This window comes from Dermochelys coriacea, chromosome 13 (assembly GCF_009764565.3).
Source record: "Dermochelys coriacea isolate rDerCor1 chromosome 13, rDerCor1.pri.v4, whole genome shotgun sequence".
Classification (NCBI taxonomy): Eukaryota; Metazoa; Chordata; order Testudines; family Dermochelyidae; genus Dermochelys; species Dermochelys coriacea.
Window position 1 is genome coordinate 1,177,370 of NC_050080.1, and position 274,467 is coordinate 1,451,836.

The window sequence follows — 274,467 nt, forward strand, 5'->3', positions numbered from 1 at the left end:
TGTGTCCAAGTGCTGCCTGAGACACCCCAGCGCCAGCACTCTGGGAAATGCTGGGTCCCCTTGGGGAGCCTCACTGGCTCCTCCCTGTCCCAAAGAGCTTGCCCCTCATCAGGTTAAAACGGGGCTGGGCAAGAGCAGAGACTCGAGCCAGGCTAGTCAGGGAGCCCAGAGCAGCTCAGCGGGCAGAGCCAGGGACTCGCCACCGCACACTCGTGCTGGCACTTTCTGCTCCTGGCCCAGGCAGCGTCTGAGACTGGGCCGTTGTGTCGCACGTGGTCAGGGAGGCTACCTGGGACTGCTCTTTTACAGTTTGGGCCCAGAGCCCCGCCCCAGCTTTGCATGCACATTTACCACAACTGCATGTGCAGACACAGAGGCCCCAGCCAGTCATTCACAAGCACGACTCCCCCACTTTGTGCACTCTTACTGTGATTGCACCTGCAAATGATGCACACACATTTTTGCATGGCCACCTTGTGAAAATCTGGGTGTCTAAGCATATGTTCAGCCAGCTCCCTCTGCCACCTTGCACCGCCCTGCGGCATGGCTGCCAGCCACGGGTATGTACAGCCCCTGCACCCCCCTAGGGAATCAGCGCGGTGGGAGGAAATGAACCCTGGGCGCTCTGGAGATCTGCAGGCCCCTGGTGCTGGCGTGGCATGATGGCAGGGGGTGATTCTGTGCCGCTCCGAGGGCCATCCCTGTGGGCACTGCTCTAAGGGAGGTATTCTGCTTGGCACCAGCGCCCTTGGCTTCCTGGCTGCAGCGGTGGCTGCCCCTGGGCTCTCTCAGGGGAGGCTTCGGAAGTCCAAGTGGGTGTTGTCTACAGCAGACCTTCACTGAGGCAGCTAGAGCCAGGCAGAGGTGGGACACGTTCTAGCCATCTGTTATGTAATAGCGGAGTGGTGGGCACTCTCCTGGATGGAATCACAGCAGCCCACCTGTGCGTCATGGGCCCAGTACTGCTCGCATCTAGTGGAGAGGCTGCTTCTGCTCAGATGGCAGGGGGCTGTGCTTGGGGAGCAGGAGGCTGGCGTTCTCGCCCTCCCACGGTGGAGCTCGGTGAGACAGTGTGACATGGCAGCCATGCTGCCCTGTTCGCCACCTGCCAGGGAAACAGCCATGAACACGACGCTCTCACACCCGCTAGCTTTAAAGGCATCCGTGTCATCTATGTCCCTCTCCCGCAGGAGCATCAGCTTGGGTTTGCTGGAGGGTGCGGGGCACTCAGCGTCCGTGGCCAATTGTGCCTGGGCTCTTTCTGCTCTGACTGCCAGCAGGGGGCAAATCAGTGCCAGGATGGGGCTGTGTTCTATCAGGTTGGTTCATATGGGCCACCGGGCCGGATCAGCACCCTCTCCGAGCTGGAGTAGCACACAGAGCGGCTGTGTGGGTCAGTTCGATTCCACTTGGAGTCCTTTTCACCCAGTCTGAGCTGGCTGGCTGGAGCCTCTCCGGGAGAGTTTAGGGAGGCCCTGTGATATCTCAGCAATTCCCCGTGGGGCCAATCGTCCCCCAGGATCTGGAGCTACAGCCAGCTTCAGATAGTCCAGGTCACATAAGTTCCCCTGGAGAATCATCACCCACTGTCCTAGGCTTTTGATCTCTCTGATCCCCTCTGGAAACCGGCTGTCCCGGTGTAGGCGTTAACCAGCCCTGCCAGGCCTTTGAAGTGCTGTCCTATGCCTGGGGGTTTGGAATCAAGGAACAAGAGCTTCTCCATCAAAGCACCATGCCGTCTGCTCCCCAGCTAGGGAGGCACCATCTCGATGTGCCCATGCTCACGTGGCAAAGGGCAAAGCTAGATGTGGTACCTTGTGTTCCACGGAGCGGGACGCAGCTTCTGGCTTTCAGGCCGGCTTATTTCTCCCTGCCACGGAGACGCTCGGCTCAGCTTTGCTGAGGGCTTTGGGGGCAGCATGGTCGCCCATCTCGGGAGGCAGGGAACCACCTCGAGCTGGGGGGGCACTTTGGAGCCCATGGCTGACGGGACGTTTGTCACTGACTCCAGCTGGGCCTGGATTTGGCTCCTCTGCCGTGTGTGTTGAGAATGACCGCCCCTCCTTGTCCCGCAGCCACCAGCAGCGCAGCGGATATTCTTTAGCAGTGCTCACGGTGCTTTGTGCTTTCTGGGATATCTTGAACTCAGTCTGTCTATCTGTCTGACCATTGTGCTCAGCTCCTATCCTGCAGATATGAATGCACGTGCTGCCTGGTGCACATGGGAGCGGTCCCACAGGCATCACCACCCCAGAACATCTGTCCTGGCCAACCTCTGGCTGTGTCATTAGCCCTTCCCACCGAGTCACAAAGAGGCAGCTGTTAATCGAGGGGATAAAGCAGCTGATGGAAGCAGGGATGCAGCAGGAGCTAGGCCCTCATCCACCAGTCGCTGAAGTGAGACCAGCCTCTGCGAGGTGCTGATCCGGTACTGTGGCGATGGGAGAGGTGTGAAATTTCGGGGCGAGGATGTTAGCCCGTGTGCTGAACGGGAGGGTCTCTCTGGATCACCTCAGGCACAGCATGGGCACGGGCTTCCCTTGCAATAGAAACCTTAGCCAAGGCAAGTGGCTTTTTGATGAGGCTGAGGTGACTGGCTCCCATCTGACTCCCTGCCCAGGGCGGGCTGTAATAGCTCATAGAATATCAGGGTTGGAAGGGACCTCAGGAGGTCATCTAGTCCAATGCCCTGCTCAAACACATGTCTGCCAGCAAACATGCTTCTCCCTAGCGCCACGGCCAGCCCAGAGCACCGGGGCCATTAAGCTGAGAAGACAATAACTGTAACATCCAACGGGCAGGGTGGGCCCCCAGTAAAGCAGCCATGTGTGCATCATCTGTGATGCAGCCAGATGAGCATTCCTTCCCTACCCCTGCATGGCTGTCGCCCAGCGAGCAGGGTGGGGCGAAGGGCTGGGAGAGGCTGCACCGGGCTGGCCTTGTGCTGGGTGTTGCCCGGGCCGGTGCAGGCGGCTGCAGGGCTGTCCGTGGAAATGGCTGTGAATCTGGAATGCGGGAGTGATCCTCCTCTCCCGTCTCTAGCTTGGCTCCTCCACGCTGTCAGCGAGCAGGGTCTGCGAGGGGTCGTCACATGCTGCAAAGCCAGGCGCCCCGGCAGAGATTCCCTCTGGGTCCCCATGCAACAGTCACGCGGGGGAAGCTCGCTGAAAGACCCAAGTGGCTGTAGGAAAAGCAGCACCAGAGTCTTCCAGCCAGTAATTGGGAGCATCAGAGATGGGGGCACCTCCTGCTGGCAGCGAGGGCTCAGCCTGCGGGGAGCTGGGCCACAGAGGGCAATACTGCAGCCTTCCAGGATCTGCGTGCTAGCTCCAAAGGAGGGCTGGCAGGACCTGCATCTCGGGAACTCAGCTGGGCAGGTCCCAAGCACCTCGAGGCAGAGGGATTTTGCTGGATGGAGCTGATGTGGGGACTGGGCGCTGCTGAGCGGGAAGCACCAGCCTGAAAGCTGAGCTCTGGGGCCCACATGCTAAAGGCAGGGAGCCTGCACGTGCCCCAAGGGAGCTCTGCTCAGCAGAGCGGAGGATGCTCAAGCCCGCATGTGGCAAAGCCCAGAGCCTGGTGGGAATGCGGGGAGCAGGAGGGATGGGCAATGGGACAAGAACATCCTCCCAGCACTGTGCTGAGAACTGGGTCATTGCACTCAGGTGGCAGCTGCTGGGGGCACTGCACTGATTGGATGACAGAGGGTGTCTCTGTATTGCATGGGGGGCTGGTGCAGTCCCAATGGGCTGCATGTTTGTTGGTGCCCCGGCTGGCAGCTCAGAGCTGCTCCTTATCCTGCTGGGCTGGAGCAGGGTTTGCAGAGTGGAGAGGGGCCCCTCTGCATTTTGACAGGGAGGATCTGGAGGGAAAGGCGACGTGCTGCTCCTCTCCCTGAGTGGCACCTCCTTGTGTCTGAGAGCGTTTCCCTGAGTGACGCGCCAGGCCATGCCCACACTCGTCCCCGCACAGGCCTGGCCTCCTCGCCAAGTGCCTGCAGCTCAGGTCCATCCTGCTCCTCTCTGCCAAGTGGCAGCCATGTGAAAGTCTCCTCAGCCTGTGCGAACTCCCCATGCACGTGCGTAAGGGGCACGCATGCTAGTAAACCGTGGCCAAGCCACCGCCTGGGGCCTCTGCTGCTGGATGCAACTGTCTCCAATCTGCAGCATTGCCAAGGGCTCTTGCGCCTCTGCGTTTTGTTACCAATGGTACAAAACTACTCAAGATAGCTAAGTCACAGGCAGACTGCAAAAAGCTACAAAAGGATCCCTCAAAATTGGGTGACTGGGCAACAGAATGGCAGATGAAATTCAATGTTGATAAATGCAAAGTAATGCACATTGGAAAACATCATCCCAACTCTACATATCAAATGAAGGAGTCTAAATTAGCTGTTACCACTCAAGAAAGATCTTATAGTCACTGTAGATAGTTCTCTGAAAACATCCACTCAGTGTGCAGTGCAAGTCAAAAACCCGAACAGAATGCTGGGAATCATTAAGAAAAGGGATAGATAATATCATGTTGCCTCTCTATAAATCCACGATACGCCCACACCTTGAATACTGCGTGCAGATGTCGTCTCCCCATCTCAAAAAAGATCTATTGGAATTGGAAAAGGTTCAGAAAAGGGCAACAAAATTGATGTGGGGTCTGGAACCGCTTCTGAATGAGGAGAGCTTAATGAGACTGGGACTTTTCAGCGTGGAAAAGAGACGACTAAAGGGCGATATGATGGAGGTTTATAAAATCATGACGGGTGTGGAGAAAGTGAATAAGGAAGTGTTGTTTACTCCTTCTCATAATACAAGAACTAGGGGTCACCAAATGAAATTAACAGGCAGCAGGTGTAAAACAAACCAAAGGAAGTATTTTTTCACATAACGCATAGTCAACCTGTGGAACTCCTTGCCAGAGGATGTTGTGAAGGCCAAGACTATAAGAGGGTTCCAAAAAGAACTAGGTAAGTTCATGGAGGATAGGGCCATCAATGGCTATTAGCTAGGATGGGCAGGGATGGTGTCCCTAGCCTCTGTTTGCCAGAAGCTGGGAATGGGCCACAGGGGATGGATCACTTGATGATTCCCGGTTCTGTTCCTTCCCTCTGGGGCACCTGGCACTGGCCACGGTTGGCAGACAGACACATTGGCTAGATGGACCTTTGATCTGACCCAGTCTGGCCGTTCTGATGTTCGTATGGGTGAGTCGTCTCTGGCAGGGCTGGCTCAGCAGCACCCAGAGAGGAGGTGGCTGTGCTGGGGATGAGGGTATCCCAATGCTCCTTGCAGCGTGAAGGGTGGATGCTGGCACTGAGGGGCAGGGCTGGCCACAGGCTCAGGAGCAGCTCTGTGCTGTGCCAGGGCAGTGACTCGTCGTGTTCCAGGCACAGTACAGCCTGTGAGGAGAGTCGCTCTGCACCGAGCCCAGCCGTCCCCGCACTGAGATAGCAATGGCTGACTGAGCACAGGCCTCATTAGTAATTAGCTCTTCTCATGTTCAAAGCTCCATTTGAGCACTAATGAGGAGATGTGGAGCCATTGCACCAGGGTGGCACCTGCCATGGCCAGTGCACTGGGCAAACAGTCACTCTGACATGGAACATTCTCTTGGGGAAACTGAGACTCTCAGAGGGGAAGGGTCTTGCCCAAGGTCCTCATGTGAGTCAGAGCAGAGCAGAGTGGGGAGTAGAACCCAGGCACTCCAGGACGCCTGGCCCCCTGCTCTACAGGCAAGACAAGGCTGTTAAATTGGCTCGCCCGTCCATTCCCCTCCGAGCCAGCTGAGTGGTAGTGAGACACAAACATCTTTATAACCCTTCCCTACACCTGAGCTGTTTGGTGTGAGCCACAGGTGGCTCAGGGACCGATGGAGGAGCTCGATCCCTGCACCAGACTCAGCGCATGGGTCAGGTGGCTCTGGAGGGGCCACTCCAGGCTCTTGCTGGGCTCTGAGGCTGTCGGTCAGGTGAGGGGACGTCTCCTGCAGGCTGACGGGGCTTCTGGAGCCTGGGGGATTTGACCCCACAGCTGGACTTGCTCACTCCCTCTGGCATTGCCAAGACACTGGGACCTGCTGCATCTGGGCTGGTTTTTCAGACCAAGCGCCAAACCCTATTTAGCAGCCCCATGCGCCAAATGAGAGGGAAGATGCTTCTCTGCCAGGCGGAGGGCTCCTGGCAGCCCCTGGCCTGGCGTTGGGATGGCTGTGGCAATGTCTGTGGCTGCTAAGCACCTGTGGAAGCCCTGTATTGCCTCTCGGGTGGGGCTGGGTCCAGAGGCAGAGAGTAGGCAGGAGGCTGCTGGCCGGGGTGTCTCTGGCTGGGGGAGGGTGAGTCCGACTGGCCTATGCGGGACACCAGCGAATGAGCCTGGACCCATCCCTGAAGGGAATCCTCTGGGCAAGCGTCCTGAGGCTGATACCCCAGCACCATGCGCTCGCCCGTCCAGTGCTGCAGGCCAGGTTTGCCCTCCATGCTCTCTCCCGTTACAGGTTTGCCGTTGGCATTATTTTCCCCAGATGCATTAGCTGCATTTGTCCAGGTCCCACCCACTTTCCTGCTTCTCTCTTGCCCTCCTCGCTGGGGCTTGCAGCTCCCCACATTTAGCGTCAGCTGGCAGTTCACTTGCGTGCTACCTCGTCAGTATCCCAGCCAGCCTGGACTGCTGTTCCGGGGCCCAGGTAGGAGACACTGTTGCATGCTGCCCGGTGGCGGGGTGGGTAGACAGAGCGACTGAAGTCCCTTCATGCCTGGCTGGAGGAGTGAGCACGTTGGCACGGAATGGCTTGGTCTTTAGAACATAGCGCGTGGTTCGCTTAACTACCAGCTGCTTGCAGGGGTTTCTCTTTGTATGGGCACCCAGATACCCTGGTGCTGGGTGCCTGTAAGGGGGTATATAACTCTGTCCTGGTCTGGAAGGGATTAACTGGAAGCCAGGGGCTCAGGTGCTCCTCTGTGGGTGTACAGGTGTGGAGGTTAGGCCAGGGAGCAGCATTTAAAATCGGAGGAAGCCCACAGGTGGGAGGAGGAAGGGGCATGGAGCAGAGTGAGTTGGAGCCTGCCTGAGCCCTTGGGCGAGGGTGGAGCATGCCAGCCCCTGGGCAGTGGGGCCAACTGAGGCTAGACAGCCGGGCGGTCTGCAACTGCGGCAGCCCCCTGCTATCAGGTGGTGACCAGCCAAAGGTTTGGTTGTTTCGTCATTTCTGCTGGACTTGGGTAAATGACGCTGTGGCCCTGGATGGGACTGTCCCCTGTGGAGCGGCCTGGCCAGAGGGCCAGGGACTCTGACGCTGGATAGGCCAAAGGGCTGTGGGGGAAACTGAGACAGAGTTGCTGCATTGCTACGTCTGTCACAAGGGGGCGTGCTGGAACTGCACCTTTGCTGCTGTGCCCTAGAAAGAGCAGGAGGGTGAGAGAGAGGCACCCTTGTTCTACAAGGGACTTGGGTCGGATTGAGCCCTGAGTCAGCTCTGGGGGCCCTGGGGCTGGTCTCAGATCAGGGGCAGCCCTGGAGCACGTTTCTCTCTGAGTGAATTTTCTCCCTTTGAGAGCTGCGGCTCCAAACAGGAACATCAGCGCAGGCCTGGCCTGGCCCAGCCTGGGGTCTCGTGACAGGGGGTCCTGGGAGCTGCGAGAGCTGCACGGGGCACCAGCCCAGGCTGAAACCGGGGGTGATAAAGCAGAGGTGGGTCAATGAATCACACGTTTATTAAGAGAGAAAAGATTCTTTGCAAAACACAGTGGCCTGAGCTGGCCAGAGAGGAACACACCCCAAGGCTGCAGGAACAGCCCCTGGCTCCCTGGCCAGGGGCCCCAAATTCAGGACACAAAGCAGTCCCTCAGCAGGGCACCCCCTAAACAGTTAATGGAGGGCAGGGGGTGCTTGGGAGAGTAAGCTACCAGAAGAGAAGAGTGACTGGGGCAAGGAGCATCTTCCCCAGCCCTTGTAGCAGGTGGATCCCAGGGCACCAGCACTCACAGGCCTGGGAAGGGAACACAAGCCCTGGAGAGAAGGAGGGGATATGAGTTAGAGACTTGAATGAGCCTGAGTTCTATATAATGGCCCCGGCCCCCACGCTGTGTTCTACTCTGTTCCGCACTCACTGCTGCGGTATCCGACCATCTCGCAGGATTGAGCTAGGAGATGTGACAAAGTGAGTGTTCAGTGGCGTTCCTCTGGGGATTCACTGCCTGGGCTCCTCAGAAACCCAAACCACGTGTTTTCTCCCCAGATTATAAACAAGACAACTGTTTTCCTTCTAAATCACATCTAACAGACTAAGCTGTATTGTCCCAGACACTGCACACCTTTCTGCCCTGTGAATCAAACTCTCTCTCTGTAGATTTCAGAGTAGCAGCCGTGTTAGTCTGTATTCGCAAAAAGAAAAGGAGTACTTGTGGCACCTTAGAGACTAACAAATTTATTTGAGCATAAGCTTTCATGAGCTACAGCTGCATCCGATGAAGTGAGCTGTAGCTCACGAAAGCTTATGCTCAAATAAATTTGTTAGTCTCTAAGGTGCCACAAGTCCTCCTTTGCTTTCTCTGTAGATTGTCTCTTGTTCTATTGTAAGCCCGAAATTGTGAAACGCAAGTCTGCACTTAAACAACATCTGGAGTGTATCCACCACATTTACAAGATGCTAATGGATTTTGCTTGTTTTCATGGTAGAGGATGGCTACACTCTCGAAGGCTGAGGCACTGGATAGCTCGAGAAGGAACCTGAATGATCTAATCACCGAACCAGGGTACAACTTTGAATTGTTAAAAGAAATTGCTTAAAAGGGGGAAAATTTCAATGAATAACATGGGCTAATTCTGAACTACAGTCCTTGAAATGAAACAAACCTCAAAAGCCTCTGCTGAGAAAGATATATGACGAGATAACTGACTCTGTGGATGAGGGGAAAGCAGTGGATGTGGCTCTGTGGATGAGGGGAAAGCAGTGGATCTGTTATTCCTTGACTTTAGCAAAGCTTTTGACACAGTCTCCCACAGTATTTTTGCCAGCAAGTTAAAGAAGTATGGACTGGATGAATGGACTGTAAGGTGGATAGAAAGCTGGCTAGATTGTCGGGCTCAACGGGTAGTGATCAATGGCTCCATGTCTAGTTGGCAGCCGGTATCAAGTGGAGTGCCCCAAGGGTCGGTCCTGGGGCCGGTTTTGTTCAATATCTTCATTAATGATCTGGAGGATGGTGTGGATTGCACCCTCAGCAAGTTTGCAGATGACGCTAAACTGGGAGGAGCGGTATATACGCTGGAGGGTAGGGATAGGATACAGAGGGCCCTAGACAAATTAGAGGATTGGGCCAAAAGAAATCTGATGAGGTTCAACAAGGACAAGTGCAGAGTCCTGCACTTAGGACAGAAGAATCCCATGCACCGCTACAGACTAGGGACCGAGGGGCTAGGCAACAGTTCTGCAGAAAAGGACCTAGGGGTTACAGTGGACGAGAAGCTGGATATGAGTCTACAGTGTGCCCTTGTTGCCAAGAAGGCCAATGGCATTTTGGGATGTATAAGTAGGGGCACTGCCAGCAGATCGAGGGATGTGATCGTTCCCTTCTATTCGACATTGGTGAGGCCTCATCTGGAGTACTGTGTCCAGTTTTTGGCCCCACACTACAAGAAGGATGTGGAAAAATTGGAAAGCGTCCAGCGGAGGGCAACAAAAATGATATGGGGACTGGAACACATGACTTATGAGGAGAGGCTGAGGGAACTGGGATTGTTTAGTCTGCGGAAGAGAAGAATGAGGGGGGATTTGATAGCTGCTTTCAACTACCTGAAAGGGGGTTCCAAAGAGGATGGATCTAGACTGTTCTCAGTGGTAGCAGGTGACAGAACAAGGAGTAATGGTCTCCTTTAGGTTGGATATTAGGAAAACCTTTTTCACTAGGAGGGTGGTGAAGCACTGGAACGGGTTCCCTAGGGAGGTGGTGGAATCTCCTTCCTTTGAAGTTTTTAAGATCAGGGCTTGACAAAGCCCTGGCTGGGATGATTTAGTTGGGGTTGGACCTGCTTTGAGCAGGGGGTTGGACTAGAACCTCCTGAGGTCCCTTCCAACCCTGATATTCCAGGATTCTATGAAAGGGGCTGAAGAAATCTGTTCTACACCAGAGCCATCTAGTGGGTACGGAGGGAAGCAGCAGAGAACTGGAGAGCTGAAATCTGATCACCCAGATGGCAAGTGGGCGCTAGCCATCAGAGGGGGCCTGGCTTCCCCTCCCCCAACAAGCCCTGGAGTCAGGGAATGTTAAGCTGAGGTCACCATTGGGCTCGGGAAGTAGCTGCAGAAGCCCGAGTGGGACCAACAGCTGCCTGGAGCAGCTGTGTGGGAAGGACTCTTCTCCCAGCCCCAGGTTAAGAGAATAAGAAGTGAGATTGTGTTTCCCCTATAGTCTGTAACATCAGAACTTCAAGTTTCTTGCTAAAGTCTGGGCTACACTCAAAAGTCAGATTGACCCAGCTCCATTGCGCCAGGTGTGAAAAACCCCCTGAGGAGCGTAAGGTGACCTAACTGCGGTGCAGACAGCGCAGGGTCACTGGGAGAATTCCTCCCTCGACCTAGCCACGGCTTCTCGGGGTGGTGGATTCCCTGCACCGTGGGAGACCCCTGCCCTTGGTGTAGGTAGCGTCGGCGCTGAAACACTGCAGCAGCTCAGCTGTGCCGCTGGAGCAGTTCACATGCAGACAAGCCCGAAGTCTATGATCCCTAGTGAGACCTCAGGTAACCCATGATAGATGTTAACTGATGCTGTATGCATGCGCAGCAAGCAAACTGGCCTAAGAGATTTGAACCATAGCTTTAAGCAATTGCTTTTGATATTCTAAACTTGACCCTTTTAGGCCCATTCATTCCAATAGCAGGGACCACACACTTAAAAGTGCCTTAAAGTCAAGTGCATCCTTAGTCCTTGGAAAAAGAAAAGGAGTACTTGTGGCACCTTAGAGACTAACAAATTTATTAGAGCATAAGCTTTCGTGAGCTACAGCTCACTTCATCAGATGCATTTGGTGGAAAAAACAGAGGAGAGATTTATATACACACACACAGAGAACATGAAACAATGGGTTTATCATACACCCATTGTATGAAAACCCATTGTTTCATGCATCCGATGAAGTGAGCTGTAGCTCACGAAAGCTTATGCTCTAATAAATTTGTTAGTCTCTAAGGTGCCACCGGTACTCCTTTTCTTTTTGCGAATACAGACTAACACGGCTGCTACTCTGAAACCTCTGAATTCCAGGTTCACCATGAGAGAGCGCAAGCAGCTGCTGGCCTGGGGAACCCAGAGCTGGTGCAAGTGGAGCCCAGCTGGTCTCACTAGGAATGCCCCGGTCACGCTACAGCCTGTAACTGCCCACAGATGGGCCCAGCCAGAAGAGAGGAATCCACTTCTGGCTTCAGCTAAGACACTGAGCCCTGGGCAAATTGGCAGGTCCTGGTTTCTCACTGAGTGATCCCGACTCCTCCCATTGTCCATTAGCCCTCGAGGTGGACTTGGGGGGGTCCTGTGATTGGAACATCCCCAGTGTCCGGGCCTGGGGCAGAGCTCTGAGCAAAGCGATTCCCCTAATCTTACCTCAAATTACTGTTGTACAGACGTGGCCACATCCGTTACTGCAGCACTTCTGTCTCCTGGGGCACTGCGCATCAGAACTGCACAATTCCGCACAAATGCCGAAGCCACTTGGCCTTGGACAAACGCCGGGTCTCCCTGCAGCACAGAACAATCTCCTGGCAGTCACACCCCATGTCTCCTACCTGGAGACACCAGCTCAACCCTACCAGCTCCGCGTGAGGATGCAGGGTGGGTGTGAGCCAGGGTGTGAGTGGGAGGGAAGTGGGTCGGGCTAGGAATGAAGAGATATCCTGCCGCCTGCCCCCGGCCTCGTGAGCTGGGAGCTCACCATAGGGGAGAGGAAAGAAACCACCACATCCAGTCTGAGTAGAGACTCTGAGCCCGGCGGCTGGGGGGCAGCGGGATCATTCAGGGCTGGTTAATGGGGCTGGGGTCCTGCCCCTTCCCTCAGTGACCCTGACCTCTCCTCCCTGCTCGGCTAGGGGCACATCCCCCCAAGGTGCCAGGAGCATCCGAGTCCAGGGCAGAGTCTGACACGAACCTGGTTCTGACCTCACCTCGTGATCGGGTTATTGCTGTCATGCAGACGTGGCCACACCCATTACTGCAGCACTTTCGTCCTGGAGGACAGGAATCGTCCCCCCGGCATCTCTCCACACAGATCCCCGGACCTCGGATGTTGGGGCAGGCTCCAGGTCGCACTGCAATGTAGAATAGGCACACGGAAGTCAAGCAGTATCATCCTAAAGCTGCCCTGACTCTGTCCCCGCCTCGCTGCACAGCTGCTGCCTAGGACAGGCCCCTGCCCGCTGGCTTCCTACTCCGCCCTTAGAGACCTGATACCCAGAGCTTCCGCCCACTATGCGGACTCCACTCCCCATTCGTCCCTTCACCCTGGGCGAGGGCCCCAGCCTGCTGCTGAGCCTGGAACGGGTAGGGAGACCTGCTGGCCAAACACCCGCATGCTGCATGCGGCCAGCAGGACTCACCTGGCCCCACCAAGGAGGTGGGGAGCCTGCTGGCTTCTGGGAGAGGAGAGTCACAGAGCCCAATGGCAACAGAGTCCTGCCCTGAGCCCTTCTCCTCCCAGCTGCACTAGCAGGGCCAAGGCCAGGAATACCAGCTGCGTACCCAGGGCAGGCTCCTGTCGTACCTACGAACAGAGCAGGACAGGAGGGACGCTGCCACTATACCCTGGGCTGGGCTGGCAGGTGGCTTCTCTCTGCTGACCTGAGCTGCTCTCTCTACTCACCTAGAGCAGCCGCAGGCGGCAGCTTGGCCCAGAGGGCCAGGAGCCCCAGGAGCAGGACGATGGCCCCTGACTTCATGGTGCTGCCAGGAGCCGGGTCTGAGTGCCCAGGGCTGAGCCGGGCTGGGATTTTAACCCTGGCGCAGGTGGGGCTGGGCGAGAGAGGGAGGGGCTGGCTCACAGTTGAGCAACAGGGACCTAACTTCCTCCTGACTCAATTTCACAGGAGAACTTCTGCCATAGCCCTGAGGGCCTGTCCTGTCCCTCTGGGCAGGGCCGGGCTGTTGAGAAATTCCCTTGGAAGGCGGAGAGCCCAAAGCTATATGTGGGGAGTTATTGCCTGCGCCGTGTGGGATGGGGCTCCCCCAGAGAGGGTGGCAGCTCCACTCACATGTGGAGCAGCTCAGGGGGGTCCCACCAAGCAAGGGTAACTGTCCCTGTGGGGTGGGCTGGTGCCTGGATGGACAGCTCACAGATCCACAGGCTATGTCCACCCTTGGAGCTTAGGGGGAATTGCCAGCTCTGGTAGACATGCTTTCATCCAGCTAGTGAGCTAAGAACTGGAATGTCGCCGGGGTAGCGGGGCCATGGTGGGTGGCGGCTTGAGGCGAACTGCCTCGAGGACATACCCCTGGGGTTCAGGCACATCCATACTCGGGATGCCTAACCCATGCCCTGCTCGCTGCTGCCAGTGCTACTCCAGCTACACTCCATGTTGAGTGCACTAGCTGGATGAGAGCTAGTGTGGGAATCACGCCCCCAGCTCCAAGTGTGGACAGAGCCACAGAGTGTCAGGCCAGAGGGGCCATTAGTTCATCAAGTCAGACCTCCTGCAGGGCACAGGCCAGACCATTTCCCTCCCCAGGCTGTGAGCCCAGGGATTTTGTTTAGCTAAAGGGCTGGAGCTGAATGCCATGCGTGGCAGTGGTGGACGGGCTGGGGAGACTGATCGGGGGGGCAGTGGCCATGGGGTACCTGGGAATCAGGATTCTCTCTCTCTTTGTTCCTGCCTCTGGGATGTCATTAGGACAGAAGCCCTGAGATAGCGTCCCTGCCCGCATCCTGCAGTCATTAGCAATCAGAGAACAGTCCTTCCCTGGCAGATCCAGCCACAATGCCTGACGCCCGACGGGGCTCTTCAGCAGGGATCCCACCTGCACTCTGCGGGGGAGAGTCTCTAGCTGCTGCTAAATGTCAGGCCCCTTTGGCCGATGTTTTGTTCCGAGCTGCGGCCCAGGGTGAGCTGAGCCTCTGGCCGGCTGGGGAGGAGTGTGAGGCCCACTGAGGAACAGCTCCTGGTGAAACGGCCCGAGTGACTGGCGGAGAAAACGGCCCAGGAGCAGGGAGCAGAGCATGCGTCAGGAGAGGAGGGTCTGGCATGTTCAGCATGTGTCTGCTCTCAGGAGCACGAGGACTCCAGCCCAGACTCCTGGGAACTCAGACCAGAGCCCCGCGACCCCCAAGTGTCGCAGCAGGAACATCCTGACTCATCCTCCACTGGATGCTCCTAGGTGTAGTTTGACTCTGTGCGTGGGGGGCTCCCGCCAGGCCAGTGGGGCTGCGCATGGGAAGCAAATTCTGCGCCTGTCTGAGGCTTGCAGGGCTGGGCCAGCCGTGGGGTCACCGCTGTCCCATGGGGCTGGGCGCCTGCCCTGGTGTTTGTTTGGGTCTTCCACAGGGACCTGGGGGGATTTTATCAGGGCCAGGGGGTGGCTAATGCACAGGAGCCCCCAGCTGGGGGGGCCTTGGAAGCCATGGCTGGAAATCACCCTGTCTCCAGGGGCTTGGGCAGGACTGGGCCTCCCCACTCCGGCCCGTGGGTTTCCTGTTGACTCCCTGTATGCTCATGTCCAGAGGCATGGGCAGTGGGCAGGTAGCAGGGGTGTCGTAGGAGAGCTCGGGTTCTTGGTGAGGGCCAGGTCAGGGCTCTCGGGCTCCACCAGCCATTGGCCAGCCTGGGTGGGTGGGTCAGGGTAGTCTCAAGCACTGTTCAGCTCTGCTGCAGCCCTGGGGCTGTGATGGTGGCTGCGGAGTGTTCGGGGCACTAAGCTCAGCTGTTCGGCCCTGGCGTGAGGGAGGGGGTTGGCTGTCCCATGTCAGTCGCACCCTGAAAACTCTCCCGCTGCTCAGCAGCGTCTGTTCCCGAGGGCGTCATGCCGAGGGACGCTGGGAGCAGCAGCCCCACTGGGAGGCCAATGCATTCACTTTACTGTACAGTTACACAGAGTGCCCTGCTACATGTGTCCCATCACTGGCAGGATCTGGGCCTGGGATATAAGCACGGTGGGGCAGGGAATGTGTCTTTAAAGAAGTGTTTTTACATCCCTAGTGCAGTGGGGCTGGGATTGTTGACTGTCTCGCTCAGGTACTAGTCCAAGATAAAAGACCTATTTTGATTTAACTTGCCCCTGTGGGGTTTTTTTACAGGGTGACTCCCACTGCAGCTGCGTTTGCAAACCTGGAAGTGGTGCTGGGGACAGGGTAGCTGCTTCATGCCCTGTCTCCTCTGCTCCATTTCCCCTTGCCCCCACCCCTTTGTTCTTCCAGGCTGAGGTTTGATGACCACCCTGCGCTCTGGGCCACCCTCCAGCTGCTCAGAGCTGCTGGCAAGGCTGGGGCTGGCTGGCGGCTCACTGGCTATGGCCTCCCCTGCCATCGGGCAATGCCCTGACCTTCTGCTCCTCAACAAAGAGCAGCAGCTTTTCCTGCAGGGCCTCAGTACCAACAAGAGGAAGAAGATCCCCAAGCACTCGGCTTTTAGTAACATGAAGCAGTGGAAGTGGCAGCTGCCACCAAAGTAGCAGCCAGCAGTGGGGGCTACAGCCAGAAGACTGAGGGTAAGGGGAGGTGGGGCGTGACTCAAGCTCTTCAGGGGGCAGCCTAACCTTTAAATTGCACCCTCCTCCCACTATCAACATCTACGGTTGGTGGCAATGCCCCCCCATCTCATAAAAAATACAGCCAAATGCCTAGGTTTGTTGCTTTGTAAACTCCACTAGACGCCTAGCTGCATCTTTGGGTGCTTAAAAGGTTTTGAAACTCTGTCCTTAAGGCACTGGTGAGGGGTCAGACAGGAAGTCCCTGGGGGAAGCAGAACCCAGGTCTCTCAGGGCCAGCTCCCTGTTCAGAAGACCAGCCGCTTTCTCTCCTGTATGGTGCAAAAAGAGAGGACTCTGAAGCTGGGAGCAAAACCAAGCTGGCCAGTTCTCAGAGATTCCAGCACACGGTCCCAGGCGGCTGGGAAGGAAGTCATGGCGGACAGCATGAAAAGCAGCACAGAGATCAGGAAAGCTGAAGAATGAGAGTCAGATGAGAGGAGATGACATAACTCCCCAGGGGTGGCAGGTTCGGCCCAAGGCTGGCCTGTACAGCAATGGCTACTGGGCAATTTTACGTTTTAACTGAAAACCATTTTGTTCAGTCATTTTTTGTTCTGAGTTTGAGAAAAGGAAGGAATGAGAAAGTGTCATATAAGTATCTAATGTGTTTATGCCTCAATTTCTTAGGGTTTCAGCTGTATCCAGGCCAATTCCAGAACAAAGAACAGAAACTGCATCCACAGAGTCCATAAAGCTGACAATTATTGTCATGATTTGTATTATTCACTGAGCACCATCTATGTGCCCAGCACTGTTCAGAATATGCCAAAAAATCCAGTCCCTGAGCCAATGCATATGCAATGTGCAACTCTCGATAAGATGGCTCAGATATTTAAGGATGAAGTGTATAGTTATTGACACTTGTTAACATCTGTGAGTGGAGGCACTGATGGCAACAGAAGTTTTACTGGATTAAGCACTAGAAGATTTAACCTTCCAACTTTTTTTCAAGAAGAAGAGCTGCCCATAGCTCCTGTGCCTGTATATTTTCCTTTCCTGCCTGCAGTGGCCCTGATATACCTTAGAAGATTCAATTTTTTCTCAACTTTAAAATGCAGAATTTTCTTGGTGTTTGGTTTTAAATATTCTCCTGTGAGAACTGCAACTCAGTCACTGTAGTGTTGTATTTAAGAGCCTTCGGACAGAGACATCCCTTAGGGGAGAATCTAATAATGGAGATTCTCTATGTCCTAGTAAGGAGGAGAGGATGGAAGATGATAAAATACAGGTAGGATCTGATGAGAAACAGTCAAATGAAAAAAAGTCTCATTCAATTACATCATCTAATGGCAGACAGCCAAAAAGTGACAAGTTTTTAAAGGGCTTATATACAAATGCTAGAAGTCTAAATAATAAGATGGGGGAACAAGAGTGCCTTGTATTAAATGAGGCTATTGATATAACTGGCATCACAGAAACTTGGTGGAATGAGGATAATCAATGGGACACAGTAATACGAGGGTACAAAATATATCGGAAGGATAGAACAGATCGTGCTGGTGTGGGAGTGGCATTATATGTGAAAGAAAGCATAGAATCAAATGAAATAAAAATCTTAAATGAATCAAACTGTACCATAGAATCTCTATGGATAGTAATTCTATGCCCTAATAAGAAGAATATAGTGGTAGGGATATATTACTGACCACCTGACCAGGATGGTAATAGTGACTGTGAAATTCTCAGGGAGATTAGAGAGGCTATTAAAATAAAAAACTCAATAATAATAATGGGGGATTTCAACTATCCCCATATTGACTGGGTACATGTCACCACAAGACGGAATGCAGAGATAAAGTTTCTTCACACCTTAAATGTCTGCTTCTTGGAGCAGCTAGTCCTGGAACCCACAAGAGGAGAGGCAATTCTTGATTTAGTCCTAAGTGGAGCACAGGATCTGGTCCAAGAGGTGACTATAGCTGAACTGCTCCGTAATAGTGACCATAATAAAAAAAAATGTAACATCCCTGTGGCAGGGAAAACACCACAGCAGCCCACCACAGTAGCGTTTAATTTCAGAAAGGGGAACTACACAAAAATGAGGAAGTTAGTGAAACAGAAATTAAAAGGTACAGTACCAAAAGTGAAATCCCTGCAAGCTACATGGAAACTTTTTAAAGACACCATAATAGAGGCTCAACTTAAATGTGTACCCTGTGACAGGTTGGATCACAGAAACCCCTTTGGGAACTGCCATCTGATATGCCTAGACTACCTCTAAGCCCGTTTTTCCTGGCAGCTTGGGACTTCAGTGCTCTGCCTGGTTTGAGCCAGACACGCTAGCCTGCTATAAACCCAGACCCAGGTCTGAACAACGTCCTCCAAAAGCTGCAGGCTAAACTGAAAACAGCTTAAGAAGTGTTCCTGTCTCCAGCACTCAGATGCCCAGCTCCCAGTGGGGTCCAAACCCCAAATAAATCCATTTTACTCTGTATAATGCTTATACAGGGTAAACTCATAAATTGCTTGCCCTCTGTAACACTAATAGAGAGATATGCACAGCTGTTTCCCCCCCCCCCCCATGTATTAATACATACTCTGGGTTAATTAATAAGTAAAAAGTGATTTTATTAAATACAAAAAAAAGTGGTTCCAGGTGATGACAGACAGAAAAAAGTGAATTACCAAGTAAAATAAAATAAAACATGCAAGTCTAAATCTAATACAGTAATAAAGTGATTACAGATGAAATCTTACCCACAGAGACGTTCCAGTAAGCTTCTTTCACAGACTATCCCCCTGCTAGTCTGGGTCCAGCAATCACTCAGACCCCTGTGGTTGCTGTCCTTTATTCCAGTTTCTTTCAGGTATCCTTTGGGGGTGCAGAAGCTATCTCATGAGCCACCTGAAGACCAAATGGAGGGGTCTCACAGGGGTTTAAATAGACTTTCTCATGTGGGTGTAGACCCCCTCCTCTCTCCTATGCAGAATCCCGCTCCCAGATGGAGTTTTGGAGTCACATGGGCAAGTCACATGTCCATGCATAACTCCTTACAAGAGACAGCCATTGCTTACATGCTACCTTGAATGTCCCTAGGTAGACTTCTTATGCGGATTGGAGTCTTCCAAGGTTCCCTTGCTGTTAAATATTTGATTGGGCACTTAAATTGCAAATTCCTTTCTTAAGAAGCTGACCAAATACCTTACTAAGGCTACTGAAAATCAAGCCGGTACACAACCAATATTCATAACTTCGAATACAAAAATGATACATGCATATAAATAGGATGAATATATTCAGTAAATCATAACCTTTGCAGAGATATGTTACATGGAATATGTAGCATAAAACATATTCCAGTTATGTCATATATACATTCATAAGCATATTTCCATAAAGCATTATGGGGGGCACCGTCACATACCCCAAATTAAAAAACACAGTAAGACAACCAAAAAAGAACCACCATGGCTAAACAACAAAGTAAGAGAAGCAGTGAGAGGCAAAAAGGCATCCTGCAAAAAGTGGAAGTTAAATCCTAGTGAGGAAAATAGAAAGGAGCATTAAACTCTGGCAAATGAAGTGTAAAAATTAGGGCTGTCAAGCAATAAAATTAATCGTGATTAAAATTGCATGATTAAAAAAATTAATTGTGATTAATTGCACAATTAAAGAATAATAGAATACCATTTATTTAAATATTTTTGGATGTTTTCTACATTTTCAAATATATCAATTTCAATTACAACACAGAATACAAAGTGTACAGTGCTCACTTTATATTATTTTTATTACAAATATTTGCACTGTAAAATGATAAACAAAAGAAATAGTATTTTTCAATTCACCTAACACAAGTACTGCAGTGCAATCTCTTTATCACAAAAGTTGAACTTACAAATGTAGAATTACGTACAAAAAAACCCCCCTGCATTCAAAAATAAAACCATGTAAAACTTTCGAGCCTGCAAGTCCACTCAGTCCTACAGTTCAGCCAATCGCTCAGACAAACAAGACTGGTTACATTTGCAGGAGATAAGGCTGCCGGCTTCTTGTTTACAATGTCACCAGAAAGTGAGAACAGGCATTCGCATGGCACTGTTGTAGCCAGCGTTGCAAGACATTTATATGCCAGATGTGCTAAAGATTCATATGTCTCTTCATGCTTCAACTACCATTCCAGGGGATATGTGTCCATGCTGGTTCTGCTCAATGACGATTGATTGGATGACTGGTTCTGCTCAATAACGATCCAAAGCAGTGCAGACCAACGCATGTTCATTTTAATCTTCTGAGTCAGATGCCACCAGCAGAAGGTTGATTTTCTTTTTTGGTGGTTTGGGTTCTGTAGTTTCCACATCGGAGTGTTGCTCTTTTAAGACTTCTGAAAGCATGCTCCACACCTCGTCCCTCTCAGATTTTTGAAGGCACTTCTGATTCTTAAACCTTGGGAGGAATTCTGTAGCTATCTTTAGAAATTTCACATTGGTATCTTCTTTGCATTTTGTCAAATTTGCAGTGACAAAACAAACAATATGTGCTGGTCATCATCCGAGACTGCTATAATATGAAATATATGGCAGAATGTGGGTAAAACAGAGCAAGAGACATACAGTTCTCCCCCAAGGAGTTCAATCACAAATTTAATTAACGCATTATTTTTTTAACGAGCGTCATCAGAATGGAAGCATGTCCTCTGGAGCGATGGCCAAAGCATGAAGAGGCATATGGATCTTTAGTGCATCTGGCACGTAAATATCTTGTGATGTCAGCTACAAAAGTGCCATGTGAATGCCTGTTCTCACTTTCAGGTGACATTGTAATTAAGAAGTGGGCAGCATTATCTTCTGTAAATGTAAACAAACTTGTTTGTCTTAACAATTGGCTGAACAGGAAGTAGGACTGAGTGGACTTGTAGGCTCTAAAGTTTTACACGGTTTTGTTTTTGAGTGCAGTTATGTAACAAAAATAATCTACATTTGAAAGTTGCACTTTCATGATAAAGAGATTGCACTACAGTACTTGTATGAGGTGAACTGAAAAATACTATTTCTTTTGTTTATCATTTTAGCAGTGCAAATATTTATAACAAAAATAATATAATGTGAGCACTGTACACTTTGTATTCTGTGTTGTAATTGAAATGATATATTTGAAAATGTAGAAAAACATCCAAACATATTTAATAAATTTCAATTGCTATTCTATTGTTTAACAGTGCGATTAATTGTGATTAATTTTTTTAATCATGATTAATTTTTTGGAATTAATCACGTGAGTTAACTGCAATTAATCGACAGCCCTAGTAAAAATATAATTAGAAGGGCCAAAAAAGAATTTGAAGACTAGCTAGCCAAAAACTCAAAAAGTAATAGCAAAAAAAAATTTTAAGTATATCAGAAGCAGGAAGCCTGATAAACAACCAGTGGGGTCACTGGACGATTGAGATGCTTAAGGAGCACTCAAGGATGATAAGGCCATCGAGGAGAAGCTAAATGAATTCTTTTCATCGGTCTTCATGGCTGAGGATGTGAGGGAGATTCCCAAACCTGAGCCATTCTTTTTGAGTGACAGATCTGAGGAACTGTCCCAGATTGAGGTGTCATTGGAGGAGGTTTTGGACCAAACTGATAAACTAAACAGTAATAAGTCACCAAGACCAGATGGTATTCACCCAAGAGTTCTGAAGGAACTCAAATGTGAAATTGCAGAACACTAACTGTCGTCTGTAACCTATCATTTAAATCAGCTTCTGTACCAAATGATTGGAGGATAGCTAATGTGATGACAATTTTTTAAAAGGGCTCCAGCGGTGATCCTGGCAATTATAGGCCTGTAAACCTGACTTCAGTACCGGGCAAACTGGTTGAAACTATAGTAAAGAACAAAATTGTCAGACACATTCATGAACATAATTTGTTGGGGAAGAGTCAACATGTTTTTTGTAAAGGGAAATCATGCCTCACCAAATCTACTGGAATTCTTTGAGGGGGTTGTAACGAGGCTGGCTCTGGCGGGAACCAACTGAGAGTGCCAATTCAGGACAAATTGCTTCAAGCAGGGCAGTTCCAACCCAAGGCTGGGGTTTTTCCACCTCTAAGGCAAACCAAACCAGCCAGACAGAGAGGTCTTTGGTTTTACCCCACTGGCTAACCACAAGTCACACAAGCAATTCCCTTAGACACTCCAGTTTCCCAGTATCTCCACCAGTGCCATCCATTATGGGGACAAATGGTTATGAAAACCAATGCCCCAGTAAAAGAAAAAAGGTTCTCCTGATCCCAAAGGACCAAGCCCCAGATCCAGGTCAATATACAAATTAGATCTTACCCACAAATCACGCTGTTGCCAGTCCTTTAGAATCTAAAATCTAAAGATTTATTCATAAAAGGAAAAAGATATAGATGAGAGCTAGAATGTGTTAAATGGAATCCAATACATACAACAATGGTAAAGTTCTTGGTTCAGGCTTGCAGCAGTGATAGAATAAATTGCAGGTTCAAATTAAGTCTCTGGAGAACATCTCCAGCTGGGATGAGTCCTTCAGTCCTTGGTTCAAAGCTTCAGTGTAGCAAAGGTTTCAGAGTAGCAGCCATGTTAGTCTATATCCACAAAAAGAAAAGGAGTAATTGTGTTAGCCTTTAGGGTGCCACAATTACTCCTTTTCTTTTTTCAGTGTAGCAAAGTCCCTCCAGAGGTAGGAAGCAGGATTGAAGACAAGATGGAGGAGCTGCAGCAGCTTTTTATAGTCTCTTGTCATATGGTCTTTCTTCCTTTGTTCCAAAGACAAGCTGCCCATCACATGGCCTGGAAAAAACTCAGAGTTCTGTCCATAGGCATGTCCCTGCACACCTTGCTGAGTCATAAGGCAAGTCTGCCTTCTCTCAGTGGGTCAATTGTATAGAGGATGGTCCTTAATGGGCCATCCAGCAGGCTAGGCAGAGCTGACACCAACTTGTCTGGGGTGTCACTCAGAAGCATAGCACAAGTTTGAAATACAGACAGTATAGAGCCAATATTCATAACTTTAAATACAAAAATGATACATGCATACAGACAGCATAATCATAATCAGCAAACCATAACCTTGTCTTAGACACCTTATTTGATGCCCTTTATACAAGATTTGGTGCCACTACAGGACCTTGGTTGCAACAATGTTCTATATGGTCCCAGTTCAAGTCAATAACGTCACAGGGATCAACAAGCATGGAGACAAAGGGGAATGCAGTGGATATAGTGCATTTAGATTTTCAGAAAGCCTTTGACAAGGTCCCTCACCAAAGGCTCTTAAGGAAAGTGAGCTGTCATGGATTGATAACTGGTTAAAAGATAGGAAACAAAGGGTAGGAAAAGAAAAGGAGGACTTGTGGCACCTTAGAGACTAACAAATTTATTTGAGCATAAGCTTTCGTGAGCTGTAGCTCATGAAAGCTTATGCTCAAATAAATTTGTTAGTCTCTAAGGTGCCACAAGTACTCCTTTTCTTTTTGCGAATACAGACTAACACGGCTGCTACTCTGAAAAGGATAGGAATAAATGGTCAGTTTTCAGAATGGAGAGAGGTAAATAGTGGTGTCCCCAAGAGGTCTGTACTGGGACCAGTCCTATTCAATATATTCATAAATGATCTGGAAAAGGGTAAACAGTGAGCTGGCAAAGTTTACAGATGATACAAAACTACTCAAGATAGTTAAGTCCCAGGAAGACTGCAAAGAGCTACAAAAGGATCTCTCAAAACTGGGTGACTGGGCAACAAAATGGCAGATGAAATTCAGTGTTGATAAATGTAAAGTAATGCACATTGGAAAACATAATCCCAACTACCCATATAAAATGATGGGGTCTAAATTAGCTGTTACCACTCAGGAAAGAGATCTTGGAGTCATTGTGGATACTTCTCTGAACACATCCACTCAGTGTGCAGTGGCAGTCAAAAAAGCAAACAGAATATTGCGAATCATTAAGACAGGGATAGATAATAATACAGAAAATATCATATTGCCTCTATATAAATCCATGGTACTCCCCCATCTTGAATACTGCATGCAGACTTGGTCTCCCCATCTCAAAAAAGATATATTGGAATTGGAAAAGGTTCAGAAAAGGGCAACAAAATTGATGAGGAGTATGGAACGGCTTCTGAATGAGGAGAGCTTAATAAGACTGGGACTTTTTAGCTTGGAAAAGAGATAACTAAGGGGGGAATCTGATTGAGGTCTACAAAATCATGAGTGGTATAGAGAAAGTGAATAAGGAAGTATTATTTACTGCTTCTCATAACTGAAGTACTAGGGGGTCACCAAATGAAATTAATAGACAGCAGGCTTAAAATAAACAAAAGGAAGTATTTCTTCACACAATGCACAGTCAACCTGGGGAACTTGGTGCTAGAGAATGTTGTGAAGGCCAAGACTATAAGAAGGTTCCAAAAAGAACTAGATAAGTTCATGGAGGATAGGGCCATCAATGGCTATTAGCTAGGATGGACAGGGATGGTGTCCCGAGCCTCTGTTTGCCAGAAGCTGGGAATGGAGGACAGGGGATGGATCACTTGATGATTACCTGTTCTGTTCATTCCCTCTGGGGCACCTGGCATTGGCCACTGTTGGCAGACAGGACACGGGGCTAGCTGGGCCTTTGGTCTGACCCAGTCTGGCCATTCTGATGATCTTATGTAACGAGCCTTTTAACAGAAGTGAAAGCAGTGTTGCCAGCTCTCATGTTTTAGTCATGAGTCTCATGATAATTATTGGTTTCCTTAAAGGCCCAGCTCCTGGAGTCAAATGGATCTGTTATGATTTCTGCCTTCATTCATAAAGAAAAATGAAGTTTCTAGCCCTCGTGGCTGTGGAGAAAGCTGTGTGACCCCAGTGCACCCTAAAGGCTCAAAAAGCAGAAGGCAAATAAAAAGAACACCACATCTAGTATATTTACATAATCTCAAGATTTTAAAGCCAATCTCATGATTTTTGGTGAGCCTGATTCATGATTATTGAACATTTGGGATTGGCAATACTGTGTAAGTGACTTGAAAGTGTCAGTTTCACTCCTGTTTAAGGTTCATTTCTAGTCTAAATTTGTAGTGAGGTAACACCCCTTGAGCCCCAGGCAGATGCAGTATAAACTCATGGGGGCTTGCCCTAGTAGGATATTTCCAAAATTAAATGATCTATTCCATGCTTGGTGAACTGCAAAATAGTGATAGAAAGTCATCTAGATTTTTCTACAATTGTTTCAATTGTTGTATTCAAGAGTTAGTAACAAATATATATATATATATATATACATTAAAATGTTAAACCTAACCAGTGTCCCTTAGGTGACTTGACACAAGATGAGAGAACATGTTAGTATTAGAGCTGACTGGGTCTAATATTTATTTAAGTCTCTTTTATATAGGAATTATATACAGTTCTCCTGTCATCTGATTTCCAAGTTATTATCAGCCAAAAAAACCCCCAAACCCTGTTGAGTTTACAGGTGCCTAAGTAGCCCCTGGAATCACGGTTAAAGCTGCCCCCTCCCACATCTGAAATAGCGCCCCTGGCTGCAGGGACTCCTAGGAGCATTGGGTTCCAATCCCATTGGCATGTTAAAGGAGAGCCAGGGGTTCCCCAGGATCCATACACTCCACTTGGGGAGCTGATAAATCACCTCTGCCCAATGACGTCCCCCATGTCTCTCAAAACTCCCAGTGAAGGGCTAATGTGCTGCCTTGGGAAAGTGCCAGGGTGAGTGACTGTTACACACTCCCCGCGTCCTGCCCGCTGGCTGATGCTGTGATGCCCTACAACCTCGGGCTGTTTGTCAGGGATGGAGTGTGCCTCCACCAAACACACCTGGGCTGGGCTACGCCCAGGGCTACTCCCCTACGGAGAGGGAGAGAACGCACACAGGCTGCGGTGCCCTGCTAGTTAAAGCCAGAGACTTTCACCTCATCTGCCTCTCATCTCCTGCTGGAACGCAGAACAGCTGTATATATCCTTGAGGTATCATACAGCACCTCGCCCCTTTTTTTCTACCTGTCCTCCTGGGTTACCACACCCCTCTGAACCAATATTCCAGCCATGAGATTTAGCCTCCCAAGTCGCAATGATGCCAACTGAGTAATAATTTCACCTATATGCTAATTCTTCCAGTTCAGCCTGTTTTTTCCACACACTCCTTGTATTTGTGAACAGACATCTAAGATGTCGAGCAGATTCCTCCACTGTTTGTGGCTCCTATGACCACCCTACCCCTACTCCGTGATGTCCCTGCAGCTCATAAAAATACCTGGAAAGCACAAATGTTCTGCTCTGGGAAAGCAATGGCATGACGGTCAGTCTCACGGTCCCCCAGCCCATGTCCCCCTGCCAGGAGGGGCCTTGGCCCCACTGGGTGACGCTGTGCTGCCATAAGGGCTGTTGTCAGGGCCAGAGGGTTCGCTCCTACTGGGGTCATCACATCCTCAGGGGAACGTGCATGAGCCACTCATACGGGGTCAACAACCCTAATGGGGACATGTGCGTACTGCTTATCTGGGGTCATCACAGCCTAATGGGGAGGTGGTGGTGGGAGCCCTGAGACCTCCCCACACATCCTGTTCTGGTCACGTCCCAGAGACGAGGATCTCAGCACCACAGAGACATTCAGCCCCCATCATTAGACATCAGCTGAGGGAACCTGCTGCGGGGGTCAGCTATTGAGATGGACGGGGCGTGATCCACAGCACATGACACAGACATGGATAGCCCAGGCCTTTGGGCAGTGCCTGATCCCTGCCCCCCTGAAGGAGCGTCAGAGACCCGGTGGGAGAGTGAGAAGGATGTACCGACCCCATCCTTAGCCCACGGACGCAGAGTGCCGGGGCAGGGTTAGGTTCTGGAGCTGAGCCTGCAGCCAGCTCCGGGGAGGGAAGGGCACATGAGTCCTGCTTTCTGGGTCATGGGGAGCTGCCAGGCCAGTGGGCCCAGCGTTAGTAATTACAGCCTGGCAGGTGTGGGCTCAGCCACTCCTCATGGGAAGCAGCAGGGGGAAGAGGAAGGGCTGGAGGCAAATGAAGATGGGTGTGTGTTGGGAGAATGACAGATCTGGCTCTGGGGCAACCAACTCTGGACAACCTGGAAGGTCATGCCTGACTAATCTAATCGCCTTTTATGATGAGATTACTGGTTCTGTGGATGAAGGGAAAGCAGTGGATGTATTGTTTCTTGACTTTAGCAAAGCTTTTGACACGGTCTCCCACAGCATTCTTTCAGCAAGTTAAGGAAGTATGGGCTGGATGAATGCACTATAAGGTGGGTAGAAAGCTGGCTAGATTGTCGGGCTCAACGGGTAGTGATCAATGGCTCCATGTCTAGTTGGCAGCCGGTGTCAAGTGGAGTGCCCCAGGGGTCGGTCCTGGGGCCCGTTTTGTTCAATATCTTCATAAATGATCTGGAGGATGGTGTGGATTGCACTCTCAGCAAATTTGCGGATGATACTAAACTGGGAGGAGTGGTAGATACGCTGGAGGGGAGGGATAGGATACAGAAGGACCTAGACAAATTGGAAAGATTGGGCCAAAAGAAATCTAATGAGGTTCAATAAGGATAAGTGCAGGGTCCTGCACTTAGGATGGAAGAATCCAATGCACCGCTACAGACTAGGGACCGAATGGCTCGGCAGCAGTTCTGCGGAAAAGGACCTAGGGGTGACAGTGGACGAGAAGCTGGATATGAGTCAGCAGTGTGCCCTTGTTGCCAAGAAGGCCAATGGCATTTTGGGATGTATAAGTAGGGGCATAGCGAGCAGATCGAGGGACGTGATCGTTCCCCTCTATTCGACACTGGTGAGGCCTCATCTGGAGTACTGTGTCCAGTTTTGGGCCCCACACTACAAGAAGGATGTGGATAAATTGGAAAGAGTACAGCGAAGGGCAACAAAAATGATTAGGGGTCTAGAGCACATGACTTATGAGGAGAGGCTGAGGGAGCTGGGATTGTTTAGTCTGCAGAAGAGAAGAATGAGGGGGGATTTGATAGCTGCTTTCAACTACCTGAAAGGGGGTTTCAAAGAGGATGGCTCTAGACTGTTCTCAATGGTAGCAGATGACAGAACGAGGAGTAATGGTCTCAAGTTGCAATGGGGGAGGTTTAGATTGGATATTAGGAAAAACTTTTTCACTAAGAGGGTGGTGAAACACTGGAATGCGTTACCTAGGGAGGTGGTAGAATCTCCTTCCTTAGAGGTTTTTAAGGTCAGGCTTGACAAAGCCCTGGCTGGGATGATTTAACTGGGACTTGGTCCTGCTTTGAGCAGGGGGTTGGACTAGATGACCTTCTGGGGTCCCTTCCAACCCTGATATTCTATGATTCTATGATTCTAACTCGTTGCCATGACCTGAGAGCGCCCCGTCCCGCACAGCTCCAGGGGCCGGCGCTGGGCGGGCTTCACGAGAAGCCCAGTGATCCAGGGAAGCCCAGTGATTAGTGGCCGAGGTTTTGAAGAGCAGGTTGGACAAACCCCTGTCAAGGGTGGTCAGGTAATATGCAGTCCTGCCTCCATGCAGGGGACTGGGCTAGAGGAGCTGTCAGATCCCTCCCTGTCCTACGTTTCCAGGCCCCCCTGCAGCCCTACAGACAGAGACCTTAGCTGACACTCTGAACGGGGCGATGTGTGCAAGGCCAGTGATCTGGGCGGGTGGGGGATCAGTCTGCTCGCGGCTGCAGGAGCACAGGCTGTGGTTACATAGCAGCCTTTCCGTTGTTACTAGTCCAGACAATGCTGACTCTGCTCTCTCAGTGATCTGTTCCCCAGTAAACCCAGGGTACTGCCCGCAGGTAGACCCCAACATGGTGACCATCTGCCTTGTGGAATGCAGTAACGACAGGGAGTGTGGAGCAGGCAGCAAGTGCTGCAGCCGGGGATGCCATGTGCAGTGCGCGCGGGCTGTGCCAGGTAACTTCGCACCTGGGAGTGTGGGATCAAAGGGGGGGTACTTGGTCCTGCCTATTAGATGAGCCCCCCGGACATTCTGAGTAATTCAAACTGCTACACAAGTGGGGCCAGGTCTGAGAATCGGCCAGGGAGGGAAGTGGGGCAAGTGACAGAGCTGGGACAGGCAGAGGACTGACTGATGGGGGTCTAAGGCCCGGGGGCATGCGGCTGAGCGTGGGGTGGGAGGGTCTGGGGGGAAGCAGCAGAGACCAGTCCTGGAGAGGCGCAGACCAGGATGCCAAGGAAAAGCCTTGGCCAGAGGTCAGATCTTGGGCCTGGCTCCAGTCCATGGTGCAGGCCTGTGGGTTTGGGGTTTGTTCCCTGCAGAGACATGAGCTGTTGTTGTTTCCCTTTTCCAGCCAAACCCGGCACCTGCCCCAAGAGGAGAGTGCTGCAGACATTCGCGCCGTGTGAGAATATGTGCAGAGATGACAGGGACTATCCCAACAGGGAGAAATGCTGCTTTACTGGCTGTGGCCTCGGCTGCCTGGCCCCTCTGTAAGGTTTGAGGCCTTTATTTGCAGCCACATTTGGACAGCGGCAGCCATGAGCTAAGAAGCAGAAAGTCCCATCCTCACATTCCAACTAAATGACATTAAAACACTGTACTATCAGGCTGTTCAGAAGAAGATCCTTTCCTAAGAGCACCCACTATCACCAGATAAAGAAACCGATCTTAAGATGGTTAAAGAAAACTTTGTTTGAAAGCATTCTGTCTGGTAAGGAATCACTTACCAACAGTCATGATTGTAAAAGCTATACTTTTATTGGTTTGCCTTTGTGGTCCCTACTTCTCTATTGTTTATCTGTCTGGTTCTTTGTTTCTCTCTGTTGCATAACTAATTTTGCAAGAATTAAATCAACTAAGGTTGTGGGGTATGATTGGGTAAAGAATTGTTTCACAATATGTTCGGATTGGTCAAAGAATTATTTCATAATACTTTAGTAAAATAATTGGTTAAGGTATAGCTAAGTTACACTATATATACGGGGATCCAAGAATGAGACCGGGGGGGGGGGGGGAAAGAAGGAAAGACCTGAAAGAAGAAGAACTCACCCCCAAGACTCAGCCTAAGATCAAGAGCTCCTAAGAATCCTCTGCACGACCATGACATGCAGCAACCAGAACCCAAACGAGACCAACCTTGCAGCCTGGCCAACAGCATTGTATGCTTAGCGTGTGTATTCTGCTTGGTGATTGTTAATAAATAGAGGTTAAGGATATTACTGAGGAAAGGCCCCACAAACCTGCAGATTATACTCTGAGCTCTAGGAACTGGGAAAGGGTGAGGGTGCCTAAATTAACCGAGTTACGCTTTGAGCCCACTGAAGGGTACAAGTGGGTGCCTTAGAGTGTGTGGCTAACACCTGTAACAGGTACTCGCAGCAAAGAGAGAGGGGCCTGTGGAGCCCCCAGCCCCACAGCACTGGCCAGGCACCCTGCGACATTCCCCGGTCAATCCACCCTGCTCCCTACTGCGTCACATCTCTCCCCGCTTCGAGACTGAACTGAGTGGGGTCACTCTGACCAATGACCTGGGGAAGTTCAGGGCCCCCTCTCCAGGACAACGCATCCGCTATCATGTTGGCACTTCCCTTCACGTGGACCACGTCCATGTCATAATCCTGCAGGAGCAGGCTCCACCTAAGGAGCTTGGCGTTGGCTCCTTTCATCTGGTGTAGCCAGGTCAGGGCGGGAGTGGTCAGTGTAGATAGTGAAGTGTCGCCCAAACAGATATGGTTCTAGTTTCTTGAGGGCCCAGACCGTGGCCAGGCACTCCTTCTCGATGGCCATGTAGTGTTGCTCCTGGGGTCGCAACTTCTCGCTCAGGTACACGATGGGGAGTCTCTCTCTCTTTTCATCATCCTGCATTAACACCACTCCCAGCCCCGTGTCTGAGACGTCGGTGAACACCATAAAGGGCTTGTCAAAGTCTGGGTTTGACAGAACTGGGCCACTGACCAGAGCCTCCTTCAGCGCCCAGAGAGCCTCCTGGCACTCCTCAGTCCAGACCACCTTGTCTGGCTTCCCCTTCTTGCAGAGCCCAGTGATGGGGGCAGCTATGGTGCTAAAATGGGGCACGAATCTTTGATAGTACCCCGCCATCCCAATAAAGGCTTCAACCTGCTTTTTGGTTTGGGGGGTGGGCCAGTCTCTGATCACCTCCACTTTGGCTGGCTCTGGCTTTAGGCAGCTGCTCCCCACCCAGTGGCCCAGGTAAGATACTTCAGCCATCCTCACCTTGCATTTCTCAGCTTTTACGGTCAGCCCAGCACCCTGGAGTCAGTCCAGCACTTATCTAAGCTGGGACACATGGTCCTCCCAGGTCTGGCTAAAGACACAGATGTCATCGATATGCGCCATGGCAAAACTCTCCATCCCCCTCAGTAGTTGATCCACCAGGCGCTGGAAGGTGGCCGGCGCTCCCTTGAGGCCGAAAGGCAGGGTCAGGAACTCATAGAGCCTCAGAGGGGTGATAAAGGCTGATTTCAGCTGGGCATCCGCATCCAGCGGCACTTGCTAGTAGCCCTTTGCAAGGTCCATGGTGGTAAGGTACTGAGCTCCTCCCAATTTGTCTAGGAGCTCATCAGGCCTGGGCATGGGGTAGGCATCAGATACAGTGATGGCATTGAGCTTCCGATTGTCCACACAGAACCGGATCAACCTGTCCTTTTTGGGGACCAGCACCACCAGCGAGGCCCAAGGGCTGGATCGCCCCCAAAGCCAGCATGTCCCTGACCTCTCTTTCCAGGTCCTGAGCAGTTTTCCCTGTGACTCGGAAGGGGGAGCATTTTATCGGTGGGTGCGACCCTGTCTGCACCCAGTGGACAGTCAGATTAGTGCGTCCAGGCTGGTTGGAAAACAGCGGTCGGTACAGATACAGCACCCCTCTGATCTTAGCTTGCTGGCCGGGATTAGTCAATTGGAGAGGGGAATTGTTTCCAGGGGAAAACCAGATCGGGTCCCAGGGAATAGATCTACTAAAGGGTCATCTCCCTCCTCCTTCCAAGGTCCGCACAAGGCCAACACCACATTCCCCCTGGCATAATATGGCTTCATCATATTCACATGGTACACCCGGCGGTGGTACGCCCAGTTAGACAACTCCACCACATAGTTTACCTCATTTAGCTGCTTGACAGCCTTGAAAGGGCCTTCCCAGGCGGCCTGTAGTTTGCTCTTTCTCACGGGGATGAGAACCATCACCTGATCCCTGGTGGCATAGGTGCGGGCCCGCGCCGTGCGGTCATACCAGACTTTCTGCTTCTTCTGGGCTCTCTTCTTCCTGGCCAGGCCCATGAGTTCAGCAAGACTCTCACAGAAGATCAGGACATACTCCACCACTGACTCTCCATCGGGAGTGGCCTTCCCCTCCCATTCGTCTTTCATCAGGTCCGGGGGCCCCTTACCCTCCTGCCATATAACAGTTTGAAAGGCGAGAACCCGGTAGACTCCTGGGGTACCTCCCTGTACGCGAACAGCAGATGAGGTAAGTGCTTGTCCCAATCCTGCGGGTGCTGGTTCATAAAGGTTTTCAGCATCATCTTTAGTGTCCCATTGAACCTCTCCACCAGCCCATTGGACTGGGGGTGATATGCTGAGGCCCAGTTGTGCTGGACCCCACATTTCTTCCACATGCACCAGAGCAGGGCCAACATGAAGTTGGACCCTTGGTCTGTCTTGGGAACCCCACTCGGCTGAAAATGGTCAGCAGCACATCTGCCACGGTGTCTGCTTCAGTGGAAGCTAAGGGCACTGCCTCAGGGTAGCGGGTGGCAAAATCTACCACCACCAGGATATATTTCTTCCCCGACCGGGTCGTCTTGCTGAGAGGCCCCACTATGTCCATGGCCACCTTCTGGAAAGGTTCCTCTATGATGGGCAAAGGTCTCAAAGCCGCTTTCCCCTTGTCCCAGGCCTTCCCCACCCTCTGACAGGGGTCACAGGATCGGCAATACTGCCGGACAGTGGTAAAGACCCCAGGCCAGCAAAAGTTCTGTAGCAACCTCTGCCGGGTGCACCCGATTCCCTGGTGCCCTGAGAGGGGATGTCATGGCCCAGGTACAGTAGATTGCAGTGATACTTCTGGGGGACCACCAGCTGCCTCCTGATCCTCCATGACTCCATGTCCCTTGGGGGAGCCCATTCTCCGTACAGGAACCCCTTCTCCCACAGGAACCTCTCCTGGCAACCTCTCTCCATGGTCTGTGCCGCACTGAGGTCGGCCAGGTCCCTGAGCTTCCGCAAGGAGGGATCTTTCTGCAATTCAGCCTGGAACTCAGCAGCTGGAGAAGGGGTGGGGACCTGCTCCCTCTCGCTGGCCGGGTCTGAAGCTGCAGCCCCTCTGAGCCTTGTCCCTGGGCACTCCCTCTCCACCAGGGTAGGGTTCTGTGCCTCTGGTGTGGTACCCTTCCCGAGGTCAGGGCGTAGTGCCCCTTGCTGGCTCTGGCTACGGGTCATGACCAGAGTGTTCTGGGGGTTGTTTGGCCAGTACTCTAGGTCCCCTCCTATTAATATCTCAGTGGGCAAATCGTGGTGCATTCTGACATCCTTGGGGCCCTCCTTGGCCCCCCCATTTTAGGTGTACCCTTGCCACAGGCACCTTGAATGTGGTCCCACCCACCCCTGCCAGGGTCAGGTAGGTGTCGGGCACCACCCGATCTGGGGCCACCACCTCAGGCCAGGCCAGCATCACCTCCAAGCCTGTATCCCAGTATCCATTGACCTTCCTCCTACCTATCTTCAGGGGAACAAGGCCCTCTCTCCAGAGGGACAGCCACACACCCACCCTGTAACCTGAGAACCCTGAGTTTGGAGTATCCAGCCCTCCAGAGGAGCTGGCCTGGGGCACTCCTCCCCCCTGAGCAGGTGGTAAGCTGTCAGCCCCCCTTTCCTGAGCCATCTGTCCCTCATCCAGCTGGGTCCCTACCCAGTTAACCCTGGGTGCGTTCGGTCTGCTCAGTCTGTCCCTGAGTCTGAGGCACTGGGTCCATATATGGCCCCTCTGGCCACAGTGATAGCAGCTCAGGTCACGTTGGTCCCCTCGAGTGGGTCAGATAATCCTGACACCAGGTGTTCTCTTTTGGAGGGGGTTCTCCATATTTCCCCACTGGGAGGTCCCATGGTGACTCTCTCTCTGCATTGTGGTGGGCCTGTTCTTTTGGGACTTCTCTCTGCTACCCCCTGTCCAACTGTTCACAAACTCGTCGGCCAGCTGCCCTGCATGCTGCGGGTTCTCTGGCTTTCTGTCCACCAACCATAACCTCAGGTCGGAAGGGCACTGTTCATACAGTTGCTACAGTACAATTAGGTCAAGCAGGTCCTCTTTAGCTTGGGTCCCAGCTGTCCACTTGGGGGCCATCCCTGCATCTGGTTGACCAGTTGTAGGTACGTGACCTCGAGGGTTTTATGCTGACTCTGGAACCTTTTCTGGTACATCTTGAGGGTCAGCCCAAACTCACGGAGCAGGGCCTTTTTGAATAGTTCATAGTCCTCTGCCTCCGGCCCTTTCATTTGGTTGTACATCCCTATGGCTTTGGGGTCCAGTAAGGGGGTGAGAAACTGGAGCCTGCCTGCAGGGTCAACCCTGTGCATCTCGCAGGCATTCTCAAAGGCCATCAGGAAACTATCTATGTCCTCCCGCTCCTTACGCTGGACCAGGAAGCACTTATCAAAGCTCCTTGAAGTCTTGGGTGCCCCCTCACTCACCGCAGCCACTGCTCCTCAGCCTGGCCAGCTCCAACTCATGCTGATGCTGCTTCTATTTCTCCTCCAGCTCACATTGCCACTGCTTCTCCTCATGCTGCCGCTGCTTTTTGCAATCCTCCAGCTCCCTCATTTTCATCTCCCTTTCCCATTCCAGCCACCTCCGCTCCAGGGATGGGAAGCTCTGCCGGGAGGATCCCCTGTTGGCTGCCGGGGTCAGGGTGCCCTTGGTATTCTCCGGGCTTCCCCTAACCCTCTCCTAGGCATAGGTAGGACGGGTCTCAGGATGTTCTCGGCAGCAATCTGACTCCTCCCAGCCAGGTCAGGCCCTGAGGCCCACCCTGCGTCCACTGGGCGGCTTCCCTCAGGGACAGGGATTGGGTCATCCAAGCGATCCCTCCCCTCCAACTAGGCAATCAGCTGTTCCTTGGTGGACCTCCCAGTGCGCAGTCCCCTCTGCCTGCACAGCTCCACCAGGTCGCTCTTAAGGCATTTAGCATACATCTTCCTGCTGGCCACTCGCAGGCCTGTGCTCTCAGCTTTCCACGGTTTCCAGGAAGAACCCCTAGGGTGCCAGCCCTTCTTGAGGTCACCACCTCTTTGGACCGCTCGCTGCAATCCCCTGTGGGACCCTGTTACTGCAAAAGTCCTTCTCTCTGGTCACACACTCCCAGGGATTAATCACCCCCTGAAACCGTCTCTCTCTGAATCTTCAGCACCCCTGGTCCCCATCAATCCCCCTTCGTTTTACTGCTCCCCAGTCACTGCAGGAAGTGCCATCCACGGGGTACAGTAGATCCCACCTCTGCCACCAGCTGTCACGGAGTGTGGGGGAGTCCGGGCCCTGCACCCTTCTTCCTGAGATTCACTGTGACTCTCAGCCAGCCAGTAAAATGAAAGGTTTATTGGACAATAGGAACACAGTCTAAAACAGAGCTTGTAGGTACAAGCAGGACCCCTGAGCCAAGTCCTTCTGGGGGGTAGGGAGCTTAGTCCCCAGCCTTGGGGTTCCCTGCGTTCCACCACCCAGCACAAAACTGAAACCAAAACCCCTCCAGCAGGCTCTCTCCTGCAGCCTTTGTCCAGTTTCCCAGACAAAGGTGTCACCTGGCCCCACCACCTTCCTGGCTCAAGTTACAAGCTCATTCCCTGCTATCCCATCACCAATGCAGACAGTCCCAGTAAATCTCCCCTATTACCTTCCTGGTCAATCCACCCCGCTCCCTACAGCATCACAACGGGGCCTTAGGTGGGTCGTGAGCTGCCCAGGTCAGAGGAAATACACTAGGGGCTGTTCTTGTATCGCTGAAGGAGAGTCTGTAGCACCGTTTGTGATGGGAAATAGACTAAATACAAGGACCTATTGCTAGTTCTGGTAGTCAAATCCTAACTGTGCCACTGCCAGCAGTGCCTCCAGAGCGTGAGAACCAGCCTCGGGGCACTGCTAGGAACCAGAGCACAAACCCCAACTGGCTGTGACTTCTCTACCTAGGTTTCACCAACCAGTTATCAAGTGTGAACTCCTCAGGCACCATAACAGCCTAACCAGGGCATCACAGACAGGCCGCTTGGGTACGCCGGTCTGTCTCGCCACCCAGGTGAGCATACCTTTATGATAGCTGGTTCCTTACACCACCAATCAAAGCAATATTCAGCTTACTGCCAGTACCAAAGGGCCAGTCACTTACCCCAAGTCAACTGCACCTCAGATTTCACACCAAAGACAACACTTCTAGCCAATCCTATAATAAACTATCTAAAGATTTATTAACTAGGAAAAGGAAACCAGAGTGTTATTTACAAGGTTAAAACAAGTAAATATAGAAACACAAATGAGTTACTATCTCAACTTTCACAAGGAAACAGAAGCTTCTATCACAAGTAAGCTCTACATGCCCTTCAGGACTAACCCCAGCTGAGCAGCTGTGTATCTGTTGCTTATGCCTAGAAACCTTGCCACCCCAGAGTCCAAGCAGCATAGTGATCATCAGTTCCTTCTGTCTGGGGCTTTTACCTCCATCCTTCCTTGTGCTCTCAGCTTCAACCTCAGCTGATGGGAGGAAGCCACTTGGATGACTCATCTTCACGGGGGGGGGGAGGGCAAAACAACAAACATCTTTAGTCCTCTTTAATGTCTCACAATAGTCCATCTGGTGTCAATGGATCTTTCCTGTTGGGCAGGACATAACACCTTCTGTAGGAGATCAGTCATTCACACTAATTCTTGTCTTTCTCCTGTCTGGTGAGTTACACAGTCACAGAGGCTCACCATACAACCACTCAAATATTACCTTACACTATGAGATACAGATGCTATAAGTGAGATGAATGCAGGCAGCAACACTCCAGCATTCAATAAAGAATAAACACTAAACAGATTCCTATCATTCTAATCCCTGTTTTAACAATACTAATGCACAGGTGAGCCAGACTGATTCCAGCTGTGTGTCTGTCACTGTTCCACTGAGACACGGGGACTCTGACATGAGCTGGCACCTGGATTGCAAGTGTCACACCAACCAGGCTTTGTTAGGATAGGGTGGTATAAAGCTCTGACCTGATCAGGCAGTTGCCACATTGCTACGCTGCTATCCTGTTGCTACATTTTGCGTTGGAACAGGAACTGACCGGCCACTTCCTGAGTCCATTGGGCTTTCAGCTTCTGAAGCAACTGCTCCCCTTCTCCTGTTGTTATACAGAATAAACGGCTACCCAGGGAGGTGACTCTTTGCTGGGATGAGGGAATAGCTGTGACGAGCCCTTGGCCCTCCCGCTCGCCACTCTGCACACATTGGAAACGCTGTTACTGTTATGGCCCCCAAAGGTGCTGGGCGCAGCACAGACAGGATCTCACATCAGCCCAGCATGTGAGATATGAGCTCTTTGTAGAGGATTCACAGATACCTCCTGTGAGCTGTCCTCCCTCAGGCCCTCCCTTTGCATCCCTTAGTGCCGTGGGTTCCAACCTTCCCTCGCTGGAATCCCTCGGACAGAAGTCCTCTCCTAACCCCTAGAGCTGCGCAGGGCTTGGCCCTGGAGAGCTTGGCTGAAGCTGGAAGTGGATGTTTCTCTCCTGAAAGGATGCCCCTCCCTACGCTGAGCTCTTGGTGAGACTGGGACTGGACAGGGACCCCTAGCTCAAGGGCAGGAGGCCAGAGGTGCCCTGAGTGCAGGCATGGGGGCAGTTTTCCATCTGATATCTAATCTCTCACTGCTGTCTCCAGGGCTGGTCCATTTCTCTCAGGACCCCCCTCAACCCCACATGGAGCTGTTGGGATTTTCAGCCAGGTGTCTCACTGCCGTGGGACCATTCTGTCTTCCAGAGAAACCTGGGTTCTGTTGTGTGTCCCCCCCAGACATCGTGGGGATCTTTGCTCTGCTCTGCTTCAGTGATGACGACTGCCCTGGAGCAGAAAAGTGCTGCAGTGTTGGGTGTGGCTGGACTTGCCAAACCCCCATGGCAGATGAGGTTCAGCGTCGTGCTGGGGCTCTGCAGAGCAAGCTCTGCCTCCCGCTGCATGGGGCCGTTCTGATCACCAGGCGCAAAGGCTCCCTGCCCCCATCTCTGAGCGCTGGGAGGAATTGGAGTCGCACGGCCAGGGCCAGGGCCCCAGCATCACAGAAGGGGTGACCACCTGTCCTGACTTGGGCAGAAATGTTCCAAAATGTACATTTCAAGTCTCGTTCCTGGGTGCATGACTCCAGGACAGCCTGCCTGTGCTCGGGGTGGTGCCAGCCTCTTCTGGTTTGCAGAGGGGAGGGCTGAGGTGGGCCTTAGCTCCCATTCACTGTGAGACCCCACCCTCTGGCCAGGCTGAAAGCCGGAGCCAAGCCATGGTAAGGGGAGCCCAGGCTGCTGGGGGGAGCCCCAGACCCTCCATCTATCCTGGTCACTGTACTCCAGGGGGCAGGAAAACGGGCCGGGAGCTGCTCTTGGGCACGTCGGAGAGTCCGGGCTCGCTGGGCAGCTCTCCCCATGGCTTGGCTCCGGCTTCTGGCCTGGCCAGGGGGCAGGGCCATGGGGAAAAGCAGTGCAGGGGGCGTGGCCACAAGGGATCTGGGGTTCCGGCATGTGTCTCATTTTTGCATTTTGAAAAGGTCACTCTGGTCACTGACCTGCTCCGAGTGACCCAGCTCCCCCGGAGGCCTGGAGTCTGGGTGGAAGCTGGGGGTGCAGATTGCCCTCTCTCCCCCATGGAGCTCCCAGCTCTCTGGGGAGGAGGCGAAGGGCTGCGGGAGGCTGGCATGGAGATGGGGAGAGGAGTGCTCAGGGATGATATCGGTGCTGCTGGCCTGGCCGGCTGAGTCTCCTGCCTTCTCCCCGGGGCTGCTGTGCCATGGAGTTTGCCCAGTGGCGGCTCCTGAGGTCACACAGCCCCGTGCACTCAGCCCTGCTGCAAGACGGTGACTGCCCAGGAAGGGCCGGGCGCAGCCACGTCAGCCGTTCCCCCAACCCCCGCCTCAAGGCCGTGCAAGGCAGAACTGTGCTGACTGCACTTGACACCGGGGGAGAATGGGGGGGCAGGGGGGACACAAACACAGCTGAGTGCTGGGGCGAGCCTGGCCCCCTGCATGCCGGGATCTCTGTGCCCATCCCCCGCCCATGGGGCAGTCCAGGATTGCAGGTCCTTGCTGCTGTCACCTCCCTCCCTGTCCCCCTGCCTCATGACCAGCCCCTGGCCTGACCGACTGCCCCTTCTTCCACAGGGCTGACCAGAGAGAGAGATCGGGAAGAGCCGAGAGTGTGACAGCAGGGCCTGTGTGGGGACAGGACAGGATCCTCCAATACGGCTCCCACCTGACACCCACCCCCAATCGCCCGTGGGCCTGATCTCGCCCAGCACATGGGTTGTGTAATAAAGAGTTCAACTCAGCTGGCCTCCCTGTGATTTCCTGGATTGGGCCTCACTATCCCTGCATGTCCACCCGGGACCATCCCCCTCCAGCTTGCCATTATCCCATCGCTCTGGGCACTGACATGCAGCGCCCTGGCTCGCCCCCCTTCCGTTTCTCAGCCAGTGACCCAGGCCCTGCTCCCAGCACTCGAGCTGCTGCCCCTTTTGGCAATGGTGACTCACCAGCACTGCCATTGCCTGGGAATAGCTCTTGAGAACGGCCTCCATGTTTGTAGAGCCAGGCAGAGAGCTGCGTGGGCTGCCCTCTGCCCAGCACCATGGGGCTGCCTCTGATCTCAGCACCATGGGGCTGCCTGGAGACCCAGACAGACTCTCTGTTGAGAGGCCCTGTGGCCTCCCAGTACCTAGTCCCTAGGTTATTTCCTTCCCTCTGTATTTAGTGACTCAGGGAAGCTGCAGGAAGACGGGATCGTTCTTTGTGGCTCCTGCTGCTCAGCCTTTGTCACTTCACAGCCACCTGGTCTGCGCTGTCTCAGCAGCCAGTTGTGCTGTTAGCTGGATCCAGGAACAGCCTCCGCCAGGGGAGCGAGGGGACGGGGGCTGGGGAACAGAATTATTTCAAAATCAGACGTTTGTGAAGTTCCTCCTTAGGCCCCAGCAGGAATATAATGCCTTGTGCCCGGCCCCACCCACTGCCATCATTCCAGCTCCCCAGGCGTTTCCTCAGGAGGAGGGGCCTTACCCCCCATGGCCAGGCCGTATTCCCAGGCAGTCATTACAGTGTCACCAGCCTAGATTCCCCTGGCTATCCAATGGGATGCTGCGTCTGTCCTAGTGGTGGCTGTGCAAGCCTGCGGGCACCGCTGCTTCCCCTCCAAGATGTGGTGGACAGAAGGTTCCCGTGTGCTGGGTGAAATTCCCCCTGCACGGAGGGACCTCAAAGGCCTGAGGCATCTCTTCAGCAGCATTGCTAACCACGAGCGTTCACAAGCCAGGAGTCAGACCCCCCAAACCATGAGATTGGATTAAAAATCATGAGATTTAAAAAAAAAACAAAAAACAAAAAAGATGGGGTGGGTTCTGTTCCTTTGCTCTTAGACCTCTCGGCCTTTGGGCTGCACTGGGACCATGTTTCCTAGCTTTTCTCTGCAGCCACGGGTGCTCAAACCTACCTGGCTGTTGTAAATGGAAGCTGAGATTCTCCTGTGCCTGCAGGCTGCTGGGAATGGGGGACAGGGGGTGGATCACATGGTGATTCCCTGTTCTGTTCATTCCCTCTGGGGCACCCGGCATTGGCCACTGTCAGCAGACAGGAGACTGGGCAGCTTGCCTCCTTGGTGAAGGATCCTGTTTGTTTCTTTCCATTCCCAGACTACGCCTTTGATCTCAGTCACAAACAGGACACCCCCACCTCTCCTGGTTCCTGTAGATTTTCTCTCTTGTAGATATCACTGGTATCTGGCTCAGTATGCAAACAGGCATCCTGCAAAAGAGAAGAATGAGGGGTGATTTGATAGCTGCTTTTAACTACCAGAAGGGGGGTTCCAAAGAGGATGGATCTAGACTGTTCTCAGTGGTGGCAGATGACAGAACAAGGAGTCATGGTCTCAAGTTGCAGTGGGGGAGGTTTAGGTTGGATATTAGGAAAAACTATTTCACTAGGAGGGTAGTGAAGCAGTGGAATGTGTTCCCTAGGGAGGTGGTGGAATCTCCTTCCTTAGAGGTTTTTAAGATCAGGCTTGACAAAGCCCTGGCTGGGATGATTTAATTGGGGATTGGTCCTGCTTTGAGCAGGGGGTTGGACTAGAACCTCCTGAGGTCCCTTCCAACCCTGAGATTCTATGATTCTATAGTTCATCCCTTGGGAGGCACACAACACAGAGGAGTCTCATGGCCAGACTGAGAGGTAAGCGTCTGTTACCCCCTGCCTGCAAGGAACATGTCCGAGGCTTTCACCTCCTGGTGACCTCCCTCCCAGGACCTTGAGAATATAATTTTCAGTCCAGAGTTTTTTGCAATGATTATGATGACCTGTGGGCTACTGGCTTGTGGTAGCGACCTCACATTCCTCTCTTTGGTGAACTGTTATCCATGTATCTGACCTAGGGGATCCCTGTCAAACCCCAGGCACTCCCTGTGTTCTCTGCCAGCTGGCTCCAAGAGGTTTCTGGGTCACAGATGGCAAGCGCCACAGACCCTCGTAGAGAATACAGCCACATGAGCCATGGCTCTGTTCAGGATGCAGTGTCAGAATTGTGTAGCTGCAGTGCAAGAAGCAAAAGGAGGAGTCTCATGAGAACAATGGAAACAATTGTAAAAGCGTATGGGGAGGTTTTCAAAGGCAACAGGAGCCTTGAAGGAAAGCTGCAAAGGGAAAGGGGAACCTGTGTGCTTACCATGAAGAAAACATCCCATGGCACTACTTTATCCAGTACACAAGGAGCTTGAGGTATCCTAGCACCACTACAGCTTGGGTAAGCAACATGGTGCAGGTAAAGAAGCCATCGGGAAATGACGCATTTGCATACATCCAAATCACTGAACCAGGCATTGACTAGATGCCCTATCCACTGCCCACAATTCACCTCTTGCCAGAACTCGCCACAGCCAGAATTGTTACAGTCTGTGATGTGAGGCATGGGGGTTTGGCACATAAGCCCAGTAAAGAGTCCGGCATGCTGACAACACCATTTGGTCACTACCGATGGCTGCCCATGCAGATGGCATAAGCCCAGCACCAGAGCTGTTCCAGATAAGACTCACCCAAGTGCTGGCAGGGCTGCTTGGGGTGAAAATAATTGCAGACAATATCCTCATTGTAGGTGAAGGGAGCAAGGACCCACGAGTTGAATGAGACCATGACAGAAAACGACAAGTTTTTCTACAGCGAAGCAGGGCCAAGAAGATAAAAGTCAACCCAGAAAAACGAGACCGAGCTGTTGTCCCCGCCTCAGTATGTAGGGATGTCGTGCAAACAACACACGCCTCACGCCTGGGCATTGACAGCTGGCTGGGATGGGCTGAGAGTGTGTTTACTGGCCAGGAACGAGTACACAGCTCTGCTCCTCCATTAGAGGCAGTGACATGGCTGGTCGTGTGAGACCCGCCAGCAGAGACGAAGATCTTGGTTTGCTGGACTCGGAGACAGGTGACAGGGAGACAGAGACAGGTCGTTCCCGTGTGGTCTCCTGTTGAGAACAAAAGAGCTCAGACTGTGTAACCCGCTGAGCGTGTGGTAAAGGCGGGACTCCACCTCGGCTCTGTGCTAGCAGCCTCTGGCCGAAGGGGTCGGGGCTGGGTGTCAGGGCTTGGTTTTTAATGTGTATGTTTCTAAAGGAGGGAAGAGGTGTCATGATGAAGCTACATCCCCTATTCCTTCCGATCACTTTAGTAAATTTCACAGCAAAAGTGCAGGAAAAAAGATGGTGGGGGAGCGCACCCACCCCACGCTCACCCCTGCACCACCCCTGGTGGTGCCCAGAAGAAGTTCAAGTCCCCCACTCCCCGCCTAAGGCTCTGGGAGGGGATTTGGGAGCGGGGGGGGGTTCTGGGCTGGGGCAGGGGGTTGGGGTGCAGGAGGGGATTTGGGCTCTGGGGGGGAGTTTGGGTGTGGGATGGGGTTCAAGCTCTGGGAGGCAGTATGGGTGCAGGCTCTGGGATGGGGCAAGGGGTTGGAGTGCAGGATGGGGTTCGGGGTTTGGGAGGGAGTTTAGGTGCAGGATGGGTGAGGGGTGAGGCTCTGGGAGGGAGTTTGGGTGTGAGGTGCAGGCTCTGGGATGGGGCAGGGGGTTGGAGTGCAGGAGGGGGCCAGGGGGTCAGTACTTACCTTGGGCAGCGCCAGCTCCCGAAAGCGACCCGCACACCCCTCTGGCAGCAGCTCGGGGTGGGGGCAGTGCATGAAGACCCCCCCACACGCTCCCCAGGGCTGCAGGGATGTGCTGGGGTGTGTGTACACCTTAGGCTGAGTCTACACTGCCACTTTCAGCGCTAAAACTTTAGTCGTTCAGGGGTGTGAAAAAACACACCCCTGAGCGACAAAAGTTTTAGCACTGAAAAGCACCAGTGTAGACAGCTCAAATCTCCGTCCCTGGCGATTTAGATTTACAGGGTTTAGTAAAGTGTCACATTTCAATGTCACCTGTCGCCAGCTTCATGCTGTGTGACTGCGACATGCCACGGGCACCTGCCGGGAGTCCCATGGGATGGTGGAAGGGGACCAGAAACTTGTTGGGAACCCGGTTCTCCGTCAGCCTTGCAATGAACTGTGCCATGGGAGCAACAGGCCCGGCCTGTCCATGCTGGTTTCCAATGTGGTGCTGCTGAACAGCAGGTGAGATCTAACTGTGCCAGTCCTGGTGAGACAGACAGAAGCCAGGGAGTGGAAAATTCCCGGCTTTTTCCCAACAAGCTACAGCCTTTCGTCTGCCGGCAGGTGGCACTGTTGCACCGTTGATCCCCGGCCCCTTTGTGCCTCTCCCCAGGCTCTGGATTCTTTCCGAGCCCAGGTTTCAGAGTAGCAGCCGTGTTAGTCTGTATTCGCAAAAAGAAAAGGAGGACTTGTGGCACCTTAGAGACTAACAAATTTATTAGAGCATAAGCTTTCGTGAGCTACAGCTCACTTCATCGGATGCATTTGGTGGAAAAAACAGAGGAGAGATTTATATACACACACACAGAGAACATGAAACAATGGGTTTATCATACACACACAGTAAGGAGAGTTTCAGAGTAGCAGCCGTAAAAAGAAAAGGAGTACGGGTGGCACCTTAGAGAAATCTCTCCTCTGTTTTTTCCACCAAATGCATCCGATGAAGTGAGCTGTAGCTCACGAAAGCTTATGCTCTAATAAATTTGTTAGTCTCTAAGGTGCCACCCGTACTCCTTTTCTTTTTAGTAAGGAGAGTGATCACTTAAGATAAGCCATCACCAGCAGCAGGGGGGGAAGGAGGAAAACCTTTCATGGTGACAAGCAAGGTAGGCTATTTCCCGCAGTTAACAAGAATATCTGAGGAACAGTGGGGGTTGTTTCATGTTCTCTGTGTGTGTATATAAATCTCTCCTCTGTTTTTTCCACCAAATGCATCCGATGAAGTGAGCTGTAGCTCACAAAAGCTTATGCTCTAATAAATTTGTTAGTCTCTAAGGTGCCACAAGTACTCCTTTTCTTTTTCCGAGCCCAGTGCCTTTCCTGCTCCGTGTGTCTCACAGTCCGAGGTGCTCGAAGTGCAAGCCAATGTGGCAGGCAGAGTGTGCCCACGACATCTCACAGATAGCCGCCGGCACCAGGGCCTGGGCTGCCCACTGAGCCCACCCCAGGCACTGCAGAAGGGAGAAAGGGGATCTGGTGCAACATCTTACCAGAAGCACCTCTCCCAGTACCGGTCCTTCCTCGTGTGTCGCCCTGCAGCAGGGGCATTTCCACCATGCCCTTGGGTTGGGTCGGCATCGCACCATCATGCCACAAAGGCTGCCATGCCCTGGCATCTGACCCAAAGGTGCTGTAACAGACCTGTAGCCAGCGAGGGCTCCTGGCTGCCCCTGCTCTGGCTCTCCCAGAATGGCCCAGCAGCACCAGGGTAGCACAGGCCCTGCTGCGAGAGCAGACGGGGATTCGCTCATTGGGTCCACTCAGCAGAGGGCAGCTGCCACGTGCCCAGTACCGCGTTCACTGCGATCCTTGGGGACACACTCAGCCCAAGGGCGCTCACGGGGTTGTACGGACTCCCCGGGCCCCACACTCTTGCATCCAAGGTGATGATTTTGCCCTTAGCTTGCAGGGACTTGAACCCTGGACCTTCAGCAACAGCCTCTAGCGCGGCAGCGAAAGGAGCGACTCCCTGGGCTGTGAGCCACAAGCCCTGTGAGGGCCGGTAGAGGGCACCATGGGCACACGCAGGCACCTAACGGCACAGCCCCTTCCATTAACAGCTCAGACACTCGGCTCAGTCTAGTCAGCTCAGGCTCCTGGAAATAGCTCGGCAGCTAGTTCATAATGAGCATGCTCGGCAGCATAACACGGGCATTAGCATAGTCCCGCCCATCCTGGTATTACATCACCTGTTGTGCGGGGTCACTCCCTGGCAAGGACGCGTCTGGGGTGCAGCACAGATAGTCGCTGGAGCTGCCAGAGGGGGTTGGCCACATGTGCATGCTGCGTGCCAGCACTGGGGGACGCCGCCTGGCAAGGCCGGCTGAGCGCCCTGTGCCGAGCCCTGCACCCTACGCCGGGGGCGTTGGCCCTTCCTGCCGTGCAGCTGCCCTGCTCATGGGGGCTGGCATAGCAGCCAGGGCCCACGTGTTCGCCTGCTCTCTGGACAGGTTGAGCTCTGCCCGGCGGCTCGGGCAGGACTGGGGGGTGGCTGGGGTGGGCAAAGGGGAAGCTGGGGGCAGCTGGCAATGAGTTTTGGAGGGGTCTCAGGCCAGACGGCAGCGGGACAAGTGATCATGTCATAAATGCACCATGCATGGCACTCGTGGGGTGCTGTCGTTGCGGCAGAGGGACTGAAGGCTGCTGGGGCCATGGAGGGAAGCTGGGGGGAAGCTGGCACAGCTGCTGCCGGTGCTGTGTCTGCCTGTCCACCCTCCCACCCCCAGGGGAGTGAGGGCAGGGATGGGGGCTGCAGCCTAGGAGCTGGCACAGCCTCCCCCTGCCCCCAACACTTGCGGCCCGGCGCAGTAGCTGGTTTCCAGACAAAGGAGGCGCTAAAGGGAGTCGGCTGCCGCCGGTGCATCGTGGGATGATGAATTGCTAAGGGCCGTGTCTCCGCAGCGTTTCTCTTTGGCACAGGGGGAGGAGGTGGCTGAGCCTTGGCCGAGACCTGGCCATGCCACAACCAGCCTCTGCCCAGGAGCTGAGCCAGGTAATGGAGCGGGACAGATCTAGGCGAGGTTTGCTCCCGGCTGCACCAGCTGTAGGGAACTGCTAGAACTGCTACAGCAGCTGCGAACTCCCTCCCGGTGCTGGCATCCTAAGCCCCCCACCCCTCCCCCGCAGTGCCCCCTGCTGGGCGAGGCCGGGGCTGCAGTAGCGGGGAGCTCCCCCCCACAGCGCCCCCTGCTGGGCGAGGCCAGGGCTGCAGTACCTGGGAGCTCTCAGCCAGCGTTTCCGCACCCCCGCTCCTGACAGTGACTGTACCAAGAGAGGCCCCCCCTCCCCCCAGTTTCACCTGCAAGTCTGGGCCCCTTTCCCGGAGCCCCGGGGCTCTGCGGGGCTTGTCATCACCCGGTGTCACTGAAGTGCCACATGAGAGTCACCTTCTCTTCTGGGGCCGACTGGGGGATCCACGCACCCTTCCCAGTGCCCCCAGCCCCTGCCGTGCCTTGGGGTGGGGCAGGTCTGGGTCTCCTGGGCACCAGGGCCGAGCTCATCGCACCCAGGAGCTGAGATGCCCCAGGAACAGCCCCACAGCACTCCCGAGCCACGTCTCCTCCCTGCTGGGGTTTGCTTTGAAGAGGGCTCAGCTTGTTCATCTGGATTATAATTACCGGGCACAGACGGCGCGCCACGGGCGTCCCCTCCCCCACCCGCCATCCCCGCCCGCCTGCAGTGCTCGCTGCCTCTGGCAAGCTTTGTACGGGGAGGGCGAGCAGCTTCGCACCGAAAAGATGAAAAGCCCCCGAAAAGGCCAGTTTATTCTTCAGCTCAATGTCTACCTGCTCCACGAAGCCCTGGAGCCGGCACAGAAATTGCTCCTTTGTGGAAGGGGAAAGTCCCCAGTGGGGTAGAGTGGGGCGTGGGCCGCGAGCTGCCTGTTCTCCCCGGGCCGGGCCGGCTCTGCAGCGAGCGCGCTTTGATGTGCGCCTCCCGAATTCTGGAGCGGGCTGTCGGAGAGTGACAATGAGCAGGACACGCCGCGTAGGGCTGACCTGCAGGCCAGCTCATCACAGCGCAGTTGCTGATCGCTGCTGCCAGGGGCGGGATGTGCTGGTTTGCTCGGCGCCACCTCGTGGGGACAAAAGCAGGTCACAGGTCACACTAATTCTGGCAGGGCCAGGAATCCCCAAGGTTACATATGGGCACCCACGGCAGGCAGTAGGGAGGGAGATGCAGGCTGAGGAACTGCTGGCCAGGACGCGGCAGGCGCGGTGGGTTATTGGACGGGACGCGGCAGGTGCGGTGGGTTATTGGACGGGACGCGGCAGACACGGTGGGTTATTGGCCGGGACGTGGCAGGCGCAGTGGGTTATTGGCTGGGACGCGGCAGGCTCGGTGGGTTATTGGCTGGGATGCAGAAGGCTCGGTGGGTTATTGTCCGGGACGCGGCAGGCTTGGTGGGTTATTGGCTGGGACGCGGCAGGCTTGGTGGGTTATTGTCCGGGATGCGGCAGGCTCGGTGGGTTATTGGACCGGACGCGGCAGGCTCGGTGGGTTATTGTCCGGGATGCGGCAGGCTCGGTGGGTTATTGGACCGGACGCGGCAGGCTCGGTGGGTTATTGTCCAGGACGCGGCAGGCTCGGTGGGTTATTGGCTGGGACGCGGCAGGTGCGGTGGGTTATTGTCCGGGACGTGGCAGGCTCGGAGGGTTATTGGACCGGATGTGGCAGGCTCGGTGGGTTATTGTCCGGGACGCAGCAGGCTCGGTGGGTTATTGGCTGGGACACGGCAGGTGCGGTGGGTTATTGGACTGGATGTGGCATGCTCAGTGGGTTATTCTCTGGGACGCGGCAGGCTCGGAGGGTTATTGGACTGGATGTGGCAGGCTCGGTGGGTTATTGTCCGGGACGCGGCAGGCTCGGAGTGTTATTGGACCGGATGTGGCAGGCTCGGTGGGTTATTGGCTGGGATGAGGCAGGCTCGGTGGGTTATTGGCCGGGACGCGGCAGACTCGGAGGGTTATTGGACCGGATGTGGCAGGCTCGGTGGGTTATTGTCCGGGACACGGCAGGCTCGGAGTGTTATTGGACCGGATGTGGCAGGCTCGGTGGGTTATTGGCTGGGATGAGGCAGGCTCGGTGGGTTATTGGCCGGGACGCGGCAGACTCGGAGGGTTATTGGACCGGATGTGGCAGGCTCGGAGGGTTATTGGACCGGATGTGGCAGGCTCGGTGGGTTATTGGCTGGGACGCAGCAGGCTCGGTGGGTTATTTTCCGGGACGCGGCAGGCTCGGTGGGTTATTGGCTGGGACACGGCAGGTGCGGTGGGTTATTGGACCGGATGTGGAAGGCTCAGTGGGTTATTGTCCGGGACGCAGCAGGCTTGGAGGGTTATTGGACCGGATGTGGCAGGCTCGGAGGGTTATTGGATCGGATGTGGCAGGCTCGGTGGGTTATTGGCTGGGACACAGCAGGCTCGGTGGGTTATTTTCCGGGACGCGGCAGGCTCGGAGGGTTATTGTCTGGGACGCAGCAGGCTCAGTGGGTTATTGGACAGGATGTGGCAGGCTTGGGGGGTTATTGGCCAGGCTTCCCAAAGCGCCCTATCGAATGTTATGGCCGAGTTTGGACTTGCCCATGCTCACAGGGTCCGTTTACACAGGGATAACAGAGCTGCAGTAAGGCCCCCAAGGGGCTCAGATCAGGGCACTAAACATGGCTGTGTAGATGTTTGGCCTGAGCTCAGGGACCCTCCTGCCTTGCAGGGCGTGTGTGCGACGCACAGCTACTGAGCCCTGGTGTGTCCCGCGTGCATGCACTCCCCACTGCCCATGCTGCCCCCTGCACACACAGGGTTTATCAGAGTCTGGTCACAGCAATGCGGGCGTCTGGCTGGAACCTCCGCTGGGCACCTGCCCACCCTGCCAAAGGACTGACTCTGGGTGGTGAGGGGGAAGGGCTGGCTCGGGGGCTGAGTGCTCTGTTATCCTGGTAGCTACAGAGCCAGCTCTGGAACATCTCGAGCCTTGTCTGACCCCTGGCTGTAGAAGCTCAGAGCCCCTCACGTGGGCGTGGCGGGGCCGGGAAGGTGCCGGGGTCTGTACAGCTTGGTCAGGCTCCAGGGTTCGGTGCAGGCAGCCTGGCAGGGCCTGTCTGGGCTGTGGCTCGCTGGCCCTGCCTGCTAGCAGATGCCAGGACAGGGGCAAGGCCTTCCCTCAGCTTCGGGGCAGTGCAGCTGCTGGGAGAGCGACGCAGCAAATGCTCCAGAGCCTGCAGGGGCACCTGTGCTGGGGGCCAAGTCCCCTGCTTCCAGCACCTCAGGGTAAGGCCTGTGGGGACGGTGGTGCTGCCCCATGCTTGCCTGAGAGGAGGTGCCCTGCTGCCCTGTGTGGGGCAGACTGTCCATTCCCCCCCCCAGCCCCCGCTGGCTCCGTCTTCCCCCCCACCTCCCCTCCTCCCGCCCCGTTCCATTAGCTCCAGCTCCTTGGGGGTTAATGATGCCAGCTGCCTAAATGCCTCTGCAAAGGCTGTGGCTCAATAATAATGCTAATGGCGCCTATCAATAATGCACAGAGCCCGTGACCGGAGGCAGGAGATCGAGATGGGGGGGATATAGGGCCCAGGCACTTGTCTCTGGTCATTCCCTCCCCACATCCTGGCAGCCCGGGCAGTGAGTGCCAGGCAGTAGCACACCCCAACCCTTCCCGGCATCAGCTTCAGACACCACGGCCCGTCAGCACTGCCCGGGGGCTGCAGCACTGTGTGGCAGCACAGCACAGCCCAGCGGCTCCGGGAAGGCAGGCTCCCGAAATGGGGTTTTTATTACAGTCATACATCATCACGGCGCTCTGATGCGGGTGGACGGCGGTGATTTTTCTTCATGGTTTACAGACAAATGAGGGGAAGGAAAATTGATGTGAACTTTGCTATAGTGAGAGGTTGGGCACATGGGGAGGGAGTGATCGATGCATTAATGCACAGCGGCCAGGCCGCTGCCAGGGCTCCCTCACCCGCAGGGACAGCCTGGCGCTGGCTAAAGTGCCTGCGCACATCCGGCTTGCCCCAGGGGCTGAGCCAGGCCCCCATCCAGCACAGTGTGGAGGCAGGGGCTGGGACAGCTCCCTGGCTTCGATGGCACTACTCCATGCTGACAGCTAAATGGGGGGCCAGCAGGTTTGCTGGATTGGGGCCATTCAGGGAGAGGAACCCCGCCAGCAACGCCATGCCATCTTGGCATTCCCAGGCCTCTCGTCCCACAGTGTGTAGGGCCCTGGGCCAGCACAGACCCACACACTGCATGCTCCAACCTCTTGCTACTTCACTTCAGCTAGGAGAGAATGCAAATCTCCTGATACTTAGCTAATGGAGACTCTCCCTCAGCAGTAGGGGGACACTGCGGAGAAGTAAGGCAGGTAAGTCTTAGGCTATGTCTACCCTTAAAATGCTGCAGCTGCACCACTGTAGCGCTTAGGTGTAGACACAACCTGCACTGCCGGGAGGGGTTCTGCCCTTGCTGTAGCTAATCCATCTCCCCGGGAGGCGGTAGTTGGACTGAAGGAAAAATTCTTCAGTTGACCTAGCACTGTCTGCACCAGTAGTTCGGCTGGGGTAGCCACTACTCTTAGGGATGTGGATTTACCCCTGAGCGATGTGCTGGGCCAATGTAAATGTTCAGTGTAGACGAGCCCTGAGTGTTGGAACAGAGGTTTCGATGGAGGAGCAGAGGGGACTCACCACGGGAAAACCCCAAGACCAGCCCACACTCCTGGGCTTGAGCCGCCAACCCATAATACTCCAGACTCCCAGATATTAGAGCCACCTCTCCAAAGGCCCCTGCATGGACTTGACAGGGCCCCATTCTGCAGCTGGCAGTGGGGCAGCTGGTACTGTTCCCTGCCCTCCCAGCTGTTGTGATAATTGGGCCTGCAAATGTACCGTAATTGTGAGCTTGATTGTACAGAGCTTGTGGCTTTTCCTGAGACGTCACAATGATGTGTGGTAACAAGCGTGGGTGGGACGACGGGGGAGTTGCTCTCAGTGATGAATGTTATACACGGGTGCAAGCGAACCAGACGGACTAAATTCATTTAAACAAAACAAGGCCATGTTGATATGATCCTAGGACTGTGCTGAAATGACGCTTGGTAAAAACAGGCCGAGCAACTGGAAATCGATGACCCAAAATTGGTGTGTCGGATATTAGGCCTAATTGGTGGGCAAAATAATGAGGGGATGGGCGATTCCACCCAGCCCTCCCTTGGCGGGTCCTTAGCGAGAGAGACACTGGGTGGAAAAGAAGGAAGAGCAGGCAGAGGCCATATCCAGTGTGGTTGTAGCCCTGCCGGTCCCACGATGCCACACAGACAAGCTGGGTGAGGTATTATCTGTGGTTGGACCAACTTCTGGTGGTGAGAGAGGCCAGCTTTCAGCTCCTCAGAGCTCTTCCTCAGGTCTCCGAGGGCAGAGCTGCAGCTGAGGAGAGCCCATCGTGGCCCCCGGGTGATTGAGAACATTACATCCTGGGCTGCACTTGGTGCTAGGGGTTGGTTTTAGCAGCCGGCCAGTCTGTCCCAGGCTGCCAGCTGGCCCAGCTGAGGCAAGTGACCTGTCTGAGCTGTAAACGAGCGACCCAAGAACCCTCTAACTGCACCAGGATGGCCTGTCAGCTGTCCTGGGGTGTTCCATCACCCCACCTGCCCCACGGCCCCACTGGGGGCTTGAGGGCGAGCCCAGAGGACTCCTCCTCCTGCCCAGTCCCCTAGCACCTGCCTGTACAAGGTCCACAAGCTGCTCCACGCTGTCGTCAGCAGTGTGGGGAGGGAGTGGGTGAGTTGCCCCTCTGGTTGTGTTACTAGGGCAGGGTCTGTGCTGGGGCATACTCCTGGGAGCCAGGCGATACGCATCATGGGTGCTGGCTAATCTGTGGGGACAAGGCCAGGGCAGCACATTGCTGCAGGGGACCCCGGATGGGCAATATCCCCAAAGCACACAGCTCCAGCTGCTGCCCAGCGTTCCATGGCAGCACCCATCCCCTGTGGGAAACGAAGGTCACTGTCTGGGGGAGGAAGGAGCCCTCCCCCTGGAGCACTGTTCTCAGCCCTGCTCTCTTATCCTTCTCCAGCCAGCTCCCTCCAGAGCCTGCCAAGCACCGGCCCAGGGCGCCATCAGAGAGCAATGCCTGGTGTTCCCTCTGCTTGCCCAGGAGTCCCCTCTGCATGAGGGCTCTGTGGGAGAAGCAGTGCAGGCTTTCCTACATTGCTCCCCATGCAGGGCAACTCTGGGGGCGGCTCTGGCAATGTGAACTCCTGGCACACGGGAGAGCACCAGGTGCAGAGCCCAGAACTGGGATCTAATCTAATCTGACTGAGCCCTGTGCCGCCCTGTGACTCGGTTTCCCCATCTGTGAAATCCTTTGTCACTTTCCGGATGTGCCCAGCGCCATGAGGTGATCAGCTAATGGATGGGAAGAAGTTTTGCCAGCAAAGAACATTAGCCCCAGCAGCTGGCCAGTGCCCTGCAGTGTCACCTGTGGGGTAAAGGTTTCAGAGTAGCAGCCGTGTTAGTCTGTATTCGCAAAAAGAAAAGGAGTACTTGTGGCACCTTAGAGACTAACAAATTTATGCATCCGATGAAGTGAGCTGTAGCTCACGAAAGCTTATGCTCAAATAAATTTGTTAGTCTCTAAGGTGCCACAAGTACTCCTTTTCTTTCTGTGGGGTAAAGACATTCACCTAGCTGGGGAATCGTTATTCCGGATGCTGCTAAGGGCGATCCTAATATAACTGTCTGTGCTTCCCTCGGAACCAGGCTGGGAGCCTGCAAAGTGCGGGGGTGGGGCAGTGTATGGGGGGGAGGCAGAGGGGGTGCAGGGGAAGGGGGTTGTACATGGGGCATGTCTCTGCTTCTACTTTGTCATTACGAATGCGGGTCTCTCTCCACAAGCCCTTCCCCTGCAGACTCTGGAGGGCTGGGGAGGTAACACCTGGCTGCAGAGCGCTCCTGCCAGTCACTTCTGCTCTACAACCCGCTGGGATCAAACAGTGGCAGTGGGGCTGTTTAATGCAGCCCCACCCCCTCTCCTCACCCAGCTGGGCAAGGAGGGGCAAGTGCAGCCACTTAGCCTAGGGGCCACAGGAGGCTACTGTGTGGAGCTAGCAGGCTGAGATTCAGACTGCTGAGTAGGGGGGTGCAGCTGGGTAGGCAGGGGCTGAGCCAACACAGCCCTGTGCCCCAACCAGCAGCTCCAGCCACTCCTGCCCCCAAGGAGGTTCAGGTACAAGACAGAAGCTTGGGGGGTGTTTGGGGTCAGAGGACTGAGACCAGGGGGGCCAGTTGTGTGGGGACCATAATGACCCCCAGTGCTGCGAGCCTGTGTGTGTTGCATGATAGCACTAGCACTGTGCAATGCCCTGGCAGGAGGGGATTGTGCTCTGGAGAGAGGGTGTGTCCTTATGTAACCTCTGTGCTGTGGGGGGCTGCATGGCTCCCTGCACTGAGACAGGGGCTCTGGCTGCAGAGCTTCAGCGCCAAATTCCCTGTCCTATGGCTCCTAGACTTCAGTTCGGGCAACTCCTTGCCTTCCCCTCCCCCCACTGCTGCAGCTCTTGGGATCAGGCCCCCGCTGCACCAGGTGCTGCATGCACATATAGCAGACAGATGTTCCCCACCTCTGTGCAGGAGGAGAGAGGGCGGGTGGCTGCAGGGCAGGCCCCGCAATGCCTGGGAGCAGCAGGATAAGCAGCGGTTGCAGCAGGTGATTTTCTCCAGAAGGAAAAGCTGGTTGGCTTTGCCCATGATGAGGCAACTCCCCACTCACTCCTAAAGTTGGCGGTTTGCCTAAGCCAGCACTGCAGGATGGGGCCCACCGTGCTCATGGTGCAGCTTTGGGGCTGATCCCCTTCTCTCCCTTAGCTTTTCAGCCTTGTTGCCTCATGATTAGAACAGGTGCCCTGGACTCCTGGATTCTCTCCTGAGCACCTGGCAGCACCTCTCCCCTGCCTGTGTACGTTGGGTACGTGACCCTTCTCTCCCAGGCCCCCATGGGAGGTGGGGTTAGCTGATCAGGAGGAGCCGTGGGTAGTGACGTGCCGCTATTCAGTGCTCTGCTGCCAGTCTAAACGCCGTCCATGATGCAAAGAAAACATGATGGATCAGCAAATGCGGCCAGGAAAAGGGCTGCTAACCCAAGGGATACCTCTTAACTCTGCTGGCCTTGTAACCGTACTGCTGCCTGGGGGTGACTGGCTCCCTCCTGCTGGCAGTCGCCACAGCCTCCCCGTCTCCTGTCTGTTAAAGATCCGGGTTTACACCGTCAAATAGCGAGGATCCGCTTCAGCCCACGGCCCATATGTATTAATGAAATGCTAATTGGTTCCTTTATGTACATCACTTCCAAACAGCATCATCTGGCTACTAAATTGGCAAGGCTTTGTATTCCATTCATGCCCGTTAAACCGAATGCCACGTCCCTTCTGCTCCCTCCTGGGCTCCAAGCAGCACCCTTAACTTCCCTGCAAACCAGCTCGGCGTAACTCACGTCTGCGCAACAGAGTCATAGCCACAGGCCTGGAGGTGTCCCAGGTGGTCACCGAGTTGGAGCCCTGCCCCCATCCTGTCGCCCCAAGCTCTGCGAGCGCTGACGTGGTGGGGGAGAGCATCCTCTCCATGCGACAGACGGGCCGTGGCGGTGCCATGAGCAGGATGGCGCAAGCAGGGATCGTGGGGGGAGGGGGATTGTGGTAGCCTCAGCTCCGGGTTTGGTGTCTGTCAGTGGGCCCCCCCGCATGGCGATTTAGCAAGCTCCCTCGGGGTTTCATTGGGAGAGCTGCACCAGCCAGCTCTGAGCTGATTCCCCTCGTCCCCTGCCTCCCTCCTGCTGATTGACGCTGTAATTGGGCCTTGCTGGTGCCGGACTAATCAAGGTCACCTGCTGATTGCTGGGCCGGCTGGCTCCTCAGGGTTCCCGCTCATCTTGACGCTTGTCTCTCCCCTGCACCTGGGCAATGGATCTGCTATGCCAGCAGCTGGCCCAGAGCCCCTCCCGAGCTCTGTGCTGCGGCTCTGGGCGCTGCTCTCTGCCTCCCTCCTTCGCTGCCCTGTCACTGTGGGCTTCCTTGCCCAGAGGGACTGTGCCCACCCCATGCACTGGGGATGCCTGGGCCGGGGGTCTCCTGCTTCCAGCTCAGTCGCTGATTGACTCCTTGACCTTGGACAAGGCCGATTACCTCCCTGTGCCTCTGTAAATAACAATGTTCCCTCACCTCTGGGGTCTGGGCACGTTCCCGGAGCCTGCACTCCAATCCCCGCCAGCAGGTGTAAATGGGCAGAGGTCCCGGCGAGTCAAGGGAGTGCTGCTGATCCCAAGGCCAGAAGGGACTGCTCTGATCTCACCTGGGTGAGCGTTGCTGGCCTGTGTATTGCTGCATCCGCCCAGAGCTTGTGGCTGAGCCAGAACCGATCTGTCCCGTCCCTGCTTACCGACTCCAGGAGAGACTCCTGCACAATCCTCGGTCTGTTGTCAATGATGAATTACCCTCCCTGCTGAAAACGTGAGCCTCCTTCTTGACTTCGGCTTCGGGCAGTGGGTCTTTTTCAACCTGGGTCTGCTAGACTGACAGGCTCCCTGCTCTCAGAAATCTTCTCCCTGTGCAGGGACTTACAGCCTGTGCCTGTCACCCTTTAACCTTCCCAGCCAAGCGACGGAGCCTCTGACATCTGGTCTGTACGAGTGCGGCACCATCATGTTTACACCTCGTGTACATACCCAGCCATGTCCGGGCTTCTGCGTCCTGCCCACCAGGGTGTAAAGTGGTTTGGCTGGACCCACACGAGCGAGACCAGGCCGTGCTGAAACGAGGTCCATTAAATCATTCTACCCGCAGAGGACTGCGAGCTCCATGGATGAGGGGCTGCATAAGGGCCTAACCCCGAGAGGGGAGGGGAGAGGGAGGGGTGGGAAATTGGTGCCCCTCTGGGTTAGGCCCTACGGGTGCTGCAAGAGGCTCCAGTTATTCCCTGGACTCCCTGCAGCCAGCGTCTCCTGGCCGAGCTGCTGTCTGAGGTCATGAGGTCCCAGTCTGCAGCAAAGCACCCTGTGCTGGGGTACTTGGGCTGGCGGTTTGCCGTTGCCAGCTGCCCTAGTCCTGACGTATTGTCACCGTGGGCCTTTCCTCTCAGACCCAGCCCTGCCTCGGGAAATCTTCCACAAGCCCTCGAAGCTCGTAGCACTGGGATGAGTGTGTGGCTGCGTGGGCTTGTGTGCGCACGTGGCAGGCGATACAGAGCCTGGTGCCTCACTCTTTTTCCATCCCCCCAAGCAGCTGGTGGGGGGTTCAGAGAAATTCCTGTTCAGCAATTGCTGATGTGAGCCCAGCTCGAATGTATCTGGTCGTCTGAAGGATCATTACGGCTCCCGACACAGCCCGTCTGGCCGCGCGCTCGTAGGGAAAGCTTTTGGCCCCAGCAGGCTTGCAAACGAGCAGTGATATTGCAAAAGGCACGCAAGGGCTGGTGCTCAGCCCAGGCGTTGTCTAAGCAGGGGGAAGCTGGAGATCCCCTTCTATGGTATCCGTGACGGCCTGCACCCGCACGTGGACTCCAGCGGTGCAGACAGACAGGGCATCTGCAAACTTAGCACCTCCTAACGCAGCCAGGGGACGAGGTGCTCTGCTTAATAGATTCCTCTTTTAGCAACCACTGGCATATTAATAAAAGATACAGAGCCAGAAGCTGGCTCCACAGAACGTTACTGAATAGAACTGTCGCTACAATGGGGAAAGCTATGATAGGAGAGCACACGCATAATCCATTACGTCTTATCGGGCTCTCTGTGTGATCTCCCAGGACCCCTGGCTGAAAACAGCCCTGGCGGCCTGGAGGAAACTGCCTGGTGCAGCTATTTCCAGGTCATTGCAAGACAGGGCTGGAAAAGGGGAGAATTCAGAGACTGCTGAGAGGCTGCCTGCTCCGGCGAGGAGCCCGAGGGGAGGAAGGGCAGTGGACACAAGGGAGCAGTGTGGGAAGAGATTAGACTGTACCCTGAGGGAAGGGGGATTGGGGTGTCAGAAAAAAACAGGGCTTTTGTTTGGTCCTATTGCTGTGTCCTCCTAGGGGCCTGTTCCCCTGAAGTCAATGGGAGGACGGTGTTGATATCAATGGGCACTGGATCAGCCCCATGTGTCTCTTTGCTCTTTCCAAGCTGAGTTCCTGGATCTTTTCTACCTCTTCAGATAGCTCCACTGGGAGCTGGGGTGGTCTTTTAAAGGCCAGACACCACCCCAGTAAAGTCCAGGGGAGTTTTGCTAGTGCTGTGAATCGGTGAAGGGTCAAGCCACATATCAGGAGTGGTCTGCGAAAACAGACAGGGCAGGAGACTTCTAGAGAACTGAGAGGCTGACAAATAGAACCAGGAGGAGTTCTGGATATCGGAAAACTCTAGAACCTTTAGAACTGTAAGAATCTCCTTGAGCCATTCATCCCACCCACCTTTAAATACAGAAAAGACTTAGTATCAGAGACGATTAGGGTTGGAAGAGACCTCAGAAGGTCATCTAATCCTATCTCCTGCTCAAAGCAGGACCAATCCTCACCTAAATAATCCCAGCCAGGCCTTTATCAAGCCTGACCTTAAAAACCTCTAAGGAAGGAGATTCCACCATCTCCCTTGGGAACCCATTCCAGTGCTTCACCACTCTCCTCATGAAATAGTGTTTCCGGATATCCCACCTAGACCTCCCCCACTGCAACTTGAGACCATTGCTCCTTGTTCTGTCATCTGGCACCACTGAGAACAGCCGAGCTCCATCCTCTTTGGAACCCCCCTTCAGGTAGTTGAAGGCTGCTATCAAATCCCCCCTCATTCTTCTCTTCTGCAGACTAAACAATCCCAGTTCCCTCACCCTCTCCTCATAAGACATGTGCCCCAGCCCCCTAATCATTTTCATTGCCCTCTGCTGGACTTTCTCCAATTTGTCTACATCCTTTCTGTAGTGGGGTGCCCAAAACTGGATGCATGGTCACATGTCCTGTGAGACCCCAGCCTCCATTCTTCCAGGGCTGGCCTGCATGCACCCAGGAAGGTTTGCAAGTAAACAGAGCCATTTACAACCCATTGTCCTAGTCAATGGGAGCCATCAAGCTTCCAAACCACCATTAATGGCCCACACTTTGCATAATTATGATAGGACCTCAGAGTTATACTTCATATTCCTAGTTTCAGATACAAGAATGATACATACATACAAATAGGAGGAATATATTTAGTAGATTATAACCTTTATAATGGTATCTTATGAGAGACCTTTTGCATAAAGCATATTCCAGTTACATCATATTCACACTCATAAGCATATTTCCATAAAACATTATGGAGTGCAATCTCACAATTGCCACTTAGCCAGTAGGTCCCCAGCCTGTAGCGGTGCATGGGATTCTTCCATCCTAAGTGCAGCACTCTGCACTTGTCCTTGTTGAATGTCATCAGATTTCTTTTGGCCCAGTCCTCCAATTTGTCTAGGTCACTCTGGACCCTATCCCTGCCCTCCAAATTGTCTACCTCTCCCTCCAGCTTAGTGTCATCCGTGAACTTGCTGAGGGTGCAATCCATCCCATCATCTAGATCATTAACGAAGATGTTGAACAAAACCGGCCCCAGGACCGACCTTTGGGGCACTCCGCTTGATACTGGCTGTCAACTAGACATTGAGCCGTTGATTGCTACCCATTGAGCCTGACGATCTATCCACCTTATAGTCCATTCATCCAATCCATACTACTTTAACTTGCTGGCAAGAATACAGTGGGAGACGGTATCAAAAGCTTTGCTAAAGTCAAGATGTATCCCATCCACCACTTTCCCCATATCCACAGAGCCAGTTTTCTCATCATAGAAGGCAATCAGGTTGGTCAGGCATAACTTGCCCTTGGTGAATCTATTATCTGTTCCTGATCATCTTCCTCTCCTCCAAGTGCTTCAAAATTAATTCCTTGAGGACCTGCTCCATGACTTTTCCAGGGACTGAACTGAGGCGAACTGATCTGTAGTTCCCCGGGTTCTCCTTCTTCCCTTTTTAAAAGATGGGCACTACATTAGCCTTTTTCCAATTGTCCAGGACCTCCCTGATCGCCACAAGTTTTCAAAGATAATGGCCACTGGCTCTGCAATCCTCCCACAAACACTTCCAAAAAGTTTCAAAATCTAGAATGGGAAAGGCCCTAAACTTAGTACCCTTCATAAAGCTCTAAAATGTTAAAATTGAAGAGTGGTGAAATATTAAGAGGCAATGAACCCTACCCTGTCTGTTGTTTTTGATGACACACATGATGGTGTGTACTAGTTCAGCCCAGGGACCTGGTGTGCAGGGTGTGGCACAGACACGGTCTCTGCCCCACAGAGGTCTAGGCTGTACGACACCAGAATGATCCCCTAGCTGTAACAGGGGATTCTAGACCCCTCGTTGTTTGAGAGTTCCAAACTCTAACCCTCACTGATCCGCTCAAAGTTTCTGAAAGGTGGGTCTGGGTTTGTGCAAGTAGGAAAATACAAGAGAGTTGAGCCTGTGCGATAGCCTGCTCTCCACTACTGCTGCCAATGTGCAATGAAGGCCTGGAACTTGCGTTTTGAATCCTGCAGAATATATCCCCTGGCTGGCTGTGCATTCCTCTTTGCAAGGCTCCAGCTGGGTCTCTTATTCTGAAGGAAGGATGAAGAGAGGACTAATACTATAGTCAGGATTTTGTCAAGTGATTGCAAGAACATTTTGTAAAATCCCTAATGAAATATCTTGTACGGACTCCAAAGAGATGGATGTATAAAAATAAACCAACTACTAAATTCAAAAGATGAATGGGAGCAAAACTTCAGTGAACAAGCAAAAGAGCAGCCTTGCGACCTTAATCAGCAATAAGATTATTAATGCATTTTTCCCCAGGTGCACCAAAAGATTTGCATTTAAAGCAATTTGCACAATAATGAGGCGAGCTGACCGAGCTTCACCTCTGTCACCTCTGTCGCAATCTCCACCAAATCAATAGCAACAGGCTGAAGAACTTGTCTTGTGCTTAGCTTGTGCCGCTCTTCCCTTCCCAGATGTCATTCCCTAAACTTGGTAAATGACAGCGGCCCAGGAGCCCAACCAGGGCAGGAGGTAGATGGTGGAGGGGCCTCCCTTTTGTCATGGAGTCCCCGGGCGATGCTCTGGAGCTGCTCCCTACGAAGCCAGTCAGGACTCTGGGGAAGTCTCCTCTCTGGGAGCAGCCTGTCTGCAGGACACACAGCTCACCCGGCTGCCCCCTTCCTGGGTCTGACCTCGGAGCATTCAGCATCCTCTGCCCCTCCGTGCGCTTCCCACAGCCAGTCCGCCCAGGCAGGGTCCTGGGGAAGCCAGAGGGTCCTGCCCCCCAACTCCGCAGTCAGACGGGACTCTCAGCCAGCCAGTAAAACAGAAGGTTTATTAGACGACAGGAACATGGTCTAACACAGAGCTTGTAGGTGCAGAGAACAGGACCCCTCAGCCAGGTCCATTTTGGGGGGCAGTGAGCCAGACAACCCCGTCTGCCCTTCACTCCATGTCCCCAGCCAGCCCCAAACTGACTCCCCCTCCTGCCCCTCCTCCTCTGGTCTTTGTCCCTTTCCCGGGCCAGGAGGTCACCGGATCCCTTTGTTCTCCAACCCTTTAGCTCTCACCTTGCAGGGGGGAAGGGCCCAGGCCATCAGTTGCCAGGAAACAGCGTGTCGGCCATTCTCTGTGTCCAGACCCCTGCACACACCTGCCCTCCAGGGCTCTGCAATAACCATATACCCTTATCTCATCACCTAGATACTTAAGAACTGCATAGGGGAAACTGAGGCACCCCCACAATATTCAGAGGAAACATTAAGAACAGTCCAGCTTCGTCACACCTTTCTATTCACTTCTCCTGTGTCAGCTCCAGCACCGAGGAAGGACAAAGGGGCCGCTGTCCTGCTAACCAGTTGGCCTGAGCTGATGCTGAACTAATGTTCTGACCCAACCTGGTGCTATGGGGCACTGGACTCCTGGAGGTGCCATCTTGTAGATGAGATGTAAAACATAGGCCTTGCCCTTTTGTGGTCATTCTTGATCCCATGGCATTTCCCACAAAAATAGTGACTAAGCCTTAGCCACATTTCAACACAGCTGATTGCACTCTGCCATCCCATGGATCCCCCGCAGCTTCCCTTGCATGGGTTTCTTCAGCCTCCTGTCCTGCACTGCTGGGTGCTGTTAAACTGCTTCCACTTTCCCACTGGCAGTGGCTGCATCTCGCTGGTTGGTGCACTGAGCCCTCTCTATTCCTCACGTTGCGACTGAGGCTTAGTCTGGGGTTGTGGAAATAAACCCTAGTGGGAAATGTCTGTGGCGGGCTGGGAAGCTCAGCACGCTGAGGGCAGGTGTGGAGCCTTTTACCTGCAGCTCCAACCTCAGCTGGTGAGCCCAGTAGCTGTCAGGGGCCTGTGAAGAGCGGCACTGGTTTCCAAATCCCACCAGCTGCCTGCCCGGCTGGCACCCTGTGCTGACAGGCCCCACAGGGAGTAAGGACTAGGCTGGTTCTTTTGGCCATAATTCAAAGTACAGCAGGGCTACCTGTAGCCAAACCCTGAAGGTCACCAGTATTGCACAAGGCTGGCTTCAACCTTCACGGGCTTACAGCTCGCCAGTGCTCTTCTCCGTCTCCGGCAGACCCCGCCCTGCAGGTTTATAGCCCCTGTGGGGTTCAGTGGATCAGTCTGGTAACAAGGTTCCTTAGGATTCCTCCTAGAAGCTGCGGCTAATCTCCCAGGCCTGTTAGCAGGGGGCAGGGTCGCTCGGCTGGTTGCGTAGAGCCTGTGGTGACCCCGTCGGAGGATATCCACCTGCGCTGTCTGTGCAGCCTGGGGGTGTGATGTGCTGGTGAAGAGGGGAGGATGGAAATGGCTCAGTTCGGCCCAGGCCGTGAAGTGGGGCCGTGGGTCCGAGGGCGGCTTCGTTTGAGCCCCTAGCAGAGACGTGAGCCAAAGCTCTCCCATCCCTGGGGCGTCTGGCTGGGGGGCCTTGGGGCAGGCCTGTCTGCTCCCCCAGAGCTCTGACCCAAGGCAAAAGCAGTAAACGGCGCCATGAAACACCCCGGGCTGGTGGCGCTGGCAGGGGAGGGCGCCTCTCCCTGCGCATACAGCGGTCGGCCCCCCTACATTTCAGCGCTCATGATAAAGTTCAAGAGCTCACCTGGGCCCGTTGCCTAGCAACTGGAGACTGTAAATGATACTGCTCCAGACCCTTTAACCAAGCCCGGTTGCAGCTGAGGGATAAGGAAGGCAAAGCCAGACCTGCAAAGTGAGTTGGAGCAGGCCCCCACGCCCAGCAAACGGAAGGCAGCAGCTGTAGGCCAGCCCCATGGGAGCCCACGCCGGGGTCTCCACCTCGATCTGGGCTTTCGCTTCCCTCCAGCCGCCCTCAGGTTCTGAGCATCGGGACGCAGCACGGCTCCCTCGGCCATGCTCATCCTCTCGCTAGCCAAGCACTGAGCGCCGGTTTTGCGCGGACGTTTCCAGATGCACGGTGTTGCCCTTGAGGGGAGAGGGAGGGCACTTTTCACTCTGTCCTGCAGACAGATGGAGGCGAAAGGGTGGGGAAGAGAAGCCCCCCAGCCAAGTAGCACCCAGATTTGTTTCATCCTGGATTTACAGCCTTCCAGGCTGTACTGGCCACAGGAGCCCATCCCACAGAAATGCCTTAATCACAAAAAGGGAGAATGCTGGCCCTGTGCAGAGATGGCGGCTGGCTACAGAACATGCCAGGCCCTGGACCCTCCTGCAGACAGTAACCCCTGGGCGGGGGTGCTGCAGGGGGGCTGGGCAAGGGGGCTGCAGGACCCACATGGGGACCTGCGGCTCTTCCCAACAGAGGGGACGACACAGGTGCAGTTTGAGGGCTGTCAAACTGAGCCAAAGGAAATGACACTGCTTGGCATTTCCCTCCGTCTCCAGGCAGTGACTTCTGAAAAGAGCAAATACCAAATTCTTTTGCTTGAATAGAAATTAATATAGTGTAAAATCTACAGTGGATGATTTAAGAAAACTTAATTTAAAATCCCAACACAAATAGACTTTTTATAAGGTCAAATGAAAGATCAAATGCTGCTGACGAGCAAAGTGCTTGCTGGTTGGAGATTAGTTTTTATCACAAATATTTAGGGAGGGAGTCACATCCTTGGACTTGGCCAGGCAGCTCAGTGCCCGTGGCTCCTGGAGGGCCAGGCTTTTTAACCCAGCCTCTGGTTTAGAGGGCATGATTAGCTGTGGCACAAACAAAACTGTTTGGGTGCCCAAGTCCTGGCTTGCCGGTGGTGGACGGCTGCAAGCAAACAGCAAGCAACTGGGGGCACTGAATGGGAGGCCAGATAAAAACACTTGGCTGTGAGTGGCTGGTGCATGCACCTCTGAGGCTGCTGGACCCTGTTCTGAATAAACGGGTCTCGCTGCTTCTGCAAAGTGCAGAGAGAGCCTGTGAGTAGACCCAGGCCAGGGCTTCCATCCTGCGACCGGTACGTCAGCGGCCCGGACAAAGAATAACTGCGGGGTGCGGGGGAGTGGGAGACCGGCTCCCCAGAGGACAGGAGGATGGCAGCTGCCTTTTGCAAGATGCTAGAGTGTAAAACTCCCCCGTTTGGCTTTAATTAGCCTGCTGGTGGCAGCCTTAGCAGAGCAGCGAGAGCCTGGCCATGGAGACCGAGCTCCCAGCTGGGCCCAGGCACCTGACAGGGTGGCCTCTGCTGTTCTCTGCAGGGACCTGCCCAGGCCTGCGTGCCCCAAGATGGTCATCCAGCGCTTCCCACGAGCGACCTCCCAGCCCCCCCTTGAAGGGGAGCCATGGCTGGGGGAGGAGGGCAGAGAGGGTTTCTACACGCGCACGCGCTGGGGGCAGCCTGGCCCTGCACAGACTCCCGGGTACCCACTGTCTGTGGAGCTCCCCTCCTCCCCCCCCAGAGCCCACCTGCCTTTGGCCTGGCAATGGCTTTGTGCTTATCAGAAAAGTGAAAAGCACCCTGGCTCGGCCCTCGCAGCTGGCCTTGGGTATGTTCCTTCCCCGTCAGGCCAGGCCAGTTTGTTGAAGCCCGCAGACCCGCTGCTAAGGTTCGGTGAGAATTCAGACTAGCAGCCAGGGAAGTGGCAGCAGGGGCCCCATCCCGACAGCTGGCAAGGACCAGATCTTCCGTAACAAGCCAGCTCCCAGGCCAGCAGCGAGGGGGTGTAGGACGGTGCTGCCCGTGCCCTGGGCTAGTGCCAAGGGGGGCAATGAAGAAGGAAAGAAGCAAGCGGCAGGTTGGGATTTTCCTGTTACTGTCCTGAGCAAAGGGGGCCAGTTCACGGTGTAATCCAGCAAAACCTTCACAAGTCAGCGCATCCCTCCTGCCTGCGCACGCCGGGTAACACTGGTAACCAGGCTGTGGCTGGAGTGCCTGTGCCCTGAGAGTGGGACATGCCCCGCGGGGAGCTGAGAGGGGCTGGAGCACTGTGAAGGTGCCAGGTGGTGTCACAAAGCATCACCACCTCAGTCACCACTGAGACGCGCACAGCTCAAGTGATCACGAGCATCACCGGCAGAACTGAGACTAGAAACCCAGCTCCCCTGGCCCCCAGGCTGGTGTCCTCTGCTCCTGTCTCTCTTCCTCTGTGCAGAATGGGCCCATCCTGTGGGCCTCCTGTGCCCCAGAGATCCATTCCTTCGACCAGATCTGCCTTCAGCATGGTGGGCTGCTGGGAGCAGACATTCCCAAAGGACCAGTAGAGTAATTGGGGACTTTTGGCCCTAACGAAGAAACAAGGGGCTAGAAAAAGGCAGCGCCTTCGGAGATGGGATCCAGCTGGTGGCTGTGCAAGCTGATGCTGGTCAGAGCCCCCCAGCTGTCACCCCAGGAACGCTCTCTTCCCCTCAGACACATGACCACAAACCAACCCCCCTGCTTCCTCGTCCTCCTGGGTGCAGGGCGAGGGGGTGCCCAGCTGGGTGCTAAGGAGAGTGAAACAAGCTGTCGCCCCCTCCTGCCTGCTCGCCCCCTCCCCCAGTCACCCAGGGACCAGGATTGATGGCTTCAGGGTTGAAAGGCTCCAAATGCGGAGGTTATATCCTTGAGACAGCCGCATCCATCACACACGGTCATTATTAAGTAACACTCAGCATGCCGGCCTGATTGCACACCTTATCTGAACCCAGCAGCTGTGCCCTGAATTCAGAGCGCGGCGCCTGTCGGAAGGAATTTGGCTGCCTGTGGTTAAAATTAGTGTTAGCATCTATCACTTCCCCCCTCTGAACGGTTTTGTGTCGGCACTTGGCAGCACTCATCTGCCAGCAGGTCACCAGGCTGTCCTGCTCAGCGCTGTTCCGTCACTGTCAGCCCCCCCTTGTCCCCCCCGCCGGCCAGGTGTCACCCAAAGGACACACGCAGAAGCATCACAGACTCTCTCCCTTTCCCCCCCAAGTTCTCCCAGCCTCTTGGACAGGACAGGCGTCCCCTGCCTCTTCCAAACTGCCTCCCTTGCTGTCCTGCGGCCCTTCTGGCCTAGAATCCCCCTCCTCCTGCCCCACACTGGAGACTGTTTCCATGCTCTGAATGGGGCAATGTGCCTTCATTCCCTGCGTCCGCACTGGGAGCAGCCAGGCTGGCTCTAGGCTCTCGCTGCTGATGTCTGACACTTCTCCATGCCTCTCACTCCCGCAGGCTCCGGGTCTCCCCAGGGCCACATGGGGCACAGAGTGGCTTTTTTTTGCCATTCGTGACTCAGAAACGGCCAAGTGGATTTTGCTGAAAGTTCCCACAGAAACTCCGTGCAAAGCTGAGCGTGGGCAGCCCTGAGATGGTCGCTAAGTCGTAGGAACTCTCTGCTAGTCACTCCAGAGCTACTAAAGTCTGTGTGCGAGGGGGGTGGAGGGAATCTGCACTGTTGCACCAATTTGCACTTGACTCTTACCCCCTGCTCCATTTCCAGCATCGTGTGGAGTTTGCATTGACTGTCATGAGGAGCCAGGGAGAGGTGCTGTAGTCGGCTCCTTCTGTGAGCCAGTCTCACCCATGCTCAGTGTCTGTGTGCAGGCCTGTCCTGACTGCACACCTGAGATGGCCATAACAGCACCAGTCTGACTTCTGCCCTGGTCGGGAGCAATGAGGCGCAGCAGCAAACAATTGCTCGGCACTTCCGAGGCTTTGTTCCCCTCTCTGCAGCATGGGCTGCTTGTGTATGGGCCACTCGGCGCGTGCAGTCTCTTGCTCCTGGACCTCATGGGCGCTGTCACTTGGGCATGCAAATGATTACACTGAGACATACAAAACCCACTTGGCTTGTGAGCTGAGCCAAACCTGGGCAAGGGCTGAGAGCAAATGGATTTTGGATGCGTGCACAGACAACTGTGGGCAAAACTCGCCCAGACCAGTGACTGTGTGCTGCAAACCACACACCCAGATGCCATGGCCAAAGTTCCCCTTCTCAGTGCGTGTCCAACTCTTGCTCTGTGTTTGGAGAATGGTCGATAGGAGTTTTGCTGAAGAACTGCAGGATTTGGCCCCGAGTACAAGAGCTCCCGTTGGGGCTGGTGCCTCCCTTCAGGCTCTGCCCACTTTGGTGCCTGCAGACAGCATGGCCTGAGAGGTGTGCGCTGCGCTCCCTTAGCTAGGTCACTGCAGGCCTCACGCAGGCCATGGTGTGGTTTGCCTGGTTTGCTCCCCAAGGCGACCTCCTGTCCTGTCACGCCAGCCTCACACCATGGAGCTCAGGGTGCTCGCTCCTGATTCATCCCAGGGTGAGTGAGAGGGGAATCAGGTCGCAGGGGGCTGAAGACACCCATGGGTTCCCAGGTGGTGTCGGTCCCAGACCCCTAATGGTGGCCTCCTCAGTGGGCGCTGGGGCCAGAGGGGAAAACGTTTGACCAGGTACTTTGGGAAATGGATCAACTGGGCTAGACCCTGGGAGGAAGCAAGTCAAGGGGTGCTGAGCAAAGGTGGCTCCCAGCTCCCTTTGTGCTCCCCCGAGCCTGGGGGCCAAGCCCCCAGCCCAGTGTCAGAGCAGCCACAAATGGGTGAAAATCCAGCCCAGGGCTGGTATGGCAAAGGGGAGTCCTGGCCCCCACTTCCTTGCTCCAGCCACCCCCCTGCTAGGTGGACAGCAGGTGGGCTGGTAGGGAAAGCCCCTATATAAGAATCCTCTTCATGCTGGGGTGACCCTCCTGGGGCCAGCTGAACCGGGTTCCGGTGCACGGTGGCCAGGTCCTGCCAGAGGAGCTTTGGAACCTCGCTCTCGGGGCTCGATGGGGAATTTCGTCTCCCACCTGGATTGTCTGTCTAGTTCCACCACAGGCCAGGGAGCCTAGTCTCTGGCCTCATTCACCCCTACATCACCTCCAGCACCCTGCCAGAGGACCTCACACCCACCCAGGACAGAGCACTGTGCACTGCAGGCAGGGGAGAGCTCGCTCTTCACACTTACTCAGCCCTGGGCCCCCCAGTCCACTCTCCTGGGCTGAGCAGCGGATTCCTGTCATTTCAGGCTGATCTGAGAACGTCCCGCTCATCTCACGGGAAGCACGGCCTGGATTCCAGCGGTGGTGGGAGATGGGAGTGATGGGCGCATTAGCAGCCGTGCCTGCTCCATTGTGACGTGGCGACAGCGGAGGAGAGTGGAGGGGAACTGCGGCCTGTCCTGGTTTGTAATCTCTCCTGCGCCAGAAGGGAAACAACATAAATAATATCCCATTACAGGAGCAGCGTGGCTGCGCTGAGTGACTTGTTTTGCTGGGTACATTATGGGCTTCATAAACAGACTCATTTATTTCCCAGCCTTTGCTCCTGGGGCTTGCTGCGATTGGAAAGGAGCACTTGTAAACGCTTGGAAGGTGAGCAGCGGTGCCTCGCCGCGCCACATTGTCACGAGGGACTTGGCATGTAATGAAAACGCTCTTGCTGCCTAACGAGGAGGAGGAAGGGCTGAGTCCCGCTGGCACGAAGGCTCCTGCTGCCCCTGGCTACGCCCTCGTTGCGATTCCAGCAGCCAGGCCTCCAGCTCCTGCATCGCGGTGCTCAACCGAACCAAGGCCTTTGTGTGAAAGAGGCCTGGGCCAGATCTGGCTCACACCAGCAGAGGTGGAGACTGACTGACTTCCATGGAGCTTCACTGCTTTACACCAGCGGGGGCTGGCCCCTGGGGAAATCACCAGGAAGAAGGCAGAACGGGGAAAGCAAGGCACATGGGTGAGAGAACCCGCCCCCTCCCTGTGGCTGGTGCAGGGAGGCCAAGGTCTCCATGGGCCATGATGTCACGGAGTCCCCGGGCGATGCTCTGGAACTGCTCCCCATGAAGCCAGGCAGGACTCTGGGGAAGTCTCCTGTCTGTGAGCAGCCTGTCTGCAGGACACACGGCTCACCCGGCTTCCCCCTTCCTGGGTCTGACCTCGGAGCATTCAGCATCCTCTGCCCCTCCCTGCGCTTCGCACAGCGAGTCCGCCCAGGCAGGGTCCTGGGGAAGCCAGAGGGTCCTGCCCCCCAACTCCGCAGTCAGACGGGACTCTCAGCCAGCCAGTAAAACAGAAAGTTTATTAGATGACAGGAACATGGTCTAATACAGAGCTTGTAGGTACAGAGAACAGGACCCCTCAGCTGGGTCCATTTTGGGGGGCAGTGAACCAGACAACCACGTCTGCACTTCACTCCATGTCCCCAGCCAGCCCCAAACTGAAACTCTCTCCAGCCCCCCCTCCTCTGGGTTTTGTCCCTTTCTGGGCCAGGAGGTCACCGGATTCCTTTGTTCTCCAATCCTTTAGCTCTCCCCTTGCAGGGAGGAAGGGCCAGGCCATTCTCTGTGTCCAGACCTCTGCACACACCTGCCCTCTAGGGCTTTGCAACGATCATACACCCTCATCCCACCACCTAGATACTTAAGAACTGCATAGGGGAAACTGAGGCACCCCCACAATATTCAGAGGAAACATCAAGAACAGTCCTGCTTCATCACATCTGGAGGCCGCACGATCCCCTCATGCCTGTGTGTGGCTGAGTTGGGGACAGGAGATGCTGGCTCCTTTCATCATCGCTCCATTGAAAAATGCGCTGAAATCAGGGACCGCAGCCTGCTAGCAACTCCCCACTGCTCCCAGGGAGGTGTGACATCCGCCCTGTGCTCAGCAACGGGTGGAAGGGCACTTGTGTGAGCTAAGGATGTCTGGGGCTGCTGTGCTGTGCTCTCCTAGTGCCTTCGGGCATTGGTCACGGTCACTACCCGCTTGTGACCTTGGTGTAAAGAGCTCAGGGGCAGCGGGGAAGAGGTGGTGTCTGTGCATCCTGTACCCTGCACACCCTGGATTTGTGCTGCTCCCCCGCTTCACCTGACTGCCCCATCCATATGGCCTTGCACCCCAGCAGCCAGCCTGGCCAGGGCTTTGGGGAGAGACCTGGAAAGGGAGGTCGTACCGTGAAACACCTGCTGATGGTGAGGATTCCTGCAGGGCACGTTAGTGCCCCGGGAGCTGCGAGCAGGCCTGAGCGCTGAGCTGCTGGTCTCAGGACGATCCCAGCTCGGATCTCCTGGCAGACACCAGCCGGCGCATCCTGTGGAGCTCAGCGGAGCACTTTGTTGCCACTTGCACATTCAGAGTTACACCAGGCGTGACTCTGGTCATCAGGCCCTGCCCTGCCGTGCCTCCACTTCCCTGTCTCTTCAGTCAAGAGACGGGCCAGCCCTGCGGAGGATCCGTTGCCGGCCAGAGTTTACAGCCTGGGCTTGGGCACTGGCCCATCCCTGCCTTGGACGTGCACGGCAGCACCATTTGGCAGGCCGGGATGGTGGCCCTTGGCACGTGGCTTGCGATGTGTCCAGAGGCTGAATGAGCGGGGCTGGGCTCTCTGCAGGGCCGATGCTGCCTCGGGATCACGGTGGCCGGGGCCAGTTTAGAGGATCCTGGAGCTCTTTTGGGCCGGCTCCTCCCTCTCCCGTCGCAGCCGCCACCTCAGTGTGAAGGAAGGGCCGTGCGTCGCCTGCAGGGTGCCGCTGACATCAGCCGGGCTGCAGACGCGCCGAGACGAGTGCCAGGCGAGTGCCAGCGCGGCCAGACCGGTGCCCTCCCGGCGGGTGCGGTGCCAACACGGGGAAAGTGACTGTGGAGAAAACACCAAACAGGGGCGAGCCCCTCCTTTGCCCCCACGGAGGGAGACCGGTGTGTGTGGGGGGATCTGGGGACAAGGTGGGGCATGGGGAGCGTGTTCTCCTGAGTTGTGCTATGATCGATTTGCTATGTGGGGGAAGCTCCCTGCGATTTGCTCCCTTCCAAGCCTGCTCCAGGCCGAGGCAGGTGCTTCTCTGCCTCCTGGTCTGGGCCCCACCTGTGCCCGTTCGTCCCTGCCCTTCCCCTTCCCGGCACCGAGCCGCTGCCAGCCATGTGATCCCCGGCTGTCGTTGTGATGAAAAGCCTCCTGCGGCAATGCAGATAACGTACAAGCACAGGTCAGGCGAGGCCCGTGTAGCCCATCCATCAGCCGCTGCAGCTGCAGGAGCCTCTGGGTGCCACCCTCTGACACGTGTTATCCGGCCCAAATGTGTGTCTTCACCCAAGGTTCAATGGCGGAGCAAGGTGCAGGCGCTGACAGCTTCGCTGGCCTGCCGGAGCGAGGACTGAGCAAAGCAACGGGCGCCAAAACGTTCCCCTGCTGTGCAAGGCTTTGCCCCGGCCTCACCCAGGCGCTGCCCCTGTGAGGGGACGCGCTTGCTGGGGGGGTGACGCCAGCCCCGGCCCAGCCTGTTCTGTGCATGAGCAGAGACCTTGCTCTCAGGCCCTGCCGCCAGTGCTGGGACCCCACACTGCAGACCTGACCCCACAGCGGCTGCACTCACCGTCCTAGGACATCCTCTGGGCTGCAAGGAGCAGACCCTGACCCGGGCTCCCTGGCAGCCATGTTTCCTGGCCTGTGCCCCAGCTCTGTACTTGCCAACTTCCTGCCAGGAACCTAGATTTGTGCTTGAAGAGAGCTGGATTCCCCCCCTGCCCACGTGAATGAGAACCCGCGTCCCTGGGCTAGACTGCGCCTGGCCGGCCCCATCAGAGGCCCAGAGAGGCCCGGGCTGCTCCCAGCTTTTAAGGCCCCTAGCCGCAAGAAAGGTAAAAAATGACGAGACACGGTCTCATCGTGTGCCATCAGAACCAATAAATTTTTTATTAATATTTATGAACATTTTTAACATGACAGTCTATATCAGTGAACAAAAAATTATGTCTTTTACCAAATCACATCTCTTATTTGCTTAAATATGCAGCTCTAAGCTGAGAGAGTGTCACATTTTGGTCCAATAGGGATACACGTAAAAACAAGTTGTGAAACTTATCAAACTTATCAAAAATTAACAAGTGTCTAAATTTGAGGCCCACTTTGAGCTTGAGGCCCAGGCCAAATGGCCTTCCTGGACCCCCCTCTGCTTGGCCCTGGCCACCCCAGGCCTGCTCTGGCAGCAGCGCTGGATCCGGGGGAGCTAGGGAATGGGGTACCAGCTGCCCAATTCTCTGTGCTGCTGTCAGTCAGATCCCTCCGCGGCCCTCCCTATCCTGCCGCACACACTGAACGGCCCGGCTTGCCCCGAGCATGGGACTGCACCTGCAGCTGGTCCTTATATGGGAGGGGTGGGCAAACTTTTTGGCCTGAGGGCCACACTGGGTTTCCAAAATTGTATGGAGAGCTGATTAGGGGAGGCTGGGCCTCCCCAAACAGCCAGATGTGGCCTGGCCCCCAACCCCTATCCAACCCCCCTGCTTTTCACCCCCTGACGGCCCCCCCCAGGACTCCTACCCCATCCAACTCCCCCGTCCCCTGATTGCCCCTGGACCCTCCACCCCTGTCTGGCCACCATCGCCCCATCCAACCCCTCCTCTCTTTCCTGACTGCCCTCCCGGTACCCCTGTCCCCATTCAACGCCCCTGTTCCCTGCCCTCTGACCTCCCCGGCCCCTGACCACCCCCTCAAACTCCCCTGCCCCCTTACCGCACTGCCTGGAGCACCAGTGGCTGGTGGTGCTACAGCAGTGCAGCCGTGCAGCACAGAGCAGTGGGTCAGGCCCGGCTCTGCAGTTGCATTGCCCCAGGAGCTCGCAGCCCCCCCCCGAGCATTGCACCGGCAGTGCAGTGAGCTGAGGCTGCGGGGGAGGGGCCGGGGGCGAGCCTCCTGGGCCAGGAGCTTGGGGGCCGGGCCGGCAGGTCCCATGGGCTGTAGTTTGCCCACCTCTGTTATATGGGCTGTATGAGGGGCTCCTTGCACCCTCTCCCCTGCCCCCACACACCGGGGTGAGAGCCTGGCCCTCCAGTCACAGCCACATGGCTTTAGTAATGAGCTAGGATTTCAGTGTATCCGTACATGGGGAGTTGTCCTGGAGCAGGCGTGTTCCCAGTGGGGTCCCACAGGGATCCGCTCTTAGCCCCATGCGAGTTAACGTTTTATCAGTGACCTGGAAGAAAACAAACTCCTCAGTGCCAGCTATGCCCCTCTCCAATGTACATTGGCCAAACTGGACAGTCTCTACGCAAAAGAATAAATGGACACAAATCAGACGTCAAGAATTATAACATTCAGAAACAAGTTGGAGAACACTTCAACCTCCCTGGTCACTCAGTTTTTATCCACAATTCAGGAAGGAGGTTGATAAGTTGTCAATGGTTCAGCAAAGAGCCACGGGAAGGATTCGAAAACCTGCCTTGTAGCGATAGACTCAGGGAGCTCAATCCATTTAGCTTTACAAAGAGAAGTTTAAGGGGTGACTTGCTCACAGCCTACAGGTATCTACAGGGGGAACAAATATTTAATAATGGGCTCTTCAGTCTAGCAGAGAAAGTTCTAACCTGTTCCAATGGCTGGATTGCAACGAGACAAATCCAGATTTGGAAACAAGGCATAATTTTTAACAGTGAGAGTAATTAATCATTAGAACAATTTATCGAGGATCCTGGTGTATTCTCCATCATTCACCTTTTTTAAATCAAGTGTGGATGTTTTTGTAACAGCTCTGCTCTAGGCGTTATCTGGGGCAGGTCTCTGGCCTGTGCTGTGCAGGAGGTCAGGCTAGATGATCACAATGATCCCTTCTGGCCTGGGAATCTCTGATTCTATGTTTTTAGCCCTTGTGGCTGCAAAGAAAAGCCTGAAAACGTGACCTGAGCGTGGCCTGCAGCTCAGAGACTGGGTGGCAAAGAAACAGTCCTGACATCTGTTATTTCTAAAACCCCTCCTGCTTCCTGGGGGCCAGAGTGACGCGACTGGGACTTCGGCAGCTGGTGACGCAGGGATCTGACTCATGTGGTAGGACGTTAGGAGCTGGTGCCTGGGGCTGCTTGTGGTGTCTGGTCCTGAGCATTGGGAGATGGGCAGCTTGTAACTAAAGGCCTGACCCAGCTGCCATTGGCCTCCATGGATGGATCCCTCTGAGCTCAGGCCCCTGCTGCATGGTCTGGACCCTCTGACCCTCAGCACTAGCCCTCGTCCCCTGCACAGTGCTGGCACAGGTCACTCCCCTTGCTCGTTGCCTCCATCTCCTCCTGGTTGGTTTGGCCATTTGTCTTGACTGCGCTGCCAGCTTTGAGCCGCTCCCAGCCCTTTGCCCTCGTTCAATGTCACACTCGGAGCCTGTCAACTTGAAAAAAGGTTTGCATCCGATAAGCGATCGGGCTGTCAGGCGCCGAGTGCCGCTTGCTTGTGATTTACTGCAACGCCGCTAACCGAGCACAGATTTTTCTTAATCTAAATTGAAAACTGCTCAAGTAGAAAAATAATTTCATTGCTTCATCTTAAAAGGGGGGAAGAAGAAGAAGAATTGTGTCAGCTCTGAGCTCATTTGGGGAGACGACCGAGCTGCACAGCATGGGGCCAGGCCCAAGGGCACTGCCCGCAGGGCAGGACTTGGCCTCCTGAAATCCTCAGGGCGTCTCTATGCAGGGCCAGTGCTCAGGGTGCAGTCCTTGGTGCTATGGGGGCACTGTCAATAGCACCAGCCGCTCGCACTCCCTGTGCAGTGGGACTTCTCACCTGCAAGCCTCCTAGCACCCTACCCCGGAGGGTGGGCGACAGAAGGCAACAGGAGCGTGGGGATGATTTGAGCTGGCATTTGGCTGAGGCTCTGGGATTAACCGGGGATCTATGATTTACGACTGGGCCAGAATCTAACAGCAGTGTTCCTTCGCAGTGGGTCAGTGCTGCCTCTGAGGGAAGAAAGACACCCTTTGAACTCCTTTCAGGTGTGTGCAGGGTCTGGGGGAGACCCTGTGCCCCATCCTGACACTCGGAAACAGCTAATGTAACTTGCTGTACCCGTGGGGTGTGGTGTCTGACACTATCTCGCGATGCAGTGACCACTGGGGCTCAAGCAGTGAAAATTCCTTGTTACCCCAGCTCGTATTCGAGCACCCACTCGAGTGAAATTGCAGGGGGCTTGGGGCAGCCCTGGAGCAGCTCTGAGTTGCACCAGAGCCTAGGCAGGGCCTGCATAGCCTCGGAAGAGCAGGAGGTGCAAAGGTGGCATGAAGCTCTCTCCAAAGCTGTGCTCCTGTGCTTGGGGCAGGGATGGAAGGTTGGAGAATCAGGCCGCAAGGATTTAGACAGGATGCATCTTGGGAGAGGGGCTGGAAGTGAGAGGGGAGTTTGGGGGCAGCCCCTCCCTGTAAATGTTCACAGGCGTCATTGTGACACGAGGACTGAGGGTTTATCTCCATGCACCAAATAAGGGGCTGGGTTGCGATTCACCCTGTTGTTATTTCTGTGCCAGCCGGGGGTGGGCCCTCATGTATTGAGTTAGGAGGGCCCAGTATCAATTTTGTTTAGGTTGGTAAATAACCTGTTTAAGTTAAATGGAAGTAGAGCGCTCGCCATCTGAATTGTGTGTGTCCAGAGCAAGGGTTTGCACTCGGGTCACCAAGTGGGTTTCTAAATGGCTGTAGGTTAAACTGGTGCTGGGGCCCAGTGCGGGACAGTCCTGAGATCCCCCCCCAGCTCCATGCTGGAGCCCCTTCAGTCTGGGAAGCTTATTGCTCATGGAGAAGGAGTGGGCAGGGTAGAACTCCTTGGAAGAACAATGGGTTTGAGAAGGAACCTGGATCAGCAAAGCATTCTTACTGAAGGGGACCGAGACACTCACCATTTGAGGACACGTCATCTCAGAGCAGGCTGGTGGGTCACAGCTGGAATTGCAGGGTAGGGCAGAGGTGACTCATGGGGGGCACGCAGGGTCACATGCCCCCCCAGATTTCTGCCAGTGTTTGCCAGCCGGGCCCCCTCCCTGTGTGGCAGCTCCTGGAGCTGGCAAGCTGCAGCTGCGGGGAGAGGCAGCAGCAAACAGCTGGGAGCTGCAGCGAGGGGCTGCTGAGAGTAAGGGGGTGTGTGCCTGGGATGGTATTACTCAAGCTGTTTGTGGGGGGAGAACATTTAAATTGTACCCCCCCCCATCAGCAGGCATCAATTTGTGGTCGTCTGTGCCTGGAAGTGGAGGAAATTGGATCCCCTGTGCTATGTAACACAGTTGCTGATTGTCTCTGCCATATAACAGCCTAATCCTGTGTTGAGCCCTGCTAAGCTTTTGGCCTCAAGGCTATCAAGGGGGAGTGAGTTCCACAGGTTAGTTGTGCAATGTACAAAGATTATTTCCTTTCTAGAGTTTCAGATCAGCTGCTTCGTTGTTGTATTGTGAGAGCATTGAATAGCAGAGCCTGCTCCACCTTTGCTGTCCCCCGCTTCATGTCTCCTCTCGCTGTGCCATCCTTTGCCCTCTGTCCTTGGATCAAAGTCCCTCGAGTGGCTCTCAGGGCTGGTCTCCCAATCTGCTGTTCCTGCTGTGACCCTGGAGGACTCTAGCGCTGGGCAGAGGGCACTCAGGGCAATGTGGGTGGTTCATTTGTGGAAGCAGATGCAGATACTCTGCTGGTTGGTGCATGGTGCCCATTGGGCAGCCCTGTGTTTCTCCACAGACAGACATGGCCTGGGCCACAGCAGGCTCCCCACGCCACACTGTCCTGCCCAAGTGTCCTCTCTGCCGGGCAGACAGCTCTTCTGCTTCTGTGGCCCGCTCAGCCCTTGGCTTCTCTACTGTTGCCAACTGGGCTGGCCAGACTGAGACAAGCCATTATCTCGCAAGACCTCTGGAACTGGGCTAGAACTGAACCAGTGACCCAGGGCCCTTTACTCACCTTGCAAGCAGCTGAACCTCCCCCCATAACTCCTTCCCCCCCATGGAAAGGCAGCTGTGGGATGCATCTTGCGCAGGCCCGGCCTCCATGGCAGCTCTGTTCTCTTTAACCTGACGCCCGTCAGCTCTTTCATTTGCAAAGGAAGATTTTACTCCTCGCTAGACGGCGCCAGGAGCCCATCAAAGGGATGAGAAGTGCCAGCCCAGTTCAAAGAACTTTGGGGGTCGGGGGGGCAGGGAAAGGAGGGGGGAGTTCTCCTTCCACCCCAGCTGTTCCTTTTCTGAACCACTCAGGGGTGCCAATGCAGGGAGGGGCTGAGCAGAGCAGGGTGTCGTGTTGGGAGGGAAAAGTAGAGAGCGGGAGCGGGACGGAGCTGGACAGTGAGTGGGAGAGCACTGAGGGGGACAATGACACTGCATTCCCAGACCCTGGGCGCAATGGCCAAAGGGCACCCGCTCGTGTCCCCATACCTGCAGGGGCTTTTCTGTCTTTCCAATGGAGCCAGGCTTCCCGTGACCTGGGCAACAAGCTTTGTGGGGGGAAATGCTTAGTTATCTGGAACAACTTTTGCAAACATTGCTCATGCAAAAGAGCCTGCGAAGCTCCAAAAGCAGGTTCCCCCGGCCTGCTGCTCAAACGCAAGCACTGACAAGACGCCTGCCCTCTGTGTGCCTGTGTGCCGGTGCATGCATGCAAACATATTTACTTGTATGTAGTGTGTGCACATCGGTACACATGGAGCCCATGGGGCTGAAATTGACGAGAAATCTGAATACAAAACTCCCCCCAGCTCTGGTTGGGCTCAGACCTGATGCTCCAATCTGGGCTGAGAGCTCATTCCCTGGCTCGTGCCATCTCTACTCTCTGCACATGGGCAGCTGAGGATACAGGCAGACCTAGAACATACAGCTCTGTGTGTGTGCATGCACACACACACACACACACACATGTCCATATGCAGGAAGTGGCCAGAATCGGGCTGTAATTTCCACCCCTTCCCTTAGCAAAACCATCTTCAGAGCATGGGGGGAAACTGCCTACTAGATCAATTGGTACTTTGGAGAGCGAGTGAATTCCAGGAGCATTTGCAGAGCTGGTTAATAACGTGCCCAGTGAGCTGCATCCCAAGTACGCAACCAAATTAAAGAAATTCTTTTCCCCTTTAATTTAAAAGTCACGTTGGGAAATCTCCAGTGGCATCACCAATGATTTCCCCCAAGGCTGGCTTTCTGGAGAAATCTTTAATTTTGATCGTCACTCTTTGTGAAGTTTAGATCAGGGAAGGAGAGTTCTAAATAAGGCCGTTCTTCAGAGCAGCGGTGCCAGGGAACCAAACTGCCAATGAGAACAGGCAGCATCCAAACCCCACTTTCTCCAGCTTCATCCCCTTTCCCCTCTCTCATCCGCAGCCTCCCTTTGTGCTGTCCCCCTTTGATTTGGTTCTGTGTCACTCAGCCCTTGGTGGAGAGGCAGAAGCCCCAGACCATGGCAGCCTGCACTATAGCCAGGTGCCAGGGGGCACTGTGTGGTGCAGGAGGAAGGACGGAGCTGGGAGGATTAAACTGGGCTGGTTGCTTGAGCGAACCCATGTAAACACAGGCGCTGCCACCATCCTTTCAGCTGATGCTGGAACGGAGTGACTGGCAGGCTCTCAGCCTGGGCCTGCTCTCGGAGAGTGGCCAGAGTCAGCTGTCTTGGAGAAAGGTGAAAGAACCCCCAAATATCTTCTTAGGGTGTCAGCTGCCCAGCAGGGCCATCTCTCCCTGTTGGCTCAGGATCAGCTTGTGCCCTGAGACGGGAGGGGTCACAGCCCTTCCTCCGATTGCGGCAAGAACCATCGTGCTGTTCTGGGTGTGTGCAGCACCCAGCACAATGCAATTAACACAGGACAGCTGTAAACGGCCACCCTCGCCAACCTCGATTTCCCTTCTCCCCTTCCGCTTTTCCTAGCTCCCCTCGTGTTCCCAGGTAGGGGTTTTGCCTGGGGATCGGGCACAGCTCACCACTGTTTGGGGGCTGGCTCTGCACCAGGTATGAATTCTGGTTGCTATTGTGACGCTGTTGCTATTAACACTCCTGTAACGTGGATTTCCTCCGTGGGCTGGTAGCACATGCCCACTAGACGCGGGGCAACAGAGAGCAGTTACCCTTAATGACTGCACCTGACCACTCAGCTGGTAGGCGAAGGGAGGTGGCTGACGCTGAGAGAACCAGAGCTCGCCAGCCTCTCAAGAGGGGGACTGGAAAATTCCCCGATGGAGGGGCAAAGCAGGGTGTTAAGAGGACTCCTGGAGAAGAGTGAGAAAGCCACACCGGACGTTTTGGACAGGTGGGGAAGAGCCGGGTTGGCTTTTGTAGTAGATGGGACCTGGCTTAGCTGCAGGACCAACCAAGGTCAAGACAAGCTGGCCAAGCGAGGCTCCAGGATTCAGAAGTCAAACTGGGAGCTGTAGCAGGAGGCCTGGACATCCCCAGAGGACCTGGAGCCCAGCCCAAAGAATGCTTTGGGGGGTACAGAAGCCGAGGTAGGGAAATAGGGGAAGGGTTTATATTTTTGTGCAGGTCTGTTTCTTGTGCTGTTAGGCAGAGAGCAATGGCAGTTAGGATCCTGTGTGAAGTCTGACTATGTGTGATGGGCTGTGCCTACCACATGCTTTCGAAGTGTTGACCTGTGACCAGAGCAACCACGTGGCCGGGGTTCAGGAAGTGGGGGTGTTTAAGCTGTGGGAGTGTCTGGGGGTCAGCACTGGACCCTGGGCAGCTGGACAGTGAAGAGTCAGCTCTCAGGAGGGGGTGTTAGACAGAACTGCACCCCAAGAGTGTCTGGAGACCCCAAGCCAGGCATGGCCTCGGCTCAGTTCAGACTTCAGCAGCTGGATCCCCTCACAGCAGTTTGGTCAGTGCCCAAGGTGGGGGATTGGCCCAACCTGTGATGCTCAGGGCTGGGCTCAGACAATGCTGCTGCAGGGGACCAGCCCCATCCAGCCCAGCGTGCTGACTCTCAGCGCTCCTGCTCCAGCATGGCCTGGGGTCGAGCCGCAGCTGCCTCAGCATAAAACCTCCTGGGGCACCAGGTGTTCCCTTTCCTTGTGGCCGTTAGGGCCTAGCACTGGTTCCCCGGCTCCCCACCAATACAGCACCACCCCAGGGCGTGACCCTTGTTCCCGGCAGGACAGTGTGGGGCAGTCATAGGTGGGGGTGATGTCCAGGGAGGGGGCCTTGTTACCAGCACAGTGGGATTTCAGGACCGGGGTATTTCCCATCCCTGTCTGCCACCCTGTGTTTCTGGGCAGCGCTTCATTGTGCCCCCAGCTGGCATCCTCCGATGCTGCGATGCCCTTTCTGTGCACTCTGGGTGGCTCCTGGGCAAGTGAGGGGCTGCTCTGCAGCGGGGGGAGTGCCATGGCCCCCTCATGGCTGTTCCCCTAACCTCCTTTTCCCTGCCCCCCTCACGGCTCTTCTCTTCCTTTCTCCTCCCTCTCTCGCTTTCCCTTCCCTTTCCTCTCCGTGCACTCTCCCTTCCCCCATGCCTCCTCCTTCTCCCCTTGTTCTCCCTGCTCCTCGGCCTCCCCCCTCTTCTTTGCTGACACTTTCCAGCCCGTGGATTTCACAGGTCAGCTCCCTTTAATTAGCTGGGATTCCAATCTTCTCTCCTCTCCCAGCGTGGAATTGCAGGTTCATAAAATTCTCATTAACCTTAATTCCACCGCTGGCTCCCTCCCTGCCTGTGCCTGGAGTCAGGCGGGGGGGACGGGGGCATGCTGGCTCTCCAGCCCCTCCACGTTGCCCACTGCGGGGTCTCCTGGGGTGCAGTGGGCCAGGCGGGTGTGCACAGGCTAAGGGGCTGGCAGTCCTGGCCCCTCCCCTCCTGGTAATTGCTGTCCAGTGCCTCACTTCTCCTGGCCTGCAGCTGCTGCTCTCTGGCTGGAAACTGACCTTTCATCTGAAGATGTGGCGCTGAAGCTGGCGGGAAGAACACACCGAAACCCTCAGCCCAATGGGGGCCACAGAGACTTGATCCCAAGTCACAACCAGCCTCTTCGAAATTACACTAGGGGTGGGGTCTCTTTAATTGCTCCTTTAACCTATCAACCCCCACCCCATCCTCTCTGGGGCCAGACAGAATACCGACGGGGAGGCCATACCTAGAGCAGGCAAATGCCTGGATCTCCCGGACTGGCCTCAAGGGCTGGGTATGCCAGGCCCGAACCCAGCACAGGGAGGCTGAGTGGCAGCAATGGGCTGCCCTGGCTGGCCTTGCTCCCAGTATAGGGCCCTGACAATCACCCCAGATGCAAGAGCCCCTGTGGCCCATTCTGTCAGCTGAGAACAGCTGGAGCACAAGGACCCTCTTTCCTTCTGTCCCAGCCCCTGTGCTGGCATCTAGGAGGGGCTGCTCCTATGTTGCAAGGGGGTTCCCTTGAAGCCTCTCTTGCAGCAGGACCCAGGCTTCCTCCCAGTGGGTTCTGTATTCTGGGCTGTAACTGGATGCATCCTTCAGAAACGAGGGGCTTTTTCTTCACTAGAACCTGCACTGGTGCTGCACCAGGTGATGGGGGAAGAACCAACCTCTCCGTCTCTGCTGCAAGCCCCAGTCGCTATTAATTAAGTGCATTAATTGAGCTGGATGCCTAATCTAGCCCTGCAGGTGCAGTACCAGGGAGGGCAGAGATCTAGGGGCAGCGGGTCCAGCTGGCAGTGATGGAGTTGGGGATGCACAGGAGAAACACCTCACTCCCCACCTTCCTTGCCAGTGATTTGCAGGTTACAGGATGCCTGTTGAGAGAGTGTGGGTTGGCATCACTGCCAGGGTGACTGTGCTCAGAGCAGCCTTCTTAGTGCTGCCATATGTTGTTTTAATGTTACCACCCATCTGCCTTTCATGCCCCCACCGCCCTCGAAGGCAGGGACCAGCAAACACCCCTTTCCTAGCAGAGCCGGTCAAACACTGTCACGCTAGGGGACACTTCAAAGCAGCTGCTTAAGGCAAAACATTGCCTTGTGTGTGTGTGTGGGGGGGGGGGGAGTGTCACCAGTGCATGTGTCACTGCACTTCCCTGGGCCGTGCCAGTGCACCCTTGGCTCTGGAGCTGGTCATATGAAATCCGGGGAACATTTCAGCGGCTGTAGCCTGGTCTACCTGGGAAACTTTTACCAGTTACAGCAATCTAGTTACCCCCGTGAAATCCCCCGAGACACTGCTGATAACTGGGGCTCCAATTTTACCCAGTGGGCTCACCTGTGAAAAGTGCGTGAACATTCCTCAGATGTCACCATAACCGCCGCTAACCAACCCTGGTGGGGAAAAGGGAGATGGATGGAGTTAGTCCGGAGTTAGTCTAGCCTCCTGCTAGAACTCAGGTTCTGTATTAGGGTCATTCCTGGTAAATAAGAAAAGTGGAACCAAGAATCAATTAACCAAACTGGCGGGTTGGAAACTAGGCCTAACTGGTAGACAAAGTCCTGCGGGGCTGGGCTGTTTCCCCCAGCACTGCCTTTGGGGGCCCTTACAGAAAAAGACTTTGGGGAGAAAGTTGGCTACTGGAGCAAGCTTCACCATCATGGCTGCCACCCCTGGCATCTCCTGGGACCCCAGGCCTCCATTGTCCTGATCCTGAGAGGTGTCCTGACCAGCCCAGGCTGGAGGGAGGGACCCAGATGACATCGTCACCTCTGCTGGCTCCAGCTGGATCCCAACCACGCCTGGGATAAAATGGGATCAGACTTTAACAGCAGCAGCCCCAGCCCATCTCAACTCACTGCTCTTTTCCCCAAAGGACAGTTACTGCTGTCCCTGATACCAGCTAAAGATGGTCAGACAAGGGGTTTCCTTCGAAAACCCTTCCCAGCTACAGGGACAGAGAACAAGGGATGGGGTTAAAACGAAAGCCTTATTTAATGCTTTATGTTTCAAAGGCTTTAACTGTTTTCTCTTCTCTTCTGTAGCTTTAATAAAAGGTTAAAAGGAGTTTTCCTGGAGCGTTTGCCATGGTGCTGAGTAGGCTGAGGTCTCTGAATTCCAACCCTGGACTTTCTTTAATGCTGGACAGTGATTGGCCCATATATCCCATCTAAATTAATACACCACCACTCTTGTTTCCATCTGTGAGTGGCTTTTTTCAGCTCACCGGCCTCCCAAGTGACAGATGCTAAGCTGAAAAAGGCCCCCTTCTAGCAAATGGAGCATGATATCAGGCTGAAAGTCGCACCTTAAGGTACACCGAAAAAACCTTCTCAGGTAGACAAGGCCCGAGAGACTCAGGGCAGGTTTACACTTAAAACGCTGCATTGGTGCATCTGCACCAGTCAAGATGCTCTAAGCCGACAGGAGAGAGCTATGTCTGGGGGGAGAGCGCAGCACTACCTACACGGGAGGTGAAATCGGTGTAACTGTCTCAGACAACCCTGAGCGACGTAGTTATATCAGGACAGTCTAGTGTAGACCAGACTGTAGCAACCTAATTCCCATTGACTTTCAGTGAGATTTAGGCTCCTACGTGCTTTAAGGCTTGTCCACACCTAGAACGCTACAGCTGCGCTGCTGCATTGCTACAGTGTAGACACTGCCTATGCCGATAAGAGGGACAGGTCCCTCCCATCATCACAGGTTCTCCACCTCCTCAAGAGGCGATAGCTAGCGCTATCTGCACGGAAACTTAGGTCAGCTTATTGCTCAGGGTGTGGATTTTTCACACCCCTGACCTACGTAGTTAAACCAACTTAGTGTAAACAAGGTCTTAGTTAATTTTGGAAGTGGGGCTTTGACTCCTAAATCACTTTGATGCTTTTGCAAATTGGACCCCAAAGCCCGTGTGCTATCTGCCCAGGCAGGGTCCTGGGCTCTCCACCCTCCGTGGCAGGATTCTCAGAGCTGGATGGTGCGCCATGTTCCCCGAAGCCAGATCAGGCTCTGGCCAGACTTGGGTAGCAGCTTTCACAGCCCAGTCAGCGCTGGCTAGAGGATTACGGAACAGGCCCTTTGCTGTTTTTCTCCTTCCCTTTTTGTGGCACTCACATGCAATAACAGAGGGTTTGTTCTCTCCCATAATGAGGGCCTTGCAGTGGTATCACCTCCTAGCTCTTTTAGCAATTATAAAAGAGGGAAAAAATGAAAGCCGCATCCCTCTCTCTGCAGAGCCCCGTGTGGCGGTTCTGGGGGTGAACTCTGGAAAGGTTACAGCCTATTTGCATTTTACCCTTCAGTAATTTCAACACTTACGGGTGCAATTAAGAAGCGAGTCTGGAGTTATGAAGCTATCCGTGCACAGAGACCTGAATACTAACAAACTCCAGTATGAATTTGCCTTCCTGGGCCGTCTGATTTATCAGTGATAAAATTGCAATAATGCCAGCAGATTTCCATCGGCTGCTGTAATGGGGCTTGACTACATTAAATGCACATTTTTTAACTTGTCTGATAGCCCAGCCTCCTAAAAGACATTTAAGTGATGGGTTTAGTGCTCATTATGGATAGGCCATTGATAGCCACAGAGAGAAACAGTCGTCTGTTATTTTAATACAACTGCAAACCCGAGACTCCTCTGAGGCTACCAAGTGCATCCCTGTAGCCCAGCTGTGAGCAGGAGGGATTACCTTGTAATCTCCTTGCCTCGCTCGTCTCAGTGCGTGCTCCATACTGTTCTGCCAGCAGATCCCCGTGCTGGCCTGGAGGGATTACACTTCTCCTTTCCCCAGTGCCCGAGAGGCTGGGTTTCCAAAGGCCTGCGAGTAGCCAGACGATTCACATTTGATCTTCCAAAACCAAATTCTCCTCAGGGAAAGCCCCAGGATGTGTGCTGTGCTGAGGGCAGGGGCACGTGGTCGGGGCAGAAAAGGTACAACAACCTCCTCTTCACATGCGGGGCTCAGTAAACCTTCTGTCCCTGTGGGCCTGGCTGGGCAGAGGCTGGGAGAACCGGTCAGCCCCAAGCCACTTGGGAGAAGCTGCTCTTTCCTAGCGCCATCACCCTGAGGTGGTGGCTCTGACTGGGCTTGGGAGGGACCAGCAGTTTGGGTTTGCAATGGTTGTATGAACATTTGCTTTGGTTTCTCTCTATGCAGCTTATCAAACCTGCGGCCCGGTTCTCTGTTTGGTTACGCTAGTGAATCCAGAGCATCTTCATCTACAAGCAGAGAGACACTGGTTTTACCTGGGGTCACTGAGCGCAGGATTCGTCTGGCTGTGCTTCGCTCTCAGACTGTTGGTGAGTGTAGCTCCCCTCCTCTGGTTGGCCCCATGCCACCAGAACTAGCGGCCCTGAACTGTGCGGAAGCTCAGCCCAGCTTGGGATGTCGTGACTTGGGACCATCCCAAGTTCTGAGATCAAATGAACCCCAAAAGCTCAAAGTGAAGCTCAGACAAAAGGCGTGAGTTTCATTTGGTTTTGCACTCAGCCCTTGTGAAACTGCTGGTTCCAATGGGAAGTAGGGAGCCGAGTCCAGGTTGGATCAGTTTGTCAATGGGCTCACAAAGCTAACAAACCTTCCAGTGCACCTGGGCAGAGTGTCAAGTCTGTAAGGAAGCCCCAAGATAGGGGAGTCTCCCAGGGATTGGGATTTTACACCAGTAGTTCACTTGGCTCTAGTCAGAACCCAGTGCTCTTCTATGCACAGGAGGTGGGTCAGACCCCCTAGAAACCCACTCCTCTTTTGGACCGGCAGTAGGGTCAGATACAACTCAGATAAGGGCCTGGGTGTTTTAGACCTTGTCATTGGGCAGAGTCCACACCACAGGAGGAGGGTCTGGGAGCTGCCACCTTACCAACAGTCATGTTGGAAGGGTGTGTTTTGGGTTCAGCAGTCATTGTGCACCCTTCTCTTTGGACCAGCCTGTACCTGGCCGGAGTGGATGTGGCAGTTGCAGCAGGGGCGCTATCTGGTGATTAAGGGGTTAACTTCAGCTCAGCTTTCCTGTCCTTTTGCGAAGGTGGCTGGCAGGGGGTGGGGAGGGGGTTGGGTTCTGCACCGCAGGTTACAAGTGTAGGCGAAACCCCAAAGCCGTGGTGGGAGGGGGAGACAGAAACCGTTTGTGCTGCTGCGTTTTCAGCTTGTGTCCTGAGGAGTGGCCTCTGCCTATTTCTTGACTTGCCTATCTCTGACTATTTCTGCTTTGTGCATGGGGGAAGAGGTAGGCTGCTGGGATTAGATTCTCAAAACCACCGATTTGGGTGTGGCCCATTTACCGAGCAAAGAAGCCAACCAAATCTCTGCTCTCTCATTGCATCTGAGGCTCTGACCATGGCTATTCCGTTCTTTCTTCTTGCACCTGACCGCAAACTCTCTTGCCAGTGCTGGGTTTTCAGAAAGGAGGGTGCTGGTCCTTTAAGTTTCATCACAAATTAATTGGATACTTTTGAGCTCAGTCTCATGATTTCTTCTTTTTTTTTCCTGCAGCAATTTGGTCTGAGATTTCTTTCTTTCCCTCTATTATCCACTCTGATTAACTCAACTGCACCTGTCAGCTTTTATTCCATGGAGCGGGGAGTAGCTTGCAGAAACCTGTTAAAATGTATGAGTTTTATCACATTCACTCTTTCCTGGCCAACCATGCTGAACTATAAGCAGGAATGGGATGGAGCTGACAGGGAGAATGCAGCTGCTGGCTCCTACCCAAAGGTAGAGCCCTTTCTGGCTAGCAAATAATTCCCTGGCTTGCCAGGGGGTTCTAAGGAAGACAGTTATAGTGACCTGGCCAAAGAGCTCAGTGCCCACTTAGGAACCTATTGGAGAGGGCAGGTTTCCAAAAGTGTTGAGCATGCCGTTGCTCCCACTGAGAGCAATGGAGAATCCGGCTGGGAGAGCTGGTCCTCAGTGACTCCTGCTTTCCCTGCCCTCCAGCCTGGGATATAATTATTGTTCCTACATGGAACTGAGCTGGGACATTGCAGCTTTTAGGCCCCAAGAAATTCCAGCCATGGGGGCAACATAACACCCACTGGTGGCCTTGACCTGGGAAGGGCTCCACCCTGTGTCTAGAACTGCCTGACCCCTTTGCTGGCAGTCTCAGCACAGTGACCAAGGTGGGAATAAGCTGCCTCTCCTCCCTAAAAGTTAGGGCTCCGGACCACAGGGGGGCAAATGGGAATGGAGGCAGCCCAGCTTTGCAGTGAGCAGAGGGTTTTGTCTGTAGCTGATGCCCCGCAGCCAGCCAAGCCAACGCCTGTCACCAGCTGTCAATTCACTCATACAAAGACAGCAATGGGCCCATGGGATGGGCTGTGAACCTTGATTCAGTCACACCAGCCTCTAGGCAGGTATGATCTCTTGTAGATGGGGCTGGCATAGTTTGAGAGCAGTTCAGGGGAGGTCTGACACAGGAAATTAACTTCCTTCTCAGCCCCATGGAAGCGAGGCCCAGCGTGATGTCCAGGGTAGGACAACACGGTGCTCAATGCAGCAATGAATTCCCTTCTGCCTATGGCAGAAGCTGCTCCCTGGGGTTAGGAGGGTCCTGGAAGCAGAACCTCTCCCATCTGTGAGAGTCACCCCCAAAGGCAGCCCCTGGGCAGCAGGACATCTGTATGGGGTACTACAGCACTGAGGTTGCCTGGGGCCTCGTGGCTCTATTCCTGTGACAGTTCCTGTGGGGACGGTGGTGGATGAGATCCAGGAGTGAATGAAGAGGGAGAGATGGGGACTGACTGGGCAGGGTGGGAGTGAGGCTGATGGGAGTGACAGGGGAGTCAGGCTAGCTGTCTCTGTTGACTGCTCTCAGGAGTCCTGAGAGGAGGAAGAGCTCAGGGCGGGCGCAGCAGAATGGAGCATGTTGGCTGTGGCCTGCATGACTTCGAATTTTGGATGCCCAGTTGGAGAACTCCAAAGCAGCTTGCACTGAACTCCAGCAAATGGGAAAAATCAGTGGCCACTTTCAAACATTTTGGCCTAAAAGTGCCCTTCAGTGAAAGGCCAAGTTAGTGTGGTGCAGGGGTCGAAATGGGATTGGGGAGCAGGGCTCCTGTGTCCTATTCCTGCCTGGCTAGAGGTATGCAAGCCACTTAGCTTCTCAGCTTGCTTGCTCCTCTCCAAAACAGGGACAGTGATGCTGGTGCCTCCCTCTGGGAGAGGCTGTTGGGAGCCTTGATTGACTCCTGTTTGCAAAGTGGTTTGAGATTCTCTGTGGAAGAGGGTGCAGCAGGGTGGGATGGGGGGGGCTGTGTGTGTGCACAGAGAACATCTTGCTGGAAACTTGATTTTTCTCCACTGTGCAGCACTTCTCACTCCAGAAAAATTGTTTATGTTGCTTTTGCCTGGTCGGGAAAACTGAGAGATCTTCTGAGGCAGACACAGACCTAGCGGGAGAGAGACACTCCCCCCTGCCGCGCGCCCCCCCCACCCCGCCACACTCCAGCAAAACATTTCTTAGTTGCTGCAGATTTACTGCTTTGCAAATGCTAATTTTACATTCCAATTATAACTTGTTCCCTTTTCTCATTTTAATAAAAACGAACACATCCGGAAACATTACTGCACCCAGGAAAGAGCAAGATCTGACATCATTCAAAAGTGGCTTCAATCAGGCTGTTTTCCTAATGGTTTGTCATATCAGCCCACAATTCCCTGCAATCCCCCCTTTACTCCCAACCCCCTGAGGCATCATTTACATTTCTTAATAACCCCTCATTAATATTCATGATGTGGGGAGGGTAATAACGGCTGAGTGCACACCACTAATTCAATTTCAGTGAGCCTCAGTGTGTTTAGTTAATCACCAGGGGACCTGGGTTACTCAGTACAATTATTTATTTGGAATTAGATCTTGAGGCATCTGGATTGAAAAGTAAACTAGGAGTAAAATTAAAAAGGGATTCTCCTCCTCTGTGCGCTCATCTTTTTGTGGCTTCCCCCCCGGGGCGCCCCCCTCACCCCCTGCTAGAGGTGTCGTGCACCTTCCTGCGTTGCAGCAGGGCTGAATAGAAAAACTGCTGGTTTTTTAGTGGCGCTTCTGTTGCACTGATGGGAAATCATCATGACAGCGGTTTGTTTGTTTTTTCCTTTTAAGGAATTGTTGAGCCCATCTCTGAGCCGCTAGCTTCTCTGTGTCGCATGGGACAGCCCCAAGCAGGATCCGCCCTAGCAGTCTTTGGCCTCAGGGTCTGCTTCAGGGAAGGAAGTTGAGTGGTGGTTACCTCCCTAGCTGTGCTGCAGCAACCAGCCTTTGGCCCCGAAATGGGTGAGGCTACCCTGGGAGTCAGGAGCCCAGGCATTAGCTGGTATGTGTCTGATCCTGCCACCCAGGAATAGGGCTGTCTCTGAACCTCTAACCCACACAATTTCCTCTCTCATCTAGAGATATGACTGGCTGGGAAATGCCTGTGCTCTCCTGTCCTGTTTCCATCCCCCACCCTCTCTCTGGCTCATTCTCATTAATAATGGATCCAGCTGCCTCCTCTTGTAATCTTCACAATCTGTCTCAGACATGGCTGAATCTCCTTCTCCGGGCACATTCCTCCCAGTGGAAGGGGATGGCTTTGAAAGCACCCCCGCCCCCCACACCTACTCTGTGCTGACAGCTGCTTGGGGACTGGTGTTTACTGTGTCTGTCTCACACCCTGGACTCTGTTGTCCCTTAATGTTCATTTCCCTATTTTCTCCCTCTTTCCATTGCAAAAAAGCAGCTGCTGAGCATTGCAAGGGGAAGGGGGGATTAGAAATATCAGAGACTACAGGCACTGGATAGCTCAGAGGCTGGTACCCACACAAGTCCAGTCCTTTGACCCTCTGCTCCCATGTTAGTCTAATCACTGACAGCACTTCCTCTGCCCGTATACAACAGCTGTATCTGCCACTGTACTAACGCACACACGTGTCTGAGAGATGCTGCCTACAACTGAAATGAAAGCGAGAACTCAGCAGAGGGAGAGGAAATGATAAATAATTTAAATATAAAAAGGAATAGAAAACCTCAGTCAAACACGCCTCACTTTCAACGACTTTTTCTTGTGTCCTGGTGGAACAATTTACATGGAAAACTTCCTGCTGGCAGTTTAATGGCTGCACGGTGTCTCCTTGGGTGTTGTGCAATGCCAAGGCTCGCCTGGGTTTTCAGGTCTGTATCTGTTACTGCTGTTACTCACTGTTGGTGTTATGGCAGCAGCTAGAGGCCCCAGCTGAGACTAGGGAGCGCACTGTGCCAGGCGCTGCATGACCACTTAGTGAGAGCCAGGCCCTGCCCTGAGGGGCTCACAATCTAAGCAGACAGGAGGTGGGAGGGGAGACAGAGGCCTGAGAGGGGAAGTGACTTTCCCAAGGCCACACAGAAAGTCAGTGGCAGAGCCAGGAATAGAAGTCAGGTCTCCTGACTCCCAGCCCAAGGCCCTCCCCAGCTTCACTGCTGCTGTCGTCCAGTGCAAGCCCTGCTAGGACTCAGTGGCCAAGGTATCACTGCATGTGCTGACCGATCGTCTTCTGCTACTAGAGGAATGACAGTGTCCCTAGAACGGGGGAAGGGGGAAGCGACATCTGAACGTGGGGAGATGAAAGAGAGCCTCAAAGATATCTGAGCGCTGATTGACAGCAGCGTGCAGCCAGCCCGGTGGTGCAGCTTTGTTCTGAACCGTTTGGACTTGGTGGCATATTACAGTCACTTAGCCCAGGGTGAATGACAACGTGAGAGGCAGGGCAGAGAGAATCAGTCCCGTGTATCTATTCCAGAAGCTGCATTTCTGCCCTGCCTCCGGGGGAAGCCCGCACTGCCCCAGTGCTGCTTGAGGAAGCAACGAGAACTTTGTGATTCACAAAGAATCTTATTCAATAAAAGGTTAGTTCAAAAAAACAGAACAAAGGGTGTGTCTACACTGCAATTAGGCACCAGCCTGTGTTTCATTGCAGTGTGGACCTTTGGGCTCTGGCTGCAGTCCAGGCTCTAGGACCCTGCGAGGTCTCATTCAGTCCTCAGCCTGTCTCCTACAGTGCTGGAGTGAGGGGAGAGAAGTGTCTGTAGGGGGTGTCTTTTGGACTAGAGGTTTAAAGGCAAAGCGCAGCAAAAGCCAACCACAGTTTTGGCAAGCTGTGAAAGGTGCCACGCCTGCAGCCACTACGCTGAATGGTCTGGTCTGTGTTTTATGGGTACCATGATGAAGCCTTTCCCCTTCACTTCTGCCTCCCCGAGCAGCAGCGTTGACACTCCTGATGTGTTGTCAGAGGCCTTGCTCAGCTGATTGCTTATAATGTCTGAGATGATGGAAACGTGGATGCAACCGCTGAGAGAATGGGCTGGAGACGCTTGTCATAACTTTATCTGCGGGAAGCAAGCTCTTGTCGGCTGGGTGATGGACGACCAAAAGCCGGAGCTGAATGTGCGTCCCAGCTCGGCTTCGTTCGCTTGCTGAGCTACTCTGCAGGTGAAAAATGAGTTTCTGGGAAGAGCCATGGGGGGGGGGAGGAGATTCCAGGAGAGTAGTGTAAGTCGCCAGCACCTTTCCGTGTGTTTCCTGGGTAGCTATAGGATGTCCTAACGTAAATAAGTGACATTCTCTGGTGGACTAGGCGGAACAGCCACCATTGCCTGGTGGGGCTCCCCTCTCCCCCACAAGGCTCACTGTCCCCTGCCTGCCACAAAGGCTGCAATCTGCAGCCTTCTCAAGGGTCGTTATGCAGAAATATGCATATTGTGGCAAGAAGGTACGATGAGAAACTAATAAGCCCAGTCAGAGGCTGGTGGTGGGTGGCAGGGAGAAAGGCTGCTTGGTCTCATGGTTAAATTCTTACTTGGCTTGCTTTTGTGCTGGGCTTTAGTTTAAGGCACCCCCACAAAAAGAGGCACAGTTTCTTCTCCCTTCGCCCAGGCAGAGCCAAGTGCCTGTGCAAGGAGCAGGTCCAGGTGTTGCTTTTCTATCCAGTGCTGCTGGGGAGCTTGCAGAACGCTGCTAGGGAGAGGTCTCTCCACGAGCTGGATCTGTCTCACCAGACACTCTAGGAGAGCAAGGATTGTGCTCAGTGAATCTAAACACTTTGGGTGCAGTCCCAGCCTTACTGAAGTCATGGCAACACTCCCATTGACTTCCGTAGGGGCCACCATGTCACCCCTCGAGTCTTCATCTCTGCAGCCCTGCCTGTAAACTGGCACAAGGAAAGCAAGCGAGGGGTGGTCTCAGCCTAGTCCCCGGCAGGGTGTGTGTCTGCTTTGCAGAAAGTCTGGCACCTTTTGACACTATTACTGGTCTCTGGCCAGAGAAGAGCCAGCGCTGGGCCAGTAGGCAGGGCCTTTCTACGGCCGAGCAGCTCGAAGCTTGGCATGCGCCGGCTCGCAAGCTGTCTGGTTTCTGCTGCTGCTGTTTAGGCCCTCATCTCCAAGAGAACTAATCGTCGTTCCTTTCATTCCTTCCCCAGGTGAGACCTTGGTGCCTGAATGGTAGGAGCTGCTTTTCATCTCTCTGGCTCTGGTTCTTGGCCTGTTTGTGTCCCCCTGGCTCAGCTGTTTAGCTGCTGGTGACAAATCAAGGCCCTCATCCTGCAAGCTGCTCTGCATAGGCAAAGAGCTCTGCCTGTGGGTAGCCACGTGCAGGGTCAGGGCCTAAGTCACGGGGGTCGGCGCCAGGGTGGGAGGGGTATGAATGCTGAGTCCCTGGACAGCCCTAGCCTTTCCCTTTGTCTGGGGAAGCAGCTTCTCTCTGCAAGCAAACCACACATACATCCCCCACTGAGAGACATTGTTTTAGGCTATGCAGGGAGCTCCTGACTCGCTGGGTTTTCAGGGGTAGACAGCAGAGGCCCCGCTCCCCCAAGCTTTTAGTTGAATTGTACTTGGCCTTTCTACCATGCCTTTCAGCTGAGGATTTCAAAGTGCTTCCATACAGGTGGGTACATAGCATTATCTCCATTTTACAGATGAGGAACTCTGAGGCTCAGAGAGGTTAGGTGATATGCCCAAGGCCACACAGCACACCAGTGAGAAGTAGGAATAGAACCCAGGTCTCCTGGCTCCTAGTCCTCTGGTCTAACTGCTAGACACACTGCCTTTCTTCCAGCAGCTGACCTACTTGTTACAGAAGTGGGGCCAATATAATTTCTGGAGTAACCCCATTGTCTTTAGGGGATTTGTACCAGGGATGGATTGGTCCATGGTTGTGCTCCTTTGGAAACTCTCAGTCATGAGTCTATGAATCAACACTTCTTCCCTCCAGCATGAAAAATGCTTCTACTTCTCAGCGCATTTGGTCGCTCTCTCCTGGTATCCAGACCAGGCTCCAGTTCAGAACCCAGGACCAAGGACACATTGCTTTCCTCCAGCCCTACAGTCCCCTGGCGTTTTCTTTTTACTCAGTATTGTTTCTGTATTTGTTTTTCATTTGCTATTTTGTCCCCATGCTCCAGCTCCCTTTATTGGATAAACCACTGCATGATTGAATCCTGCCCTGCAGCAGCTTGGACAGAATTCAGTTTTGCAGACAGCAATAAGGTGGTTTTGGAGCCTTATGAGGCCAGGCAGAGTGTGAGATGGGAACATGTCCAAGAGCGGCTCTAGTCGCTGATGACAGTTGCATTGTCCTGTTCTTCATGGTTTCACCCTCTGCCTTTCCATTCTTCCCAGCGCACTTCAGAGCCCTTAGTATCAGGGAATCAATGGCAAGACAATAAAAGCAAAAGGAAGGAAGCCCCCTAGTTATTTTGAAAAGCTGATGGGAGACAAGCAGAAGCTCTCAGAGACAGAGGGTCGACAAAGAGGTGGGGTTTGGGCCCCAAGAAAACCTGGGTCCTAATCCAATCTCTGAGACTGACTCCTGCTGTGGCCTCCCTTTTCCTCCTCAGTTTCCCAATCTGTAAAATCAGAATGATGCTACTTACCCACCTTTCTTGCATGGGTTTCTGCAAGGATGAAATAGTTAGTGTCTGTAAAGTACTTGGGACCTGGCAAGCTCTATCTAAATGCAAACTATTAGTAAAACTGTCACTTGCAGTTTATTAATTAATTAGTTAATTAGTAATAACCTCTCTCTGCCTCACTTTCCCCACCTGCAAGCTGGACATAGTAAGGCTCTGAGTCTGCAAAGATTTACCCATGTGCTGGACTTCACACACTTCCCCTTGATGTCCAAGTGTGTAAGTCTTTGCAGGATATGGGTCAATACTTACCTAATTAAATCTCACAGCCCCTCTGAAAGGTAATCTCTGTGTGTAAACTACTGTGAGATCTTTGGGTGAAGTGTATGCCCAAAGTGGTATTACACAGTGAAAGGAAAAACATAATTTTAGGCAGATAATATTATTCAACAGGAACAAAAGGGGAGATGAGGGAAATTAGAGCAACAAAACATAATGTCACTTTGAATACAAAAGTGAATGTTGTCTGAGGTTCCTATGTATGCCAGGTTTATGCTCCTGTCTGTACGTTGTGGGTCGGCTCTTACCTCTTTCTGTACTTTATTTTGCAACTGCTTATGTCTTATTTATTAGCATCGCTTGTCAAGCTTTCCAATAACTATATCATGCTCAGAAGTATATGTCAATACTCATAGAATGACTGTGTTTTGCCTTCACAGCTGGAGAATTATCTGAATACTCAATAAAAGAAAGGCAGAGGATCCAATAATTATCCTTTACTTGTCTCTTCTTTAGAGTGCAGATTTGTTGAGTTAATTTTGTCGTGACTATCTCCTAGACTTTATTGAAACAACTGGGGATGCTAGGGGCTTCTTTCTTGGAAAATGTTCTATATATTTTTAATTTCATGACTGTCCTTAGAGTAGACACCTGCTGAGATAACTGAAATAGCTGCTATCGTTATGCTACAAAAGATTTTTACCTCAAAGCTGATTTTTAAAGAACAGCTAAAATATATTGGATAAGATTTTGGACAGTTTGGCTCTCTGTCTTCATCATTCCTTTATTTAAACAAACGCTGCTAGTCATTGCTTCATATTCAGCTGAAAAGCAAAACTGAGTATCTGTCGTGTCCTCGGTAACCAGTGTGATTTGACACATCTCCTCCATGCAGATGTTGATCTGTTTTCTGCACTAGCATGGTAGCCCTGCCCCAGACTTGCTGGGTACCATCAGGCAAGTTTGCGAAGGCCTGATTGTTGCCAGTGCTACATCTCCACAGCCCTTTTTGAATTCAGGTAGGGTGGGGGAATACGCAGCACTTCTGACAATCAGGGATGGATTCACAAAAGGATTTAGCTGCCTAAATCCAACATTGGACACCACTGATTTTCACAAAACCACCACTTCACTGCCACCTAACTCCCCTGCTGAGCACTGGCAAAGTCACCTAAGTCCTGAGGTCACCGAGATGCTTGGCACCCTAGCTCAGGCCTAAACCCTGACCGGATTCTCACTCACGCTGGGCATTCCTCCACCTATCTTGTCTGATCTGTTAGCGTTGCTCAGCGTATGCCTAACCTGTGCAAAAAGCCAGTTGGGACATTCTCTTGGGAGGAGGGAGTTCAATTCCTGCTCTGAGGCACGGTGGGGAATCAAACCTGGTTCTTCCCCATTCCAGCTGAGGGTCCTGATCACCAGACTACTGGCAAGGCTGGGGTAGGGCTTACTCAAGCTCTCCTGCTGAAGTGTTGTATAAATAGCTAAATATTCATTAAAGCAGGGACTTGAGCCTGAGTCTCCCCTGTGAATACCCTGATCACTGGACTATAGAGTATTCATCTCTCACCCCCCACCCCGTTTCTCTCTCAATTAATGTTTAATTCTTTACACAAAATGGATCAGATTCAACAGGCAATCCTGAGAGAGACCCAATGGCCTGGTGCTCAGGGCACTCCTCTGGGCTGTAAGGGTCTGTCTACACTGGATTAAAAACCTGTGGCTGGCCCATGCCAACTGACTAAGGTTAAGGGGCTGTTTAATGCAGTGTATGTGTGCAGGCTTGTGTTCAAGCTGAGGATCTAGCCAGGACCCTGTGAGATGGGAGGGTACCAGAGCTCAGGCTGGAGCCCAGGCCAGAAGGTCTACAAGTAAGTCAGCTGGCATGGGCCACCCGCAGGTGTCTAATTGCAGCGAAAATATACCATAAGAGACTTGAGTTCAAGTCCCACCACCCAATCAGGCAGAACAGGTCTCCCAGATTCCTTGGAGAGTTCCCTGACCATTGACTATTGGCTCCCTTCATAGGAACGGGCTGACTCCAGGAGAGGGTTTACAGCTGGGAATCTCAAGAAGAGAGAGGCGCCTCCCTCCAGCCCGTCAGTCAGGTGCCTAATGCCAAGATCAATGGCACTTAGGTGCCATATACCCCTGAAGACATGGGCCCTAGGCCTGGTGCCTTGGCCCTGCATTTCACCTGGGCTGGCTTTGGCAGCTCCCCATTCAGTTTGCTGGTTTCCATGAATCCCTTTCTTAGGTGCTCACCTCTTCCCACACCTCCCAGGAGAGCCTGGGCACCTACCTTGGGGCTGTGAGTGCCACGGGGCTGCCAGGCGCCTGGCAGCGAGGCGCTGCAGCACCGAAATCCCTGTGAGAACCTCCCATGGGCCTGCCCCCTGGCTCTGCCCCCGCTGTCTAACAGGGGCCGCGCCGTGCCGCCCGCGCTCAGAGGAAAACGCGCGGGGCAATGTGGAAGCTGAGTGGGTGCCAGGCGGAAGCTGGGCCAGAAATGGCTCATGGGCCAGGCCCCGTTAATTATTAGCACATGTTGTGGGGAGGGGTGCAAAGGGCTAGCTAGCGCCCCCCCACTCAGACAGGGCAGGGCAGGGCAGGGCAGGGCAAAGCAGATGGCTGCTAGCCCAGCCCAGCACGGCCCCACCCCAGTGCCCCACCTGCCCCCAGCAACCAGCATGGCCCCGCCCTCGGCCCCGCCCACCCAGCACGGCCCTGCCCATCAGCCCCAGCCCCCTCTGCCCAGCACGGCCCCACCCCAGTGCCCCACCTGCCCCCTGCAACCAGCATGGCCCCGCCCTCGGCCCCGCCCACCCAGCACGGCCCCGCCCATCAGCCCCACCCCCCTCTGCCCAGCACGGCCCCACCCCAGTGCCCCACCTGCCCCCTGCAACCAGCATGGCCCCGCCCTCGGCCCCGCCCACCCAGCACGGCCCCGCCCATCAGCCCCGCCCCCCTCTGCCCAGCACGGCCCCACCCCAGTGCCCCACCTGCCCCCTGCAACCAGCATGGCCCCGCCCTCGGCCCCGCCCACCCAGCACGGCCCCGCCCATCAGCCCCGCCCCCCTCTGCCCAGCACGGCCCCGCCCCTCGACCGCGCGCGTTTGAGGGCACGTAACTCGCGCTCCTGCAGGATTCACAGCAGTGTGGCGTGCCCCCCCGTCGCGCTTTACGGCAGCGCGGCTCCCGCTTGCCCCGAGGGGAAGCTGCCTTTTTTTTTTTTTGCACCGCGCTTTACGGCAGCGTGTTGTCCATCCCTCCGGTTTTGCGGCAGTTGCCGGGTGCCGCTGCGCGGGGGTCATGGACGTGGGTGAGCTGCTCAGCTACCAGGTGAGGGGCGGCCGTGGGGGTGGGGCCGGGGCCGGGGCGCTCCGGCCTCACAGGGTCCCAGCCCCCCACTCCCGGTGCCGTAGCCTGGGCGGGGGGTGTCACCTCGCGTGCGGGGCCGGGGCCCGTGTTGGAGGGGGGGGGAAGTGGGACTTCCCCAGCCGCTGGAGCACCCGAGCCCCCCCCGCGTGCCATGGGGGGGGGGCGGGGCGGGGGAGACTCCATCGCCGTGACCCCCGCTGCGCGTTGGGGAAGCGACACCCCCGCCGGTGGCCCGCCCCCGCCTTTGGGGTCACCCCGGCGTGCCCTGCCTCGACCGCCCGAGGCGCTACCGCGTGCTGCGCCTTTGAGCGGCCGCTGAGGCTGCCAAGAGCTGCGAGGCGAAGCTGCTGGAAATGAACCCTCCTTACGAAACCCCCGCGTTCCTCGTGGACCCTTCCGGGGTGGGGTGTAGCTTGGGGGTCCCCCCCAGGACAACTCTCTGTGTTTTCAGCGGAAAGCAATGTAGAAATCTGCGCCACCAGTTTGCCTTAAATTGTGACTTACCTTGCCGGCTATCCAGGGCGGGCTCATAGTCCGTCCTCGAGACATTCCCATTGGTCCTGTGGCAAAGTCGCAAAGTTCTTGGATCCACAAATTGACCTTTCTCCACCCCCCCCGCCCCCCATATAGAGGGTTTGTGGGGCATATGTAGATCTTTCCACCTGCGTGTCCTTGTCGCAGGTCCTGCCTGCCTTTCTCTTAACTGTCCAATGTTTGTTTGTGTGTCCCCACAGGGCAGTGTCTTTCTGTGCCTTGGGTCTGTTCCACACAGTAATGGGACACTGCTAGGTCACTTTCGGCAGAAAATTTACAAGATCAATGGCAACGTCTTCACGCTTCCTTGATGTTGTTTTTAATCACAATCTATCTACATTTTATTTTTTTCCTGTAGTGTTTGCTCCTCAGATATTGTAGCAGGAAAGTGAAACTGACAAGTCTATTTTTGTTATTCCAGATGAATGAAACGCAAAAAGTAAATGTCAACATTAATGGTGAAAAGAACATTAGATTTCTAAAATCCTTTATTTCTAATATGCTGTGGTGCAGTTTGTGACGCAGGAAATATTTGTTTTTAAAAGACTTAATCTGATAATCCTACTGACCATTCTTAACAATAAAACTTCCCTCATACACTTGGCATCAGGTCTTTTCCTATGTACAGTTTGTGACCTTTTGGTTCTTAGTCTACTATATTATCCTCTTGAATAGTGTTCATTTACCTTCTCATAGCCCTCAACTTTAGAAGTGGATGTGATGCAGAAATCTAATCTCTCTTCCAACAAATATGAAAAAAAATTCCTAATATTGTGTCTGTGGTCCCTGACGTCCCATGCTGCTTTCTTGTGGGTGTCTTCTAATTCCTAAAATATGGTGCCTCAAGCTTTACCCAGTAGGTTGGGTAACCACTGCAACACATTTGTACTCTGTTGATATCTCCAATTGTTCTTGCTTTCTTAACTGTTGAAAATGTAGCTTTAAGTTATTGTCCACAGTTGTCCTAAATCCTTTTCCTGAATAGAGCCTATGCTGATTTCACAGCCCCGTCTTCATTACTGTCCGCCATTACATTGCAGAAGTCACTTTTGAGTGTATTTTATCCAGCTCCTTTTAAATCCAGTTCCCTCCTCTTGAGTAGTGTGTATTATTTCATGAAGTTTGTTCTCTTGTTGGTCTACAACCAGGATAGCCTTATCAGAGAACGTTTGAACTTTTTCTGGTCAGATGTAGCAAATCACTTATTTCCTCTGACTGCAGTGAGCCCGGTATACTGTGCTATGGGCAACTGAATGAGACCGTGTGTGGTGATTTATAGTCATCCCTCTTCAGGCATTTCCACACACATGCTACTAAGGACTTGGAGTTTCATTCTTGAACAGACTAGTTCTTTGCCTAATAGTTCATTACAGTATGAAACCAAAAGACACTTTAATGTATTCGCCAACATATACATAAGTATAAAACTCCAGTTTAAGAGATGTTCAGGTAGATTATTTCTGCAGTCCTTAGAACTTTCTGGAAGTGGGATTTGTTCTGACCTCTAGGGGAGGGAGTACTTGTGAATATGCTCTATTTATTTGGCTGTGACACAGGCAGCCCATTAGTTAGGGCAGGGGTGGCCAGCCTGAGAAGGAGCCAGAATTTCTAATGAACATTGCCAAAGAGCCACAGTAATATGTCAGCAGCACCCCCCATTCGCAGCCCCCAGCGTTTCCCGCCCACCAGCAGCCCCGCCAATCAGGGCCTCCTCATGCCTGCCTCCCGCCTGCCGCAATCCGCTGTTTTGCAATGCACAGGAGGCTCTGGTGGGGCGGGGGGAGGAGCGAGGGCATGGCAGGCTTGGGGGAAGGGGTGGAGTGGGGGCAGGACTTGGGGCAGAGCAGGGGGTTGAGCAGTGAGCACTGCACAGCACCTGGGAAAGTTGGCATCTGTAGCTCCAGCCCTGGAGTCAGCACCTGTGCAAGGAGCCGCATATTCACCTCTGAAGAGCTGCGTGTGGCTCCGGAGCCCCAGGTTGGCCACCCATGAGTTAGGGTGTGTTTAAATTTCTGTTTAGTACTGTTACTTTGAGGCGGAGAGGAAAAACTTCCATTGACTCTAGCTAGTTTCTGTGTTTTCCTTTCCACATGAGTGAGTTATTCTTGAAGGATGTGGAAGGGATCCTGCCTGTGCTGATTCTTCCTTTGCCTTCACTTCACTCTGGCATCCGAATCTCCCAGCTCTCCAAACTCCAGGAAGTGCAGAGTGCTGCTTACCTTCTCGCATATTCAACAAAATGCGACCCCATCCTCTGACAGCTCCACGGGGGTATGTTTTTTTCAGATCAAGTTCAGCAAATCCTTCCTTTCTAAAACTCTTTGTGGACTTGCTCTTCCAGTGTCTCTGAACTTGCCTGTTTCCAATCCCCTTCCTATCCATCCAGCCATCTGTCTGTGCTGACTGTCAGTACTAATCTCGCTTCTGTTGATACGAGATCCTTTCCCTCTGCTGTTCTTGTGTCTCTCCACTTTACCAACTTTCCATCCAATTTCCAGTCCTAAGTGGAAAACATTCATTTCTCACTGGTTTCTACTTTCTTAGTTTTCTCAGGCTCTGTTATTTATTCCAAGTATTTTGTGGTGCAATTTGTATGTATGAAGATGTTATAAAATACAAAGTTGGGTTGTATTTCATTCAGTTTGCTTCTTTCAACAGCTGTTCTGGAAAGGACAATTTATTCCTCATGTTTTTCTTGTTTGAAAATGAAAGATAGGTCCCTGTTTGATTCTATTCTACTCCGGAGGGGTGGGCTTGCTTACATCTACTTGGGAATATTTGATATCATCTCTGATTTCTCTAAACCTTTTGAATTCCTATTTCAGTGGATATCTAATATTTAGATTTTCAGAAAGCCTTTGACAAGGTCCCTCATCAAAGGCTCTTAAGCAAAGTAAGCTATCATGGGGTAAGAGGGAAGGTCCTCTCATGGATTGGTAACTGGTTAAAAGATAGGAAACAAAGGGTAGGAATGAATGCTCAGCTCTCAGAATGGAGAGAAGTAAATAGGGGTGTCCCCCAGGGGGCTGTACTGGGACCAGTCCTATTCAACATATTCATAAATGATCTGGAAAAAGGGGTAAACAGTGAGGTGGCAAAATTTCCAGAGGTTATAAAACTACTCAAGATAGTTAAGTCCCAAACAGACTGCGAAGAGCTACAAAGGGATCTCTCAAAACTGGGTCACTGGCCAACAAAATGGCAGATGAAATTCAGTGTTGATAAATGTAAAGTAATGCACATTGGAAAACATAATCCCAACTATATATATAAAATGATGATGTCTAAATTACCTGTTACCACTCAAGAAAGAGATCTTGGAGTCATGGATAGTTCTCTGAAAACATCCACTCGGAGTGCATTGGCATTCAAAAAAGCGAACAGAATGTTGCGAATCATTAAGACAGGGATAGATAATACAGAAAATATCATATTGCCTCTATATAAATCCATGATACGCCCACATCTTGAATACTGCATGCTGATGTGGTCTCCCTATCTCAAAAAGGATATATTGACTTGGGAAAGGTTCAGTAAAGGGCAACAAAAATGATTTGGGGTATGAAACAGCTACCATATGAGGAGAGATTAATGAGACTGGGACTTTTCAGCTTGGAAAAGGCAAGATTAAGGGGGGATATGATTGAGATCTATTAAAATCATGACTGGTGTAGAGAGAGTAAATAAGGAAGTGTTGTTTACTCCTTCTCATAACACAAGAACTAGGGGTCACCAAATGAAATTAATAGGCAACAGGTTTAAAACAAACAAAAGGAAGTATTTTTTCACACAACACAGTTGACCTGTGGAACTCCTTGCCAGAGGATGTTGTGAAGGCCAGGACTATAACAGAGTTCAAAAAAGAACTAGATAAATTCATGGAAGATAGGTCCATCAATGGCTAGTAGCCAGGATGGGCAGGGATGGTGTCCCTAGCCTCTGTTTGCCAGAAGCTGGGAATGGGTGACAAGAAATGTATCACTTGGTGATTCCCTGTTCTGTTCCTTCTCTCTGGGGCACCTGGCATTGGCCACTGTCAGAAGACAGGACACTGGGCTAGATGGACCTTTGATCTGACCCAGTATGGCTGTTCTTCTGTTTTGATAGAAACAGAAGCTGGAAAGGATCAAAGTCCACTGATTCTCACCCCTGCAAGCAAAGGAAATAGATTTAGTGGGATAAACCATCTTGATAATGTTGGATAATCCTGCTCCAGAGGTGCCTCCTAGTACATGATTATTGGGGGGTAGCTACACTTTTTCTCCACCGGACAAATAAAAAGCCTTGTTCTATTGTGGCCATTCTACACAGTCCCTTGGTCGTCTTTGCTTTCCCCATCACAAACCATAATAATTCCTTTCCTTATATTGTTTCAGATTTCTTCTCTCAACAGTTAATGTGTCCCTACTTAATCAAGAAGCTGTGCTCCCTCAGTGCCAAATTTGGCATGGACGATTTCAGGAACTATGTCTTTAATTCTGCACCAAGTGCTGGTCAAAATGGAAAAAGGAATCTCTTGGAGCAGAGAATACAATTAAACTGACTCCAGCACCTGGCTGTTTATACAGAGCTCAGGAACCCATAAACTTTATGCGCTGCTGCAAAACAGTTGCAGATGGTCTAAACCAGTGATTAAATATTGCTGCAGGTTTTGCCCAGAAATGCTGTGCCCATACCCTCTGTGTCTAGTTTCCAATTACAGTGGCAATTAAGGGGGCAGAGCCAACTCCAGTTATTTCCAGACATCTCTTTCAATTGTCTCTGGAGGGGAGAAGGGGAGATGTCTTTAATCCTGCTCAGATGCAGATTTCACTGCTGTATGTAGAAATTACAAACTGCTTTGATTTTAGATAGACTGCATTTGTGAAACTAAAGGAAGTAGTGAAAGCTGGAATCAATGGAGTAAAGCTGCACTGGCTGGGGTTATGTTCTTAAATGATAGCTCTTGTTAAATTTGCTAAGCTTTGCTCATTGTGCGATCTGTCTCTATTAGTGAAGGTGCATGATGGTATTCAGATAAGTTACCATACATTTGCTGTGTAATGAATGCATGTGAGGCTGAAGTCAATTAGTGCAGCTTGAGAAGCAGTGGACTTGGTGAGTATTTACAACCTTATTACCCCAGTGCATCTCCTGCAACTGATAAGCTGTTCCCAGTAACTTCAACTCTGGTCATTCCTTCTGGTTAAAGTAATAGTCCATAGCACCAGCCATTGTAGGCTGTTTGGAATGCTTGCAAGGTTCATCATTGCCCAGTTCATCAGGAGTGTATGCCCTGAAGCTCAGAGAATGAACTTGAAATATGACCCTGAACTCTGCCTTTCCATGGGCAGTCTCCCTCCTCTCCTGTAGACTGGAAAGCTTGTAAAAGGCCCAGGAGAAACAAACCAGAGCAAAACAATACAAAATGGAAATAAGCATCACTTTCCATCCTGTCTTACTGACTTGCTTGCGTATGTGAAGAGAGTTGCTGGTTCTCACATGCATGTCTAACGATTGTATCTATGTCTCACAAAAAACACTGTAACAGGCTTCCTTTTTGCAGTCTCAAGGTATATCTACACTGCAATTAAAAATCCATGCGTGGCTGTGCAAGCTAAATCAGGCTCAGGCTAAATGGCTGTTTAATTGTGGTGTAGAGGTGTGGGCTTGGGCTGCAGCCCGATCTCTGGGACCTTCCCACCTTGTTAGGGTCCCAGAGCCTGGGCTCCAGTCTGAGCTCAAATGTCTACACTGCAATTGAATAGCCCCTTAGCCTGAGTCAGCTGGCATTGGCCAGCCATGAGTGTCTAATTGCAACAGACCTATCCTCAGAAGAGAGGTCAAGGATTGAACTGACCATTGGCTTCTGGTCTTGCGCTGAATGACCCAACTTTTGATGAGAGAGTCCACAGGAGATACAGAATAACATATATTTGAATTCAGAGTTATTTTGGGATACAGTTCAGATTTTACCTTGCTAGAGGTGATTCTTTGGGAACTTTCAGGTTGCTCTGCTGAGCACAAAGGATATTGCTCTCCTTTCAGTCTTTGATAACATGCAAGATGGGAAAGTATTGGGAAGTGTGCAGCTGACCATGTGGATGGGTCTTAGCAATTCTAGAAGTTCCTTTAAACCTGTTCTTGCCATTGCATTTTCTGCCACTGTCTGTACACAGGTTTCAGAGTAGCAGCCGTGTTAGTCTGTATCCGCAAAAAGGAAAGGAGGACTTGTGGCACCTTAGAGACTAACACATTTATTTGAGCATAAGCTTTCGTGAGCTACAGCTCACTTCATTGGATGCATGTGCGTTGGTTATTAACTTGATCTTGATGGTAGAGATGGGTCTCTTACAGCAAGATTGCAGTGTCTGTTAAAGGCTAGCCCTGTAGTTTTTGGCAGCTGTTTGTGGTATAGTCTTTCAGTAACTGGCATATCTTCATTCATCTCTGCATCACTCCCCAGCATGAAACAAAGGCAGACAACAGCAGGATTTACTGGATGTGGTATGATCAATTTTTATCCCCCTTCCATGCAAATATTTACCAGGGGTCATCACCTTAAGTTATTTCCTGCTCTTACTAACCAGTGTCAATCTGCGGTGGGGAAAAAATCTTCAGATTTTTGTGACTTCACAACTTTTTCCTTTTTGTGCCTCTTAAGCAGTAGCAAGCTGCCTTTTAAGATTTGTGCCCTAGTGCAGGAAAGGGGAGAGGAAAGGAGTTAAACGAGAATTAAGACTTAAACTACATCCATGTGTCTGAAGTGCACGGGTTCTCTTCCCTATGTAGTCACTGGCTGGTATGACTCTCAGCTCTGGGGAAGTGTTTGTGAATTTTTCTTATACTTGGTTGTTTAGGTTTTGGGGTTTTTTTTAAATGTTTAGCTCTCACATTACCTAAAATTGCTGATCTCTTTTCAGTTATGGCCATGAGATTGATAGCAGGCTGGTTTAACACAGGTGTTACAAACAGGATTAAGAGGTTGTTGGAAAGAGATGGCTGGACTTTTGGGGCTCGCTTTCAGAAGTCATTCTAAATTGACAACTAATGGATAGGTTTCAGCGTAGCAGCCGTGTTAGTCTGTATTCGCAAAAAGAAAAGGAGTACTTGTGGCACCTTAGAGACTAACAAATTTATTAGAGCATAAGCTTTCGTGAGCTACAGCTCACTTCATCGGATGCATTCTAATGGATAGTTTTTCTTGATGGCTCTTTCGAGCTGATTGTGAGCAAATCTCAGTCACTTGCAAAGGGAGCTCTGTCCCTTAAGATGATTCCTTTCAAATGTCTTTAATAAATGATTTCTGAGCCCCATAGCAACAAAGTTACTCTGCCTCTACATCATGCAAAGTAGGTATCTTTTTATTATTAAAATAAGTAAGTTAGCCAGCTTTCTTTACATCTTCCCTATTCGTTGAGGAAGCAGCCAGCATTCAAAACGTGTTCCCAGATTTCTGTGGGTTACACCATTTTGTTAGGTTTCAGAGGGGTAGCCGTGTTAGTCTGCATCAGCAAAAACAACGAGGAGTCCTTGTGGCACCTTAGAGACTAACAAATTTATTTGGGCATAAGCTTTAGTGGGCTAAAACCCACTTCATCAGATGCATGGAGTGAAAAATTCAGTAGGCAAGTATAAATATACAGCACATGAAAAGATGGGAGTTGCCTTACCACGTGGGGGGGTCAGTGCTAACGAGGCCAATTCAATTAGGGTGGATGTGGCCCATTCCCAACAGTTGACAGAAGGTGTGCGTATCAACAGAGAGAAAATTATTTTTTGTAGTGACGCAGCCACTTCCAGTCTTTATTCAGGCCTAATTTGATGGTGTCTGGTTTGCAAATTAATTCCAGTTCTGCAGTTTCTCGTTGAAGTCTGTTTTTGAAGTTTTTTTGTTGAAGAATGGCCACTTTTAAGTCTGTTATTGAGTGTCCAGGGAGATTGAAGTGCTCTCCTATTAGTTTTTGAATGTTACAATTCTTTGTCTAGATTTGTGTTCATTTATTCTTTTCCGTAGAGACTGTCTGGTTTGGCCAGTGTACATGGCAGAGGGGCATTGCTGGCACGTGATGGCATATATCACATTGGTAGAGGTGCAGGTGAATGAGCCCTTCATGGTGTGGCTGATCTGGTTAGGTCCTATGATGGTGTCCCTTGAATAGATATGCGTATAGAGTTGGCACCGGGGTTTGTTGCAGGGATTGGTTCCTGGATTAATGTTTCTATTGTGTGGTGTGTAGTTGCTGGTGAGTATTTTGCGGAAAAGAATAAATCAACCCAAGTGGGTACTTTTCAGGGTGGGTTGACTTAAGTCCAAATGATTTAAATCAAAGTTATTTTAAATCACTCTTGTTTAATCATGATTTAAATTAAATTAGCAAGCAGGAAACCTTAATTTTAAAAAATTGATTTTAATCTTCTTTTGTGTTTATATTTTTTAGTTATTTTCCTAAAGGAAGGTTGATTCTTATTGGTTGGTAACCATTACAACATGTTGATTTGCAACTAAATATAGTCTTTATGCTAAATTTGGTAATTCTGTTGGCTAACCAGGAGGATATGCTGTATTTATATACATTTATTTAAACATTTATATAGCTATTTATTCAGATTTTAATTTTTCCTTTATTATGTTGTTTTTATTTACTAGATTTTTTTTTTTTTTTTTACTTGTGATTTGTATCAAGCTCTATTTGGATGGAAACTGGAATTCAATTAGTGCACAAAAAGCGTTTTAAAATTATTTTTCATTAGTCAGAACTACTTTAAATGTACTGTGTATATATGAGAGGTTTATTGAAACATGTTTTGCATTTAAAGCTAATTGATTTATTAAACAAAGGAAGTATCATCTGTAATTAATAAACTGAACTGATAGTTTCTGATCACCATGCCCTTCAAGATGGTAGACCTAATAGATCTCATCCTCTCAGACCTCATTTTTATTCATACTTTGGAAGAGGAAAATAAGCATCCTGTTTTTTTCAACTCCTGATTGGTTCCTCAACTTAAATGAAATAGTCATTGATCTGAACTAGTTGAATAGACTGAACTGAAGAATATATTCTCTCTGCACCTGCAGAAGAGACTGTTGCTATCAAAAGTTGGTTTAACTCTTCAACAAACTCTGGTTCCTATTGCTTAGCTGGTGACTTCCACCGGTTCAGTGGTTTGACTTTCTTTAAAATTTCAACAATAAATGTACTGCTTGAAAATTATTTTCATTTAATGTAAATGATTTGAATATATTACAGATTAGGTCTTAATAATTTCAAATTTAATTGTAAATCAGTTTTATTTAAAAAAAATGTATTTACAAAATCTGATTTTAAATACAAAATTTTTTTTTTTAATTTTAAAATCATACATTTGTATCCATACAGGTATCTTCCCCTTGAAATGTGTATTAACTTCTTATACTAAACAGTCTGTTCCGCCCTGTATTTAGCTGTGACTCAGAGTACGTTTCCCAGACCTGAAGAAGAACTCTGTGTAAGCTCGAAAGCATGTCTCTCTCACCAACAGAAGTTGATCCAATTAAAGATATTACCTCACCCACCTTGTCAGCTTAATTTTAGATTGTTAGCTCTCTGGGGCAGGAAATGTCATTTACTGCATGTTTGTACAGTGCCTAGCGCAATGGGACTTTGACTTGATTGAGGCCTCAAGGCACTACAGCAATATAAATAGTAAATCATTTCCATATTGTTGCATACTTAAGTTCTCCTTTAGTTCCCTGGGTTAGAATTAGGGCATGGCTACGCTTGCAGATGTAGAGCGCTGTAAATTAAACCAGCCCTCGGAGAGTGCAGTAGGGAAAGCGCTGCAGTGTGTACACACTGTCAGATTCAAGCGTGCTGGCATGGCCACATTAGTAGCTCTTGCAACAGCCACAGAGAGCAGTGCATTGTTGTAGCTATCCCAGCATGCAAGTGGCTGCAACGTGCTTTTCAAATGGGTGGGGTGGAGTGTGACAGGGAGTGTGTTGTGTGTATGTGCGGGGACAGAGGGTGGGTTTCTGGGGGGCTGAGAGCATGTCAGTATGCTGTCTTGTAAATTCAGGCAGCAGCAGATCCCTCTTCCCCCCGCCTCTCAAGCAAGGTTCTACACTAATGATTGCTTTGTCCTGGAGCGGATAAGCATGCTGGCTGTCAGAAAGGGAGCTTTGAAAGGGCGTATCCACATTCCTACAGCCGAGATCAAAAAAATGACAAGAGTGGCCACTTGATTTAAGGGGATTATGGGACATTTCCAGAGGCCGATCAGAGTGCAGTAATGCAACACCTCATTCACACTGACTCTGGGGCGTTTCAGCTGAGACCCACCAAGCGTTATGCTTCTCGTGGAGGTGGATTACCAGGAGTACTCTAGCTGCAGAGTCCAGGTGCTCTAAGTGCCTTGCCAGTGTAGACGGGTCGTGAGTTAGGGTGCCCGGGGCTACTTTAATGCGCTATAACTCACAAGTGTAGTCAAGCCCTTTAGAAGATGTTTCTTGAGTAGTTGACATCACAGGGTAGAACTAAGAAAATGAGCATAGCTGGAACTGGGCATATGGAAATGTTGTAGGCTCTTCAAAATGTACATTATTTACAGACTTGCTGGCACACCCAAGGCTCACTACCCTGTGTTGTATAAGACTGGTGTGAAGTGTTATGTTGGCTCCCTGCACATTCTGCCGTAAGCATTTACAAATGTTTTAAAAAAACCACATAGTTTTGAGAAAATCTTTGAGATGATGTTGAGTATGTGCTATGGGGGCAGACTTAAGGTTGTTTGGGTACCTTAACTCTCTCTTTATACTTTTAAATGAACAGAAATCCAGACATTTTACATTAACCCTGATTTTATTGGGGTATTCATTATGTGCAATGTTCTTGTAAAGTTTTCTTTCCTTTATTTTTTATGATCGGCTAAACCTTTAACGCCTGCATAACAAAGTTTGTCTGAAAATTCAATTATATTCTGTTGCAAATGTGTTGGTAGCATTAATAATTACACTCCAGGCATTTTCATAATTTGTCATAATGACTCTGTTACTACATATTAGAGAAGACCCCCTCCTCCCAAAAAAAGATATAATTGAGGTTGAAACAGCCTGTAAATGCCGATGATCTAGATTGCATGCTCAGAGGAACTGGAGTTGGTTTCATGGTGCAGTTTTAATTTAGAATTCATTCTGATGATGTAGCCTCTTACTATGGTACATTAGCTTGCATCCGACAGACCATTTGCCTTTCATTACAGCTACGGTTTCATTGCTTTTTAATTTAAAAAATAAGAGGGAGAGAGAAATGAGAACCTGGAGTCTAGGTTGGAAAGTGTCTGGATACACAAGGAACATCCAAGGAAAATTCTTGATTTTTCTTTAACTCTTTCGTGGCTTTTGTAGCGTTAATGCAGTTCCATGTTTCCAGTGGAAATCATTTTAGAGGAACGTTTGGGATGACCTGAGCTGTTTCTCCTGATAGTTTTTAGGTTTGAACTTTGGGCAGCAGGAGTCTGGAGTCAGTTGAACATCCTTGTCTCTGGAAATCGCTGTTTGTGAAACAGGAGCATGGTCTGCCATTCAGGGCAGCATGGAAGGCATATGTGTTTACCAGTGCTTTTCCCCGAGAGGGTGTTAGAAGTGAGCTGTAGCTCACGAAAGCTTATGCTCTAATAAATTTGTTAGTCTCTAAGGTGCCACAAGTACTCCTTACTCCTTTTCTTTTAGCTGGAAGAGTGTTTTTATTTTTGTTTTAGACAAAAGTGTTGCTAATTGGTAGGGGGGTGCTTTAAATTACTGGCTGCTGCAAACAATACATCGTTTCAAAGTTGATCTGTGGGGTGTTCTAAGTTGTTAATAGAAAAGGAGTACTTGTGGCACCTTAGAGACTAACAAATTTATTTGATCATAAGCTTTCGTGAGCTACAGCTCATTTCATCGGATGTCACATAGTAAAACTATTTCCCCATGTTTCAGAGTAGCAGCCGTGTTAGTCTGTATTCGCAAAAAGAAAAGGAGTACTTGTGGCACCTTAGAGACTAACAAATTTATTAGAGCATAAGCTTTCGTGAGCTACAGCTCACTTCATCGGATGCACGAAAGCTTATGCTCTAATAAATTTGTTAGTCTCTAAGGTGCCACAAGTACTCCTTTTCTATTTCCCCATGTTATTTCTCCCCCACCCCCCACTGTTCCTCAGATGTTCTTGTTAACTGCTGGAATTAGCCTACCTTGCTTGTCACCATGAAAGGTTTTCCTCCTTTCCCCCCCCTGCTGCTGGTGATGGCTTATCTTAAGTGATCACTCTCCTTACAGGTTTCAGAGTAGCAGCCGTGTTAGTCTGTATTCGCAAAAAGAAAAGGAGTACTTGTGGCACCTTAGAGACTAACAAATTTATTAGAGCATAAGCTTTCGTGAGCTACAGCTCACTTCATCGGATGCATTTGGTGGAAAAAACAGAGGAGAGATTTATATACACACACAGAGAACATGAAACAATGGGTTTATCATACACACTGTAAGGAGATTTCAGAGTAGCAGCCGTGTTAGTCTGTATTCTCAAAAAGAAAAGGAGTACTTGTGGCACCTTAGAGACTAACAGGTGCCACAAGTACTCCTTTTCTCACTGTAAGGAGAGTGATCACTTAAGATAAGCCATCACCAACAGCAGGGGGGGGAAAGGAGGAAAACCTTCCATGGTGACAAGCAAGGTAGGCTAATGCATCCGATGAAGTGAGCTGTAGCTCACGAAAGCTTATGCTCTAATAAATTTGTTAGTCTCTAAGAATATCAGAGGAACAGTGGGGGGTGGGGTGGGGGGGAGAAATACCATGGGGAAATAGTTTTACTTTGTGTAATGACTCATCCATTCCCAGTCTCTATTCAAGCCTAAGTTAATTGTATCCAGTTTGCAAATTAATTCCAATTCAGCAGTCTCTCGTTGGAGTCTGTTTTTGAAGCTTTTTTGTTGAAGTATAGCCACTCTTAGGTCTGTGATCGAGTGACCAGAGAGATTGAAGTATTCTCCAACTGGTTTTTGAATGTTATAATTCTTTACGTCTGATTTATGTCCATTCATTCTTTTACGTAGAGACTGTCCAGTTTGGCCAATGTACATGGCAGAGGGGCATTGCTGGCACATGATGGCATATATCACATTGGTAGATGCGCAGGTGAACGAGCCTCTGATAGTGTGGCTGATGTGATTAGGCCCTATGATGGTATCCCCTGAATAGATATGTGGACAGAGTTGGCAACGGGCTTTGTTGCAAGGATAGGTTCCTGGGTTAGTGGTTCTGTTGTGTGGTGTGTGGTTGCTGGTGAGTATTTGCTTCAGATTGGGGGGCTGTCTGTAAGCAAGGACTGGTCTGTCTCCCAAGATCTGAGAGAGCGATGGCTCGTCCTTCAGGATAGGTTGTAGATCCTTGATGATGCGTTGGAGAGGTTTTAGTTGGGGGCTGAAGGTGATGGCTAGTGGCGTTCTGTTGTTTTCTTTGTTGGGCCTGTCCTGTAGTAGGTGACTTCTGGGTACTCTTCTGGCTCTGTCAATCTGGTCACATAAACACCACCCTATATCGGAAACCTACTGACCGCTATTCCTACCTACATGCCTCTAGCTTTCATCCAGATCATACCACTCGATCCATTGTCTACAGCCAAGCGCTACGATATAACCGCATTTGCTCCAACCCCTCAGACAGAGACAAACACCTACAAGATCTCTATCATGCATTCCTACAACTATAGTACCCACCTGCTGAAGTGAAGAAATAGATTGACAGAGCCAGAAGAGTACCCAGAAGTCACCTACTACAGGACAGGCCCAACAAAGAAAACAACAGAACGCCACTAGCCATCACCTTCAGCCCCCAACTAAAACCTCTCCAACGCATCATCAAGGATCTACAACCTATCCTGAAGGACGAGCCATCGCTCTCTCAGATCTTGGGAGATAGACCAGTCCTTGCTTACAGACAGCCCCCCAATCTGAAGCAAATACTCACCAGCAACCACACACCACACAACAGAACCACTAACCCAGGAACCTATCCTTGCAACAAAGCCCGTTGCCAACTCTGTCCACATATCTATTCAGGGGATACCATCATAGGGCCTAATCACATCAGCCACACTATCAGAGGCTCGTTCACCTGCGCATCTACCAATGTGATATATGCCATCATGTGCCAGCAATGCCCCTCTGCCATGTACATTGGCCAAACTGGACAGTCTCTACGTAAAAGAATGAATGGACATAAATCAGACGTCAAGAATTATAACATTCAAAAACCAGTTGGAGAACACTTCAATCTCTCTGGTCACTCGATCACAGACCTAAGAGTGGCTATACTTCAACAAAAAAGCTTCAAAAACAGACTCCAACGAGAGACTGCTGAATTGGAATTAATTTGCAAACTGGATACAATTAACTTAGGCTTGAATAGAGACTGGGAATGGATGAGTCATTACACAAAGTAAAACTATTTCCCCATGGTATTTCTCCCCCCCACCCAACCCCCCACTGTTCCTCTGATATTCTTGTTAACTGCTGGAATTAGCCTACCTGCTTGTCACCATGGAAGGTTTTCCTCCTTTTCCCCCCCCTGCTGTTGGTGATGGCTTATCTTAAATGATCACTCTCCTTACAGTGTGTATGATAAACCCATTGTTTCATGTTCTGTGTGTGTGTGTGTGTGTGTATATAAATCTCTCCTCTGTTTTTTCCACCAAATGCATCTGATGAAGTGAGCTGTAGCTCACGAAAGCTTATGCTCAAATAAATTTGTTAGTCTCTAAGGTGCCACAAGTACTCCTTTTCTTTTTGCGAATACAGACTAACACGGCTACTACTCTGAAACCTAAGTTGTTAATGTGCCCAGAAGGCATGTAAGGAGCACACTTTTTAGGGCTTGTCTACACTTACATTTTATAGTGCTGAAACTTGCTGGCTCAGGGGCGTGAAAAATCACCCCCCTGAGCGCAGCAAGTCTGAGTGCTTTAAAGCACTAGTATAGACAGGCTCCAAGCGCTGGGAGCTAATCCCCTCGTGGTGGTGGATTTACTAGGAGCTCACGCACGATCACACTCGCACTTCAAAGTGCTGCTGTGGGAGCATTCCCGCGACAGTGCTTTGAAGTTTCCAGTGTAGCCATGCCCTTAGAAATAAATAGCATTTTTCAGTCCAGAGGATCCTGAAGTGTTTTACAGTTTATACATACATTACTGCACCAGGCACTGAAATACAGCCATTTCTGGAATGGACCTCAGCAGCTGCTTAAGAGTGTGCAGTAGAATTGCACAAGACAAATGCTACAGTCTACCAGTTGAAACAGCAGGGAAAATTTAGGCAGACAGAATATAATTAACCAAGTTTGAATGAACCTGGCAGGAGACCAGGGCTTAGCTCTCCTATTCTTACCAGAAGTGCCAAGCCATTTCTCATGATTATATGCGCACAGGACCTTAATTGTAAGTCTTCTCCCAAAGATGGCATCTTCAACAGCACAGTGCCCCTAACTATGCTACTTTTCTGTCCATTAAAAAACTACGTTGAGCCTGCTGTTCCATTTGCACTTTGCACATGGTCACAACTTCCAGTCTCTTTTGCATAATGTGGACAGCCAAGTTTTCAGTTGCCTGTCTTTAATTTAATTTAAAAACGTAGTAGCAATGGAAACTAAATATTGGAGCCTCTTATTGGAGAGGTGGTGGACTCACCATTGCTTGGAGTCTTGACGGTGAAATCTGTTACCTTTCTAAAAGGTATGTTTTTAATCCAGCTCCTGGGAGAAATTCTGTGGCCTCTGCGTGTGTGGGGTGGTTGGGCTTGATGGTTATGGAGGTCTCTTCTGGCCTTGGAGCCTACGAATTCCCCTGTTTATCTCTGTCCTTCTGGACCCTTGGAGAGAACAGGATTGCATGCATTATCTCTTAATATGTTCATAACATTTGCAGCTCTACATTAGGACAGTCACTATACTTAAATCTCGTGCTTCATCTCATCCCACGCACCAGCGGGGGTCAGGAAGGATCCCCTCACCTACTCCGTCCCCAGATACACAATTGGCCAGATGCATTCTGGGTTTTTGCCTTCCTCCTGAGGCATCAAAGATTAGCCTCAGTTGGAGAAACTAGATGGGATGGCCAGTGTTCTGAGATGGTACAGAGAATCCTCTTTCTTTAGTACCTGGCTGGTGTGTCTTGTTTACATAGAATCATAGAATCATAGAATATCAGGGTTGGAAGGGACCCCAGAAGGTCATCTAGTCCAACCCCCTGCTCAAAGCAGGACCAAGTCCCAGTTAAATCATCCCAGCCAGGGCTTTGTCAAGCCTGACCTTAAAAACCTCTAAGGAAGGAGATTCTACCACCTCCCTAGGTAACGCATTCCAGTGTTTCACCACCCTCTTAGTGAAAAAGTTTTTCCTAATATCCAATCTAAACCTCCCCCATTGCAACTTGAGACCATTACTCCTCGTTCTGTCATCTGCTACCATTGAGAACAGTCTAGAGCCATCCTCTTTGAAACCCCCTTTCAGGTAGTTGAAAGCAGCTATCAAATCCCCCCTCATTCTTCTCTTCTGCAGACTAAACAATCCCAGCTCCCTCAGCCTCTCCTCATAAGTCATGTGCTCTAGACCCCTAATCATTTTCGTTGCCCTTCGTTGTACTCTTTCCAATTTATCCACATCCTTCCTGTAGTGTGGGGCCCAAAACTGGACACAGTACTCCAGATGAGGCCTCACCAGTGTCGAATAGAGGGGAACGATCACGTCCCTCGATCTGCTCGCTATGCCCCTACTTATACATCCCAAAATGCCATTGGCCTTCTTGGCAACAAGGGCACACTGCTGACTCATATCCAGCTTCTCGTCCACTGTCACCCCTAGGTCCTTTTCCGCAGAACTGCTGCCGAGCCATTCGGTCCCTAGTCTGTAGCGGTGCATTGGATTCTTCCATCCTAAGTGCAGGACCCTGCACTTATCCTTATTGAACCTCATTAGATTTCTTTTGGCCCAATCCTCCAATTTGTCTAGGTCCTTCTGTATCCTATCCCTCCCCTCCAGCGTATCTACCACTCCTCCCAGTTTAGTATCATCCGCAAATTTGCTGAGAGTGCAATCCACACCATCCTCCAGATCATTTATGAAGATATTGAACAAAACGGGCCCCAGGACCGACCCCATGTCAGAGTCAAACTGGTTGCCAGATTTGGGATGGGGAACATCCCCCTCCCTTCCAACCAGATCACATTGGCTGGGATGTTGGTTTGTTTTAGGGTTTTTTGTGCCTTCATTTGCAGCAGTGAGTGTGCTAGGATCCTGTGGGTATCTCAGCTAAACAATTCCCTGCCATTGGGTCACAACCGTTGGTGTCATATTGGTCTCTTTTGTTCTCTGCCAGTGGACATAATAGTTTCCTCTCCTGTGGATTGAAATGCTTAGGCTAACTAAAGTCATTGGGCTCAATATAGGGTATCAGGATGAAATGGCATGGCCTGTGATATACAAGAGATCTGACTAAATGATATGATGGCCCCTTAAACTCTGTGGAATCTCTGAAAATAAATGAAATGCTCTCAGATTTTGCACTGAGTCAGTGTCGTAACTGGTCTGCAGCAGTATACTCATTTTAATCAAAATCACAGCAGGTCTTGGCTTATGAGTCTGAAAGAATTAGTACCTCCTGGGGGCTAAAGTTCCCAGCATGCTGTGGAGCTGCAAATTCCCACTTGGAAGCCTGTGCTCTTATGGGAGCTGACAAGAAAGTGACACTTCCACTTTTTCTTCTCCAAAGCTGATTTATTTTTATTTATATTTATTTATTTTAAATTCTCTGTCCTCAAAGTCAGGAAGAGTCCTGATGGCAGCGAAACAGTAGCTGCTACCTTTGTGGAAGTGGGCTGTGATTTTAAGATTGTAGATAAAGGACCAGAAAAGGAGAGAGTTGTGGTTTTGATATCTTAAGAAGGCCAAAGAGGATTTTTCAGAAAAGAGATCTGCTTTGTACAATAGAAAGTTAGGTGGAAAACTATGGGTGCAAGATAGACTAGTGTGGTTATTATATCACAAATATCATGGAACCAAAACCTCAACAGCTCGCAGAGGGGAGGAATTTTTAGGTTTTTTTTTTTTTTTTTTTTTTTTAAATTAATACCTAGTTACACAGACACCTGTTAAACAGTTGGCAGAAAAGATTTTTGTGAAAGTGTCAGCTGCTGTCCTTGCAATATAAGGCTGAGAGCTCTCATTCCATCTCCCTTGCCTTCCAGCAGAAGGCAGAGGAGACAGGACTTAACATTCCTATCTCTTAAGGAAGGGAAGTTGATTTTTTTTTCTAAAATCCCAAACCCAAGCGCTTTCAGGCTTTCACTGTCCACCCTAAGAAGAACTACTGTCCCTTTTTTCCTTCTCTGGGTTCCTTTTAATTTTGCCTGGTGAGTGGGAACTGTGGGTGAAAATAACACAAAGTTGCAAGCAAATGTATTATGCAAATGTAGTGCCCAAACTTTCATGTCCTGCCTCTGCTGAACTGCTGCCTACAGGCCCAACATTGCCCTGGATGTGCAAATGATGAGCCTGATTCTGCATTAATTGGACATCCAACCCAAGGTGGATTTTGGGTACGGAAAATAATTCAGAATTGAGTCTTCACCTAGGTGAGTCAGAGGACGAGGGTGCAGTATTGGAAATTCAGTGAATTCACCTCTAGACCTTGGGTTATCTGAGAGTTGGCTCACAAGTGATACAAGTCTTTGGTTCCCAAGTGAAAATGTATCCACTTCACAAAACCATTGCCTAGTCAGCTGGGCCACCAAACCCTGCTTGGGTTTGAAGTTCCAGGGGTTTTGCATGATAAGGATGTGATGTCCTGATTGATGTTCATGAGCCAACACAGGGAAGAAGGTGACACAGCTCTTGCTGGTACTAGTCTTATATTTATGACATTAAACATCACTAAAGTAATCTCTATTTCAATTTTCAAAGTTGGTAAAAGTATTGTAAGCAAATCTAGAAATCTAATTAGCTGTTCTTAAAATAAATAAGCTTTGTCTCTCGGGCTCTGAGATAAAGGGACACAAGTTCTTGACTCACTCACTTTTATTTCCTCTTCTTTCTCTTACCTCAGCCCAACAGAGGGACAAAAAGGCCCCGTGATGATGAAGATGAGGATATCAAAGCACGGCGGAAACAAGCCAGTGCACGGGAGCGTAGTCGCCACCGAGAAGAGGAAGCTGCTGCACTGGACGAAACTGATGATGAGAAAAAAAAACTTCTTCAGATGGTTGATAAGGAGGGAGAAGACGAAGAAGAGGAGGTAAATCTCCAGTGTTCTGTGGGGATGGGGCTGCCTGAGATGTAGTCACCTCTTCAAATCAGAGCCTTTTCCACCACATACATCTAATGAGAAAAATAAGGGTGCTTTAAGGTTGTCTGGGCCCAAAACTGTCCCCTCTTTAAGAAGGATACTGTCAATTGGTAGTTCTAATTGTACCTGTCGTACTCTGTGCAGTAAAAATATTTGGAGGAAAAAGGAGAATGTTTTCCATTTTAACAATGGAAAATATGAAAATGAATGACACAATTATATACGCAAGATTTACATTTCTCTCTGCTTGGATGATTAAACTGACTGGTCATTTTCATTCCTGGGGCTCAAAACATCACAAGTCTATTGTTTCAATTTCTAACCCTTCAGGGAATACAATAATTTTTAAGGTTTTAGAGTAGCAGCCGTGTTAGTCTGTATCCGCAAAAAGAAAAGGAGGACTTGTGGCACCTTCGAGATTAACAAATTTATTTGAGCATAAGCTTTCGTGAGCTACAGCTCACTTCATCGAATGCATTCAGTGGAAATTCAATGAATGCATCCGATGAAGTGAGCTGAAGCTCATGAAAGCTTATGCTCAAATAAATTTGTTAGTCTCTAAGGTACCACAAGTCCTCCTTTTCTTTTTAATAATTTTTAAAGGCGGCTTCTAAAATAATGAACGAAAGATCCTAAGAAGGCTTGGAAAAAACTTTCAAAATATAAAATCTCTGTTTTAGGTGTAAACTATTTGAGTCTACTTCTAAAATTTGTGACAGGAAGTAGCTTCTGGTTCTTATTAATTTTCTAAATCCATTAGTTTCATAGGTACACTCAGCCTCATAGCTTCACCCACCCTCCTTCTCTTGCTAGCTCTGTAGCAGCAGTAAAGAAGCAAACGTCCTTCTGTAGGGAGAAGGATGTGGGCCACAGGATTAGGGTAGCAGGTTGGCACAGTTTCAGGGCAACTGCACCTGTTTTCCCCCCTCTGTGGTCACCAAGGGCACTTCCTAGTTGTCACTTCACCTGGGCGGAGACCTGTGTCTCATTCCCTTTTGATCTGGGGTTTTAATGCTGCACAGTTCCCAGTATTACACTGTGATATCCTTGGCAAGCCAGTCTGCCTGATGGCTGGCACCTGCACTGTGCCTTCTCTCTGAAGGCAATGACCAGTGTATTGCTCACAGGTATAAGTTGTCACACTGAATGTTTAATCTTAAAATAAAAACATTACTGAGAAAACAGGTAAAAACCAATATAAGTTCTTACACATGCTAAAAATCTTACCATAGATTACACCAACTCCATCCTATTGCTCCAGTATGTCTTAGTTCTTCCAAACCCACAGCTGGGTTTTCCCCATATCTAGAAATTCACCTTAGATCTAGATCGCCTTAGATCTAGAACCAGAACAAAGGCTGAGCAGTTCAGTCCTTTCTTTATAGAACTTGGGCCTTTGATCTTGGACTTTTGTAACAGATACTCAGTAGCTTCAAAAGGCTAGATTTTTGCATAACCGAATTTGGGGAATTTAACCTCTCCCTAGGGATTCCCCTGAAAATCCACTTAATCCTTATTGTCCCAAAAGTCCATACTCCCAGTTCTTATGTCTCCCCCTATAGAGGTTACATACAATCCCAGCCCACAGTAATACATAAACTTAATACAATAAGGTCTTTCAAGGATATTGGAGGAAATTGCCATCTCTTTCACACAGCTATCAAGGGTAAATGATTTCAAGTCTTGGAGACAGAGATCCAGGCAGGACTGGCCCTTCTGTAACAAATGGGTTGCTATAAATCCAGGAGATAGTTGCTTCCTGCTGTCTGTCGTGTTTGATGAAAAACAAGTGACATTTGCCACTCTGGAATCATGTGGGTTTGTAAAAATATCATTGTCCTTTGTGTGCAGCATTTCTAACGTTCATCTCTGAACTCTCCTTCTACTTTCTGATGTTGAGCTATTGCCACTGCTGCTGTGGTTGACGGTTGAGACAGATAATGCGGGATTTCCTTAGTGTTTGAGTTGGAAGATGAATGGATCAAGCAAAAGCCCTGTTGATTGGCTAGAATCTTGGGAATCATGTAGTGTGCAAGTTCCCAGTCTTTAGCAACAAGAATATCATCTGAGGATTCTGTTTTTTCCAGTAGTCCAAGGTGCTTAGAATTTAAAAATTCCTTTAGAATTTAAGTCCCCTGTTTGGTAGCTTAGTTCATGTCAGTACCATTAAATAGCTTTTTTTATTTACCGCCATAGATGCACTTGTTTATGCAGACAATCTCTATGGGTCTCATGGAAACATTTCGTTAACTGGACTTGTTTAAACTTTAAATGTGGCTCACACTAGGGCTATGTCAGCCTTCTGCAGTGAGACTTTTGGTGAGCTTCCGTCTCTGATTGCCATTTGCTCCTGGTTACTGTTTATATCACAGGTGTATCCAGGACTAGCTCAGTTTGTTGGTTACTCTTACTTATTGCTAGGTTGGTGTTGCATCCATCTCTGAGAGCTAAGTGATATTTGTTTTGTTTGGCTAGGATGAGCCTCTGGATGAAAGTTCGGTGAAGAAGATGATTCTCACTTTTGAGAAGAGGTCTTACAAAAACCAAGAGCTGCGGATCAAGTTCCCAGATAATCCAGAAAAGTAAGGTCATGTGCAATCCCTCTCCCTCACCCACTATGAGCCTTCGCTCCTTGCTTGAGCCCAAAGTTAATCTCTTAATCACAGATGCAGATTCAGGTTCAGTTGTGTGAAAGATCATGTGATTAAAGGCAATTATTGCCAGGTATGACCTGTAAATTGTATTTGAAATTAACATTTTTAATTTTAAAAATTGGCATTGCTGAGACTCTGCTGGTAGTGGCTATGTTGTGAAAAAGAGGAGGGCAGGTTGAATTTTATTTAAAAATAAATTCCTTTCTGTGTTACTAATAATACCTTAGATTATTAGAACCTGCCATTTTAAAAGTCTAGTTTGTATTCTATTTTTGGGCAAAAATTTTAAAAAAATGGGGCTTAAGGCTTGCAAAGTCTTTTTTAGGCACCCAAATAAATGTCCTAGTTTTCAAAAGTGCTGAGTGCCCAGCTGCTCCCCTAGGAGCAGACAGTCTTGTTGTCTGTTGCCTGGAATATCAGATGGACTTTGGCTAGAACATCCAGACCGCCATTATCAGAGTTTTACAGAATGCTCTCTCTCAAACTTTCTGTAAAACGTACTGTTTCATTTGTTGCGCGCTCTCTCTCACTTCTGCTGCTTCTTCACTTTCCTGTTTATACTGATGTCATGTGTCTCTCGATGAAGTGAGCTGTAGCTCACGAAAGCTTATGCTCTAATAAATTTGTTAGTCTCTAAGGTGCCACAAGTACTCCTTTTCTTTTTGCGAATACAGACTAACACGGCTGCTACTCTGAAATCAGTATTTTCAGGCTCCCACCCTATAATTCTTCACCCATTTCTGCTATCCCTTTTAAAACTTTCTCTTCAAAGCATTTTTTCTTTTTCTTTTTGGATTTGGCCTTTCCTTGTTGTCCCCTCTTTTGTTCCCTGATCTCGCCTCATTATTAGTGCTTTTCCCTTCAGTTTCTCCACACTTTGATGCTCCTTCCTTTCCATGGCTTCTAACCTTGCCCCCCCGCCCCTTCACACCCCAAAGGCTAAAGAGGGCTCTGTTTACCTAATAAATGTAGGTGCTGAGTGTTTCAGAAGGTGAAGGGATGACCGTGAATGTAAGGGTGTCTCCTTCCAAATGGATACATTTTTCTTCATAATTTTTGATACATGATTTGGCTGTGCTGAGTGTAACTGTACTACATAAGAACATAAAAACATAAGAATGGCCATACTGGGTCAGACCAAAGGTCTATCCAGCCCAGTATCCTGTCTACTGATAGTGGCCAATGCCAGGTGCCTCAGAGGGAGTGAACCTAACAGGTAATGAACTAGTGATCCTGCCATCCATCTCCACCTTCTGACAAACAGAGGCTAGGGACACCTTTCCTTACCCATCCTGGCTAATAGCCATTAATGGGCTTAACCTCCATGAATTTATCCAGTTCTCTTTTAAACCCTGTTATAGTCCTAGCCTTCACAACCTCCTCAGGCAAGGAGTTCCACAGGTTGACTGTGCGCTGAGTGAAGAAGAACTTCCTTTTATTTGTGTTAAACCTGCTGCCCGTTAATTTCATTTGGTGGCCCCTAGTTCTTATATTATGGGAACAAGTAAATAACTTTCCTTATTCACTTTCTCCACACCACTCATGATTTTATATATCTCTATCATATCCCCCCTTAGTCCTGGTCTACATTAGTGGGGGAGTCGATGTGAGGTACGCAACTTCAGCAACAAGAATAGCATAGCTGAAGTCAACGTACCTAGATCGACTTACTGCGGCATCTTCATGGCAGTGAGTCGACTGCCGCCGCTCCCCCGTCGACTCCACTTGTGCCTCTCGCAGCGCTGGAGTTCCGGAGTCGATGGGAGAGCGCTCGGGGATCGATTTATCGTGTTTAGACTAGACGCGATAAATCGACCCCTGATATATCGATGGCTACAGGTAGTGTAGACCTACCCTTAGTCTCCTCTTTTTTCCAAGCTACCAAGTGCAGCTCACAGTTTGTATTTGACGGGACTCCTGCTTTATATCGTGGGAACTTTCAGAATACTCTACACTGAGCAAAATGAGTGCTTCAGATCTGTTGATAATCTGACTCTTCCTATGAAGTATTTGTTCTCAGAATTGCAGTTATTTGAACACAGGGAGCTCCCTCCCCCAGTTAGTCCAAGGCTCTTGGATTGAAATCTTTGTGTGTCTGTGGCTGCAATCACTACTCATTAGTTTTTGCTGCTTTTCTAGCAGCCCTGAACTTTGCCAGGCCCTGCTGATATGTGCTCTGCCACATTAAGGGGGGAGGGAGTTCTGATAATGTGAAGCCAAAAAAATATTCTGTGACATGTCAGACTGAATCTATGTTCCTTTTGCAAGTCTGAGTTATAGTTTTAACAGGCAGTGTTGGTACTTGGTACTGTATTGTTGCCCTTTAGCTTGACCCTTTCTCCCGATTGGTGAGTCACACGTCTTGGAGTCTCTGCCTAATACCCCAAGACAATCCCTTCTGAAGATCAGAGCTTGCTTTCACTGAACTTCTCTCCTATTGCTTCAGATTCAGAAAGAAGGGTTTTGTAAACTGCCCTTGCTGAACTGAGTCTTTTCTTCTCATTTTAAGCAAGTGACATCTCCACCCCTTTCCTCACTCCAATACAGGGACACTGGGTCTGATTCAAATTTACCCCTTTTCTGGAGATCGCCTTTATTTAACTTAAATAAATTAAAGTAAACTTTCAGCCTGTTTTCTCTTAAGCTTGGCTGGAGCTAGGTCTCTGCCCCTGCCCCTATTCTCCCTGTTTCAGACAGGCACCCAAGTCCTCTTGTACCCTTCCTGGAGCTAATATAACCCACACACTTTAATATTAAGATGAGTCAGCAGAAGAATTCTCTATGCAGAAACTAGCCTGCACACTTACTCTTTTAAACTGAAATACATAAATTAGAGAGGGCAGGAATGCCACATCATAAAATGCTTTTGGGGCCCATGTGCAGTGATATGACAAAATGAGGGACAAACTGTTTGCAATGAGTTCTGAATCCAGTGACTGACTTTGTGATGATGTGAGCAGAATGGCAGGGGCGCCACTTCACATTTTCGTTGCGGGCCAACTTTAACCGTGATTCCAAGGGCTACTTAGGCACCCGAAAACTAGTTTGTTTGTTTGTTTTGTTTGTTTTTAAGATAACTTAGAAATTAGCTAATAGGAGCACTATATCTAATTCCTATGTAAAAAAAGAGGATTTAATAAATATTAGACCCACTCAGCTCTAATACTAACATTCTCACATCTTGTGTCAAGTCACTTAAGGAACACTAATTAGGTTTAAAATTTTAATGTATATTCTTTGTTGCTAACTCTTGACTACAACAATAGAAAGTCATCTAGATTTTTCTACAATTGTTTCAATCACTTTTTTGCAGTTCACCAAGCATGGAATAGATCATTTAACTTTGGAAACATCCTACATGGGTAAGCCCCCATGAGTTTATACTGCACATGTCTGGGGCTCTAGAGGTGTTACTTCCCTACAAATACTAGACTAGAAATGAACCTTAAACAGGAATGAAACTGACACTTTTCAAGTCACTTTCACGGTATTGCCAATCCCAAATGTTAAAAAAAATCATGAGATTGGTTTTAAAATCATGAGGTTATGTAAAAATAACAGATTTAGGCTTCTTTTTATTTGCCTTCTGCTTTTTGAGCCTTTAGGGTGCACTGGGATCACAATTTGAAGCTTTCTCCACAGCTTACGAGGACTAGAAACTTCATTTTTCTTTAAGAATGAAGGCTGAAATCATCACATATCTAATTGACTCCAGGAGCTGGGGCTTTAAGGAACACAATTATCATGAGACTCATGACAAAAATCATGAGTTGGCAACACTGTTTTTACTTCTGTTTAAAGGCTAGTTCCTTTCCAGAAGGCTCAAACACAACACGACAGTGACTGAGTTGCAGTTCTCACAGGAGGATATTTAGAACTAAACACCAAGAAAAACCTATATTTTAAAGTTGAGGAAAAAAAACCTGAGATGTCTGAGGTCTATCAGGGCCACTGCAGGCAGTAAAGGAAAATAAACAGGCACAGGAGCTCTGGGCAGCTATTCCTTTAGAAAGAAAGTTGGAGGGTCAAATCTTCTAGTCCTTAATCAAGTAAAACTTCTATTGCCATCAGTGCCTCCACTCATAGGTATAAACATCATAGTATGGTCAATAACTATGCACTTCATCCTTAAATATCTGAGCCATCTTATCCAGGGTTACACATCTTATATGCATTGGCTCAGGGACTACGTTGTCTAGCATATTCTGAACAGTGCTGAGCACACAGATGGTGCTCAGTGAATAATACAAATCATGACAATAATTGTCGGCTTTATGGACTCTGTGGATGCAGTTTCTGTTCTTTGTTCTGGAATTGGCCTGGATACAGCTGAAACCCTAAGAAATTGAGGCATAAACACATCGGATACTTATGACACTTTCTCATTCCTTCTTTTTCTCAAACTCAGAACAAAAAATGACTGAACAAAATGGTTTTCAGTTAAAATGTAAAATTGCTCAGTAGCCATTGCTGTACAGCCCAGCCTCGGGCCGAACCTGCCACCCCTGGGGCGTTAAGTTATCTCCTCTCATCTGACTCTCATTCTTCAGCTTTCCTGATCTCTGTGCTTTTTTTCATGCTGTCAACCTTGGCATCCATCCTGGGACCTTTTGCTGGAGTCTCTGAGAACTGGCCGTCTTGGATTTTCTCCCATCTATCAGTCTTTTTTTTTTTTTTTTTTTTTTTTGTAGTATGCAGCAGAGAGAGAGGCTGTTCTGTTGGATAGGAAGTTAGCCCTGAGAGACCTGGATTCTACTCCCCCCCCTCTCCCCCCCATAGACTTCCTGTCTGACCTCAGGCCAGTGACAGAATTTCAAAGGCTTTTAGGAACCCAAAGATGCAGCTAGGTATCTAGTGGGGTTTACAAAGCACCAAAGCTTGTAAGTGCATTTGAAAATCTCACTAGCTGCCTGAATACCTTTGAAAATCTAGCCTTTAGTCTGGATGTGCCTCAGTGCCCCATCTGTGCAATGGGGATAACAGCACTGCTCTACCTCGCCGAGGGGCTGGGAGGAGAAATAGGTTAGGTTAGACATTGTGAGGGGAAGCCTCAGACACAGGCGCCAATTTCTCATGGCGCCGGTTGGAGCTTGCGCCTGCCCCCATTCCAACCCCTTCCCCCAAAGTCCCTGCCCCAACTCTGCCCCTTCCCTGCCCCATTGGACTCGTCCCCAAATCCCCGGTCCGGCGGCCTCCCCTGAGTGCACCTCATTCCCCCTCCTTCCACTCTCCCCCCAGCACTTGCCACGCGAAACAGCTGTTTCGCGGCAGCAAGTGCTGGGAGGGAGGGGGAAAAGTGGGCATGCAGCGTGCTCATGGAGGTGGCATGGTGAGCTGCGGCGGGGTGGGGAGCTGCTGGTGGGTGCAGAGCACCCACCAATTTTTCCCTGTGGGTGTTGCAGCCCCAGAGCACTCACAGGATCGGTGCTTATGGTCTCAGATACTGTGGTGATGAGGCCACATAAGTACCACAGGTAGAGTGGGCATTTCTCTATACACTGTTAGCCCTGCCCTGGGTCTGACCCCTTCTTTCCACCTCTGCCCCCAAATCTCCCCCTTTTCTGAATGTAACCTACGCACAGTGCTTTGCTGTATTTTTTGTGAATCCACCTCCTCTAAAATACCCCGCCCCCCCCCCCCCCCAACCACTGAGGGATTCGTCTTTTAGAGGCTAAACTTCCATACCCTTCATTTAATCACCAGCTCTTTCTTATCTTAATCACCCTGCCTCCGTTTGTAAACAAAATCCTGACTCCCTTCCCCAGGAACACCTCTCCTCTGCAGAACTTGCATTTCACAAAAGAAAAGGAGTGCTTGTGGCACCTTAGAGACTAACAAATTTATTTGAGCATAAGCTTTCGTGAGCTACAGCTCACTTCATCGGATGCATTTGGTGGAAAATACAATGGGGAGATTTATATACATAGAGAACATGAAACAATGGGCGTTACCATACACACTGTAATGAGAGTGATCACTTTAAGGTGAGCTATTACCAGCGGGCGGGGGGGATGACCTTTTGTAGTGTAACAGACTAACAGGGCTGCTACTTTGAAACCTTACATTTCACAGGAATGCTGTGCTATAGTTAAGAGTTCCACCTGGGAGCTTGCAGTCCTCCTGTACGAAACTCAGAGGGGGGCTCCCGCCCTCCCCTGTCCCCCTGAATTGTCGCCCTTGCGGAATGGATTGGAAATATTGTGGCACTGATGCCTGGACAAATGAGCCTTGGTTGGTGGATTGTGTGGCTGCTTTGTTCTCAGTGTGGGGAAGGCCTGCATTCTACTGTGAGGATAGCTGCTGCACTTGTGTTCCCACTGACCAATTTTGCCCTGCCTCTGTCCACAGGTTCATGGAATCTGAGCTGGATTTAAATGACATCATTCAGGAAATGCATGTGGTTGCAACCATGCCTGATCTTTACCACCTGCTGGTGGAGCTGAACGCTGTACAGTCTCTCCTAGGGCTGCTTGGACACGATAATACAGATATCCTTTCATTGTTAGCCTTACTCCCAGGAGAAATGTTCTTTCTGCAGACACCTCTACAATCTCTTGTGCTCCGTTTTCACACAGACTGCTAGATATTTTTTCTCTTCCCTCCCACTACTTTTAAATTTCTATCCTCTTTTGTTCACCTGAAACCCTTCTTTACTCAGCTACTCTCTCTTCTGAACATTTCAGTGTCTTTATTTTCCCCTGCCGAACTGTTAATGTACCCATCATCTCATTTGAGTAATTAGCCTTAGTTTCATTTTTAAACAATCTGCTTGGGCACTCGTATAAAGTGGAGGGCTAACCACAGACAAGCATGCATTGCACTTTCCTTTACAAACGCTGCTGAGGATATGGCACCGGAATGCTAGCATGCATCCATTCATGCTGTTTGTTCCAGTTCTTGCTCCCCAAAGGCTTGACCAGAGAACCTCAGTTTTGACCTATGTCTGCTGTGTACCAGTGGTTTGCTTGTCCTGAACAGAAGCATCATAACTGCACTAATACCTTTTGTTGCCAGGACACCTGACCTTCAGCTTAGGAGCAGAGTGACACAAGATACTTGGCTTACCAGTGATGTGTGTGAGAGGCAAAGACTTTCAAAGTGGCTGTAAGATTCTATTCACTCTTTGAAATGGCTAGTTTAAGCTAACTTGAAAAATCATGTAATGGCTTCCACCTCTTCCATTCCAGAGGGAGGCTGCATGAAGTGTGTTTGAAACAGCATTTGTGAACTAATGAGACAGTGTGCTCAAAGGATAGAGCACTGGATTGGGAGATGAGACCAGAGGTTTCTTCCAGTGGCTCTCTTGGTGACTTTGGGCAGATCACTTAAAATCTCTCCACCTCCTTTTTTCCATTTGTGAAAAATCAGATAATGCTTGACATGTTTCTTAGGCCCTTTGAGATTTCCAGGTTAAAAGTGCTGTAAAAATGCTAAATATTTATTATTGTTCGATTTAAGGATGTCAGTTTTCTCTTTTAGCAATTTTTTTCTTGCATTTAAGACGCTATATTTTAAAGAAATAGTGATACAATCTTTGCAAATAGATATAGTAATTTTATTAAAAACATTTTTAAAATCTCATTGCATTGCAGTTTTCATCAGAGAGCCCTATTTACAGGGTTGACTATTTTAATTTGCACCTAACATAACCTTGGTCTGGTAGAATGCTGATCTCTGCAAAATAGCCAGCACTGCTGCTTGTCTTCTCTGTGATCTGTAATAGAAATTATTCTCAAATATGAGGTTGTTAACAATTTACTGTTGTACAGCTGGAAATGCCGACCAGCATAACCAGTTCCATGGACATCATGGTTTAATATTTTATGCTTTCACCAGAGACCTCAGTCTTTTTGTGTACAATGTGCACAGCACCGAAAGGTTATCTTGAATTTGTCATTCTCAGGGAAAACACAAACTGTGGGGATTTTTCCTGGGATCAGAGGGCTGGTTCACGATGACCTTAGGAGCGGAAGCATATGGGAACACAGCTATTTTTGTCCTTTCAGCTATAAAAAGATGTGTCTTGAGATCAGTTTTGTTCAGGGCTTGTCAGTCTTTGCACTGCTCGCTTCCTCTCTTAAAAAAAAAAAAAAAAAGTCAAAACTTGTTTGTCAATTAGTTTGGGGGCAGAAATTTTGCCTGGGAGAAAACACATTTCTCGTTAGATTTGTAGAAATCTTTTGAGATGTGTTGGACGCAGACTGTAAGCTGCAGTAACACCTTTCTATGTGCTAGGTTATTGCTCAAGCAAAAAATGCAAAAACAATTGAACTGAAGCTCCTAGACATACAGGAAACAGGGCTTTTCATTCAAGTCTGCTGGTGGCTTTACTATAACTAAACAGGATAAAGTTTTAAAACAGTTTCCCCAAAGGGAACACCAAAGGATGAATTCTTCACACTTCATTTACATTAGAGCCTTGGAGGGGCTAATGCAGGGAGGGGATGGAGAGGTGAGGGGACAAATCCCAGGTGATCTGTTTAGGCAGCTGTTCAACTGAGTTCGTGCAAAAGATGTGAGTGAAAGATAATGACTAGGCTGTGACTTAAATTAGCAAAAGTCAGGAGAGTCAGAGAAGCCTTTTCCTTTGTCCTGAACTCACCTGCACTACTGGCCTCCTTGTTGGCAGGTTCAGTAGAGATTCCATGGATGGAAGTGCCATAGAAACTCCACTAACCTGACCACTAGAGAGACTGCAGCAAAATCGCAGGTAGCTTGGGGGAAACCATCCCGTATGTGCCCACGGTGCATTTCGTACCTGGCTAGAGGATTTTAGTTTCTTTAGCACTAGCAATTTGGTGTTGTCTTTAGTGGTAAATGTATGGGTCACCCTTTCAAAAGTGACCTAGGAACCTGTCACTGGCTTTTAATGGGTCTTGGGCTCCTAAGTCACTTAAATACCTCAAAACTTTACTTATATGTTCAGGTGAGCAGAGGCCTGACTTTGATGTTTTGCAAGTGTAACTTGGACCTGGGTTTTTATATCAGCAAAACTAATTGTGGGCGCAAGTATAAGTAGTTGCACTTCTACTTGATTTCTGTCTGCAATTGCAAGTATAAGTGGAAAGCCAAGGATCCAAAAACCTACCCCTAAATATGCATGGAGAGGAACTAGTCTCGCCTCACTATGGGTAGGTCTACTTTACCAAGTGAAGGTACAATTGTAGCACAGGTAGGTGACACTTAGGCTAGCCTCAGTCTCGCTAGCATGGGTAACAATAGTAGTGTAAAAAGAAAAGGAGTACTTGTGGCACCTTAGAGACTAACAGATTTATTTGAGCATAAGCTTTCATGAGCTACAGCTCACTTCATCGGATGCATTCCATTGAAGTGAGCTGTAGCTCACGAAAGCTTATGCTCAAATAAATTTGTTAGTCTCTAAGGTGCCACAAGTACTCCTTTTCTTTTTGCGGATACAGACTAACATGGCTGCTACTCTGAATAGTAGTGTAGACATGGCAGGATGGGCTTCAGCAAGGGCTAGCAGCTAAAGTGCATACCCAGGCTCCCTCTTGGGCTTGTACTTGGGCACTTAGCCCGAGTTGAGGTCCATTCCACTCCATCTGCAGTACTATTGTGGCCTGTGCTAGCTAGATTAAAGCTGGTGCAGGTATACCTACTGGTGCCAAACTCACTCACCTTAGATGAGTGCTGCCGTGTGTGAAGTAGGTTCTGTCACATACTGATCTGAGGATTCTGCAGTGCCTGGACATAGCAGTTTGACATGGGAATGAAATGGCAGTTGTGTTACAGAATTTCCTGGGTCTGGTGAAGTCAGGACTCTAACCTTATTAAATAACTAAGTACATAAAAATACATTTTCATTCTTACACAAATGGGAGAATTGGATGACTAGTCTATTAGCCTGTGGATTTTAAAGAGATCCTTCAGGATTTTGTTATGTAGGACATCTTGACAACTGGATTTCTTGTTCTGTCCCAGTGGGAATTTGGCAGGATTGAACAGTGTGTCTGAGAGAATAGGAAAGAGGGTCTAATGAGAGGGAATACATCTGGCTGTACTAAAAAACTGCATGGAGTCAAAAGAACCACGTGTTATGCAGCGTGGTGTTAATGAATGAAAATTGGGCTGGCAAGGTCTTTGCAGTTCCTGTGGGGTGCATGGTTATAGAAGCATGCTCTCCTAATTGAACCAGGCAGAAGAAGGTTATCATTCCATGGTCATATTACGGCCTTGTTTGTGCGGTGCATGCTATGTCAAGTTAGCTATGGTATCCTTCAGAGGATAATGCACACAAATCAAATTGCTACATTTTTCTGTGCTCCTAACTAGAGTCTTAACAATTGCTACAATGTAAAATGGCTGGTAACCCGTTGTATCAGCTCTAGAATATTTAATTGATTTAAAAATGACAAAAAGCAAATGGCACTGGGGAACAGTGAAACTGCCAAATACAAAAAATAGATGATCATGTTGGAGTATTACTCCCAGTTACTAAAATCAGTTAGTTTTAGTGCTTATGAAAACAAGGGCTGCTAAAGCAGTGCCTGAACTTATGCTTGGTCTTCCTCTATCTGCTCTGCTCTGCACACGCTCCTTGCTATTTCAGTCTCGGCAGTCGGTGAGCAAACACAGTCACGTTGGACCAATTATGAAGATAAATGGGGTCTTGATTATGACTTGGGTTATCCTTAACATCTCCCACATGTGTCCATAGCCGTGGTGGATCTGCTTCAAGAACTGACGGACATAGATACACTCCATGAGAGCGAAGAGGGAGCTGAAGTCCTCATTGATGCTCTAGTAAGTAGCAATTTCAGTAGCTCCAGATTAGGCTGATCAGTGGTCACCTTACAGAGGGGAAGGATGTGTTTTTAGATTCTTTTTATACCCATGGAGTCAATGTTCCCTCTAATTTTTTTACATCCATGTGCAGAATTAATTTTATGTGCACCAATATGGAGGTGATGTGTGGTGGGGGTGGGGCCGAGGGGTTAGGAGTTGAGGTGAAGGGGAGGGCTCCGGCTGGGGGTGCAGGCTCTAGGGAGAGGCTCGGGATGAAGGGTTTGGGGTGCAGGCTACCCTGGGGCTGTGGTGGGGAGAGAGGGCTCCTCCCCTCCCCCAAGCCCTCTCTCACCACAGCAGCCTGGGGCTGAGGGAGAGGCACCTCTCCGGCTGCGGTAGCTCCGGGACCAGGGCCGGGGGACAGGTGCCTTTCCCTGGCTGCGCCAGCTCTATGTCTGGGACTGGGGCCAGGGGAGAGCTGCCTTTCCCCACCTGCGTGGCCCTTGATAACCTGCTGCATGGCCGTGCAGCTTAGAGGGAACTTAGCCTGTGGCTCTCAGGGCGGAGCTGCTCTGTGTGATCCTAGTCTCTTTGATGAATCCATTTTCTTTTGACTGGCTTGAGATACTGTGAGTACAGTCAGGGTGGTTTCTTTTCTGGTATGAGTGAATTCTTGGGGCAAGTCCTTCCTCTGCATCTGGAAGGAAGAGGTTGTTTTTAATTTGTTTTGTTTGCGGACGGCAGGTTTCTCTGTGTCGTATCTTACTGTGCTTCCTGTATTGTTACAGCGGGAGAATGAGGTCATTTCTGTGACAGCAGCAGTGTCGTATTGAATTCAGTAGGAACTTGATACATGCTCTTTTGCTTCCTCTGAAAAGCAGGACAGTTCTCTGATCAGCTCATGCTGGGAAAATTGAGGTCTGACATTGGTTCATAGATTTTTATTACTTTTTTTTAAAAAGACCAGAAGGGCCATTTTGATCATCTAGTCTGACCTTCATAATGCAACCCATAGCTGTTCCCCAATATTGCCTGATTCAAGCCTAGTAACAAAGGCATGATCCTACCAAGGTAGATCTGACGTTGTTTTTTTTACACAAGCAAAGAAAATGCTCAGAATTCTTCATGTATAAGCAGACAAACTCATCCTGCCACATACTTATTCTAAGGGTGGAAGAGAGTTTAATTATCCCTTATTCCATAGAGATTAAACAACTGCATGACATCTTACTTTCCTTCATGAAGGAACTTTCTGTTTAGTTAATGGTACCGAGTGCCTCTCGTCTGCTGTGTTGGTGGGATACCCTTTTTTCCAGGTGTTTGGGCAGGATATCCTTTTTTACAGCATTGTAGTAGAAGGTAAAAGCTGCCAATTTGAGCAGAAGTACGTTGCAGGGAAGGGATGTCAGTAGAACTAGTTGTAACTGTATGCAAGAGATGAGAGTCCATTCTCCTTTCAGGCAGTTTCTCCAAATAAATTGCTGTGTTTGTGAAACACCTGGACTCTGGCTTGGTCTCTAACTATTATGCTGAGATTAAGGAGATAGGGGATTATGGTTTCTTAGAGGAGCAGGGTGAGAAGACTGCTGTATTCTTTCTCCTACAATCCCTCTTGCCTAGTCGCTGTAATGTTGCCGTCCAAAGGTTAATTACAGTGGCCCTGAGTTGAGTTTCTCTGGCTGGCCTTTGGGCTGTTTTTAATTACAATCCCTTCATAGAAGGTTACTGGATAATGAAATGGAAAAGGGGAGCTGATAGGGAGGATCCTTTCTATAAAATGCACTGAAAGCAGTACATCGAACAAGCTTTTCCTGGGTGTTTCTTGTCACCAGCCCACTATAGCCAGGTTTGATTGTTCACTTCGAAAGAAACAGGTCAGCCATGTCATGAGAAAACATGAGATATCTGCTTCTAGATGGCTCCTTTATTTTAAGGATGTGGGCATAGCTTTGGGAGGCCTGCGTAGAGATTGTTGCATTACCTACTACGGCAAGCTAAACCCTGCTGTTACTGCACTCACTGAGCATATAGAAAACCTCAGTTAGCAAATGGGGTCTGTCCTGGGGCCGGTTTTGTTCAATATCTTCATTAATGATCTGGAGGATGGCATGGATTGCACCCTCAGCAAGTTTGCAGATGACACTAAACTGGGAGGAGTGGTAGATATGCTGGAGGGTAGGGATAGGATACAGAGGGACCTAGACAAATTAGAGGATTGGGCCAAAAGTAATCTGAGGTTCAGCAAGGACAAGTGCATAGTCCTGCACTTAAGACGGAAGAATCCCATGCACTGCTACAGACTAGAGATCAAGTTTTGCAGAAAAGTCCTAGGGGTTATAGTGGACGAGAAGCTGGATATGAGTCAACAGTGTGCCCTTGTTGCCAAGAAGGCTAACGGCATTTTGGGCTGTATAAGTAGGGGCATTGCCAGCAGATCGAGGGATGTGATCATTCCCCTCTATTCGGAATTGGTGGGGCCTCATCTGGAGTACTGTGTTCAGTTTTGGGCCCCACACTACAAGAAGGATGTGGAAAAATCAGAGTCCAGGGGAGCGCAACAAAAATGATTAGGGGGCTGGAGCACATGGCTGTGAGGAGAGGCTGAGGGAACTGGGATTATTTAGTCTGCAGAAGAGAAGAATGAGGGGGAATTTGATAGCTGCTTTCAACTACCTGAGAGGGGGTTCCAGAGAGGATGGATCTAGATTGTTCTCGGTGGTAGCAGATGACAGAACAAGGAGTCATGGTCTCAAGTTGCAGTGGGGGAGGTTTAGGTTGGATATTAGGAAAAACTTTTTTCACTAGGAGGGTGGTGAAGCACTGGAATGGGTTATCTATGGAGGTGGTGGAATCTCCTTCCTTAGAAGTTTTTAAGGTCATGCTTGACAAAGCCCTGGCTGGGGATGATTTAGTTGAGGATTGGTCCTGCTTTGAGCAGGGGGTTGGACTAGAACCTCCTGAGGTCCCTTCCAACCCTGATATTCTATGACACTGTGCTTGCATTTTCCACTCTCCTGTTTAAAAATGAGGATTGTCACATTAGACTTTAGCTAGTAGCAGGACTAAAGTACTACTGTTTGTTTAGTGGGTTGACCTTGGTTGGGGCTGGGATCCACAAACTTCAGAATCTGGATTCCCATTTCTGTTGTTGACTTGCTGTGTAGCCTGGAGCATGTCATTTCATCTCAATGAATGTAGAGTGGAGATACTTAACAGGGGTGTTGCACTCCGAAATGTACAGATGTGTTGAAGCGTGTAAGCTCTCTGGGGCAGGGAGTGTCTTCCTGTAGTTGCGCAGAACCTAGGCTTTAACTCAGCCAGCTCAGCACGCACAAAAGTACGACTCACCTTGTTGTAACTGAGCTTTAGCAGGTATTGTATTGAGCTGGCTAACGTGATCTGACTTCACGCCTTTCAACCTAGTCAAGGCAGTGCCCCAATGAACACCATCCAAGGCTTCCCCCAAACTGCCATAGAGGTCAGATTCATTTTTAATCATTTACAGTTGGCTTTGGCCAGGGTGGCTACGTGATGTCACACATAATGGAAGCCAAAACCATCCTTTTTTAAAAACCTGTATTTCTGCACCTAGAATGAAGACTTCCCTCTGTGTGACTGCTGAGCCCTTACATTTTGATGCTTCCTTCACAGGCATTGTTTCAGCTGCTTTCTGACAGACAAGAAAAAAATGCAGATAAACCAGCAACAAGCAATTGAAACCCAGGGGAGCTGCTTTTATAGCTGACCGGCAGCTGATACCCAGTTGTTTTTTAGTGTCTAGCACTTTGAAATTCAGGGAGATTGTAAGTCAGTCAGGGTGATTTAGGGAATAACAGACTGTGACAAGGTTCATATTTTTCCTCCAGATGTTTTTCTGTTTTATCTGACACAAAAATTGTCTAAGAAAAACGAAGTGGTGAATTTACTTTGTGAATCCTTTGCTAGCTCTGAGATTTCAGAGCAAGATTGTTCATTTCTCCTGATCAGAGGCATGCTTTCTGGAGTGTTTCTGTTGTGCTTATTGATTTTTTTTTTCCCCCCCTTTCTTTCCCCTCTCCACCCCACTCTCCCTTCTCCCTACTAATCCTCTTTTCTCCATGTGGCCTCAATGACTTAGGTTGATGGCCAGGTTGTGGCCTTGCTGGTCCAGAATTTAGAGCGCCTAGATGAAGGTGTAAAAGAGGAGGCTGACGGAGTCCATAACACTCTTGGTAAGGGGATGTTACAGTACAGTATTTCTTTTTGACACAGTCAACAGAGGGGTGGGTGTATGTAGTCTGTCGCCGTTGTGAACTACCACAGTGGGCAGAAAAGGCCTTGCATGAATTTCATGTAATACTGCTTTCATTTAGCTTGCTGGTAATAAAGTATAAATCTGTTCAACAGATAACTTCATTACAGGAAGCTGTGTTATTTTAAGGAGCTGCCTCCTCTTCATGTATTAAAGTATTAAATGTACTTTTCTACAGTCTGCCAAAAGAGTGTCTTCATTTGTCACAGCTGTGTTTCTTAGGAATAAACGTGCCATGAATTTGTTGCCATTTGTTTCTCAAATGTGGCCACCGGGGGATTTTTCTGCAGCCACAACAGCCTCCTGGGTGGAGATGGGGAAGGGGAGGGGCAAAGCAGCGGCCCCTCCCTGCAGCGCCCACCTGTTGCTCCTGGCTGCCTTGGTGTTTGCTGGCACCGCCAAGAGGGGATCAGCAGCCTCCCCGGGGGATCCGGACAGCACCTCAGCAAACACATGGGCCCAGTGTGTGTGCTCAGCAGGCTTCAGGCCCTGGGCTTCGGCTCTGGGCTTCAACCCAGGGCAGCGGGGCTCGGGTTTGGAAAAATTTTCTGAGCGGCCACCAGTGAGGGTTGGTGGCCACACTCTTAGGCCACCAAAAAAATTGTTCTGAGAACCCCTGATCTAGAGCCCAGGATACGTATCCTATAACACGGTGGCTCTCGGCCATTCCAGGCTACTGTAGCCTTTCAGGAGGCTGATTTGTCTTGTGTATCCCCAAGCTTTACCTCGCTTAAAAACTACTTGCTTACAAAATCAGACATAAAAATACAAGTGTCACAGCCACACTAGTACTGAAAAATTACTTTTCTCATTTTTACCACTTAATTCTAAAATAAATCGATTGGAATATTAATATTGTACTTACATTTCAGTGTATTGTATGTAGCAGTGGTTTTCAAACGCTTTTCCTTGTGACCCAGTTGAAGAAAATTGATGCCTGTGACCCAATGAAGCTGGGGATGAGGGGTGTGGGGTGTGAGAGGGGCTCAGGGTTGGGGTGAGGGCTGCGGGATGAGGGGTTCAGGATGTGGGAGGGGGCTCTGGGCTGGGGATGCAGGCTCCGTGTGGGGCTGGGGATGAGAGGTTTGGGGTGCAGGAAGGGGCTCTGGGTTTGGGGGGGCTCAAGGCTGGGGCAGGGGATTTGGGTGTGGGCTTACCTTGGGTGGCTCCCGGTCAGCGGCACAACGGGGGTGCTAAGGCAGGCTTCCTGCCTGTCCTTGGACCACGCTGTGCCCTGGAAGTGACCAGGAGCAGGTCTAGGTCCTCGGCACGCAAGTGGCTCTGTGCGGCTCTTGCCCACAGGCACTGCCCCCCCAGCTCCCATTGGCTGGTTCCCGGCCAATGGGAGTGTAGAGCCGGTGCTTGGGGTGGGGGCAGCACATTGAGCCTCATGGCTGCCCCACCTAGGAGCCGGACCTGCTGCTGGCTGTTCCGGGGCGCAACGCGGTGTCAGAACAGGTGGGGACTAGCCTGCCTTAGCCGGGCAGCACCACCGATGGGACTTTTAACGGCGCGGTCAGCGGTGCTGACCAGAGCTGCTGCAACATAGTGCCTTCCATTCCACAGTCCAGTACTGGGGTTGCGACCTGGAGTTTGAAAACCACTGATATATAAAGCAGTATAAACAAGTCATTATCTGTATGAAATTTTAGTTTGTACTGACTTGGCTAGTGCTTTTTATGTGTAGGGCTCTGCAAATCTGCGGATATCCGCTAACCGTGTTTGTGTTTCGCAGATCAGATGCAGATACAAATTTTGTATCCATGCATGTCTCTATTTCTGTAGCCTGTTGCAAAATGAGGCAAATATGTAGATGAGTTGATGTACCCCCTGGAAGACCTCCGAATACCCCCAGGGTACACATCCCCTGGTGGAGAACCACTGCTGTAACAACATTACTTTATGGGCCCTCAAACTTTTGCGCAATGTGGCAACTGTCTTGCAGAAAAGAAAAGGAGTACTTGTGGCACCTTAGAGACTAACAAATTTATTAGAGCATAAGCTTTCGTGAGCTACAGCTCACTTCATTCAGAGAATGAGAGGCTGTTCTCTGAAAAATTCTGTTTCTTTAGAGTAATCCATTAGGTGGGCTCCATTATTTCATTTTTTTACACACACACTTGTGGCCAGTTCGAATGACCTGCAGAACATTCAGAGCTGTGCTGTCAGGGACTTTTGGTACTCATTTAAAGATGTCATTTCTCTGGCTCCGCATCCTTTCTACGAGCTGGAGGAATGTGAGGCTGGAAGTAGGAATCTTTGTTTTGTTCACATCACTGCTGAGAACTAATCTTTGTAATTCAGCCTTTCCCAGCAGGAATTGTTACACGGGATGGTGCAGGAACTCTGGCTAGGGATGAGGGAAAGGTAGTTCACAGCTTCTTCAAGCTCCCCCTGCAGTATTTGGTAACACACGGTCTGAAGATGGATCACAGTGGAAATGAGAAAATGGAGACAGTGCCCTATACCTAGTGTAGCTTAAATAAGACCTCTAACTTTGAAACAAGAACTGCAGCCCTTGGAAGGACATTAAAACTGACAGAGCAGTGTGGAGATGGGGGAGGTGCCTCTGTTTGGGAGAGGACTGGAGCACGAATGGAAAGGAAATGGACTCAGGCTGTGATCTGTACCTTTCTTGTCAGCGATCGTTGAGAACATGGCAGAGTTCCGGCCAGAGATGTGTACGGAAGCTGCGCAGCAGGGCCTCATGCAATGGTTGCTCAAGAGACTGAAGGTGAGTTTATTCCCCTTTCATCCTTCAAGAGGTATCCGAATAATAAGCAACCAGCCAGTGACCTGGAATCTGCTGCATTTCAGGTGATGTCTGGCATAAATACCAGAGGCCCAGAGCTAGTAGTATTGACTCTCCCATTTTAATGCAGATTTCACAATTCCTTACATTTCTCCTTCCCTTCGACTCCCAACACCTGTGAATGCAATAGATTTCAACCTTCCCTCTTCCAGACTGGAAAATGTGCCTCTTGAATTTTTTGTGGAGCACCAAAAATTGGAAGAACATGCTTTTGTATGCGGGCTTAGGGAGTCTGTGGGGAAGTGTTCCAATTTGAGTCTCAGGCTGGTAGAGTTTCTGTAATAATTTGTGTTTTCTGAGACTTTGCTTTTTTGTTTTTCTCATGTGTTCTGTTTGGTAAATATGGCCTTGATCCTGCAATGAGAACCCATGTAGATCAACCCTTGTGCCTGCAAGAAGCCCTGTTGATATGACCAGGGCTCTGCGCGGGTGTAGTAGTCCACCCTGATGTCTGCAATTGCAGGATTGGGGCCTATGTTAGTAATTTTAACTTGTTAAGGCTCCAAACTCCCTTCTGTGTAACTACTAGGATGTGGTGGGGAATGTTCTCTGAATAAGAAGGATCTGTTTTTTGTTTTGATTACGCTTTGCCAAGAAATAAACCCAGGCCACTGGTACCACATGTTAACGTTCTCCACTGCTGTTATGCACTAGCAAGCACTTTTGTCTTCTGAGTCATGCATGTTCCTCCTGGTAATGCTGGTGGACAAGTAAAGAAAGGGCAGCCTTGTTGGCCCCTTCTGCAGAAAAACCAGTAGGGGGTAGGAAGGGGAAATAAATACCTCAAAGGAAGAGCCAAGTACTTAATCCTTTGCATGCAAAGGAGTGTTAGCTCAAGACCCACCTTGGGCTGTGGTAAGTTTCAGAAGGGTTCAGCTTCAGAAGAGTTCAGCGCTTGGATGCCCACAAGGAAAATGCTGAGATGTTGTTAACCTTGAAGAGTCTGTTGAAAACAATGGAGAGTGCATGAAAACATCCTGTATGAAATAGCAGGTGAGTCTCCCTTCAAAAGGGGGTTGTGGGTGTACTACTGCAGCCAGTGAGTTAACAGCCCTGTTCATACGCTGAGGGCATGCTAGTGGTCAAGCCCTTGCCTTTGTCTTATTCAAAAGATAGCACCTCTAGCAGTGGAGAACCCCGCCGCCCCGCCCCACTGCACAGAACACCTTAGTAGTCAAAAGGCAACTGAACCACAAAATATATTCCACCAATTGCATAAGTCCGCAAATGTTCCTCTATGTCCCTTACATAGCTGTTAGTAGGAGTAACCTATAATTTCTGACTGCAGGTGGTAACATAATTGTTTTGTTTGGCTAAAAACAAACAAAAAAAAAAGTAAAGCTAATTGTATTCCAGGCAGGTATGTACTAAATGCAGACCTACTCTCTCCTATGTAATTACTCTGACAGCTGAAAGACTTAGAAACTTAGGAAAGCAAAATAATCACCACTTGGATTCCCCTGGTTAGTGCAGCCAAATGTGAACGCTGACAGCTTGGAAAGCCTGGTGCTGAAGGCAGGCATTGTCTTCATTCTGATCTGTTTTAATTTCTGCGGGGTGTGAGTGCAATATGGTCAGGCAGTGTTCGCTTTTACTTACAGCTGTCACTGTGGGAAGGTGCACACTAATGAAATTTTATTCAGTGACCTTTGCTTTTGGCAATACTTGGCTGATTTGAACATTTCTGCCCCCGCAGACACACGCCTGCCCCCTCCCATTCCTTTAGTATTGAATGGGAAATACCTTCCTTGCTTTGTGAGGGCTTTTGGTTCCCTTTTTTTTTGTTGTCCAGTGAGTGAGCCCTCAGTCTGTTAAGTTGCATCGCAGTCCTCAAGAGCATGTTGCTGATTTATTCCCTGAACACATTCAGGCTTCTTTTGAGCCAAGTGCATTATCCCTTTGCATGCAAACAGATGTGCTGATCCAGGACCACATCTTGGGCTGGGATAAGCATAAGAAGTCTTTGTCCAGTCAACACCTGCAAGCAGAATCTTGTTTTTCCCAAGAAGTGGTGTTGGTGAGTTAGTAGATAGTGCCAGTTCCAGGAGAAGAGTATGAAGTATTAAGCCAGTGCCTCAACATGTGGTAAGGGCTCTGTGCTGCTGGAGGTCCCATCCTCAGGAGGAGATGTAGAATAAAGGCTCTGGCCGAAGGTCACTAAAGAGACCTGGCTCTTTCACAAGAGTAAAGATGTGTGAGATCTGGTTTCCTGACCGTATTCTAACTTGGTTAATTGCATTCTGTCCATCAAAACGCCCTCAAGGGGAGAAGTTATATTTTACTTGCTCATAAAAATTGTATTGTGTTGCTAGTGTATAGTGTGTGTCTCACCCAGGAGTGTGGATAAGAGACAGACTGTTATTTCCTAGTGCCTGTCTCAACAGGGAGTTGGAATGCACCGGTTTCATTGGTTACTGTTACAGATGGCCCAGAATGGCTGCCATGCTCCATCTCCAGAGCTGGCAGATGATTGATATTAAGAACTGCAGACCGTAGAGTGGTTTGGGATCTTTCTGGGGAAAAGGCTTAGTGTAAACAGTACATTGAAACTCCTTGGTGTGTCCTACTTTTCATTAGTATAATTTGATATTAATCTCTTTTGTTCTTTCTAATGTGGCAACAGACTGAGTTGATTGGTCCAGAGGACACCTTACGTAGTGACTGCTCCCTTAGTGAAGCTGCAGGTAGCTGTGTATGGCAGGCAAAGAGTGGCTGGTGACAAACACTATTTTAAACCTAACCTTTTTGTGTTACTACTTTTTTCTCTGTGTACAAGGGAAGATTAATGGACAGGCAGTGGAAAGTAAAAGCCCTAAAGGAGGCTGCCTGTTTTGTAAATGCCTTTAGTGAACTGACCCACATTAGTGCTTTTGAACTGCTACTGTCCAGTCTGTAACTGTTCCCTCAAATGAAACTTCCTGGTAGGTAAAACTGAGGAGTTGAGCAAGATTCATTATCCCAGTCCAAGGGTCTTGCCTTTCTTCCAAGAAAGAGTTCCACCCTGTTCGCTTTCATCATGTTCGAGTGACTGGAGTATTAGTGCAAGATGTGGGATTGAGACCCAGAGCCCCGATACAGACTGGACTATGGCAGTGCAAGAGTCTTGCCTACTGCCCTGCTTGATACATCTCAGGCCCTCGTCAGGGTGTATGAGGTCAGCGTTTGCCACTGGGTAGCTTTACTGAGATTCATTTGACCCTAATTCAGTTCCTGGTGAGGTGGGTGTAGGTTATTCACAATGGGGTGAGGATACGTGCATACATACCTATGTATAATCTTTATTTCTGTAGGTCGGTATGGAAAATCCTAACACATTTCTTTCCATAAGCAACCAGGGGCAGGCCATGTTCAGCTTCGCGGTTTGTAGACTTTGCTAGGCATACTTGGTTACGCAAGCTTTTGCCTCTGAAGATATCGGCAAGGATCAGAGTTGATCTGATTTTTTTTTTTTTTTTTTTTAAATCAGTGAAAAGAATTAATTTTTTTTTCTTGGCACTGAGTCAGATTGTAAGATTATTGCCGTTTGTGTTTTATTTTAATCGTTGCTCATGTGTTGAGTGATCTGCTTATCATGTTCTCTAAATCAAAATAAACACCCAGAGCAATGCCCCTGATGGGTTTCTCATCCTTGTTTTTTCCAACAGGCAAAGATGCCTTTTGATGCCAATAAGCTGTACTGCAGTGAGGTGCTGGCCATTCTGCTCCAGAATAATGATGGTGAGATGCAGCCTTGGTATTGATATTCTGTTAGGATAGGATCCAGATCTTGTTTCAGATCATGACAGCACTCTTCTGCCTCTGGCTTCCCCTTGCTTTCTCTCTCTCTCTGCAGCTTTTGTACTCTGTCAAGCTGTATTGATTTTGTTTGCTGATGTATCAGTGTTAGACGGCTGTAAAATCTGACAGTTAGCTTCATTTTTTCCTCTTTTTTTTTTTTTTCCCCTCTAGACAACAGGGAATTGCTTGGGGAGCTGGATGGGATCGATGTGCTGCTTCAGCAGTTATCTGTGAGTAATTCATATGCTTCTGGTCTGCCATTGAGAGACTCACTGTTTGGGGTTGAAAAAAATGGTGAGCAAAAATAGTAACAGGAGTGAAACAGGTATTGCTCTGTCTTGGCATCTTGTATACATTGTAGCATTATAATGCTCGCTCTTCAGCACTTTCATAGTACTTTAGAAACTTCGACCGGGAGCTCACCCTCCAAGATAGGTGGGGGTTGTCCCCATTTTAGAGATGTGAGTACTGAGGCATGAGAAAAGTTAATGGTTTACTTAAAGCCACATAAAGACTTGAAGGTAAAGCAAGGATTAGAACTCGGGTGCTCCTGGCGTCCTCTGCTCAGTGCACTAGACTACATTGCCTATTTGCCATTTAAGGGGGTTTGTTCAGGTTTGTATCCTTAACGACTTCTTGTTCGCTGAAGTGATGGTGACAGGCTTGGGTAAGGTCTAGGCTGCTGCTATGCAGGCTTATATTTGCTTCACTCAACAACTGCTTCTGGTGTTCACTATCCAGGACTGTTCAGCTGTATTGTAGTCATGTGAGGCTTGCATACATTGAAGGTTTGAGGAAGAAACTAAGCAAAAAACCAGGAATAAAGACTAGTGACAACAGGGGAGGCCTTGTCTTTGGGGTGCAGAAGAAAAAAAACATAGGAAAAACTAACTGTGGAATTGTTGGGCAGAGATTGGTTGGGAGGAGGTCAGGAATGGCATAAGTGACTATCAAGGGGTGCTAGTGGGGTGGTGGTAGGGTGACTATTTCAAGTGATCATAGATTTCTTTAGTACACACAAACTAGCACAAAGAGGAGGTCCTCTGAGTACACAGTCAGCAGTAGTTGTGCCTCTGGCAATCAGCTGTATCCTCATTGCACTTTAGGTCAGGTAACCAACCTGTTCCCATTTTTCCAGCACTCCCTCCTGTTGTGCTTTCAATCTAATCCCATTTGCTTGCAGCCATTTGGGACGTGGCAATAACAGTCAATCACGCCACATGGAGAGAGAGAGGAGCAGAGATATGAGGGGTAATACACCGAGGGGGCGGTTGCTACCATTACAGTTGCAGGCTTATGCAAAATTGTAATTTACAAGTTAAACTCTGAAGTTTTGCCGTGCAAAATGTTAATTTGCGTTTGATGTCAGTGTCCATATGCAACCAAGTAAGGGCTTACCTTTTTTTGTCCCCTTTGGCATGCAGGTGTTTAAACGACACAATCCAAGCACGGCCGAGGAGCAGGAAATGATGGAGAACCTGTTTGACTCTCTCTGTTCCTGTCTAATGCTGAGCTCCAACCGTGATCGCTTCCTGAAAGGGGAGGGGCTACAGCTGATGAACCTCATGCTCAGGTACATATATCTTTCAGAGTAGCAGCTGTGTTAGTCTGTATTCGCAAAAAGAAAAGGAGTACTTGTGGCACCTTAGAGACTAACAAATTTATTAGAGCATAAGCTTTCCTGAGCTACAGCTCACTTCATTGGATGCATTTTGTGGAAAAATATATCTGACTTCTTGATCTCATTCACACTTAACCCCAACCACACATGCACATATGTCCAGACATCTCTGTCCTCGTGCTCTGCCTCTTCTCTTTTCCTTCTGTTTCACTTGGATCTTCTCAGATCTATAAATCCTCTTCCTAAAAAAGCCAAAAATAAAAACCACACTCTCTACTACTACTATTCACCAGCAACCTCTCTGCCACAAGAGGAGTTGGAAAAATGTCCAGCAGTGCCAACAAGTACAATCGCTAGTGAAACAAATTACGTGGTGTATCCCTGCCAGTGTTTTGCTAAATGTACCTGTAATCAGTCCAGGTACTAGTTTGGAGTACACATTCCTTTTTGGGTGATGCCCCTTTGTCCCAACATAATACTCCCCTTTGATATAGCCAGAGATTCTTAACTTTGTGCTTGTGTCTCCATCAAGTCCCTCTCTCGCATCTGACTATCTCACTGATATAATGCTCCATCCATCTCGCATCCCTGATAGGTCTGTGTAACAATCCCAGTTCTGAATTTTATGCACAAAAAGATTTTTTTTTTTTTTTTTTTTTTGGATGAAACGTCCTCTAGTGAGGCGTTACTGAGATAAAGTAACTGCTGGAAGATGCAAGTATGCATTTCATAGAATACCATGGTTGGAAGGGATCTCAGGAGGTCATCTAGTCCAACCCCCTGCTCAAAGTAGGACCGATCCCCAATTTTTGTCCCATATCCCTAAATGGCCCCCTCAAGGATTGAACACTCAACCCTGGTTTATCAGGCCAATGCTCAAACCACTGAGCTATCCCTCCCCCCAGTATAATTCTGTCCTGGACAGATAACGAGGTGAAAGGACACTATAGGTCAGCCCACTAACCCACTAAGAATTTGGAATCCTACAAAGACAGACTACAGGTTGTGGGGGCCTCTGAACGGAGTATTTTTCTTTGTATCCAGATGTTGTTCTCGCAACATTGATTGACCGCATTGATAGGTGTATTTTTGTGAAAACTCAGGTGAAACTGCTTTTGGGAAATGGATATAAATGTGCATTTCCTATTCATGCACGTTTTGTATCACACCATAACTCTCCAGTCCTCCTCCCCCCTCTTTGCTGGTGAAGCGTATCTCCTCTGACTTGACTTGGGCTCTGCCCAACCCTCACAATTGCATGTTGAGGAGGCTGTCTGTCCCATTCCCCCGGTGCGGTGAGCTGCCTGTGGAGGCTGCTAGCAAATGCCAATGAGAAATGATGTATTCCTGCAGTGTATGGCTGGGTAATGTGCAGCAGTGGGGAACTGAATAAATAACCAGAAACGTGGATTGTTCAGGTAGGAATGCTGTGTTTTCTTAAGGCTAATTAAAGAAAAACTCTAAAGCTAACGACAACGGGGAAGCCTCCCCCTGCCTCTAGGTTGTTTCTAATACTAAGTGGCTAGACTAGTCTTGCAGAACTAAATATATGGAGTACTGGTGCCATATGGGCGGAATTACAATTTGGATTTTTAATGGATTTTTTTCCCTTTTTTGGACCGTGATGTTTACCATCCTCTTCACCAGGATCCCAGCTGGAAAGCTATGACAAGGGGAAATTTTTTCCCTTGACACTTTTTTTTTCTTTTTTTTTAGTGGCCATAAAAGAGCAATGAAGGACAAAGCACAATTAAACTGCCAGCAACATCTGTGGTGTTGCTGCAGCCTCTGAAAGGAGTTGCAGTTTTGGAAATATGGCTCCTCACCCGAAGTGGAGCAGAGTAGAGTGGTGAAAGGGGAAAAGTAGGACTTATCAAAGCTTGAGTAGGGCTCTGGATCTGCATGTGTTAGTCAATGATAAAGGAGACAGGATTGCTCGTGAGGCAGAGCCTTAAACTATTCAAATCCAGTACAGGTCAACAGCAATCAGAAGTCATTGTCGTCTGGCTGTTTGACCTGGCAACAGGAGCTGGTGTTCTGCCTGATTCCTTCTAGACAGACGCTCACATCCCCAAACCACCATCACATGTGGCATCGATTTGTCTCCTTGTTGCACATTTCAGAGGGAGCAGTGACTGGCTGGGCCTGGAGAGTGAACTACTCACTGCTCACTAAAAGTGTTTCCTGCAGGTTAAGGGCACCAAGTGGGAGCTTTTATTGCTGCCACCTTTGCTGTCTGTTCTGTTTAACTTTCTAGGGCTGGGATTCCGACCCTCTCACTAACTGTCAAATAATTACTTCTCTCTTAAAGGATATAAAAGAACTTGAACATACTCAGTTCACTCTTTCGGAGCTGTGGACATGTTCTATGATTCTCATTTCTAATGCGTGTTTAACATCTTTTTGGTATGTTTTTTAGGGCTGTCAAGCAATTAAAAAAATTAATTGCGATTAATTGTGCAATTAAACAATAATATACCATTTATTTAAATATTTTGGATGTTTTCTACATTTCCAAATATATTGATTTCAATTACAACACACAATACAAAATGTACAGTGCTCACTTTATATTTCTTTTTGATTACAAATATTTTCACTAAAAACCAAAAGAAATAGTATTTTTCAATTCACCTAATACAAGTACTGTAATGCAATCTCTTTATCGTGAAAGTTGAACTTACAAACGTAGAATTATGTAAAAAAACAAACTGCATTTAAAAACAAATCAATGTAAAACTTTAGAGCCTACGTGTCCATTCAGTCCTACTTCTTGTTCAGCCAGTTACTCAGACAAACAAGTTTGTTTACATTTGCAGGAGATAATGCTGCCCTCTTCTTGTTTACAATGTCACCTGAAAGTGAGAACAGGCATTCGCATGGCACTTTTGTAGCCGGCGTTGCAAGATATTTACGTGCCAGATGCGCTAAAGATTCATATTCATATGTCCCTTGATGCTTCTACCACCATTCCAGAGGACGTGCGTCCATGCTGATGATGGGTTCTGCTTGATAGCAATCCAAAGCAGTGTGGACCGATGCACGTTCATGTTCATCATCTGAGTCAGATGCCACCAGCAGAAGGTTGATTTTCTTTTTTGGTGGTTTGGGTTCTGTAGTTTCCACATCAGAGTGTTGCTCTTTTAAGACTTTTGGAAGCATGCTCCACACGTTGTCCCTGTCAGATTTTTGAAGGCATTTCAGATTCTTAAACCTTGAGTCGAGTGCTGTAGCTATCTTTAGAAATCTCACATTGGTACCTTCTTTGCGTTTTTTGTCAAATCTGCTGTGAAAGCGTTCTTAAAATGAACAATATGTGCTGGGTCATCATCTGAGACTGCTATAACATGAAATATATGGCAGAATGCGGGTAAAACAGAGCTGGAGACATACAGTTCTCTCCCAAGGAGTTCAGTCACTAATTTAATTAATGCATTATTTTTTTAACGAGCATCATCAGCATAGAAGCATGTCCTCTGGAATGGTGGCCGAAGCATGAAAGGTCATAAGAATGTTTAGCATATCTGGCACATAAATACCTTGAAATGCCAGCTACAAAAGTACCATGTGAATGCCTGTTCTCCCTTTCTGGTGACATTGTAAATAAGAAGTGGGCAGCATTATGTCCTGTAAATGTAAAAAGACTTTTGTCTCTTAGCGTGGTTGAACAAGTAGGACTGAGTGGACTTGTAGACTCTAAAGTTTTACATTGTTTGTTTTTGAGTTCAGTTATGTAACAAAAAAAAAAAATCTACATTTGTGAGTTGCACTTTCACAATAAAGAGAATGCACTACAGTACTTGTAGGAGGTGAATTGAAAAAATACTATTTCTTCATCGTTTTTACAGTGCAAATATTTGTAATAATAATATAAAGTTAGCACTGTCAACTTTGTATACTGTGTTGTAATTGAAATCAATATATTTAAAAATGTAGAAAAACATCCAAAATATTTAACAAATTTCAATTGGTATTCTATTGTTTAACAGTGCGAGTAAACTGCAGTTAATCACGTTTAATTTTTTTGAGTTAATTGCGTGAGTTAACTACAATTGACAGCCCTAGTTTTTTTTTTGTTAGTTTAGTGTTCATGACAGTGCAAAAATAACAGAACTCATCTGAGCATGACCAGGGCCTTCATCTAGCAAAGCACTTTAAGCACCTGAAGTCAATGGAACTACACACCTGCTTAAAGCTGTTCATGCGCTGGATCGGGGTCCTAGTGCCTGCTTGCTATTCTGAAGCTTCCACTGCTGGACCTCTCTTGAGCAGATATGTGGAGTATTGCTGCTTATCATTGTTTGGGTCAGGGGCTGTGGACAAACCTCCCTTATATACGACACACAACTATATGTAAAAAGAAAAGGAGTACTTGTGGCACCTTAGAGACTAACAAACTTATCTGAGCATAAGCTATCACGAAAGCTTATGCTCAAATAAATTTGTTAGTCTCTAAGGTGCCACAAATACTCCTTTTCTTTTTGCGGATACAGACTAACACGGCTGCTACTCTGACAACTATATGTGTATCATTTGACTACTTAACTTAGGTCTTTGGAATTGCAAGCCTGTGTTGCTGAGTCCAAGTGTGTCTTAGCACACTTAGAACCCATAAAGCTAGTTACCAATTTGTTTACAGTTTCTAACTGTAAAGGAGACCAAAGAAGAATGGGTAATATTAGTGCTAAGTGCCCTGGAAATACACTATTGGTGATGGCTTTGTGTAAAATGGATTTTAACTAGCCTATCTGGTAGTGAGTGGTGGTGGTAGGTGTTGGGAGAGGGAAAAGACTCCATTTTGGAGAAGAAGCTGAAAGGAAGGAAAAGGTATCTGAATGACCCAGACATTTGTAACCACTCTCAACTCCTACGATGAAGGACCATTCACCTGCGCAGATAAGGGGGTGGCAGAAGATACAAGTCTGCCCTTCCAGATCACCTTCCATCCAAGGATCGCAAAGCACTGTACATACTAATTAAGCCTTGAAACCTACCTCTGTGAGATGTGAGGAAGTATTACTGAGAGCACCTCTGCTGAGGTTTTGTGACTGCCATCAAGGAAGAGTGAGGAAATGTGTGCTGGGGCTCCAATTAACCAGATAGTGAGTATTTATGCAGTAATCTTTAATCCTTGGGAGATCCCATGAGCTAGGCTGACAAATCTCACAATTGTGCAGTTTTCACCAGTGAGACAGTGCTGCTAGTGCTGGAATTGTGTGTGATCTAACATGGTAACTGCAGAAACTGCATGTCAGCACTGTAAATAAAGAACTAAACATTCCAGTCTGTTGTCTTCAAACCTTCACTAACGAGAGGAAGGAGCTGGCAAAAAGGAGATAAATGTCTGCTAAAACTGAGGAAATATCGCAACCCCACACAGGGTGAAATGTTGTGCATTTCATTCAGTTCCTTGAAGGGATCATGGAGAAGCACTTGGGGTTTTATCTTTATTTGTAGTGACAGAATTGACACTTGTCCCCCAGTCTTTGCTTTTTATTAAGATGAAGGGAACATGAGTGGTCACACTGGGTCAGACCAAAGGTCCATCTAGCCCAGTATCCTGTCTTCCGACAGTGGCCAATGCCAGGTGCCCCAGAGGGAAGGAACAGAACTGGTAATATCAAGTGATTCATTCCCTGTAGAGACACCATCCCTGCACATCCTGGCTAATAGCCATTGATAGACCTATCCTCCATGAACTTATCTAGTTCTTTTTTGAACCCTGTTATAGTCTTGGCCTTCACAAAATCCTCTGGCACGGAGTTCCACAGGTCAACTCTGCGTTGTGTGAAAAAATACTTCCTTTTGTTTGTTTTAAACCTGCTGCCTATTAATTTCATTTGGTGACCCCTAGTCCTTGTGTTATGAGAAGGAGTAAATAGCACTTCCTTATTCACTTTCTCCACACCAGTCATGATTTTATAGACCTCAATCATATCCTCCCTTAGTCGTCTCTTTTCCACACTGAAAAGTCCCAGTCCTATTCATCTCTCCTCATATGGCAGCTGTTCCATACCCCTAATCATTTTGGTTGCCCTTTTCTGAACCTTTTCCAATTCCAATACATCTCTTTTGAGATGGGGAGACCACGTCTGCATGCAGTATTCAAGACGAGGACATACCATAGAGGCAATATGATATTTTCTGTCTTATTATCTATCCCTTTCTTAATGATTCCCAACATTCCGTTTGCTTTTGTGATTGCCACTGCACACCGAGTGGATGTTTTTAGAGAACTATCCACAATGACTCCAAGATCTCGTTCTTGAGTGGTAACAGCTAATTTAGACCTCATCATTTTATATGTATAGTTGGGATTATGTTTTCCAATGTGCATTACTTTGCATTCATAAACGTTGACTTTCATCTGCCATTTTGTTGCCCAGTCGCCCAGTTTTGATGGATCCTTTTGTAGCTCTTTGCAGTCTGCCTGTGACTTAATTATCTTGAGTAATTTTGTAACATCTGCAAATTTTGCCACCCCACTGTTTACTCCTTTTTCCAGTTAATTTTTGAATATGTTGAATAGGGCTGGTCCCAGTATAGACCTGTGGGGGACACCACTATTTACCTCTCTCCATTCTGAAAACTGACCATTTATTCCTACCCTATGTTTCCTATCTTTTAACCAGTTACCAATCCATGAGATAACCTTCCCTTTTACCCCAGGACTGCTTACTTTGCTTAAGAGCCTTTGTAAGGGACCTTGTCAAAGGCTTTCTGAAAATCTAAATACACTATATCCACTGCATTCCCCTAGTCCACATGCTTTTTGACCCCCACAAAGAATTCTAGTAGATTGCTGAGGCATGATTTCTCTTTACAAAAACCATGTTGACTCTTCCCCAACAAATTGTGTTCATCTATATGTCTGACAATTTTGTTCTTTACTATAGTTTCAACTATAGTTTGCCCGTTACTGAAGTCACGTTTACTGTCCTGTAATTGCCGGGGTCACCTCTGGAGCCCTTTTAAAAAATTGTCATCACATTAACTATCGTCTAGTCATTTGGTAGAGAAGCTGATTTAAATGATAGGTTACAGACGACAGTTAGTAGTTCTGCAGTTTCATCTTTGAGTTCCTTTAGAACTCTTGTGTGAATACCATCTGGTCCTGGTGATTTATTACTGTTTAGTTTATCAATTTGTTCCAAAATCTCTTCTAATGACTCCTCAATCTGGGACAATTCCTCAGAGTTGTCACCTAAAAAGAATGGCTCAGGTTTGGGAATCTCGCTCACATCCTCAAGGGTGAAGACCGATGCAAAGAATTCATTTCTGTTTCTCTGCAATGGCCTTATCGTCCTTGAGTGCTCCTTTAACATCTTGATCGTCCAGTGACCCCCCTGATTGTTTAGCAGCTTCCTGCTTCTGAGGTACTTAAAACATTTTTTGCTATTACTTTTTGAGTCTTTGGCTAGCTGTCCTTCAAATTCTTTTTTGGCCTTCTTAGTTATATTTTTACACTTCATTTGCCAGAGTTTATGCTCTTTTCTATTTTCCTCACTAGGATTTAACTTCCACTTTTTAAGCATGCCTTATTGCCTCTCACTGCTTCTTTTACTTCATTGTTTAGCCATAGTGGCTCTTTTTTGGTTCTCTTACTGTGTTTTTTAATTTGGAATATACATTTAAGTTGAGCCTTTATTGTGTGTCTTTAAAAAGTTTCCATGCAGCTTGCAGGGATTTGACTTTTGGTGCTGTACCTTAATTTCTGTTTCACTAACTTCCTCATTTTTGTCTAGTTCCCCTTTCTGAAATTAAATGCTGCAGTGTTGGGCTGCTGTGGTGTTTCCCCGCCACGGGGATGTTAAATTTAGTTATATTATAGTCCCTATTACCAAGCGGTCCAGCTATATTCACCTCTTGGATCTGATCCTGTGCTCCACTTAGGACTAAATCAAGAATTGCCTCTCCCCTTGTGGGTTCCAGGACTAGCTGCTCCAAGAAGCAGTCATTTAAGGTGTGAAGAAACTTTATCTCTGCATCCCATTCTGTGGTGACATGTACCCAGTCAATATGGAGATAGTTGAAATCCCCCATTATTATTATTGAGTTTTTTATTGTAATAGCCTCTCTAATCTCCCTGAGCATTTCACAGTCACTGTCACCATCCTGGTCAGGTGGTTGGTAATATATCCCTACCACTATATTCTTCTTATTAGGGCATGGAGTTACTATCCATAGAGATTCTGTGGTACAGTTTGGTTCATTTAAGATTTTTACTTCCTTTGATTCTATGTTTTCTTTCACATATAGTGCCACTCCCTCACCAGCACGACCTGTTCTGCCCTTCTGATGTATTTTGTACCCTAGTATTACTGTGTCCCATTGATTATCCTCATTCCACCAAGTTTCTGCGATGCCAATTATATCAATAGTCTCATTTAATACGAGGCACTCTAGTTCACCCATCTCATTATTTAGACTTCTAGAAATTTGAATATAAGCCCTTTAAAAACATATCACTTTTTAGCTGTCTCTTATTACATGATGTAATTGAATGAGACTTTTTTTCTTCTGACTGTTTCTCATCAGATCCTACCTGTATTTTATCTTCCATCCTCTCCTCCTTAATAGGAAATAGACAATCTCCATTAGTAAATCCTCTCCTAAGGGATGTGTCCATCCCCTCTGCACCTGCCAGCTTTCCCCCAGCCATTAGTTTAAAAACTGCTCTACGACCTTTTTAATTTTAGTGCCAGCAATCTGGTTCCATTTTGGGTTAGATGGAGCCCATCCTTCCTGTGTAGGCTCCCACATCCCAAAAGTTTCTCCTGTTCCTAATAAATCTAAACCCCTCCTCCCTACACCATCGTCTCATCCACGCGTTGAGACCCTGCAGTTCTGCCTGTGTCCCTGGCCCTGTGCGTGGAACTAGAAGCATTTCAGAGAATGCTACCATGGAGATCCTAGACATCAGACTCCTACCTAGCGACCTAAATTTGGCCTCCATGACCTCTCTCCTATCCTTAGATATGTCATTGGTACCTACATGTACCATGACCACTTGCTCCTCCCCAGCACTGCACATAAGCCTATCTAGATGTCTCGAGATCCACAACCTTTGCACCAGGCAGGCAAGTCACCATGTGGTTCTCCCGGTCATCACAAACCCAGCAATCTATGTTTCTAATGATCGACTCGCCCATTACTAATACCTGTCTCTTCATAATAACTAGAGTTCCCTACCCCCGGAGTGGTATCCTCAATGCGAGAGGATACCACAACATCATCTGGAAGGAGGGTCTATTGAGACCCTCATCTGTTGAGAAGGATGAAAGCCACAGGGAAGGAGAACATCCAACCGGATCATTTCCCTCTGCTCTGGTTGGATGTTCTCCTTCCCTGTGGCTTTCATCCTTCTCAACAGTACAGAGGCTGTCAGACCGGGGCGTGGGACAAGTCTACTGTGTCCCAGAAAGTCTCATCTGTGTACCTCTCTATCTCCCTTAGCTCCTCCTGCTCAGCCACCCTGGTCTCCAAAGCATGAACACGGTCTCTAAGGGTTAGGAGCTCCTTGCACCGAACGCACACGTACGCCATCTGCCCATAGGGCAGGTAATCATACATAGTGCATTGGGTGCAATTAACTGGGTTGCCCCCACTCTGTTGCTGGATTTCTGAATGCATTCTGTTTTTACTCCTGCAGCTGGTTCCTTTGTTGTTTTTGTTTTTTTCAGGGGGTGTTTTTTAGCTTAAGTTTGAAGAATTTTAAGGAATGTTAAGTGTATGTAGCTTCCCCCTTACACTCCCCCAAGTTCTAACAGCTCTAACAACTCCCAAGTTCTAATAGATGTTTCATCACCTGGCGTGTGAGAGAGGAGAGCTAGGTAGGAATGTTCTGTGGCTTGACTCCTGGTTATTTCCTAGGAGTATGTTACATTCTTTGTCTCGTGCTTCCAAGCACGTTAGCAGGTCTGTATCACTGGTGTAACTGCTCCATTAGTGAGATCATATATCCAGAGCTGCCAAACAGCGTGGTGTCCTTCAGCTGAATGGTTAGTTTAGCAGATAAAGTGACCCAAGAGATTCCCATGGACGACAAAGGAATGAAAACAGGTCTGGGTTACTTATGCTGAGATTTAAGACTATATATCTACCAGCAAAGGAAACTTGTACCTTGTGTGAACTTGTTTTCTTACTTCCCTTAGGGACTGCACATAGCCTTCATCTACTCTCCCATTAAATAGAAAACCATAGTCAGTGTTGAGTGTCTTCAGTTAATGTATTTTTAAGTGACACATTCAACAAAAACTGGGCAAATGTTCTTATTAAAGCAGAGCTGAAATTTGTTTTCAGCCTTTATGTACTGGGCCTCTGTATGATACATCTTTATTCTGCTTAACTAATTGGCTGCTAAAATGTTCCACAGGGTTAATATAGTTAAAGTTAAAAATAAAAGACGTGGTGAATCAAAATAGAGTGATACAGGAACACTATTCCATATGCCAGGAACTGCAGAGAAAGTTCTTGTTCTGACAGTGGCAAGAGAGGAGATGGGTAGCTGATGAGAGGATGGAGCACACAAGAAATAGTCAATGCACACAAGGCAACTGTTTCAATAATGAGGGCAGTTTTGAACTGAGGCTTGAATTAATGGGGAACCAGCAGTGGTATTCAAAAATAGACCTACGGTGGGCATCACCCTTTGAACGTGTGGGAGGGTGGGTGGCAGCATTCTGCTCTTGAAGTCTGTGATCTGTGCCTGGGTGGTGGGGGGTCATTGAGAAGGGAGTTGCACCAGTCAGATCAGGAGGAGATGAAGGTCTGGATGAGTACTTCAGCAGAAGTACAAATGGCTTATATTATAGAGGTGGGGATAAACAGATTTGCATAAAGCAATTATGGAAGAAGCAGGAGAATAGGGATTGAGGGTGACCGAAATTGTGGGCAGTGGAGACAGAAGAGAGGTCAGAGACAAGGTGAGACCTAGAGGAGATAGAATTCTTGAGGATGCACCTTGTGCCCAAGCATGGAGCCTTGTTTATCTTGTGGGCTGCCTCTCATTCATGAGATAATTTATCAGCAAGATGGTGGCCACCACAGGAGGTTTAGAAATGTCACATTCAATTAAAGTCTGTCTTCGAGCACAGTTCAGGTTTCTGCAGGTCAGGAAGCACTTTATGCTATGCAGTGTGGAATCTCAGGCGCTGCCTTGAGCAAAAAATGTTCAGTTTACTTAAAAAGGCAACAAAGGGAGAAAACACAATTCTGGTTGTCAGCTTCCTTGAAAACATTGACACGAGGCTGATTACTTTTGCTGTAAAACCCTGTTAGGGCTTGGAAAAGAAGCGACCACCATGTTCTCAAGGGACATGTTGAGAGGGATCTCTGTTGTGTAGCAAGAATAAAGTGAATCTATCTTGGTTATTAACTGAAGGTGCAGCCATGCACACACAGACAAATGCAGCAAAGAGGGTGCACAGAAATTTCCATTGCTTGAATGACAATTCTATTGTCTACAGACATTTCTATTCTGAAGAAATTCACTGTGGCTTTGCTTAACCTGTGCAAAAGCAGTCTTTGACTGTGCAGCATAAACAAGTGGAATGTGAGCAGTACAAGGCCCAAAACCAGACACGTGCATCTATGAATGCACAGCTCCACAGAGCTTGTCTATAGTCCTTTCAAGGTGCATCTTTCATGACTCTTAACATTCTCGTATGTTTACTAGTCCTGTTGTTCCCAATGATCCCTTCAAAGCTCAGAATTAGACTCCTTGCTGAATCTTTTTTTTATTAAGCATAGACATTTTACCCAGCGTTTGCCTCACAGGGTCTGTCCGTTAGTCCATCAAGCATGCTATACTGCTTCTTAACCTCTGAGGATAGGATAAGAAGCAATGGGCTTAAATTGCAGCAAGGGAGGTGTAGGTTGGACATTTGGAAAAAATTCCTAACGGTCAGGATGGTTAAACACTGGAATAAATTGCCGAGGAAGGTTGTGGAGTCTCCAACATTAAAGATTTTTAAAAGCAGGTTAGACAAACACCTGTCAGGAATGATCTAGATAATACTTAGTCCTGCCTTGAGTGCTGGAGACTGGACTAGATGGCCTCTCGAGGTCCCTTCCAGTTCTGTGATTTTCAAAGTGACTAGTATACAACATGCTCACTGGATCCCCCTTGTCCACATGCTTGTTGAACCCCTCAAAGAATTCTAGTAGATTGGTGATGCATGATTTCCCTTTACAAAAACCATGATTATTTATTTCTCTTGATGTATATGAGGAAAATACAAATTTGAAGCATGAAAACCTTTTAGAAAGGAGAATGTGAACACATGCAGTGGCCCTGGTAGATGCATACAGTGCCTTTGTCCGTAAGCAGTGTGTACAGGAGGTTGATTGTTACTCTGACAGTAAGTGCTGCATTAAAAATAACATTACAGCTCTTGGGGGGGTCTTCTCTGCACAAGGTATACTCTGACCTCTGTGTAATGTAATGGGAGAGATGCATGGCTGGGATGGGATGGACTGAATGACTTCAGAAAACCCTGCTTATAAGAGACAGGATGATGTATAGAGACAGGGTTTATAATAATTGGCTTTACATTTATGCTAATGGGGGTCCGGAAAACCATGGCAACTATCCTTTTAAAGAAATAGACATTACAAAGGATACTTCTCTTATATCCAACAGCATCAAAGGAATAAACCACAGGGTGCTATGTGCATTGTAGTGCTTCAGAGTCCTTCTTTTAAACTAAGATAACTCTCTATTTGGTGGGCTGCATGTCTGCTTGTGTTTGAATTAGTGCTCAGCTAAAAGATACTTCAGTAAACCCAGATGAGACTAAGATAAACTACTTGCCCTCCAGTAGAATAAATATTTCAAATAAAATCAACCCTAGACAGTCCAGTCAAACAGCTATCGATCTCTAAAAGCCTGAACTTAAATCCAATGAATATTTCAGAGATAGCTCTGTGCAACCTGCCTAAATGCTGATCAATAGGCAATTACTTCCCTCTGAAAATATTTCTTAGGCTATTCAGCCAAAAAAAGGACTTTTATTTTTTAGCTTTTTGTTAACTTTGACCCAGAATGCGAGGGAGAGTTTGAAGTGGGAAGGGTGTGTAGGTAACAAATAGGACAGGGAAAAGGTTGAACCCCCAAATCTCAATTTATTTATATATACCAAATATATATATATATAAATATACAAATTTTTAATCTAATGCATAACTAGCTTGAGTAAGGCCAAGGTCTTAGCAGAATTTAAAAAAAAAAAAGACATTTAATGGATATTGAAAACATCCACAGAAAACATCCACAGTTACACTAGGCAGGGTAACTTTTTCTGGATGGGCTATATACTTTTGTGCTTCAGGCATAAGATAACCACTAATTCACAGAGGTTAGGAAAAAGCTTCCACTGTAGACATACTATTCTGTAATTACCCACTATGGGGTTTCTTGCACCTTTCTCTGAAGCATCTGATCCTGGCTGCTGTCAGAGAGGATAATATACTAGATGGACTAGTGGTCTGCTCTGGCCATTTGTATGGGCCTATTAAGAGGCAGTGAGAATTTTACTAATTAAAGGCTTGATCCTGCATTGTCAGGTTTCGTTGTGGTTTGGAGTATGACAGGAATGCAGACTTGGGCCCTGAGTATGCATTCTTGCCAGCCCCTCAGTGTTCTGCAGCATGGGCTGGATGGGGCTGCATGGATTCTTTTATTCTTCAGGTTGTGTCGTCCCTTCACGTGTTCATCTGATCCACTTGGTCTGCTAGCTGAATGTTTCTATGGCTCCTTTCTCAGTTCATGTTTCGCAGGTTTTTTAAAATGTATCACCAAATATACTGTGATTGATTATGTTGCTGATGAGAGATGCATAGAATTTAAAATACTACTTCTGAGGTGCCTGCCTACAATGTGAATTGCAAACGTTAAAATTACAAATTCCTATTAAAACCAAATAGCTGAAAATCCATCTGCTTTCTTCCAAGACATGATTTCAGGGGGCTGAGTTTTCTCTGCTACATTTGACATCATCACCAATAGGAAAAAAATTTAGTGTGCTCATTACTACTGATGTTGTTAACTGTTGTCATAGAAAGGCCAAACTGGGAACTTGGCATGTGTGGTAAAGACTCTTAATTCAGCTTTAGCCAAAAAAGTTGCTTTATGGAATAGGAACCATTATTCATTCCACTACCACTGTTGTGTGGGAAACTTCTTTAAGTTTATTCTTTAATTATTTAAATGCCAACTTGGTCTGTGTGTGGTACCACAAGAAACTGAAGTTTTCCCCAAGCTATGCTCCCTGCTCCGAAGTGTTTACAGTGTTATTAGAGTAAACAGAACATACTAGAAACATGCCTTTAGTATCTCATCATAGCGAGAGCCAGATTTCTACTTCAGGTGAGTGTGGCAGGTGTTAGCATTTTCAAGCCTCCTTCATTGCTAAGAGAGAGGCCTGTTTATATCCTTAAGAGGACATTTTAAGGTACCTAGCATAACACTTTTGAGGCCTGGATTCTTATTAAACATTACTCTGCATAGAAAATATATTTAACAGTGCTGTTTTTTGGGGTCAATTTGTGCAAGGCAGTTTATTTTTCAGTACCTTAGTTGTGGTATATTTATCTCTCCCGGTACTCATATGGTCCTCATCTCTAGAGTATCTGAGAGCCTCCCTATACTTAATCACTTTCTTTCTCTCTTTCTTCCCTGCCACCAAGAAGCAAGTTGATGTTTTTTTCAGATGAATGGGCAGGCCTGCCGACAGCAATTATGAGCCCCAGGGCAGAACAGTCAATGGGCCCCCACGCATGCACAAGCTGCACCCACGTGGACACGGTCTGCCTGACATTTGGGCAGTGCTGCACCTGCGCTCGCTGGTGCCCAGCGAGCTGCCGGCTGCACTGCTGGATACGCTGTTCTGGCACGGCGAGGGCTTTCCCATGCCCGCCTGGTAGCATTGTCAACTGTCTAATCGCAAAACCCAAAGACACTGCCCTTCCCTGAGCCCACACCCCCGTCCCACCCCTTCTCCAAGGCCTCACCTCTGCTCACTCTATCCTCCCTCCCTCCATTGCTTGGTCTCCCCCACCCTCACTCACTTTCACCAGGCTGGGGCAGAAGGTTGGGGTACAGGCTCTGGGAGGGAGTTTGGGTGTGGGGTGCGGGTTCTAGGATGGGGCAGGGGGTGCTGAGGTGCAGGAGGAGGTCCAGGGGTCGACCTTTACCTCGGGCGGCTCCCAAAAGAGACTGGCACATCCCTCTGGCAGCAGCTCCTAGGCGGGTGGCCCAGAAGGTCTCCACATGCCACTGCCCACAGACACTACTCCCACAGCTCCCATTGGCCACAGTTCCCAGCCAATGGGAGCCATGGAGTCGGTGCTCAGGGTGGGGGCAGTGGGTGAAGACACCTCCTCCCCAGGGGCTGCAGAGATGTGCCGACCATTTCTAGGAGTTGTGTGGAGCGAGAGCGGGCAGGAAGCCTGCCTTAGTGCTGCTGTGGTGCTGGGGGCCCCTGGGCCCTTTTAAGTCGCCAGGGCCCCATGGCAACTGCCCCCTCTGTTGACTGGCCTGCAAATGAGGCTGTCAAAACGAGCATACTATTTTGGGGAAACCTGCGCAAAGAGATGCCTTTTCCATTCTACTCTGAATGTGGCAGGTTTAGTGGTGGTTTTGTTAACATCACCAGGAACCCTTCCTTGCTTTCATGATCTAGACTCTTGTCCAACAGGAACCCAATGGAGGTTAGTCTACTCATGTCCTCTCAGCTGACCTCACACTCAGCTGGAATCCTGGTTCCTATGGTTAACAGTACTTGGTGCAGCACACGGAACACCATGCTCTTTGGGTGGCCTCTTGTAAGACAACCTGGAGGTAGACTGCTCTTGTAGCAGAAGAGTGTGAAGGCTGTTTTGCCTTCATTGTTGATTTGAAAGAGAGAGATCCAGGGAGCTAATGGTTCTGCTTATCGCAAAACAAGACACTTAGAGGAATTTGTGTATAGACTCTTCTCACTTGTTTTTGCCATGTTAATGTTGCCTCTACACACAGTCTCTTCCAACAACTATAAATGAAGCTTTACTCCATAGCTCTATGCATCACTCCCATCCTGAACACAGGTACTTTCTTTTCACAGAGAAAAAAAGATCTCCCGCAGCAGTGCTCTGAAGGTACTGGACCATGCCATGATTGGACCCGAGGGTACAGACAACTGTCACAAGTTTGTAGACATCCTGGGTCTGAGGACTATCTTCCCACTCTTCATGAAGTCTCCAAAGAAGATAAAAAAAGTCGGAACAACTGAAAAGGAACACGAAGGTAGGACTCAGAGTCTGTCCTTTTACAGTGCGATGTGGAAGGGGAAATTAAATTTCTGAAAAGCCCACTCGGGTTTATGAATAAAACACCAGCCCTTTCATTACTCTCCAGCAGCATAAAATACACAACAGCCTGTGCATTCACCTTGGTGCAGTGTTAGCTGTTCACACAGATGCTTTGCTTATTTCAGTACCAGCAGCTCAGAGTGGTTCCATTTCCTGTGTGGCTGTTAATAAGTTATTGTATATGTGTACATGTGTCTGCTGTTTGAAGATCTGTCTCTTTGATGCAAAACTCTTTTGAAAAGAGTAATGAGGCAACTACAAATGTCACCTCAAAAGCAGTGTTTTCAGGGCTCTGAGCATTGAAGTGTGACTCAATGAACAGCAGGCATTGCAGAAATAAACTAGTAACAGCTAAAGTTCCTCTGTTTCCTTTTTCCTCTGGGAGACCCTGCTTTACAGAATGCTTCAGTAGAGTACTCCAGGACCCTGTAACCAGAGCTGGTCTGGATCTCCTCCTGCTGTCAGTTGTCATTTTTTTCTGTATACTTTATATAGTTGAAATGCATCTTACGGGAGAACTGTAAATATTGACAGTGATGCTTGGGCTTTGTACCAGAGATTTCCTAGCTGAACTTTCCAGGGGGCAATTCAAACGGTTGGCAAAAGCAGTGAGGAGTATGAGTGGATCTTAAATAGGTAAGTGTCTTATTTTGAGTGATCCATCCCATTGTCCAGTCCCAGCTGCTGGCAGTTGGAGATTTAGGCACCTTGACTAATAGTCATTGATGGACCTATCCTCCATGAACTTATCTAATTCGTTTTTGAACCTGGTTATAATTTTGGCCTTCACAACATCCTATGCCAAGAGTTCCACGGGTTGACTGCATTGTATGAAGAAATAGTTGCTTTTGTTTGTTTTTAAACCTGCTGCTGATTAATTTAGTTGTGTGACCTCTAGTTCTTGTGATACACAAAGGGGTAAATAAACCTGCCCTATTTCTTTCTCCATATCATTTATGATTTTATAGGCCTCTAGCATATCTCCCCTTAGTAGTCTCTTTTTAATCTCTCCTCAAACGCAAGCTGTTTCATACCCCTAATCCTTTTTGTTACCCTTCTCTGTACCTGTTCCATTTCTAATGTATCTTTTTTGAGATGGAGCAACCAAAACTGCATGCAGTATTCAAGGTGTGGGCATGCCATGGATTTATCTAGTGGCATTATGATATTTTCTGTATTGTTATCTATCCTTTTCCTAATGCTTCCTAACATTATTGACTTTTTTGTCTGCTGGTGCAAATTGAGCAGCTGTTTTCAGAGAGCTATCTATGCTGACTCCAAAAACTGTTTCTTGAATAAAAAGAAAAGGAAGATTTCTGGCACCTTAGAGACTAACAAATTTATTTGAGTGTAAGCTTTCGTGAGCTACAGCTCACTTCATTGGATGCATTCAGTGGAAAATACAGTGGGGAGATTATATACACAGAGAACATGAAACAATGGGTGTTACCATACACACTGTAAAGAGAGTGATCAGGTAAGGTGAGCTATTACCAGCAGGAGAGGGGAGATGGGGGGGGGGGGGGGGGAACCTTTTGTAGTGATGATCAAGGTGGGCCATTTCCAGCAGTTGACAAGAATGTCTGAGGAACAGCAGGGGGGAGGAATAAACATGGGGAAATAGTTTTACTTTATGTAATGACCCATCCACTCCCAGTCTTTATTCAAAAGACTAAGTTAATTGTATCCAGTTTGCAAATTAATTCCAATTCAGCAGTCTCTCGTTGGAGTCTGTTTTTGAAGTTTTTTTGTTGAAGAATTGCCACTTTTAGGTCTATAATCGAGTGACCAAAGAGATTGAAGTGTTCTCCAACTGGTTTTTGAATGTTATAATTCTTGACGTCTGATTTGTGTCCATTTTTTTCCTTTATGTAGAGACTGTCTGGTTTGGCCAGTGTACATGGCAGAGGGGCATTGCTGGCAGATGATGGCATATATCACATTGGTAGATGCGCAGGTGAACGAGCCTCTGATAGTGTGGCTGATGTGATTAGGCCCTATGATGGTATCCCCTGAATAGATATGTGGACAGAATTGGCACTGGGGTTTGTTGCAAGGATAGGTTCCTGGGTTAGTGGTTCTGTTGTGTGGTTGCTGGTGAGTATTTGCTTCAGGTTGGGGGGCTTCAGTGATAGGTTACATACCATGGTTAATAGTTCTGCAGTTTCATATTTGATTTCCTTCAGAACTCTTGGCCCAGCTGATCCTGTGACTTATTACTGTTTAATTTATCAATTTGTTCCAAAACCATCTCTACTGACACTTCAGTCTTGGACAGTTCCTGAGATTTGTCACCTAAAAAGAATCACTCGGGGGTGGAGATCTCCCTTACAACCTCTGCAGTGAAGACCAATGCAAAAAAATAACTTGGTTTCTCCACAATGGGCTTGTCTTCCTTGAGTGCTCCTTCAGCCTTTCGATTAGCCAGTGGCCTCACTGGTTGTTTTGCAGGTTTCCTTTTTGTGATGTATTTACAAATTTTTGCTGTTGGTTTTTTTGTCTTTATCTAATTGCTCTTCACATTCTTTCAATCTGATTTGGAGAATACCATGACACCTCCAAGACTGTTACATTACCTGCTACTGGCTCAGACTCTGCACTGAACTAACTTCAGCCATCTCTAGTCAGGGTAGAGTTTTTACTATGGTCAGAGTAGCAATGCTGAAAAGCAGCCAGGTAGGGGGGAGTCTGTACTTGTTTGTGTTTTGAGAGGGAGTCTGGATGGCAAGGAAGAAAAGCGACAGATTCAACGAGCAGCTGTTTTCCTCCTGAAAAATGTGCCAGTAGTGAGCTGTAACAGTACATTTGCTTTAGAGCACCAACATTAGAAATTTGATAACATTATATTAATGAAGGCAATGGCTTGGCAAGACTGCTCCTGGAAGGCATGTTTGGGCTCTAATAGCTGTTGTGATGAGCTCTGCATCTTGAATACAACAGGACTGGGAGAAGGAGATGATAAAACAAAGCAAGAAATGCAGGCCTGGTGTGGCTGCTGCTTGTGTCTGATGTGGGGAGGCCAACGTAGCAGTGCCAGGGCTAGTTATGATTTATACGAAGGTTGGCCAATTCAGGTTCCATTAGCTATTTATATATGTGGTCCTTGTTTTTCATAGATGGTGGTGAAGAAGAGAGACTCTTTTACATTGTTACTTGGATTTGCATAATAAAACTGGAGAGAGGGATCTGGTGAGATACTCGGAAGACAGATTTGATGCTGTTTTGGAATCTTATTCCCAGGAGGAAATAACAATTGCCTCATTCCCTTTATGGAGGAACCTTAATCACTATGCTAAGCTGTGTGATTTTGGAGTAGGGAGACCTGGGTCTGCTGACTGTGCCACTGATTTGATTTGTGGATTTGGGAAAGTCACTTAACCTTTGTCTCAGTTTCTTCCTCTTCAGTCTGTGGACAGTGCCTGTCTACCTACCTCATGGTATTGTGAGGATTACCCAGTGTATTGCAAACCCTACGAAAGGGCTAGGTTATTAATTATTATTTATATTGTAAAGTGAAGCAGAGTTCTGTCTTCTGGGGGAAGGGGAGTGGCATGTACTGGGCTCCTTGTTCACATAATTCTAGATCATTATTGGTCAGCGGAAATGAGGGACGGAGAGAGATGAGAGTCCAGAGATGATTTTTACAGAGATTTTTTTAAAAAATCCTATTTCCATAAGTCCAATTTTCTATGTTTTGCATCATTGGGCAGGTGAGTTATTGGGTTTTTAGCAATTTAAGTTAATTGAGATGTGTAACAGGGTTCCCCTGGAGCCTGTCAGGGCCATTGTCCTGGTGTGTACGTGTGCCTGTGCCTTGCCAAATGTTTCGCCAGCAGCGATACAACCCAACAGTGGTTCTGTGCTTTGGGGAAATACAGCTTGAGAATAGACACTGTGAGCCACTGATAGAACGGGAATACTGAAATACCTTCCTGGTGTCCACGCTGTGATGGGATCCCCGGGGTGCAGCTGGGACTGTGGGGCCGCGGGACCGCTCTGCCCCCTTAACTGTCTCCAGCCTGGGTTGTCTCTCACAATGCCTTGCTAGTGAGCTGCAGCAAACCCCTCCAGGCGCTGTGATCACTCGGCACAACCGCATGTGGAGCCCCCATACCCTGTTGGCTTGCATGAGTGCTTCCAGAGCCACTCATGAATCACACAGAGAAAGGCACCAGAGCCAAAGTCCCCCAGCTCCCAGCACTTTACCCCAGGAATATACCATCTTGTACTGCTCAGGATGGGCAGTGCAAATTTATTAATTGGTTCACCACTTCGACAATGGAAAGTGGATATACACCAGCCTTTGTCAAACCTGAGCAGATTTACCGCATACTTCAGTCAAACTCACCGGTAAAGATAAACAAATTTATTGACTATAAAAGGTAGATTTTAAGTGTTGTTAAGTGATAGACAAAAAGTCAGAGTGGTTACCAAAATAAAATTAAAATAAAATATAAGCACGCAGTCTAAACTCTCAACCCTATTAGACTGGGCAGCAACTAGATTAAGCAATTTTTCTCACCCCACTAGATATCGCAGTCCTTAATATACAGGTTTGTTCTTTAAACCTGGGCCAGTCTCCTGCGTTGGAGTCTTTCTTGTCTTCTTCTCAGCGTCTTGGTTGTTTGCAGCGTAGGTGGGGGCAGGAGAAAGGCCTAGTGTGTGTCCACTCTGTCTGTTTTATACTCTCAGTCCATGTGCTTGGGGAGCACAAGTCCAGGCATGTCAGGGGGCATTGCCAAGTCTCCCCAAGCAAGGCTGAGCAATTCCCCTGGTGTGGCCTCATGCAGGTGAGTCATTGCATTGCAGCTCCCTTGCTGGACAATGGCTGTTGATGGGTTGTTTGACACCCTGTCCAGGCATTTGCAAACTTAACACCATTAATTTGGGCTTGAATAGGGACTGGGAGTGGCTGGCTCACTACAAAAACAATTTTCCCTCATTTGGTATTGACACCACCTCATCAGTTATTGAGAGTGGACCACATCCACTCTGACTGAATTGGCCTTGTCAACACTGGTTCTCCATTTTAAGGTAAGTCCCTTCTCTTCATGTACCAGTATATTTATGCCTATATCTGTAATTTTCACTCCATGCATCTGAAGAAGTGGGGTTTTTACCCACGAAAGCTTATGCCTAAATCAATCTGTTAGTCTTTAGGGGCCACCAGACTCCTCGTTGTTTTTGCCTGGGCGTTGGCAAAACTTTCCTTGCTGTTTGTCATCTGCAAACAGTGACAGCCTAGGTACCTCATTTGTCTACCTCTCCCGCAACATCTCTGGGCTTTATTCCAAGCGCTCCATGAGGTTTCCTTCCTGAGCTGGTCCAAAGGTCACTGTCCTCTCTTCCATAAAACCCACTTTGTTTATGATGTCCTCAAGAAATTAGCAAATTAAAACATTTATTTAAGAGAGAAATGCCTTGCTCTGTCGTGTTGTGTACTGGCTTTTTCAGAGTCCTTTACCCTCCAACCCATCCTTACTACATTTCTAACCCTTCATCTCCATTGCATCTTGTCTCAAGCGGGTTTGGAAACTTCTTGGGGCTGGGATTGGGTTGTATCTGTATTGCAAGGGATCTAGCACACATCTGAGGGTCTAAAATAAACCACCTGGTGAAACATGTTACACAGAGAATGTGTTTGCTATCCATTTTGTTTTTCCTGAGCTTGAAATTGTAAAAGGGATTTTTCTGCCTTGCTGTGGAAACTTAACCAATGAGCAGTGGGAGGAGTAAATGGTATTTAATTTAAAGAATGGCTTTAAGCCGTTTGCTAACAAGCACTTGGTTAAACAAGGATTAAAATGTGTGTTTGATGCTTTTCTTGCTGTTTGGAAACCTTGTTTACTGAGTGGTTTCTGAATCCACTTCTTTTCTCGGACCTATCTATCATCTGTCCTCTGTCCCCTCAGCTGTGTGTGTGTGTCTCTGTCTGTCTGTCTCTCTCTCTCTCTGCATGGGACAGTCGAAACCCCATGGTGCAAAGTTCTCCTTGATGGATCTCTGGTCTGTGGCATGAGATGAGTGGGACTGTCCAAGTGCTGAAGGTCCCAAAAGACAGTGGTAGTGAGTAGGAGCCCAAGCCATCTTCCCTCCCGTGGCCACATGCTGCCATGAAGCGCAACTTTCTCGCCATTGGACCCTTTCAGGCTGTTGCTCCTTGACTGAGATCAGTACCTGCGTAGGTGTACGTCACCTTCCCACTCAGCACATCTTCCTGGGGTCTTTTCTGCTCCCTCCCGGCCTTCCAGTTAGGCCTGGGTCGTCTTTTCCCTTGCTTTTATTTTGGTGACCACTTGCTCTGGCAGCGCCAATAATGCCCCAGGCTCCTGCCTCCCAGGGACTCTGTGGGAACTTTAGTTCTGTGGTTCCTTACAACGCTCCTTTTCTGTGGTGGCTAGGCCGCTAGTTTGCTGAGACCACTGCCCATCATACTTATCTGTGTCGTCTCATTGTTCCCTTGTGCTCCCCTGTCTGTCTGTATCCACCTGTCATCTCTCGTCTTGTGCTAAGATTGTCAGCTTTCTGGGGCAGGGACTGTCTTGGTTCTGTATTTGTACAGCACCTAGTACAATGGGGTCCTGGTCCATGACTAGTACTCCTTGGTGCTATGGTAACACAAATAACAGTTGTGGCACTTACATCTCAATGTCCTTGTCCTGATGCTTTGACACCCTGGCATGTTGCCTCAAGGCTTGGCCTCATGGTGCTTCAGAGTTCTCTGTTGTAGGCTTTGGAGCACAGAGTTAATGAACACGGCAAGCTTTGCCTATGATGTGTGAAAGACACACAGGCTGAGGACTCCACATGAATTGTATCTGGATATTTTGCAATGTTCATTGAAGGTTCACTTTACTTTTATGGGTACACGAGTAATATGCTTTTCACTTAGGAGTTCATGTGTAAAATAGTGTTGATCCTCATATCTAAAACTCTTCTTTTGGATATGGAATTTTTACTAGAGTATTTATTATTTTGTCAATGCAACTTGGCTAGTTTTCATTCATTACAGAAAATTTTATAGTCTATATGAAATTGTTCCTATAAAATTTAATTTGATGTATTTATCTCTTTAAAAACTAGCATGAAAGTGCCAACTCTGGTGATTGGGATAACTACATTTTTGTCTCTAATTTTCTATAGTATTGATACCAATACAAATTATATGGTGCCTAATGGGTGATTTGTATTGTAAGGGGTCTCGTTCATAGTTTGGGTTAGGTGTGGTTTTTATACATTATATAACAAGGGATAAAAGAAAAAATAGGTCCTAATGATATGAGACCCCTTGTACTTCAGTCCTGATGGATCATTTAAACTTCAAAGATTGACCCACATTGTGTAATTGAACATACTGGATTTACTCTTGTTCTAATCTCCAGTTTTCTGCCAGAATGGTATGGGATATGCTTTCCTGATTTATATGGTGGATCTTAAAACTGAGGTTTCTGGGACATAATCATATGTAACTTTGTCTGTAACACACCTACAATGTAATCCAACTGATCTTTGAAAGCTATTGCCTCATCCAGCAGGCCTGCCATTAATGTTGTGTTTTGGCGAAGGCCTGTGGTTGCTTTAAAACTTACTCCTATGAACCATATTACGTACGTGTGTGTGTGTGTCTTGGTACCAGAATAGTGTTGAGTTTAAGCTTTTCTGAGGCAAAACTTTTAGTCTTCATGCAATGATTTTTAAGTATTTTGTTATCTTTTCGATTATTTTGTTACATTTTATTATTATTTTGATATTTTGTGAATACGTTGTGTGGTGACGTTACATTATCAAGAGTCTTGCTGTTTGCATTATCTTTGATATTTTTGCATACACACAAAAGAGCCTTTAATGAAAACAAATTTCTTCTGTCTTGCTAAAACTGGAGACAATAGTATATGTAGTCATCTTCAGTCTGTGAAGGAGAAATGCTGAGTATATTTGATCATAGCGAACACTTAGAATTTTATTATTGCAAGAAAGCCACTGCAATCCTGTCTACTTCTGTATTAATGTGATCTGATTTTTGTATCCGGATCCAGATGAGTATTTGAGGTATGAAGGGAGATGGAATGCATCTGGAAGTAGAGAATTTTTTATTTGAGATGACCTCTCTACTCGCTGTAGTGCCACAAAAAATAAAAATATATTGGTTTGGTGCTTGTCAGCCTCTTAAAAACACTGTTTGTTATCTAAAAAGCAATGTTTTTGAGAATTTCCCCTGTAGCAGATAAGGTCTTGATGTTCTTGGACCAAGTTAATCAAGCCCTTCTAGATATTCTCTGAGATTACTGAGGACACAAGGAAGGGAAAGGGAGGAGAAATGGGCTCTATAGGAAAAGAAGTTTAATTCCACTAGGCACTTTGTGTTTGTTTTTTAGGATTAGCTACTTGCCATAATCCTCTTGATTAAGAATTACAATTTCTGTAGACATGTAATCCAGATAAGCATCCCGGTAGATGACTGAATACTATGCATGATTTACAACAGTGTGGGTTGGTAATGGCCTTTCACAGGCTGTTAATCTATTCAGCTAAATGCAAGTAATACGGGTAAGTATGACATTCCCTACAGCTAGCATCTGTAGACAGGGTTGAGGGGAAATAGTTTGATCAGAAGCAAACTGAATTTCAGATTAGGGTTTGATTGTTTTATTAGAAAGATGGCTATGAATCATAAACCAAGGAGAGGAAGATGCTAAAGTGAGACTTAAATTGTGAAGGAAGGTCAGGAATTCTGTTCCAGATGGTGGGTCGTCACAGGAGGACCGACTGCCCCACCACTGCGTACAGAGCGGGAGGAAGATGCAGTGACTTCTGATACCTGAAGAGTATAAGGGAGCTGAGGAATAAAATGGAATGTGGCAGAGTTCGGTAATTCTGTGAAGAAGGTTGATGACGGACTGGATTTTGAAATGTGGGTATGTAAGTGCAGAACATTAACATTTAAAAAAAGCAACACTCCTGCATTGCAGAAAGCTGAATAAAATAGCGTATTCATCTGGCAAAAAAGCCAAGAGTCTGATGGGACACCTTAGCATGCCCTAGGGATGAATGAGAGGCCTGTATGCTGATCTTCAAACTGTGCTATTAGGCTGTTGCTTTTGGAGCAATGTACTGGTTTAAAATTCCTGAACGCACTCAGTGGGTTAAAGTGGAGGAAACACAAATTCAGGTATGAGAGGCAACGGCCTCCTCTCTGTAGATCATCAGGTAGCCTGTAGGAAAGCAAATCTTTTGACCTGCTTGTTGGCTAGTGTGCCCAGCCTGAGAGAAAACAATCTCTCCCTTGCACGCCAAGAGACTGTAATGAGTTAGGAGGATGTTCATACCAAGTCATCCAAATGTAACTGCCTTCACTTTCCCCAAATGTCAATTTTATTTAAGAACAATTTATTTTCTAACTTTGGAAGAAGTTCACCCGCTTTCCTATTTACAAAGTATCTGCAGTTTGGGCATTTTGCCAGTCTGTCCCATAATAAAAAGAAGCGAATTAGAGTGACGCAGCTTTTCAGTTTTCCTTAAGAGGAATAGCTCTGCTACTAAAAATGCTCTCTTGATCCATGGTAACATTACTGAAATGTAACAACACCCTTTAAAATGAGTATCTGCTATGTGACTAAATTCCCAGGGCATGAAAAGGGTAAAATACAATAGAAAACTGACTTGATAAGATTACTGGTAGTTTTTCTAACTGAACATCATCTGTGAGACAGCAGAAAATATTTTTCACACGGTGGTCTGCCAAAGCGAATGCCTACTAAAGAAATCAATCTGTTTAAAACAATTTATTGCACCAATTTATTATTTTTCCACCAATTTTTCAGAATACAACAGGATCCTCTTATGTGAATGAGTCTTAGTTTTAATGTTAGGGTTTTAAAATAGGGTTTAATTAGTTTTAAAGATGAAACTTTGTTTAAGGTTCTTGTAATAAAGAGATTGTTCTGGAAAATAACATTGCTAAGCATGTGAAGGGAACTTTGCCTAGTGTGGTGCTCTAATCCTGTCTTGCTACAGGTTCTCATGTGCCCTGGACAGCTGGCTCTCTGGGCCTCACTTTACCCATCAGTAAAATCGCAGTGATGCCCTCCTCCATTCTGGGATTCCAAGGGGTAATTCATCTTTGTACCATTTTCAGAATCGTGGCTGGAGGCCTCTGTAAAAGTGCAAAGTATTAACATAAATGAATAAATGTTAAGACTAGACGGGACCATTATTGTCATTTAGTCTTACTCCTTGTGACTGCATAACATATACCCTAGAATTCAACCCAGTGGTTCTTGCGCTGAGTCCAATAACTGGTGACTGAATAGAGCATATCCTGTAGATCTTTCTAATTTTGATTTTAAACTATTTAAACCTCTCTTAAACCTGTTCCACTGGTTCATCAGAATTAGTGCCAAGAGGGCTCTTGCCCCTTCCTTTCTTCTCGCCCTTCCACCAAGTGGGTGCTGTCAGTGCTTTGATACCCTTAAAACGTACAGCTCTCTGTCTTTGGTATGATGCTGGTTTAATCTGCATCAGCATTCCACTGGATTGTTTCTGTGCGTGGCTGTCTGTCAGCTCCCTGCCCTGCTAGCCAGATGTCCATTCTAATGAAATTTAAAAAGGGGGGGAAATAATAAAGGCAGAGAGTGTAATGTTGTTATGGCTTGGTTTGACAGGACCTCCTGCTGCTGCAGATGCCAGTGCCAGCCTTGGACTAGATTAATCTGTATTCCAACACACCACTACTGAAGTCCAGATCGATCTAATTAGGTATTTTAAGAACTGCTTACGTCCTAAATCTTCCATGTCCATCTGTCTAGGGAAGAGTAGGGAGGTCTGTGAGGTTCTAAAGTGATATTGGACCGAGAAGAATCTCTGGTGCAGTAGGGAACCATGTGCCATATGTGACCTACCTGGAACAAAGGAAGACTAATGGGCCTTGTGTGTTGCTCAGAAACAAAGGCAAGTCAGAGCATTGGTTAGGACTTTAACTGTTTAATCACATCTTGCCCAGTACACTGGAGAAGTCAACGTTATCTGCTAGGATAGAGTATGGCTGAGAGTCCAAATCAGAAGCTTTTGGTGACCAGCTCTGCCTTGCACTTATGCATGTCTTTACAGACTCTTGGGAATCGGTTACATCCACACTAGGAAAAAAGGTGGGTAGTTTTGATGTGTTGGCAGGTCAAAGGAAACAGTAGAAATGAGCCTACTATTTACCTCAGCCTTCTAACAGGCCTTATCTTCATTCCGATTTTACCTCCTGTTGTTTATTGTGGGTTGGCTAGTAATGGTAAGAACACACCTTTTTCCCTTGGTGCAGACAAGGGAGTCTTTTGTGGGTCTGGGTTTGACACTTTTTCAAAAGAGAAGCATCTAGGCCTGTCTTGCAAGGTGATTGTTCTGGGTGGAGCATCAGGCAGGGTAGGTGGCAGCTTTGGTCTCTAACCTTCTTGTTTCCCTCCCCCGGGCCAACATTTTCCATTCAGACTTTGCAAAGCTTCCAGATAACAGGATCAGTATACATGGAGTTGATTGAGCTGCCTTGGGTGTAGTCTGAGGGCCATATGTGACTAAGGGAGTGGTGAAATATGGCCTGTAGATATAGGATGAGGACAAAGCTGATCAGCTGCAGGGTCCTCTATTGATGGACTCAAAGCAGCAGCAGTTTCTAGTCATCTCTTAAGGAAGAACCAAGTGTGAGAAAATTCTCTCACACACAGACACGTCAATGGGTGTGACGTATAGTGCTGCAGGTTCCTGGAAAGCTGTGAATGTACCCTGTGGTACCCAGAAACGTAGATGTGTTTGGGCTAGTACTGCTCATTGTTCCTGCAGGCATCTTGATTTAATTAAGTAATGGATTCAGCCAAGCTTCATGTCAAGTTTGGATTAAAATAAGCCAGGAATGGTCTGTGGCAGTTCAATTAGCTGTGTTCCAGTGCTACCCATAGGTACTGGTATTAACTGGGCAGTAGGGCACATTAGAACATTTTCATCGGAAACAGGCCAAGCAAGTGAAGATTCCTCCTTTTGGCTCAAAAATATTTTAGACTTGGAGAATAATTGTACCATCATTTGGGAAGAGAGATTAAATAGAGAAGGCCAGATCCTGCCAGTACTGGCATAATGTTCACTATTAAAAATAGGCCCATTAATGTCAATGAGACTGCTCCCAGTAGTAAGCACTACACCCACTAGTAAGTGTTTGTATGGTTGGGCTCATAGTTTTTGTTCATGCATTGTATCATAAAATAGGACTTCACATCCATGTGTCTGTAGAGTAAACTATAGAAAGTGGACAGGATAGGTGGTGTAGCCAAAGAATAAACACTGAAGCATTCTTAAGATGACTCAGTGTCCTTGCTGTTCTCCATAAATTCAGTGACTGAAAAGGTCTGATGGATTGTCAGACATAACCAACTGAATGTGAGCTTGCAGGGAGGTGCTGTGGCTAAAATGTAGATTTTTTTTTTTTTAAGCGGAGGAATATTGAGGAGGAAAAGGGGGGGTGACATTCAGTTGCATATGACGTTGGTTACACTACTATTGGAATACTGTGTCCCTACTTTAAAAAAAGGAAAGCTCAGAGAAGAACTGCAAGAATTGATGGGAAGTCTGGAAAACCTCCCTTATGACTTGAAGAGATTAGCTTATTTAGCTTATCAACGAGAAGGGTAACAGATGACCTGGTCCTTGTGTGTAAGTACACCACATTAGAGAGGGCTGATAACAGAGGGCTCTTAAATTTAGCAGACAAAAGCAACAAGATCCAGCTACTGGAAGTTGAATGTAGAAACATTCAAACTGGAAATCACATTTTTAACAGTGAGGGGAACTAACCATTGACCAGCTATGAAGGGATGTGGTGGAATCTGTTATTTACAGTCTTTAAATCCAGACTGGATGTGTCTCTAAAAGAAGTACTCTAGCTCATCCAGAAATAATGGGCCTGATGCAGAAATCACTGGGTGAAGTCCTATAGCCTGGGCTATGGAGGAGGTTGGACAAAGGATCATACTAGTCCCTTCTGGCCTATACATCTGTGAAGCTAGGTAGACAGACCCTAGGGCGTATCAGTGACAAATCCACCTTGTCTGTATTCCTGAAGAAATTGGCTTGGTGTTCAATTACTGACTACAAATCCTAAAGAGGGAGGTGATGCACAGGAGAGAGTGAGACTGGTACATGGGAGCAGGAGTAGGGGGCGAGGGGTCCTCATATTAGAAAAGATCAGGCAGCTCCAGTACAACAGGGAGTGGAGCAACTTCTTACTGCACTGGCAGCCCTCCCCTCTTAGACACACAGCAGGTGAACTCTGGCACCCTGGGAACGCTGGCTTTCTTCCAAGCCAGAAGAACAAGCTGCTAGGACATTTACAACTTTTTTGAACGTCGTCATCCTCATTTTAAGGAAATATGGGCTCAATAGCATTTGGGGTTTTTTGTAATCCTTTTTTTACATGAACAACTCATTTGATATAGTGTGTGTGGTGTAGTTGCCTCCTGCTATCCTGAAGGCTCCTCTGCAGTGAGCCTGCATTCACACAGGCTGCACTGATTTATCCATGGCCATCCTTCACCTCCATTTTATCCTGTCGAAATGACAGAGCAGCTGAACGGTGCCGGCCACCAGATAAACCTGTTATCTCCTCTGCTCTTCCTGCCAGCAGCTCTCCACATCTCCTTGGTGCGTGAAAAACTGACACCACCTCCGGCAGAAATCTGTTCCTGAGGAAGCTACATTTATTAGTAGCAAATGAAACTGTGTGTATCTAGTTTTTTGTGATTGTTTTGTTGCCCTTATGTGGCACGCAGATAACCTATGGTGCAAAGGGGCAGACGCCAAATTGGGGCATGGCACACTGATTGCTTAGGTGACTGCGGCCTTTTAATGAAAAGATGAGCTGTCAGTTTATTTGAAAGTGCCATGCAAACAGATAATTGTCGTTTGTTCTTTGTACACCAGCGCAATTGAGCGAGGCTTCTCTTGGCTGCAGGCTAGGCAGAATTGTGGAAATGCATGTTAATCTGGTTTGATGGCAATGAGAAGATGATCCCTCTTCTCTGTATATTGCATTTTCTTCTGTGAAAATAACAAACCTTGACACCACTCTCCCGTCAGTGAGGCAATGGAGGAGATTTTTTATGGCCACTATTTCTCATCCGTCTTAATCAGCAGGATTAAAGCAAAGACATCATTGAGAAGTTCTAGTTTAGAATACATTGAAATGTGTGAAACCTGAAGTCTGTACTTAATGCATACTGGAAAGCAGGAAGCGATAACAAATGATTCAGTGAGGGAGAGCAGGTGAAGGCTGTCATTTGCTCTGCGGCTTTGTGCTTGGTTTTATCTGCCCTTATTTAAATGTTGCCCTGCAGTGCACTGCCCCATATCTGACATTGGCACAAACTCTGCAAATGATTTGCACCCTCTGCAATGATCATGCCTTTAGCAGGGTGATGCAGGGCATGTAAATCGATGCAGTGTGTACCCCACTGCTATTGTTTTCACAGCCTCCCATGAATCTGTCTCCTCTTCCACCCACCTTTATGCCCCAAAATATATGTGGATCCAGGCTCTGTCAGCACAGCAGTCTGCCATTGTCAATGTGTTAATGGGCGAAATGAAGGATGGGCAAGACAGAGGAGTCGAGGAAAGTGTTACAATTGGAGAACTTGGCTAGAAAGCAATGGAGATGTTTAATTCACATTTAGTTTGGAATACATTTAAAAACACAGGTTCTATCACAGAATTGTAGGACTGGAAGGGACCTCTAGAGATCATAGAATATCAGGGTTGGAAGGGACCTCAGGAGGTCATCTAGTCCAACCCCCTGCTCAAAGCAGAACCAACCCCCCAACTAAATCATCCCAGCCAGGGCTTTGTCAAGCCTGACCTTAAAAACTTTTAAGGCAGGAGATTCCACCACCTCCCCAGGTAACGCATTCCAGTGCTTCACCACCCTCCTAGTGAATAAGTTTTTCCTAATATCCAGCCTGAACCTCCCCCATTGCAACTTGAGACCATTACTCCTTGTTCTGTCATCTGCTACCACTGAGAACAGTCTAGATCCATTCTCTTTGGAACCCTCTTACAGGTAGTTGAAAGCAGCTATCAAATCCCCCCCCCCCATTCTTTTCTTCCGCAGACTAAACAATCCCAGTTTCCTCAGCCTCTCCTCAAGTCATGTGTTCCAGTCCCCTGATCATTTTTGTTTCCCTCTGCTGGACATTTTCCAATTTTTCCACATCCTTCTTGTAGTGTGGGGCCCAAAACTGGACACAGTACTCCAGATGAAGCCTCACCAATGTCGAATAGAGGGGAACGATCACATCCCTCGATTTGCTGGCAATGCCCCTACTTATACAGCCCAAAATGCCATTGGTCGTCTTGGCAACAATGGCGCACTGTTGACTCATATCCAGCTTCTCATCCACTGTAATCCCTAGGTCCTTTTCTGCAGAACTGCTGCCGAGCCATGTGGTCCCTAGTCTGTAGCGGTGCATGGGATTCTTCCATCCTAAGTGCAGGACTCTGCACTTGTCCTTGTTGAACCTCATCAGATTTCTTTTGGCCCAATCCTCTGATTTGTCTAGGGCCCTCTGTATCCTATCCCTACCCTCCAACGTATCTACCTCTCCTCCCAGTTTAGTGTCATCTGAAAACTTGCTGAGGGTGCAATCCACACCATCCTTCAGATCATTTATGAAGATATTGAACAAAACCGGCCTGAGGACTGACCCTTGGGGCACTCCACTTGATCCCGGCTGCCAACTAGACATGGAGCCATTGATCACTACCCGTTGAGCCCGACAATCTAGCCAGCTTTCTATCCACCTTATCGTCCATTCATCCAGCCCATACTAACTGACTGGCAAGAATACAGTGGGAGACCGTGTCAAAAGCTTTGCTAAAGTCAAGGATCAACACGTCCACTGCTTTCCCCTCATCCACAGAGACAGTTATCTCATCAGATCATCTAGTCCAGCCCTCTGCACATATGCAAGCACAACCTGTCTTTCAGGCAGGTACATACTGAGTAGTTAAACACCCACAGGAAGTAAACTGTAGGCACAAAGAGGGAAGCCCAATTAAGGTCCGGCTGAAAACCAGACCGTCTGTGAGACCAGATTCTGCCTCAAGCGAGGTTGGGGCTGCGTATGTGTGTTCCTTCTAAGGGCACCGGGGCCAGCAGGGAGTCTGTCTTTTCTACTTAATTTAGCTCCTGGGAAGCCTTGAAAACCAGCATTAGGGAGCCACAACACAGCCTAGAAGCAAAGAGGCCTAGAACAGAGCTTTCCCTTCCTGTGAGATGCTGAGTGACCTGAATTCCCATGGAAGGTGCCCAGTGCTTTGCAGAATCAGGTCCTGGGAGTGAGACTGCTGCCATGTCTTGTTAGCAAGGATCTGGGGAGGAGATTCTTTTGTAACATTTGACAGGAAAGAGCTTCTGAAGGAAATTTGTAAAGAATGAAAGAAATTATGTGATACTTGCTCTGCTCTCCTCCGTCACTGAAAACCCTGTTCTTCCTGTGGCTTTGGAGAATAGCATCTTGTTGGACATCTGCATGGCTATTCATAAAGAGAACACCTTGAAGCTGTGACCTGCCACACACAAGAAAAGAATCAGTGCAAATTTGAGGCACTTAGTTCAGTTGCCCTTCAGACTCTGAAATTTAGTGGGGTTGAACATGAACTTGGGTTGCCTCTTGTGGTGTTGCCCAGTTAATATTTTATTCTGTTCCAGGGTTGGGCTGTGAAAATTTTGACCCCTAAGTAGAATCTAGAAGGCTGTAGACCAGATTTATTTGTTCATTATTTCCTTGTGTGTTGTGCTGAATTTATATTCCATACACAGGATTTTCTGTAAATAAGAGGTTTGTTTGAAGGTTTTGCTCTAGCTAATGCCAATTAAATCTCTGCAGGAGCTGTATTCTGGCCTGCTTCTCTTCTGAGCTATTCTGTTCTAACAACTGCTCCCTGCTTGGTAACGTAAGGGTCACTCAGCTGACAGTGCCAGCTTCTGAATGGAGCCTGGTTTGGGTCCAGTATGGCTGTTAGCCGTGAAAGAAGCAGCAAAGCCATCCCCTTAGCTAGGATAGGAAGTGCCAAAAGGAGAGTGAAAACCACTGAGAGATACTTTACCCAGGGGACTTAAACTGAACTGGGTTTGGACTTTATTTTATAACATCCCTTTTTTTCAGAACTGCAATTAACAGCAAGAAGATTCCAAAATAGGTTCAAAGTAACACAAAAATTTGATAAAAACCTAGAGGTCTTTCCAGCTTTCAGCTAGCTGGGAGAAGACGAGACACCTAAGGCCCATTCTTGCAACAGCTTCCCCATCTTTTATAACCACACCCCAGATCACCCATGTGATGGACAGGAAACCGCTGCAGCTGGAACTGAAGGTGTGCCTCTTTTACACCTTGTCCCAGAGGAAATTACCTGATATTCCTGACCTGTGTGCAACTCTCTCTTCACCAGAGCACGTCTGTTCCATCCTGGCCTCCCTGCTGCGGAATCTGAGAGGGCAGCAGAGAACACGGCTGCTGAATAAGTTCACGGAGAATGACAGTGAGAAGGTTAGTGCTCTGGATGTCCAGCTGTGCTGCCACTGTTGGAGCACAGGGCAGGGTAAGATGGTTAGAACTGCCATGGTGCTGGCATTTCAGTGGCCGTGGGCCAGCCTGAAAAATGGGTCTAAGTTGGTGTATCTCCGGGGGTCAGGGGGAAACCCCCTACCAGTAGCAGTGAGACTTGGGAATATGCTAGTTACTTGTGCTAGCGGGTGGCCAATACGTAGGCTAGTGCTCTCAGGTTCTGCATTTGTATCCCTCGCCTCTTCCATGGACTGCTTCATCCTTCTTAGCAGGAGTGGCATTTGGTCATGGAATTGTCCCCGAAGTACCACCAGCTGATGGGTAGCCAGGGTAACCATCTGCAAAGAAGCAGCTTTTGCAAACCAGTTCTTCTAATGGGAATTGTAAATTCAGTCAAATTTAAGGCCAGAAGGGAACATCAGATCATCTGTTCTGACTTCCTGCACTCCACAGCCACTAAAACCCACCCAGTTCCCCCTGTATTGATCCCAGCAACCTGGATTAGACTAAAGTGTGCCAGGCCTCAGGAGACTAAACTGATGTGTGCCCTGGGGGAGAATAGGAAAGTGCACGAATGCCCAAGGCCCAGCAAGACATACCCAGCTGATCCCAGCCAGTGACCTACGCCCAATACAACCATGGTCCTTGTCAGTCTAATCTGGAGGAGGATTCTTTCTGACTCTGAAAATGGCAATCGGTGTGAGCCTGAGCATGTGAGCAAGAGCCATCCACCAAGCATCTGAGAATTCCCTGTACTGCCTCATTGCACAGCCCACCACACCCTTACAGATTATCTTGGTCCCTCTGTGCAGAACACAGACATAAACCCTCAACATGCTGTTAACATGCTGTCCCCATAACTGGTTCTCTCATATTGAAAGGCCTTGTCTAATTGCTTAATCCAGTACAACGGAGAGAGGGCGGCCTTAGCCTCTAATGTGTAACAGCGGTCTGAGTGGTCGCAGCCTGGCTGGACAGACTGCCACACATGGGGAGGCTAGCTCCCAGCCTTCCGCACGAGGCCTCCACCCTCACCCTCCTGTGGCCAGAGAAGCCTCGGGCTGCCCAGAACCCCAAGCCCTCCCACTCCCCTCCACTGTCAGAGGAGCCCTGGGCCAGCCCCAGCCGTGCCAGCCCAAACAGCTTCAGCCACACCAGCCAGCACACCTGAGCCCCGGGCTGGCCTGAGCCACCTGGAGAATGGGAAAGGCGGCATGTCTCCCTTCCCAAGACGACCTAGCTGTCCAGCGGAAGAATGCTGAGCTTTTTATATGTGCCATGCAGGTGCCAGGGTGGCTGAGCAGCTGGTATCTGCTACTCAGCTTCCCAGCGTTCATCAGTAATCTCTCTCGAGTCCAGAGAGATTACTGATGAACTCGGGAAGATGAATAGCAGATACCATCTCCTCAGCTGCCCTGGAACCTGCATAGCTCATAATTATAAGAAAAACCCACAACCTGGCACTCCGCGGGTGAGCCAGGGAAGGCTTAGCCTTCCCTGGACTATTATACCTGCTGTCTATGCAGCTGAATTTAGGGAGCTGGGAAAATTGGAGGACGACAGATTAGAGGAGTGGGTTGAGCTCATGGTCTGGTTGCCCACCTTCTAGTGGGAGCTGATTGGATCACATTGTGATAAGGTGTAGAGATCACTGGCATTTCAGTCCAAAGCACTCACCTGTCCAGCATTGGCCCCTTCCCGTTCTCACTCGTTCCCATGTCTCTCCTGGGAGTGGCAGAGCTGTAAGCTGCTTTGGGAGATTTCTGGGAGGATGAAAAGTGGAGTAGGAAGGGCTGAATACTGAGTGGAGTGGGCCTTTCTCTCATGTAGGTCTGTGTCTCTCCTGTCTTCACAGGTTGATAGGCTGATGGAACTGCATTTTAAATACTTGGATGCAATGCAGGTGGCTGACAAGAAGATAGAAGGAGAAAAGCATGTATGTATCTCTTCCTTGTGCTGCCAGCCCATGTCTTTAACTCCTCCTCTTCCTCCCACTCTGAGCCCTCAGCCGTGGAGGTATTTTTTTAACATCCTGCACATGGAACGTTTTTGACTTGGCTGCCTTCTACCCACCCTTGCAAACAGCTCAAAGCCTGCTTGCCTGCAGAGGAGTTTCTTCTGGCAGGGCGGGTATCCTTTGGGAAAGGTTATACACAGGAGTTGACTGGCATGCTGCTGTTGGGCAAGAAAGACCTGAATCTCTCTGGAAGCAACAGATGTTCCTGTCTATAGATGCTCAGCAGCCAAATTGGTGAATTCCAGCCAGATCACAGTGACTCCCCGAGCTCTGGCAACACAATTCACCACTCAAAGGACAGGCACCTGTGCTTGTGCCTTGTGGGCTACTTTGTGTCACTCACACAGACTCTAGCTCTGTAATTCCAAGGGCTTGTACTGTGCAGGTAATGAACGAGAGCGCAGCGCGTTCTGCCTGCTGGGAGAAGGCATGTTGTTTCTGGGACTAACATAGCAACAAATTCCTGGCTCAGCCAAGCCAATGCTGTGCACTGAGCCTTCGTTTCTGTGCTGAGACTTCTGCTTCGAGACCTCTCTCACCATGGTTTTTTCTGCCGCCTCTCCACAGCGTGCTGTGTTTGGGAGGGGGTCTTCATTGACCAAAAGCTCTGCCCTGGAGTCACTTTCTTTTGTTTCTACCATATTTTTAAAAGTTCCATATCTGCTTTAGATTAACCCTGTCTCTAAAATGTACCTGGCCTCCCTTCCTCCCCTGTAACTTCTGTCTGCCTGTCGCCACACCGTTCAAATGGCAGCCACCTTTCCCTGCTCAACTATGGCTCCACCATTGCTTTTCATTCGCTTCCAGCTCTGTAACGCAGCATTTCTCTGTCCTGCTTCATTAGCCTTCTCCAGACAGGCATCCTCACGGTGCTCACACGGCTACTGCTAGCAACGCTCCAGCACGACTACTTTGTGGGGGGGAGGCACGGTATTTTTGTCTGAGAAACAAGGTTAGAACCATATTGTAAAATCGTGCTACAGCCTGCTGGGCTGAGTTGGCTACTCTGCAGCACAGCTGTCTCGCAGAGCTCTCTGGTGAAAATTCTTGTCCTCACTGGCGAGGGAAGCTGTGATAGCAGGACCTGGTAGCAAGCGCTGCATCTCAACACAAGTGTAACTAGCTTGGCTGTGCTTCCACCATGCGCAGGGTCTAGGTGTAAAGGATTTTGAATTAACATATTTGGATTGATTTATTTATTTATTTGTGTGTGTGCGTACATTCTCTTTGCATTCACTTTTACTAGTCTGAAATGCTACTGGGGCTGGCAGATGGGGGGGGAGTAAGTGAAATGCAGTGTGACAATGACATGGTAATATTCAAGGCCTCCTTCCCGCCTCTTTAGAGTCTTGATCAGCTGCGAGGGAGCTTCTATCCAGATTAGATGGGGTTGTAGCCAAAGATGAATGTTTGCTCTAAATACCTACAGTGGGTTGTTCTGAATGACATGAGCTTTGGTACCATGTAGTATTTTCTTGGAATTGAAGCTGAAACAGACTTTTCTGAAAGAGAGGATGAGCTGTTGGAGTCAGGAAGCAGCTTGCAGAGCTGTTAGTGAGTTTGGCCCGCTTCCCACAAGATTATCAGTATCAGCACTGAAGAGGGTGTGAAACTGATTAGCACTGACGGAGAGTAATCATGGCTGTGGCTCTCCCCAGCACATGAGCTGGCTCTGCATGACACAGGTTGCAAACCCCCCACCAGTCTCTGACAAACATCTGTCTCCTCAATGCTGAGGCCAGTTCACTGGGCACTGGCAAACATTCTGAGGGCATTCGAGCTCAGCAGCTTCATGGCTGCTCAAAAAGGCACAGGGGTGAGTGATTAATTGAATCACATCTGCTGCCAGCGTTCAAGCTCCATATGGACAGCTGCAGCTTCACAAATGAACAGTGGCTTGCAGCAAAACAGCGTTTTCCATTCCTTCCCCGCCCTTCCCATTGCTCCTTTTCAAACGCAGCAAGAAATGATTGATTCTGTACATTTCAGTGTTGGTGGGTGGGTTTCAGAGCTCAGTGAGCTAAGGGTACTGTCTGGTGCCTAGCAGAGTGTGGGCAGCTGCTGCTTAGAGCCCTCTTCCTCCTCCCTCCCCCCACTGGCTCTGTTAGCTATTTATAGAGTATCTTTCATCCAAAAGGATCTCAAAGCATTTCATGAATATTACACCTGCAGAATCCCTTTTGCCCTCAGTTGGAGGGCAGCAGCCAATCAGCACATGGTATGAAGGGAGAGGGGAACGTGGGGCCCAGGATACTTGGATGGGGGCCTTTCCCTTACAGAAAGTACCGGGGTTCCTCAGCGTCCTTGGAGAGCAGCCAGCACCTGTAGCTAAACTGCACAGGACTCGCTTCATGTACATGGTAACAATGAGGGGCTGAATTGACCCTGCCAAAGGTACAAATATTTCACCTTTGAGGTTTGCACCACTCCCTGCTGTTCCAGGTCTGGGCCTCTCCTATGTAGAGATGAGTGGCATTAGGAAGTCCTGTGCATTCACCCAGCTCAGCACATTTGTGACAGATCTGTTCCACTTGTGCTATGTCCAACTCTCTTTGCTGCTTGACTTACCTGTGTTAGGGGCATGGGAAAAGGGGTCTCCCTTACAGCTCAGATCCTCCACTAGCAAAAGACTGCATCCTCCCTGCAGTGTTCTCGCCACTCCCCCATGCCAGCTCCCCGTAGTTTGGAATGGCTAGAATAAATAGTTCCTTCTTACCCTGCCTCCCCTAGCTCTAGGGATGTTTGGGAGAGAGCAGAAACGTCCCCCATGTCCTTCGACCTTCTGCAGCACCTTCCATCTGAGCATGGCAAGGCCGTTTATGGGTATTAAGTTATGCTGCAGATCATCCCTGTGCAATAGGGCTGTGTTCTGCCTCCAGGGGGCACCAGTTTGCACCTCTTCAAGGCTGGCAGGCAGCAGCAGAGCCAAAAGATGATCAGATGAGGGATGGTCCAGTGGTTAGCGTACTAGTCTGGGCTCAGGGAGACCAGGGTCCAATTTCTGCTCTGCCACACACATCGTGTGTCCCCCGGGCAAGTGGTTCAGTCTCTCTGGGCCTCTGTTCTCCTCTGTATAATGGGGAGAATAGCTCTGTCTTGCCTCCCAGGGGTGCTGTGAAGCTCAATCCATTAAAGATTGTGACTTGCTCAGATCCTGTGGTAATGGGGGCCGTAGAAGGGGGATGGTTCACTTGGTGATTCCCTGTTCTGTTCATTCTCTCTGGGGCACCTGGCACTGGCCACTGTCGACAGACAGGACACTGGGCTAGATGGGCCTTTGGTCTGACCCAGTCTGGCCATTCTGATGGTCTAAGTACCTAACAGATTTTTAGCACCCTCTGCATGCTCTCAGAAGCTCCAATTTCCTCTTTCCCTTGTAGAGACAGGTCCCAGTGGAAGCATGTGGAGGCATATGAGGTGTCCTAACTGCAGCACTCACATTAATGCTAAAATAATTGGTCTGAAAGCTGTATTGTAAGCGCCTCTGGGCAGCGGCCAGGTTCCTGAGATGAGAGATCTTTCCAACGTTTTGTACTGTAAGCTTCTAGGAAAAGTTTTATGGCGTATGTGTGCAGGGGGTCAGGCTGGATGGTCATGGTGGTCCCTTCGGCCTGGGATTCTCAGACTCTCTGAATCCTCCTGTTTATCCCTGTCCTTCGTGGGCCACGGGGAGAACAGGATGCCTGCATTGTCCTGAACATGCTCATAAGCCTCGCAACTCTGCATTAAGACCATGACTGTAACCAAATCTCAGACTGCAGGGTCAGGACGGAATCCACCCCCATATGCACAATTGCCTTAATGCATTCTGGGGTTTTTTTCACTTTCTTCTGAAGCATCAAAGATTGGCCAAAGTTGGAGATGGGGCCTAGGCCAGCGTGGACCAGTTCTCTGAGGTCTACAGAGAATCCTTTATTTGATGCCTGGCTTGTGAGTCTTTCTCACCTGCTTAAGGTCAAACTGGTCACCAGATTTGAGGTGGTAAAGGAATCTTCTCCCCTCCTGCCCTGGTCACGCTGACTGGGACACTGGGTTCCTTGGCAGCAGTGAATGTGGTTTGCCTGTTAGGTTCCTGTGGGCATCTCACCTAAACAATTTCCTACCATTGTAGGGACCTCAGGCCTTGGTAGCACCTCGGTCCCTCGTGTTCTCTGCCTGTGGACATAAGTTTAGTCTCTTGAGGATTGCAATGCGTTAGTCTAACTGAAATCATTGGGCTCAGCATAGGGGTGTCCGGGTGAAACTGACTGTCCTGTATTATGCAGACTAAATGATCAAATGGTCCCTTTTGGCCTTACGCTGTATGGAATCTGTTACATTAATAAGTATGTCCTTTAGGTCCCAACACAGTGGGTTCCAATCCTGGCTGGGATCTGTAGATGATACTGTAATATTAAATCTGTGCATTCTCTGTGCTGCCAAGGTCATAACTGAGTAGCAGAAGCTCAGCAGCCCCTACCAGAAAGTCCTGTCCAGCATTTTCCTTCACAAGACAGCTCAAGGTGGCTGTAGTTTTTGGCAAAAACTATGGCATGCTGTGCAGTAACCCAAGAAGGGCACTATGACTCCACCCCTCTATGGGAAACTTCCAGTTGTGTGTAAAGTTGCCTCCCCTTCTGGACCAGGTGCTGAGGGACAGTAGACAGAGGTTAGAGATGCATCTTCCTTTAGCTGGTCATTTCAAGATGGTTCTGCCACCAAATGCCCCCATCAGACAGTTTCTGAGTTCATGGCCCTCTTGTGTTCCTCCCACTTTCCAGAGAGGCAGGTGAGTCTGTTACCCCAGGCACAGTGCGCATTAGTGGTTATTCACAGGGGTTATGGAATAAGTTTCTGCTCTCCTTCTGGTTCCCAGAAATAAGTTGTCTTCCTCTCTGGATGTCTAGAAAAAAACAAGAACATTGGACACTAAAATCTGCAGAAGTGGGAACTGGGAAAGGCTTGGAGGTGTTTGCTTGCTTTGTTTTGTAAGCCCCATTTGGCTCTGAAGTGTCTCGGGGAGTTTATTGTTGTAGAAGTAGGCAAAGAGAGCAGAGGCTCCCCTAACACTCCCCACTGTGTTTTCCACCGAATGCATCCGATGAAGTGAGCTGTAGCTCACGAAAGCTTATGCTCAAATAAATTTGTTAGTCTCTAAGGTGCCACAAGTACTCCTTTTCTTTTTGCGAATACAGACTAACACGGCTGCTACTCTGAAACCTCCCCTAACACTGATACCCACAGGACACCTACCTGCATGTACCTATTGTACATCAATCATCTGACATTGGTGCTTGGCCCTTCAGTACTTGCTCTGCCACTCAGGGTCAACATAGTGCCTGAGACCTTCACCGAGGTGATGGGCATGAGGGGAGCTGCCCTAAGGTTTTGCTAGGATTCCATACTTAGAAAGGCTTAGCCCTCGTGGGCTTTGCCTTCTAGGTAACTTCCTAGGCAGGGCTTCACTCGTGCTCCTGGTTAATCTCCTGCAGTGAAGGGCCCTGTCCCCAGGGAATCTGGATCTACAGGTCCAGGTCCCCCAACAGATTCACTACTGTCTGGGCTGGGGTAAATGAGACTTTGATCTACTCCTTCCGTAGATGGATGAAAGCCACATTATGCAGGGAGCTTGAGAGGCTGACTTAGTGGAGCAGAATTTGGCCCAGTGTGAGACTTGGCTTCATATCAGTATGGCGGAGCTATGCATTTTCTGCAGGGTTGAAAGTGATCAAGGGATGAGTTAGCAGCATTCACCCTAACAGCCACGTGAAGCCAGGGAGTAGAGTCCACGCAAACTTCCTTTTCCAACACCAGTTCGTCTTAGTGCTTTTCGGCTGAGTCTCTAGCTAATAAAGCCTAGAAAATATCGAAGCCTTGGCTTTTAGGGAAGTATCTTGTCCTCTCTCCAGCGCTTTAATCTCTTCTGTAGGAAAAGGTGCAGAACCCCTTGGGCTCTTAGCTCAATCTAGAAGGAGATATAATTATAGGCAACAGTAACCACAGCGAGCTTTGAAAGGGGAAGAAAAAGGCAAGAGATGGTTTAATTTTTTTTAGTTCCACAGAAAATTTTGCTCAGCAGGTTTATTCAATAAAATGTTCTCACCAGATACTTTGCACTATAATGACTTACAAATTACATGCTAATTGTGCTACAGTTAAGTCATTCCACCCTTGTAAGGACAGGATGGACTGAACTAAAGCTGAGGCAGTGTCCACAGATTTTGATACCTTAAATGGGGATTTGTATTAGTCTGGCATATGAGTTCAGTTTGAATTGCATTGAATTGAATTGAGGACCAGAGATAATGAGGGGGGTTAATGTAAAGTGTAAGCAGTGTAACTATGTTCACTGGAGGGCATGCAGATTGCAGAATCTGGCTACATTTACATAGTTGTTTGGTCTTTTGCTGTCTGTATTGTGAGCTTCTTCAGGAGCAAGCCAAGAGGTTAAAGTGAGCTTTATAAGCTCCCCTACTGGGATTGCTGAGTCAAGTCATTTTGAATGCCCCATCACACTTCCCATTTCTAGCTCCCAAAGCTTACTGTAGTTGAAGACTTATGTTTACTGATTGCATAGAGATGCTAGGCATTTTAGCAAACAGTAAGCTTTTCAGCTATTGCAGATTGATCGCTCATTTACAGATGCACAAGCACGTCTTGGCATGTAGGCAGAAATGAAAACTTCACAAAAGACAGTGCAGTTGCTTTCTGTATGCAGTTTTGAGAACTCAGCTGTCACCTTGACATGACCTAGATGTAGACCTTCCCTTTTGCCAGCAGTAGGAGCTATGACCCCATCCAGGAGTCAGTCCCAACGAAGTGAGCTGTAGCTCATGAAAGCTTATGCTCTAATAAATTTGTTAGTCTCTAAGGTGCCACAAGTACTCCTTTTCTTTTAGTCCCAATCCTGCATTTCATGGAACATGATGGCAAATAAGTGTGTGAGAGCAGCTGGGAGATCAGTGTGTCTGTTTTCACTGAGATGACAGGATGCATAAAATACAGTCTCAATGCATCTTTGGCATATTGTTCAAGAACACAGGCTGCATGGAACAAGTCACTCTTCTTTGGTAACACTGAATGGGCCTCCAGCAACTTTTGGACTGTGAGTGAATTTACCAGGGCCCTTAACACTGTTTCTTTGCAATCTTTTGAAACCACTTCATTCTGTGAAGTGTCCAACCCAAGATAAAAGATGTGTTAGCTAACACATTCTCAAACTCTAGTGGGGATGAGGCACCATAGGGGAAGTCTAGGCTTTCACTTGGCCGCCTTAGTATGTGTTAAAGAACACACTGCGTTGACTACACTTGGCTTTAGAACATGTGCATTAGCTTAACCTTTCACCTTTAAATCTCAGTTTAGACAGGGCTTACAGGACTCCTCTAGTATATGTGGGTTACAGCAGCATAGCTAGGTCCTACTGGGATGTAGGGATGGAATGCCAGTGGTGTTTTGTAGTATTTGGTGTTTTGTAGTATTATCTGTCTTCCCCGCTCTCCTTCTGCTTTGGACATTGTTCCAGTTCACTGTGCAATTGGGCTGCTGTGATTTGAGAGCAAATTGCAAATCTTTACACTTGGTCCTGGTCATTCCTGATCCTCTTGGTGACTGATTTACACCCCAGTTCTCTGCTAGCTCCTCCTGCCAATCCTACACGCATGTACTCCGCTCTCCATCCCACAGGTTGGATCAGGCATTTAATGGTGAGTGAGTTGATGGTGGATACCTGACTCGCAGGACATGCCAAGTACCTCAGTCATGAAATCACCTCAGGAGTGTGGCAGATATCCTTCTTCCTTGCCTTTTGCCTCTCCCCATGTGAACCTGCCCAACACAGCAGGGTGAAGGGAACGAGGGGATGAGTTGCCTACATTAGTGCAAAAAGAAAAGGAGTACTTGTGGCACCTTAGAGACTAACAAATTTATTAGAGCATAAGCTTTCGTGAGCTACAGCTCACTTCATCGGATGCAGGATCCAAGGCCTAACAGCGGTTTTCATGTCCGTGCCTGAAGTGATGTATAATGTTCTGGCTTTTAGCTCTAGACTTTTCTTAGGCTGGTCAGGGCTGACTCAGGTCTGGTTTACACTGGGAGCTTACCTCGGCATTGTTACATCTCTCGGGCGTGAAAAATAAACACCCCTGAAAGATGTACTGTACTGAGCCTCACCTACCCCACCCCCTGGTGTGGACAGTGCTAGGCCAGTGGAAGAATTCTTCCTTCGTCCTAGCTACCGCCTCTTGGGAGGGTGAGTTAGCTGTGCTGACAGGAGAACCCCTCCTGTTGGTGCGGTTAGTGTCTACACTGAGGCATTGTAGTGGTTTAAGTGTAGACGGACCTTCAGAATGGTGTGATGGCATTCCTGACAGTCTGAACTGGTTCTCTCCCACACTGCTCTGCAGCGTCCGTCCTGGCTCTCCTCGGATGAGAGAGATGAACTGACATATATGTGAGGAGAAGGGTGTGGAGCATCTCTAAAGTCCACTTTACCACGCTGTGCAGAGAAATGTGATCTCTCTACATTGTAGTGGCAGATCCGTCATCTTCTTTAGATTTTGAGTCTTCACGTGACATGCTAGGCCTGTCAGTTCTCTCTCATTAGTGTGAGAGGAGCTCATTCTAGTTTCACAGGAGCCCATCTTCTTGATGTCTTCTCCCATCAGCAAGGGGCATCTCAGTGAATATTGGTGGCAGATTAGAAATGGCATCTGAGTCTCATTTGGAGGATAGCAACTCGACAACTCAGAGAAAGACAAAGTGGAAAGGTGGCTATTTGGTGTTGTACTGCGAAACAGATTAACATTTAAAGGTGGCTGTGGTTAAAAAATACTGTAAAAAATGGCACCTTAGTACTGTACATATCTCCTTGTGATGTGTCTCATGAGTTGTATCTGCTTAATTTACTGGTACACAGCAATTTTGCATCATTGTCTGTGCTGCAGAGCCTGTTGTATCTAAAAAAGAAAAGGAGTACTTGTGGCACCTTAGAGACTAACAAATTTATTAGAGCATAAGCTTTCGTGAGCTACAGCTGTCGAGGGCACTAGGCAGCAGGGGTGATGGAGGAGCTGCTGTGAATGGAACTTGGAGAGCGTTTCAAGGGCCAGCACGTCCCTAACAGACTATGTATGCTTCAGGTGGCCAGTTGGCATCCTGGGACATTTCATAGGAGCTCTGAGCAGGCTGTCAGGAGTCCCCCCTGAGCATCTCCTGCTTTGAGCAGGGGCTTGGACTCGAATCTCCTTTGGTCCCTTCCAACCCTGATATTCTATGATCCCAGGCATTTGAATGGCAACAGTTGCTCTCCAGCCACAGGGGTGCAGTAAACCTGGAGCTGTAGCATCCCTTGCCATACAGGGGAAAATGTCTGGGCAAGCTGCATGGTGGTGTAGCCACAAGCTCTCCCCACCCACAAAGACCCTGTGTCCTGTGGCACAATGAGTTCCTGAAGAGCTGTACTTTGGGGTGGCCAGGCCCCTAGCACAGTCTGTAACCCACTATAACTGCCACTCCTCCCTCCCCCCCACCTCAAACAGGCGCACCCACTTTGGTTTTGCTGTTGGGGCCCTTTGTGCCAGTGGGGTGGTGGGCAAGTGTAGAGGGGAAACAGGAAGAAGTGTTTGCCCCAGTACAGTTTGGGGATTCTTCCTTGAACTCGGGAATAAAGGCTGCCATAGGAGCATAGCATTAAATCTGGAAAGTTCTCTGTCCTCTGCTGGGGCTGCCGCAGAGCTCCTCGTACTGCATGGGCTTGTCACTGCACGAGTCGGTCTTGCTGCCCATCTCCCGATCAAGCTTGTTTTAGTTGGGCTCGAGGATAGTTGTTTTTCCTTTGTGGGGTTGCCAGTGAGTGACCACTTGCATGCAGCAGATAGAGCTTTAACATCCCACTCTGCAGTGCTACCATGCATCATGAGTTCTCAGCCTGAGAGGCCTGGTGGCATCCGTCGAATTCTCCAGAAAGTGTTTGCAAGATGCCAGGAAGCCTGTCCTAGTGCCAACCTCCTGAACTCGAGTGGGAGGGAACTCAGTGCTTGCATAACATTCAGAAGCCTTTCCACAGGCAGCAACATCCTGCTTTTGAACTCCGCACAGCCGTGTCTGTGTCCATTCTTCAGGGAGCTGGAGTGTATTAAAGTTACCTGGGGCTGCTAGAGTCCATGATTTTCTGCCCCTTGGGCATCCCTATGTTGCCAATAACCCAGTCAACGTTAAAGCCTGTTCTGAGTCTCTCACACTGAATCCGTCAGAGAGGACTAACTTATTTCATCCCACATATGGCCAAGTCAGGAGATTTGTCGTCCTTCCCCGTTTTGGAGGCATTAGTTGAGTTGTCCTAGTTCTGTGTCTAAGGCGTGTAGAGCAGTCACTGAGAAGAGCCCTTGACTATTTGAAGAGGAAGACTAAGAGGGTAATAGACTGAAGGACCCTGCATAGAAAAGCAGGGCTGGGTTTCGAGTCACACTAGATTAAGATGCTGAAACCCTGTGTTAAGATGCAGGGTAAATATTAAGCTCTTGTCTATGCTAGCAAGGGTTTGCCAGCAGAGCTCTAATGGCAAACCCTGCTCCTGGAGACACAGCTTATCCTGGCAAGAGCTCTGTTGCTGGTGTAGCTTATACCTGTTCCCTGAACAAAATAAGCGATTGCTACCATTATAACTGTGTCTAGCACAAAGATCTCCGTCAGGAGTGATATTTTTTTAAACCACACTCCTAACTGACAGAGATGTTGGTAATATCGGTTAGTATATACCTGGCCTCTGCCAGTCTGACAGGTGGGCACAGTTAGCTCCAGCTGGGAAGTGAAGATGGAGGGAGTCTGTCTTTGGGCCCAGAGACAACAAAGGAGCTAGGGCAGAGGAGGTCCTGGAGGAGGACTCTTAAGTGCAGGGTAGGGACTTAACCTGTGGACAGACACCTTAGGATTCCCTTAGTATTTTGGGCAGTGGGAAGGAGTGAGATGGATAGCTTAGCCCCTCCCCGCCCCATTACAGGATTTTATGTGGCCCTGGTAACTTGATTCACTGATGCTGGCCTAGTGTTAAATATCTCACCAGGACACACACTCTGCTTCCCGATAGATATGTTAGAGAGGGGCTATGCATGAGGCATCTGCTGAGGGACACCTCCTGAGCACTGTCTGTGTCCTATCTCAGCACGTTTCCAGCAGACGTTATGCTCAGGAGTTTGTAATGTGAGAGTCTGTTGCAGAGGTGCGAAGGGTTAATTCTCCTCTTGTTGACTAGGGGACTCTGCCTATAATTGAATTGCAGAGGTAGGCTCAGAAAGCCAGAAAAAGTTGGTAGCCGAAATCAGCTTGTGGCACTTGTGACCTTGTGTGCATCTTTGTCTGCAGCACACACACACACACGCAGGACGTTCTCCTTGCTGAGCATTGCAGGTAGAGTGTACTCGCTGGTGACGGCTCTAATGAGGAAATATTGCTCTGCTGGTTTGTGCCCACCTGCCAGACCACTGCATAATAAATCAAGTGAGCTGCAGAGAGCTAGCAGGGCCTGACAAGCTGCTTCCTTTATTTTCTAAAAAAACCCTCTACTGTGAAGATTGTGAAAGGTCACACGTGACATGAGTTACAGCTGGTCTCTCTGAAAATGGAGGGTACCTACCTATGGGGGTGGGTTTGGTGGGCCTTCCCCAGGCAGGGACTGTGTGAGTTTATTGCTGGGTTATCCTTTGGCAGCGCTTTGGAGAAAATGTTCTGTATACGCATTGTGATGACTTTCCATGGAGATGGGCGAGATGCTGGCAGCTGCCTCCTTTTAACATCCGTACCCTGTGTGTAGGAAAAGTGAGAGAGCTTCCTTTGGCAGCTTCCCCTACACATTGCTATTGCCTGGGTCTGGCAATCTATTGTCTGCACAGCACACACGCTCTGGGCCCACAGAGGCCGGGAGCAGAGGTCTGCTTACAGGTCCAGATGCGAGGCCTTGGGGAAGAGAGGAAGAAGTGGTGCCCAAGTTGCTCTCTGTAACCCCCATTGACTGAAGGGGGCACTGACTGGCTTTGAGAGGAAGCTCTATCTGGTCCTCCTTATAGGACAGGAAATCACCGTGCTGTAAAACCTTTCAGAGTGGGAGGAGTAAAAGGGGATGAAAGAGGTTCCCAAAGAATCCTCCTCCGTCCCCTTCAAAAAAAACCAAACAAACCAACCCCATATTTCTCTTATGCCAGGCACTCTTCCTGTCCTGAACAGGACCTGATCATGCTGAAATGAGTGGTTTGGATAGCATTTCTTACTGTGCTGTTCTGCATCAACCCCCCGTAGGTCATTGTCCTACCCCAGGACTATCTGACAGAACTTCAGCAGGTGCAGCTGTCACGAAAGCCAGTGGAGCTACGATTGTTTCTACCAGCTGATGATCTGCTGTATGAATGTTCCCAGTAAATGAAGCTGGAATAGCCAGCAGTTTGGTGGTGGTGAATCTGCATACTGTGTAGGACCTCTAGGTTTGGTTCTGTCTTGTTCATGTGGCCATAAGGACGTGGAGCTCCAATAGATAGGTCTTTGAAATGTTGAGGATTAGTAGCAGCCCTTCACTAAAAAGTGACTTTGTGAAAGAATTATGCACATTTTTCACATCAAAACTGGAAACAGTTGCAATTGATTTTTTCCCTATTTTGTTGTGGAATCAGAAATCAGCCTGACTTTGAAATTCTTATAAACTTGTTACTGAAAAAGAAAAAAGTGCTCATTTTCAGGTGAGCACATTTTAGAGACAAAGTTTGCTCAGAAGTGAAAGGAATTGAGTGAAATTAAATTAATTTTCAAGAGAAGTATAATTTTGTAAGAGAAGTAAATGAGAACTTGCCGTTTTTGATGCATAAAGTATATTCAGTGAAAGAGTATTGGCAAATTTTTGCAAGTGCGAAATCCTATGAAGTGGAATTGGGACGATTTTTGTTTAAAGAACCCACCTTCCACTTTTTCCTAGTTTTGCACAGTCTGTTTTATGGGGAAATGTCAGAGATTCTTGGCTTGGAGGAGGATGGTGGACACAACGGCTGAGGTCAAGAGTTTGGGGAGTGGGAAAGCAGAGGGATCAGATCCTAGGAGCTCTGTCAGAGACTCCATTTCCTAGTGGTGGAAAGCTATGAATATATGGAAAAGCAGATAAACCCTCTATAGTGAGATTACAAAAATGCCAGATACTTTGAGTCTTCTGTTACATGGACCATAGCAATATGGGGTAGGGCGCTCTCTTGATCCACCTGCTAACTCCTTCTTGTGCCGTCCTTCAGGATATGGTGCGCCGGGGGGAAATAATAGACGATGACATGGAGGATGAATTCTACCTCCGTCGCCTAGATGCTGGTCTCTTTGTTCTACAGCTCATCTGTTACATCATGGCAGAGATCTGCAATGCCAGTGTCCCCCAGGTAAAGACACCACCTGCTTCAGCCAAAGGATGGCGTGCTCACCTGTCACCAGCTATGACACACACAGGGCTCTGAATCCCCTCCACTGCTCCCCATCCCTACAGGAGCTTCTCTTCACTAGACTTTTTTTTTTTTTTAAAGAAATCTCCCATCACAGTTGCAACAGTGGGCCAAGAACACCAGCACTGTTACTACCACATCATCTAGACCAGCTGTGAGTAGGGCCAGCAGTCCCAGAGGTAGAAATGTTGGTGCCCTATCCTACCATTGGAGGTAGTGCAATTTCCCAAAAGTCTCATATAGGCACCACCTAGGTCTCCTGTGAATTCACACCGTAGCTCATTCTGGCTAGGGGTCTCTCAAGCCATGTGATATGCCACAGTCCTTTGTGCACACAAATATAGAGCTTTGTGGGCTGGGGTGGGCACACGTTTTGCAAACCCATTGGGTGAGTCTTTCAAAACTTGCCTGGCTGTGCACTGTGAAAAGTGCGCTTCTGAAGGTAGATGGGAGTTCAGTACACTCAGGATTTCTGCACTCCTGCCAAGAAAATAAGACATTCGTGGTCTCTCTGCAGCTGTGCTGGGAATGATGTCTGTTTGTCCTCTCTTCTCTCCCTACCAGATTCGTCAGAGAGTCCATCAGATTCTGAACATGAGAGGCAGCTCCATCAAAATTGTTCGGCACATCATAAAGGGTGAGTTTCTCTTGCTCGCTGGTTTGTAGTACCCCAGTCATGTGCCTTTGCCCAGGGCCATCCTCCCTGAGAACAAGGGACTAGACAGAGCTTGTTCAGACTTAGCAAAGTTCTAGTTGAGTTCATGAGCCGTTTGATCCTTTGGTGAAAGCAGCTGAGGGCTACAGAGTGGCAGCCCTGTGAACTGGGGAGGAAGAAAGTTGTTCTTGTGAGAGCTATGCCTAGCTCTGCAGTGGTGCTTCACTGGTGTCTGCAGTGCGTCCCAGCCAGGTCTGTTGGTGGTGGCTGTAACGTGGAGGGGAGAAAAAAGAAGCGTCTATGTGCAGTGCTGCGCCCTGGTGATGAAAGGTGAGACTCCCCAGCACCCTCTGACATGTGAGATCTGAGAGCTCCTGGGAAGCGTCCCTGGAAGTGTTGTGGAGTCTCATCTTTTGTCCCCATTGCCCCACCCCACACCATCTGTAGCATATCCATGGCGTGTTCGTCTTGCTCTTAGCGAAAGATGAATATGGGTTAGGGCGTTAAAATATCGCTCTCCAGTTCTAAGATGTAGCTGTTGTGATTTGCAGTCCTAGCTTTAATAGTGTTTGTCTGCAATTTATAATGCTTGCATTAAATTAAAGCAATGCTTATTTGGGCTTTACCATGTCAGCTCCAGGCCATCCCATCTCTTTTCCAACATAAATAGTCAACTGAATGAGGAGTAGGAGGGCAGAGACACGTAGCAGGCTGCAGAGATGATCCCCCGCAGTAAAGTTCCTCCTCTGACTTGCCACTCCAGGTGGCTGGTCTGTTAAGAGTTGGCTTAAACAGCTGTAAATTCCCTGACAGCCCAGGCTGCAATTCCTTATTATACAGCGTGGCCATGGCTGGCTGGTCCTGAGGAGCTGGGTTGGTATCTGTGGGTGCTGGGGGATGAGTCTATTCCCTCTGAGGGGAGAGGGAATGTCTCGAACGTGGTGTGGGGCTATGAGTTGTGCATTGATCTGGACTCTCCTGGCTCTAAGTCCAGAGCAAAGAACAGCTGCTGGCCTGTCCCTTCTACCCGAGTGTCGGTGAGGACAGGAAGAGAGAGAGAGCAGCTGTTTCTGCACCCACGCCCCTCCCTACCGTGCAGAGGGGAGGGTGAGGGAGTGAGCAGTGCACTGGTGCAATGGGGAAAAGATTGAGGCAATTAGGGACTCCTCCCTGGACGCTGTATAGCTGCTGGGGTGTTGGCAGCCGTGGTGCAGAAGCCGCACATGTAGGAATAGCAGGGGCTAATTTGCACTCCATACTGGTGTTTAGATGCACTTTGGGCCAAATTCATCCTTGGTGTCACTCCACTGACTTAGATTCATAGATTCATAGATACTAAGGTCAGAAGGGACCATTCTGATCATCTAGTCCGACCTCCTGCACAGCACAGGCCACAGAATCTCATCCACCCATTCCTACAAAAAACCTCACCTATGTCTGAGCTATTGAAGTCCTTAAATCATGGTTTAAAGACTTCAAGGAGCAGAGAAGCCTCCCTCAAGTCACCCATGCCCCATGCTACAGAGGAAGGCTAAAAACCTCCAGGGCCTCTTCCAATCTGCCCTGGAGGAAAATTCCGTCCCAACCCCAAATACTTAACAGGAGTTACCGCAGGAATGAACTTGGGGAAAGCTGCCTGCCAGTTGGAGTACTGGGGTTAGTCTGGGGGGGTCCAACACACTAGCTGTGCGTGTCCCCCTTGAGAGGTTAGTGACAGGGAGGGGGAGGATTTCTAGCCCTTGGCACAGCTGGAGCAGGAATCCCACACTGCAAAGTGGCGTAACTCCAGCACCATCTCTGTGGATTGAGTCCTTGCTGAAGCCTCCCCCCCACCTCTCTCTTCTCCCCCTCCCCCTCCCCCCCAGTGTCTGGCTCACTGTCGGGATGGGCGAAGTCTGGGATCACCCCTTCCCTGCATAGTCTTGCTTTCCACTCCGTGGGTTTCTCTTGTTCCATTTTTATTTTCTATTTTTGCATACTAATTAGGTGCCTGCTTTTTAGTTTGGTTTTATGGCCCACATATTCTCCATGTTTCTCTGGCAGCTGATGGGTCTCTGGGGATTGCTGAAAATTGCTTATGATGCAAGTGAAGCAATAGGCCTCCTTTCCTCCAGTGGTTTTTCAGTGCGGGAGGAGTGGGCAAGGGATAAGTGAATCTCTGCAGATTGATCAGGCAGTCCCTGAACCTGTTCTCCTGAAGATCGAGCCACACTTACAGCTGGAGCGTTCATATTCTCCTCAGGTCTTCAGTAGTATGTGGACTGAGAGGGAGCAGTTTTTGGAATGAAAGTTTGGCCTAGTAGATAGAGCACTGGACTGGGACGCAGGACGCCTGGGTTGTGTTTATGCCTCTGCCAATGGCCTGCTGGGTGACCTTGCTGAGTCACTGCCCTGCCCCAGTTTTCCCATGTGTAAAGTGGAATTCATGACTCTTTGTAAAGCACTTTGTGACATATTGATGAAAAGTGCTGTATTAAATCGTGGCTATTTAAGCTGATCTCCCCTGGAGGAACAATTGTATAAAAAGGAACACTTGCCCTTACAGGGAGGAACATGGACTTGTGATTGCTGATCCATAGAGGGGCCATTCTGTCCTGCCTCTGTCCCCTTGTCATGCCATTGCCCCAGCCGCCACGTGGACCCTATCATGGGTTCAGAATGATGTCCTGATTAGTGAGTGAGACATCAAAAGCACCTAGATGCTAGTGATGGGCCCGCTAGTAAGATAGCTGGGAGGGAGGAATGTGTATTAAAAGTTAAACCAAAGCTTAACCAAAGAGAAAAGCAAATGCTTTATAACTGCACAAAATTTGGCCCATGTTCCCTCAGTGTATGTTCTCTGCTGTTTCTAATATCCTCTTATAAACCTGGAAATATTTCCCTCTTGATTTTGACTGTTCTGTGACTATTGTATTTTCTTTTGTCTAATGAAGCAAAAGCCAATCTTAGGCACTTTCCGTTTGCACAGCAATAGCAGTGCGTACAGCTCTGTGTAAGTGCTGGTGAGGCGGGAGTTCACTCGCGCGCGCGCGCACACGCCATTTAAATAAATACAGTAAAACCCACTCTCATTGGGTAATTAAAGAAAAAAAGCTTGAATCTGGTTTTTATCTGCTTTTTTTCACTTAATGTCATCAGCTGTTAGTGACCTAATAAACAATTTCCCAGCACGTCGTTGTGAGGCTTCCTCTTACAGTGCTAAATGCTTAGGAGAAAAAAATAAATAAGTGCCAAACTTTGGGCAAAAACCAGAAAATCTGTGACTTGTTCCCATGGGGGAGATTTCACTGGCTTGGGCTGGGGGGGGGGGAGGATGGCTGTCAGCGACCCCTGCAGCAATTACATCGCGAGAGGCAAGTGCTGCAGATGCTTTTTCCTTGAACCAATCCTTAATATCTAACTGAGCTATGGTCCGGCTCTGCTAGTGCCTGCTGCTCTGCAGAAAATGGCCACAGGTTCCTGCTTGAAGGCAGAGGATCTGAGTAGCCTGGTGGTGTCCCACGGCTCCCCCACCGGGCAGTACACTCAGGGATGGAGTCCCTCCTGGCACTCAGATGGGGGTGCAGAGTTCCCCTTCGGCTGCTAGTGAACAAAGGCCAGACCACTTGCTGCATCTGTCTCAGAGGCACTGAGTCACAAAGCCCAGCGAAATGGCCTGCTCGGGGCAGAACCTGCACCTCCGCTTATTTCCCTGAGGGGATGGGGCCGGTATGCGGAATGGACTCAGGAATACTGAGCTACACACTGCCATCCGTTGATACTGTCTCCTGGAGAAAGCAAACCCCTGCTTTCCACAGCTCAGCACCTGGCATTGGTCTCCTCCAGGAGAGGAGTGTTAAGAGTCGGCTGTGCTGTCACTGCTCAAGATGCACCCCTCTGCTGAGCCAGACGGGGATGTGATTGAGAGCCTCGCAGCAGAGAGAGGGCATGGGCTGCCGGGGAGCCCTGAGCCTCGCTCCATCAACCATTACACTAATGGCTCCTTGCGGCTCAGTGTGCAAGCTCAGGGCAGCTGGAAGAGGATCTGAGCTGTTAACTATGGGAGGGGGCCTGTTCTCTGCTTTGTGCAGAAGAGCCCTCTGTCATTGGATGCTCCCGCCACCTCCTTGTCTCCAGGATGCTAGTCAATGGACCCACTAGCAGCAAACCGTGGTGGCACCAGGCATCTCTCGTTGCAGAAACTATAGTAGTTTATAAATATTAAATGGATTTATCCCAGAGGCTTTGGCAAAGAGCTCTCTGTTTTGTTTGTGGAGACAGTGAGTGTGCATGAGAGAAGGCTCCCACACCAACTAGCTTCTCCCTGTCCTCAGCCTTTTCAGTGCTCTTATAATGAGGGCTTTGATGGAGCTCAGAAATATGCAGCAATGCTGAACACAAATATTAAAGCAAACTTTCTTCTGCAGCGTTGCCATTCAGACACTGAATACAAGCTGTTCTGTTTGTTTGGGAAGAAGGGGATGCATGAGAGGAGCCAGAGGCTGGAAAACATCTTCCTAGGCAGACAGCTTCCGATTCCCTGAGATGCTCATGTCTTCAGCCCCAAATCTGCCTTTTGTTTTGTAATAATTTGTACAGGTGCAGGGTGAACTGCCTCTGGCTCTGACCCAGATCTAATGGGAGGGCTCTGAATGCGGCTTGAGGACAATTCCTAAACCGTCTCCTCTCCAGATGCTGAGGCTGGGAGATGTACTCTGGACTAAAGTTCTGGTCTCCCTGCTGATGTCCATCGTGCTAAGAAATGAGGGAGAAGAGCAGGAGCACCTATTCTAGTGCCCCATCCTTTCAAAAAAAAAAAAAAAATAATAATCTTTTGATGAGGAGTCAGTAGATGTTTAACATGCAGAGTTTAATCATCAGGAAGATGAGTCCATCGCTGTCCCTTGGCTAACTCTCCAGTCAGGTGCTGCCATCAGCATCTTGCTCAGGGTTTGTTTTTGTTTTTCTGCAGAGTATGCGGAAAACATCGGGGACGGGAAGAACCAGGAATTCCGGGAGAGTGAGCAGAAGCGGATTCTGGAGCTGCTGGAGAATTTCTGAGAACTCTGGATTTGAAATCTGTGTGCCTCGTAACGAGGACACAGCCAGCACACTGAGCCTTTCCACCATCAGCTACCGAGCAGAAATGACTTCTCGGTTAAACCCATTCTAATGGGGATTTCTGAGACATTAAAAGTTAATTTTTTTTTATTTCTTGTTTGATGTTTTCTGCCAAGAAACCTCGGAGAGGGGTGTGAGAGCGTCGCAGACACTAGTGCAGCTTCATCCTGTGGCCTCTCTCCTGCATACTGTTGAGAAGCAATCCCATGAGCACAGCCTGATGGGGGTTGACAGCAGAGTGGAGGGGAAGCCTGGTTAGCCCTGGGGACTGGTAGTGAGATGCTCACTTCCAGGTTGCAGAGTCAAATCCAGTCCAGGGCAACGCTGGTCAGGAATGTTACCACATTTCAGCAGCTTGTGGGATGGTTTCAGACAAGTTCTGTGGGATGCAATGTTCCATAAGTGGCCCTGATTGGGCGCTTTTGTTGCCGGACTCACTGGGCCATGGAGACAGAATTTTCCTCTCCTAGGGAGGCTTAGAGAGCCCTGCCTGGGTTGTACCGGGGGTTAAACCAAGGGGAACAGAGGAGAGTGCACTTGCTCTGAGTTGGGTAAACAGTGCCCCTCCACAACTCACCCTCCTGTTTCAACCTACTGTCCCCCCTGTTCTGTAAATAAACAGGACTCGGGCCCCTGAGCTATCGATCTGGGACTTCACATCCGTGAGTGCAATGCTGGTGGAAAGGAGAACCCCAGATGCAGATTGTCCCAGCCGCACTGTGCAGGTCTCTGTTCCTTTCCAGGGAGTCACGGCAGGTTGGTTGCCTGTGAATTGCTGATTACAAAGAAGCTGGCCAAAGCCCTTTTCTCACTCACCCTTCTTCACTAGCAGTGTAATTCCAGATGTCAGCCAGCCAAACCCAAGTGTTTCTCTGAGCAGTGGCACCCAGCTGGGACAGGAGCCTGCTGAGAGCATTCTTGCTTTTCTGTGCTGCTAGAGTTAATGACGGTCATCACACAATAGCAGAACTCCAGTAAGCTGGGCCGTGCCTAATTTAGAGAGATTTGCATGTTGGCAGCATTCATTTTTTATCTCAGAAAAATGTCTCGTCAGGGAAGCTTAAAGGGTTCCTTCAATCATGACTTCAGGAGGCACCGCTGGCCTGGCTGTATTGAATGCCATTACTTAGGGATCAGCATGGGAGTCGTGGTGGCAGCAGCTGCACAAAGCTGCAAAAACATATTTGCGGTGCAGAAATGATCTGTTCTGCCTGTTTTCCTCCCCCCTCCTCCTCGACCCCCATAGAAAAGAGGAGCTTTAACCTTCTCTTTTCAGAGGTGCGTTCCTGACAGTGCTGTGCCCTGGAATTCTTCCGTCTCTGGCGAATTCCTGCTTGCGTCTGGCCTTTGGGATTTAATACTGGAAGATAACCTGCTGGAAACTATGTTGGTCCTTCATTAAGCTGCATTTTGCACCAGAGAAACTACAGGGTAGGGGATGGGAAAAGAGCTGGGTGAAGTAGCGAGGCATGGGATAGTAGTAATGAAAGGAATCTGTCTGAAAACTAAGAGCAATGTGTTTTTTAAAAAAAAAAAAAAAAAAAAAAAGAGAGAGGGAGAGACATGATTTTGAATATGCTGAGTAGAAAAGAGTAACATGAAGCGCTGAGTAAAGGCCAGGTTGTTAGTTTAGATATACAATTGTGCACATCATTTGCACTCAGTTACTGCAGCTGCCTTCACACAAAAGAGAGCTGTGTGCACAAATTACCAGAATTGGCTGTTTCTGTGCACAGTGACCCAAGTTGCGCCTGTAATCACAGTAATTGTGGGTGCAAGCTAGGTAACATTCTGTGCAGTCGCACCTCTCAACTCTGCTGCCTACCAGAGGAGCAAGATTCATCCACCATGTCTGTGGCAGGAATGAGGGCAGCTTTCCAATCTCACAGCTGTGGAGTGGCCTTAGTTTACAGCTAACGAATATTTGTTTCCTTTAACTCTTTTCTTTCCAGACCCATGGCCTTAACTGGGCTATCAAGTGTGGAGACCCAGGACTGGGAGATACTAAAGGGCTATCTGCTCTGCCAGTTATTGGCTGCAGTGTTTGCAGAGGTGCTGCTGTTAGTGGAACTTGGAGAATACTGGCAGTGACCATTTTATTAAACAGCCTTTCTCTCTGTGAAACGTTCTCTTGACTTGATTAGCTCTTTGCCAGCTATGTTTCAGTCTGCGGATAACTCAATATCAAATTCCTGCAGCCAGCTATGTTTGCTGTGGCTTGGCCACATGATACGAGTTCTGTTCCCTGACTAGATTAAAGTCACCCATAGAACAGGTGTCTGATGCTCGTGTATGAGCTTTCACAGCCCCCGCTAGTGCGTGTTTTCCGTTTGCTCCCAGGGCTGTTCCACAATCAGGCATGCCTGCAAATTCCTTCCCTGAATGTTTATGAAGGGGGGAATGGGCAAAGGGAATTCATTTTTCTATTTGAGTGAATGTTGGTGGGAAGAGCCGTGAGGTGCCGAGGTGCTGACTTGGCAGGTCAGTGCTCAGGCTTTGCCTCGAGTGCCTCCTGGTGGCTGGCTGAGGTACAGAAGCTTCTCTCACAGCTTTAGGGTTAGGCACAGATTCGCACCTGGCGCTTTGGAAGTGGGGGCAGCTAGAGATTAGGACCCTGGTTCTGGGCAGAAAAGATGGCAGGACCAGGATCTTGGGAGACACAGGATGTAAGGGGAGTGTTGGGGGGAGGGTGTTCCCCGCCAGGTGCTGCAGAGGCAGGAAAAAGGCCTGCAGTCTGCCCCCCACTCTCCCGCCCATGCACTCTGAGTGCAGGGTTGTGGCTTGGGAAGTGAGGAGCTGGGGCTGGAGCACATGGGGCTCTGTCCATTCCAAGCTGCTGCAACAGCCTCTCGACAACAATTGCAGCAGAAAGTAAATCAGACCAGCCTTCAGGCTGCTCTGACTTACATCAGAGCCAAACCAGCTCCAGAACTGGGGAGGTGTAATTCCACCTTCCTCCTCCTCCTCCACCTCCCGCCCCAGTTCTTGCACTAGTTTGGCTGGAATAGCGAATCAGGGCCCAGACCAAGGGGTAGGTCAGAGTCTTATCACACCACCTATTCCAGCCTAAATCCTCCAGAGCTGTAATACGCTCTTTGTGCATTGTCTGCTGATCTGTTAGCCAAGACAACAAACTGTCACTGAGCACCCTTATCTGACCTGTAAAACCATCACAGGGACTTGTGCTTAGAGGGAGTTTCAGAAGCAGCCTGATTTAGAAGTCAATTGAGGCACAAACAGGCCAATCTGGACTTCAAGAAAGGATTAAATTCTGCAGATTTTTCACTCTTTTTCCCAGTGAAAAATGTCTGAGGGGATTATAAAAAGTTAAAATGCCAGTGCTTATCTGCACACACGGCAATCGGAGTGTCTCTTCCTTGTGATAGATATCTGAGAAGAGTGGTCCAGATGTCACTGAGGTATTAGCACAGAGCTTGTTATCTTGGTACAGGCTTTCTTAAAACAGTGGAGTGATTCTATTGCAACAAGACGCTCCTTCTCTGCTGAGAAGGACTGTTGCTATATTGCCTCAGCGAAGCCCATGCAAACCCTGGGAAGGTGGAAACCAGAGAGAAGCCATCTTGCACAAATGTCCCCGGGTGTCTGAAATGTTGGGGACTCCAGTGAGGCCATAGGAGGTTCCTAAATCTGAAACAACTAGGCACTATTCCCCTTGAAGATAAAGTCACAGGATCCTTGCTCCTTTCTCGAGATATGCAAAAGAACAGTGTGTATCCGCTGAGTTAATTTCTGGGTTCTCTTCAGCTAGCTGGCATTTGTGCCTGCAGAACCACCCGGCACATGTATATCTTTTTGAATAAGTAGAGTCTTGTGAGGCTGGGAAGTCATCTTCCCACCTGCACTAAATTTTCATTAGGCGAGGGAGCTGCTGTGGGAGAGGAATGGCTGCAATAAATTGTGGTCTGAGTTTGGGACCTGCTGCAAGATGAGCTTCTCCACCTGCAGGATTTGCTCATGCAGCACATGGGCACTTGCTTCTTTCAACTTCTAGTGGCCTTGATAGACTAGCCGAGAGAATTCCCTCCGTCAACATGCCAGAGCCCCCTCTAAGCTGCTGTGCGTGGAGCGGAGCCTCTTGCCACAGGGCAAGGAGGGGGATGCCTGCTCCTCTGCCCCATGTTATTATTTCAGATCATTCTGCAGCGTAAAGTGCTCCAGCTGCACGCCAGCTCACTTCTGCGCTAATGTTCAGGGAAAGCCGTGGAGATGCAAGCCAGGCACGAAGCGTCTGCACAGCTGGGGGTCAATATTGTTGTCATCATTGGGGGGTTTAAAGGGTTGAGCTAATAATAAACTTCCTTAATGGAAAAATAGTGGGCTGTAGACGGGGATTTGTCCTCCAGTCAACTTGTCTTAGTCTGCTGACCCTGGGTTCAAGTTCAGAGGGCAATGCAATAGTAGCTGTGCGAAAAATAAATGGACAGCAGGGCTGTGTGTGTTAAATGCATTATATTAATAGTGACGAGCGAATAGGGAGTTAAACTTAAGTCCCAAGCAGGGGAAGAGCCACTGTCCCCCAGCGTGAGCTGCCACAGGAGATGATGAAGAACCTATTCTCACAGAGGAAATAAGAGCCTCGTTCATTTATGGGCCTTTGGCAGACATTTCAAGACCACCCTGCTGGAGGTGGCCACGCCCCACCAGCGCAATATGAAAGTCCCAAAAACAAGGCGGAAGGAGCGTGAGAGAGACGGCTCGGACTGTCCAGAATCAGCAGACGTCTCAGCCAAAAGCTATGAGAGAAACAGCGCTTGCCCCTGGGAGAAAGGGCAGAGACAGCATCGCACTGTGGAGCAAACTGCCTGTAATCGGGTGTGGGTGCTACACCTGGGATCATGGGTGGCTCTCACCTGCCTGGAAGAGACGCCGGAAGGGCCTGTCTCTTTATTGAACATTTGGGCAGCTCTTGCCTCGGTGTGCCATGCCAGTGAAGTCCAGTGGCATGGGAAAGCCGTCTGCTGTGTTATCTGGCTGCAGATGGGCTTTTCTCCCTTCCTAGCAGAAGGCTTTGCACCAGCTTGTTGTGTAAGGGCCTTGTGCTGGTGTCTGGGCCTAGACTTCCCATCCCAGTTCCTTTTGTGGCGCAGGCTACATGCTGGGTGGTTGCCGCCCTCCTCTAGCCCCAGAGGAGGCTGCATTGCACAGGACAGTGGGGATCTAGTTTGGGAAATGCATTGGGGTTCCTGATGTATATGGAGCTTTAGAATCGCAAGATTAGTGCTGACCTTAGTGCAGCGGGGTGGCTAGGGCAAGTAGCATCGTGACCGGGCGTAGGACCAAGCCACTACAGTGGCTGCACACACGGCCCTAAGTACAGCTCTAGCTGTGACACACCAGGGTCGCGTGGAGGGCAGGGTGGGAGGCCGGTAAACCAGCTCGCCCTGCTCTTCGCAAGGAGTGGAGTTCTGGTGCCATGTAAGGGATAATCCCCTTAGACTCCAACCTGGGCTCTTGGAGTTTGTGCAGTGTGTTGGTTAATCATCACCTAGGCAGCGCTGGAGGCAGCTAATTGAGCATAAAAATAAAGAGAGCTGAGCCAAGCTCTGCTCTTCCCACTGGTGCAAACGTGCTGGTTTTTGGTTACCTAGTTCCACACCCAGTTCATAACCCAAGGCCCCTGAAGCAGGAAGCTCTGGGGCTCTTGGTCACAAGTTGTTGGGGGCGGAGGACTGCAGAAGAGGGGTAGGGTGGCGGTTTCCACCTGTAGTGTGCTCAGTTGGTCCTGGTGCTTTTCCCTTTTCACCTGCACTAGGGAATTCCCTGCCCCCAGTGTGGCTAACAATACTGGGATCAGTGCAGTCCCCTCCTTTCTCCTGAACCCCCCCCCCCCCCCCCCGGCTTCCTGTCCAATTCCAGCAGCCAGAACCATTTCCTCGGATTCTCAGCCCCGGTGCTGGGGGCAGGGTCCATTTATTTCCATGATTAGAAATCAGTGGGAAGCAACCCTGCCTGGTAGAGCAGCTAAGCCTGAGCCCACCTTGCTGGAGCGAAGGCGACACTTGGGTATGTGGCTGGGCCGAAGCCTGCCTGGACAGAGGCAGGTTCTGGGAGGGGTGTGCGAAGTGCAGTCCCTTGCTTGCAGGACAGAGGGTAGCAGCCCAGCTGTCGAAGCAGCTCAGTAATGAGCAACCTCCTGCCACATTCCTGCCATGCAGGTAGGAATAACCCCCGCTGGCACATGAGGAAGCTGAGGCATGGAGAGGCTGGGACTTGGCCAAGGTCACAGCAGAGCTGGGAACAGAACCCGGAGTCTCCTGGACCTGAACGGGCTGAGGGTTGTTGAACGGCTGCATAGCCCTGTGCATTGCACCCTTCCAGGCCAGGCTAACAGTGCTGGCTCCAGGGAAGGAAATTACTCCTATAGCTTTTCTTGCTGTCCGTGCTGGGCCCCCAGGGCCCCGGGCTAGAAGCACCTGTTGACATGCTCATCCTGGCACAGATGGGTGCAGCATCATTGGCACTGCTCCCCTTCCTTCACGTCACACTCCTGTGGATGCTGGGCTCCTGTCCTAAGCAGCTGGGCCTCTGCTAGCCCATGGCACGTGGATTCATGCTCCGGAATCCAGGGCCTCTGTTTGCTGCCATGTGCTTGGCGTTGGGAACACAGCGCTCGCTGTGGTACTGGTGCTGCTCCGTGCCCTGCTCGCTAGCTGGTGCCCGGGGATTAGACAATCCCTTTCCATGCTCCTTCGACTGTGCAGGAGGCCGGAGAATTGAGAACAAGGCTTAGGAGAACGGAGCTCTGGCAAGACCAGCCGGCCGGGGCATCCCAACCCCCAGCCAGAGCGGCTCAGCGCAGCTTGGAGCTGATTTATAATAGAGGCGGCGAAGCGTGCGGGGAGAGAGGCCAATTTATTGCACCTCGCTCTGGGTCGTGTTTTCTTGTCTCCGATTGTAAACAGACTTGACTAAAGAGGTAAATTGGAAGTTAATTAGAGGGAACATGATTGATGAGACACTTTGTGGTGATTTGGGAGGTGAGGGAACTTCTTACGCTCGGAGCAGAAGGGAGACGGGGGGTCTCCGCGGCTGGTGCGATGCCCTTCTCCCCTTCCGTCCCCCCCCAGCACCGTAGCCCTTGTTCTTTGGAATCTCTTCCAGGGCGAGAGGTTGGCAGCGTCTGTCACACAGCAGAGCCCAGCCAGCTGCCCTGCAGCCTGCTCTGGCCATGGAGTTGGGGGGTGGGGATCTGTAGCATTGGAGCTGGTTAAATCGCACTCTAGGCAGGGGACTAGAACATGCTGCCTGCCTGCCCGCCCTGTCCCACCAGCCGGGGCCTGCTTTGCAAGAGCCCTTTGGACCCCTGTGTGCCTGTGTGGAAGGAAGGCTGGAGTAATCACAGCCTGGCTTCCAAAGGCCAAGAGCCGCCTCCTGCCCCAGGGAGAATAAATCTGCATTTGCAGAGCAGGGATCTCAAAGCATTTTGCCAGCAATGAGGCCCCCACTAGACAGATAAGATGGTTAATTGCCCCAGGTCAGAGCACTGCCCCAAGGCCCCCATGCCAGGGGCAGGTGTGTATCCCATCTCCCAGCGTAGAGGGCTATGGGGAACACATCCTTACCTTAGCCACCCACAGGCCCGAGCGGTGTGACCCGGAGGTGGGGCGGCCTGGTCAGTCTAAGCTAGCGGGCGGAGTCTATCCTGCTGCAAGCAGTCTTCATGGTGCTTTCTGCGTCATGTCACTCAGCTCCAAGCTGCACTGCCTGTCTCTCGGGCGTGGGAGTCTTCTTGGGGGAGCTGGGGGGGGCTCTGAACTGAATCCGCCTCTTTTCTGGCTGCTGACGGCTTGAGGGGAAACAAGGGCTCTGCTGGAACAGATTGTCCCTGCCTCTCTCCAGTGCTATCCCGGCCCCCTGGTCTTTGCTCCCCCATGGCAGTGATGTGACCTTCTCGCAGTGTGGATGAGGGTTTGCTGGTTGAGGTGCCGCGCGCATGAGATGGGGGATGATCTTAGCCCCCGAGTCCAGCTCCGCGTGGCCACCGGTAGAGCCCTGCCTGCGTGCTGACATCAACTGCCCCTTCCGAGGCATGAGACCTTCCCGCCCCATTCCTCCCTGGACTCTTCAATTGAGTTCCGAATATGGCACGCACACGAGATCAGTGTTCCCGGCGTGGTGCTCCAGGAGGGTATTACATCGGGGGGCAGGGGAAGAGTAGCTGCTTCCCCAGCCCCATTGTGGTGGCTGTGGGGAGCCTGCTGTTAATTTTTAATTTCTGCCTCATTTGCATTCAGTGCTACAGACCCACCCTTAGCCAGACTCAGCTCCTACGGGAGCCAATGCATGGCCTGGGTCTAGACAACGGAAGCCACAAGCTCCTGCGTGCAAACGCGGGCTGGATGCAACTCCTATGTGAAAGCAAGTGGCCGACATTTTGGAACATGCCAACCTTGGAGTCTGATAAGTGCTGGGTTAGAGCATCTCTCACAGAGCAACAGGACCAGCTAATGGCACCTGGAAAGACTTCAAATTGAAGCAACACAACCTCTCTGATTTCCTTGCAGGAGGGAACCCAGCAGAAGCTGTGAGGGGGACCCTGATGTGCACAGAACAGTAATAGCCGAGTTCACCGGGTGTCTGGATGCATCTCCGACTTGGCTCCCCCGAACAGCTTGCTAGCATCTCTAAATGGCGTGAGATGAGTCCAAATCATGACTGAGGAATGTTTTTTGGCATCCTTGTACAGGGACCAAAGCAACACTAAATACAAAGAGACACTGTCAGAATTGAGAACCAAACCTTCTGACGTGCAAACAATCACTTACACTAGGGATTTTTCCAAGAGATCTTAGTTGCAGGAAATCTTATCATGAGCAGCAGTAAATAAACCAGAAAAGGCACTGGGGGGAGGGAGGAAGAGTCTTTTGTGTTTGATTTCTGGCCATTAAAATCATGATCTGGAAACATGAAACAATCCTAGAAATGACACTGATACCCCAAGACAGCCCTTTCTCTGCTGGGAAATTGATGATGGGTTTTGGAGAAAAAGTAGTTAAATGACAGAAAATGAACTTGAATCATTCCTAAAGAAAAGCTGGGTCTTTTACCAAGGCCTCTTTGTGTGGAGTTTTCTAGGGTTTGAATAATCTTGCACAGCAGGTGGGCTGCTCCAGTCAGATCTGTGAGACGTAGAGAAGCCTTTATGCCCAGAGTGGAGTGCATTGCCACAAGTGGTAAGACAGTGTGTGCTCCTCTCTTTACACCTCAGTCTCTGTCAAGCTATCTGGAAACTTTCAGTTGCTAGATAAAGGGCAGCCGTGAAGACTTTAATTTGACTGTCTCTTTTCCTGGTGAATGTTCATGTAGCAAAGACATAATCTTTAAGAATCTGCTGGCTCTGGCCTTCAACCTGAAACTGTACCTCTGGCTGGCTGGCTGGTTTCCATCACCCCAGTGTGTGAGCACTTTGCAGAGTTAATGATTCTCTCTTGCCTCAACCCTCTGAGGTAGGGAAGTATTAACAACATGCTGCAGATGGGAAATGAAGCTCAGAGAAAGTGACTTGTCCAAGGTCACACAAGGACACTGTAACAGAGCAGAGAATTTAATCCAGGTATCCCGAGTCCCAGACGAGGGCCTTACTTATAAGACCAGGTTTCAGAGTAGCAGCCGTGTTAGTCTATGTTCACAAAAAAGAAAAGGCGTACTTGTGGCACCTTAGAGACTAACACATTTATTTGAGCATAAGCTTTCATGAGCTACAGCTCACTTCATCGGATGCATTCGGTGGAAAATACAGTGAGGAGATTTATATACACACACAGAGAACATGAAGAGAGTGATCACTTAAGATGAGCTTTTACCAGCAGGAAGGAGAGGGGGAAGGAGGAAAACCTTTTGTGGTGACAAGCAAGGTAGGCTATTTCCAGCAGTTAACAAGAATATCTGAGGAACAGTGGGGGGCGGGGTGGGGGGGGAGAAATAACATGGGGAAACAGTTTTACTTTATGTAATGACCCATCCACTCCCAGTCTCTATTCAAGCCTAAGTTAATTGTATCCAGTTTGCAAATTAATTCCAATTCAGCAGTGTCTCATTGGAGTCTGTTTTTGAAGTTTTTTTTGTTGAAGGATAGCCACTCTCAGGTCTGTAATCGTGTGACCAGAGAGATTGAAGTGTTCTCCGACCGGTTTTTGAATGTTATAGTTCTTGACATCTGATTTGTGTCCATTTATTCTTTTACGTAGAGACTGTCCAGTTTGGCCAATGTACATGGCAGAGGGGCATTGCTGGCACATGATGGCATATATCACAGTGGTAGATGCGCAGGTGAACGAGCCTCTGATAGTGTGGCTGATGTGATTAGGCCCTATGATGGTGTCCCCTGAATAGATATGTGGACAGAGTTGGCAACGGGCTTGGTTGCAAGGATAGGTTCCTGGGTTAGTGGTTCTGTTGTGTGGTGTGTGGTTGCTGGTGAGTATTTGCTTCAGGTTGGGGGGCTGTCTGTAAGTAAGCATAAATTTCAATCTCTCCGGTCACACGATTACAGACCTGAGGGTGGCTATCCTTCAACAAAAAAACTTCAAAAACAGACTCCAATGAGAGACTGCTGAATTGGAATTAATTTGCAAACTGGATACAATTAACTTAGGCTTGAATAGAGACTGGGAGTGGATGGGTCATTACATGAAGTAGAACTATTTCCCTATGTTATTTCTCACCCCACCCCACCCCCGACTGTTCCTCTGATATTCTTGTTAACTGCTGGATATGGCCCACCTTGCTTGTCACTATGAAAGGTTTTTCTCCTTCCGCTCCTCCCCCCCCCCCACTAGTGATGGCTCATCTTAAGCTATCACACTCCTTACAGTGTGTATGATAAAACCCATTATTTCACGTTCTGTGTGTGTATATAAATCTCCCCACTGTATTTTCCACCGAATGCATCCGATGAAGTGAGCTGTAGCTCACGAAAGCTTATGCTCTAATAAATTTTTTAGTCTCTAAGGTGCCACAAGTACTCCTTTTCTTTTTTACTTATAAGACCATCCTTCCTCTCGCAGGATTTATGGATTTCTTTTTGTTCAGTTCTCTATCAAGAACCTACTAGTGGTGTGGGCTCAGGACAATGGCCTTGGGTCCTTTCAAAGCTCAGAATGACTCTAGAGAGGAGCCCTTCCCCTCTCCCAAGGAATAATGAGCACTCCTCACACAAGCCGGCAACATGAGACTTTTCTCTCCCCTAGAACTCAGAAAAGCTTGGTCCATTTCTTTACACAGAGACCAGCAGCCTCCTTTGGCCCGGCACTTTTTCCTGCATGGGCTTGGGTCAGGGACCTTCTCCCCATTATGGGGTCAATAATTGGATTAACATTGGAAGACAAGTTGCTACTCGAACGATGACCCTGCTCCTGCTCACTCTATAGTACACAGTCGGTAAATCAGTTGTGGAGCACTCTGCATCTCTTCCTCCTGTCATACCCCCTTGGACTGTGAGCCCATCCCGTCACAGCAGGGCTAGGCCTAGATGCTGCCAGATGGTGAGGCGGGGGGGAGACTTAGCGGGGGCAGTTTTCCCCTGGAGTCCGTACTGAACCCCAACGCCTGTTGGCAGGCAGCAGAAAGATGGCAGTGCAGGGTCAGACATTGCAGCACTGGAAGGAGCAATAAAATCCTCATTTGTTTTCTCTTTATACTTGTCTAAGGGAAATCCCCCTGATTTCAGTGAGTGGTCAGTTATCTTCCCTGGGGTCAGTGCCAGATCCCGGGGGTTTGCTTCTCCAGGCAGAGTGGTGCACGTCTCTCCCCTCCCAACCGCCTCACTCGTTCACTCAATTGGTCACTGAGGCCCTTATTCAAAGTCTGGTAAGTCAATGGGAGTCCATCCTTCCATTGGCTTCAACCGGTTTGGATCAGACACTTGGTGCTTTGTTCCCCGAACCAAGTCTCCGTTCAGCCCTCTGTATCTGAGTTTATAAAGCATCTTCCTCCAAGGAGATCAACGAGCTTTACTGACACGGACCCTCCTAGCAATGCTGTGGGTAGGAGAGAGATCCTCACTGTTCCTCCTTTCCCCCGATCAGTAGAAGGGGTGTAAGGGACTTGCCCATGGGCACATGAGTAAGCAGTGGCAGAGCCGGGAGTAGAAGTTGGGTCCTCTGAATTGATTCCCTACTCTCAACACTAGATCATCATCTCACGCTGAGACTGTGCCCACTCTTGACTGACATTGAAATCTGTGTTCTCCCAGACCCAGTTACCACTCCCTGTACTTCTCACGGAGTGCTTTGGGCTGTGCTCACTTGTCTGGAAGTACCCAGACTTGTCGACACAACCCTCCTTTGATTTTCTGATATCACTAAAATCGGCCCTAAGCTGTCTCCATGGTACTGTTATCATTGTCACAACCGGTTTGTGTAATAAAATATCTTATTTATAGATAGTGGTAATGTGCCTTCCTGCGATGCACACAGGCCTTGGCAAATAATCAAATAGCACACGACTGTCATGCTTCAGCTGTGGAAGGAACCTTTCCTACAGGGATTGTCGAGATTCAAAACAAGGACCAGAAACGGGTCCAGTATCAGTCTGAATGGTATTTATTCTGCCCGGAAAAAAACGAACAAACCAATCCACCGTTCTGGGCATAGAGAGGCAGAAACTAACCCAAGCCCAAGCTAATCGGCTTTGTGAAAAGGCCTGTGTCTGCTTTAATAGCTGGACTCTAAATGAGAGCCCTCTTTATACTGTTAAAAGCTTTATCTTCTTGGGCTTGAGGCCACTGGTAGGGAAAGAGCATTTCTCAGGGCTGACGCTATACCAGACAATAAGCGACATTTGTCGCCCTTTTATTCCTAGCACCCAAGAGGTGTCGAGATAATACCCGGACATGAGAGGTGGCTGCCGGGGCTGTGGGGGGTCAAAGGTTTGAGCCTTGGCCTGCTCTTTCCATTGCCGCTGCTGACGGGTGAGTGGAGTGAGGGAGGCCAGAGCTGGGAAATGAGTAAGTGTGTGTGGGGAGCTGTATTGGGTACGCCCAGTGCGAACAAGGAGATCAGTGACGACTTGGTCAGGGTAATGCTCTCAGGGGTGTGGGCTGTTTTCACGTCGTCGTTAGCTAGTATCTGAGGATTGCTGAACACCTACCTGAGCGGTCTGGCTGTGTGATCTTGTGGAGGTCTCTTACCCCTTCTGAGCCCTAGCTACTCGCATGCAAAATGGATCTGTGCTGGTTTACACCACTGAGGTTCTGGCCCCGCACTTGGATAGCGTTCGAAAGGTGCTAAGTGTTTTTATTTATTGTTGTGCCCAGCGCATAGCATCTCATTCTGCTTCTGTTTTTTCTCCATTAACTTGTACGTTATTTTGAAATCTGAATTTAAGGGACAAAATTGTTGTCAGCACTTAGAGGCATAAAAAATAAATCAGCTACTCGGTTAAGATGCAATTCCAGTTTTCCTTCTGCAATGAAATTTTGAGCAACACTGACTGCAATAGGGAGAAAGATGTTGGAAGCATGAGCACAGCCTTGTTTGGTGTGAGAGGATGCTGTTGTGTGTTACACCAAAGAGAATTTCTGTTTCTTGTGCAGTTATAGTTGAGTTCAGTTGCAGGTAACATGATTCCAAACATTAAAGTTTTCTATTTTATATCCAAATATTTAGACTGTTTCAAATTCAGCTTCCAGTTTTGCATGCTCACTTCTGCAAGCACAACTACGTGCACACTGGGAAGCAGATGCACCACAGTACTACACATGCAAAGCTTTCAATTTCATATGAAAATTGTGCAGCTCGGAGCTCGGTTGTCTGATTTGCATATGCAAATGATTATTGGTGTTCATCCATTTTGCAGATGAGCACATTGCAAGCAGAATCCATTGCACATGCAAAATTGGAAAGAGGGCGGGAAATCTGTCACTGAATGAAATAAGAAATGCTCCAGCCCTGAGAGTAGGCTGCGGTGGATGTTCCATTATCACTAGAAACAGACATAAGAGTGCCCATGGGTTTGAAAAACAAAATACAGAATGGGCAGATAAAAGGACCCTATTTGTACTGTGAATGCCTGTCACCTGTGTCTGGCTGAGAAAGGCATGGGATTAAGGAAGAAAATCCTGCTCTTACTCATAGCTGGTTTCGGAGCAGCAGCCGTGTTCGTCTGTATCAGCAAAAAGAACGAGAAGGACTTGTGGCACCTTAGAGACTAACATTTATTTGAGCACAAGCTTTTGTGGGCTAAAATCATCTTCCTACTGTATTTTCACTGCATGCATCTGATGAAGTGGGTTCTAGCCCACGAAAGCTTGTGCCCAAATACATTTGTTAGTCACTAAGGTGCCACAAGGCCACCTTGCTCTTTTTATTCATAGCTGGGTGACCTCACTGGTTAAAGCAGGGCTCTGTCAGTGCACTAGAGGGTGGGGCCGGGCGGGGCCTGGTCCCATTCACTGGTGAGTTCCCATCAGGGCGGTAAGTGAAGTTTTGCCATTTTCCCTTTGCCTTTCTCTTTCTGCGAGGCTGCTCGTCCTGCTGCACGGAAGACTTATTGTCCACTAATCATCATGCTGTGGAGACAGAAAATCATCTGGAAATGGAACTTAATTCAAGCTCTACATCTGGAGATGTTCAGAGCTTTAAAAGGAAATTTATGCTCTCATTGCTTCTTCAGGGCATGATTTAAATACATTTGATTATGCAATAAAAGATCTTAGCAGGTTTCGGCCATTTACATGTGATTATACAACGTCGGTATCCAGATTCCTAAGACAGACCATTAATATGTATGCTCCCTGCATGTCACTCAGCAGGTACGGACCAGCCAGGTAAGAGGACACCTGGCAGGACTGGGCTCTCAGTACCTAGGGACAAGGATTCCTACCGGTATTCAAGAGGTGAACGCTCACCTATTGGGAGGCTTTGTCCATTACCTTAATTAAATTATAATCATAATATCTAGCTCATGTAAAGCATGTCTCATCTTTTGATCTCAAAGTGCTTTATGAAAGAGGTAAACATCATTATCCAGATTTTACAGATGGGGAAACTGAGGCATGGAGCGTTGACGTGGCTTTTCCAAGTAGGCCAGCAGGAGAGCTAGGACCAGAACCGGGTCTCCTGAGCCCCAGCCTATCGCTTTAGGCTGCACTGCCATATGCTTGTTCCACACTGTTGGTTTCTTGTTCCAATTGTACTTGGCTAAAGGCAACCAATTCTCATGTCTCTGGCTGTAAAGTGATTGTTGCCAGGATTGGGGAGAAGTTTTCCTTTGTGCCACTAGTTGCAGCTAGTCACATGATTGTAGATTTATTCTCGCTGCCTTCTGAATCTCTGCACATGCGGGGCAGGCTTCTGCTTTCGCTAGACCCTACCCTCCACCCCGGTATTTGGTGATCTGGTCAAATGCAGCAAATGCTCCACTGAAGTGGGAGTCTATTGAAATGATTTAAAATTAGTGGGATTTCTGCACAAGGAGACTGATGCAATGGAGATGCCCTCACTTTTCTACAGCCAAGGCCTCCCTTGAAGTTCGGAGACAAGTGACTCCCAAGGTTTTGCCATAATTTGCTTAAAACTTTAAATATCCCTAAACTTGCTCAGGCTGCTGTGAGGTTCCAAGAACCTATCCCCTGGGAACTCCTTAAGCTTTGCCTTTGATACTGCTGCACTTTTGATGTTACAAAGCAAGAACCTTCTGAACGGCAACCAGCTGTCTGAGCATCATAAGATACAAAACTACAAGCTGGCCAGGATGATCAATTACTGTACTTTATTCCTGCCCCTGACACCCAAAATCCTAGAGGGAGTAATGAACCCGAGTAGAGATCAATGCGATCTGGTCTGTTCTTATGGAAGATTCATTCTGACATGTGGAAAACATTGCAGAATGCAGAATTTTTTTAAACCTATTGATTTGTAATGTTGGTATTACACTGTCAGTAGTTGCACAGTCTATAGTATAGCACTTTTTTTTAGCCAGAACTCCAGGGACCTTGCCTTCCAGGGTGGTAATAGGAAAAATACTCTTGCCACTTCTGCGGGAAAATCCCACTGAGGAAGGGTGAAGAAATATTGTTGTATTTTCAAGTCCAGTTTAAAGAATCTCTTTGAAGAGTGGGAGGAGGTGTCTGTCATCTCTCAGCAATACCCGACATAATCTGATTCTGCCTGTTTATCTGGAGAGGAAATGTCATTTGGATTCCTGTACAGTACACAGATACCATCATAGGAGTGAAGACAGTAGCTCTGACTTGGAGAAGAAGCTTGGTATTTAGATGGGTGATATTTTGCCTGCGGGCTGCTATTCGTGGTTTTGTTACCTTTTTTGAGCAGGTCAACTGAAGTTATAGGTCAGGCCCCCTGAGTGGGCCTGATTCTGACCCATTACACTGGTGGAATCTGGGGAAACTCCATTGATGTCAGTGGAGTTATTTCTAGATGTACATGAGTGTAAATGAGATCAGAATCAGGCCATTGTGTTAAATAATTTCCTGAACATCTTTTATATCAAGAAAGTGCCACCGTGCAAAGTGTCCCTTCTTACTCACAGGGGCGTTAGATTGTATATGAGCCACACCTTGCGGCCCTTATTCAGACAGCACGCCCACTGCTATTGACAGGAGCCTTGCCTGAGTGAGGATTCAGGATCGTACCCTTGCTGTCCCCAGCATGATTACAATGAATTGCAATAATAGTTACAAAACAGCTGGGCTAGAGCTATTGGCTTGTGCTCAGCCCCAGTGCTGGCTGGGAACATGCAGCATCCCCATGGCTAAAGCAAACAGGAGTGTGTGAGTTACTGCCTAGTCTTTGTGAGAGTCTAATGCTGCCTAGTTATCTTATTTCACTATAAATAATACATTTTCCATTGTGGGGGTGGGAACGTACATCCAAGGGCCTGTCTTCCTGTAAAATACCATAATGAAATCAAAATAGGATTTACGTAGATTATTGCTGCTTGGTAATATACAGTAGATGGAGAATACTTCCAGCCTTGTATTAGAGCCTATTAAGCTTTTTCTTATGAAGAGGAACTTGCTGGAGTCGTGATGTGTGACACACTTTCAAACATCCAGGAGAAATCCTTTCTGCAAAAAGCTGTGGGTGCTTCCTGCAAACAGCCTCCAGTAATGCAGTGTTTAATATCGCACATCTCCTCTCTCTTTGAGGGGATCTGTTTCTATGTGTTACTGCATTCACTGTAATAGCCCGAGCCATGTCACTTAGCCAGAAAACCAAGGAGATAAAATAAGGTAGTTGTGACGAAGCGGAACCATTCTTATTGTTTCCTCTGAATATTGTGGGGGTGCCTCAGTTTCCCCTATGCAGTTCTTAAGTATCTAGGTGGTGGGATAAGGGTGTTTGATCGTTGCAGAGCCCTAGAGGGCAGATGTGTGCAGGGGTCTGGACACAGAAAATGGCCGACACCCTGTTTCTTGGCAACTGATGGCCTGGGACCTTCCCCCCCCTGCAAGGTGAGAGCTAAAGGGTTGGAGAACAAAGGAAGCCAGTGACCTCCTGGCCCGGGAAAGGACAAAGCCCAGAGGAGAAGGGGCAGGAAGGGGAGTCAGTTTGGGGCTGGCTGGGGACATGGAGTGAAGTGCAGACATGGTTGTCTGGCTCACTGCCCCTCAAAATGGACCCAGCTAAGGGGTCCTGTTCTCTGCACCTACAAGCTCTGTGTTAGACCATGTTCCTGTCATCTAATAAACCTTCTGTTTTACTGGCTGGCTGAGAGTCACGTCTGACTGCAGAGCTGGGGGGAAGGACCCTCTGGGTTCCCCAGGACCCTGCCTGGGTGGACTTGCTGTGGGAAGCGCAGGGAGAGGCAGAGGATGCTGCATGCTCCGAGGTCAGACCCAGGAAAGGGGGAGCCGGGTGAGCTGTGTGTCCTGCAGACAGGCTGCTCCCAGAGAGGAGATTCCCCCAGAGTCCTGACTGGCTTCGTAGGGCGCAGCTCCAGAGCATCGCTAGGGGACTCGGTGACAGTAGTATAATTGGAAGAGTTTCCTCTCCCTCCCCTGCCACTGAAAAACAGAGGATGGGATTTATCTCAAACTTTCCAGAACGATTTCTTCTTCAGGTGCAACCCCACCATGGAACACGTTAGACCCAGGGGAGGCAGTAGGTTAGCAGCGTGTGCACACGGGGTTTTGATGGAAACGTTGGTAACCTTAGCTCTGGTGGGTGTGGCTGAGCCTGCAGAAAGGATTGGTCCTGGCCTGTGCTTCACTGTTGAGCATGCTGTGGGGGGGGAGGTGTGGGGGGGACCATAAGGAGTCTTGTCCCTAGCAGAGTCAGATCTTGCTACAGTGCATTAGAAAGTGGGACTAGGTAGCATGGCCCTGGTCCACCTGTTAGGGGCTTGAGCAGAGGTGAAAATAGCCGGTACGCCCCGGTACACGTACCGACAAGAGCCAGTGCACCCTACTGAAACGGCCCGGCTTCCCCAGGGGGCAATTTAAAGGGCCTGGGGCTCCCAGCAGTGGCTGGAGCCCCAGGCCCTTTAAATTGCCTCCAGAGCCCCGCTGCTGGAGCCCTGGGGTAGCGGCTTCGGTGGCTATTTAAAGAGCCTAGAGCTCCCCTGCTCCTACTGCCCCGCCCCTTTAAATAGCTCCCGGAGCCCTGGGCTGCTGCTGCCACCCACCGGTGGGGGGGGGGCACTTACCATACAGGGTGGGCTGGGGCTGGCTCTGACCCCCCTCAACCCTGCCCCTTCTGGGGGCCAGAGCTGGCCCCAGCATACTGGTAAGTCACTCGCCTTACTTTCACCCCTGGGCTCGAGAGCGGAGATCTTGTTCTCCTACTGCATTAGTGCAGTGGTTCTCAACCTGTGCTCCGTGGACTGCCAGGGGGCCACAGACTATGTCTAAGGGGTCCACGATAGACTCAGTCTGCACACTGACTGAACAGACTTCAACTCTATAGACAGACAATAGATTTCCAGAGGGGGCCACACCTCCACTTGCAATTTCCAAAGGGGTTTGCAAATGGAAAAAAAAGGTTGAGACTCCATGCACTAGTGCCTATATTAACATCAGCAGCAAATGCTGAGTTTGCAACTAGAGCCAGGGCTAATGGAAGGTTCCCTAATGGTGGTGGAGGGGGGCACTGGTGCCTGAACTGTGGCCCCATCCCTGTGCCACCATGCCCCCCAAGGCCCTGTCCCTGCAGTACCCCTTCTCCATGAGGCCCTGCCCTTGGACTGCCCCTTCCCCTGAAGCCACGGTCCTGCACCACCTCTTTCCCCCAAGACCCCTCCCCCCAGTCGCTCGGACGGTAAAAAGTGGGAGGGGCCATTGCCCCCTAGCCCTCCTGTTCCGGCACCGCTGGGTAATGGTGCACAGGCTGCACCAGTTTTGAGCAGCAGCAGCGCTCCCTGAATCCACGGGGTCCTGGCAGCAGGATCTCGGGGGGAGCGTGACCGGAGCTACTTCTCTGCTTCTCCTTGCTATAGCAACCAGGGCAGGATTTGGCTCCAACCCCCCAGCAGCTGTTAAAGGACAAGGGAGAGAATGGAGATGGGGTGACTGCAGACCCCTGCCAAGAGAGGGAACTAAAACCTCAGGCCAAGCTTCTCACCCCTGAGTGCCTAAAATTAGGCTCCTAAATCCATCGGTAGGCACCTTAAGGAAGTGACCAATCATTTGAAAGTGCTGAGAATTGACCGTTTCCCACTGACTCCACGAAGCAGGACCCTAATTTAGGAGTCTAAATAGGGACTTGAGGCCCACTTGAGGCCTGCAGGTTTAGGGGGCCGGGGCTTCTGGTTGGAATGGCTTCCTGGGGCCTGTAATGCTGAGAGGGCCTTGGGTATGGTGGTGCAAAGCAGTGCATAGAACGAGGCAGGTCTGATGCTCTTCTTGGGATAGTCCAAAGAGTTCTCATTAGGATTGTGTATTATTCTGGGCAAAGACAAATTTAACCTGGTCATGCAGGGAACTTCTCCTTCCAAGGAGGTTTGTGGGACTCAAATTGGTCCATAGGAGAGCAGCACAAATCCCGTGGCTTGCAACATGAAAATTCATTAAAAATGAGTCATTACACTAACTAAAAACCATATCCCCATGCTAATTTTCCCCCTGCTGTTACTCACACCTTCTTGTCAGCTGTTTGAAATAGGCCATCCTGATTATCACTGCAAAAGATTTTTTCTCTCCTGCTGATAGTAGCTGACCTTAATCAATTGGTCTCATTAAGAGTTGGTATAGCAACCTACATTTTTTCATGTTCTCTGTATATATATTTATATCTATCTTCCTATTATGCTCCTCCCACTCCAAGCATCTGATGAGGTGGGTTTTAGCCCAAGAAAGCTTATGCTCTAATAAATTTGTTAGTCTCTAAGGTGCCACAAGTCCTCCTCCTTCTTTCATTAAAATATTCTAAACCCCTGAGTGCAAGTTAGCCAGACCTGCTGATTTTGACCCCAGCTGTACAGTACTTTCCTTCTTAACTTGTGTAAATTTGATTTTAAACATTAGCGTTAATAACATTTTAAAATCTACTCTTTAAGATCCCCCTGAGATGCTAGTAGAATGGAAACAGTGTTGTTATACCACCACATCATCTGTTGCTCCCACCCCCAATGCTGAACAGAAATATTTATTGAACACGTCTGCCTTTTCTGCATTATTATTGATAGTTCTAGTAATGCACCAATATAATTGCTAGGATTCTTTTTGTTCCTAAAATACTTGAAGAATTCCTCATTTTCCTTGATGCTGCAGGCTGCAGCTTTCTGTGTCCCTTTGCTTCCCGAATCCATTTTCTACACTCCCTACCTTCTGATTTATATTAATCTAGGCAAAACAATACCTCCATGCCTCCAGTCTCTGCCTTGGTTTCTCAACACTCTTGAGTGTTCTCTGGGATTTGGTCAGAGTCCCCTCCGGTTTCTAGCTCCCGCTCCTAGACCTCACTTTTCCAGCTCCGGAGGCGAGAATCTCCTCCTTGACCCGGACAGCCAGCCAGGCTGCTACAGCCACCCTTTGTCCTGGGAGGGCAGGGCCTGCTCAGCCGCTTCCTTGCTGCTCTTCACCCCCAGGCCGGTCAGGAGCGGACCCCCAGGCTCAGCGCCGGAGGAGCACAGCGACGGCAGCCCCCCGCACCAGCGGCCGGAGAGTTCAGAACATCCCCGCGACTCCAGAAGCTGGACAAAGCCCGATCCCCCAAATCCCCACAGTCCCTGTTCCTGCCCCGGCCCGGAGGGCAGAGGCTCGAGCTGTCTGCTGGGACTGGGGTCTCTGGGGCGATTTCCCTGTCGAGCCCTAGGGCCAGTGGAGGGCGAGCGGGGTGAGCCCCAGGATTTCATCCGCGCCCCGCGCCCCTTTCTCATTCCCAGCCCGTAATGAACGGGGGAGGCCCCGCCCCGGGAGTGCACTGGGAAGCGGGGGGCTGCCCGCTCCTGGCCCTGGGGGGGGGGGCCGGGGCCCTGGGGTGACCTGCGGTCCGCTGTGTGTCCCTGGCCGGTTCGCTGCCCTCCGGGCCCGGGCCAGATGAGGCTCCCGGAGCCGGGCTGGTTTCGCGGCTGCCCGGGCCCCCGGCCACCCCGCACGTTAACGCCCGCGGGCTGGTGCGCGGAAGCCGGGTCCCCGGGGCGGTGCCAGGCCAGCGGGGCAGCCCAGCGGCCGGGCCCCGGGTGATCGGTCGGGCCCTGGGGTGCGTGGCGGAGTCGGGATCCCCGGGGCTGCGCGGGGCGCCCCAGCCCCAGCTGCGCCCCGGGCCCCTCCCACGCATCGCGGCGGGCTCCGAGCCCGGGCGCAGGGCGGCGAGCCGGGCTGGCCCCGCCGAGCGCCGCGGGGGCGCCGGCCGCTGTCCCGGGTGCTGAGCGCGGGGCAGGTCGGTGGGGGCCCGGGGCCGCCCGCCCGCCAAGCTCCCCGGCCCGGGGGCTGGAGAGGCGCAAGGGGCCCCATGGCTGGGGCAGCCCCGGCCCCACACGCGGGCCGGGCACGGGGGTCCCTGCCGGCCGGTGCATGGCGCAGCGCGGGGGCTCCGCACCCCGACCCCCCGGGCCAGCGGCCGGGACGGGGGGGCGCCGCAGCCCCTGGCGGGGGGGTGAATCCGGACCCCCCCGGGCCAGCGGGACTGGGTCACGCCCCCCGGTGCCCGGAGCCCCCCCGCTGGGGCCCGGCCCGGCCCGGCCCGGCCGATGACACCCTGGGAAAAAACTTTGATGCTAAATGAAGCGCTCGGATCCCTCCGCCGGCGGGGGGAGACTCTGGGCGGGCCGCGGCGCCGCCACCGAGCGCGGAGCCTTCCGCGGCGGAGAAGAGTCCCGCAGTCTCCGGCGGCGGCGCGAGAGCAGCCGCGGCTCTGCGGAGGGGCCCGAGCCCGATGTGACCGGGCGGACGGAGCGGCTGAGCCCCGAGCACCATGGGGGCCCTGGGCGTGACCCTGGGGATTTTCCACTACCTGGGGCTCTACCTCCAGCTGGGCGCCCCGGCGCGGGCCCCCGCCGCCAACGGTGAGCCGGGCGGGGGGACCGGGCAGGGCAGGGCAGGAGCAGGCCGGGGCAGGCTGCCGGGGGCAGCGCGGGGCTTTGGAAACTTCTCCTCCCGGGGCGGGGGGGCAGAGCCCGGCCGGCTGGGCTCGCGGGGGGCGAAGCGAGCTCGGGGCGCAGCCAGGCGGGCCGCGGGGTGCTGCGCAGCCGGGGGCGGGGGCGGCCGGAGGTGCCGCCCGGGGCGTGCTGAGCCCGGCCAGGGCCCCCCGCAGCCGGTCCGGGGCGCTGGGCTCCGCGCTGCGGACGAGCCCGTCCCGGGCTGAGCGCGGAGCCGGCGGGGCAGGGACCCGGCACAGCCCAGTCGGCCAGAGCCGAGCCCCGGCGGGGTCCCGGAGCGGGTTTGCTGCCCGGGAGGGCGGTAAGTTTGTGGGCGCGCCCCTCGCTCCAAGCCCCGCCGTGGGTCGGGAGCGGCCGAGCGCACCCGGAGCCTGGAGAACCCGGGGACGTGGGTCTGCCGGCGCAGGAGCTGGCGGGAGACCCTGGTCTGCCAGGAGATTAGTGAGGAAAAGTTAGTGACCCTGCTCCCGGGCTCAGCCTGCTCCCCTCGGCAGCTCTCACTGGGGTCAGGGTGGGGCGGGGGGGCAGAGAGGCCATTTCCGATTGCATATGCTTATCAATGCAGCCTTGGCCGCCTGGCACCCTGTGGGTCCACACAGACACCGGCAAATGGCCTGGAGCCACTGCAATGCCCCTTCCTCGCTCCTCTATAAAGCCCCTGGGTTGCTTCATCTTGATTTCCAAGCACAGCAACCCGGAAATCCTACCGCCCCTGGCCTAGTTCCAGTAGCTGGGGCGGGCTGGAACACGGGAGAGCCCTTTTTGTGAACAGCTTCACACGTTTATTGTCTGGTTTCCATGAAAACTTCTCAGGCAGCTCCCACCAGGAGTGCATCGGTCACCGGAGAATGAGGAAAGGAGACACTAGCGTCTGGTTTCTCCTGTCCCCTTTGGAGCCAGGGAGCTGGATGTATGTTACATTCCTCACCCTTCACTGGGGAAAACTCACAAATCCAGCCATGTCAGGTGGTGGTAGTCTCCTCTGTTATCTTGTGTTAGTTATGGGTCTTCCGGCAGTGCCTGGAGCCTGCATCAGAACTGGGACCCCATTGTGCTGGGTTCTCAGCAACCTAGAGTGAAAGCTGGTCCCCTGCCCTGAGGCACCTCCAGTCTCTGCAAGAGCCATGTACCATGGCAGCCTGGTGCTCAGAAGGACTGTCTTGCTGTGCAGAGTGTATTGTTACCATGCCCTGCAGTCTAGAATAGGGATGAACAGCAATGTGTTGTCATACTTCAGGAGTAACCTGTCATTTGTGCTTGTGCCCGGAAAACCAGGAGCATTTCCTGGAATTGCTGACCTTCCTTGGGTGCTGTGAGAAGGGGGTGCTAGAGACAGAGATCTGCCTCCATTACCTCCGTTGAAATTCAGCAATAAACAACTAAGTACTGAAATGGTTGCTGTAAAGGAAAAAGATCTGAGTGGGTGAGTGCATTTAGGAGCCTTGTTACAGGGCTTTGTACCATGGGCAGTTCCGCAGCAACTCACTTAATCACAACAGAAACCTTTATTAAGGATCCTGAAATGCAGTGAATAAGTGGGTCATGTATAATAAGCCATTTGTGTTCAGCAGGTGAATACCAATTCGATAAAAGCAGTGTGTGCTGCAAACCTGGATAAATTGCTGTTTAGCAGATTGGAGATTGATCATTTCATTAGTCACTGGTACAGCTTTCCCCAAGCAGCAGGAGAGGATGGGGGAGGGAGGGGAGAAAAGAGCCCTGGAAGCCTCCCTGAAGTGAACAAGTGATCCTGCAGGGCAGGGCTGGAACCAGGCCTCAAGCAATTCAGGGGGCACGTCAACCTGGTTACTCCACAAAATGTCCTAATTCCGGGCCCAATCCTCCATGTGCCTGTTGACTTCGGTGGGTGCAAGCCGGGGCCGTGTAGCCTCTGGAATGAGAGCAATGGCTTCCAAGAAGTGCATCCGCCTCTGACCTTAGTGGAAGCACAAGAGGCTTTTGGAGGAGGGACCAGCAGCCTGAGTGCCCCTGTCTGCAGCTGAGCGTTTGAACCAGAGCATGTGCTCTAGGGGATGTAGTATTTTAATCCTGTCCCCAAAGGCATCAGCTGGGCGTTGGGATGAAAGTACGCCATGCACTCACTAGGCTTCTGAGAGGTTTGTTATGAATGGTCCGTGACTAGGGCTCCCAGGCACTATGGTAATACACACAATACGTCTTCCTTTACTGGGGTATGTGGGTATGTTTAGTCCCCCCATCCTCCTCTTGGTTGCGAGCCTGAGCAATGTGATCCCAGCCCACCTGGCTGAAAGAGGCTGTTCTGATCAAATCTCATTCAACCTCTCTCCCCATGCCCTCATCACAAAGGGTTTGCTTTGAGCTAGTTGTGCCTATTTTTGTGTGGAAGCCCGCCCTGGCACCCCCCAGCAGGGAGCTTCTACTGCATTGTACGTCCCTGTCACTCCTCCACAAACAGCACGGCCTCGCTCTTCCTCAGCTAGTTCCTTCAATTATTCATGCCCCCCCATTGCAGACTGTTTGCACGCAGGGCTGGTGCCATCGGCTTTCAAACGTGCATTCTTCCCAGTCTGTCTGTGTGCACGGAGCCGGGAAGGAAAAGAGCCAGTTGGTAAATAGCGTGCATTCCAGAGCATGAGAATCCAGCGTTCTTCTTTGCATCGGTTGCAAATGTTAGTGTCTTACATCAATAAGCCAGTTAGTTTAATGGCTGAAGGATTAAGGAAGCTGTGCCCTGATTCCCCACGGTGCTGCCCTTCTCCTTTGTCACACACACCAATGATTATTCTAGCAATTACTTTCAGAAACACTCTGCATTCTTCTGGATTTTTTTCAAGCTTCCTGGTGGGAATACTCCATCCGATGTGTTTTTCCTGCTGCTGCTTGTACAGTTGTTCAAGACAATTACTTCTGACACTCCTTCCCCATCAAATGTCTGTGCTTGCCTTTCCCTGGAAGAAGGCCGACATATGATGGGCAAGACAGTGGGAATTATCACATTAGGATAATGACAGCTAATTGTCATTTAAAAATTCTCCACGAACCAGGCAGCAAATCAACTAGAGGAATGGGTGCCTTTCCCAAGAATCTGGGAATCATGAGGCAGACAGGGCTGGGACCTTGATTTAACCAGGACCTGGAAATTCCCTGCTTCCATCTGTGTTGTCTCGGTCGTGCTGCTCTTTCGGGTTGGTGTGACTTGGGTGGTGACTGGGACAGGCGGCTCTCTCACTCTGGCCTAGTCTGTGTTCTCTCTGTTCACATCCCCGGAGGTGGAAGAACCTTTTCTGCTGCAGGGTGCAGTCTCTCCCTGAGCTTGGATAGCGTGCCCCTGTCCAAACCCAGACCATGCCACCTCCTCTGCCTTGAATTTGGCCTTAAGCCAAGTTCTCGTTCCTATCTTCCTCTCCCATCCCCAGCAGCCCTTGGGTAGTGCTCTGTGCTCTGCAGCATGCTGACGCGGAGGCTGTGATAATGGTCCTTGGTCATTGGACTCACCAGGGCAGAACAGACCAGGCCAGTGGTTTCTGGTCCTTCCTTTCACGCTGACTTAGTCCTGATCTGTCCTGGACAGGAACGTGCCCCCCAGCCAGCTGCACGGACTGACGTAGGATGGCGCATGTTATTTCCTTCCCATCACCAGACTTGGTGGAGTGCCCAGCGCCCAGGGACAGGACGCAGCAGGAGCTGGCGGAACCAGAGGTGCTAAGAGCAGCGCTCGGAAGGGGCTGTTGATATCTGGTGCCTTATTTATTTTCGGTGCCCAGCGTGAGATGACGTGGCCCTGGCTTTCTTCCCCCACCACTGCACTGGGAATAATGTGGATCTGCGGTGCCCAAGCTCCACAAAAACCAGGCCACGGTGTCTGCAGCTGAGCTTCTAAATCAGAGGCAGCTTCTGGCACTTTGGCTGGAGGACTCTTGCCAGGGGCCTCTCGAGAGTCACTGGTAGAGTTTTTGGACCAGTCCCAGGAGTCCTGGTGCCCCGTTTTCTACTCTAACCGCTTCTCCTCTGCTTCTTCTGAAAGCAACTAGTGGGAGAGACAGGAGCGTGACCCCCAAACTAATTCACATTCAGGCTGCTGGGTGTCTCTTCGCTTGAAGCGTCACCTCTCAGGAGGGCCAGAAACAGGGGGGACAGGGATGGTTTTGGCCATGCATTCCTTCCCTTGCAATGGTGAAGCTGGGCTGGGAAGACTCCCATGGGGACAAGAGGACTTTTCCTCTGTGTGGGTAGCAACCCAGCCAGGAGCAGTGAACTGTTAGAAATACACACCGGTTCAGGCTTAATTCCAACTCTCTGGCAAGGTGCTCTGGCCCTGGTCAAAATCCCCATGTTGCATTTTTTTTGGTTTTTGTTTTGTATAGTACATATCACAAGATCCTCCCCTTGCTGTAGTCAGTGGGAGTTTTGCCATTGACGGTGGTGGAAGCAGGGTTGGGCCCTATGTTAGTAAGGCATTTGGGGATCTTTCTGGGTGAAAGGTGTGCTCCACAGCTGAGATTTTATGTTTTCCTCTGGGGGCCTAGGGCTAATTTCAAGATTTGCAGTCTGTAGCCGGAACTGTTTGTGTAGCCTTGCCCATCATGGTATTAATGAAGCGAGTGACTTACAGATTACTGAGCAAGGACTTCTGCACAGGGACAAAGGAGAAAGACGCCTTCTGTTTAAGAATCAGTATCTGGTCACTTTCGGAGCTGAATCCCCTTTGCCCCACTCACAGCTTTCGGTGCCCCCTCTGCTCACGCCTGTGGCATAGGAAGGCATAGTGCTATGTTTGTGCATCCGGCTTTGGGGCTGTGATGTATTCTTGATGACCCAGCGTCAGCGTTCCCCGGGAGCAGGCTCATTAAAAACAGATTCATTCAGAGATTCTCAGGCCAGACAGCAGCATTGTGATAATCTAGTCTGACCTGCACAAGGCAGGCCAGAGAACCTCGCCCAGACCGTTTAGGAGAGAGCACTGGCACAGCATGCTGAGTGTATGTGAAGAAATGTCCGTAGCTCAGATACCCTGGGCGCATTCTGGCATCAGACTGCACTCAGCCCCGACCCCACTTCCATCCCTTGGTCCAGGGAGAGAGGTGTGAAGCAGAAGTGAGCAACGTCTGCACAGGCTAGAGGGTTAATTGAAATTCGCAGCAGAAATAGGGATGCATTGCTTTAAATGTGCTATACTACCCCCTGCACATGCCTGCCTAAGCACCCCGGTTCTTCCCTTTACTCATTCCTTCCCCGTGTTTCATGTGAGCGATGCACGGCAGACGTACACCCAGCCCATGAGGTGTCTGCCCCTCGGACGCAGAGCCATCTCTAGCCAGAGATCAGGGAGTCCAAGGACTGGGTACCATGGCAGAGCTGTAGGGCAGAAAAGGCCCGTGGCATGTGGCTCAGTGTGTGCTTTGGCAGCCCCCCGGGTTCACAAACACAGCGCTGGGAGCGTTGGCTATGGGATCAGTCCCGCTTCTGAGGAAGTCAAGGGAATTTTGCCATCGGCAGTAATGGGAGTAGGAGCAGGGGCTCTGAGACCAGCTCCTGTGAGTAATGAGTGGCCTCCCCTGCCCCGACCGCACTGGGGCTGCAGGTGAGCATAGCCCATCAGGATCAGGCTCGCTGTGCTCAGACAGGAGCAGGGGAGTGGCAGCGACAAACCCATTGGATTCCCTTTGTCAGAGTTCGGTATGTGCCCAGTAGCTCCAGGGGTACTTTGAAGAATATTGAGTGTGCATGGGGTGGGGGTGGTGCCTGAACCTGAGCCATGTATTAATGAGCACCTGGCCCCTGCTTGCTGATGCTCCCCCTGAGCTGCTGGCTAATGGCTCCAGCCCAGGAGCAGCTGCAAATCACCAATTTAAAAAAATTAATAAATCAGGCTGCCAGCCAGTGTGTCCTCCTCCCTCCAAACATGGCAATTCTCCCCCAGAATTACCCAGGTTATGGGGAAGATACGGGCCTGGGCCACTGGGCATGAGATTGTCCCAGTTTTAGCTTGATAAATCCATGCGTTATCGGGGGCTGGGGGCTGGGATTGTAGTACATCATGGGTAATGGGAGCTCTGTCTGGCTTCCCTCTCCTTCAGTCCCGGAAGAGCACTACAGAGCTGGCCTCCTGACAAGGGAGGCGCCTCCACCCCCAGGTGGAGGGTTGTAAAATAATCCCAATGGGAGATGTTTGTATAAGAGCCTTTCTGCAATGAAGGGTGACTCCGGGGGGTGGGGAGGGAATGGCTTTATGGGCAATCATGCAGAGCTCTCGGCTGTGCCCCTGGTCAGTGATGCTGCCACCCCAAACTCCCGCTGAGAACCCTTTGTCCCAGCCCTCGCCCGCAGGCTCGGGGAGAGGGGCAGGGACATGCATGCGCGTGATACGTGAATATCTATAATACACCGAGTACCCTCCTGTCTATCCCCAGGCAAGTCACTGTCTGTGTGTTTGTGGGCATAGGGGTTGCTTGAGGGGGATTTGGGGGTGGGTTTATTTAAAATACAAGTGCTACAATTTGAGGCATGTCGAGAACTGGTGGGTGACTGCCCCTTTAGCACTCTTGTAAATCACTATGTAGTATCACATCATGCTGTCAGGAGGTGGGTGGGAGAAGGAAGCAGAACTAGCTGTTTGCTTGCCGTGGTTTAAAGCCCAGCCCCCCTATGATGGCACAAAATTCACAAGCTGGGTGGGTGCCATGTGTTGGCTTCCAGGTCTCTGGTGAGAAGCTTGGCATGTCACGACACAGCTGTGCGGTCCATGCTGGCGTGTAGCTGTGATGCAAGGTTGTCTCTCACGCTGTGGAATATGCGGTGAATCAGGATTGGGTCAGGTGTCCCCAGTGTAGCAGGCAGATTGGGCCAGGCAGAGCTGATGGCCGAGGGGAAGAGCAATGGGTTTTCTACACTGGGTAAGGGCTTGTCTAAGGACTGAGAAAAGTGGGGAGAAATCCCGTTGGCAGTTTGGGGATGGCCCTGGAGGGAGCTCATGGCTCCTCACCAGCACCTGCCTTGACTCCAGCGTTCCTGCTCCGTGCCAGGGAGAGTAGACCCAAGGCACAGGTTCTCCGATGAAACACCCATGGATCTCCATGGCACAGTCCGGCCCCAGCCTCGTCCCTTGAACAGCCTCCCCCCACAACTCGCGTTCTGTCTCCTTCCCACAGCACTCCTGGCTGAGAGCGGCAAAGGCCCCTCTCGTGGGCCTGGGGGGCTCAGTGGTGCAGGTTGGAAGTGATCTGAACTGGGGTGGGGGAGTGGAGAAATGTGATCAGCCAGGACTTGGAACCGATGGGTGAAGTCAGAGTGGTTAGCGGCTGTAGTTAGTTTTAATTGGACGGGCCTGGCAGTACCCGCAGGCTGCTGATGTGATGGTACTAGGTATTTGTGCAAGTAACGTGTAAACATGCACACACACGCGTGCACACACTGCTGCAGAAGCCAGAGCCAAAGCCCCTGACCCCTCTCTGCAGAGGGGCTCCTGGAGGGAAGTTCTGGCTCTTCTCCTGCATGTGAGGGATGTGAGCTTCTCCCCAGGCCTGGGCATGGCCCAGAGGGGCCAAGGGGCTGAATTGTGAGGTGATGGCATCACGCCTTGGCCAGGAAGTGGTGGGGTCCAGCTGGCACAGCAGGGCTGGAGAGGTTTCCCAGGACTAATGGGAAGGTGTAAATTAAAGCGGGTGCCTTCCCCATGTAGACCCCAGGCAAACATTTTCCAAAGAGCTGAAGTAGTGGAGCAGCCTAAACCCCACTGATTTCTGGGAGACCCAGGCCCCCAAGTGCCCAAGTCACTTTCAAAACCGGGACGTAGACTCTGGACTCTCTAGACAGGGTGGGCGGTTTTACCCTATGCGCCTGCTCAGCCCTCAGCCGCATGAGCTGCCTCCGTTCAGGCTCCCTCCTGACCACGTCTGGCTGCATGTGCTGGCTCACGCAAAGCATTGCTGTGGAACTTGGCCCTAAACACCTGGCCCTAACTCTGCCCTCATTTACCCCTCTGCCACCCCAGCAGTAGGCTGCCAGGTGCAGCAGAAGGCAGAACATGGCCACTCTGGAACGCAGGCCCCAGGGGTCATTGGGATATTGATGGGCCAGCACCTGGGCAGTGGTACCTCCAAGCTACAGCCGGCTTCCCAGGGTCCATTCGCACGGCCTTTGGCAGTGTTGGCTGGAAGGTATAATTCAGCCCCAGAATCCCAGCTGTCACTAAGGAGCTTTGCTTTCTAACCCCGCCGGGAGGAGGGTCAGCCATTGTCGGACGGAGTGGTTTGCTCTAGCTGGTGTGACATGGCAGTTGTGCCCGGGAGGGGGGATAGCTCAGTGTGCAAGTGAGACTGAGCTGGCAATTAGTTCTATGAGCACCAAGACTCACTGAACCATCATAAACCATGAATTATGACAAGGAGTTCTGTGAAAGGAAAGAATAAGCCGCACTCAATCACAGCCCAGCACATAATGACCGAGATCAGCGGTACAGAAGGTACAGAGAAATTGGAGAACTACCGATACAAAACTACTGATATTCCTGCTCCACCTTTCTTTGTGTCTCCCTGCTCTTCCTCTCCTTTCCTAGGATTAGCCTGCCTCCCTCGCAACCTCCCCTTCCATTTCAGAAACCTTTCCTGCCCCTGCATCTCCAGCTCTATCTACACGTGAGTTCTTCCTGGTCCCTGCTAATGAAACGCTCAAGGATGTCAGCCTTGAACCTTCCCTCCGAGTGGCCCAGGCACCTGCCTTGTGCTTTTCCCTACAAACCCGTCAGTGGCACTGTCTCTGCTGCTGGAGTCAAAGGCCTGTTCGTTTCATTCGAGCCCCCTGTTGTTAGGGCTGGTGGCAGGAGCTCCGCACCGCAGGTTGCCATCAGCCGCCTGAGTCAGGGAGCAGCTTTTATCGTCCCAACATGGAAAAATACAATTCCCCAGCTCCACGGCTGGCTGTAAGTTCTCAGCGCAAATGGAAGCGGACACAGGTCAGAGGCTTTAGGTTCTCTGTAATTCAGACTCAGCTTTGTTGTTATTTAGCCTGCAATGAGCCTGTCTCATGATCCTTTTCCCCCTCCAAATTCCCACTGACTCCAGGAGGGCCAGGATTTCACCCCTGATATTCACAAGTGCTGAGCATGTGCATCTGTACGACTTGCAGGGACTCAGCACCTCCCTACATAGTGGGCACTGGCGGCTTTGGGCATTTCAGAAAACAGCACACTGAAAACCAGACGGATTTGTGTAAGAAACCCAGTTCCTTGTACAACCGTCTCACTTCCTCAGGGACGGCACCAGTTCACCATGACACGGGTCTGTTCAGGAAGAGGTTTCCATTGCAGACTGCACGCAGCTCCAGAGGAGAAGCTTTCCACTCATGTAGATGTAGCACGATGCATATGATTGACTAGAGTTAATAATGGTTCATCAGGGTAAATAATTCACAGGGCAAGCTAGAGCTCTAACTAAGTAATTAATGTGCCTTTTGCAAATGTCCAATACATCTTTAATTGTCCTTCAATACGTGTTTACACAAATATTAACCTGTGTCTGTGCCGGTTTGTCTGAGCTACAGTGTTCAGAACAATATCTGCACAGGCTGGTTATTAAAGGCTTATAGGAGGCTCTGGGCTTGTGTGTCTGTCCTCAGAGGAGACACCACAGAACATCAGCTGTGCATGCAGCCCCCAAGCTGTCCCCATCTGGGTGCCCAGACTTGAGAGAGGGGCCAGATCCACTGTTTTTTTCCCCCCTACCAAACAACATTGTTTCATCAAAACCAAAACAGTCAATGTCTCTCCTGACTTGAAAGATTATTGGGGGGAAACTTTGGAACTGTTGAATTGTTGGTTTTTGAGTCAAAACAGTTTTGGTTTTGAAATTTTAGTAAATTCAGACACAGGTTAACAAAAGAGAAGGTCCAAATCAAAACTCGTCACTTCAAATGACCCAAAGGGAATTTCTAGTCATTCATTTGTTTATTGGAATTCTTGCTTTTTGAACATTTTCAAGATTTCAACTTTTCATCCCAATTCGGTTACCAGGAAAATTTTTCACTATCTTGAAAATGTTTGTGGAATGGGAAACCCATTTTCCACCAGCTCTGGAGGGAAGGGGTGGACACAGAACTGCTGCCAAGCAACTCCCAGACACATTAGGACTGGAGCTGACCCTGAAAACTGCAAAGCCTTTAGCAGCTTCCTGATGCCCGCACTCCCACGCTGAGCAAAGCTGGGCCCAGAAACAATCTAGTCTTTGTCTCCAAAGTCCGCTTAGTCTTGGGCTCTCTGGGAAGGCTGCTGCTAAGGGCCCCAGTTGTGGGGAAGGATTTTGTGCTGTAAAAGTGGAGAAGTGCTCAGCCACCATAAGGATGGGCACAGGCTAAACGATGGGCACACACTGGAATCACCAATTCATGTGCGCAGGCCAGCACGCTGCTGTCTGATGTCGCAGACCCGGCCTGGGTTGAAGCCGGGCACTAAGAATTGAAAGGTCTCCAGCTGGAGGCCCCTGCTCTCCCATTGCAGAGTCTGAGTAGCTTACAGTGTCATGGAGGGGATTTTGGTGAAGGGCACAGGTGGGGCAGGGCCCTGGTACTGTCCGCAGAATTCCACCCACTGCCCGCAAAGCTTGTTCTCAGTAATACAGGCAAAGCCACTCAATTGCTCCATGCACTAGCCAGCCTCTGTATGTCTCTGAGCATTGGCTTCTCTGCTCTCACCCCCATTAGAAACAAACCTATTGTGTCTGCTGCGTGCGTCGCTGTCCGAGCTGGACTGGCCACCGGCTGCCTGGGGTTGGGTGTTGATCTCGGCAACAAGGGCAGCTGCTCCTGCCCCAGGCTCCGGAGAGGGAAGAGGCAGAGGAGACAGTGAACTGGATTTGTTTTCAGCTCAGCACATTGAATCTCTGCCCCCAGTTGATCTGTTGCCAATGCCAAGTGGACAGTAATCAGATGGGACCCTGTGGCTGCTCAGAGCCGGTTCCAGCCAGGCAGGAATGCCTTGATTGAGCGAGTTTTTCTGTAGACCTGGGCCTGGCTGTGGGGTTTATTGTTAGGGTGGAAAGAAGCCACAGCAGCAGAGTGGTGGTGAGTTTGGTGATTTCAGGCAGGGCCTTGGCATTGGAGGGGCTCACCTGTCTCTTGGAGCATCTCCTCTCTGCAGACGCTGGTGGACTCCAGTTATCGCTGATTAAACCCACCTGTGTAGGATGAAATCAGTCGCCCGGAGGGAGCCGCAGCAGCTCTGCTGCCTGCTGCTGAAGTCTGGTACGGTTCTACCCGAATTCCCCGCCTTGCGTCCCTCCACCCTGCTGCTGTGCTTGGCTTTTGTTCTGCATCATCCTCCCTTGCTCTGGAATTGTGAGCCTCTCGCTCCCTGGGCTTTCCAGTGTCCCTCACGCCCCGGCTTTCCCGCGCCCTTTGCTTCGATAGCTGCAGACTTTCCCCCTGGACGGTTTAGTATTAGGGCCGTGGCAATAAATTTTTCTCCTCCCCGGGCCTGCTTTCAGGACCCCCTGGAGTAGGATGCCGCTCAGTAAGAATCTCCTCCCCCTCCCCCGAGCCTGTCCGGTAGTACGGTATGAAATCCCACTGGGGAAGCCTGCTCAGTGAGCGCAACCCTGCAAGCGCCAGAGTGTTCCCCCCCTTAAGTCTCCCTAGGTTTGTAATTGGCCTGCAGCAGCTGAGAATGCTCCTTCCTCTGTTGTGTCCTCCCAGCCGTTGCCGTGCTGCCCCTTGCACGAGGAAGGGGTGTGGGGCGGGGAGTCCCGCTCTCCCACCCACTCGCCCTCAGGGGACTGGAGTCCCCAGGCAGGGGGGTTTGTATCTGTCTGCTTGGGTCCATTAGAGATAAACCTGCCTGGTGAACCTGAGTCCGTCTGTGATGCTCGTTTACAAGTCTATGGAACAAACCCCAACCCTTGACCCCCTTGTGTCTACAAGTATCGCCCCGTCCTCCTTGCGTCTCTGAGCTCGTTGACCGTGCTGTTCACAGGCGCTGTCTGGAGTTCCTCCCTGGGCTGGTTTCCACGCCTCGCACACCACTGGGGCCACTCTCCTCAGAGTCCTTTCCCTAGCCACATCGCAGAGCCCATGCTCAACCCGCATCCCTGCCTGTCAGCTGCCTTTGATGCTGCTGGCCAGGCTTGTCTTGCAATCTGGTGCTCTTCTGGCTTCCCTGGCTCTGTCCTCTCCTGGTTCTCCCCCTACGTCTCGAATCGCTCCTTCAGTGTGTCCTTCGGCAGATCTGCCTCTCCCCCCTCCAGCTTTCTGTGGGGCTTCACGGGGCTTGGTCTTCGGTCCTCTCCTCTTCTCTCTCCACATCTTCTGTCTGGGTGATCTCATCCACAAACACAAAGTCAGCGACCATCTCTCTGCTGACGCTCCATAGCTCTACCTCTGTACTCCAGATCTGTCACCTTCTGTCTCCCAATCTTCCCCCCCAAAGCCCTGCCTGCTACCACCTTTCTTCACTGTCCTGCCTGTCACTCAGCCCCCTTGCTAGGGCGGCAGGCTATGTCTAAGGCTTGCCGGCTCTTCCTGCATGTTGGCTGTAAGGCACGCCCTTCCCCACCCCTCCACACAGTTACATACTCTCCTCATCTTGTGTCTCAATTACTGGGGCATGTTTCTCTCTGGCCTTGACACATGCAGTCTTGCCCTGCTCATCTCCTTTCAGAATGCAGCTGCAAAGATCATGTTCCTGGCCCGTCACCGCTTTCTCTGCATCCCTCCACTGGTCCCCTCTCTACTGCATTGAACATAAGCTGCCTGTCTTCACTTTCAGGGCCTTTCACAGTCAGTCCCTGCTCTCCCTGTCATCTCTCACTTGCTATCGTGGCATCAGTGCCCATTTTGAATTGGCCCCTGGCACCAGCCTCCATCGCCTGCTGGTTACGTTTTGAAACAAGCAGGCTCCTGTTTTCTGCCATGCTGCCCCTCCCGCATGGGGAGAGTTCCCCAAACATCTGCAGAGCTAAGACACTCGCCTCCCTCAAAACCCTCTTGAAAACTTTATGGCTGGGCGGAGCCTGCTGCCTGTCACTCTGAACGCTGTTGTCTCTTTGCTTCCTTGTGCTCCTCCTTTGGTCTGTCTGCTGCCATCTGGTGTCGCCTGACTTAGACTCAGATTGGAAGCTCTCTGGGGCAGGGATTGTCCTTTTGGTCTGTCTGTACGGCACAGGGCACAGTCAGGTCCTGGTCCAGGCACTCTGGTAAAATGAGTAACTAATCATACAAATGTTACGTGATGGGCTACCGCTTGCTGCCTAGACACGCGAGAGTCAACTGGGGATTAAGCAGCTGACTTTACAGCATTTCCATTAGCCAGGTGTGTTGAAAGCACCTCGGGGCCTTTCACAGTAGGTTCTCAGCTGTTTTGAGTGAATTTCTGTTGAAGGGAATGTGAACCCTAAAACTGAGCAATGGCCCACGAAACCCTTCCCCCACACTCATTCTGAAACCGTGAGACTTGCTTGCATGTCCCAGCCAACAGACTAGAATTCCAAACCTACCCCACCATACAACGGTTCTCCACCTTTTCAATACTGTCCCCCTCCCGTCCAACTGGGATCCAGCCTAGCCCCCTCTCGCTGGTAGCAATGTGAGAAGGCAGTTGGCTGAGAACCCCTGCCATCATAGACCTCACCCAGCATGGTCCCTAGGAATCTGCTGGAGATGGAACTGTATCTTCTGAGGTGCCACCTCTGCAAAATGGTATCCATGAAAGGAGGCTACACCTTGCTGTATTTTTCCAAGTATCTAGGGAGTCTAGGCACCAGATGGGAGGTTAATTTGTGAAATGTGAAGCTTCCCAGCAGGTTGTTAATGATGAGAAGGAAGGTTATTTAATGCATGAAAAACTTCTAGGCCCAGGTTGTTAGAAAAGGACACACGCAGCTGTGGCAAATGCTGGCGCAGTGAGCTGCTGGGTGTTCATTTGCACAAGCATTTACTACAGTTGTGACTAGAGCCGTACAACTTTTATTCTGTAAATAGTAAATTTACTGAGAAATAAGGTTTCAGGGCAGTGAAACTTGGTGCATTCAGGCAGAATTGGGTGAATAGTTTTGGTTGAAAAAAACCTGAACACCAGAGGTTTGGAACTGTGGCTTTGATTTGCCGTTCCCCCGAGCAATTTTTTTTTTTTCATTTCATGGTGGGGAAAAAAGAAAATTCAGTGTTGGTTTGAAATGAACTGACTCTCTTTGGATTTGTCAGTTTGTCACCCAGCTGAAACAAAACCTGGCTCAGCAATAACAGCACCAACCGAATCCACCCTGCCGGGGTCACTTGGCTGTTGGGGGAGGGGTTTCCGCTGGCCTCTTGTGGCTGATAATGGCCACTTGGAAAAGTCCTTTGCCTTCTAGGTAGCTCCAGTAGTAGCCTGGCTTCTGTTAGTTCCTCTGACCGCTGCCCCCCCAGGGCAACTTGTGTTCTGTTTCAGTTTCTCCTGCTTTTCACGCAGAGCGTTGCTCCCGAGTGCAGGGGGATTGACGTGAATTTGAATGTAGGGTGCACACGACTTACAGGTTTGAACATGTAAATTAGGGCCTCAAACTTGGTGGCAAGATTGTCCCTCCCCCAGCTGGGAGGCTGAGTGTGAGCGCTGGTGTGCGTAGGGCTGTCAATGGCCAGCGGGCCAATGTCATGTGCTTATTGCCTCCTGCAATGACCGAGAGGCTTCTTTGTAGAGCTGAGCATTGTCTTTGCCTCCTGGACTGGAAACCGAGACGGACAAACTCCTCTCTGACCCACCAGGCCGGGGAAGTGCCTGGAACAACAATTGGGTGTCGTTACTTTCAGGAGAATTTCGCTCTGCCTTCCCTCCAGGGTATCCGAACCTGTGTGGGGGACGATAGGTGAAATGCAGACACAGCACTTCGGGATGCTGCAAACCCTGCCCTCTCCTCCGGCGGCCGCAGTTATGCTTTGCAAGGAAAATAAGTGAGCCGAAAACCTGAGAGATTGTTGTACCTGAGAGAGAACTTGCCGGAGAGCAGGCCCCCAGCACTGCAGGCCTTAACGAGCTCTGCTAATGAGCCTCCAGATAGTTTAGCCTCTTGGAACTATTAGACCCCTTGGAATCTGTGTATTGGCCTATAGCGAGTAGCCTCTGCTACGAGCTGGGCTGCCAGGTTGGGGGAAGCCCCATTTGTTTCCTGCAGGAGAGACAATTACAGGGCACTGGCACACGTTCGTTATTCACTTTCCATCTACCCCCCCTCCCCTCCAGTAGAGCAGCGATGTGATGATGGCAAAGCCCTTTAGTTATGAAACTGTCCTTCTCTGGGCTGTTTTAGCCTCTGCTTTGTCAGCTTGGCAAAGGCAGGTCGCAAGCGTCGCCCAAGCCATTGTGACAAGGCGGGCAGCCCGCGGCCGGTGCCCCAGCTGGTCCAGCGGGGATCTCATTATCTCCGAAGGAGGCTTTGTTGTGCTGCCTGCAGCAGAGTGGGGCACGGCTGTCACACAGGAGCTGGCGTGGGGACTGGAAGCTGTATGTGCTCTGGTAACCCCATAATCCAAACGTTGGGTCCCCAGGTCTGCACACGTCTGGCAGGCCCAGGGGGCTGTTCCTGCTGAGCGTTTAGGTGGAATTGGGAGGAGGAGAGCTCTGCCCACTCCCACACGGGGCGGCCGTGTGCCCAGTGCATCGCAGAGCACAGGGCAGGCTCCGAGCTGTCACCGCCTGCATCCCGGGAGCAGCTCCATGTTTACTCCAGTGCAGCTGCGAGCAGAATGGGGCCCATGGCATAATCTCCTGCTGACGTCAGAGGGAGCAAGAGCCAGCCCTAAGGGAGATGGACGTGGGAGGAACAGGCAGTGTCACTGTCGAGCGAGGACCCGCTTCCCCCACACAATGGATTCGGGGCCATTTCTGGAAGGCCGAGAGCCTGGCCTGGTCTCTGTGTCCGTCCTGCTCCCCCTTGAGCCCTCAGCAAGGGGGAGCTGGTGTCAGGTCCTTGTGCTCACCTGGCGTCCCGTCTAGTTGAGAGGCGAACCTGGCCTGGATTGCGGATCGCCCCAGGAACAGAGTATGGGGCAGCCCCTGCAGGGAGAAGTGTGGCTAACCACCTCCCAGGAAAGTGCTGGTCCCCCCCCCCCCACTTCTGCCCGGGGGGTCTCATTCTGCTTTAGCTGCCAGGAGCGCCCGGCTGTGCTGAGCGACCCCGGTGGGTTGGTCTGTGCTGCCCTCCCCTGTCGGGACTTGGGCTGCAGAATGGATGCTATGCGACGGTGGGGAGACTGCGAGCCGACCAGTATATCTCAGGTTTATGACAGCACCAGGCTGTCCCAGCAGGCGTTTTCAATTCCGTTTATCTGTGTTTCCCCATTGAGTTCATTTTATTTCCCCTGATTTTTGTTTCCGGGGTGATTTATCGATCCTGGTTTCCTCGGTTTATGACAGGCAGTGGCTATAAACCATCAGAGCACTGAGCCCGTTAAAGTCACTCTCTCCTTTGCCTGCTGGCTAAGAGGACGCAGCACCAATGTCAGGGGAGGGGGAGCAGCACAAGGTGCAAAGGGGCCAGGGCTTCGGAGCCAACTGAGTGGGGCAGGGGCAGTGTGATGGGCACTTCCAGATCTTGTCAGGGAAGGGCTTATGGCTCAGCATTTCTGGAGTGCTTTGCAATGTCCGTGCACCATCCTCACCCAACTGGCCCTCCGGGCTCCCCAGGGAAAGCTGCCTTCCCCCCTCTGCCCCGGGGAGAGCAGGGGTAAGGACCTGCTGCTGCCTGTGACCCTTCTTGTGAATGGGGCTACTCACAAGAGGAAAAGCCTTGCCTCAGGCTGCAGTGGAAGCTGGGATTAGAGCACTGAGGTTCTGGCTCCCACCACAAGCCAAAGCTGCAGACACACAACACCATGAGTCAAACGTACAAACCTTGGCCAGCAACTCCATCGGCTGTAAGGAACAGCACAAGAGCGGCCATAGAGGGTCAGCGCAAAGGTCCATCTAGCCCAGTCTCCTGTCTTCCAACAGTGCCAATGCCAGGTGCCCCAGAGGGAATGAACAGAGCAGGTAATAACCAAGTGATCCATCCCCTGTCCCCCATTCCCAGCTTCTGGAAGTCACAGCACCCGGAGCGTAATAGCCAGTTCTCCTTGTTGGTGACCGGCCCCTAGTGGGAGACAGTCGCACAGGCGAAGCTAGTGCATTACACTTAGTCCACAGCTCTGCACACTCATCCGGGAGGGCAGCACTGGCCTGCATGGGTATCCCACTGAACGTGCCCTTTTCTGCTCTGCCCTGGGCACAGGAGTTGGAGTCTGAGACGGCAGGGTCCTGCCATGTCTGTTCTGGGAAAACCCACTTGGGCTGGAGTGAGAGCTCTGAGCAGCTACAGAGAATATGTGGGAGGAAACCAGGGAACTGTCGGTCTCAAACTATCAGTCGTTTTTAAGCCGGGGTGTCCAGCCCTTGTCTCCGCCTCTGGCCTGTCACTATTGGCAGCACGGTTTGGAGCGTACATCCGCACATGCCATTTGTTACACTGCAGATGATTGTAGCTCCAGTTTCGTAATGAATTTGCTTTCCCCTCAGTGAACACTTGTGCGATCCATTTTCACCAGGCCAAATAGTCCTGGAAAGTGAATTTCATGCACAGGCTTTTGTGGAAACTGAATTTTAGATTCACATGCACAAGTATTTGCACCAGGATTGCAGCAGAAAAACAACAATGCCAAGTGCTTGAACATTTATCTAGCCAAGGAACTGCCTCCAAGCGCGACTGGCCAGCGTGGCCTGAGCAGGGAATATCACAGATACACGGGGACCTGCCTGGGAAAGACCAAAGTTCTCAGCCAGTTTTAATTGATGAATTGGTGAATTTCTGACCTGCTTCTAGACCTGAGCAGAACGAGAAGCACCTTTCCCTTGCTGGCCACCGCGATCTGCAGCTTTGAGAATGTGGCGGCTTCCCCCAGCCCTCATGTAGGAATGGCACAGGGAGGTCCCTGCTGAGCAAAACTGGGCTGGGCTGTTGATCCCGGAGGCAGGAAGCAAAGGCCTCGAGGGCTTTTCTATGAAGTGCTGCCACTTTTCTCTCCCCTGCACCATGCACTGTGTTTTCGGAGTGCTGGTCGGCACAGCAGGTTCAGCGGAGCCGGAAAGAGCTGTCGGAGAAAGAAGAGTCCACGCTGCATTGCTATAAAAGGCCCTCACTGTCATCCTTATCGTCGCCTCCTAGGGCTGCACCACTATCAATCTTTCCTAGGATTTCCCTCCAGGGGGACCCCAAACTGTTTATCACTTGCCTGGACCATTCTCCAGCTCATTGCCAGGTGCCAACTTCGCTGAAACCGACACTGATCAGAGGCAGTAACATCATAACCCTCATTAAAGCAATTCTTTATTTTACTTCTGATAGCGGCTGCGTGATGTGATGTTCCTGCCCTTTGCTTCCTCGTCTACCGCTTCGTGTAACTGGAACACTCCATGCGGGTCTTTTGGGTTAGTTTACGTGTGTGCGTGTGTGTACGTGTGTGAAGAATGCTGCAAATCCATATTCATAAATGTTTGACTTTAAGGAGTTTGAGCTTGTGCCCTGGTCTGTTTCATGTTCCATGAACGTTTGAGCATCTAGCTTTTCATCTGGGGAGCAGCTCTGTGCCTTTCAGTGCAGACCCCTCCTCTCCCATGTGAACCAGTGCCTTTGCACATGAATATAGGGAGTCACGAGCCACACTTTGGGTTGGAATTGCTTGCACAATCAGTAGCAACACAGTGTAATTTAAGTGACCAGTCACATTGCAGATATCAGTCAGTTTATGACAGTCCACAGGCAGAAATATGTCTGAAGAAATTGCTGGAAGAATTCAGTGTAACAACGGAACCGGCCAGGAGACGCCTGCTCCCTAACAGGAGAGAGGGCTGAGTTTGTGAAATCGGTCTGTTGCTTCCTGTGAATAGTCAACCCTAATCCAGTGGCCTTGTGGTGTTCTGTATTTCCCATTGTGTTTCCGAGACGCCTGTCCCCTCCACACAATACCAGACCCACAGATACAGAGGCAAGACCTGCGTGTGCATGCATGCATGAAGGTGTGTATGTGATTGTGTCCGTCCCAGCATCTCTCTGTGTGGTACCAACGTGGTCCATCTCCATAGACCTGGGCCTGTGGATGAAGCTCATGTACACACTCTGAATTAGAAAAGCAGAATCCCTCCTTGTGTGCGTCTGGCAGCCCCCAGCCATGTACAAACACTGCCAGCAGTAGGCGGCTCATCCACCGCTGGCAGGGTGGGACGGAGCCTTCCCCAGGCACAGGGCCTGCAAGGGCACCTCTGTAGTCCAAGGGGCCGTGGCTTCCGTTATAGAAAGATCTATTTAGTGTCTGCCAATATTGCCGAAAGTTTAAATAGCAACTAATAGTGAAAAAGACTCCAAAGTGAAACATTCCTCTGGAAGGCAGGGATTGCACCCTCTGACTGATCCTGACATCAAGCCCCCCTTGATTTATTGTGGGCAGCATGGGACCCTTGAATAGATGGATCATTTGGACCCAGTCTATTTTTATTTCTTTTGTTCCCGCCAAGAACGGCCCCCCAAATACCCAGCTAACCAAGGGGGACTTTAACCTACTGAGAATCATCTCCATTTTATACCACCATCAGCAGAAGCCCTTACAGAACATGGTGTCTGCATCCCAACTGCTTGCATTCAGTCTTGCAACATTGCTGCAGCCCCCTTCTGCTGCAGACTTCCTGGCTTTATCCTTTAGCCAGCTGGGCTTGATCAGCCACTTTTTGAAATGCTACTCTCTGCTGGTTGTACCTACTGAGAATTGCAATTCCACACTCTCTGCCCGCACTGGTTACCAGGGAGGGTGGCTAGATAAAATATCACCTACAGTATCTCTCTGTTTGCTCTGTCACTGAGTCTTCATCCCAAATTTCTTTCTCTGTCCATCACCTTATCACTAATCTAACACCCATGCTATTATGCTGCCTTCCTTTCACTCACAGACACAGTGTCTCACTGTCCATCTATCAGCCAGACTAGCGCGCTCCATCAATCTCAAACTGAGAAATCTTGATGTGCTGGGAGTTGGGTGGAGCGTCACGCTTCAGTGTTCTGCAAAGGGAAGAGCAGAGAAGCCCAGGGCAGAAAGACTGCATCCAGCCCACGCCTTTGCATCTCGTCTCTCATGCCAGTTTCTTTGCAGTGCATTATGGGTAATTGGGATGGGATACTTGGGGTGCTCTGGATGGGTCTGCGTGAAAGATGATTATCTCTAGCTGTTAGTAGTGTTTAGACTCAGACTTTGCTTTTAAACATAATTTGACAAATGGCCCTTTTCAAATGGAAAGCATTAAAAAAATGTGAATTTCTCATTTCTGGAGTCCCCTTTGTGCTGGGCCTGAGCTCCTGCTCTTCTGAAATAGTGCCAGTTCTAGCAAAAACCAATTCCAGAAAGAAGACAACATGATTTCCAGCCTGGCTGGTCTCTTGTGGAGTTTGTAATGAAATGTGAGAATTAGTGCAGTTAGTCAAGGCCTTATGAGCAGTTTAGATTTTTAGCTGTTAGCCATTTCCCTGAGCCGTCTGCGCAATCACACAGAATTTAAAGAGACCTATGGTTATTCTTTCTTTGCTTCCTTTGTTCATGCACCAGTGACATTAGTGATGCCAGCAGAGTTCTGAGGCGGGTGTTTGGTAAATGACTTGCTGTTGCAATGCCAATGCGGAGAGGGCACTTTACTCGGCATGCCCAGGAAATATGGCAGCTATTTTATATTTTTCTAAAAGGACGGCTAGTGCGCTAGATCCATGCTTTCCGAGTACTGCCTGTGCAAACAATGCACGCACAGCTCTGCACACGCCGTGACTACGACTGAGCACATACACGTGATGATTGTGTGAGCAAATGGCCAAGTGCAGTTGTTCATGTATTTACTGTACTTACCACGTTAACTGCCAGTGGAAAAGAGTTGGCAGTGGTAGATGCGCATGTGCATGCACGCAAGTCAGAGTGCAACAGAAGTCACCACACGGGGGTCTGGGTGTGACCAGCAGCTGCGAGCTGGCCAGAGTGCCCGATGCTAGGAAGTGAGCCTCAGCCATCCCCTGCGGGGACACTGCCCGGCTGCGACGTTCAGCCCGGTGATCCGGGACACACTGCGCTTTCCCCAGACATTAGGCCACATCCAGCTTTTGTGGCCATATTAATTTTCCTGGCAACGGGTTACAATCTAATGAGCAGAGACTCACGCCTAGGTTCCAGGAAGGGGGGTAGGAGGCTATGCAGACGTGCAGCCAGGTAGCTGGTTGCTGGCAGGGGCGTGACTGGCCCCTGCCTGATGCGGGGGGGGGGGGGGTGGAGAGGCTGCATTTAGGTGCTGGGGTGCTCTTGGGTGTATAGCAGAGGAGCAGAGGCCAAACAGTTTGGGACCCTCCCTCACCCCCGCATAGGAGTGGAACGCCCCAAAGCCCCACTCCCTGTTCTCCTCACCCCACTCTTCCTCCCTCCTGCGTCTCCTCCCACCCTCACACCCCTCTCGCCCACTCTTGCTCTGGGGCCTGTGAGCAGCTGCCCAGCTAGCCTTCATCCCCTGTGCTGCTCTCTGGGGCCGATGAAGCTTTGCGGGCGGGGGGGTGTGCCCAGGGCCAGAGAGTGCCCGTGGAGCCAGATCGACAATGAAATGGACGGGCCGCCCCTGCCACGGAGAGAGGAGATGGGGGCACGAGACAAAACCCTCAGTTCGGACGTGGGGGTGGGAATGGAAGAGATGAGCACGGAGGAGAGTGAGACGGGGCAGAAACGGAGTGGGAAAGGTGGGAGCCAGGATTAATGAGAGGCTGAGAGAGGCGGTAGGCGTGAGACAGAGGGAGACTGGACTGGCCAGATGTGGGGGTGGGAGGAAGCTGGGGGGAAAGGAGCAGAGAATGAAGTGCTGGGGCGTTTGGGCAAGCAGGGCTGCAGTAGGGGGAGGGGGAGGAACACCCCTATTCTTTCCTTGTCAGCGATTATTTACTGCCCGTTTCACTCTTCATTGCCTTTTGATGGACGATCTCTTAGGAGTTTCCAACTGGCCGGTCACTCCAGTTTAGCCTCCCCTCCTCCCTAGCCCTGTGGCTTGGGGCCCAGCTGCAGCCAGCATTGTGGGGGTGGTAGCCAGTGGCCAGGGGAAGGTTTTACAGGTGCCGTTGCAGTTGTTCAGACCTGCGAGCGTGTCCCGTTAGCCGGGAGGGACAGTCGGGGAGCTGCGGGGCTGAGAGCAGAGGGCCTGTCTGTGCTGTCCGTTGGACGAGCGAGGCTGGCGTGGGTGTAGCAGACGCGCACTCGCAGCCGCAGCCGCAGCGGGCGTCGCACGGCGTTCAGCAGCCCTGCGAGAGCAGCAGGTCTCTCTCTGCGTGTCACAGACGCTCGGCCTGGGTCAGGCTGCTCCCCACCCCGCAACAAGCAGGGTCCCCAGGCTCCGGCTATGGGTGGGTGTCACAGGCTCATTTGCTGCTGCCGTGCCCCCTCCTGGCTATGTCTGGGGAATCAGCGCTGCTCTGGTCCGGCGCCCCCTTCCATCGTTCGCTTGCCCCGGACTCTCTACCTGCAACTCGGGGTGCTCTCTCCCGCCTCATGTCTCAGCCCTCCCGCTAAGTCACAGTACAGTGCCCCTTCTGGGCTATCTCAAGCTCCAGACCGGCTGTCCAGTTGGCATCTCCCACAATCCTGTGCCACTTCGGGGAACCCAGGCCTGCCTGCTACTCTGGTATCAGCCCAGAGACCCCCATCAGCAGCCCGGATCTCTGCAATCTCCACTCGTGCTGCCGTTTCCCTGGACTGCTTCCTACTCTGCCCCCCACAGGCTTCTTCTCCCTGTGCTGGGTAAACCCTTGCCCCAGGGCCAGCGTCCCAGCGCGTCTCTTGCTGCCGGGGTTCCTCCTTTTCCCTCTCTCAGCCCAGAGGGTGACCGCCAGCTTCCACACCGCAGCCCCCTTCTGCTGCAGACTTCCTGGCTTTATCCTTTAGCCAGCTGGGCTTGATCCGCCACTCGTCGGTGTCAGTCAAGCCAGACTCTAACCCCCCCGCTCCTGGCCCCAGCTAACTATGTCATTGGTGGGGGAGGGGCTGCATGGCTTTCGGCTTGTGGACTTCGCTCACGGGTAGCACCAAAAGCTGGAGTGGCGATGGGGCTGGTGGGGCTGAGAGTTACAATAATCAAAGCACATAATGGGGCAAGTGCAGGGATGAGGTGGCTGCTCTGGGGAAATGTCCTTGGAATGTCCCCATCACCATCACCATCACGTGGTTTGGGGACGGACTGGTGCCAGATCACTGGCTTTCCCAGCACCAAACCCAGCCCTCTGTGCTGCAGCGACCAGTTGTTGTATTGGCCTCAGCTTGCCTGAAAGCTGAGGAGGTCACAACCCGTGTTGAGCCTGGCCAAGGACAGGTTTGTAACAATCCCAGCACCCTGCTGACAGCCTGGGTTGCCTCTTTCGGATGGCAGCATGCTTGCTGCTGATTGAGAACCAGCTGCTGGACTTGGCGGGACCTCAAAGGGGAGCAGAAGGTCAGCTTTGCGGAGGGCTGCTCTCAGCCAGGCGGTGAGCATGTTGCTGGATCAGATATAACTGTCACCTTTCCTTTCCTGGTACGTTTCAAGTGTGCCAGCCGTGCGTGCCAGCACTCCTCCAGATGGCGGGGGGCCCCTCTCAGCAAGATCCTCTTTGGTGTTTGCTTCTCCAGCCTGCTCTTTGTTGTCACAGAGGGACCCAGGATTAGAGGCAAATACAAATCCATTCTCAACGCCTGGGCTTCTTGGCAGCAGAGGCCCTGCACGTGTTGTAGCCTGGGCAATTGCTACTCGCCGTGCCTTCCAGGCGCCTTTCTCGCAGGCTCATGTTAATAAGCTGCTTTACGGTCTTAAGCTTCTGTTACACCGATTTTGTAACAGACGCAGTAATGAGGGTCAGATTATTTCCTCTTCGTCGTCCTCCTCTCACCACTGCAGGCACCATCAGCTCCCGAAGCTGAGACCAAGTCCTGAGAGCCAACCTGCCACTCCTGGGAATCTCTGTGCTCCATTTTACATGGTGGGGTGTCTGCGGCAGGCGGGGCCTACCTGGGAAATAGCAACATCTGCATCGGGATGAAATGGTTCCCAAGTCCAGCCCAATGTGCGGCTCCCCCCTGCCCTTCATAGCTGTCGTCTATGTGTAGCTCCAGGGAGCAGGCTGCCTCCAGCAGCCAAAGCTGCCCCCAGTGGGTAAAGCAGCCGTCCTCACCGAGCAGAATCCAGCGTGTCTGCTCCACCTAGAGGAGTCATTTGCATCTGCTAGTCCTGTCACCCCGAGAATGCCTCGCTTATGCATTGGCTGGGGGCCTGTGGAGGGGGGGCTGGTTGTGATTCAGTTGGGCATCATGGGGTTAACTGCCCTACCCAGGGGTAATGCAGCCTTCTGGCTTGTATTGTAACTGGGCCTCCTCCCCCTTAGTGTTACTCAGGCTGTCTTGAAAGAGACTTGCTCCCCCATTGAGCTTGTCTCCCTGTAGCCATTCACCAGGCCCTCCTACAGGGCTGACCCAATGGGGACGGTGATGCTGCAAGGATGAGGAACTCCGGGAGATCTCACAGGGGAGAGACCCCCTAGAGCAAATCTTTGATCTGCAGGACCTGCCGGGGCTGTCGGCAGAGCTGGCAAATGGAGGACGTCTGCCTGCTGGTCAGCACCCAGCTGGGTGCGCTGCTGGTACCCAGAGCCAAGGAAGAGGCTTGATTGTAGAAGCTGCTCCAGCCAAGGCTCGGTCAGATCTCCTTAGTGACTAATGATGGGGAGGGGGAGAAGCCTATGCGGAGGGCAGGGGCCAGCATTCCCACCAGTCCAAGCCTCTGGGGCCTGCAGCATGGTCTGGAACAGACTTTCTCATGAGATCTCTAGTGGAGCCACCAAGCTCAGACCCAGCCCTGGATCCAAATCTGAATTAACCCCAGTTTTGCAGATGGTTGGCTTGAGGGAGGGAGGATGGCCCAGTGGTTAGGGGACTTGGGAAACCTAGGTTCAATTCTCTGCTCTGTCCAGACTTCCCGTGGGATGTTGGGCCAGCCGCTTAGCGTCCCTGTGACTCATTCCCCACCTGCATGGAGGGAGTACCTCTGCCCTGCCTTGTGGTGGCTCGGAGGATAAATACGTAACAGACTGAGGCACTCAGCTGCGTCTGTGGCCCCAGCTGCAGTATCTATGGCAGTGAGTATGGAGGCCCCATTGCAGAGATTGCTCTGAGCTGTGGTGTCTTGATGCAGCTCTAGATCCTAGCTACACCTGAATTCAGGAAGGGGAGGCGCCGACATTCTAGATCTCTACTTTGTGGTACTGCTGGAGGGAACCCGGAAGGGAATGAACATAGAGGCCAGATGAGGGTCTTGGTCACACCACTGTAAATCTGCCCTGTAACCCTAGTAGAGTCAACAGAGAGTGACAGCAACACGCTGGGGACCATGTTCTGTCTCACTGCAGAAGGACCTGGTCCCGTCTCGTCTTGGTGTCCTCTGCAGCGCTGGGGGGCTTCAGAGAAGGCAGTTGTTAGGAACCTGACCTTGATTCTAGACAGGGCATCTCAGGGAGTCTGAATTTTTGCTCTCAGTTCCATGTGGTGGTGTGTGCCGGGGCTTTCACAGTCACTTTCCTTCCGGAGATGCAGTCGCAGCAGCGTCAGACTTCCAAGAGATGGAGCAATGGCCCCTAGAAGCTTTCCTAAAGGCTGGTGTTGCCTCCAGTCGAGATATCTCCTCCTCCAGGTTCCAGGTGGAGCTGAAGAGGACGCAGAGGGAGCCCAAGGGAGGGGCTGCGTGTTTCCCACGGGTGAGAAGTTGATTCCGGGGGGTGGATGTCCCTATTGACCACAGAGGAGGGGAACGGTTCAGTGCAGGCAGCTCTGGTTTCGGTTCGGTTGCCCTTTGAGAAGGCTGAGCCCTGAGGGTAACTAATACACACACTTCCTAGTTAAAACCGGAAAGAAAGAAGATGTTTGATTCAATCAAGTCTTTTCTCTGCTCATCTGCCAAATTCTAGTCTGTGGGAGCTGATTTTAATGGTGTCCTGAGTAATTTAGACATGGGCTTGAGCCCTCAGGCTACTCAGCACAAACTACACTCCTTAAACTCTATAATTAAAGCAGATTCCCTTGGAGGACGTAGGTTAGATCGCACTCCCCAGGGCGCTCAGGCAATACGTGTCCTGGGTGGACAGGCGAAAAGCAGCTGGTGAGGTGCGTTTTGTGATGAAAGATGCAGCCCTGAGGTTTCTTGCCTGGATTCCACTGGGGACAATTCAGCCTCAACACTCCCCTCCAGGGTCACTAATTCTGTGTGCACAGGGGAACTGGGGCATGGGTAGTGCTAGGTGAGGATGGGGCCGTGGTCAGACTCCACCTTAGAAAGCAGGGTTCTGGACAGCTGGGGGCAGGGCCAGCTGGCGTTATGACAGGCTCTCGTTGCTGTGTTGTGCAGTGTTCAGAACAAATAATGCAGATGCTAAAAACAAGCTGCTCAGCATTAATAAGAACATACGTGGCATTGAAATCAGGAGTCCTGGTAGGATGTACTCAATAAGGAAAGTGCTTCCCATTCACTTGATAGTCATTTACTTTTACACAGCAATGTTTAGTGTTGGGGGAACTGCAGTTCCCCGCCAGAGAAAGGCATAAATCGCAGCTTCTCCCGGGTACCACTGGGGCTCAGGGTGTGAGCCAGGGTCTGGCCCAGGGCTTTGTGCATGTGACAAAGTGGGACTGTTCTTAATGTTTCCTCTGAATACTGTAGGGGTGCCTCAGTTTCCCCTATGCATTTCTTAAGTCTCTAGGTGATGGGATAAGGGGTGTAATTGTTGCAGAGCAAAGGGCCAGGTACATAAATGGCCAACACTCTGTCTCCTGGCAACTGATGGACTGGCCCTTCCCTCCTGCAAGGTGAGAGCTAAAGGGTTGGAGAACAAAGGAATCAGTTGCCCTCCTGGCCTGGGAAAGGGACAAAGCCCGGGGGGCGGGGGGGGGCTGGAGAGAGTTTCAGTTTGGGGCTGGCTGGGAATGAGGAATGAATTGCAGACGGGGTTGTCTGGCTCACTGGCCCCAAAATGGACCCAGCTGAGGGGTCCTGTTCTCTGTACCTACAAGCTCTGTGTTAGACCCTGTTCCTGTTGTCTAATAAACCTTCTGTTTTACTGGCTGGCTGAGAGTCACGTCTGACTGCAGAGTTGGGGGGCAGGACCCTCTGACTTCCCCAGGAGCCCGCCTGGGTGTACTTGCTGTGGGAAGTGCACGGAGGGGCAGAGGATGCTGAATGCTCCGAGGTCAGACCCAGGAAGGGGGAAGCCGGGTGAGCTGTGTGTCCTGCAGACAGGCTGCTCCCAGAGAGGAGGCTCCCCCATAGTCCTGGCTGGCTCCATAGGGAGCAGTTCCCGAGCGTCGCCTGGGGACTCTGTAACACTGCACAACAGCAGTGCTGAGGTTCTAAAGCAAGCTGGTGCCCTCTGTCCTTGGAGTGGGTGCTCCAGGCCTGGTGAGCCCTCGCTGCCACTGCTAGAGCTGGACTCGTGCAGCCGATGGGCAGAGGAAGGCCAACCCGTCAAACTGCCACACATTGACGCTGTGTTTTATAGAAGGGGAAATGGGGAACCACCAGTGGCTGCCTTGTTCCTTACAAAGATGCTGCCATGCTCCTCTGGTGTCATGGAACGATGCTCTTGTGAACTGAAGGAGGCAAATTAAGACGCTGGGCTGGGCATCAGGAACGTGGCTCTGAACCCCAGCTCTGCTGCGTTTTTGCTGTGTACCCTTGGGCTGGTCACACAACCATTCTGGGCCTCAGCTTCCACATCTGTGAACTGGGGATAACAGTACTTCAGCTTAAGGACGGCTCTTTACCTTCCAACAATGAACCAATCTTCCCTCTGTACACCGTGCCAGGGCCTAACGTGCGAGCCCTCCCCTTCGGAGACTTGCTGTAGATTCAGACTCTGCCTCACTCACAACAGAGGAGAACCTTGTTCAAGCCTCTGATGGACGGTTCCCACCTCGCCAAACCCGGGCTCTTTGCTGTGGAGAGATCGAAGACTGGTATAGCAGGGCAACACAGCTTGGGGATCCCCTGCCTGGGCTGGGACAGCAGGGGTTGCGCAAGGGGGAGAGGAGCATTGGCAAGGCCCTCTGCCATGGCCAGGACTGGAAGGGAAGGAATGCTGCGGGCTGGGGTTTGGGGCATTGAGGGCCGTATAGGCGGGGCTGTGGGTGAGGATTAAAGCGCACTGGCAGAGCAGCAGGAGGAGTTTGCACCGTACCCTGGCTGCCGGTGGCCCTTGGACCCCGTGAGCAGGAAATTGACACACAAGCTGCAGACAGAGAAATCCATCGGTTGTACTTATTTGCTGATGTTGGAACTGGAGGGCAAGATCCTGATTAGGCCATAATCTGAGAACGTTAGTGTCGTTGTTTAATTGTTTCATGGTAATGGCCCCAGCACTGATGTTGCAGGAGCAAGAAGTGCAGCCCTTAGCCGTGTGTTGCAGAGTAGCTGGAACCAGGAGACGGGCCATTCATCCTTTTTATGTAGCCAGCTTGAATCAAGAGAGCGCTTTCAAGCAGACCTGTAATTCGTACTTATTTCCAGTGCTTAGATGTTATGGAATCGCTGGGATGACTGAAGTCTTTGTAATTCTCTGTGTCCGGGGTCCCTTAGTTGAATGGGTGGGCTGGGAGGAGTGCCGCCAGGAATTCAGCAAGGAGATGGGGATGCCTGTTAAGCCCCTTATGCAATGTATTTTCCTGAGCTCCCCTGCTAAAATGGATTAAAGGAAAGCGATAAGTCTATGGGATTTCCATGCGTCCAGAGGGACGGAGAGATAGTAAAGGTATTAACTTTTCTGTCTGGGCTGATAATAATTCAGTTTTCAGCCTGGATCAGAACTCTGCAAGAAACCCACGGGGAAGCGGCGCACGCAGTTCTAAAGAAATCAGCTCCCGAGCAGAATCGCAGAGGCAGGAAAAGCCATTGGGGCAGGAGTTGGAGAATTTGAGGGGCAGCTCTGGGGATCTTGGTGGCTGGAAAGTCAGCACAGAGCAGGGCGGGATGAACTGGTTCTGATAAAGTAGCTGCCCGCGTTTCACCCAAACGAAACACTCCTGGGAGGGAAGTTGCCTGTTCAGACTGGAAGTGTGAGGGCTTCCAAACTCTGGAAGGCTTTGAGTTTTCAGGTGCTAAACCCTCAGCCCTGGGGAGTCTAACCAAAGAGGGTGGGGACGGGGTGGAATCTCCTGACTGGGTAGAAGCTGTCGGTGGGATATGTCATTGATTGTGACAATAGCATTTCCGGAATGACCTGCCCATTGCAGACACTCTATAGTGGAACAATAATCTCCAGAGACGATGAAAAAAATTCTAATTACACCTCTGAACAATATTTGTTTTGCGAGAGAAAAGCAAACCATATGGCGTGTGGAAGACTGTTTGGGGCGGCATTAAATGAGGATTTGTTTTTCATTTGTACTTCGATTTAGGCAGCGCTGGGATTGTGTTTGATTTACTGGGCAGAGATCCTGTAACATAGACATCTTGCATGTCCTGGAACGGGAAGCACCCGGGAACAGTCTGCTTGGGAGAGCAGGATGGACTCACGGATCTGAAAGGCCCCCTTCGCTCTCCTGTGCACGCTGCTGGGTCTTTCTCAGGCCGGATATTTCTTCTTTTAAAAAGCCCGTAGGTCTGGGGCTGATCGCACGGGCAGGAGACTGGGGAAAGCGCAGGGGAGCCAGTGAAGGTTTTCAGGTGTAGAACGGGCATATGTGAGAGGTGAACCAGGCCCAGCAGACATCTTTGACTTGAATGACCCTGTTTGTACGGAAAGGATCGTTCCCAGGATGGATACGCTGGGGACAGACTCTTTGCACAGAAGCTGGTGTCTTACAGCCCCTTGGCTAGGGCTAAGTCGTGTAGCCCAGAGTTAAATGAACACGGGAGCTGCACAAGGCAGATGGCTTAGGTTTGGGCTGACGCCCGCTGGTGCAGAAAAGCCTCAGTGGGTCTGAAGGTGGCGGCCAGTCTCCATTCCTCAGCCCCGAGGGATGGGTCTTTCCGGTGAATACCTCCTCATGAGGGGCCTGGGCGCAGGCTGTGGTGTGGCCAGCAGAGGCAGGGGCTGCGGGAGGGGGTCTGGCCAGCTGAGGATGCGTGCCCGGCAGTCTCTAACGGGGGGCTGGCTCTCCCTGCTCTCTCCCCTGCAGCCCTGTTCACAGAGACCCCGCACGACATGACGGCCCACGCCGGGGAGGATGTGGAGATGGCCTGCTCCTTCCGAGGCAGTGGCTCCCCCTCCTACTCGCTCGAGATCCAGTGGTGGTATGTTCGCAATCACGGGGACTGGACAGACAAACAGACGTGGGCTTCAAACCAGGTAACCCCCCACTTGGCTTCTCTGCCTCGGAATTAGTCCCTGAGATCTGTTGGCATTTGCCTTTGGCAAACTAGACCTGCCCTCCCCCAAGGCCAGGGGTTGGTGGTGGGGTCCTGCTCACGGGCATTCCCCTGCCACCAGGCTCCTGCCCCTCCCTTTGCTCCTGCCACTGCTGCCGGCAGCCAGGCAGTGTTCCCGGTCGGCTGGCATCTCTGGGATGAGCCATTTTATTATTGTTTGCCCAGGGTGTTCGTGTCTCCAGCAGGCTGAATACAGAGACTTTATCCCAATGAGCCCCCGCCCCTGGAGCTAAGGGAACTTGTCCTCCAAGGAGCTCAGCACCACGGAGGGGGAAGCCAGAGCCACGGGGAGTTGTAGGAGCCCAGCATCTTGTAGGATTGGGCCCTTTCCTTCTTTAGCCAGCTCCTCTTTCCCCACTCTCCCGTCTCCTTCCCGAGAACCCAAGTCTTGTGGTGGAGTCTGTTTCCCCTTCCCTCCTGAGATGGGAGGAAGGATTCTGGCCGCGAGTCCCTGCCCCTCCATCAGGGATCACACCAGGATGATGCAAGCAGGGAAGGTCACTTCCCAGGGTCCTGCAGGCCAATGTCCTGCACCTTGGCTGGGCTGGAGCAGCCGGAGGGTTCCTGGCCTCCCCCTTTCCCCAGTTACCTCTCACACCAGCTGGCTGATCCTGCTGGGGTTTGATAATGTTGCAAATAGCTTTGTCTTTGTGCGCCTGTGTTCTCCCCTGCCTCATGCACTGTCCATCCCCCCACTGCCTGCTCCCGCTTCGTGCTGTATATCAGTCCTGGCAAACAGCTGTCTCTTTATTTCTCTTTCTGTTCACACAGAGATAAGGGGCAAATAATGGAAAAGCAGCTTTAGGTATTTTAATGAGGCTGTATTCTTGTGTCTTTGGCAGTACACTGCTACTGGTATTACCATAAATTGAGAGAAGTGTCAGAGAAATGCTATCACTTGACAGCATTGCTATAGAAGGGTGGGGGGGGATTGTGACTCTCGAGAGTTTGCAGCAGGGCATGGAGGCTTCCAGGGAGGAAGCTGTATGCCATGCTGCAGAGCTCGGACACCTGGATCCCAAACACTAGGGGAGCAGACGGAGAGAACCCAGATTTCAGAGTAGCAGCCATGTTAGTCTGTATTCGCAAAAAAGAAAAGGAGGACTTGTGGCACCTTAGAGACTAACAAATTTATCTGAGCATAAGCTTTCGTGAGCTACAGCTCACTTCATCGGATGCATACAGAGGAAAATACAGTGGGGAGATTTATATATATAGAGAACATGAAACAGTGGGTGTTACCATACACACTGTAACGAGAATGATCAGGTAAGGTGAGCTATTACCAGCAGGAGAGCGGAGGTGGGGGGGACGGGGACGGACCTTTTGCAGTGATAATCAAGGTGGGCCATTTCCAGCAGTTGACAAGAACGTCTGAGGAACGGTGGGGGGTGAGGGGGAAGGAATAAACACGGGGAAATAGTTTTACTTTGTGTAATGACCCATCCACTCCCAGTCTCTATTCAAGCCTAAGTTAATTGTATCCAGCTTGCAAATTAATTCCAATTCAGTAGTGTCTCATTGGAGTCTGTTTTTGAAGTTTTTTTGTTAAAGAATTGCCACTTTTAGATCTGTATTCGAGTGACCAAAGAGATTGAAGTGTTCATTGCTGGTCCTCGGGGGAAGTAATGAGCTGTGAAGCAGTGCAGAGCCCAGAGGGGAGGGGAATGGGGAAGCAGAGGGTCGTCCTAATACTGAAATCTAATGCAAACCCCAAATCTAAAACCCGATTCCAGCCAGGCGCCTTTACTGATCAGTCCGGGCTTGTCTCTATGGGCCCAGGCTGTCAGAGACTCCCGCTTTGCACAGTCACTCCTAGCACCCAGGCCTTCCCGGATTGCCCGGCACAGCTGTGGGTATCACAGCCAGCCAATTACAAGAGCAACGTGCTAAAGAAGTTACATGCAAATTGTGGCCACGATATTTGAATTTAGGAGCAGAAGATAAAAACAGAGCCTGTAAGCTGCAGGGCGTCTCCTGCATAGTGCTGGGCAACCCCAACGCCCACCGATGATGCTTGGCACCTGCAGGTCGCCGAGGGGTCCCAGTTCTGTATCTGGATACTCGAACTAGAGCCCAGGGCAGCTGAGTGGTCACTTAGGTACCCACCTTGGAAAATTGTGCTCAGCTCCTGGAACAGCTCCCCCTCGTGGGAGGCTTGTGGTGGGGTGCGGCTCTCTGCAGCAGGATGAATGTCGCCTGGAAGGGGTGAGGAGACAGAGGGCAGAGAACAACCAGCTCAGCGAATGGCTGGCTTCTTCCCCTCTCGTCCCTTTCTCCATTTCCTTTATCCCAGGCCCTTCTGTGCTGCCCAGATGCTGCCCGGGCTCAGCAGCGGCCTCGTCCCCATGCAAAGAACGTCTGTTCACTCCTAGATGCTCTGTGTGGCAAGGCTCCTGGGGCTGGTGCAGGGTCCTGACTGGTGTGTTCTCCAGGGCTCTTCCCAGACCACCCTTAAATCACTGGGCCCAGTGACCCCCTTCCCCCCGGGCGGATTATTCCCTGCTCTGAAGTCTGGGTTTCCAGACATCCAGCCTGCATTTTCCTCTTCCCAGACTGGTCCTGTTACTCCTGGCCATCCATCCCAGTGATCCCTGCCTTCCTTAGCCACCGTTTAGCCCAGCAGCATGTTGCTAATCTCTCCTCATAAATCATTCACCCCAGGCCCTTCATTCAGCTTTTGCCTTCCTATTTGTCATTATCTGCCTGGTGCAGAGGGGCCCAGAGCTGACGGCAGCATCCTCGGAGCGCTCCCAGCAGAGCGGCATGGAGCATCTCCCCAGTCTCTGGCCTGGTGCCTCTCTGCCTGTTGCAGCCTGGTGTCATCACCTTGCATTGCAAACTCCTTTCTAATCTGCAGTCTGCCAGGTCTCTCTGGCCGGGAGCAGCCGGTGCTAGCAGGCAGGACTGGTGCCTTTTCCAGGTGCAGCGTTCAGCGCTGAAAGGCTGAAGCAGAATTAATTTTTCCTCTTTTCTTTTCACTGCTGGAACTTTCACTCAGTAGCACACTTGCTTCCCTTCCTCCACGCTACCTCCACCACCTAAACACCAGCTCTCCCCGCCAGCCCCTCTTCTCCGGCCTGCCTTTGAAGCATCCATTACGGGCTGAGGTGTGAATTAGTCTGATGGGTTTTTCTCCCCTTCCAGCTTAACTAATGGATTCTCTTCTCTCTGTTCTCTCTCCACCCCCATTCCTCCCTTCCCCACAGCTAAAAGCATCTCAGCAGGAAGAAGCTGGGAAGGAGGCAACGAAAATAAGCGTGAGTTTGGATAATGACTTCTGGCGAGGGCTTTAATAGAGGGTACAGCTGTAACTTTGGTCCCTGAGACACTGGAAGCTTGGGCAAAAATTGCACGGTTCTGTTTTTTAAAGACCGAAGATTTTTTTCAACTCGGTTTGAAAAGCTGCCGGTAGGAGAACCAGTGCATGTTGTGATCAGAAGCTGGTGGCCACTCCGCAGTGAAGGCTTGCAACCCAGGGCACTGTGCGGAGTGAGTCTCTTCCGGGGGTTTTGCTTGGGAATCTAAGCCTGAATTCTGGAGAGCATTTAAATGTGTGCTCAAGTCTCACTGATGTACAGTGCAGTACATGCTTATGCGCTTTCCTGAATCGGGGCCATTAGAACAAAATGACTCATTTAGCCCTTGAAGCAATTATGTTTTCTGCAGTGTTTTAAAATTCTTTGGGATCTTCTTAAGCGCCTGCTGTCGGGCCCGGCGGAGCGGTTCCCTTTCTGTGCTCAGTGACCACAAATCACGTCATAGGCCTTTGCCGGGGAGGGCAGTGAGGGAAAGAAATGGTTTCGGCCAAAGACTCTGGCTTCCCTTCTGCTTCCATTGAGGCTGCTAGACGGGGCGCTCTCGGGCTGGAGAATCCAGAGGGAAAATCTGCAGCAGTGCTTCCAAACTGGAGCATTGGGACCGTTCGGGCTGCTAGGCCTATGCCTGCTGGGTCATCCCTCGGCTCCAGCTAGCCCCACAAGCCAGCTGTGGTGTCCACCCAGCTTGGGAGCTCAGTCGCTGCATGAGCCAATGTGAAGGGTCCGATGCTGTGAGATGCTGAGAGCCCTCCTTCCACAGTGGAGTTCATGGGCGGCAAGGGACTTTGGATCCTTGCAGGAGCGCTCAGGCCTGTGGCTCTGGTGGGGCTCCTTGCATGAGTGCGGGTTGCTGGCATGAGGAGGGCTGCAGCCTTGAACCTTCGCACTTGTTTATGAGCATTGCCTGGGCACCTGGACGTGCTGGCTGCAAGCGGGACCCCAGCATGCTGGGGGTGGCATAAACATGTAGCGAGAGACAGTCCCTGCCCCCGAGAGCTCACAGTCTGTCCAGACAGATGGCCCCTCATAAGGTTTCCAGCCCCGGGTTACAGGCGGGGAGCTGAGGCCCAAAGACCTGAATTCTCAGTCCTACTACGGCCCCTGTACGCTGCCTGCCGGTGTTGAGGAGAACCTGGCCCCAAGAGGGAGCGACTGGCCCCTCGCATACAGGGCGTCTGGGTCACAGCTGGAAATTGATTGCCTGAGTCCCAGGCTTGCACCTTCGCTGCAGGCCCCACCCTTCCCGTCACCACCCCAGAGCATAGCTGCTTCAATCCGAGCTGGCCTGAGCTCTGGGAAAGCCCCGAAACTCATCACCAGCCAGTGGTCGTACTCCCCGAACGGAGGGTGTCAGGCAGCCCATGATAGATCTTCTTTGAGTTCCTGAGGGACCTAAGGATCACATTTACACTAAGGAGAAAATAATCAAATTGACTTAGTGGATTAGGACGCCAAAGACATTTCGGCCACGTGAACGGAATGAGGAGACACCAATTAGTTAAACAAAATAAATGGTCCTGGCCGCCTGCTGTCACTGGCGGCTTCGCTCCCTCCCTTTCGGTCTGGCTCCCACGTGCGCTCTCGCTGCTCTGGCTCTGATAAGACAGGTGCATCACAGAGTCTTGCTTCTCAATTATCTCGCAGCTCACGGTGGAGGCGGGTTTTGCCCAGGCCGGGGCTGACAAAAGTAACATCATATTTTGAAAGCCCTGGTTCTAATTGCCGTTGCTCTGACTGCCTGGGATTTTCAGAGCCCCAAGCTAGCACAAGGAAGGTCCGAGCAAGCCCAGCACATCACTCCTGTGTTCTGTGCTGAGTTAAACAGCCGAGCTCATCCCTCCAGCTATGGCACTCCCCAAACTCCTGTCTTCTTTGGTGGGAGCTGACGGTGCTCGGTACCTCACAGGATTGGGCCCTGAAAATACAGATATCCTCTCGGGCTACTGGAACCCCCAGGCTGATCGAACTCCAAGTCTCATGACTTAGGGGCATGTACTCTCATTTCGATGTGTGGCGATTAACATGGGTAAATCCTATTGACAATAATGACTTCCCCCCTTGGAGTCCAGCACACAGAGTATATCCCCCTGGAGCTAGTCAGATGGGTCGTCTCCAAAATGTTGAGCCCACATTCATCGTCCTTCACATGTTGTCCCGCCGGGAATTTATTTCAAACGTGGATATATTTAAAACCCTGCTCTAGCTGAAATTTCTCTATAGCACCCGTCGGGCTACTGCCTCGGTGCTGAGATTAGAACAACTCACCTTCATGAGAGTCCTGCTGTTTAAAAAGTTCTCAGGGCCTGATACAGACCTGGCATCCAGGGACTCTGCTCCTTCAGTGGGGTTGCACAAGTCTGAATTTGGCTCAGGTTTGGGCACTGCGTGGATTCTATGTAACAACCTAGGGCCGTGCCCCCTTGGGCTATGATCTCATGAACCCTCTGAAGCTAACTAGCAGCGAAGGTTGCTCATTGTTCATATGGGAGAGCTCCAGGAACACCCACGTCGTGTTACTGTTGCAGACAGTGGTGCTTCCCCTGCTGACTCAGTGTCTCTGGGAAAGAAGGTGTCACTGTGCTGTTGAATGACAGGTTTCAGAGTAGCAGCCGTGTCAGTCTGTATTCGCAAAAAGAAAAGGAGTACCCGTGGCACCTTAGAGACTAACAAATTTATTAGAGCATAAGCTTTCGTGAGCTACAGCTCACTTCATCGGATGCATTTGGTGGAAAAAGCAAATCTCTCCTCTGCTTTTTCCACCAAATGCATCCGATGAAGTGAGCTGTAGCTCACGAAAGCTTATGCTCTAATAAATTTGTTAGTCTCTAAGGTGCCACGGGTACTCCTTTTCTTTGTGCTGTTGAAGAGAGATTAAACGGAGATCCCAGCTACTCGTGGTCATCCGAGCACACAGAACCTTTTCATAAGAATCAGGGATGTTAATCCACTTGCCAGGGCCAGATTCCAGGGAGACACTCTCCCTGTTCCCCCTGAGACGCCTTGTGTAATTGTGTCTGGGCTTTGCTCTCCCCTGCAAATCCCGGGTGCTGTCACAGCTGCTGCATCCCACCCAAACTGGGGCTGTTTCAGCGGTGGGGAAGTGACTCCCGGACAGAGTGTCGGCAGGCTGCTTGGGCGATGTGTAAACCACCATCACTGGACTCAGAGATGTAGAGTTTAAGGCTAGGAGGGGGACCACCAGGTCAAGTCAGACCTCCTGTGTATCACAGGCCACCAGCACCCACCCACTAACCCACCACAGTCTTACAGCCCCCGGGGGCCTAGATTGTTCTGTGCGCAGGCGGAGAATAGGTGGGGGTGAGGGGCACCATGTCTGAGGTCCCGGTTGTGGCAATTCAGTGAGCTAAACCCCGCTAATCCTGGAAAGTGACCCCCCCCAGGTCCCTGCCAATCTGACCTGGGGGGAAATTCCTTCCTGACCCCATATTACGGTGTGCCTTAACAGCACACCAACCAGCTACGCTGGAGTAATGCTAGAGTGTTGCACGATGCTTCAGCCTCGCGTGCGCCCTGAGGTGCTGTCACAGCTGGGGCTGGGAACTGTTGTATTTTCAGTCCATTCGCCGGTTTGGTGGTTACAGGTGCAGTATCGACAAGGCGCATGGTCGGGAATGGCTCCCGCTAGTGTGGCTGTGTCAGACTGGGTTGAACACACACTGGAAGAAGTCCTTGATGGACTGGAGTGATTGTACAGGCGAAAATATCCCCATCTCAGCCCCCAGTGCTTTCCTTCCCTGACACCCGGGCAGCGCTAGCCTGTGTGAGAGGCCTGGGGATGCCAGCCCTGTCGATTTGGTTCACGTACCTGCCCGGGCAAGGGCAGTGGTGAGAGGGTTACACAAAATGGCACTGGGTCCAGCTCCCCACTCCCCTCCTCCAGCAGGGTCCCAGTCTGTCCTGGTAACGCTCGCTGGCAGCTTTGGAAACGAGCAGCTCCGGTACAGGGCTCCCCAAACGTGCACCTGCTCTGGTGCCTTTGGAAATCCGGGCGTGCATGTGACCGTGCAAGTTCGGTGTGATACGCTGCGTCACAGGTGTGAGCTTCAAAACAGCAGCATTGCCAGGCAAGCAAGCTCTGCGAAACGCCAGGCCTGCTCCTTTTTTGGGCTGGTTTCGAGTGATTCCAGAGCTCTCTGGAAACTGCCAAGGTTTGGCTGGTTTCCACCTAAATCCAGCACCAGCTCTGACTTCCTAGCTACTCGGTCCAAGACGGCCTGGGTGAGCCTGCTCCATTTGGGGGTGCCAGTGTTGTCTGGCGTGGGGTTTGCTTCAGGGCCCATCTGGCCCTGCCTGTCCAACATGTATGGACCCAGTAAGTGCTCGCCTGGGGCCATGCGGCAAATGCCTCTTGGAGGTGCTGAGTATCCTGGCTTCCCTGTGAGGGACCTTGGTGCCTTCATGATTTAGCAGGGACCCGTGGGCATTTGGGACAATCCGTGGCTGCTCACTGGCCTCATGCCTAGGCCGCCAGGCATGCGGCTGCTCCGCTCTGCGTGGTGAAGACTGAAGGCGTAATGTTAAAATGAAAGAGAAACTCACCAGCCCTCCCTCAGCCCCAGCCAGCTGGGCCCCCCCGCCCTCCACGGTGCCACTCCTAGCTAGCGAGAGGAGAGGGGGGAGCGCAAAGGGAATCAGATGGAGGCCACGAGGACGGAAGCTGCGGAACGATCCTGGGGCCGGGGTCTTCTGTGTAACTGCGCAATTGCATTTTCCAGCATAATTAGGCAGTTAATTGCATGCCTGAATGTGAGCAGTGCCTTTCCCTGTGTAACTATGATTGATTCCCAGGCAGGCTGGGTGTGACGCCTCCTCCAGCTCAGGCCATGGGGAGAGATTCACTTTTGAAAACATTTATTCATTGATTGTTGTTTTAAATGTCCGTGATTATTAAACATTTCAAGACTGGGAAAGAAATGCAGGAAGATGAGCCGTCCCTGCAAGTGACCGTGATAAATTGTGTGCAACGTCCAAAGGGCAAGTAGAGGAAAAACTAACGGCCCCAGAAAGCAAAGCAGGGCTCTGCGAACGACGTGCAGAAAACATTGTACTGAAAGCGCCCTGAGCCAGTTGTGGCCTGCTCAGACGTAGTCAGATCATAAATAAGGTTCTTGGTCCCAGAGATTCCGATTGCATTACAGCCCAGGAGCCACCTTCGGAAGCTGACTGCATTAATCCCCATTCACGTCTTTTCAGCCAGGATGAAACTCAGCCTCGCGCAGAGGCCAGCTCCAGACCTGTATGCCCGGGGGACTAAGGGGGACTTCAGCCTTGCACAGGCCGCTTTCAAAGGAGTCTGTATGGGGGGGGAGGTTCCAAACTTTCCGCCCTGCGTGGCATTTCAAGGTGCTTTTCCAGCTGCTTGGGAGGCAACAGCAAGTGCCCATGTCTCTGAGTTCGTTAGCAAGCTGCTGGCTTGGTGCATTCGGGCTGTCACCGAAGGGCAATTATGCCCATACAGTGACTGCATTTCCCTAGGAGGGCAGCATTGGCCATGCCAGGAGAGACTGCTGGGCTACCAAGGCAATCGGTGTCCAGCTGCAGCATGGCCAATATCCAGTGCACCAGAGAGAGGGTACAAAAGAAACCCTCCAGCATCTAGCCCAGCGTCCAGTGCTGCACCAGGGGAGAATACTCCTTCCTGACCCCTGTGGCGGTCACTTCACACCCTGAAACATGACATTTCATTACTTTTATCTCAGCCTGCATCACTGCAGATATTATTAGTGATCATAAAATTATCCAGCCCTTTATAATCCAGCCCAAAACGGGACTCTAAGACCCACTAGAGCAGCAAATTCCACAGACTGACTGCAAGATTGCAAAGGAGATTTCCTTTATTAGTGCTAAATTTGCCAGCCATTAATTTCTTTAAGTGACTCCTTGTTCTTATAATATAAAGTTAAAAGGAGGAACTGATCCTTTCCCATAACACCCTTCAGAATCTTCCAAGCTTCAGCAAGGACCGGCTAGCTCACCTCCCTTCAAGGCTGAATAATCCTTGGGTCTGCAATACTTGGTGTCGTGTGTAAATTCTAGCCAGACCTCTAGCCTTCCCCATCTCAGCAGTATCTGTCTCAAGGGGAGACAGCCAGGGCTGGACACAATGCTATACTTGGAGAAATGTATTTCTCCACTGGCATTATCCAGTGGAACACGGCAGCAGACTGGGACTCATGCCTCATTGCGTGACCTTGGTCTCCAGTTACTGGGCCTCAATTTCTCCATCTGTAAAATGGGAATAATGATTTTTTGCTCAGTTTTGCAACATGCTCTGAAATCTGCAATATAAATGTAAACAGCTATTTAAATTCCTTCCTGACCTTGCTGCCATCAGGAGCATGAGAGTTGCTGACCCTTTCCCCCTAGTCTGTGCAGATACAGCTGTGAGTATTGGTCACAAAATTATCCAGCCCATTCTAAAAATTCATCGACAGTATTTGACTCCCTGGCAGCTTCCTGCCCAGCTAACTCTCATGTTGCATTTTGAAAATGCAGGGTGAAAAAAACTTAGCGACAGCTTGGCATTGCTGTACTGGTTCCTTGCTGCCCCACAGGGTCTTCCACCATTGAGACTGCATGCCAATTCTCTGCTGGGTTTTCAGCTGGAGTGACCATTGGCAGCTCTCTAAGATTCCCATTAGCAAACGCTGTTAAGGGGATGTGGCAGAGCAGCTACAACATGTTGCTACCCTGCAATCTGCAGCCGCCTGCAGGTCTCAGGAGAGCCCCATCCGTGGCTGCTGTCGAGCTGCGTAAGGCCAGCTCCCCAAACTGGGCATCCAGCCCAAACCCCCTCACTCCCATCTTAAGGCATCAGTTCATTACTCTCTGGCTCCACGGCTGCAGCTGCAGAGCACATGCAGCCCTGTGAGTCCATTCATTAGGCCACTGACAGGTCTCTCCCGCTCTCTGAGTCTGCGGCTGGGTTTGGTTCTGCCTGTTGGTTCTTCAGCAAGGGGTTCATGACTCCCAGGCTGCAGCCTCCAGGCCAGTCGCTAAACCCCGCAGAACCCTCAGCTCACCAGTGTAGTGGTAAGGAGAAAAATGGCCTTTCCCATCCAGCGTGATTAGAGGGAACAGAGCAGGGGCCTCAGGGTGGGTTATAAATCTGATTTATTGACCTCACCCAACAGCAGCAGCAGCTTGGACTAGTGTGTAAGTCTTAAATTTCATTGGGTGATAAATACTAAGAGCAAATCAATTTGGTAGAAAAGCTAATTAGCCTGCGTGGTTCTGCATCGATCTTCAAACCCAGCTCAGTGGAGAGTGCTGGGGATTTCATCTTCTTGGGACTGAGCAGCTGTGGGCTGAAGGATCCATCGTGCACAGCGGCCATGCCCTGCTGCCTTGGGAAGGCTGGAGGTGAGGGGGCTGAATTAGAGGAGATGGTGCTATGTCCCGGCCAGTGGCTGAATAGGATTATTTCTCCTAGGACTGGCCAAATGGCATGTACCACAAGCGTGAGCTGCTTCATCTCCATGCTTGGCAGCCGGGCGCTGAGGGTCACTCTCTCCGCCCGTCTCATGACGGGCTGTAACAGAGACCCAGATCCCATGCCCCCCGTATTTCTTCTTCTCCCTCTAACTACAGTGGCCCTCAAGGGCGCTCTGCAGCCAGGGGGCAGATGGAGCTCGGGTGGGCCGGGGACGCTGGACCTGCGGAAGGCTTTTCAAGGGCTGCAGCAAATGGTTTGCTCTGCCCAGAGCAAGAGCGGAGCAGCGGTGACTCTGAAGCCTAGGGCCCCACCGAGCCCTGAGTTGTTGGCGCCCTTCTTGGGGGCAGAGGCAGATTAGGGATTTGTGGGGCCCTGAGCCAGAGCAAGTGGGGGCCCCTCCCCACCCCTTCTGCCTAGAGTCCCCCGCTTCCCACGCTCCTGCCAGGGAAATGGGGTTGGGGTGCAGAGGCTTTCCTGCCCATCCAGTGCTCCTGCCGGGGAGCGGGGGTCGGGGCGCAGGAGTCCTGTGCCCCAGCAGGTGGGCGGACAGAGTGGGGCAAGCCCCTGCACCCCGACCCCACTTCCTGACAGGAGTGCCAGGCAGGCAGAGCGGGTTGGACGTGGGGGTGCTCATTTTCCAGGGTCGCCCGTTGGTCCAATGGTTAATCCACTGCTGCCTGGGGGCATTGCAGAGAAAGGTGTGACCAGAGAGAGGGAGGGCTAGGGACGGGCTGGTGTGGAAGCCGGCACGTAATGGGGGTTAGGAAAGCTCATTCCTGGACCCCTTCTGGCACTCAGCCCTGTGCTCTCTCTCCCGCTCCCCGCCAGGTGGTGAAGGTGGTCGGCAGTAACATCTCCCACAAGCTGCGGCTCTCCAGGGTGAAGCCCACCGACGAGGGGACGTACGAGTGCCGGGTGATCGACTTCAGCGACAGCAAAGCCCAGCAACACAGGTCAAGGCCTACCTGCGGGTGGAGCCGGAGGAGAGCTCTGAGGCGCACCGCCACGGCTCCTCCGCCAGGCAGGTGCAAGACACCCAGCTGCTGGCGGCCAGCTCTCTGACCACGCCAGACTGAGTGGCACCCCCTCCCCACCAGCACCACCACCACAAAATGGGCAAAGAGCTGAGGAAGCGGCGGCAGACACCTCCTGCCTGCTGTAGACTGAGCCGGCATGGCATGGAACGGGCTGCTGGATTCCCCCCCACACACGCACATCCCTCCCCACCCCAGACTGGGCAGAGGAGGAGTGTATGAGGACCAGCAGCAGCTGGGCCACCGGAGCGGTGCCAGGTCGATGGAAATCTAATGCTCCGAATCAGAGACTGACGTGTGCACACACTCTGTGACTCTCGCATGTTTCCCGCTCTCCCCACCCTGCCATGTAGCTGTGGATTTTTAATTCTTTAAGTACCCTTGAGCCGATGCAGTTCCGTTCCAGGATTCGAATGCAGAAATGAGACCGCTCTATTCCCAAGTAGGGGGTGGCCAGAGTGGGGAAGACAAGTCTTGCTTCCCCTGTGCCATCAGCTTGTAAGGGGGGGCTCTCCCTGCTGTCTGTGCCCAGGGAAGGGGCTGTGGTTCATTTCCATGGTATATAGCCACAAGTCACACTGTTTCCCCCTGGTTGCCGTGTGTAGACAGGGCTTCCAGCTATGTGCCAGGTTTAGTGTATTCCAACTGTGCTCACACCCGTTTCACATTGCTAGCTTTTTATCACTTTAGTGAATCCATCTGGGTGTCTCTGTGTGTGGGATCTTGCAGTCACTCCCTTTTGCTTTGCCCCATGAGTCCTGTCCTCCCTCCCTCGAGAGATCCAGTGTAGTTACTCTGTTTGGATCCAGTTGTGCGGATACAGGTTATGTCACTCATTCCTATAGACTGTAAATAAAGTTACCTCTTCCTCTTCCAGGCTGCCACAACCTGCCCCCCGGCCAAGAAGGCCAGTTTTCTGTGGGAGGAAGAGAGGGGCACTCTGAATGGAAAGCCCAGCTGGTTTTAAGAAGCCATCATATTGGCTGGCGGGAAGAGGCAGAAAACGCCAACCTGCCTAGATTTCATTTGGATAAAAGATGGGGCCTGAGTCGGCTGGTTTGTAGCTAAGTTGGGGGAAGCGCAGGGCTCTGCCATCTGGAGTTAGCCCAACCCTGGGGAGTAAGAGCTTTAGGGAGGTTTGCACCCACTGCCCCCCCTTTCCCCATTGCATTTCATGCAGAAGTGGGGGGGGCTCGGTGCCTGGCTCTGGCTCCTGAGGACAGTTGATTGTGCCCAGCCCACTGTAGGGTCAGCTGCCCCCCCTCTCTGTTGAACCGGGGTGGGGGGTTCATCACACAGCCAGTTTCAAGAATTCCTACCCTTGGTTGTTCAATTCGACAGCCAAGCCGAGCCCTCATTCCCGTGGCAGGCGTTCCTATTTTCTATGTGCGCCGATCACCCCGCGGGAGGGGTGAGCTGCCGCCTGCGAGCGGCGCCTGGTGGGGGCGGGAGGCCTGGGGCCCCCTGACCTGTAATCACACAGGAGGAGGGGAAAGGGGAAAGGGGAACTCAGCTGCTTTCTCGCTCTAAACCTCCCCATGCACCACATGATCCAAGCTGTGACCCGCTGAAGCGAATAAAGCTCTTTAAATGAACACAGCCTCCGTCTCTCTGTTCATAGCAGCGTTTTGCAGGGGGCCTTTTAGTGAACGCTGAGCACTATAATTGAGCGGGGTACCATTGGAGACAGCACCCTTCCGCCTGCCCTGGGACAGTGCCCCCCAGAGGTGCCCTGCAGCCGTGACGCACCCTGGCCCGGTGCTGGTCCCAGCCGCAGACCCTGCTAAACTGCAAAGCAGCACTTTAATCCCCGCTGAGGGTTTCGAGCCCCAGCCGGGTGATCAGTGGCAGCTGCCAGTCCTTAGGCTCAGAGCCTCACCAGGAGGCCATGATCCTGTGCAGGGCGCTTGGGGAGAGAAGAGCTGCTCTCTCCAGGCTGGCTTGGGGCGTTTGGCTGTAAGCTGTGGGCAGGGACTGCAGCTGGAAGCAGGGTGAGTCTGGGGTTTGTTCTGATGTCACCAGAGCCCTCAGGAGGGGTTTTTGCTCAGGCTGGGCCAGCTGGGAAATGTCTCCTGAGCTGTGCAGACCCCAGCCCTGCCCCCGTACTGCCTGGCACCCCGCCTGCCGGGGGCGCAATGCAGAGCTTAGACTGAGCAGGCGGCGCTGGGAGTTCCCCCATCACGTGCGCACTGTGAAAGGGGCTGAGGCCATGGACCCTCAGCTAGCACCTGGTGTCCGAACTCCTGCCCTGCCCCCATTTCAGGGCTTGGCCCTACTGGTAACAACAAACTCCTCCAGATCCCGCTCTGCCAAAACGTGCTCCTCACCCCACTTCAGCACCTAGCCAGTGTGAACTGCCTCACCCACCCACCAGCCTGATGCGGGGGTCATTGCTCACGATCTTTGAGCCTCTGAGCCCAGCGCGGCCCAGCCGTGGAGCTCTGCGTTCTCACACCCGGGGCCTGGCCTGCCACCACCGTACGTGTGCTGGTAGCACTTGCCTTAGAGCAGAAGGGAGGGAGCTTGAGGCCAGGTCACCAGGGTTCTCGTGGGCTCTTCAGTCCCAGTGCAGAGAGGCCTGGCTTGAAGGCTCTGCGAAGGGCAGTTGCCGTTGCTAGCCGGGTGGAGCAGTGCTGGGTAACAGGAACCATAGCAGAGGGCAGAATTTGGACCCGTTGTGGAGAGACCCAGCTGCTACCCTTAAAACCTGACCGTCTCCTGGGACCAGCTGCCGTACAGAGCCCTGCTCGTGCTGTGCCGCTACTCACAGGACAAAGTAAGAGGCTCATTAATTTCCTTGCCAACTTAATTTCTGCTGTGTCTGGAGAGGTTTCCGTTGGTTCCCTGCTGATAAGAACCCCTCAGTCTCGCCATGCTGTGTCCTGCAGCCAGACCTGAGCTTTGGGAGCTCCCTCCAGGTGCACAACAAATGTCCTTACCTCAAAGTGGAGCAACTCTTCAGGCCTCGTGGGCCAGGGTGGGTGGGGAGGTGAAATGAGGGGTTGGCTCTGGACTGTGCCAGTTGGCTACAAAAATCCAGCTGCATGAAACTTAACTGCCTGGAGGGGCCGTCTCTCCCTTCGGCACCAGGTCAGGCTTCTGTAGGAGCCGTCTGGATCCACGGATTTCCCGGCGTTCTCCAGACTCAGCTTTTTGTAATGACCGAAGAGCAGCTCTGAGCCTTGCTGGGGCTGAAGCGGGCCGCCTGAGAACAAGCCATTGCAGCAGGTGTGGCGAATGTCAAAATGCCAGGCGACCATCATCAACCACCTGAAAGGCAAACTGCAGGGCCCCCGGTGTCCTGATGGCCCTGCTAACAGGGTCACATAACTGCATCTCTCCCAGTGCGCTAGGGCCATGGCTTAGCAAAGTATATAATACATTAAAAATCTCCCAGGGCCCGTGTCAGTCAGTTAAAGCCAGAGAGAGAGGAAGAGCACCCGGCCCGCAGCCAAGGACAGTAATAAAAGCTATGCCTTGTCTCCTCCTTTCCTCCCTCCCACCACCCAATCAAGTTTGGCATGGTCCACATAACACAGGAGGAAACTGTGCAGAACCCTACAAATACACAGGATACTTTGTCAGAAGAAATATTAACTAGCTCCCGGGACTGCTAGTTTTTTGCAGGAAATCCAGCTCTCCCACTAGCAATAAGAATTGCTAGTCTGTCTCTCCCTGAGCAGCCCCTGGTGTGTTTATGTTGCTCTGATACCTCTGGTCTATCGTGGCGGGGGAGCACATCCCCCCACCAATAGGGAAACTAATCGACCAAGGCTGGAAAAGAAAGCCAATCAGAGCAGCCTCAAGAGCGACCCAGTGGCTGCGAATCCCCGCAGAACAAATGAGAATAATAAATGGTGGTGTCTGGAGTAATAGCCTGAGACCCTGGAGGTGAGTTAGTAAAAACCAACAACTGGTTGTGTTAGGAGAGATTCATTTCTCTGGGTTTAATTGAACCTGCAGGAGCAAGAGAGAGCGTGCCAGCTCCCGGACCCGCTGCCCCAGGTCGCTGAAGCAGGAGAGCACAGTACAACCCCTAGAATTTAGGCACCAAACTCCTGTAGGCCAATGGCTGGGCAGCTCTACCAGCAACTGGTAACCCTGGCATGCCTGCCACATGCTCGCAGAGGTCCCAGAGCAGAGAGATGCCCCAGGCCAGCTGGCAGCTGCATGCCAGCCCTAAATCAGGGCTGTGTCTGAAACCGGGCTGGTGGAAACTCCCTGCACCTGCTGCTGGGCTTTGGCGAAGGAGCAGAGCAGGAAGGATTTTCCTCCTTTCCTGTTTAGAGTCTCTGTGGGACGAGTGGGTGCAGGAGCTGCCTGCCATATCGCTCGCTTGGGCACCGTCCGTAGGCCTGTGCACTGACTGGCGTTGGGGGGGTTCCTGGCACTAGCCACACCCAGCCCCTCCAGCTCCCGACCTGAGGGCCACTGCCAGTGCTTCGCGCAGGCCACCTGGAGCCAACTGCAATGCTGGTGGGGGGGGAGGAGCTCTCCTGCAGCTCGCCACTGGGGGCTCCTCTGTGCGTTTTCCACACCCGAGACATCCAGTTGGAAAGGGAGCTCCCGACAAGTCTGCGGGTCTCCACGTCATATCCGTGGGTATCCACACCCGTCTGTTGGCGGAGCCAAATGGTGTGTCCACGCAGGGCTCCAATCGACACGAGGTGCCCCGGAGGTGGTAGAGGTCTCTGTCTGCGGATGGACTTCCTGTGAAAATCAGCCCATCTGGAGCTGGTGCTGTTTCCAGACATGGGACTCTGAGATGCTGCTTTAGGGCTCTGGAACCCCCGATACCCCAGGGCTTTAGTTCCTCCCTCCCCGCTCTCCCTTGCTACTTACTCTCCTGGGCAGCCAATGGGCCATCAAGCTCAGGAGCTGCACACGACAACGGGCATGCTCAGAGAAGGGGCTCTAAAGCATAGCAGCCTCCCAGTGCCCCTTCTGTGCCTCAGGAGTCAGAGCAGAGTTGTTTTCTTCCCCCGCCCCCTCCCGAGAGCTGGCATTGCTGAGCCACACCAGCTGGCATGTACAAAAGCGCCTGCCCCCAGGGGCCACCTGTGCAAAGGTCACACCAGTTCGGGCGCCAGGAGGCGTTAAATGCATTTTACAGCTGGGGAGACTGCGGCAGAGGGGTTCAGTAACCTGCTATGATCAGGAATGAAATCCCAGTCCCCTGAGTCCCCATCCTGTGATCCAGCCCACTAGCCTTTCCCCCTCTGTCTGCTCGTTGCTATTCTGCCTTGTGCATTAGCATCAAAACTACCAGCTGAGTTCTGGCTGCAGAGTTATCATCCCTGGTGCCGGCAGTGTATGAAGCAGAAAGAGCTCATTTCAGGTACTAGCAAAAGGGCTGAGCTTAAGTGCCAGCAGTTAGATAAAAAACACCCCCACCCCCCTTTGTTTGGCTGGTAAACCGAACAAACTTAATATGCAAGTCACTGGTGGGGAATAAATAGGCACCATGAAAATGTCATTTCCACAGAGTCACTTTTCTGACCATTATCCCACTGCAAACAAAAGCAATTTACTCTGCCTGTAATAAAGCAGGGGTGATAGCGAACCTGAGAAGAGCTGCAGGGCTCGGCTCCAGAGAAAGGCCAGCCTCCCTGCCCCGGCAGCCACTTCCAAAGAATCACAGGAGGCTGGGCAGAGACTGCGAGAGGGAGGGAGAGCTCAGTGGCTTGAGCATTGGCCTGCTAAACCCAGGGTTGTGAGTTCAATTCTTGAGGGGGCCATTTAGGGATCTGGGGCAAAAACTGGGGATTGGTCCTGCTTGAGCGGGGGGGTTGGACTAGATGACCTCTTGAGGTCCTTCCAATCCTGGGATTCTATGCGGCCACTCAGAATTTCCAATAGATTCCATAAAGCCAGAGAAACCGCATTGCGTCCATACACCAGCGACCTGGATGGAGAAGCTGGCTAGAAAATGCAATCCCGTCAGGAGACACTTCTGCAGAACATAGAGCCTTCCGAGGCATTGGTGAGTATGTGTAAAGCAGCTCTGCTGCCCTCAGCTAAGGGTGCCGCTCGGGGACTGTGGCCGAACCAGTCAAACTGGCTGGAGCCAACCACCCAATTCTGCACATGCACTTTGCCATGCAGTGAACTTGGGTGCACAGCACTGGCATTTGTGAGTGACACTTTGGAAGTTGGGCCCCTAACTGCTTGGTTCCTTTTTTGCAACTGCCTCTTTGCTGTGGAATCTTGTGTGTGTGTGCAAAGGTGGGGTATGTACGCGTATACAGGTGAATGAAATCAAGGCAGGGTGTAAATTAACAGCGCCGTTCACGTTTGGCAGTTGCTGTTTGCTGTCTGCTTTTCAAAGACCATTTCCCCATTGACTCCAATGCAGTTCTACACTGTTCCCGTTTCTGTCCCAATGGCCCTAGTAGTAATTTTAAACCAGAGCACCGTTTGCAGCCCTGTGGGAGCTCAGGTGCTGAGCTGTCCCCCACTCTGCCTCTAACCGGTTCTACCCACAGTGGGCAGATATTAGGGATTATTAAAACCCTCTTTGGTTTTCTATTGAAAGTGTCAGCGCAGCAGAAGGGCCCGTGATCCAGAGAACCCCTCTGAGCCTGGCATTGCTCATGCTGCTGGTCTTCCCTGTGGGGTCCTGAGGAATTATTGTTAATGGCAATATAAGTTAAACCTTTCGAAAGTGGCCACCTGAGGATCAGCAAGAACCACTTGCCTGGTACAGCTGGTCTTTAACTAAAGGTCAAAGAAAATTGTACTGGAAGCCTTGGGGAGACCTTAAAGTGGCCATGTAAGCTCAGGGCCTTACCTAACGGAGGTGGGACAGAGCTGGTTCTATGCCCTGAGTTATTTATAACCTTTGTAAGTTTAACTGCTTGCCAGTTTTAGGGCTTTAATGCAGTGAAAGGTGCATGGGAAGAGCATCTTTGCAAGCAGGCTGGCTAACTTAGTGAAGAGGGCTTTAAATTAGTTTCACCGGGGGAAGGAGACCAAGCCTTAAGGTAAATGGGGAAGTGGGATACCTGGAGGAAACACGAGCAGGAGCGCGCCGAGAGGGCCGGGCTCCTGCCTCATACTGAGAAAGAGGGACGATCAGCAAGTTATCTCACGTGCCTATACACAAATGCAAGAAGCCAGGGAAACAAGCAGGGAGAACTGGAAGTCCTGGCAACAGTCAAGGAATGATGATGTAATTGGAATAACAGAGACTTGGTGGGATAACTCACATGACTGGAGTACTGTCATGGATGGATATACACTGTTCAGGAAGGACAGGGCAGGGCAGAAAAGGTGGGGGAGTTGCAATTGTATGTAAGGGAGCAGTATGACTGCTCAGAGCTCAAGTATGAAAACTGCAGAAAACCTGAGAGTCTCTGGATTAAGTTTAGAAGTGTGAGCAACAAGGGTGATGTCGTGGTGGGAGTCTGCTATAGACCACCGGAGCAGGAGGATGAGGTGGACGAGGCTTTCTTCCGGCAACTCATGGAAGTTACTAGATCGCAGGCCCTGGTTCTCATGGGAGACTTCAATCACCCTGATATCTGCTGGGAGAGCAATACAGCGGTGCACAGACAATCCAGGAAGTTTTTGGAAAGTGTAAGGGGACAATTTCCTGGTGGCAAGTGCTGGAGGAACCAACTAGGGGCAGAGCCCTTCTTGACCTGGAGCTCACAAACCAGGAAGAATTAGTAGAGGAAGCAAAAGTGGATGGGAACCTGGGAGGCAGTGACCATGAGATGGTCGAGTTCAGGATCCTGACACAGGGAAGAAAGGGAGCAGCAGAATACGGACCCTGAACTTCAGAAAAGCGGACTTTGACTCCCTCAGGGAACTGATGGGCAGGATCCCCTGGGAGAATAACATGAGGGGAAAAGGAGTCCAGGAGAGTTCGCTGTATTTTAAAGAATTCTTATTGAGGTTACAGGGACAAACCATCCTGATGTGTAGAAAGAATAGTAAATATGGCAGGCGACCAGCTTGGCTTAACAGTGAAATCCTTGCTGATCTTAAACACAAAAAACAAGCTTACAAGAAATGGAAGATTGGACAAATGACCAGGGAAAAGTATAAAAATATTGCTCAGGCATGCAGGAGTGAAATCAGGAAGGCCAAATCACACCTGGAGTTGCAGCTAGCAAGAGATGTTAAGAATAACAAGAAGGGTTTCTTCAGGTATGTTAGCAACAAGAAGAAAGTCAAGAAAAGTGTGGGCCCCTTCCTGAATGAGGGAGGCAACTTAGTGACAGAGGATGTGGAAAAAGCTAATGTACTCAATGCTTTTTTGCCTCTGTCTTCACGAACAAGGTCAGCTCCCAGACTACTGCACTGGGCAGCACAGCATGGGGAGGAGGTGACCAGCCCTCTGTGGAGAAAGAAGTGGTTCGGGACTATTTAGAAAAGCTGGACGAGCACAAGTCCATGGGGCCGGATGCCAAGTGTGCTAAAGGAGTTGGCGGATGTGATTGCAGAGCCATTGGCCATTATCTTTGAAAACTCATGGCGATCGGGGGAAGTCCTGGATGACTGGAAAAAGGCTAATGTAGTGCCCATTTAAAAAAGGGAAGAAGGAGGATCCTGGGAACTACAGGCCAGTCAGCCTCACCTCAGTCCCTGGAAAAATCATGGAGCAGGTCCTCAAGGAATCAGTTCTGAAGCACTTAGAGGAGAGGAAAGTGATCAGGAACAGTCAGCATGGATTCATCAAGGGCAAGTTATGCCTGACTAATCTAATTACCTTCTATGACGTGATAACTGTCTCTGTGGATGAGGGGAAAGCAGTGGATGTGTTGTTCCTTGACTTTAGCAAAGCTTTTGACACAGTCTCCCACAGTATTCTTGCCAGCAAGTTAAAGAAGTATGGGCTGGATGAATGGACTACAAGGTGGATAGAAAGCTGGCTAGATTGTCAGGCTCAACGGGTAGTAATCAATGGCTCCATGTCTAGTTGGCAGCCGGTATCAAGTGGAGTGCCCCAAGGGTTGGTCCTCAGGCTGGTTTTGTTCAATATCTTCATTAATGATCTGGAGGATAGTGTGGATTGCACCCTCAGCAAGTTTGAAGATGACACTAACTGGGAGGAGAGGTAGATACGCCGGAGGGTAGGGATAGGATACAGAGGACCCTAGACAAATTAGAGGATTGGGCCAAAAGAAATCTGATGAGGTTCAACAAGGACAAGTGCAGAGTCCTGCACTTAGGACGGAAGAATCCCATGCACCGCTACAGCTAGGGACCGAATGGCTCGGCAGCAGTTCTGCAGAAAAGGACCTAGGGGTTACAGTGGATGAGAAGCTGGATATGAGTCAACAGTGTGCCCTTGTTGCCAAGAAGGCCAATGGCATTTTGGATGTATAAGTAGGGGCACTGCCAGCAGATCGAGGGATGTGATCGTTCCCTTCTATTCGACATTGGTGAGGCCTCATCTGGAGTACTGTGTCCAGTTTTTGGCCCACACTACAAGAAGGATGTGGAAAATTGGAAAGAGTCCAGAGGAGGGCAACAAAAATGATTAGGGGACTGGAACACATGACTTATGAAAGAGGCTGAGGGAACTGGGATTGTTTAGTCTGCGGAAGAGAAGAATGAGGGGGGATTTGATCGCTGCTTTCAACTACCTGAAAGGGGGTTCCAAAGAGGATGGATCTAGACTGTTCTCAGTGGTAGCAGATGACAGAACAAGGAGAAATGGTCTCAAGTTGCAGTGGAGGAGGTTTAGGTTGGATATTAAGAAAAACTTTTTCACTAGGAGGGTGGTGAAGCCCTGGAATGGGTTCCCTAGGGAGGTGGTGGAATCTCCTTCCTTAGAAGTTTTAAGGTCAAGCTTGACAAAGCCCTGGCTGGGATGATTTAGTTGGGGTTGGTCCTGCTTTGAGCAGGGGTTGGACTAGATACCTCCTGAGGTCCCTTCCAACCCTGATATTCTATGGGACTTTGACAGAGCAATCAGTGGGGAGAGGCCACTAATACAGACAGCCTGCATGCATCTCTGGACAAGTGCTGTAGCTGGGGCGAGGGGCCAGGGAATGACGCTCAGTGGCTCAGTTCCATAGACAGTGAAGGAGACAACACTTGTATTCCGCTAGCGGGAGGCTGTCAGGGCCCCAGAGCCAGAGGTCCCGCCCACTGATTTTGGTGCTTATGCTGATATAGCAAGAGTTTGTACCCCCCCCGCCCACTACTTTACTAATGAGCCTCTACCCTGGCCCCAACCCGCCTGCTCCACCCTACCACAGCGCCTGGGGTTTGTAGCAGCCGCTCCTCTCGGGGGGAGGGGGGGTGGGAATTAGTTGTAGTCAGTATTACCAACCTAAGGCAATAGTCTAATTTGATGGTTGTGGTTGTAGCTGTGTTTAAAGCTTCTTGACCTCCTGTGGGCCCGCACTGCCTGGGCCATTGCTGCTGGATGTAGAGACGACTGCAGCCCATTTGCTGGTCAGACGTGTTTGCTGAATTCTTCACAAGGCAAATGGCTGGGAGCTGTTCAGGGACAGGAGCAGTGCAGAGAGTTGGCTTGATGAGCTGGCAAAACCAAATTCCTGCTCTTCCCCAACCAAGCCAGGCCTGGCCATGGACCAGAGGCTGCTGCGGTGTGTCTCCGTTAGACTGACGTAACAGCCAGGTTTGGCTGCATTTGGTGTGTCTGTGGGCTGCTGCTTTGGACACAGTTATTTGTGGCAGCGCATTGGCCTTTAGCCACCCTGCCCATGAGCAGCACCTATGGGACATGTCTCTGACTTTGCTCCATGCATGTAAGATAGTTCACTGCTGAATTTGGTTCCTAAGGGAGAATCCTTGTCGAGGAGTGATGCTCCCGAGAGCTAGGGATGCAGAGGATAGGCGCCGCTCCAAACCAACGGCAGAATTTCCATGTCGAACGCGAGTAACAAAGTCTCTATGCCTTCGCGCAGCTCAGTGGGTTTCCAGTGGTAAATGTTAGTTTAACCTACAAACCAGAAGGCTTTTCATTAGATCACTGGGAAGCCCACACTAAAATTACAGCCAGAGGCTTCCGGTCCTGCTTGGTGCAGTGGGTTTGGGTTTTTTTAGCTGTTCCTCTGCCAGCAGCATTAGCACCTAGGGAAGGCAGACAGTAATTACGAGAACTTTTCCAGTTCCTTTCGTCTCCCTTCAACCCAGTGCCTCAATGCAGCACCTTCCTCCTCCCCTAAGCTCACCACCCGGGAAGGGAAGATTTACTGCTGGTTCAGGCTTCCCTGCGGCAGCGGGTCAGCCCAGACCATGGACCCTGGTGCCTGGCTCATGCTGTTTCTGACAATTAGCGAGTGCTAAGGCCCAAGGCGCTTTAACCCCAGAAGAATTCTTTGCTTGCAGCACCATCTACAGGAGCCTGGCTAGACTCTGCATTGACTCTGCCCACAGAGCTTGGCATTTGGCACAGCGCTGGCCATGGCTTACACGTAGGGCCAAGGGGGGCCCCATTCTCCACTCACCCCAGTGCCTGACTCTCACCCTACGAGAGGACACTTGGGCCAGGTGTTTAGCACATGCCCTGGCTTTCCAATGCTCAAAGGCTCTGCAGTAGGGCAAAGCACTGTAGTGTTTCAGGGATAGCCAGTGGCAGTAAGTGCTCACCCTCCAGCCATTCCTTGGCCCTGGCTTTGAGCTGACACATGATTCAAGGCACCATCTGCCTGTGGCCACGGGGGAGAGGGCACCACAGTATGTGTGAGCTTGGCTCCTCTCCTTCTTGCAAGCTGAAACTCACACACGGCCCAGGCTCCACTTCTGGCCCCTGGGCAGTGCCTGGACCTTGTCCCCTCCCTCTGCCCAGGGTGAATTTCACTCCACAGACAGAGCAAAGAGCCAGCTGATCAGGATGGTGCTGGGAGCTCGGCTCTATAGGCAGAAGATCCCACCTTGAGGTTCGTGTTTCTTCTGTGTAAAATCAGCACAGCTGGGTGCGAACAAGGCTCGTGGGCCATCTCAGACACACCCTGCCGGAACGAAGCCCCCAGCAGCGTGCAAGGGAATTATTTGAATTATCACAGCACCTAGGAGACGGTCATGGGCCAGGACCCCTCTGTGCTAGGAGCTGTACAAACACAGAACAAAAAGTCAGGCTGCAGCTGCCCAGCGTCCCCCACACTGTGCCTGGCCAGGCCTCATTCCCTCCTCTCCAGTTGCTGGTTTGTTGTTTCTGGCTTTCAAGTGAGCAGCCTGGGTGCTGCGTCCTGGTGAGAGCTGTGTACCCACTCCATC

The 274,467-nt window shown here is 50.4% G+C and overlaps 2 protein-coding genes and 1 long non-coding RNA gene across 3 annotated transcripts; all 3 read left to right on the forward strand.

The window, feature by feature from the left end:
• The first annotated feature begins 88,959 nt into the window (after nt 1–88,959).
• On the forward strand, nt 88,960–93,817 carry LOC119842007. The gene is made up of 4 exons (XR_005288654.2): nt 88,960–89,230; nt 89,836–89,941; nt 90,296–90,524; nt 91,513–93,817. It is a non-coding gene; the product is annotated as an uncharacterized LOC119842007 (long non-coding RNA).
• A 2,528-nt stretch (nt 93,818–96,345) lies between these two features.
• On the forward strand, nt 96,346–197,614 carry CTNNBL1 (catenin beta like 1). Its single transcript, XM_038369424.2, has 16 exons — nt 96,346–96,564; nt 116,231–116,419; nt 118,946–119,052; nt 125,473–125,612; nt 129,791–129,888; nt 133,988–134,081; nt 136,804–136,895; nt 140,618–140,690; nt 140,922–140,980; nt 142,175–142,323; nt 158,475–158,656; nt 176,197–176,294; nt 178,168–178,248; nt 191,574–191,711; nt 192,336–192,408; nt 197,378–197,614. Exons 1-16 carry the CDS (start codon nt 96,535–96,537, stop codon nt 197,464–197,466), a joined length of 1,692 nt encoding a protein of 563 aa, XP_038225352.1. The 5' UTR covers nt 96,346–96,534; the 3' UTR covers nt 197,467–197,614.
• A 22,064-nt stretch (nt 197,615–219,678) lies between these two features.
• Nucleotides 219,679–263,861, forward strand: VSTM2L (V-set and transmembrane domain containing 2 like). The gene is given in 8 exon segments (XM_038369425.2): nt 219,679–219,954; nt 250,207–250,376; nt 253,666–253,716; nt 262,061–262,181; nt 262,184–262,273; nt 262,276–262,321; nt 262,323–262,366; nt 262,369–263,861. Coding segments are annotated over 8 exon segments (639 nt in total). The 5' UTR covers nt 219,679–219,863; the 3' UTR covers nt 262,395–263,861.
• Nucleotides 263,862–274,467: the final 10,606 nt, after the last annotated feature.

Excerpts from the sequence above, each read along its gene's own strand:
- CTNNBL1 (XM_038369424.2), top strand. The coding sequence starts at position 96,535 with ATGGACGTGGGTGAGCTGCTCAGCTACCAG. Across the intron at positions 96,565-116,230 it reads GTGAGCTGCTCAGCTACCAG|CCCAACAGAGGGACAAAAAG; the intron begins GTGAGGGGCGGC and ends CTCTTACCTCAG. Across the intron at positions 176,295-178,167 it reads CGGAGAATGACAGTGAGAAG|GTTGATAGGCTGATGGAACT; the intron begins GTTAGTGCTCTG and ends CTGTCTTCACAG.